The 282735-nt window shown below is 40.8% G+C and overlaps 18 protein-coding genes and 2 long non-coding RNA genes across 38 annotated transcripts in view; 13 read left to right on the forward strand and 7 right to left on the reverse strand.

Annotated features, from left to right (window-relative positions):
* The first annotated feature begins 3705 nt into the window (after positions 1 to 3705).
* cdh23 (cadherin-related 23) lies at positions 3706 to 124253 on the forward strand. Of its 5 annotated transcripts, none has more exons than XM_085921742.1 (69): positions 3706 to 3849; positions 11328 to 11418; positions 13545 to 13619; positions 28545 to 28687; positions 28813 to 28860; positions 29360 to 29452; positions 47970 to 48164; positions 48250 to 48378; positions 53064 to 53142; positions 65285 to 65397; positions 67427 to 67615; positions 70224 to 70373; positions 70745 to 70903; positions 77795 to 77859; positions 78286 to 78523; positions 79602 to 79707; positions 80057 to 80184; positions 82270 to 82342; positions 83636 to 83752; positions 83974 to 84086; positions 84908 to 85015; positions 87225 to 87414; positions 87625 to 87770; positions 87965 to 88184; positions 88504 to 88656; positions 88818 to 88931; positions 89015 to 89163; positions 92497 to 92557; positions 93252 to 93400; positions 93646 to 93781; positions 94577 to 94965; positions 95031 to 95132; positions 95386 to 95535; positions 95687 to 95815; positions 96002 to 96130; positions 96219 to 96446; positions 109618 to 109839; positions 109911 to 110030; positions 110164 to 110344; positions 110449 to 110582; positions 110784 to 110993; positions 111194 to 111301; positions 111400 to 111502; positions 112217 to 112342; positions 112417 to 112620; positions 112698 to 113156; positions 113237 to 113353; positions 113431 to 113655; positions 114299 to 114468; positions 114578 to 114715; positions 114936 to 115055; positions 115261 to 115438; positions 115532 to 115743; positions 116454 to 116648; positions 116718 to 116831; positions 117185 to 117314; positions 117399 to 117662; positions 117743 to 117904; positions 118748 to 119004; positions 119101 to 119198; positions 119546 to 119666; positions 119742 to 119821; positions 119934 to 119974; positions 120056 to 120116; positions 120287 to 120416; positions 120930 to 121049; positions 121285 to 121395; positions 122664 to 122966; positions 123096 to 124253. In XM_085921742.1, exons 2-69 carry the CDS (start codon positions 11337 to 11339, stop codon positions 123171 to 123173), a joined length of 10140 nt encoding a protein of 3379 aa, XP_085777868.1. In that variant the 5' UTR covers positions 3706 to 3849; positions 11328 to 11336; the 3' UTR covers positions 123174 to 124253. The 5 variants fall into 5 exon arrangements, with proteins under 5 accessions (XP_085777868.1, XP_085777871.1, XP_085777867.1 ...); XM_085921741.1 differs by lacking the exon at positions 3706 to 3849 and adding an exon at positions 4095 to 4276; XM_085921743.1 differs by lacking the exon at positions 3706 to 3849 and adding an exon at positions 4095 to 4276 and having other exon boundaries at positions 113243 to 113353.
* Positions 97712 to 108438, reverse strand: vsir (V-set immunoregulatory receptor). The gene is made up of 7 exons (XM_085921747.1): positions 108230 to 108438; positions 102461 to 102865; positions 101714 to 101764; positions 101508 to 101618; positions 101037 to 101064; positions 100573 to 100748; positions 97712 to 99256 (listed from the first exon to the last, which is right to left on the reverse strand). Exons 1-7 carry the CDS (start codon positions 108300 to 108302, stop codon positions 99219 to 99221), a joined length of 882 nt encoding a protein of 293 aa, XP_085777873.1. The 5' UTR covers positions 108303 to 108438; the 3' UTR covers positions 97712 to 99218.
* Positions 124254 to 124369: 116 nt separating the features above from the next.
* Positions 124370 to 129153, reverse strand: eif3l (eukaryotic translation initiation factor 3 subunit L). Its single transcript, XM_085921746.1, has 15 exons — positions 129003 to 129153; positions 128675 to 128711; positions 128326 to 128563; positions 128165 to 128244; positions 127706 to 127767; positions 127523 to 127592; positions 127362 to 127435; positions 127088 to 127259; positions 126804 to 126958; positions 126567 to 126737; positions 126303 to 126436; positions 125605 to 125778; positions 125308 to 125497; positions 124657 to 124737; positions 124370 to 124568 (listed from the first exon to the last, which is right to left on the reverse strand). The coding sequence occupies exons 1-15, from the start codon at positions 129024 to 129026 to the stop codon at positions 124497 to 124499; spliced, it is 1734 nt and encodes a 577-aa protein (XP_085777872.1). The 5' UTR covers positions 129027 to 129153; the 3' UTR covers positions 124370 to 124496.
* Positions 129154 to 130013: 860 nt separating this feature from the next.
* smoc2 (SPARC related modular calcium binding 2) lies at positions 130014 to 150242 on the forward strand. 2 transcript variants are annotated; one of them, XM_085922821.1, is made up of 13 exons: positions 130014 to 130399; positions 135561 to 135723; positions 138700 to 138806; positions 138961 to 139060; positions 139411 to 139452; positions 142213 to 142293; positions 142859 to 142933; positions 144338 to 144524; positions 145266 to 145348; positions 148399 to 148498; positions 148764 to 149011; positions 149195 to 149232; positions 149577 to 150242. In XM_085922821.1, exons 1-13 carry the CDS (start codon positions 130325 to 130327, stop codon positions 149598 to 149600), a joined length of 1323 nt encoding a protein of 440 aa, XP_085778947.1. In that variant the 5' UTR covers positions 130014 to 130324; the 3' UTR covers positions 149601 to 150242. The 2 variants fall into 2 exon arrangements, with proteins under 2 accessions (XP_085778947.1, XP_085778946.1); XM_085922820.1 differs by having other exon boundaries at positions 142246 to 142293.
* A 19213-nt stretch (positions 150243 to 169455) lies between these two features.
* Positions 169456 to 174085, forward strand: dact2 (dishevelled-binding antagonist of beta-catenin 2). The gene is made up of 4 exons (XM_085922986.1): positions 169456 to 169931; positions 170933 to 171065; positions 171164 to 171454; positions 171897 to 174085. Exons 1-4 carry the CDS (start codon positions 169659 to 169661, stop codon positions 173708 to 173710), a joined length of 2511 nt encoding a protein of 836 aa, XP_085779112.1. The 5' UTR covers positions 169456 to 169658; the 3' UTR covers positions 173711 to 174085.
* A 7498-nt stretch (positions 174086 to 181583) lies between these two features.
* Positions 181584 to 184996, forward strand: LOC147050357 (uncharacterized). Of its 3 annotated transcripts, none has more exons than XR_015067442.1 (4): positions 181584 to 182204; positions 183012 to 183155; positions 184370 to 184507; positions 184658 to 184996. It is a non-coding gene; the product is annotated as an uncharacterized LOC147050357 (long non-coding RNA). The 3 variants fall into 3 exon arrangements; XR_015067441.1 differs by having other exon boundaries at positions 184661 to 184996; XR_015067440.1 differs by having other exon boundaries at positions 184370 to 184996.
* Positions 184997 to 188172: 3176 nt separating this feature from the next.
* lrrfip2 (leucine rich repeat (in FLII) interacting protein 2) lies at positions 188173 to 204479 on the forward strand. Its single transcript, XM_085921975.1, has 27 exons — positions 188173 to 188386; positions 189430 to 189595; positions 192778 to 192864; positions 194150 to 194212; positions 194767 to 194823; positions 194920 to 194958; positions 195087 to 195158; positions 195516 to 195563; positions 195658 to 195726; positions 196234 to 196323; positions 196642 to 196701; positions 197512 to 197565; positions 197688 to 197744; positions 198033 to 198104; positions 198274 to 198387; positions 198758 to 198799; positions 199280 to 199411; positions 199857 to 199928; positions 200440 to 200610; positions 200710 to 200802; positions 201115 to 201207; positions 201744 to 201845; positions 202454 to 202586; positions 202776 to 202946; positions 203026 to 203105; positions 203181 to 203285; positions 203766 to 204479. The coding sequence occupies exons 2-27, from the start codon at positions 189506 to 189508 to the stop codon at positions 203874 to 203876; spliced, it is 2277 nt and encodes a 758-aa protein (XP_085778101.1). The 5' UTR covers positions 188173 to 188386; positions 189430 to 189505; the 3' UTR covers positions 203877 to 204479.
* Positions 204480 to 205155: 676 nt separating this feature from the next.
* On the reverse strand, positions 205156 to 211316 carry mlh1 (mutL homolog 1, colon cancer, nonpolyposis type 2 (E. coli)). The gene is made up of 19 exons (XM_085921974.1): positions 210272 to 211316; positions 210109 to 210199; positions 209777 to 209875; positions 209639 to 209712; positions 209494 to 209566; positions 209028 to 209119; positions 208905 to 208947; positions 208742 to 208830; positions 208567 to 208679; positions 208406 to 208499; positions 207815 to 207968; positions 207112 to 207422; positions 206767 to 206930; positions 206417 to 206525; positions 206288 to 206351; positions 206059 to 206223; positions 205893 to 205985; positions 205705 to 205815; positions 205156 to 205621 (listed from the first exon to the last, which is right to left on the reverse strand). Exons 1-19 carry the CDS (start codon positions 210376 to 210378, stop codon positions 205466 to 205468), a joined length of 2202 nt encoding a protein of 733 aa, XP_085778100.1. The 5' UTR covers positions 210379 to 211316; the 3' UTR covers positions 205156 to 205465.
* Positions 211317 to 215042: 3726 nt separating this feature from the next.
* On the forward strand, positions 215043 to 224250 carry sack1ha (scaffolding CK1 anchoring protein Ha). 2 transcript variants are annotated; one of them, XM_085921918.1, is made up of 6 exons: positions 215043 to 215860; positions 216672 to 217123; positions 217213 to 217377; positions 219102 to 219226; positions 219373 to 222724; positions 222817 to 224250. In XM_085921918.1, the coding sequence occupies exons 2-6, from the start codon at positions 216680 to 216682 to the stop codon at positions 222826 to 222828; spliced, it is 4098 nt and encodes a 1365-aa protein (XP_085778044.1). In that variant the 5' UTR covers positions 215043 to 215860; positions 216672 to 216679; the 3' UTR covers positions 222829 to 224250. The 2 variants fall into 2 exon arrangements, with proteins under 2 accessions (XP_085778044.1, XP_085778046.1); XM_085921920.1 differs by lacking the exon at positions 215043 to 215860 and adding an exon at positions 215881 to 216269.
* Positions 224251 to 224400: 150 nt separating this feature from the next.
* Positions 224401 to 226535, forward strand: LOC147050361 (androgen-dependent TFPI-regulating protein). Its single transcript, XM_085921921.1, has 5 exons — positions 224401 to 225016; positions 225089 to 225214; positions 225287 to 225388; positions 225476 to 225591; positions 226148 to 226535. The coding sequence occupies exons 1-5, from the start codon at positions 224864 to 224866 to the stop codon at positions 226314 to 226316; spliced, it is 666 nt and encodes a 221-aa protein (XP_085778047.1). The 5' UTR covers positions 224401 to 224863; the 3' UTR covers positions 226317 to 226535.
* Positions 225711 to 227473, reverse strand: LOC147050362 (uncharacterized). Its single transcript, XR_015067378.1, has 4 exons — positions 227338 to 227473; positions 227199 to 227252; positions 227012 to 227059; positions 225711 to 226930 (listed from the first exon to the last, which is right to left on the reverse strand). It is a non-coding gene; the product is annotated as an uncharacterized LOC147050362 (long non-coding RNA).
* Positions 227474 to 228437: 964 nt separating this feature from the next.
* On the forward strand, positions 228438 to 237796 carry herc4 (HECT and RLD domain containing E3 ubiquitin protein ligase 4). 3 transcript variants are annotated; one of them, XM_085921832.1, is made up of 24 exons: positions 228441 to 228741; positions 229524 to 229787; positions 229902 to 230061; positions 230162 to 230238; positions 230312 to 230533; positions 230779 to 230870; positions 231384 to 231514; positions 231600 to 231754; positions 232018 to 232094; positions 232193 to 232317; positions 232458 to 232517; positions 233288 to 233399; positions 233475 to 233664; positions 233860 to 234032; positions 234178 to 234297; positions 234388 to 234486; positions 234549 to 234716; positions 234791 to 234934; positions 235175 to 235341; positions 235495 to 235561; positions 235734 to 235816; positions 235920 to 236103; positions 236260 to 236362; positions 236439 to 237793. In XM_085921832.1, the coding sequence occupies exons 2-24, from the start codon at positions 229562 to 229564 to the stop codon at positions 236645 to 236647; spliced, it is 3144 nt and encodes a 1047-aa protein (XP_085777958.1). In that variant the 5' UTR covers positions 228441 to 228741; positions 229524 to 229561; the 3' UTR covers positions 236648 to 237793. The 3 variants fall into 3 exon arrangements, with proteins under 3 accessions (XP_085777956.1, XP_085777958.1, XP_085777957.1); XM_085921830.1 differs by having other exon boundaries at positions 228438 to 228741; positions 234178 to 234486; positions 236439 to 237795; XM_085921831.1 differs by lacking the exon at positions 228441 to 228741 and adding an exon at positions 229088 to 229445 and having other exon boundaries at positions 234178 to 234486; positions 236439 to 237796.
* Positions 237797 to 238257: 461 nt separating this feature from the next.
* On the reverse strand, positions 238258 to 242097 carry LOC147050364 (antigen peptide transporter 2-like). Its single transcript, XM_085921833.1, has 11 exons — positions 241527 to 242097; positions 241237 to 241351; positions 240880 to 241010; positions 240589 to 240794; positions 240286 to 240483; positions 239998 to 240126; positions 239729 to 239917; positions 239360 to 239533; positions 239032 to 239191; positions 238704 to 238840; positions 238258 to 238611 (listed from the first exon to the last, which is right to left on the reverse strand). The coding sequence occupies exons 1-11, from the start codon at positions 242038 to 242040 to the stop codon at positions 238414 to 238416; spliced, it is 2151 nt and encodes a 716-aa protein (XP_085777959.1). The 5' UTR covers positions 242041 to 242097; the 3' UTR covers positions 238258 to 238413.
* A 5651-nt stretch (positions 242098 to 247748) lies between these two features.
* On the forward strand, positions 247749 to 252114 carry ndnfl (neuron-derived neurotrophic factor, like). Its single transcript, XM_085922422.1, has 4 exons — positions 247749 to 247871; positions 249075 to 249293; positions 249359 to 249480; positions 249975 to 252114. The coding sequence occupies exons 2-4, from the start codon at positions 249115 to 249117 to the stop codon at positions 251381 to 251383; spliced, it is 1710 nt and encodes a 569-aa protein (XP_085778548.1). The 5' UTR covers positions 247749 to 247871; positions 249075 to 249114; the 3' UTR covers positions 251384 to 252114.
* Positions 252115 to 252350: 236 nt separating this feature from the next.
* dnajc9 (DnaJ (Hsp40) homolog, subfamily C, member 9) lies at positions 252351 to 253943 on the forward strand. Its single transcript, XM_085923017.1, has 5 exons — positions 252351 to 252630; positions 252935 to 253075; positions 253184 to 253438; positions 253500 to 253586; positions 253656 to 253943. Exons 1-5 carry the CDS (start codon positions 252457 to 252459, stop codon positions 253758 to 253760), a joined length of 762 nt encoding a protein of 253 aa, XP_085779143.1. The 5' UTR covers positions 252351 to 252456; the 3' UTR covers positions 253761 to 253943.
* Positions 253944 to 254243: 300 nt separating this feature from the next.
* On the reverse strand, positions 254244 to 259874 carry fam149b1 (family with sequence similarity 149 member B1). The gene is made up of 14 exons (XM_085923004.1): positions 259388 to 259874; positions 258808 to 258921; positions 258409 to 258553; positions 257804 to 257952; positions 257580 to 257714; positions 257151 to 257479; positions 256929 to 257071; positions 255863 to 255969; positions 255481 to 255705; positions 255241 to 255346; positions 255037 to 255165; positions 254883 to 254964; positions 254634 to 254774; positions 254244 to 254480 (listed from the first exon to the last, which is right to left on the reverse strand). Exons 1-14 carry the CDS (start codon positions 259432 to 259434, stop codon positions 254398 to 254400), a joined length of 1935 nt encoding a protein of 644 aa, XP_085779130.1. The 5' UTR covers positions 259435 to 259874; the 3' UTR covers positions 254244 to 254397.
* A 177-nt stretch (positions 259875 to 260051) lies between these two features.
* ecd (ecdysoneless homolog (Drosophila)) lies at positions 260052 to 263959 on the forward strand. The gene is made up of 14 exons (XM_085923005.1): positions 260052 to 260210; positions 260290 to 260507; positions 260569 to 260686; positions 260760 to 260847; positions 260978 to 261156; positions 261599 to 261791; positions 261868 to 261996; positions 262073 to 262198; positions 262278 to 262363; positions 262436 to 262539; positions 262655 to 262901; positions 263117 to 263187; positions 263252 to 263442; positions 263573 to 263959. Exons 2-14 carry the CDS (start codon positions 260315 to 260317, stop codon positions 263759 to 263761), a joined length of 1914 nt encoding a protein of 637 aa, XP_085779131.1. The 5' UTR covers positions 260052 to 260210; positions 260290 to 260314; the 3' UTR covers positions 263762 to 263959.
* LOC147050369 (uncharacterized) lies at positions 261524 to 268519 on the reverse strand. Of its 6 annotated transcripts, XM_085923012.1 has the most exons (8): positions 268368 to 268519; positions 268101 to 268167; positions 267245 to 267446; positions 264668 to 264968; positions 263592 to 264587; positions 263419 to 263518; positions 262395 to 263335; positions 261529 to 262241 (listed from the first exon to the last, which is right to left on the reverse strand). In XM_085923012.1, the coding sequence occupies exons 2-5, from the start codon at positions 268139 to 268141 to the stop codon at positions 264193 to 264195; spliced, it is 939 nt and encodes a 312-aa protein (XP_085779138.1). In that variant the 5' UTR covers positions 268142 to 268167; positions 268368 to 268519; the 3' UTR covers positions 261529 to 262241; positions 262395 to 263335; positions 263419 to 263518; positions 263592 to 264192. The 6 variants fall into 6 exon arrangements, with proteins under 6 accessions (XP_085779142.1, XP_085779141.1, XP_085779136.1 ...); XM_085923015.1 differs by having other exon boundaries at positions 261525 to 263335; positions 267245 to 267440; XM_085923010.1 differs by having other exon boundaries at positions 261525 to 263335.
* A 1530-nt stretch (positions 268520 to 270049) lies between these two features.
* On the forward strand, positions 270050 to 278739 carry p4ha1b (prolyl 4-hydroxylase, alpha polypeptide I b). 4 transcript variants are annotated; one of them, XM_085923009.1, is made up of 15 exons: positions 270053 to 270336; positions 272351 to 272430; positions 272504 to 272600; positions 272659 to 272810; positions 272885 to 273022; positions 273474 to 273713; positions 273863 to 274086; positions 274170 to 274346; positions 274876 to 274946; positions 275302 to 275367; positions 276482 to 276635; positions 276708 to 276773; positions 276890 to 276958; positions 277260 to 277356; positions 277441 to 278739. In XM_085923009.1, exons 1-15 carry the CDS (start codon positions 270323 to 270325, stop codon positions 277509 to 277511), a joined length of 1716 nt encoding a protein of 571 aa, XP_085779135.1. In that variant the 5' UTR covers positions 270053 to 270322; the 3' UTR covers positions 277512 to 278739. The 4 variants fall into 4 exon arrangements, with proteins under 4 accessions (XP_085779132.1, XP_085779135.1, XP_085779134.1 ...); XM_085923008.1 differs by lacking the exon at positions 274876 to 274946 and having other exon boundaries at positions 275297 to 275367; XM_085923007.1 differs by lacking the exon at positions 275302 to 275367 and having other exon boundaries at positions 270055 to 270336.
* Positions 278740 to 278821: 82 nt separating this feature from the next.
* actn2b (actinin, alpha 2b) overlaps positions 278822 to 282735 on the forward strand; it is an 11045-nt gene continuing 7131 nt past the window's right edge. The window contains exons 1-4 of the mRNA XM_085923003.1: positions 278822 to 278919; positions 278992 to 279153; positions 282445 to 282559; positions 282695 to 282735. The exon at positions 282695 to 282735 is cut by the window's right edge and continues 79 nt beyond it. Coding sequence (XP_085779129.1) covers positions 279022 to 279153; positions 282445 to 282559; positions 282695 to 282735 — 288 coding nt within the window. The 5' untranslated portion in view covers positions 278822 to 278919; positions 278992 to 279021. The remainder of the gene's footprint in view (positions 278920 to 278991; positions 279154 to 282444; positions 282560 to 282694) is intronic.

Genomic DNA, 282735 nt, shown 5'->3' on the forward strand with positions numbered 1-282735 from the left:
ACATTTTCCATTTTTTTTGTAGTGTTGTTTAGTATTTGACACAAAAGAAATGACTGAAATGTAGCACAAAAATCTCTATATATGGTAACAATGTGGATGAACATTACATTGGTATTCCTTTTGAAGAAGAAAAAACATCAGCTCAAACAAGTGAAACTTTATTCACGATATTGTGAGAAATATTTCTATTTTCCTTCATTCCGGATTATGTACAGGTGGATGGGTCATCGAGTTTAAACATTCCATTATTCATATACACTGTAAAACACAAAATTACATTACTGTGGCTGAAAAAGGCCCCCTCAAAAGTGTCATGTTGGGTCTACCCGGCCGGCCCAACGTTTTATCTCCTTAGGGTCAGCAAAGCCAGACCTTGATGAAGGAACACTGCTAGTCTATCTGCAGGCCATGAGTTGCAGCCAACGCTTTGTGGACACGCATGAATATTTGATGCTCCATAAAACTTGTTTTCCTGCTGCTCATGCCAACACTGGCATGGACAACCAATCATGTTTGCAGACTTTTAAAAACACATTTCAATGATTGCTGAATTAGTAATGGCACATCTATTTTTCTCCTCTATGGCTGACATTTTTGTCTCACGCTCTATGTGAACAAGAACAGAAAAGCACAATACAACCGGATGATGAAAATGATGGAAAACGCCAATGTGAATCAACATTTTGAAGTGTTCTGGGAGCTTTAAGTGCATTTTACCTCGTAGAATGAAGTTACAAATGCTTCTGATGATTCATCCACAGTGACTTTGCAAACCTTAAGAGGCTTTTATGAGAACCGACATAATCACACTCATTTTATTTACCCCTCCTTTCCTCCCCACTCCCACACACCTTTTTCTCATGCCTTCCAGAATTTAAGTCAGACATACCATGGAACTCTTATTAAATATTTCATGTGATCACTGTCCTCACATAAAGGAACATGCACGACACAATGTTGAGGACAAAGTGACTCATCATGCAGCAAGAGAGATTTGTTCAATTGGCTCCTTCTGTTCATTACACATTGGCAAGTGACTGAAGAGCATTTCTTAAGCATGCTTAATTTTTAAATCTAGATGAAAATAAAGATTTGGACAGATGGGATTTCATTTCAATTAATTCAAATTGGCAGGATTTATTGGTTTGTTTTTTCGTTTAATTCTTTTCCAAATCTCACTTGCCTGAATCAGTTGAAGTTGAATCGGAAAACGGACGGCATAGTACTTTAAACGACTTGTGTGCTGTTCTATAAGTTGCGTGTGCTTACCAAGTTTTATGGGAGGGATTTAATACGTGATCAACTTTGCACTGATGATTCATTTGGCAGAAGAAAATAATATTTAAAGACCTCGCTTGGAATTAGAGATTGACGTCATCAATAATGACTTGTTATTTTTAGCATGGACAAGCATATTACACTTGCGGTAAGCGAATATCAATGTTAAGGCCATCAGTGAAACTGATAATTATTCTCAATTTTATGAAACTATTGACACCTTGCAATCAATGCAATAGCACAACAACATTGTGGTTTCTTTTATCATTTTCTTTGCTATAATGTCATCGCTTCACCTTTTAATACAAGTTGCTGAGCTACTTTTTGTGGAAGCAGTTTTATGGGGTATAATAAACTAGTGGCCCTAGAGGAAGAAAAAAAAAAGAAAGAAAATGAAGCAGCACTAAAACAAATGCGCAATCATAAAAGGAACTGTATCCCAGGTGAAAAATATGTTTGGAATAGACTCTTGAAAAGATATTGATTGCAATCAGCATTTCAGTAATTATACCAGTCAGTGTAAAACACACAATTTAATTTAGCCAACCTAGAAAAATACAGTCTATTATGTTACACAAAGCAAATCTCGTTTGAGATAATATTGTCATTACAGCATTGTAGAGGACAAACAGTTGGCAATTACAGGTGAGTCTACACTCTATGACTATTTGTGCACATATATGTGTGAGATTAAGAAGTATGTGTACCAAACAGGCAGTAAAGATTTGATTTAATGGTGCAAGCACATTTTCATGTGCATTCTTCTCTGCCATCTGTCACCACAAAGATAATCAATTGCCACTCAAGGTCAAAATGTGGACACCTAATGGTTCATGTCATGCAATGGTTTATGTCAATATGAATAAAAATTAGCTTCTCTTTGTAGTGGGGCTGTTGTTCCAGCAATGGATGAAAGAAGATGCTAGAAATGTTTGACCTATGTGAACATATCCCAAATAAAAACTGTGATATGTGTCTGCCATTCTAAAACATCTGTGTGGCAGATGGATCAGACAAACAATAATAAACCAAAGTATGCCGATGGGATACAATAAACAAAAGTGGGAATGACTCCTCAATCTTCCAGCGACCGATGGCTACTGTGCAAGAACGACCCACTCTCACAATTCAATGTTTTGACAAGCAATTAGCAATTAAGTCTAAAAAAAAAAAAAAAAAAAGCTGTGCCAGTGTTAGGAGGCCAAAATGTCTTCAGCCTCAGGCACCAAGACAGCTGTTTGGTCATTAGCACCCTACTGCACTGCTCAGGCTGGCTTTCACTTGGTGCATGAACACACAGTTGCTCAGCGTTGAAAGTTGGGTAACCTGTCAATAATATGAACGGCAGTGAGCAACGGGTTTTAAATCGGAGATTACATTGGAGCTCAAAACATCTGCATCCTCCAGACCATCATCATTCTACAAGTACACTCGATCATTCATTCTTTCCAATCTGTCTGCAAAACCAGGTTCACCTGTCTGTTCCTCTGATGGTCTTATTTCTAATTCTATCCAACTTGGTCACTCTTAATTTAGGATTTGATGCACATGATACTTTACGAATGACCATTCAATAACTCAAGTAAAAATATCTTAAAAATATGTATTGGACATCAATTTAAACACGTCTGTGTTGCTTAAATGCACAAAATGCAAGGTTAAGACGACAAAGTCATAGACCACCGAAAATAGGAGCGCATGCAGTAAATTAAATTTCCACTAGAGGGTAGCACAATTTAGGTGGAAAAAAATCATCTGATCATAATATAGTTTGTCTTTACATTAAAGCCGAATGACTCATTTATGTTGAACTTAATGAGTGATTTACTACGCCACCACCATCACCACTACAACCCAGAAATTTCCTCTGATCATCAGCAGTGCTATAATATGAATGGTCACGTATGACATTACTGTAAGCGCAAGCTTATCTTGGAATAGCTTAATCACGCTACACTAGATGGCGCTAATGTTGTGGCAAAAAAGACTGCTCTCAACACAATAATAATGCTAATACTAATACTAATCATAATCATAATAATAATAATGACAAATTGAGAGCCAATTTTATCCACCTGTCAAAGACACCCACCTCAAGGTAATCAAACTGCAAGTGAAATCTAAACTTTGTGAAAGTTTTCATGTTTTTTCCTACTGTGTTACGCATTTTACCAAAAACGGAATTGCTCTTATGAAAAAGCACTGAACTACCTTCTACAGGAACAAACTTTGTGCTCAAGTTACTGTTTTTGATCGATGTATTTTTTTTTTTTTGCCACAATATTGAGTCACTCACCTGTACCAAAGCGTGATCAGTTGTTACATCAAGTTGCATAACGAGCTGCACGCTTTGTGTGTGGCTCCTTTGCAACATGGCGAATGTGTGTGCATTGGGTGATGACCAGGGCGAGGTGCACGGTGCTCGAGTCAAGGCAGCGGGAGAGATAGTGTAGAGAGGCAGGGAGGGAGAGAGGGAGGTAAAGAGGGGATCACATTCTTGGTGAGGCGTCACAGCGGGACAAGAGATCCAATCTAGAGGTTGTCAACCAGAGACGGACCCGGACGAGGAAGGTAGGATTAGAATGACTTTAGACTAATTACCACCATCTTCATCATCATCAGCGCAGTATGGAGTTGACTCCCCTGTGGGCTTTGACTGTTGCGTTGGAGAGCGTTTTTTTTTTTTGGGTGGGGGGGCGGGGGGGTCGTTTTCTTGTCTTAATAGCCCATTTCTTGCGCATTTTAAACCACGCTTATTGAACACTTTGGATTTGTTTTACTATACTTGTAAATAATCCTGAATATTAATTGGTTTTAAATGACTTGGCAGTTCAATGTGATGACAAAGTACATTCGAAGTTTTCCTACAACTTCTATTATGTAGACTCGGGCGTAATTAAGTGGAGTAAATGGTTGATAGGGCGCATGCGCGGTCAGAGGTGTCAGGTGAGCTGTATTATCTCAGGTAGCTGCACAGTGACTTCAGACGTGCCTGCTGGTGAGCACTTACTTATTTATGGATCTGTAACTCGATGCGACTTTAGTTTAATTCGGTGATGGCGCCACCGTTTTTCATTTTAAATGCAATTTTATGATAACAGCGTGGTATTAATTTTTTGTTTTCATTGGTTCATTCATTTACAGATCATTTACCTTTTATTGAGTCCAAAAAATGTATTAAAATTAATCCAACATTAGTGAAGACATGTTTGATGCAAATTGGAAAAATGATGTTGTATGTACGTTTTTAAATGATTATGCAGTAGATGACAGCAGACTCCATTAGATCTTTGGATAGAATCATATCAATTTTATTTAAGTAGCACATACAAGCAGAAGTAAAAAGAATACACAGGGCTAAAAAACAACAAAAAAACTAAATCAAACCTATATATTCTTATTTAATTTACAGTTGTTCTACTCTGTTTATTGTTGATGAAACTTACTGGCTAGACATAGCCTGTCTTGGTTTTATTTGCTGGTTTTCTTTCAATATGTCACTCCTGTTAAATCTAAGAATGGGAAAGACTTATATTCTAAACAAATGTGTAAAAGAAATATTGTTATTGTCGTTATTACTTCAAGAAATACGGGTTTTATGAGTGTGATATGCTGCAAGCTACAGCCTTTTTCCTTATTTGTTATGTAGTGAGCGTATGTCTCTGACTCTTGGTCTCTCTGAGTGTCACTCTCATTGAGCGTCACGCTCATGAAATTCATTCAGAATACCGAAAAAAAAAAAATCTCAAATGGAGAGTCCATATCTGACATGCTGACTGACAGACTCAAATGGAACACAATATAAGGAAGAGAGGACTGTGCATTATGAGGTCCCGGAGAGGAGGCAAGGCAATGTGAGCTCAAGGAAGGACTTCAGTGTTATCAAATTGGAAGAGGCGTAAAAGTGTCGAGTGGGGAAAGGGAGAGAAGGAGATGTACGATGTGGAAAAACTTGTTTATTTTGTGATGGTGGTTGCTGGAATGGTGCCTGTAATAATTCTTGTTGCGTTGCCATGTGGAAGTTGTGATGAGCTTTCATCCTTTGGGGATGGCTCAACATTCATTGCCAGAGTGTTGAAGACTTCTAAATATAAATTTGTTTTGCCCATAGTATATGTATTGGATTAAATAAAATATATGTTCTTCATCTTTATTGCTGTAATGTATCTGAATGGGCGGCTCGGTGGCGCACTGGGTAGCACTTCCGCATCACAGTTAGGAAGGTGCGGGTTTGATTCCACCTCCGGCCCTCCCTGTGTGGAGTTTGCATGTTCTCCACACGTGAGTGCCGCGTGGGTTTTCTCCGGGCACTTCGGTTTCCTCCTACATCCCAAAAACATGCTTGGTAGGCCGATTGAGCACTCCAAATTGCCCCTAGGTGTGAGCGCGAGTGCGGATGGTTGTTCGTCTCTGTGTGCCCTGCGATTGGCTGGCAACCAGTTCAGGGTGTCCCCCGCCTGCTGCCCAATGACGGCTGGGATAAGCTCCAGCACGCCCGCGACCCCCGTGGGGACAAAGCGGTTCAGAAAATGGATGGATGGATGTAACTGAAGGGTTGGGAATGGATTTGTAGATGCGTTTAAATTTGAAGAGTGTTATTGAACATATCATCTGTTTTGGTTGATATATTTTTATACAGGTATAAAATTGACACCTGTCACAATTAATAATGCCTGTTAAAATTCTATCTGCAAAGTTAGCTGTGCTCTTGATGAGGATTATGAGAGATGTAAAAGTAACAATGTGAACTTAAATTGCAAAAATATAACATATCTTTTAAGTTTGCAGTAGATTTCAGTAATGAGTCAAACGGCAAAGTGTTTCTGTTTAGGTCTGCTTTGTACAGTCTGACAACTACATGAGTGAAAAAAAAAAATCAAAAGAAAAAAACCACAGTGATTAAATACTTTTGATAGCTTTCTAGAAGTCTCTTAAAATATTTTGAATATGTGTGATTCCAAGTAACTTTATTTATTCTAATGAGTTTTAAATTCTGCCCAGCCTCTAGCCAAAATTCAGCTGTGATTGTCTTCATCTTTGCGTGATCCAAATTAGAAGTGTGAACAAAATGGATGGATGGATTAATCATTTAGACATCCGAAGGTGAGCGATGGATTAATTTCATTGTGCACAATTTAATCTCCGTACGCCCACAGCATATAATTTCATGAATCATATGTACGCTTCTGTGGAACTAAATTCTGCCATAAAACAAGCTAGCAGCAACTTAAATGGCAGGGGTGTGTGACAAATTCTCATTTTTATATTCACTCACGGAACTTCTGTCCAGAAATGTGACTGGTGACCCAAGACAGTGAGGGGCAGAAGGGAGGTGAAGTGTTTAGATGAAAAGGTCATCTGTGCTGAGGACGAGCTCCTAAATGGTGTTTTGACTTTAGCACAAGATAAAAAAAAAAAAAAAAAAAAATCAGCTGTTACAAGGGCGCTCAGACTCCACGTGGATGTCGAGAGAAACAAAAGGGAGATGAATGAGTTTCTCCAAGCCATTGTCTGCCCTCTGACACTGTCTGTTTGTGTTTATTTGGTCTTCTGTACACACAGGCCTCTGCTGCCAATAAACAGATTGCAAAATATGTTGGTCAAAGAGACTATAGTTGATAGACAACCACAAAAGATTGACTAAGAATTCAAGGACTGAACACTATAGATGATTAACACTATTGAATGTCTTTCTTGACACAATAATAACAGGTTTTAATGCAGTGCCGCTTGAGGGATCAAAGGTCAAAAGAATTTCATGTTTTTCTTTATTTTGGCCTTGCCGCTGACATGTAGAAATCTTTTCATAATTTCTTTTCCTTTGATTGACATTATTGACCGTAGATGATGAAATTGAGCATTGATTAATGTTTTTTTTTTTTTTTTTTAAATTGTTGGACTATTTGTCCAGCTCTGGTCCTTGAAGGCCACTGTACTGTTTGTTGTTTCATTCATGTGTGTTGGAGAAGAGAGACGTCTAAAACGTGCAGGAAAATAGTTCTCCAGGAACAGGTTTGCTCACACAGTTGTTCACAACTTATTGAACTGTGCCCCAACCTTGCTTATGAACAGCTGAGCCTTTCAGGGATGCTTCTTTCATTCCCACTCAAGGTCATACATGTTTACATCTACTTGGTGTTTTAGAGCGTTTCTCAACTTCAGCATTCCAACAGTTTGGCCATGTCTCAGCATTCTCAGGCATAAAAAAATCAGAGAATATTAGACCCAAACAACATTGAAGAACCAACAGTTTGAAAAAACAAATATATTGCATTGTGTTTGTTGTGTGTTCAATTGAATAATCGAAAAGGAGTGGCACATCATTAAATTCTGTTTAATGCAACTTCATTGGGATTGGCTTTTGTTGTCACCGTTTTACAGTGTTTGACCATATCGTTTTATTCATGAAGCACGACATGATCTGCTGTCAAAATGTCACCATGTCATTCAAATGAGCTTTGCCAAGTCAGCCTTTAAGTGTCATGTCATGTTTGAGATAAAGAGATCAGGAAGGTGGGACAGAAGTCATTACGCAAGCTCATCAGAGCAGCACTGCACCGCCATCCCACTTGACAAAGCCGAATGTCTGTTAATCTTACTGATCACCGTGCTAATGACTGGCAGCTTTTTCATGAGCACAGAAGAAAGACTGAAAAAGATCATTGATTTGCTGGGATAATCTACAACTGAGGCACACTTCCTCAAGTAATTGGACAGCTTTTGAGGTTAAGGCCAATTAGAAATAATGGGCATGTAATCAATAATTTTCTGTAATTCTGAACAAACAGCATCTGCATATTTTCCGGACTATAAGGCGCACCGTCAATGAATGGCCCATTTTAAAACTTTGTCCTTATATAAAACGCACCATTAATGCATCATGTCAGAATTTTAATCCAAATCAAATCATTCTCCATTTTATCTTTTTTATTTCAACTTCAGAAGCAACAAATGACTTTATAATCACAAATAATGGTCCATAATCTTTTTGATTGCACTATAAGGCGCACTGTTGGCTTTTGAGAAAATTTTAGGTTTTTAGGTGCACCTTAAAGTCCAGAAAATACGGTACTCACCTTGTACAGCCTTTATCACAGATTACTCTTAAATATGTTGTAGAAGCACCGCTCATTAAGTAGACGTGGTGCTAGATTAAGATGTACTGTGCTCAGGGGGCCGTGTGTGTTCTCAATAGTCTACATTTCGATCAGGGTTACCTACAGGATACCGGATTTAATTTAATATATCCAAAATAGTTCCATCTATCTACTCTTTTTCACTTGTTCTCATTGGGATCCTTGGTGATTTGGTGTATAACACAATTCATTTTGGGTTGGTTGCCTTCTCACACTGGTCCTCAGCCAATCATAGAGTTTTCCCAGGTGACCCCAAACCTCTTCCATCCAAGTACGAACCACAACTGATGCTACCAAGAGCAGACAAAATTATGTCTTCTCAGAGGTGTATAGCAAAAGAAAAAAAACATATAGATTCAGTAGCAGCAAAATAATTTGAATTGACCTGCTGTATGAACAATGGCTAAGTAGACATAGAAAGTGACAGACGATCAAAACAAATGACAAAAAAAGGCAGTGTGAGACTGGCGTGAGAAGCTGTCATGGATGAAGGAGGTGAGCATAAGATGAACGCGGACCCTGGGAGAGAAGTGAAGACCTAATAAATTGTGACAGTATAGTCAGCGGAGTGGGATAGTACCACGGTGGGGAGTAGCTTGCATCAGCATTCACCCCGCTGCTTAGTCCTGTCCTACACAGTTTAATTGCCGCATCCATAAGTGAGTGAGAGGAACATCCCAGCATGTCCTAATAGTGTTTTTACACCAATCACTAACCTGTGTGCATGCCTCACTTAATTGGATTCACCCCTGCTCAGATGGCTGAGATGTGCCACATACTCATTCAAATGAATAGAAACAAGACAACTAAAAGGTGGCATGGTAGTATTTGCCCCAGTATGCCCCCTGAATGGTTAAACGTAGAAAGACTTGAACTCTTGGGAATGTAGAAACAAATTGACTTTTCTTTTAGCAATAAAATAACCTGAAGGAAACGAAATGGACTGAAGGCAGCATGTCACAGTGGCTAGCATATCGGGAAATGACTTTATTTGATGAGTAAGTCTTGACCCAGCCTTAATATCAGTGCAGACATCATGTACTTGTTTTTGTCCCATATTTTATATTGGAGATTTTTTTTTTCAAATTTTTTTAAAATAAAATGCAAATATTTTCTATGCATTGTTACAGTATGTGGAAAAAAACAATCCAATAAGACAGAGAAAATCAATTAAAAGCAAACATACAAAGGCATTTACTATAATATAACTCTTCAATATATTTCATCTCCTTAATATTATCTTGTAAATCTTTGTTTTGTCTGAATTTAATCTCACGTGGTACCTCTAAAAGCAACATTATGAATAGACAGGAAGCAGCGACATAAAGGAGCATGTGCATTTTATATTTTACTGAGTGTATATCTGTATTCTTCTATTTTATAGTCAGATAAGTAGAGGGAAAAACAGAGGTATGTGCTCCGCATTCAAGAGCTACTGTCATCTGAAACACTGAGGGCACTTGGGAGTTGAGAAATTTAGAAAGATAACCCTTCAAAATTAAATTGCCAACATTTAAGATTGGTCAGTATTGCAAGGCTGCACAAGGACATTGGTCGATTGTAGAAGGAAAAATAAGAGTAAGATGAACAACATGAGTGTTTGTGGCGGTGGGGATGGAGACAGACGTCATGAAATGGTTTGCAGACCTTCAAAATCTGTCTAAAGTGTCTCAAATTCATCTATCAAAAGTATTTTAAGTAAGAATAACCTGCGTTGTGCCACAATGATCACTTTAATCGAGGTAACGCGTGGAATGGCATTTCAAGTTGATGAAACACAGACTTGCATTATGGTTAAATTATTCAAAGTGAAAAAATATGTCTCAAGTGAGCAATGAACTGTTTCAACAAGACTGAAAGTTCACTTTTACTCGATTGCTCGAGGAGACTGGCAGAATTAGGTAGAACTGAGAATTAAACCACTGATTATAATAAAAATGCCAGAGTCGAAGCAGGCAAGACTGGAGTCTATTTAAAATAAAATTGGAAGATACCAGAAACAAGGGCGGCAGAGTGTGCAGGCACTGGAGCGGGTCAACAGACTTGCACCATGAAGTGACAGGCTTGGGACGAGGTTAGAAAAAAAGAGACGTGGAACAAGGCGATGACAAAACAGGTGTGGTGACGGACAAATTGGTGAACACAACAAAGACCTTTACTTGGGCAGGTGATACTTTATAAATGACCAAACGGGTAAAGGTTGGATGGAAAAGAAATACCTAGGTGAGAGCATGCACACATCAGGAAAACAATGACGACAGGCTAGACAAAGCACAAAGAAATATCAAAGTCAGACTCGGGAGTGCAATTAAAAAGTTCAGGCCATACTCTTTGAAATCGGAATAAGATTGTGTGAAAGGCAAGGATGGAGGGAGGGAGGGACTGAAAATGATCATAGGAGGCTCAAAAAACACTGGACGCAGATGAGAGGCACAGGTAGGAACGAACATGAGGACTTATTGTCTGAGGGGGCTTTGTCAGAAGGCCGATGGCGAGCGAGTGAGGAGAGGGCGTGTGCTTCCCGCTGGGTCTCGCTCATTCTCTCAAAAACTGGTGCAGTGGCGGCAAAATGGCAAATGGATCCAAGTGAAGGGAAACGGGCAAGACAAGATAGGAGTGGACTTCATCAAATAGCTTTCAATTTCAAAATGCAAACGAGGGTGCTGGTGTCAGGATCTAAAATCAGGAAGAAAAAGTCAAAAACCAAGAAACTAAGTGAAAGTACAAAACAGTGGAGAGATGACAGGACAAAGCTTAGCTTTACACTACATGGGAATAAATCAATGCAAAGAACATAAACACTCATATGAGAGTATGAAGTTTAACACATCTTTACCGATATCGAATCATGAATCATGAAATACATGAAAAAGTCAAGGACTAAATTTTTGTGGTTTTTTTTGTGTTTTTCAGGTGCAGGTGATGTCATTGAGTCTGGGCATTGGTAGCAGGATGACATTTGCCAAGCTCCTTCTTCCTTTCCTTATTTTACATTCATGTGAAGGTGAGCTCTTCTGTCTATTAATATTCATTTTGAATTCAGCAAAGACTATAGTTTCGATTCTAAAGGAGCGGCATACATTTTGCTATATAACTTAATCACCATAAATCCCTTTAAACAATGCACTAGATGATCTGACTAGATTAGTAAATTAGTTTACTAATGCCAGAAAGATAAGGGTGAGATTCAGAATTAACGATGGATATAATTTGTCACTGAATTCGATTTTTTTTTTAAATCTCTGTCAGATATATTAGTTGTTACAAATAAAACATTTTAATTGTGAAAACCTTTTGTTCAATGTAACAATTTACCATCGATCATTTTTTTGGGGGGGGGCAACTTCTCATAACTACTTCTCTGAGAGGATTCTGTTCCGCCACAGCAAATAAAGCTACCTTGTACCTTTTAGGATGCATTTTGCTTTCAGACAGTGCCGTTGCTTTCACATTTCATCATTTCTGCCAGCCTTTCTTCTTTCTGTTCTCCTTGTTCCTTATGTGCCTTGTCTGTGATTGTCCTACACACTTCTTCAGAATGTTTTTTGTGTTCTTGCTGAGTGTGCCCTATGAGCATCTGAGTCGGACATAGTGAAGGAGCTTTAGTGCAGTGGAAAGTCACGCTAAACGTCTCACAGTGACAGGCAGGAGACACATCCAATCACACGCCGCGGTGAAGCAGTAGAGAACGTTATTAAGTGACTGCCACAACATGTTTCCATCAACCGCCATGAGTTGATTTTCTGTTGTTGTTTCTTTTTGTTTGTTTTAATAACTGGACCCTTGTGCCGTTTCTTATCTGACACCTTGTGTTTGCATGCTGATTTTGTTCAGACATCATTTTTCTCCCTTTTGGTGTCTCCTCATCACCTTCACCTTTCTCTTGTCTTTACCAATCCATTAGCACATTGAACCCGTGCCCTCGCTCGTCTGCTAAACTAGATAGATGATCGTTACTGTAATTATTTACCAGCGACCATTTATCCGCATTTCATAATGCAAGAATGACATTTGATCTTCCGAAACCCATTTTCACAAATTTGTAGAGTTGTAGTAGAGGGTGCAGTATGGAGGGTATAAACAATCGTCGTAGAGAGCGAATTATTTGTTTCTTCAGTGAGATGATTAAATAAGATCAAGCAACTGGTCAAGTTGTGGCAATAACATGACTCCCGTGCATAACTTCATTATCATTCGTCTTTGTTCAATGTACGAGGATTCAAGGCACAACCAGTGAGTGAAAAGTTGGTCACTGATGTTATAGCAATACGTACGCAATTATAGCAGATAGATGGCTCCTGGCTTATATGTTTGTTATTCTTCACCTACAAAAAGTAATGGCTTTTGGAAAACTAAGAAAAGTTTTGTATTTTCAAACTTCAGGTCGAAGCCAGTGCGAGTGATTCATGACTTCAATTTGATTTCTCTCTCACGTCAATGAACATCTTCATATTCTGCACCTTCTGTATGTCAAAATGGCAATGGAAATTGTCTTGTATATTTTAATGAGAAAAGAATTATAATTTATTAATGTAGCTCACTTCATTTTATTTATTAGGATCTCTATTACCTTTAGAAGACACCCTAAAGTTAAATTGAGGCATTATTGTTATTGTTACTTTACATTTTACATTGATTTTTAAAGGTGAAGAAGTATCAAAATAAATAACAAAAAAAAAAAAGATTGCTCCATTCCATATTTTGCATTAAAAAAGCATAATGGACATTGTGTTTGACAATTTGATGTTTTGAATGATAATAAATTCATCAATGTTTGGATGATTAATGTAGGATTTCATGCACAGTAAAAGTAAACAAATGTAATTACAAAACGTTAACTGTTTTTTTTGGGCTCCTTGCAAAGGTTTGGTATGTTCTGAAAATATGTCCATAACCTGTATGCCTCTAACCACTTATAACGATGGCATGGCAAACTCCTAATCAATGATTTCGAGGTGCTTTGGAGTTTTCTCACTTCACACGAGCACGTTCTTCTTATTTTGCTGATAACATTAGCTAATACTTAATACGACTAATAAAACGTGTGCAGTAAAATGTTGAAAAAGAATCCATCAAAAGGTTTTAGGCTATAATAGGAATGCCTGTTTTTTTTTTTCTTCCACCTCACAGGATCTAACCAGCCGCCACGTTTCTTGAACTACTTCTTCTCGACATACCTTCTGATCTACGAAGATATGCCTGTTGGTGAGTCAGTGTGGGCTGTCACAGTGCTCTACATCACGTACAACTGTACATTGAAGAAAGTACCGTAAAACTATCTTTGTCATCTCTCCTCTGAGTATTGTGAACATAAACTGAGAAAGAAAACAAACCAAAGGGTGTGAAAATAAGAAGGGAGAGTGATCGCAACCAGCTGTCTTCTATCCGGATGTTTTTATGTGTACCTACTGAGAGCAGGAATATATTTCACTTTTGACTGTCAGTGCTATAATCCTGGGGTAGTCCGATTTTTCAGACAGATACAGATATCGGTGATGATCTTAATACAGTATAGTATTCATATAGTGAAAGTATTCTAGCGTAGCTAAATAAACCATCACAGGCATCTAAGAGACCTCCATAACATTTATTTGATGTCATCCCTGGTGGTTGGAGAGATTGACAGAGCAATTTGATGATGCTGGATTCTCATCATCTGCTGATTTGTCAAAAGCCAGGAAATCTTTTTTATTAGATTGATCTCAAGGGCAGGTTTTTTTGGGTTCTTGTTTTACTCTGTGTGTGTGTGTGTGTGTGTGTGTGTGTGTGTGTGTGTGTGTGTGTGTGTGTGTGTGTGTGTGTGTGTGTGTGTGTGTGTGTGTGTGTGTGTGTGTGTGTGTGTGTGTGTGTGTGTGTGTGTGTGTGTGTGACATGACATTTCTCCACTCCTTAAAACAGTGGGGTGGCTCCTCAAGGCCTGTTTTCTCAGATTTCAATCATCCAAGTTGTTTATATGCTGCTCACTAACAACTTGAAGGACTTTTTCTTTACTCATGAGTGAAGGACGTCACGTCTTCATTATTATTGCAAGCAATCTGGACACCTTTGCTCTCATCATGTTTATCATTATCATCTTAGTTGTCTCTTCACTGCTGTAGCTGGGGAAGGGCATAGTTACAGTGTGAGGCAACAGTACATCATCATCATCATAACCCTAAAAGCAGTGTCAGGTTTTGGCAGAGGTCCATCATTTTTTCCAGCTTGTGTATCAATAAAGGGTCGGGCTGTGTTGTTGGGTGCTGCTCATTTCCCGAGCTGCTCCGTCTGGGTTGCCCTCTGACCGTGAATCATTGTGTCCTCTAGCAGCTGGGCTGTGCTCCAGGACAGTACAATCCAGCGGTCCAAAGCTCTGTCAGTCATGTCCCTGGCCCAGCCAGTGATAGATTCTTCAGCGGTGTGATGATGAGGGTGGGCCGAGAGATTGGACAGTGACTGTTTGTCAAGATTATTGTTTATTAGCTCAGCAGATGTCCTCGTCCGGTAGGCACTCTAATACATAAACACACGAGGCCCTGCACAAACACACAAGCAAACTGCTTTCATGTGTTATGTGAGCGGTGGGTGGATCATGTCCTAAGTCACTATCCAGCAACTGATACAGAAGCATTGAGAGTTGTTTTGGGGCTGGAGTTAGTTTCCGTTTTGATTTGAAGAGATTAACACACTTCTTAGTTGAGTGGAAAGGAGGTCACGGTAGGGGTGGTTAAATTAACTAAATTAGTTCATAACGACTGTACCTGGCCATTATTTTTACTTTTAGCTTTAAACACATTGTGTATATGTCTGACTTCTTGGACGAGAAATGGCGTGACAGAGAACGGTGATCAGATATCCATAGCCACTCAAGTTACTTGGCGGTTTGTTTGACTCAGTGATGACGTAACAGCATAGGGTCTAAGTTGTACTTAGTTGCGAAAGATCCTTCCCAAGAACGTTCAATCTACGTGCTGATACACTGTCTTGATCTGATTTCAGTTTTGTACGCCAGAAGTCATTTTTAACCCATGTTATCTGTATCATGAATGGATGAATTAAGGTCAATAGCAGGGCCTGCTCGTCCATTTGGAAAAATAGGCACATGCTAAGTGGAAGAATAGAATTAGATATAAAGATGCCCAATTAATAATAACAAAACCAAATAAGCAGAGGTAGGGGAATACTTGACTTTGACCATTACATTTTGTGGCATCATAAATTAAAGACAATGCCGTGTTCATTTATTTTGTAAGCATTTGGATCCTCTCTGGTGATAGTAGGTCAAATCCATGCATGTTAGCTCCCCACAGATAATTTTTTCAATTAAATATGTATGTGCACTGCTAATTAATGATTTCTTCACAGAGGCTGACAATGTGTATCATCTTTGGAATAGTTGTTCTGGTTTACTTCTGTATAATTGCACTCTCGCTGATCTTCTATCACTTTCATTCAATGGGATTTACTGTCAATTTCGAAACATTGATTGGCAGTCAGTACTACTAAGAGCCACCAAATATGTATGTGGTGTATGTAGTGTGATCATCCGCTAGCATACAATGGCAGATTGATGACGGTTTAGCATGTCAGGAGTTGAATTCCATAATTAGACGTTGCTCTCATCTCTAATTGCCTTTTGCCATGATCAAGCAGATTAAGCTCTTTTTTTGAGCATAGTAATCACAGTAACTTTCAGAGATGAGACTATATTTGTTTGAAATAAAATAATTCAATCCACCCGTGAAGTGTTAGGTCAGTATTTATTGCACTTCAATTTCTAATGATTAAATTAATCAGATTCAATTGGAACCTTTTATTCAGTGAATCAAAATTTATAAAGAATGTGAAATTCCCTTGTAAGGTTTGAAGCCCAAGAGGAATGATAGTAAAGAGATTACACCTTGTGCAAATTATTCTTTTGCATGATCTGTTTCGAGATGCAAACATCCCATACAGACATGTATGCTGCCTGCTCTGCTCCTCCAAACTCTGCTATTGTGATTGTAAATACCTGCAAATTTAATTATTTCGGTGGTATTCCTAATTCAGCAATGATTAAGGAGCTGCAAGTAGCCCCAAGGAAGGAACATGTTTACAATGTGTGTCTGTTCTTGCTGCAGCCAACTCCCCTGCTGTCAGCTACTGAAGGCACACTACATTTTAACTATTGCTTGTCAATACTCTCCAATGGTCTTCCTCAGCTTTCTCCTTCAATATAAATTGATTGTGCAACATTTCTGCACTGAAAGCAAATCACTATAGCAACCGGTTGTCGTTAGAAGCTGCGTGCTGGTTAGAATGGTTACTGATTGTATTTTCCCAAAAGTAGACCTGACACTGACAAATTGTTTTTTTGAAGTAATGATATGCCAAAATAAAAAATTTGAATCAATTGGCAATCCATATGTTTCACATGGCTAAATCTCCCCGTAAATTCTCGATCTATATATACAGCCATGTGTCGGCATACGTATTAGGAGTCGTTACGGGATTTGAAAAAAAGAGTATGGGATTTCTGATTTCTTAATATTTTCCAGCATTTGTTACAAGTATTTAATTGGTCTGTTAAGTCATCTTTTATCCAGTAAATGCTGAGCAATATTATTTTAAGATTACTGTGGGCTCTATTCTTCCAGATTTTGAGTTGTGTTTTATCAAAATCAGTGTGAATATGAAATGACTCCGAGAGCATGTTTTGCCCAAGACAGACTTTACCTAAGACTTTTCCGCCTGTCTGCTTCCTCAGATCAGGTAATCTAAAGCTGAAATGAATATAAAACCAAGCAGGGATAAAACAGAATCAGCTGTGATAAAATAAAAGGGTAATCAAGGTAAAGAGGAGGAGTTGGAAGAAGAAGGCAAAAGCTTTTCTTTTGAGTGGATTCACTTTTTTCTGGGATTCTGGCCAGTATCCAGGGCCATCTATCCATGCTCTAGATATTGGTAACTGACTGCGCAGGCCAGTGCAGGAGTCTGTTTACGCTCCCACATTCAGCTCTCATTTAGTCCAATTGGCATGAGATGTATCTGTCCTCACGTTTTCTGCCAGCTTCAGCTCTCTCTCTCATCGTTTGTGAGTTTGAGTTGGTGGATGAGCGATGAAAATTACAGTGGCTGCCTCTTTCTTACGTTTACAAATCCTATCTATCAGCTGCAGAAGGCAAGTACCCATTCCTGTGGTGGTTTGAACTACCTGATCTCTGCGGGAGATTTTGTTTCAACATATTCGGCAGATATTCTTAATGACTACTGCTTTTTCTTGCCTACCTCATTTATAAGGATTCTCGTCTTCTTACTTCCGGATACAGCTTTCTACTGTCACTTAGCTGTCCCACACTCTAATGTCAACTGACTGCCACTGATGAGGGACCTCTGTTTTGGTTTAGTCAATCATCTCTTATCTCTTGCCCATACCTTGCTCATTCATTCTTTTCCTAGGAATAATGGGGTGCATAGCTCAGCAGCGTTTGCAAACACATCATCCATCAGGCATCGTGCACGATTTTCTCAGCACGTGATTCGTTAGTGTCATAATGAAGCATCTCGAGGCTCAGCGTTCTCCATATTCCATTCAGGTCACAAGACAAGTTATCTCAAGGCACGTTTCAGGGAGCAGGACTGAACCACTTCGACATTAATCTTTGGCCCTTGTGCTAAGCACAATGCCCAGCAAAACAATGCAGCAAATAATTCGTTTCCTATAAAAATGGGAAGTATTTAGTTTAACAAGGCTAACCTTGAACTTATAAACAGATTCTTTTGTCCAGACAATAAAAGTTTTTAGTTGTTACCTTGCTGACAGTTTCGACTGCTACTCCAGTCTAAGCAGTCGAAACTGTCAGCAAGCTAACAACTAAAAACTTTTATTGTCTGAACAAAATAATCTGTTTATATTCATTACGCAGACATGGTGAATCTCATCGAAATAACCTTGAACTATTTTAAGATCCCACTAAGAAACAACATAAGATTTTTCTTAGTCGTAAACAATTGTTTACAGACTCTAAAATGGTCTCTGTAGAAGATACTCATTTTACACATTGTAATTATTATGGCTCTGTCTTTCTTACTTTTTCACTTTATAATTTAGATCTCTGAGGGACTTGGGATCTTATTGGATTGTCAACTGATTTAGTTCTTTGTTTCTAAATTTGCAACTTTGTCCTAGTGGAGTTCAAACTTCTGCAGAAGTAGTTGAGTTTTGTGTAACTGCTAGAATAATTTTCTTAGGAATCTGAAATTAACTGGATGGTACTGTAAAGAAGACTGCTGTTGATATTACTGGAACTAGTTTTTATTTATTTATTGGCTATATTACAATAACTGTCAATAACAACAATGATGATTTTGTTATTATTGTTTATAGGGAAAGTGAGAAACAAGGTGGTGATTTGTAGGGCTACTATATAGGAATATATAATATCTGGAGTAAGAGAAGAAGAGTGATGCTCATGGCAAACGTCCTTTCAAATGCCCTTTCAATCCAGGAATATGATAGCAAATCTAAGAAATTGTAAAGGACTGTAAATTTTTCAATGTATTGAATTTTATTTATCGTCATTGTTATAGTTTTATGACCATCTGCTTGAGCCTTTCTGAATTAAACACATTTTATGTAGAAATTGATTAAAAGTGCAAATAGATAATGCATCTCCGTAAGTATAAGGCATTATTTTGCATTCTATGTATGGAAGAAGCCTTGACGGCTGTAATAAAGATGGAGGCATCTTGTGCCGCTTCAGGTTTGAATTAGAGGCAAAACAAAAAAGGGCAGACCGTGACCAGTCATGACTCTCCTTCTACGTTTTCAACTGGCGTTCACAATTGGTTTGCATTTGCATTTTCAAAGTGCTGTTCGTTAAAATAACCCTTTTTATTAGTGTCTCGCAATGATTTCACCCTTTGGCCTCCTTTTTGTAATATGTCGTGGAATTTTGATTGCAAATATTTTAAGATGTTTTAGAGACAGAGCTCTACCCCCTCTCTCGAATGAAAACACATATTGCTTCTTTTCTGTTTTTCACATTTTCTGTATAATGACCTCACCGTTTGTTTCTCTGACTGCAGAAGCAAGCCAAAAAGCCGCTGGCTGTGTGTCTAATAGTATTGTGGGTGTTAAAAGTTAATTGAAATCGTGTGAAGGAAGGGAGAGCGATACCAAGGTGAGCAGTGTTGCCAACGAGCCAATCACAGAGCTGACTTGCATCAATGTGATACCGGCAGAGCGCAAGCTCTCTGACATTCATACTCATGACCAATTCAAGGCGTACCATGCCTCTCACCCAAAGTGAGTTGGGATAGGCTGCATCTTGCAACCTTGAACAGAAAAAGCAGTTGAAAATGAATGAATGAATAAAGTTTATGGTAACCAAATGTTTTACGCTCAAGGCACATCAACATTTGTTGGACTTCAAAGTGCATTGTTGCGTTTAATGTCTTACACAGTTGTGTAGATCCGATAAAATTATTAGCCCTGCACCCTTTTCATGGCGGTCATTTATATGGCTGTATATATACTGTTTGGACACATTTCAAACAGCACAGCATTTTTTTTTTTAAATTAATTCTCTCAAGTTTTCTGTTTTGAATGTGTGTGAGCGTGCATGTTTATGTGTGCAGGCATTACCACATTCTCCATTACAAAGAGGGGCATTGCTGGATGGCAGATCAGCTTTTTGCAGCTGCTTATCTGGCCCAGCTGGGTCACAGCTGATACCAGCCTGAGCCACACTGAGCAGCTAACCTGGAAATTGATGTTTCACATCAGCAACCACCCCTTTTTGCTCCACTGCAGGCCAGCTATAGGTGTGAGTGGAGGGAATGCGTTGCATACATGTTGGTGTGACTGATATACTCTAGTTCATCTTTTGTGTACCTATCATGACTCAAGTGAAGTTATGCTGCGATGTGATTGTTAAAAAGGTTCCATCAAGTATTTCTTCTGCAAATGTAACAGTCACATTTTTTCAATATCAAATTAGAAACAAATGAAAACAAATCTGTATTTTTGGTTTGAAGAGGTTAATTTTACATCATGAAGAAATTGAGCACTCAACTTTCTTTGTCAACTCTGGAGAGGTCTGTTCTGATTGAGATGTTTCTTCCATATGGTCTTCGCTGCTATGCTCCAGTTCAATTCAAAGTTGTTGGCAATGTTCTTATAGCCGGCCATCTTTTTTGTGTGCTTTATTTACTTGGATGCAAACAAAGTTCTTTGGCAGAAAGTGCTATACTGAACATCCAGCGAAAAAAGAAAAGTGTGAGAGCGATATCACCAAATTAACACAGCCACCTCCCATTCACACAGGAAAGTGAAAAAACTGGGATCACTAACGGGTCACATGAAAACGGGGAAGGAAATGTTTAATTGGGTCCATTTATGACAGTTTCACTCGATGTTGTAATAAAATCTATTACATAATACATAATGGCTTTTTTTATATAGGCGACATTTAATTTACGGTTCTGCAAGCCTCGCATTGTAGCAAATTTTTGACCATTTTAAACAGACCTGAATTGACCCTGATAAAATCTTTTTTAATCTGAATATCAGCTTCTCTTTCTTACCTAAACAAATATGCGTAAAGATGTGCAAAATACACTTTGGTTTCTATAAATATGCTCTTGTCAGCTAGCTATTCAAGACATATAAACTTTTTTGGTTCCACAAGTTTGTTTTGAAGGTAGGGAGCGAGAGAAGCTGTTACTGTCCAATCAACTTTCTCATATTCTTCATGTTCTTCTGTTGTCTCCCTTTACAGATTGACCAAGAGGTCAATTGCCAATTTACCAGTGCCATTGTCTTCTAAGAGGCAACAATATCAATTTTGGCTAATTGGGACCTTCAGCTAATGAGCACTGCACATAATGACTTCATTTATAATCTATAGAACAAGTCTGGCATCTTACAGAATGAAAAAAAAACTCCGACTGCAATAGTGTAGCCAGACTTCAAAATTCAATGGACATGTGGCACACAAACATACTGTATTTTATACACACATCACACATTTCCATTTGTGGATTACTGGAATCTCTTCTCATTTTGGTCTTCTCCCTCTTAAGGACCGTCACGCATCAAGTGATGCGACCACTGAGCTGCAAATGCTTTTCACGAGTAACCAACCGCTGACAACGAGTATTGCTGTGATTCAAAATTTGAATTCAAAGTGAACAACAAATATCATTATTTCGGTGAGTTGTAAACATGGCAGCAACAGAAGGGGTAGAAGTAGCTCAATTCTTGCTTGGCCACAGGCTTTGAAGTCAAGGCAGATGGGTTTGAGTCCCACAAAAAACCAAAATGTACAAAAGTCAACTAATGTTTGTAAAGGTGCTAGTCTGCTCTCTGTCACTGGTGCTTTCGAGCATGGGAGCATCCCCAAGACCGCTTCTCGAGTGTTGTAACACTCTTAGTGAACCGCTTTTACCCTTAATCACTCCTTGCATACCCGCATATAGGTGATCTGGTTCTATTTGTGTTGCGCAACACAAAGTATACACTGGATTTGACTTTCCCTCTGAGGGAAACCAAGAAGTAATTCAGAATTTTAATTCACTTTAATTAACTATACTTATAATTTACCATGCACAAAAAAAGTAAACCACCCAATTGAGCTTTCTTGACCAAAAGCCAATGGAATATCCAAACTCTCTCCTTTCCTCAGGGACCTTTGCTGTCTTTGTATTATTACCTGCAGCGTCCAGGGCAATCTGCTTCTTTCTTGACAATTGTTCCATGTTGTAATCATAATAACTAATGCTCTACAGTACGTACACGAGCAGCCTTAAAACGTTGCTTCCAGATAAGAAGACCAGACATCGCCATTAGTTTGGTTCACAGTTGTTCAGATCAATCACATTTGATTGCTTCGCTTGATGTGAGGCGGCTTATACGTGCATGTTTTTGGAATGAATTGGTATCTGGAGAATACCCACACAAGTATGGGGAGAACATGCAAACTCCACACTGAAAGGCCTGAGCCTTGATTTGAATTTCCAACCTCTGAACTGTGAGATGGATGTGATAATCCCTTGTCCATTGTGCTGACATCTTGTTCTCAGAAGAAAGTAAATTTGGCATTACCTTTGGTAATAAATAAATAAATAAATAAAATTTAAAAAAAAATACAAAAATATACTCAACCACTCCACGGTTTACCCTGCCACTCCTCCAATTTTGGCTGGCATAGGTTTTAGTTTCTTGTTAGGCGGATAATGAAAAAGGTTGGAGACAAGAAACTCCCTAATTCAAATGAAAAACTGTTACTGTTCTACCAACGCAGAAAATCCTTATCTAAATGTATGCAGTGTTAAAGAATTTTGGTGGTTGTCCAACTTGGACGTTTCATAGTTACACCCTCATACTTGTACCTTCAGCCCAATATCACTAACACAGACCAAATGATATGTAAACAGGAGAAAAAAACGCATAGAGCTCCTTTTGTTTCATTGTGACTGTGTTTGTGTGTGGCCTCACAGTGAAGGTGACATGTTCCATTACCTGACCAAGATTTAGCTCAGTCCGAGGTAATAGTCAGCTCAAGTAAAGTCACCCGAGGACCAATTCAAGAGAATCGGAATGCACGCCATGTGAAAAAGAAAGGCAAATAACAAATAAGCACATTATAATAAACTGAGCAGCAAAGTTGAATGTTGAGATCAGAGCACGTTATTTGGAGGACTGGACTGGCATCACAATGTGTCACTGTTGATGGACATTTGTTGGAGTGCTGTGCTTTTGGATGGATGTCGAATGACAGTGACTGAGCAGACTGGTTTGGCTGTCACTCTCGGACCCTCAGAACCACATACCCACCCACCTATCCAGTCCAATCAGAGTCACTTGCGTCCGTCTGTCTAGCCCCAGCAAGCAAAATGAAGGCTGATGAGAGGATGAGAAAAACAAGAGAGAGCGTGAAAGGGAATACTAATATAGAAACAAGGGGCATGTTACTTGTGCGATTTGAGAGGGACCAGAGCTGCATGTGAATTTGCAGTGGCAGGTCTGTCTCTCTTCAGCACCGCGTGGGATGACTGTCCGATAATGTCCCTTACTGTCCAACTTGACTCCCAAAGTGATTGGTTAGTCATATCCTTGTCACTCACTGTTTTCATCATTGCACTATTTGAATGCATTAAAAAAAAAAAAAAAAAAAACAAGAGCAGAGAATTCTTCCTATGTGCACGGCTGACATGAATCAGTCCAATTGGATAAGGGGTGACAAAGTGATTCAAATCAGAATCAACTACACTATATAGTCTACACTATACTTTTTCACCAATTGAACTCCCTATTTTGGACAGCTTTGTCATCAAAATGTATATCTGTTAAATCAATTAACATTTCCATCCATGCATTTTCTGAACCGCTTTGTCCCCACGGGGGTCACGGGTGTGCCGGAGCCTATCCCAGCCGTCATCGGGCGGCAGGTGGGGGACACCCTGAACTGGTTCAATTAGCATTTGTCTAAATGTAAATACTACACAGATTGGTTTTATAGCATGGTCAAACATAACAAAACTAAGGTTTCACTCCAGGATAAATTTGAAAGTTAAAAAACACTGTAGGACCCTGAAGTTGTGCGCTGTCTTAAGGGATCCAGAGTCCAGATGAGAAAACCTTTCAGAGGAGTGGACTCGAGGTTAGGGATGGACAGCTGTGCGGGAGAGAGCCTGGTTGCACATGGAAAAGAGCAGAAGGGTTAAGCAGACAGCTAAGTTTGTTGTCAGGTACTGCCAACAGTGACCCCTTTGGTGCGCATTAAAGAGATTGTTGATGGACCACCTCCTTGTCCTTTTAACGTCTGGTCAGAAGCTACAATATGGTTGAAACTGAGTGGTTTCAGTAGCTGCTGAGACTGAACAGCATTCGGTTCATCTCGCAGCGCCAGTGCTACTTACAGCTCTGTGAAAATACATCCTGACTGTTATAAGTGCAATGTAATGTTAGTCAACAGCTTCAGTTTGAGCTGCTGGAATCGTATTGCTTTTGCGATGCCATAAATTATAGTATGCGTGTTTTTTTTTTTATGTATACTTAAAGGGATACTTATTTAGACATTTTTCAGCAGTTAAAACATTCGAGAAGATATTTTTCCTCATACTTTCAAAATGCATGTTGCTACTTGCTGTTGACTGAAGTTCACATCAATTGTAATCAGGTCACACGTAACATTCAATCATGGCATGGATTCTAAATGTCACATGCTCAAACTCAGAAACATATAGAAACTGAAGAGTTCAAAAACAAAACAAATAATTGCGTCTTTTGTAGCTTGTACTATTGAAAAATCGGTACAATCAATCAATAAGTGTCTCAACCGTTTGAATCTGCTCTTTGTCTGGTCTCAAGTACAGTCCAGTTTAGGAGTGTGCATTTCTCTAAACGAGAACGATTGGAAAGGTTGAGGGTATTCTCTGACCATCCGTGACAGATTCAGCCATAAATCTATTGGATTAATACACAGCCTCCCAAGGACTCCAGTGGTTTGCGTTGTGATACACAGGAGTGACTTAAAGCCAGACTCTTGACACTATTTGTCTTCAAAGCTCATTGCCTTAGCAGTTATTGATGTCACGCACACAATCACACACCAGAAAAGGACGAAGAAATAAGAAAAAAAAGGTGTATTTGTTTTAGGTTGTCCTGAAATTCAAAGATCATTAAACTCAAACAAAATATCAGAAGGTCTTCCTCTTCAGGTATATAGATATTTTTCTTTTCATTTCTAATGACTAATTTGTTTTCAACCTCAGCAGTTGTGTTGTTGATAGTTTTATTTTATCGACATAAAGGCTTGCAAACACGCTCGGTTGACTCTTTCGTTCTCTGCTTTTTATTGCCCGTTGTCTAATTGACCTCCCTGGGGAAACTACTCGCCATAGACGTCCTTATCAAACAGAGAAATGGACTGCCTGCATACAAGCTTCCCTCTTCTATTAATGATGGCCCCTGAACACACACATCTATGGAAATCGAGGTCCAAGCACATATCTGTCCACCCAACAATAATAATTTGAGTTAGATCTGCTAAATTTATGTCCTCATCGGCATTGCCTCCCTGAAGGTACCCAAACTCTCCTAACATTAACTTCACTTCACAAAAAGCACAGGAAAGGAATGATATCAATTCCTTTCCTTTGTGTTTTCTGTGAAAATAGCAAAAGCACAATATATTTTGTTTTTGACTGGCGGTAACTGTCCTAGTATGTGCAGATAAACCCCAAAAGAGCTCCGACAAGGATGAGTCAGAATTGGCACTTTCCAAATTACCTAAAAAGTGCTATATAGCATAGTATACGCTAGTGTTGTTATATCCATCAATCCGTCTATTTTCTGTACCACTTGTCCCAACGGAGGTCGCGGGCGTGCTGGAGCCTATCCCAGCTGTCATCGAGCAGTAGGCGGGGGACACCCTGAACCGATTGCCAGCCAATCGCATGGGACACACACAAAAAACCATCCGCACTCACATCTAGGGGCAATTTGGAGTGCTCAACCAGCCTACCATGCATGTTTTTGGGAAGTGGGAGGAAACCGGAGTGCCCGGAGAAAACCCAAGCAGGGCCGGGGAGAACATGCAAACTCCACACAGGTAGGGCCGGAGTTGGAATCGAACCCGCACCCGCTGAAATGTGCGGCGGAGGTGCTAACCAGTGGTAGTGTTGTTTTATAGACTTCAAAACTTTAACATAAAAAAATAAACAATTTTATCGTGTTTTTGGCATCAATGTTTGACAGTAAAGGGAATGCATGCTTAAACGCCTAATGGGGATCCATATTACATCATAGATGTTGATACAGCTTTGAGGACACATTTTCATTTATTTAAATGCAATAATCCATAAAGTAACTTTAAGATAAGGTAAGCAAAATTGCTGCACTGAATGAGCTCATGCTTCCAGTGAGCTGAGGTCGGTATTTGCCTGTTTGAATTTATGATGGAGGTGATTGATGTGAGCCAGCGTGGCTTTAGCCAAGCTTCACTTTGGCATGGCTGATGTGTTTGAAGGTTCTTTTTGTCTGTGGATGGACACCGTGGTAACATGAGTGGCAGCCCTCTGACTCATCAGACTGCTGATTGTACGACTTGATCCCTGAGGCTCAGTAGCTCTGCCTTTTCAATTTTCATCAAGTATTTATTATGAGATAAATATCCAAATTCCTTCCCCCTGCTTTCTTTACTGGAGGTATCTTTCTTTTTGTTTGTCCCTGCTATGACAGGTGTCCTATAGGGAACATCACCCCATATACTACTTAAGCCACTGTGCACATAAAATTCACAGCTATAATTCACAACAGGCATACAATTGGAGTCTTGACAGTGCTTGTCCCACTGAATCAGCACTCAGATGAATGACAGGTCGAGAGATGCCACTGACATAATGAACAGGGATTTAGCCTCCAGCTCTCCTTTCTCTCTCTTGACCATGTCTATAACATGACTTCTATTGATCTAGAATGGAATGATAGCCCCCAATGACTGATTTAGGACCAGTTGAGCCTTTTTCTCTTTTAAAAGTGCTTGGTCTGAGTAAACTTGTTGAAAATGTAGATGCAAATCTGCATAAAGAACCAGTGTAGAGCAGACGAGTAATTCCTCATGTGTGTTGGTGGTTATATATTTGCAAAAAGAGTAGTATTGAACTGATCATTCATAACAGAAATGTTGTCATCACTTGCTGCTAAATTGACCCATTTGTCATTCAAAGTGGCTTAGTGCCACGGTGTTAAAGATAAGGATAGGATAGCTTCTCATTAAACTCGTAACGTCCGCAATGCATGTTAACAGTACCAATACCACTAAAATATAATACATATTTCTATACAATTTGTGGCCTAGCATGTATCCGTCGAATCATTATATTGAGTATACAGAATCAATTATTCCCTGTAGACTGACTCTACTTCAGCACTGTTTTCCAAAAGTTGGAGTTAATGTTCCATAAGTGGCTTTCATACATACCATTAGTCCTGAGTGACCATTTGTTATTAGTCACTTGAAACTATGCCTAGCCATATAGAATTTACAGAGGAGGGGGGACAGTTATTGATGACTATGAGGGAGAATGCTTAATTTGCACCGTCTTCGACCATATTATAAATTATATTGAAAGTAGTGGAATTTGCATAAATCTCATTAGATGCAATGAGAGGGGTTCATAAATCCTTATATTAATTAATCATTTTAGCTACTCTTTTATAGCAAAATAGAGTGTATTAATATAACAAGAAGGGGGTGTAATTGTGAAGCCTAATTGGTTGTTGTGTGAAGCAGTTTGGTTCACAAATGACAGGATTGATATTGTTTCACGTTTCGTCGACTGATGATGTACCTGCAAGTAAGATGTAATGATTAGCGTGTCTCATTTGGCACACTCATTGGTTGTGTGAATTGTTTACTCAATGTAATTACATCGCTGCATATTCTGAATGAACATTGCATTTTATCTCATGTGTCATTGCGGGCACATAAAGTTTCAAGTTAGGGGCCATTGTGCAAAAAAAAGTTAGTCTAAAGAATTTTGGGGCCATGATGGACGATAATGATTTGCTCGATAAAGTTGCATTGTTAAGTCTGAGAATTTTTAACAATTTTTTGGACAACTGATTATGTACATATTCTGCATAAACTGACAACTCATCAGTTTTTAAGTACCGTATTTTCCGGAATATAAGGCGCACCTAAAAACCTAAAATTTTCCCAAAAGTCGATAGTGCGCCTTATGGTCCGGTGTGCCTTATATATATATATATGGGCCAAATTCCTAAATTGAAACTGGCCTGAAGCATTGTGTCATGAAATCAATCATAAGTGGCCCGCTGAAGACTATGAATCATGAATCAAAAAGACTATTTTGTGATTATAAAGAAATTTGTTGCGTCTGAAGTTGAAATAAAAATGATAAAATGGAGAAATATTTGATTTGGATTAAAAATCTGACATGATGCATTAATGGTGTGCCTTATAGTCCGGTGCGCCTTATTTAAGGAAAAAGTTTTAAAATGGGCCATTCATTGAAGGTGTGCCTTTTAGTCTGGTGCGCCTTATAGTCCGAAAGATACGGTAGTCACAAATTTTTAAATATCGAAAATTCAATACCATTCTGATACCTGTGGATGTTGGTGCTCGAATCCAACTGTGTTTTCAGGTTCTTCAGTGGCTCAACTGAAAGCAACTGACCCTGAAGGGGAACCGCTTATGTATGGAGTTTCAGGAGAAGAGGCAATGCGGTACTTTTCAGTCAACAAAGACACTGGTGTTGTGTGGCTTCGACAACAGCTTGATCGTGAGGTAGGATCACACAAGCCCACTCGCAACTGTGATTTCTTGCACCCGACGGTCTATATTTCATTTTGTTCTGGAAATGTTTGAATAAAAAGACTGAGAAGCACTGATGTGTTATTTGTATTTTTCAGACCAAGTCAGAGATGCAGGTTGAATTCTATGTGAGCGACATTCAAGAGGTAAGGGCAAATTTTTATCCTCTGTTATGTCCCAATTCAAATCAAAACTAACTTGAAAGTGATTTACAGCAGTACAACAGAATGCACAATTGCAAAGAATCAATAAGATAGAGAATATATTGACAAAAATTCAATAGAAAGGCTTGCAGGCAAATAAACAAATGTGACCTTTGACCTCCATTTGCGTTTGATACAATGCTTGTGCTTCTCTTTAGCTTAAATGGTTTCTTCTTTCCTTTTCATTTGTTATAGAGGCACAATGTACTGTAAATTGATGAAAGTGCAACTAAAATAAGCATCACCTTCCTCTTGCAACATGTTGAACTTGTCAGTTTGGTCTTAAGGTGTGTGTTGTATATTAATTAACCTACAGTTCAATGTTTTTTTTATAACAATATTTTAGTTATAGGCATTTTTGCGCATTCTGACACCTTTTCTGGAATCAAGGTTACATGCCGTGAGTGGCGAACATATTTTTACTTAAATATTTCTTCCTCAGGTGGTCAAAGACACAGTCAACATCCAAATTGGAGATGTGAATGATAACGCGCCAATTTTTCATGGGCAGCCTTACACTGTTCATATCCCAGAGGTAAGGCTGAAAGAAAATGAAAGACTAACTTACTCACTCCTGCAACTAATATTTTGAAAACGTCACTGGCTGGTGTTGGACTGTTACTTAACAGGTTCACTATTGCAATGCTATTCTGAAAGAAAATTAAATCTTATGAAAACTGAAATCAGAACCCGTAAAAGTAATTGTCAAAAAGTAATTAAAACAGGGTTAACGACTTTAACTAACGGATGTCAAACTAACAATGAAGATCACTTTGTTTGAATTTTATCGCATCGGCCATCTCCTCAAGATATGTGGAATTTGTTTTGAGCTAATTTTTTGAGGGACTGTACAACCTGCATTGTAGGGAAGAAAATATTCCCTCAAGACCTCAAGCCCTTTTGCCGTAGCATGTTTCTGTGCTTCCTTGACCTCTCATTGGATTTGGTGCCTCACTACTCACTACCATCCTTCTCCTCTTTGCCCTCCTACTCATCTAATCCATGATATGAAGTAATTGCCTGGCTGGAGTGCAGGACTTCAAATGGGGAGCTAAATCCACACAGCCACAAACAAAGACACACACACACACAAACACATTGTCTGTTTATATTGAAGCCGTAATTTCACCAAATCTTTAAAGTTGTTGTGGTTTTCTCTCCCCAATCCTTAAAGCCAAGCAAATAAAGAGGATCGTTTAGACTGAGCCACTCGCTGGTATTGTTTTCTCTCTACTTCCAAGTTTGACTCTTATTACTTATCCAAACGTATTTGTCAATGTGTTTCGTCTAATAGCACACACCCAAAGAGTTCAATGGTGTTAAGAATAAGGGGCAGTTCAAATTGAATGGTCCGCTTTAGGAAGTGAGTTCACCATGTCGCCTATCTTATACCGCTTTTTCCACCTTAACTGCTGTCTATGCACATTTTGGAAGCTCCTTTAACTTCATGACACCATTACATCATGCTGGAAGATACCACAGTACTCTCATTAATATAAACCCTGCATAATATTTTACTAGAACAACTGTATTGTACAGCGCAATGTGTTTAGCAAGTCAAACAGCCCTGGGGATCGTGTGTCTTAATGTCATTTTAATTTGTAGAGCCATAAAAATGGTGAAGGGAATCAGGTGGGCTCCGAGTGTTTTCCCTGGCTGTGTTAATAAACTGCAAAACCAAACCAGACACTCAGTCGCCAGAGTCCGGATACCACAACTACAAATATCCTGAAGAATAATGTTATTGTGGTGAATATTATGCCTTAATTCTATAATATATGAAATACTAAATAAGTCAATTGACCCAGAAATGCAACTGTCTGAAATAGTCTTGAGCAAGGGGCTGTTTAAAATTTATTCAAGGCCAGGTCCAGGAATATGCATATTGGTCTGATATTTCCTCTCTTCATACGCGAATGAATGACTGTAAAAGCTGCATAAAAATCATCATCATTAATAAAATAACAATTCTTTTACCGACTAGTGCCATTAACAATTACATTCAATATAATTACATTGGTATGTCTCAGTTGATTGCCTTTAGATCTTATTCGTGCTTTTTTGACTTTGAGTTTTTAGCCTCTCTCCATTAATATAACATACTTTTTAAATCACTTATTAGATGATATGTTGTTTATTTGGAAGTAAAATATGCAGATTAATTTTCAGTGACATTGTGTGTCACATAATGCAATAGTGTTCAATAATCAATTTGTTATATGATTGATTCAGAGACAGGTTCAAACAATAGTGTAATGAACACACACACACACACACACACACACACACACACCATCATCATCGGCGGTCACTCGAGACGAGTATGACAGTCTTCTTCTCAGGGTTGTCTACTTGTGGGTCCGCAGGTGGGCGTAGAGCCCGATCCGGGATCCACATATTTTTGTGCAGTATGGGCAGGAGAAAGTGGTGATGGGTTGTGGGTGTGCTGGAGCCTGTTTTTGTCTTTCCTTACGTAGTTGTCGTTTGGTTTCTGCGACACGGCGGAGTTCCTTTTCGTGATGTGCTGCACCTTCTTGCACCGCTGCCCTCCAGAGGTTCCTGTTCAAGGCGATGCGCTCCCAGTCCTGAGATGTTATTTGGAATTTCTTGAGATTGGTCTTGAAGTTGTCCTTGAAACGTTTCTTTTGCCCACCCGGGGCTCGCGGACCTCTCTCCAGCTGGGAGTATAACATCTGTTTGGGGAGGCGGGTGTCAGCCATGCGGATGAGATGTCCTGTCCATCGGAGTTGGTGCTGCATTATTAAGGTGGTGATGCTCGGTATCCTGGCTTCCTCCAGAATGCTGATGTTTGTGCGTCTGTCCTCCCATTTGATCCTGAGTATTTTCCTCAAGGTTCTCTGGTGGTGTTGCTCAAGAGCTCTTAGGTGCCTGCTGTAGGTTGTCCATGATTCTGCCCCATAAAGTAAGGTGGGGAGAACCACAGCTTTGTAAACCAGGAGCTTGGTGTCAACCCGGAGGTCTCTGTCTTCAAAGACTCTTTTCCGGAGTCTGGCATACGCTCCACTGGCATAGCTCAGGCGATGGTTGACCTCAGAGTCAATGTCCGCCTCGGAGGAGAGAAGGCTGCCGAGGTAGGGGAAGTGGTGGACATATTCAAGTGCAGTGTTGTCCACATTTATGATGGGCAAAGTAGATGGCTGGTTGGGTGGGGGTTGATGTAGCACCTGGGTCTTCTTGGTGTGCACGGTCAGACCCAGGGCTCTGTATGCCTTAGTAAAGGAGTTCAGGATGCCCTGGAGGTCTTCTGCAGAGTGTGCTACAATGGCATTATCATCTGCATACTGGAGCTCCATGACCGTGGTGGTTCTGATCTTGGTTTTGGCTTTGAACCTGTTAAGGTTGAAGAGCCTGCCATCAGTTCTGTACCAAATTGGGATTCCGTGTGGTAGTTCTTTGTCAATGAGATGGAGTATGGTGGCAATGAAGATAGAGAACAGGGTGGGTGCAATGATGCATCCCTGTTTGACCCCTGTCTCTACAGTGAAAGGCTCAGTCAAAGAGCTGTTGTTGAGCACTGTGGCTGTCATTCCGTCATGTAATAATCGCAGTATTCTGACGTATTTATCTGGGCAACCATACCTCAGAAGGATGCTCCAGAGGGCCTGGCGATCCACCGTGTCAAAGGCCTTTGTCAGGTCTATAAAAGCCATGAACAAAGGCTGTTTATGTGCTCCGAGGGGAGTACTTCTTTTTCCCAGACCTTCAAAAAGAGGGAATGGAGGTGGCGCTGGAGCTCTGGTCCACCTTCCTTTAGGACCTCGGCTGGGATCCCATCTGGCCCAGAGGCCTTGTTGTTCTTCAGGCTCCTGATGGCGTCTTGGACCTCTGCTAATGTGGGAGGTTCACCCATGTCTTCCCTGATGGGACTCTGAGGGATATGACTAAGAAGATCTGACTGAATTGTGCTGTCACGGTTGAGGAGTTCCTGAAAGTGCTCTCTCCACCGGTTGTTTATGGACTCATTGCCCTTCAACAGCTCCTGCCCGTCTTTAGAGCGTAGGGGTTTTTGGCCGCGATGGCTTGGCCCGTAGACAGCCTTAGTAGCGCTGAAAAAGCCTCTGGTGTCACCAGAGTCTGCCAAACTCTGGATTTCCAGTGCCCTTTCAGTCCACCAGGAGTTTTTAATCTGTCTCACCCGGCTCTGGACGTCAGCCTTGGCTCTGGAGTGAGCCTGTCTCTTTGCTTTGCAGGTGATGTCATTTTGCCAGACACAAAAGGTTTCCCTTTTCTTGGAGATGAGCTGTTCTATCTCTGTGTCATTCTCATCAAACCAGTCCTGATGCTTTCTGGACTTGTGCCCGGGAGTGGCACTGCAGGTATCAAGGATGGAAGACTTGAGCAGGCTCCAGTGTTCTTCAATGTCGTCAGGGTATTCCTGATTGAGGCTTTCTCCAAGAGAGGTCTGAAACAGCTGCAGGGCGGAAGTTTTGTTCAGGGTCTCAAGGTTTAGTCTCGGCCGGCTCAACTTCTTTTGCAGTCTCCTCTTCCTCTTGAGTCTGATGGACATTGTGGATCGTATCAGGCGGTGATCTGTCCAGCAGGCCTCTGAATCTATCATGGCTTTTGTGATGCTCACGTCGCGCTGATCCCTGGCTCTGACAATGACAGTCAATAAGATGCCATTGTTTAGAGCGAGGGTGTCTCCATGAGCCCTTGAGTTTGTTCTTTTGGCGAAAGATGGTATTGGTGATGGTAAGGTCGTATTGAGCACATTTTCTAAGAAGCAAAACCCCGTTGGAGTTGATGTTTCCAATGCCTTCCTTTCCAATGGTGCCCTTCCAGAGGTGGTGGTCACGGCCCACTCTGGCATTGAAATCTCCCAATATAATAATCTTGTCCTCCTTGGGGATTTTTGACAATACCTCATCCAGACAGGCATAGAAGGCCTCTTTTTCTTCCTCATCGGAAACGAGGGTAGGTGCATACGCACTAAGAACTGTTGCCGTCTGGTTGTTAGCCAGCACCAGACGGAGGGTCATCAGGCGCTCACTGATTCCCACCGGGAGTTCAGAGAGATGACTGATCAGTTGGTTCTTGATGGCAAAGCCAACCCCATGGATCCTAGGCTCATCTGTGGCCTTTCCTTTCCAGAAGAAAGTGTATCCACCCTTTTCTTCCTTCAGATGACCTTCCTCTGCACATCGGGTTTCTGAAAGAGCAGCTATGTCAATCCGGCATCTTCTCAGTTCCATGGCAATGATGGCAGTTCTCCTCTCCGGCCTGTCTCTGGTTACACTGTCCATTAGTGTGCGCACATTCCATGCTCCAAAATTCATGTTTCTGTGTTTTTGACCGCATATTGGTGATCCCTCTGAACGCGGTAATCCAGTCGGGAGGTTTGAGGCAGGCTATGTTTAGGGCACCTTTTCTAGCCCCTTCCCCGTCAGGGGTGAGCAGAGTGGATCCTAAAAAGGGCTGCTCAGTCGTGGATGCAGCTACCCAAGAGCTCTTTCTGCCTCGGTCCAAGAGCCCAACGATCATCTAACATCCACCGCCTGATGTGCCAGCTTGTGACTAGGGGCTTCCAGACTTCACAATCCTGCCCCCGTTGCCACTTACTGGTCGCCACAGGACTTTAATCTGGGATGTAAAATGGATTCCCTGAAAAAGACGCCTGTGCGTGACTTTGTTTAACGTGGGGAGACTGGTGAGACAGTCACCACACTGTCCTTGACAGATTGGGGTCAGAATCCAGTGGCAAGGAGACCAAGACGACTGGTGACCCTTTTCTGCTGTAGCCTTCATCCGCCTTCCCAGCCGTTGTGACGCCTCCCCTTAGGTCAGCCATCATCCTCCGCCTGGTCCGCCGTTGAGGTCTTCACTATTTACCCAAAGCTGGGGCTGTTTACCCACAGCAGGGACAGTGGCTGATGGGCAGTAGGGCGTGTCCACACACCGGTGAGCCTACATGCCACATCTCTGGGGCCCACTGCTGCTCCGAGATCCTGCACAATTTAGCCTGGGACCGCAAGGTGCCAGTTACCGTGTGTGGCCACGAGGAGGCGTGTGCAAGTCTTGGCAATGGAGAGGCTGTGTACCGGCGGAGGAGGCTTATGCACTCGGCTCCTCTTTTCACCCCCGGAAACAGAGGGCTAGCCGGTGGCGGTAGCTGAAAGCAGAAAAGTGGCAAGCAGAAGCAGCATACAGCATGCACAAACTACAGGCACTACTACTCCAACACTACTGCACTGACGCATCACATGCCCTGTGTACAAACACACACACACACACACACAAATCAAATAGTTTCTATCTGAAAGAAGTACACTTGATATGAACAATGAATGGGATTTAGCCAACCCAATAATAGCTCAGTGTCTGCTCTCGCTGTCACTTCTGTATTGTAATAAATTGTTGTGGCTGCGGAGTTGAGTGGCTACTGGTTGACTGGCTCAGGTCTCAAAGAGAATTCTGCCTGACACTAACACCCTGAGCCCGTATAGGGAGGAGCGATGTGGGATTTAAGGAGAACGGCTGGGGGTGCATATGAAGTAAAAAGATTAAATGAGGCACTCAGTATTTTATCCGTCACTGGCAACTCTTTATAACTTTGGTCTTTTGTTGGATTCTATTATATATAACCCTTCTTTCGCTTACCTCCAGATGTCTCCAGACTATTCCCCTCAATATTTTAAAATCACAATCAGTTCTTAATTTAGACCCTGCCTTTGCATGCAATCCCAAAAGCGCTCCAATTTACTTGCTTTATTTTATTTCACTACAATCAAGCCTGTCTCTTGCATGCACTTGTTGGTTCGGATCTTTTTGTACCATAGTCTGCATTTGTGTTGTTTACCCCTGCTTTTATGAGTGTATTAAATGGCCTACAACAAATGTAATGTTATTCAGTGGAGAGCTGAAGGAGGTGGACGATTCTGTGGATAGAATGTTCACCTTCTGGATAAAGACTTTGGTATGTGAGAGGAAGGATACCGCTGTCTGCACTGATTCTATGGGCTACTTCCAATATTTGTTTTAAGCAATGGCCACACCTGATTGTTTTGAACCAAAGGCTTCTTCAAGAAGATCACAAATGGTTCGTATTAGCCTGTCCTGATATGGGTCTTCTTCTGTGTCTTGTGGTCCATCTTTACTATTCTGGGGCATTGGCCAAGCAAGTATTAGAGTTGAAAGTAAAGCATGTGAACCATTTGCAATTACCAGGATTTCCGCATAAATTGGACATAAAATCCACAATCGTATACATTAACATTAGACAAACCCTGATCTTGTCTTCCTGTTAATATCTTTGGTTCTCCAACAACAGTTATCCATCTTCTCTTTTGTTTATGCCTGCCAGTTCTGATCGGAACTTGCAGTAAACATGACGAGCCGCTCCACAAATTAATCTGGTCTTTTCAAATCCCACACATTCATTTGAAGCTGGTACAATACCTATGGTAACATTCTCTTCATACTGTTAAAGCAGCTGTTTGTGCATATATTTCAAACAGAAATAAGTGTGTAGCTTTATACCAACATACGTGTATATACAGTACTCTCTGTTGGAAGCCATTAGTTTTTTTTCTATCACATTTCATAACAAAAAAAACCCAGTAGTAATAAAAGAGAATATCTTTATTTTATGTTTGTATTTTGATAACTGCATGTAATTCAACCATTTGATGAAAAACAGACACGTACACATCAGTGAATTTAAAGTCATACTTTTCAGGTTTAATGGTAAGATTACTTTCAATAAATACAATGGTAAACAATAAATAGTGACTATTGGGGCTAGACAACGAAAAAGTAACATCAAACTATGATAGATACCTATTTCTGTTCAAATTAAATATCAGAGCACACATGCACTGATAAACTGTTCAGGTCCACTGCTCAGTGATGCACAGGAAAGGATGATATGCTCAAACAGCAGGAAATGCACCACTGATTTGTTTTATGGAAGTCGTGATATGTTACTTCATTGATTACAATCTAAATGTAGGTCTACTGTGCATATAAGGCACAGAATAGTTTTTCAAGCACTGTACAATATGTTCTTTTCACTTGTTCATTTTGTTGTTGATTGAGAAAGATATTGAGATGGTTCCAAGTATGATCTGAAGTTGGACCATTTTTTTTGGACTTCCACCAATATGCTTCTTACTGTAAGTTGCACAAATAGATGTTTATAATGTTAAGACATCTTTATGCAGCAAGCATCAAATGTGTTTTGTGTTTGCCCAAATTTGGCTGGGATTAGCTCCAGCTCTCCTGCGACCATAATGAGGATAAGCTCTTCAAATGGATGGATGGATGGATGGATGGATGGATGGATGGATGGATGGATGGATGGATGGATGGATGGATGGAAGGATGGATGGATGGAAGGACGAATGGACGGACAGACAGAAGGATGGATGGATGGATGGATGGATGGATGGATGGATGGATGGATGGATGGATGGATGGATGGATGGATGGATGGAGATGCAAATCACCTTCACAGAAATCAGAAATTCACTTGACTGACTGTTAAATGTTGGAGATGCCTCAAATGGTGAACCTAAAAATATGATCAAATTTTAAATAATTTTATGGCAAAGATCAACATACTGTAGATGGACTATTTGGCGTGTAGAACAACTTTCCCGCGCATCTTTTGCATGTCAGCTGTTAATGCTAAAACTGCTATAGAGGCATAACATGAACTATGTAACTTGTGATGTTAAATCACCTCCGCTTTCTCTATTTATTTTTCTGTCATTTAGCTCACTGAGCATGAAGAGCACCTTGATTTACAAGCTATGTTGTGATCAGTGCATATTTATCTGTCAAAAAAGGAGAGGCTTTTGTGAGAGAGGGGGAGAGAGGGGGGGAGAGAGAGAGAGAGAGAGAGAGAGAGAGAGAGAGAGAGAGAGAGAGAGAGAGAGAGAGAGAGAAAGTGGGTGCAGACAAAAAAGGACGGCATGAGTGGGGCAAGATTGAATGGAGGGAGAGAACGGCTTGCACTCCCAAAAGCCATTAAAGTTTGATTCACCCACTCCTCAGTCTTTGAATAAATCAACCTGTCAGTCCCTTTTCTTTCAAGTGTGTGGGGACCCTCCCCACCGTCCTAACCCCCACAATGCCTTCGGCTCTCTTCTTTGCAATGACACTCACTTGGCAGAACTGAGAATTCTGACAACGTTTTACTAACAAGATGATAGTTGTCCATCTTTTAGCCTCTTCTGTTTTGTAGATAGATGCACGGCTTCTTTATACATGATCATATTTGTGTGTTTCATACTAAGTCCGTGGGAACAATCGTGTGCTGGAAGTGTGTCATTAAATTGCCAGACATGTCCAGAATTTCAAATAATAGAACATTTTGGCCTTTGCAGTTTTTTCAAACTTATTCAAGAAGACATGCTCCCACAATTCCTAAGAAGGATAAGCGGCATTCATTATAATGCTTTATTCATTTTTTTTTTCCAGTCTGAGAAGTGGTTACCTCAAAGTCCAGGTTCTGGTTTGAATATGTACTCAGACCTTTCTTTGTTGCTTGTTCTACTTATGCTTGCTTGTTTTTTTTTTCCCCAGATACATTGTTTTCCTTCCACCTACCAAAACCAAACACCTCAGCTGCACCTAGAAATTGTGTTTATAAAAGTTGTTAACATAATCTGTAACAAAAGACAGCTTTGGCAGAGTTCTCATTGGTAACAAATCCGACAAACTACTACCCTGTAGTTTATCCTCATCTTAAAAAGGTGGACCACCACCCCGGTCTGCCAGTGGAGGGGCATTGTCTCTGATGGACACGTGATGATGCAATTTGTGGTGTCCCCCACATGAGTGCTGTGATGTATAATTGAGTTATGTGCTCGGCCGCTGTTGGCCTCCATTATTCTCCTCTCGATCCATGTTCTTATTAAACCTCATTGAGAACAACAGGAACAGGGAGAAAAGAACAAAGGCGTAAGCCATATGGTTTCAGTTAATTACGCAACATTGTTGAGAGAGTTTTCAGTACTGTCGCTAGTACAACTGCATCCGTCACGTAAAGCAATAAAATAAAAATGCAGGTGTATAATATTGTCTCAAGCTTTTTCATTGGGTGCTTATCTGAGTGACAAGTTTGTCCTATCCTGCTGTGCTGAGATCAGTAAGTGATGAAACAACTTTGAGACTTAGAGGTGTCACAGCGATAATCATTTGTGAATAAGATTCATCAGTATTGTTTAGTGTCAGTAATGTTAGCACTTTTTTTTAATACTGATTTGTCATCACACTATAGGCTTTGCACTCAACCTTATTAAGCAGACAATGTGAGTTTAGTTTATTTGTAATAGTGTCACTCTTGGCTGGACATGCTGAACTTTCCTTGTGTACTTGTATCTCTCATCCCTCTCTCTTTTCTGCTGCAGAGCTACATGTAGTGATTACAAATGGTAGTGTCACAGTTTATCAGCACACTTTGTTTCTCTGTTCATTTCCCTGTGTCAGCTTGACTCTCACTTTAAGCGTCGGTCTTTCCAGATTGGCTCAGTTCTTCTCTATGTGGATAAAGAATAACAGCAAAGTAGTACAGTAATGTGTTGTTATTGGCTGAGGTGTGGTGTGTGAAATGAGACATTTACAGGATTTGCACTCAGAATTCTCAAAACTATATAGTCATTTTAGTTACACATTTCAAATCAAGAGAGTCTAGCCTGGATTCGGGATTTGTCATAGTTGGCAAAACCAACTCCAAGTATGCACACTTACTTTTTAGAGAGCAACCACTGGCATAGATAGAAATTATTAAAGTAATGCACAAAGACTAAACCAAACAACATTGTCTTATTAATGATAGTTTTTGTCATTTTTGTAAATTTAAAACATCCTTCCAGTTATTTCATTCAATTTATTTCATGAATGAATTTTTTTTTTCCATTATTTCATTGCTTTTCATTAACTATAATAACCTTGCTTATGACACAGCGTGGGTTTCTTCTGTTGAGAAACACCTCAGGCAATAAGCTGCATGGGAATAGAGCCCTTTTCTACCCTGACAATACCGCATTGCCCACACTACAGATGGAAAGAGACATAGCTATACTGTAGAGTGAAGTGTACCTATAGCAGCAGGCTGTAGAACAGGGAGATTCAGGGGTCCAGAGGTCACAGTAGTGTAAAACACACATTCACACACACACATACATGCACAAACACTTGAAAAGGAGTGCAGAGTGTGAGTCGAGGAGAGACAGGGCATCATTTTGAAAAAAAAAAAAACTCAGTTGTGTATTGAATCTCTTATGGTGTAACTGTGAAAAGATGGAACTTTGGCATAGTTGAGTTGAGAAAGTTATGTAGTGGTCATCAGCTTCTAACAGTGACTGCATCATGGAGCAGAAAGTATGATAGTGAAGGTTAAAGTTGTGTTTATTCAGTACAGTCGCCAAACTTTTCTGTGCCCTGGACTCAAGGACAAAGATGACAAAAATGAAATTGTAGGCACATTGAAGTGATACTAAAATGACCAACTGTCATATCACTATTTGAGCAGTACACTTCATTGGCCACAACAGGATGTGTGATCATTACTCCTGCCAGTAATGAATGACAGCCACACGCAAATACAACAAGAAGAAAAACTGAATGTCTCAAAATAAGCCACAAAGTCAGGAAAGTTGTTGTATTTGGTATTCTTTTTTTTTTTTTAAAAACCTTATGATGATAACAGCAGTAGCATGTTTGTGCATTAGTCGTTAAGGTACCAATATGCTATTAACATGCAGTCCAAATTTCCGTCCGCTTAATGAAAGAAATGCAACTTTGAAGGGGTCATCAAAGGGATCCATTTTGAAGATGTGATATCATGACTGTACTGCAGAATATTCCAGAAGAATCCTTCCAGGAGTGCTTGAAGGCGAGGCCAAAAGGCTGGGAAATTATAAACTTGTATTTTGGTCCTAGTTGAAATATGTACAATTAATGCTAATGAACATGCCGAGATGATTACGCTACCTTCTGTCTTTATAGTGTGAAATACTAGGTATGACGTTTTATGGAGAAATTGGAAAAACATGGCAGAAAAAAAAAAGTACATAAAGCCAGATAGTCTTGCCTCTAAGGATAAGTGTGTTTATATGAAAATCAGATTGTCTCTCATTTGCATTTAATTCTATTTGAAATAAATTCGATAAGGTAAAACAGTTTCATCATAAGATATTTGATACAAGGTTGAATTATTTGGACTATTTTGAAAACAAAAATTCTAAATGCACATATTTTATGATATCATGATGGACTTTTTTTTTCCCCCAATGGGGTCTTTTCATCTTTTTTAATGGGGTTTCTTAACCTATTGGCTACTCTTCAGTGTCTATCCTATCGTTTTGACAGAACGCTTTGGCGGTTCTGAAATAGGCCTCCAGCATTGATGTTGCATATGATAATGTACATTCACTGGACAATTCAAATGAGATCCAGTACATGAACAGAATGCAACTAGTGAAAATATTCCTCAGGATTGTGGGCTTCTACATCAATGCAAACAATAGTGTTGATGCAATGATTATTAAAACACTACGTGACAATGTTGAAAACGGAGTATTCTCGTTTATAAAAGCAAGAATTTTGATTCACATTGGATTGGGGTGTACCTATTAAAGCGTCCAGTATATAGCGGCCGTAAGACTCTGTGTCATTTAAACATGGTTATGTTTTTCTTTTAAAAACAAAATAAAATATGTTTCGTTCGCCGGTTCAGTTACACTTGTAATTATTCTGAACAAGCCTGCCTAATTTGCATTGTAAAGCCAAGTGTCACCTTTAATGAAGGTAGTATGAACAAATACAAAACTGTTTACCCTTACGTTTAATTTCTTTGTCAAGATGGATAACTTTCCATGAGAATCAGGCAGGTATTGTAAGACTTGCTGATGCGGCCTGTCCTTGCAGCCATCCCATAGGATCGACCCATCTGCCGCTCCTCTGTCTTTTTTCCGGTCTCTGTGGGTCACGCTGGACTTGATTACCTTTACATTTAAACAAACAGCCTTAGCTATTTGGAGGCAGTGAGCCCATGAGCTGTGACAGGAAGGTTGGGGTCAGACACTTGGGGGAGAAGACTAATCGGAAGATAAGGGTGTTGTCTCTTTCCTCAATTGACGGAAGGACCCATCTACGCATACAAACACTTACGGGAACCCTAACCCAACACAGTGCCCACGAAACACTTAAAAACTCAAACTCACCAAATTTATTTTGACATTTTAGTTTTAAAGACTTTTGTATTTAAAAAAAAAAAAAGTTAAATGCTAGAATCATTGTAACGCACTTCCCCCACAATAAAGTGATGTCTCAGTGAGGAAATATAATATTTCAACATATTAAAAAATAGAATTTAATTCTTAGTATGACTTGTTAAAGCGTTTCAAAAAGGGGGAATAAATGACTTGCAACCGTTTAATATAAGAGGTTATTCTACTTTCTTGAATTACTTGAGGGCGTCTCAGAAGAGAAAAATTTAGACAAGCAAAATTGCAGTTTGGAGAAAATAAGTGCCTTTCTAAGACTGAAGGTTCCATGACAGTGAGGACGTGAGAAACAGAAAAGCAATTCTGACACAGAGAGTCTGAGGAGCAATGCCACCAAACAAGAATAATATTCAGCTGTTCAAAGGAAAAAGGTGGATCTGCACCGTAATGACCCTATCCCTATTTTTTCACCAGCAAAATAAAAACACTTTTTTTAACCAACTTTCATTCTGTTTACTTCAACGGCATTACTCACAAAATAAATAGATTTGAAATGTTGACTTTTAACTTTAATAGACCATTCTACTATTTAGTATTACAACCCTATTATATAGATTCTTCATTTATAGGGACACAATTGTGACAATCTGTAATTGTATTTTTTATTTTTATTTATTATTTATTTTCCTTATTTTCCTAAAGCTTTAGAGTTTCTAATCTTGCTGCCTTCAACTTTAGGCCGCAGACTTGAGCATTGACAAAGTAGTCGTAGTATTAGATGTATATAATTTGTTCAGAATTCAAAATTCATTTTGTGCTGAAAAAAACCCCAATCAAAATGCATCATACTCCTCACAGAATCCAATTTTAATGTGTGGGAAGTGATTTAAGCTCTGCTCAACCTGTTGCGTAGTCAGTCCCTTTTACCCCCGAGCATGTTTAGGTTAAAGAGCTCTGCGATATACACTCGGTGCTTGGCATTGCATTTCAGTAGCACAGCTTCATCTACAAACCACTGGGTCTCAGAGTCTCTGAAGAAAGCCCTGTCACAAATGTCCCTCCCTGTGAGTGGAATTGCAATGTTGCCCACATCTTTTTTATTAGCTGGGCTGTCTATCAGCTTGCAGGTGCAACTGTGCTGACATGTGATTTCAAGTTTTTACTGTCTCCTCTGGGCCAGAGCATTTGTTATCTTGAGATAACATGTTTCAATAAACGCAATATGCTGGATTTTACATCAAATCCATGTGGCATCTCTGAACTGTTTTGCCTGAGAGCCATTTAGAAATAAATACTGTGATATTTATGACCACTTGCCTCAATGTAAAAATGTTCACAAATATATTAGATGATTTCATTAAACTACACATTGGCTCTCAGCGTCGCAGTTATCCTCAGTATAAATGACTTTTTTTTTATCTCTTTTTTTTTCCCCATTTAATGTTGGATTTATGTAGATAAGGAAATGGTTGCATTTCAATGTGTTAATTATTGATAGACTTATTTTAAAGGTGAAGTGTGGCTTTTTATGTCACCTCTATGTTTAATTTAAGCAGTTCTTTTGCTTCGTCCTTCTGCCAGGTCTGCATACTGTCAAATCCTGACCTCAGTTTTTATTGAACACTAGCCCCTAATTGGCTTTGTACTGCCTAGTTACGTGTGTATTGTTTACCATATTGTTCTGGTGTGCACACTCTGACCTTTTATGAGCCAATCTACTGCAGGCATGCAGATCATTCTTATATTTTTGTTTTGGCATTTGTGTCTCTAACCTTGAGCTCTTTTGACCTACGGTGCATCAAGTGTCTACAAATGGAAAATACCTGGGTAAGTTGTAACCTACCTTGAGATGAAATGTAACATTCTAACCCAAGTAACCCATGTTAGTGACTGAAGATATTGAAAGCTTTCTGTTCAAAACATACAAAAATACTCTGGTTATGCAGAGTAAAGGACTTGAAAACATGAATATTAAAAAGTACCTTTTTTGTAGTCCTCCTTTTTTTTGTTTAAGGATGTTTGTTGCTTGGCTTTTGGTGGTGGTTGAACAACTGTAAGCCAAATCAGTATTTCTTCAGTAGAGACTGAGTAGGTCAGTTTGTAAGTTAAGACATGATTGTCATAATTTCAGTATTCACAATTTTAGTGACAAGACATTATTGAGAGAGAGGAGTAGAGTAGTAGTCGTTAAAAGTATCGAGACTGGGACAAGACCGATACTTTTAGAGGTCAAGACGAAGAAATATATTTTCAAATAGAGTTTATAATTTTTTCCCTCAATATATCGTTTGTTTGAGAGGGAAGTGGCTATATCTATTTTGCTGCTGTTCCCTTATTGTGGGGTGGCGTCTGAAACGTAACCATCGCGATGGAGAGGGGGGTTACTGTACATCACAAAATGTCAGTGGAAGTGTGAAACGGCACCACGGGTGGGAGGCAGTTGTGGAGGGGCTGATATGAATGGCATGAAATGAAAGGGGTGAGAGTACGACTGGTAAAATCACCAGATGCCTACTTGGTTGGAAGCAGAGCAGACAGTTGAGGGGGTATGAAATACCTTGTGAAGCAGTGTAGGCGTAATCACAGCTCTATTGTGGTGAACAGTTAGAGCTCTGCCTTTGTTAACAGCAGACGTCTTAGACTCGGATTCGTGGAAATCACCATATCTTTAACATTTCTTAGAACATTTGAAAAGGTCTCACATTAATCACAGATTTCATCATGTAACCCATGTTCCAACTATAAAAGTTCACTTTTGATATTGCGGCGATTATTACACAATGGATTCCTTAGATAACAAAGATGATGCAGAATGAAGGGACTAGATGACCTACTTCATACAGGTCCAGTATGTAATCTCTCAATATCCTTGAGAGGAGCTGGGCTGTATCGTGATGTTTATTCTCGAGCCTAAAGCGCGTACCCCACTGAGCGGCGACCTATTGCAGGTGTTTTCGAAGTCAGGAATTGTTGCCTTCTAATTTTAAGAATTTGTCGTGAATATCTCTGGTGTTGGACGATATCCTTGTCTCTCCAAGATCATCACATCTCAAGAGTCCCCAAAAATGGCAGGATTGTTCAATCATTAGAATCACATCATGGAAAAGAGCGAGGCATTTTCAACTCTTTCAAATGGTCAATTTGTAAAAGTACCACCGGCAACTGTCACGTGCCGTGCCAGAGACGCTTGGCCGGCAACTTCGCTCAGCCACACCCCTTCATCACCTGCTCCCTCTTGTTGTCTCATGTATTTAAACCCTGCCCGTGTGTTTCTCCCTGTCGGTGTCTAATGTTCTGTCCTGTCCGTGTCCGTTCCCGGAGTTCCTGTTCTTGTCGTCTGGGTTCACCCCAGTCTGTCTGGAGGCTCACGGTCAGAATTTTAATCTTGTCCAAAGTGAATTTCTGTCGGTCGGTCTTTCTGTTTGCTGGCTGTGAGTCTCACTCCCGTCGTCAGTTCCCCACCTGCCTCCCTTCCAACTTCCTTTCCCTTCAATAAATCCTGGTTCAAGCTGCATTTGGTCGCCCTGGCTCAACTCATTAATGACAGCAACAAAAGTATAGATTTTTGAAAAAAAAGAAAATTCACCAAAATGTGATTTATGAGGTTTTGGCCCAACATCACGATATGTAATAATAAAATGAGGGAAATAAATGTTCCAATAGTTTTACAGTCTTTAACGACACTCCATGGGAAACCATAGCTACGATTTTGTGTGCATCAAAAATGAGTTTTACACAGCCGAGTCGATAACTTTGGCCACATCAACTTTGTTGTGTCGCGCCATCCATCTGACCCTCGTGAGGATAAATGCTTCAGATAATGGCTGTGTGGGTTGAAAAAACATTAAAGAGGTTCGGGGTGGGGGGGGGGGGGCAAGCAATGACGGTAACAATGTTGCACTGTCACTGTTTTAAGCCAAGAGCTTTCCATCTTACTGGTAGAAATCTCACAAGGCGTGCTTTGTCTAAGACTTCAATAAACATGCCATGCTCTCCAAATTAACAAGAAAATGATTAGAGTTGCCATAAATAGACTTAACAAGATGCTTGTAAATTGGGAGGGATCAGGTGGGAAAAATAACATAACACTTAAAGGGGTGATGTGGTTAGACTTCCCTTTGGGCAAGTAGTAAAAACCTCTGGTTGACGAAGTAAAATAAAATCAAGGGTAAAATCAGGCTTTTTTTTTAATCAGGAAGACAAAACACAGAAGCATATATTTGATTTGCCGTGTGCCTAATTACTCCCTTGGATTTAATCATGTATGAGCACCTAACCCCTGAAAGAGACATTTGTGATAATTGTCAGATTATCATGACACATCTAGCGTATATGCATCTGTGGCTTGCTTGTGTGAAGTCACACCTTTCAGTAGAAGAGGGTAATTGCTACAGAAGTCACAGCAGGGAAGTCACAGCGTCTATCTCCAAGTGACCCTCTGCTAAGCACTGTGTTTCCCAAAGGAAACCAATCAACTCAGCTACTTGCACACTACATACAGTAATTTACAAGTGTTGTACTTGTGATGTGAGTGACAGTGAGATACACAGTATGTTTCACAATGTTGCAAGAGTTCCAGCCATTCATTGATGATCGCGCTCTATTGTTTGGCTTTAATGTGAGGGTTGCTAGAAGAGTCTCCCAGGCTATTGCAAACAAAGGTATACATTGTCAAGCTTTTTTTCTGCTTTGTCACTCTTATTGACCTGCTCGCTCTATCAGAAAATTCCAATCAATGGTTGAATGGTGAGGTCATTGAGCCCTGGCGAAAGGTGAAACGACTTGTCTGATGGCCATTAGCACCCCCACGCACTACAAAGAGTCATGCTGCTTGTGAACTATGGTGTCAGATATGGACTGTGGAAAGGTCCGTCATCAAGAACAAATGTTAAATGGACCATTCTGGGAACCACATATCTTCACTTACAATGTATATAAAATGCTTTTTCAAAAGCCAGGTTTTTGTACAACTAATGTGACAAACAGTACAACAGTGGCAAAGTTACATTTATTTCTACTTTTTTTTCCAGTGCAAATGGCACTCTTGCATAAAAATTACCATTGAAGGAAAGCTCAAAACGGTCTTACAAAAAAACAATAACTATGTTTGTCCTGTTTGTTATTCCAAATTCACAAGAAATAATATGATATAATATAATATATTATGATATAACATAACATAACATAACATAATATAATTACTACCGTATTTTCCGGACTATGAGGTGCACCGGACTATAAGGCGCACCGGACTATCAGGTGCACCTTCAATGAATGGCCCATTTTAAAACTTTCTCCTTATATAAGGTGCACCGGACTATAAGGCGCACCATTAATGCATCATATCAGATTTTTGATCCAAATCAAATCATTCTCCATTTTATCATTTTTATTTCAACTTCAGACGCAAAAAAATACTTTATAATCACAAAATAATGATCCATAGTCTTTTTGATTCATGGTTCATAGTCTTCAGCGGGCCACTTATGATTGATTTCATGACACAATGCTTCGGACCAGTTTAAATTTCGGAATTTGGTCCATATGTAAGGCGCACCGGACTACAAGGCGCACTATCGGCTTTTGAGAAAATGTTAGGTTTTTAGGTGCGCCTTATAGTTCGGAAAATTATTGAAAATACCGTACAATAATGTAAAACAATAATAGTGGTGCATTTGCCTTTTATGCAATTTCATAGATTTTATTGCTACCAGTTATTATTTATAAATTAATCGATTGACTGATAAAACCAATAAACAGATCTTGTTGTGACCATGTCCTTGCTGTTGGCCTGTCTTCACCTTCCAATTTGATCAGTTAATGTCACTGTTTGGCTGTCTGCTTGAATGTGGCTTTCAGAATACTCAAGTGGGAAAACTAGTTTTTATGGTGAACGCGACAGACCCAGACCAGGGCACCGGAGGCAGTGTCCTCTTCTCCTTCCAGCCACCTTCTCCCTTCTTCAGCATTGATGGAGCCAGAGGCACTGTAACTGTCATCAAACCTTTGGATTTTGAGGTTACCTCAGCCTACCAGCTCACTGTCAACGCTACGGTCAGCCCACTCAAAAAAATCCCACTTGTATTAACGGTATTATTGTAATGTTGTATGACATAAATGTTTCTTTGGTTTCACCAAGGATCAAGATAAAACGAGACCCCTGTCTCGGCTCGCTAACTTGGCTATCACCATTACTGATGTCCAAGACATGGACCCTATTTTCACCAATCTTCCCTACAGTACCAACATAGAAGAAGATGTTCCACTGGTCAGTAAAACAAAACTACTTTTGAAAGTGTTTGGGTGTAACTGCATGTGAAATGTGGTTTAAAAACCTTTTTTCAGACCATCCCTTATTTTTCCTCACACAACAAAACTCATCCCACCATACTGCAATGTGAATGCCGTACACTGTAATTACAGAGTGAGATTTACAGTGTGCTTTGGCGATGTGGAGCCTCCAACAAAGGTCACAGGGGCCTATTTTATCTCACCATGCTGTGCATGCAGCTATGTTCATTATAAAGGGACTGAAAGCAACACTGAAGTTTCAAGCAGTGGGGTCTCACCCTGACCTCACCTTTGTCTTTATCACATGGTTTTAATGGACATCTAATGTACTGGCTGTTTGTTTCACCGCATGCCATGTGTGTTTTCTCCACTGGCTCAGGCATTTAAACCGGGTTCCCAGGTGGCTAATGGTCCAGCAATTGATGTTTGCACTAGTCGAGATTGAATTACACACATGGGCATAATACTTCCCTTCCTAATCTTTTTGCTCTCACCTCTCCCTCTGTTTTTGGCAGCATTGACTTGAACTCTCTCGACGCTTCTTCCCTACCTTACCCAACCTTACATCCCCATCCACGTGTCCCTCGTCCCCTGCCTGCATGCACTGTAGTAGAAATGTCAAGTGCTACATTTGCATGCATATTAACGGGGCGTGACGGAGTCGACGCCCGGTGTCTCCCCACCTCCCTGATTCATCAACTGTCACCGCGAAGGTCACAAGTGGAGGGGGAGAAATGAAGGGATGAGGGGAATCTGGAGGGGCTTGAGAGATGAAGCCAATTGGTTAAATTGTTAGTTGGAAACCGGTGAAAGGAATGCGGAAATTTTCAGTGCTATAGATTGAGTTATGTTTGAAAGGTTCATACTTTCTTTAAAAAAGAAATACGTTTCCAAATGATTGGATTTTAAAGTTTAAAACAGTTCATTTCTGTTTCTTTATTTTTGCACGTAAACACAACGTTGACAGCACCTTTCCATCTGTGTAGAGCATTTTTTTTCTTTTTCTTTTACAGTCATTGACTAATTGACAATCGGTCTCAGACAGTTAGTTACTGACAATCATGAGCAGGCTCTTTCAAATGAACATGAGAATGGCTCCCAATTCACGATTTCTTTTGACGCTATTCAATATGGAATAATGAGGCACAAAATATTCAAATTAAACCTAAAAAGATAGACCCATGGTAACACTATTTAGAGGGATTGTAGGGTCGCTTGTAATCCTATTATTGTGACATCGTAGTGAGGATATTACTGAGCTCCTTTGCCCTCGCAATGGATACAGTACATATAGGATAATACCAGCTCACTACTGTAACATGTTTTAATGCCCTCCTGAGGTAGTCCATCAGGCATGTCATTTCAAGCAATGTTTGCCAGCGCTAAGTCGAGGGCGTAACGTGACAGACCAAGTGTCAACTCTTCTCAAGGCCAGAACACAGACAGGTGAAGGGATAGGCACTTGGGATTCCTATCGACAGCCATTTCTCAGAGGTTTGTGTGCATATGCCTTCTGCACCCTCCCAGCCACTCAGTTTGTTTCTTAGTGCCTGCCTCTTTGCTCTTCCACCACCTGTCATCTGTGGAATACTTTGAAACCGGAGGGTTGGAAAAAAAAAATAGCACAGGGCAGGGTTATTATCTGTTAGAAGTGAATCCATGCTGCGTGGAGTGACGTTTAAACCCCTTTTAGGCCAAACACACTTTGGCTGTCAAATCAGTGTGGAGAAAAAAGGAAGGAGCTTTGGAGGGCTAATGCACAGGAGAGCTGCAATGAAAGGATGAAGGTGGGGAGAGGAGATGGTCCAGTGAGTGTGCGGGTGTCTGTGTGTTTGCAGGAATGCAAATTGTATCTGTGTCACATGAGTGAACAGAGTCCACTTATGTGGACAGCTTGATAATATTGCCGGTATGATTTTGGCATCACTTCAAAGTGTTTTTTCTTGGTCGGCTGCTTTGTGGGAACATGGTTCCAATAAGCCCCAACAACACTAGATAATCCACTCAGAGCAGCATACCTTATTTTTCACATAGTTCACAGAGGACGCGTAAATTACAAAAGCTATATAAAGACAGGATCAGACAACAAATATTGATACTGTCATGTTATTCGTTTAGTATTACAACAAACTTTTGCCAAGACAATTGTCCAACAAAACTTCTTAGAGTATGAAACTCAATTGTTTTAAAAACTAATCCAGATATGTATAATTTGATCTTCAGAAAGGAATAATCTCACCAAGATTGGCGTGCTGACATTTAGTACAGGTGACTTAGTTCTGAGTGTGTGCAGTAATGAATAGCGCTGGGCCACAGTAATGAGGTCCCATCTGAAACAAGTACTTTCAGACATATGAGGTCTGTCATCTTTCATTTTAGACAGATTAACACTTACTGGGAAGCTTTGAGTATGTTTGCATAATCTAACCAGATGTCGTCACCCATGTAACTAATATTGTTTTTTCTCTAAAATAAATGCTGAAGATACTGTAAATAAGATATGATTAAAGATGCAGCTTTAAAACACTCAAATAACATTTGGAGGTATTTTGAATATTTACCCATGTTTTTAGATGATCTCAGGATGAAACATGCTGAAAACAAACCCAATTTTACTATATTCTGTTATTGCCCTCATAGTACTTCCCATCCAAAAATGTGTGTGGAAGTGAGTGTGTACAGTACGTGTCCTTTTCCTCTCAGCCTTTAATCGCTTGTGAATCAGTGTCTGTAAAAGGCTTGTAATTGATTCTGCTGTAATTGGTCAATGACAGGAGCAGCTTTGGCAGAAATGGAGCATAAACACACCTCAGACACAATTTGCAGGATCAATGGGAGAGAGCGAGTTTATGTGTGGTGAGTGAAAGGATGGGACAGGGACTGCAATTGTGGAGTGGGGAGGGCCGCTCCATCTCACACCGCAGCACAAGGATATTTAAGTATCACCACCATGTCTGATTGAAGCATAGAGGCTGAGAAGGCTCGGTGGATCAAAGACTTTAGAAAAGCTTTTTCCTCCTCTTTGTTTTTTTTTTTTTTTCACCACAACTGTCATATTATGTTTTCATCAATGAAATGAGAAATAATCAACAAATATATCCCAATGAATGACAAATAATTCACTCTCTAATGAAAAGGTTGGCTATGATTGGCCAGTCGTTTTTTTTTTTTTTTAGTTCCAGTCTAATTGTGTAATTACCTGAGCCTTTAGACATTGTGACGTCATTTTCCATCAACTGCAAGTTGAATGTCTGCCCCCTGAGATGAAGATAAATGGCTGTATTTTGCTTCTTAATTTATATTTCACCAATGCAATATTAATCAGAATGGCATGTTTAGACTAGTGGGAGGCATAGAACATATTCTTGTAAAGAAAATGGTTAACTTGACTTTTCCTTTAAATAAAATGGTATGCAGGTAAGATAAATTATTCATCTTCACAGCACATTCAAAAAAAAAAAATATTGTTTGCAAGCGTGTATGAACAGCGTCGGAAAGAACTAGAGTATCCTATTTCTTTTACAGCACAGCTTGTGCCCCATTACTCAAATCAAATCAAAATACTCAAATAAAGGAATGCCAACTTTGGTTTGTAAGGAAAAAAATAATAATAATTCTAACACCTGCGTCCTCGAAACACACAAATCAGAACATGGGTTCCTAAAAAACTCAGCTTTTGAAAAATTCTTTTGAAAAAGCATCTTTAGCAAGTGTAAGATTAGGATTGACTGATTTTTATTTTTATTTTACTTTGATCCCTTGAAATGCGCACAACTACTATATTCAACAATAGGAAATGTCAGGTATGTGTTCATGACATACATGTGTAATTCCAATCTGTGCTACCATGTCATGATATGAGCCAATCAACAAGATAAGAATCAGTGCATGCAAAATTAGCAGGACTGTGGAAAATTACTTTTTTCTCAAAATGATCCATTCATCCAATATCAGTACCGATTGGCCCCATAAGGGTCGCGGGCGTGCTTGAGCCTGTCCCAGCATTAGGCAAGGGACACCCTGAACTGGTCGCCAGCCAACCACAGGGCACAAGAGACAAACAACCATTCCCATTCACACCTACAGGCAATTTGGAGGGCTCAATAGTCCTTCCAGGCATGTTTTGGGGATGTGGGAGGAAACCGGAGTTCCTGGGGAAAACTCATGTAGGCACGGGGAGAACATGCAAACTCCACACAGGGAGTGCCTGAGATGGATTCCAATCCGCAACCTCTGAACTGTGAGGCTAAGCAGTGCTTCACTGTGCCGCACTCTAAATAATCAAAACATTTTAAAAGAGTGATTTACAAAATTAATGTTGGGTCCGGGATTCCATACAGTTGATTTTATCTCGGACTGAATGCATCAGAATGTGCCACCATGTCAGTAGATAACACTTTTTCGGTGTTCTCATGAGCCAAGATGCACTTGAGCGGCAACAAATGTGTTTTCATATGGATTTAAAAATACCCTAAAAGATAAAATGGCTGTTATTGCTTATTTATGATACTGAAATGTTTTATAACATTATTGGTGTAAATTGAGTGCTCCTCAGGTGTGTACAGTATGTGAAAAATAATGCAATGATATCAACTGAGACTGAGGTCAAGGTGTGCCGCGTGGGTATGTTTTGAGAATAAGTGTGCGTATGTGTCTCTTCAGGGTTACGAAGTGCGCAAGATAACTGCCATCGATCAAGATTTGGGACGACCCAGGGGGATCGGCTACACCATCATCTCAGGTCTGAGTCTGAGTCACACAATCAATTTGACATCCAAAGCACAGAGAGTGGAATCGATCACCTCTTATCATAATCCCACAGAAAAAAAAAAGACTAGTCTCATCAAACACATTCAATAACAGTGGGGAGCAGCATCTCAGAATGACAGAATAAGCTTGCCTCCAAGTGTTTATTAATCAGAATGGTGGGAGGAAGTCAGGCGTCATCAAGTGTTTGTTATTCAACCTGGCAGTGGGCAACCCAAACTGGCATAACTGTTTTCTTTTTTTTTTTTTCTTTCAAAACAAACGCTGAGATTACATTGGTCTGTTTCTGTCAATTTAAGCTGCTTCAATTATATTATTTGATATATGGCATGAAAAGTTAGGGTAAATCCAAAGTGTCAGTGTTAAAATCCATCATTATGAAATCTTAAGGTTGTAAATGTGACAGAATTTGAAGCTGCTGTTTGCATGGTGCTGATAAGGCTGTAGCAGCGATCCTGTTTACATATTCCTGAAGTGAATATTCCTCTGCCAAGGATTTGATGTTTTTTGCTTGCCAGTTACTCTGTCTATCTGCCAGGAGGATATCTCGTGAACTTGTAAACGGATTTCCATGAAAATTGATTGACAGATCAACCTTGGGACAAGGAGGGCCATATTAGATTTTGGTGTTGATCCAAGGCAAGGATTCTCACTCATGAACTTGCCCAATATCTTCTTTTTCTAGCCTTCTTTGAAATAACAAAAAAAAAACAGAAATGACTCTAAATCCCTTTAGTAACTTGAGCCAAAATAAATCAACGCAAATGTTAATGACTGTTGGGAGCATGAAATCAAACTGTGTCATTCTAAGTTTGGATGTTTTTAGCTTTTCTCAAGCATGGTCTAACCATAACTATTACTGCATTTGCGTAATTGGGTTAACCTTAAGCTTCACCTGCATACTTTGCTAAAAGTGTTACCTTATTGACCGCCATGAGATGTGCCAAATAGAAACTAAAACCACATCTTAAACCTTCTGTACTATTCCTGCCACGGTTCATTTTTTATTTAATCCAGTAAGACGTAGAAGTCTCTGTGAGTCGAGCAATTGTGTGTGTGGTGGAAACAAACACCGAAGGGGTATTACAAACACAGGTAATGTGCATGCTCTGACAAACCTCAGCATGGCCAAGATGAAAGGACGTCAGTGGTACCAGTTTTGCCAGCTGGCTAGAAAGATGCTGGCATTGCTTGATAAGCCTGGCAAACCACAGAAAATTTGGGATGATCGAGATAGTCATTGTCAGACCATCTGCTGGATCACCACTTGACCCGACAGTGGGATAAAGGAATTTGACTCCATGTGTGGAACTTGAGCGTATGTGTAGTCATGCATTATCTTTGGAGTGGTGACACGTGAGAGCAAGGCCCTCGCGTGTTCTTTAATTTTTGCATGCATGTGATTCCTCCTGTTGAGTGCACAACCATCCCTTTTCTTTTACAATTTATTGTAAACTGAAGTTGAGCGCATCCCCATCCTCGGTCTGATTCTGCGTAAACAGCAAGATGTCTTGTTGTTATGTTTGCGCGTAATATTTGTTTCAAAGTTGAAGGGACGAGTCAAGCTCCAGAGGAGAAGAGCATTAAAAAGACATTAATTACGTGCTGCAACGTATTCCCACTCAGTTAAAAATAAGTTATTGCCCTGCACTAAGCTCCTATGGGGCTTGATAAAATCATTATAAGTTTGAAAGATAATGAAAGTGGAAGGGTGATGCAGCGGCAGCATATAAAGGGCAGAAGGCCAAGGGTATGAAGAGTAGAGTGGATGACGGTGTGTCGTTGTCTCCACTTTATTGTCAAAATAATACAAAGTGTACGAGAGTGCTCGTGTAAGTGTAAAAAAAAAAAACGACATATCTATTACATCTCTCGTGGCTCTCATATTCCACTACATGCATGATTACTGACTTGACTCTGGAAAAAAAAAACATTGTGTTGCTTCTCACTGCGTGTCCTCAAAGAGATCTGCTTGTTCCTGCGGGACTCGTCTCATTAGCTTAGTAATTAAGATAAAAAGGCTCTTAATTGCAGTTGTGATTTATGTTAATTATTGTCTGGCTTAAAATGTGGATTTTCTTTGCCTCATCCAATCAGAAATCATATCTGGGAATTTATGAACGCAAGAGGATTCCTCCTGCAATGATGCAGTTGTTTGTTTTGATTGTGTGAAGATGGTGGAAGGGGAAGCACATGAAAGGGAGGACAGGTCCACTACTCTGAGAAATAGGCCACGTTTTTTTTTTTTTAGCAAAAATTCAAATGACAATTTAAATGTCACGCATTCCATATTTGGATGTTTGCCATATTCTTAAGCCACTGTCCTGCTCTCTTTTTACCTCATCTTTATATTAGATGGCTGATATGAATTTTCTTTCCCATGTCATAACTCATACTCTAACTTATTTAGTTTTTTTCCGTGAATAAGAACAAAACATTTGACACATTCCAGGCCTGGCAATGCAGAGCTCGGTAAAGTTCTTTTCAATGTGTCAAAACTAACCTCAACCTTAATTCAGCAGTAATTGTGTCATGTTGGTCTTAATCTATAAGTAAACAAGTTAAAGGTTAGTTGGCATTAGCTAGAGATTGAATTTTGTATCTCATCGTGTAGGGAGGAGTCAGTCTGTTTCAGAGGTCATTAATATGGTGACTGCGGACATGTTCTACAAATACCTATATACCGGTGTTATTTTCTATGAACGTCTATGAAGTGTTAATTTAAAAGTGTAAATACTGGCAGAGATGTTTAGACATTAGATACGATGACATCCACCAGCTCAGCTCAGAATGTTCAGTAGATGTCTCCATTAAATGTGATTCAGGAGCGTCGCCTCATCTCCCCTAATTATTTAAAGAATCAGAATTGGGCTTCGTGCCCTACAGTGTGAACGTAGCCTTAGGCCCACTTTTAGCTAATCTAAATTCTAGTCATGCATGGTGATTTAGCAGAATGTAGTTTGTTTAATAAGATAGTTATTCGTATTTGCTACAAGCTCTCACATTTTTTTTTAATACTGTATGTGATTGGACACATTTCTTTATGTACAACAATGACATTTCTGTTGCTGGAAATGACAGTAATTCAAAATTAATTTCTTTATCTCATTAAAACTTTCTTGAAAAAAAATCTTAAGACAACACACGGGTTTTTACTATTATCTCTCTACACACGTTCTGAAATATCCATTCATCCCAGTGGTCAAAAAAACAAAAGGCAAGGGCAGGCAAAATATGTTCTATGTATTTTATACACAGGGCCATGGGTTATTTTAATGAAATCACAGCACAAAAAATGACTGTCAATTTGAAATACTCAACGTTGGATAGACAATACACTTACTTTGAGGGTTGGACCATTTGTAACATTAGGCAGTAGGGATCATTTAACGGCACACTCTATAAAAAGAAATGACCCTATAAGAGGCACTTTAATAGCTACTCTCATTTCTTTCTACTCGTGTTAGCACGCTATGATATCTGATTTTTTTTTCTGCAGTACAAAAAATTCCACTCATCACTATCCACTTCAAACAGCCTCCAAAGACAACGAGGCAAGCAAGTAGACAGTTTCGCCTCGTCTGAATGACATCAACGACCCACAGGAATGAAAGACACACCAAAGCACTGAAGGCCTTATCCTGACACCATGGCCACTTTCATATTCACATGTAGACATATTCTCCATGGAATAATTGGGCTGTCCTTAATATTAAACATAAAACATTGATTTTTAAAAGGGCATTTGCAGTTTTCTTAAGAATCACTTTTTGTCGTTAAAGCTGTCAGTATGATCTGATAGTATAGTGGATAAGTGAAATTATTAAGAAACCACCCCATCCGAGGAAAAACAACCAAGAGACACTTAAGGAGTTTTGTTGAAGCGATGGTCGAATATGCAACTCCCAAAAAAAAAAAGCTCATCCATTATGTGTACCGCTTGACCCCATAGGGTTAGGGTCATTGGGCAGCAGGCGGGGACACCCTAAACTGGTTGCCAGTCAATCGCGGAAAATTCCCCATTTCTCATTTGCAAATAATCCGACATAAGGCTAACAAACAGAACCAGAAAGAAGGGACTTCCAACAGCAGAGAAAATTTAGAATATAGCGTTACAGTAACACTCGATCACAAATTAGTCACAGATAAACATTGATTCTTTGAACTTGGAATCTTTTTTTATCGTTATCTTATCAACGTGTCGCCTGCAACCAAAATTTTACATTATGATAAGAATTTCTCAAAATGATGTAAAATCAAAAGAGTATAAAATATTTTGACGGGACACAAGAAAAGCATTACCCTCATGCAGAAGAATAAATTATTTCTTTAATGCTCAGTAAAATTCTCAGTGACTTATATTACAGTAAGTTACAACATGAGACCTTGCTGTCTGCCAGGATAAGAGTTAATCTATTGTGTAAAGTTTGTGTAGCCTCACCACTGTGTTGTAATGATAGCACAAGAACAAGCAGCAAAAAAATCTGCCGGCCGCCCCCATAAATGAAAGGACATCCCTGAAGCCTTTTATATCAGCCTCTTGTTCATCTTTGTGTGTCTCCATCTCTTTTGTCACAACTAATCCCATCTTAAGTCTTTTTCCATCCTTTACATTTGGACAATTCTTCTTTCGGATTGCATCTGTTCTGTTTGAGGAATGGCAGCAAATAGTCACCTCAAGGGGTTTTGTCTTAAAATTATCCAGGCAGAGTGATTGTTCAAATAGATGCAGCATGATAGCTTTCATTTTCACACCAAAAATCAGCAGTGGCAAAAGAAATCCCTCTGTACATACATGACAAATTTTTGCTCATTTCTGTATGCAGTGGTGATTGTTTTAAAGTGCTCTATAGATAAAGTTGAGTTTTATTTAGTTATTAGCTAATATATCTATCTAGCTGATGAAATACCGAATGAGTTAATATGAAATATCTTTGCTTCTTCAACTCTATTGCATCACGGTTGCTACTGTCCCTTGGTTCATATTCCTCCATCTTGCCGCTGTTGACAAAAGTAGTATTTATACTTCCCAGAACTGCCGTAATTAAATTGAACATCCATCCCGAGTACCATACCCTTGTTCTGAAGCAGCCTTAAGACACCAGGAGAATATTTTATTTACCAATACCTTGACAGTATAAAGATCATACCTTGTAAGTTCAACACACAACTAATAGTTAAGATGCATTGTTATAACATAGGAAGCCAATGTTCAAAATTGTCCCCCAGCTGCGATAAACTCTCGTAAACATGATTATTTCCCCCCGAACTTCTTCTTCGGAAGTATCTTTATCCGTCCGCCCTGTTACACCCCGATGCTTTGACTCGATTCTGCGATGACCGAGGCTTATATCAGCAGACAAGTTATAATATGGACAAGGCCTAATACCTGTTATTCTGGAGGGAGCTCTTTTCGTGACTGCTGTGATGCTGCGATTTCTCAGCTTTTCAATTAGACGCTCTGAGGCTCTCCACAGCTTGTTGCTTTGTAATCTCTCAGACAAGACAGACAGTCTACGGGACACTGATCGCCACACAATCCTAAGCCTAGTTGAGTTTCGAGTGGAGTCGGGTACTCATCATTGAGGTGCAGACCTCATTGGCATGAGTCCTTTTTTTTTTTTTTTTTCCTGCTTTAATGAGTCGTAGGAATTATAGCAATGTCCATTCACAACACCTGCAAACATCTGATCAATTTTGTAATAGGATCCGATACATGAGCAGCATCAAAAAGTCCACCATTTCAAACAAAATAATGATTTGTTTTGATTGACACTGACAGAAAGTTAGAGTATTAAATTCACAATGTGTTCAATACTGTGGTTGCAGTCTGCAGTAGTGTAGTGCACCATATCAAGCTCAGCTTTTTTTAAAATATCGGTCATCTTCAAAAGAAATCAGCATCATTTTATAAGAAAGCCCTCCAGTTGATTCAGTAAGGCTAATTTCAGAAGTGAAAACAGTGACTGTCTATGAGTAAAGATGTCATTTTCTTATGTTTTTGCCTTTTTATGAATTTAGATGCCATTTACTGGTCATTTTTGATCATGTGGAAGTTTTTAACATTCTATTCATTGGTTAATGGATTTATTATTTGAATCAATTAAAAACTGTATATCGTCATTGTTGGGCAGAAAACAAATTTGGGTTTTGTTTTTTTTCCCAAATATTGGTCTTATTGGTCAGTTCCCACGTGGGTCTGGTGTTTATACAAGTGATTGACCGTTGCTATTTTGATGGTGAGATTATTACGGGATCCTCCGCATCCACGGAGCTGCGGAGGATCTCATAATAATCTTGATTCCACAGTAATTACAGGACAGAACACTGTATTTTGTAATGCCGACAGTAAAAGTGCATACAACCAAATAGATACATCGACAGTATCCAGAAAATAATTGCCAAAAGTTATTAAAGGATATCTAAGACAGAGGAAAAACTTTAGTCACTATCTTAATGTAAGCTAGCATTTGTTTATTCCAGGTTATCATCAAATTGCAAGAAACTCTCCATTCGGATACAAATTCCATTCATGATTTGCAAGTACGCTGTTGCATGTTAACATGCAGATGAACGTGTTTGTACTGGGTATTAGGAATTTGATGTTGGTGTGGTTTGAAAAACAATAGCCCAAACCTTATTATCAGCTTGATTTGCCTGCAGGTGTTATCCTTAAAAGTGACACTAATGTGTGTACATTTCGCAAAGCATAGAAAATCTGTGCCTCAAGACACAAAGCTTTGGCTGCATGCCATATCGCATTACTAAAACATCCTAGCTCCCCCGTGGTGTTGTCGCAAACGAGAGAAAACAGTTGTCACTAGATTAGTCATAGTGATTACACTTGTTTGGCTTTCCTCAAATGTTGATTTGTATTGAAAAAGTTATTGTCATACACTTGTCACGTGATTAAAACTGTGATCATCTTTTTTTTTTTTAACAACACACACCTGTTTTGGGGTTTTAGTATTGCTATTTTCTATTCCTATTTTGTTACCTTTACTGATTTTTAATTCAAAAGTAGGGCAGGAATAATTACAATTAGGAATCTACCCTGCGCCATCTCTTGCTCATGACATAGGAATTAAAACAGCCTTATCAATAAATCACAAAGAATTTGCTCCCAACTTACTTGTAATACTTTGGTAATGCTTAGACTATTCTGAGCAATGATGAGGAAATGCTACATTTATTTTCTATGACATGACAGCCTCTTCCATTGTGCAAGCAATCAATAAGCATGAACAAACATCCAAAATTTTGACCCTCCTCACATTTTAAAGTTGTGTCTTTAAACTATTCCTTTTATTGAGGAGAAATCTATTTAATTATTCATTTGTGATTTCTTTTAAAATGTTCAATGCAAAAACAGCAGATTGATCCTTCAAATAGTCAAAATGCTTTTTTCCTTAGTTTTGAACCTGTTCATGTCTCATAAAAGGGAAATATGTTCGTGGTATATCTGATTGAGAAGACATTTAAATAGATACAAGAAATACAAAATTACAGCCTGAAAGTATGAAGGCCAAATTCCAAAAGTAATTTCTTCTGCTGGTGTGTCTGTGTGCTGCAGTTCTCCCGACCTCCCCACCCCCGGGTATCTAATCGTAGTGTTCAGCCAGATCATTGGAGAACATTCTCTATCAGCAATTAGAATATGATTACATTTTCTTTCTTGGTGGTCCCTGAGAGTCATTGCGTGTGATTTCAGCCTGCCTCTCTCAACAAATTCAACCGAGTGGAGCCAATGTTAAAGTGGCAAAACTCCATTTTATGCATACATGTTTACAGAATGTGTTGGCTTCCACATTTAAGTGTAGGTGTCATGTCTACACACGTAGGTGCTTATACCGATGACCTGCATAAGGAAGGGTTGTTGAAGATTCGTATTCCAGTCAGGTCAATAGAGATGACAAACCAATTTCCAATTTAGCGGCACAATGCCCACACTGAGAGTCTTCACTTCTATCATCACACACACACACACACACACACACACACACACACACACACACACACACACACACACACACACACACACACACACACACACACACACACACACACACACACACACACACACACACAGAGCGACACCAATCATGATCAACATAAGTCTCAAATAGAATAGAGCTTCTTGTCTCGATTGTTACCACAAAAATAAGACAAATTTAATATCCTGACCAAGATTAACTACAGCACAACAGCCTTTCTGCCGTGTCAGACCTGCATGGGGAGCGGAAAGTCTGGGTTTCCCTGCTAAAGTTGCCGTCCCTACGACCTAACGCCAGATAAGTGGAAGAAAATGAATGCAGGTATTAATCATTTATGTGGCTTGCAATCTGTCTTATGATCCACTTAAGAAATATCTTGCTTATCTGGATGACTAGATTTTTTTTACTCCGATCCATCCATACTGCACTGTAAATCCACACAACTTTTGTGACTACGGGTGTTGCTATGGGAACGATCTTGGCAAGAAAAGTTCTTAAAACAGATGTCACTCTTGTGAGCTGAGGAGCCTGGACATTAAATGGCATACGGAGCTTGTGAATACAGCCAGTTCACTTTGGCTGGCTGCTGCCCCAGGCACTTTCACTTGCATGAATATCTTTTCTTCCCTTTGTGAGGGGGTGCAGAATTCCGGTCAAAATATTACCACAGTGTTGGCCCATACACGTACGTACATGCCATGGATATTTATTGGCAGTCATTGTTTGAAGCAGCTCTCGTGCATTCTTGCCAAAGGCAAGGTAAATACTGATGATGCACATGGATACGAAACTGTACATCAGATTAGTGCACAATTGTGCTACCGACCTTGCGTGAATATGAAGCATTTCGGATTTTGCAGGGTCAAAAAGAGAGACTGTGATTGTCGTGCCCTGTTCAATTTGTCTACTGGTCAGAGCACTCTGACATGGTTGAATCTTTTATTGCAAGAGCAGCCATGAGTCAGTCTTTATCATTTTACCTCTTAGAGGTGATCACTCATCTCTTTCCAGAAAATTTGAAAATGTCATGGTTATGTTTTCAGGTTCATCACAATTGATGCCAGCTTGTTACGCCAAACATGAAAATGTAGGTCAGAGTTTTAGACAAGCTGTTATTGCTTTATAGTACTTTACATACATATACTGTGGAACTGAAGCGATAGTGTCTGGGAAAGTACATTGAACTCATTCCATTCCATGTATTAATTGCTTTTTTTGAATTGTATTATTTCAACCTCGATTGTACTTATAATAGAGTAGACTAGACTTACGTCATTGTTGCAGAAATAAAAAATAGCAGGATATTTTAGAAAGAGTATAAGCTTGCCAAGCTATGCTTTAACAGATAATGAAATAGGACAAAAATTCTGTGTTTATCATTGTAATTATGGCAACAATTAGTACATATATACAGTATCGTCACAGTTTATACTCCAGATGTATACAATACGTACTTGAGTGTCTATAACTTAGTACATGTCCAGTGCAGCAAATGAACATAAACTGAAAGAAAAAAAATTGCAGAACCATTACGACAATAAAATACTGTACTTGCAAATAAACATCATATTCAAACAGACCTTTCTCTTCTCCCTTTCTCCACATAATTCAGCTTGACATAATACTGTGCCACATTTATATCATTGCCCCTCCCTCGGTACACCTTTTGGCCTCAATTGAGGTTAATTACCTCGAGGCTCAAATGGAGCTATCTTCTTCTGTCCCCACACTTGCCCTGTGTTCTTTTTTCTGAAGCTTCCCTCCCCTCAATTTCAGATTTACAGGGCAATAATAGAGCAGCGAATGGTGAGTGAGCAACACAGACATGGGTTAATCTGTTGATCCTAGCTGTTGTGCACTTTGGACTTAGCATCTGGGCGTAATGTATTTCTTCTCTACAAACTATCTGAAGAGAATGATTTCTAATCCACCAGATCAGGTTCATTATAAGAATGCACATGAAAAGAAGAGCAAAGTATGAAGCAATTTATAGTAAGAGCGCATGGCTGAAAGGTAGAGAAATATTGACAGAGCAACTGAATTTGTAATCATATAAGTCGCATTATTTTCTTATTCAAGTCTGGGGACTGACTGATAAAGGGGCATCATATTGGAATTGCTCTGAACTGACCCTGAAATAGTTAATTCTATTCTTCTGAAAATATATCATTATTTGGGGACAGTTTCTGAGCTCTGTGTGGTGAATGTCATATTTTTTCATTCATAAATATGACAACGGGCGGGCATCAAACCCTCTGAATCATTGGAGAAAGCAATTCATTGAACATGTTTATCCGTAAGCACATTTGTAGACCAGACATGACACTTTTTGGGGAAAAATAAAAATGTACTTATTTCATTTTTATTATTCTGACCACCGCTGCCAAGCAACTAACCTGACTGTTGAAATTAAATATTAATGATAGCTTTGGAGGTGCATTGGATACATCATCAAAACTGAAGGCGTTTTAGAAAACATACACACAGGAACTCTATTGAAAAGCAAAGACAGCAATGATTAAGAAACATCATTTCAAAGAACAGAAAACCAAAATATGCAACCTTTTATTTGAATGTGAACCAATCTAAGTAATTCCATTGTTTGTCCATACAGTCACAAAGCAGTGAGTGCTGTGTTCAATAATCTATATCCCTGCGGGTGAGGGGATGGACAGCTGAAGTCGACATGACCTAAAATGACCTTTCAGTCAAAAGATTGACACATAGACTTCAAGATTTCAAAATCATAGTTTTCAGTCATCCAACCTTGAGTGAGAGGAAGCATACTTCTCATGTTTTGGTTACCTAGCAAACCTATGTGTGTGTGCGTGCGTGCGTGCGTGCGTGCGTGCGTGCGTGCGTGCGTGCGTGCGTGCGTGTGTGTGTGCGCGTGTGTGTGTGTGTGTGTGTGTGTGTGTGTGTGTGTGTGCATGTGTGTGCGTGCGTGTTTGCGTGTGTGCTGTCCTCTATTGAGCAGCAAAGAATACAAAAAAGTTATAAATGCAAAGTTTGAGTGACTACCAAAACTTTGGTCCCCGAGTGCATGTACAATAAATGCCAATATTAAGAATAGTATGGATTTTTCTTTTTTTTTTTTTTTTTTTACTCTTCCGCAATGCACTGCGTCAAATACTTTTGATTGTAATTTCATTTTTAAAAAATGCATTGCAGTGCTGATGCAGTTCAACCCATCAAGTTGTTGTTCTGCACTCAAGACCGTGCATACTGACTTTATCGCACACGAGCCACGTTTTCATATGCAAGTGAATAGTTTTTGCTGAGCCTGTTTGCAGAGTCTTCTGTTTCGTATACACAATGTAGCGGAGAGATAGAAGAGTTTGTGTGCTGTCAGCTGGTCAGGACAGAATATATTGACATAGGACGTAAGTGAATTACTTCCAGTTGGACTTGACTTGACTTTCAGGGTTATTTCATTCAGCTCTGTCCGTGCTATTGTTTGCCTTCTTATTGAGAAGATCTTTTTGATAACATTCACATGTATGGCTTGTGTCCATCTACAGATTGCATAGGGGGCCTCTCCAGCTCTCTGACAAATACACACCGGGCCTCTCAAAATGGATTACAATAAAAGCAAGAGAGCAGTCAATGTTTCTGAATAATACTGTATAGTATAGTTTAGTGTAGCGTAGTGTGTGTGTGTGTGTGTGTGTGTGTGTGTGTTGTCATTTCTCAAGTAATCCCCCTGGAATCTAATTAGCTGTTTCATGTATCTATAAACCCTTTGTTTACATTTATGTTTGCATGTTACGATACAGCAATAAGCATGACACGTTCCTCATATATAAAGTAAAGCTAGCAAAGAAAGTGCAGCAGGGAAAAGGCTCAGACAGTGAGGGATGAAACAAGTGGATGCAGTGTGAACAGGTTAGAAGTGGTGGGTCAGCCTAAGGTGGAGTGAAGAAAGGAAGAGCAGCAGAAGATACATCCATATTGCATGAAAGAGAAATCCACATTGCTAGTCCACCACCTTCCCCTTGCAGGGGCTTCTGTGCTGCATCCCAGGGGTTCTGTTGAATTAAGCACAACGACAGTCTCGTTTGGCTCTCTGACGTTCTTATCTGTTTTTTTTCTCACTCACTCTCCATCCATCCTTCCAACTAGGGAACACCAACAGTGTTTTTTCCCTGGACTACATAAGTGGTGCACTGACAGTGAACGGCCAGCTGGACAGAGAAAACCCACTCTACTCAGCAGGATTCACTCTTACTGTCAAGGTGAGTTGAGAAACGGGGGTGGAAGGGTTGATTGGAGTTGATGCATTCAACATTTTTTATGGATTATTCGACACCACTCATTTACTCAACTATGGGTTCAGTAGATTGTTCAAGGATACTTGGACATGGTCTCAATGGCCGGGCAATCGAACCTAGTTCCTCTGGATTGGTAGAGCAGCACTCTATCACTGAGCCCAACACACACTTATTCATTCTGCAAAGGTCTATTTTTTTTTTTTTACACAAATGAATACAAAACCAACATGCACAAAACTGGGCCGCGAAAAGCTTCATAGATCAACCGAATACATTTAGGTAATTATCTGAATAATGGTGCATTATTATTATTATTATTAGCGTTATTATTTTATCATGTGAGTCAATGTCATCGAAACCGGCAAACCCAGAGAATAATTTTGGCCCCTCCCAGAAACCCAAATACAAAGATATGTTTTTGCTTATATTAATACAGCCCAAGTGGAGGTCTGTGCTCGACTTTGTGTTGTTGTCAAATATGATCCTTGTGACATTGCTAAAACAAGGCATCTTTGCACAGTACTGCCCTTGTGAATAAGAAATTCACTTTCAAGTTCAAGAGTTCATCTAACACGGGTAGACTGATAGATAATGTGCTCTTGCACAATTCTCATCCTGATAATGTGCTAAGGCATTTGTGGTTTGATCCTTTGATAATGTCCCTTTTGCAGTTTGGTGAGCAGTAAACAGCCTGCGGTCTGTCCAGGGAGAGTTTGTGGAACTGAGTAGCACAAGATAAAGGAATAGAATTTAGTAACCATGCTCATGTGCAGGGCTGCTCCCTCTCTTTGTCCTCCGTTTTTGAAGTAGATGCTGTCTCTCAATTCTTCTGTCCCTGCCCTGAGCCTAAAGTGTATCACGCTTGCCTTGCACACCCTCTATCTTCTCAACTTTCAACCTCTGCTTTCTGCCCCCCCTCCACCCAGTAATTTCTTTTCAGCCACCATTGTGCACACTGTGCTGTGCAAGAGGATGCGTGAAATGGATGTCGAATAGCCACTGAAAGTAGAAAGATACACAATCACAGAGCTTTTGTGACTGCAATGTTGAAGAGTAAAGTTCGATGTTATGTTGAGTCAAATCATTTGCACTTGAGTTGCACGGTAATGGTGCTTACGATATGATTCCCTAAAATTCACCTATTTGCACATTCAGTAGCTGTTCATGTTCATATAAAACGTGATTGTGTTTTGGAATGGGAGATCTCTAGTCTCTCTCACACTTTCTGGTTGAATGCAAAAAGTGATACTTGCAAACATATTCCAATCTTAGATCGTCTTTTTAATTGAAATCAATAATTATAATGAAGAAAAAAAAGAAGTGAAAATGCTGGGGAAAAAATGTCACCCTAAAATGTATTTATAAGATATAGATTTTTTTCCCCACTACCTGCACTTTCTCTCTGCTGATGCTTCTTTGGTGATGCTGTTATTGATTTTTTTGTATGGCAGAGTAATATGACTAATTTTTCAACTTCAGACTAGATAATGCTGAGATTATGAAGGCAAAGTGACTGGGTACGATTGAGGCTGGATTTTCTTTATTTTTTGGACACAAGCAGTATACTCTCCTGCTTGTAGCGCTCCTCTATCAACTATCAGACCATAGAAAGCCCAAGCCCATTTCTAGCTTTCTCCCCCCCCCCCCCGCTTTTTTTTTTTCTCTTTGCAGAAGCTTCAATACTCAGACAGCCAGAGAGAGAAATTGTGTAATTAGGTCTTCTCAATTGAACTATTTTCTCTGAAATCTCATTGTGTCTGTGTGTGTGTATTGGTCTACACGTGAAGGTCCTCCTTTGGCCTCACTTTGAGCCCCTTGATTCATCCAGTGCTCTTTTTGATTCGATAAATGAAAAGCTGTAAATGCCTGTCTAGATTGTGTGCTGACAGCTCCGTCAGAAATTACATTTAATGTGACGTATTGTGTCTTTTGTCTTCGTCTCGTCATACGTCTCCTCCACACAATGGTCGCTTCCTTTCTGGTTCCCCTTAAGGCCACCGAGTTGAAAGAAGATCGCAGCCCGTCCGATGCTACGGTCAGGACCACCTTCACCATCCTGCTGATCGACAAAAATGACAATGCCCCAAAGTTCAACAGTTCTGAGTACCGTGTCCGCATCACTGAGCTTGCCCAGGTGGGCTTTGCGCTGCCCCTCTTCATTCAGGCCGAGGACAAGGATGAGGTGGGTGGATGGTTGCGGCTGCTTCTAAGCATAATGTTGACTTGATAATGTTCTCCGTCAACAGTAATTGTTAAGACATTTTTAAACAGCACATGTAATGTTCCTGCCACTTCCCATTAGCCTTATCTATTTTCCAGACAGTCACAACACATGCACACATTTTAAGCTTTCTTCTTTCACTCCATCTGTCTCGTTCTTAAATTCTGCGCACATGCTTGTGCACACAGCCGACACCTGCACATTGGACTTTGCTACAATTTAATTTGCTCTGGAAGAGATGGGACAGAGCATCAAATTATGCCTAACGAGGAAAATCAATCACACGGGGTGCAGATAAGCAGAAAGCTAGTCAACTCTGATTGATTTAGGCATAGAAGCAGTCAGGGTGGAATTTGTCAGATAACTGCAAGTCAAGTGGCTGGTGAGGGACGCAAGAGAGGAGAAGAGAGGTCGTAAAAATACGTAAACTAACGGGGACCCTGAGTGTGTTTAATATCTTGCTCAATTGATTGTGCACATGCATCATGCTGCATAAGAATAGTTTGAGTGTTTTAGCAAGAAAATATTAAGAATAATAAATTAAATAATATAAATTCTTGCAATTACGTTACCACATTTCCCAGAATGGTTGCTTAAAATAGTATGGGATTTTAAAAATTTTCATTTATTATTTTTTTTATTTCATTTATTTTTTTCAGTTTCGTTAGTTAAGTATTCAGAGTGTGTGTGTAAATTGTCATTATTTATAGTATTTTTTTAAAGGCTTCTTTTTAGTTTAGTTTTCATAAGTTTTAGTATGAGTTTAGTTATTTGGGGTATTTCTATCACAGCATGTATTGTCATGTTAAAACTTGACAAAATGCATTATAATCTTTTTTTTTTTTTTTTTTAAACACACAAAAATTCTTAAGTTACATGCATCACAACGCTTACGTCTTGACCAAATTTAGGACTGTCTCCCATTCCATCCCATGTTTGCCAAGTTGCCAACTTTTAAAGTGGATATGTACCTTAAATTCCCATTCAAAAGTATTCCACTCCTCCAAGCCACTTGCTTTTACTGTATCTGTGAGTCATAGTCAAATTAGACAGACAGACAGACAGACAGACAGACAGATTAAAATCAACCCCAAAAGCGTTTGTCCTTGCAATAATAGTTGATAGCAGACATGCCAGAGATTGATGCATTAGTTTCAACTGCATGTGCATGTTATAGAGGTAATTTGCTTTTGTTTTGATTTGCTGTTGTGATCTGGTAAAACCCACATGTCAGTAATGATGTGCACACTCATTCACACTCGGCTACACTTGAACAGGAATCTTACATTCTTGCAATCCAGGAAATTATGGGCAGATGTTTTATTTTTGAGACTATGACACAAGCGGTAGTTACCTCTCTCTCCCACTCTCTGTTTGGCTGTTAGTTCTTTCATCCGTTCTTCCGCTTGGCTGGCATTTATACAACTTTTTTTTTTTTTCTGCTGGAACCTGTCAACAAACTTTGTGGATGTCACTCCTGACAGGGTACTTTTATCAGGGTTTCTAAAGGCTGAAGTAAATGGACGAGCAATTATATTTATGGGCAGTTTGAGGTGACATCCCTGCATATCGGATGGTCTTTTAAATAGGAGCCATCAGCCACAATGGTTCTCACACAGATAAAAACAAAAACAAGGGGGCTATTTGAGCTGCCAGCAAAATACCAATCGACCAGCCCACTCATCTTCCTCTGTCTGCCACAGTGGTGCTGTGACCGGCTGCCCTGTAGCTTTCAAGAGGACGGGGAGGCTCCAGAGATGGTTTCTTGGCAGCCACGGACTTCTCATGGTTGTGGTGTCATTTTGACCCCACCTTGATTTATATTCATGCTTTTGTACTTGAGGGATTATCTGTGTTTGAAAGACACGAGCTGCTCTTTTTTTTTTTTTTTTTTAGAGGTTATTTGGAATTTCATGTCGGATCAAAAAGTATTTCTGCGGCATAGTTAATAATTGTAAAGTTCCGACTCTAGTGCCCCCTCTTTTCCAACTAAAACATCATCCAACATAAAGTCAGCAGCATTATGTAAGCCAGAACCAAATCCCCGATGTACGTTTCTGCATTGAGCTAGATAGTCACGCTTGTCATCAACGATCATAACATCTCTTTCTGCTCATAAAACACTTCTTAAATGTATTAAAACAAATAGAATCCTACACTTTGATATATGTAAAAAGAATAACTGGAAAATCCCTTTGGAGACTGTCCAAATAAAATCTCCATACAGAGAAAGTGGTATCAGAAAGTTGCCGCCAGCATTGATCTCCTCTCTACCGATACTTTGAAAGTTGGTTGAACTTTTTTTTTTTTTTTAATGTGTGAACCTGTAAACGTCCGTAGGTCAACTACAACTTTTTCTAATATTTAGACTCCACTAATATTTTCACTTCACACATCTTGTCTGCTTCTGGATTTGCTGTTGTTCTGTCTCTGCTTTAAGTAGCTCGGCTAATTTGTATCATAGAAATACTAAAAACACAGTTTGCTCTCGGTTTTATTTCAGAAAAATATGAGTTTGTTGTTGGTTAAATAATGCATTGTGATTTCTCTCTTATCTTTCCTTTGATAGGGTGTGAACAGCATGTTCCAGGTGTTCTTGACAGGGAACAACTCTGAATACTTCACCATCTCCCCCACGGCCGTACAAGGCCGTGCCGACATCAGAATTAGGGTTGCGATGCCACTAGACTACGAGCACATCCGCAGCTACAGTTTTTCTGTAAGTTAAGAACTCATGTGCTAACTTGAAACGAGGAAGAGGTGTGAAAAATGGACTACTAAAAACGTTCTGTGTTGAGTGTAAGATATCCTTGATGACACAAAGAAACATATCGACTCCAAATTTCCTTGATGGACATAAAAGCCATTTCCTATCAGCAACAAAGTTAGAAAAGTGTATGAAGTACTATTCCAGAACAATGAAGACTTTTTTTGAACTCCAAAATTTTGAAATTAAAGTTGTTTGAGTTTTTTCAAGCACATTTTGATGTGCACCTTCTGTGACCTTAAAACAATTTGTGTCTGATTAAAATGTAAATTCTGAAATTATTGGTATCAACAGTCACACAATGTTTCATTCTTTATTTGCAGCTCTACGCCAATGAGTCCATGTCTGACCATGTGGGATTCGCTCGCATTTTTATTGACCTCATCAATGAGAATGATAACAGACCTATCTTCAGCAAATCTCTCTATAACATCAGCCTCCCTGAAAATACACCCAGCGGTACTTCCCTGCTTCGTATTCTGGTGAGTGTTCAAAGAGTGAATGCTGAATGGCAAATCCTTAATGAATGGCCAATTGCCAACTAAATGGCAAAAGATACAAAAGACCTGTGTACTTGTTATGACACTTACTTGAGCATGGGATCAGCATTGGAGAACTCCATTGGCTAGGCGTTGAAATGGAAACGAAAACAAAGTACAGCGCACAGCATCAACGGAGCAAATCAGTATTTATGTTAGGCAAATACACAATATTATCATAAATAATACAAAAAAAAAAAAAAAGAATCTAAAACAGGATTGATGTTATGGAAAAAAAAAAATATATTTATATTATTATTCATTGCCAGGCAACACAAGCAGCCACACCTGCATTCCACTTGATTCAAGTGCAAAACCCACTGTGTGAAAATCAATAGTGTTTATAGACCAGTGCTCATGAAATGGAGATTGCAGGGTAATCTAATACCCGATAAGTCTGGCTGATGTTGGTCTTGTGCAGCCTGCCTGAGAATATGGAGTACTGTTTGAAGCCCAAGAGAAAAAGATGTGAAGGCTCACTCTGAGGCATCATGAACACAGTCACCATTCGATGACGGTATCCATTGTCTGACTAGGCTCAAATACACAAAACTATGCAAACATTAAACAGATGTTGCCCACTTATGGCGAGCTGTTCACCGAGAGAGCGAAACGGAAATAAAGTCATTCACACAAACACATCTCCTTCAACTCCCTCAAAGTCAACACATGGCTAAAATCAGTGTCATTGCAGGCTTTGCTCAATTAGTGAGCCCACATGATTACAATCTAGCGTTGTGTGTTTGTCCAGTAATGTGTTTTCATAGATTTGTTTACCCGTGTGAGTCTGTCATAATTTAGTTCATTAGTAGTTTAGACAGTGAGTTACAATGTTTGTGATGAAATGAATGCAGCGAGCAGTTTATTTTCATACTGCTGTCTGATGAAACAAGTTCACGGCCAGTGTCTTTGTGGTGGTCACGAGGAGTTATTTGAAGTTGAGGTAGGATTTTACATCCATCCATTCACTTGGATGGCTAAATGCTGCCCATGTAAAGATGCTCATACATATTAGTTCTAAATATATTTTATGATTCATTTTTCATTTTTTTGGGACTAGCCACTACTGCCAAAAGAAAAAAAAAACGGACAAAACAAGACCTTGCAAAGCAAAATATTTTTTATGAAAATGCAAAAATGAAAAAATAATTCCTAGTAAATCATTTTACTATCTTCAAAAAATAACAGATTTAAATGACTTGTTATTGCAAGTCTTGCATCTACTCTCAAATGAACCTCTTGTGCGAGTATATTGTCACCATCCGGCATGTAACTTCATAACGTACCATTCATTGTTCTCCACGGCTTCATTCTCTAAACTTCTCTAAATGTGTTGAGAGACCCAAAGGTGTCAATTGTCTGCGAGAGGCAAAATAAGGTTGCCAGATGATTTTTATTGCAAAAAAACAATGATGGCTTTCTCATTTTAATGGTGTGCATGTCCAGACATAATACCTATACAATGACTTACTGCCAAACTAAATTGCCTATCATTGCAATAATCCTTGAAGTGGATGTAATGTCTGCAGTCGAATGAGTTTGTTTGCGATTGAGACAGTTTTCTCTGCTTCAAGCCATACTTAAATTCTCAAAGCAATTAATTAATTATAAAGACTACATTATGGGTCTTGTCAGACATGTCATATCAATAATTTTCAATGGCCATTCTTCTTGTTAGTGCATGACTATGCAAAATAGTTTAAATGCAAATTATTTGCCATTATGTATTTTTCTGCAACATAATTTAGCACTTTGCATCTGTCCTCTAACAGTAGTGCTTGAGCATACATTGAATTGGTAAAAAAAAAAAGTCATCTTGAATTTTGAGTTGACATGAAAATTGGAACTATTGGTCAAGTATCCTCAGTAGATAATTTACACCTTCATGTTGAAAGAGAGTCATAAAATGAGTGTCATATGTCATAAGTGATTGCTCTTTTTTACCTTGCCATAAATATTATTATTATTGTCAAGTAGTGTGTGCTGTGCTCATTTCTGTAGCTGTCGTGGTGTAAGAGAGAGAGAGAGGGTGGAGTCTTGGTAATGTTTATACAATGCTTTATACCTATGCTAATTGGAATTATGCATGTTGTTGCCAGCTCTTCTCAAAAGTGCCCAACAAGCAATCTGATAATGTTGCTGAAAGGCTTGTTTTAGGTTAATATTCATTGCTCATCTGATCAGAGCTGATGTACAGAGGGAGCTGATGCATTTGGTCGTGCCCACTCCTGCATCCCCGTGGACACTTACGCCCAACACATAAGTACACACACACAAGCAGCTGTTTAATATTTATGCTTTGCAGTGTTACTTATCAGTATAAATATTTATTGTGATTTACTCTTTTGTCTCTATCCGTTCCTCTCTCACTCCATCTCTTTGTGTCTTTTATTTTTTTTACTCGTTAGACTCTAGACATTAGGAGCTGCTAATGTTAGTAGAAATCAACACGATTTTGCTGTGGAGGGTTACAGAGAGTATCTATCATTTTCATTAGTTTACAATTAGAATGTGAGTGCTTTTTGGCTGTTGGTTTTCTTTCACACCAAACTCCCCCAAGTATGACTTGAGTGATTTGGATTAGTGCACACGGTCATATTGGCACGGACAAAGACTTGCCCAAATCGTTTCTAGTTGGTTGGTTGGTTGGTTGGTTGGTTGGTTGGTTGGTTGGTTGGTTGGTTGGTTGGTTGGTTGGTTGGTTGGTTGGTTGGCTGTCTCACTGTCTGGTTGGTTGGTTGGTTGGTTGGTTGGTTGGTTGGTTGGTTGGTTGGTTGGTTGGTTGGTTGGTTGGTTGGTTGGTTGGTTGTCTCGCTGTCTGGTTGGTTGGTTGGTTGGTTGGTTGGTTGGTTGGTTGGTTGGTTGGTTGGTTGGTTGGCTGTCTCGCTGTCTGGTTCGTTGGTTGGTTGGTCGGTCGGTCGGTCGGTCGGTCTGTCGGTCGGTCAGTGGGTTAGCCAGTGGCTTGGTCACTGTGTTGATCAGTGGGTTAGTCGGTGAGTTGCTTGGTCAGATAACTGTTTGGTTAGCTGCTTGGTTGGCTGCTCGGTTGGCTGCTCGGTTGAGAGATCCACCCTATGCCTGAGTCCTGCCAGTGACAAAACTGGTGTCCTATCGTGATAGTAACAGCATGAGGACATATCAAACAGTACATTAGGATATGAGTTGGTATAGGAATTCATAAAAAAAAAGTTGAAGAACATGTTGAATTAGTCTGCATTTAATTTGTCGTGAAAAGATATCAAGCATGAACACATTTCATTACAAATAAATTGGGGTGATGTGCGGTTTAATCATGTCACTAAATGGGACATTTGCGTTAAAAGAACATCCCTGCCCTAGTTCTGGCTGCATGTTAAGCATGTCTATTGTGACTATGTCATGTCTTGATTCTGCTCCCTCATCATTCGACGATACTGCTGCTACCACTTTGTTCCTTTTATTCAGCGTGTGTCTTCAGTGTCGTCACAACTCTCTAATCTCATTCCTTCATCGTCGAGGACAGAGGCAGAAAGAGAGGGGGAGGATGAAGGCCTTTCAGCAACACGGAGCTGCCAGCTGCTTTAAGCCTTTTCACTGGCAGCTCAAACTGGATCCACAGTTTGTGCGTCCAATACAGTCCCCCACCTTTTTCTTTGCGCCTCTTTTCTCCTCTTCTGAGTTAAAGGCTATTTTTTACCTCTTCACATGTGCTTAGAATAATTATAGATTCCTAAACTTAATGGCGGATATTTTGCCGCTGCCACTGTCACGTTAACACACGGGCAAATATCTTATAGCATAATTTCGTCTAGTTTAACAATGACAGACTACATTAGGAATTGTAAACATATTTGATTACAATCTGAGAGCCTCAGTCAAATCAGATTTTTATTAAAGCAGAATTTTAGCCAAGTGTGTTGTTTTCTGTTACCCAAAGTACCAACAGGCTTATCATCACCTTTAGGATCAAATATATGCTAAATGAAATTTATTGATCTACACCAAAACGTAGTGGCCCCATTCGCTGGTCCATGTGCATGTCTATAAGCTTTGTAAAAATTGGTTTTCTATATTCTGTCATCTCAGTTTAGAAAGTGATCTTTAACCAAACCGGTTTTATTTTTGTGTTAAAGGCATATTCAAATAGTGTGAATTCTCTTGTGCAACAATATGTATTTCTAAACATGTTGTTTTGAATATTGTTGTTATGCCTTTGCATATAGACCGATGTACATTTGGATTGTCAAATTTCCTAAACTTAACTGAGTCAAGGCATATATTTTGCGTCTCGTATCACACCAGCAAACAAAAATGTCACAAAAAGTATATGTCCTGAAATAATGAGTTTATCGCAAACTACTGACCATTGTACATGATCCCACCGAGTGCCACACATACTCAGGTACTCATATTGTGAGCTATACACACATACGATAAGTGTGTTTGCCTGCTGGCCTCCCCTCTCTGATGGAAAGAAACACATCATTTAACCAAACTGGTCAACTGAAAACTAATTTCTCTTTTGTAGTTAGTGCCTGAGGCCCTGTGGGGGTTTTTAGACTTTATATTGGCAATCAGCAGCTCACTGACTTTTTGTGCACCAACTCCTTAACAACTTTTTTGAAAAAGAATGCTGACGATAATAGTTAGATGCAGTGGATATTTTAACCCTTTAACTTTCACTGTACAGTCACATTTAAGCACAGGATCATTAGTCTACGTATACTGCTGGCATCAAAACTTAATTTGGAATTTTATTATTCATTATTTGGTTTTTGCAGTTTAGCATAATTCTAATATTGTAGCTAAAGGAAAAGAACAAATGTATATGTAACATCTATATTAAAAAATATATAGATACCTGCTATAACTCCCATAGACACTTTGGGCTCTATTAAAACTGTGCATCAAAAATGTATATGAAGACAGTAAGATTTTCATTCTGATGCAAACCTAAAAATCACCCAAAGCTAGAAAACCAAAATCACTGCTCATATGCGTTTTTTGTTTGAATTTATGCATAACTGAAATTTGTCAATTGTGATTATCTCATGATATTGGTTGCTAATTCACCGTCCAATTCTGAATCCTTGTCGAAAAAGAACTTAATGTACAGTATAATGATAATAACAAATGGATACATAATACCCAGTTATTAGGTAAAGTTGTAGTTGAAACAGTTTTCACATCCTTTTGGGATTGTATGCATCTAAAGTTGAACGTCTTTGACTTGCAGTTGGCAAAGTGACTTGTCCACACTGTCATGCTGATTGTTCAGAGGATGGGAGTTAATGACTGATGGGGGGGGGGGGGGGGAGAAAAGATGGCTATCGCTTTTACTTCTTAACCTCGCACCCATCTCTCTCTCTCTCTCTCTCTCTCTCTCTCTCTCTCTCTCTCTCTCTCTCTCTCTCTCTCTCTCTCTCCTGTCGCTGCCTCGATAGCTGTCACGCTAACACCCCCACTGCTATCATTGGAGCACTTATGGGCCTGTCACTCACCTGGGAAAGAGGGAGCAAAAGAGAGACAGAAGCATCAAGGAGAAAGAGTGTGCACAGGAGATATGTAGTGCATGGGAAGAGGGAGGCGGAGTGGGGGGATGCAATGCTGAAAGAGGGAGTAAAACCAGAAGGAATGTGTGAAAGATAAAGGAGAAGTGGGAGAAGGAGGGATGAATAGAAATTCAGAAATAAAGAGGAAGAGAAGAAGATGAGTTACGTTTAAGGATGAGCTCTGAGACACAGCAGATGAAACCTCTGAGGTTAATAAAAGAACCTGACTGGAGTTCTAATGACTTTGTATGTATTTGGTGTCCCTCTTTGCAGCGTATGCTTCAGTGCATTTGACAACAAAGGGATAAAGACATTAAAAAAAAAAATTGATTTACTATCCACAGTGATGTGGAAGAAGGTCTCTGTGAGTTTTATTTTATAAGAATCAGAAAAACACTATCTCTGATACATAATCACAAGTTTTCTCACAAGGCTATAGGGGTCATTGAGAAGTCTTCTTTGCCTTACCCCATCTGGGGTCATTACAGTAAGTCCACATGATTAATATTTTATGCTGGATGTCCTTTGTGATGGAACCTTCCCACTTATTAGGGCTTGGAACAGTGATTTCAAATGTAAGTTTATTTTAATCGGCAATTAGCTGGCATCCAATCCAGAGTGTGCCCTCTCTCTCAACAAAGGTCAGCTGATGTAGGCTCAAGCACACCTGCAACCATAGAGGGGATATAGAAGATGAATGAATGGATGGATTTTTATTATTATAGAGTACTATACAGTAATATCTGCTAAAAAAAAAAAAATTTTAGTATCAGGGTCAACCTCTTTCTTTTCTTCTTTTTTTTTTTTTTATAAAGCCCTCTGAGTGTCATAAACTATACCAAGGTTTTTTTTTTTCGTTTTTTTACAAAAATGATATGACATTTAAATGTTCATTTTTACATATTATGAGCCATTGGGGGTTGAATATTTTGGGGCATTTTTTTTAAAAAAGTTCCTCTGAGGTTTTGTTTGTTGTTTATGCTCTCACGGGCCATATATACTCTAGCCTAGGGGAATTAGGTTCTCCATCCATTTTTGCTCCAAAATTACGGCAAAATAAAACATGTCTGCAGTATATCCAGACCATATAGACCTTGTTTGTGCCATTTGTTGACTTCCAATTGTGCTCAAGCCCACACAGCTTCTGCAGCTACATTCTTTGTGCCGAAGTCAAAAAAATGTCCAGCCGTGAACTAAGCATGAACACAAGATACTAAACCCAGTCTGATTGTCGGTATCTGTATCCACTCATTTCTCCAAGAAATGTATTACTCCATAACAATCTTGTATTTCTTTTGTCCAGGCTACAGATGGGGACCTTGGCACATTTGGTATTGTGCGTTACTTCTTCAGCGATGAGCCAGACCAGTAAGATTCATTTACAAATTCACTTCACTGTATCATATATATATTCTCTGGCAAAGGAAAATGCAAAACGAGAGGAAGCATATCCAATGCCATCACTTTAAACTTGTCCTTTAAACTTGCCCTTCCAAACAATGCATGGTACAAACCATTCAGCAGCCTCTACACTTGTTGTCATCAATTTGCACAATATCTTGGATTGAGTGAAGACATAATTTAGATTTTAGGAAATTATCACAATCTGAGTAGATCACATAAAACGCCAATGCCGCATGTAATTTCTTGGAGTGAACATACAATTTAACACCCACTTTTTGGCAAGTAAGTCAGTCAATGAATCGATCAATTAATCAATCAATCCAATCTAATGTGATGATACATGTCTCCACAGCCAGGACCATCAAGCCAATTATTTGTCTTGTCTTGCAGGTTTTCCTTAGATGCCGAGACAGGTTGGGTGATTCTGCGGTCCAGTTTGGATTACGAGTTAATGCGTCGCTTCACATTGACTGTGTTGGCGAGGGACGGCGGTGGAGAGGAGACCACCGGGAGAGTCAGAGTCAACGTATTGGACATAAACGACAACACGCCACTCTTCCAGAAGGAGGTTTACGTAGGCTCGTTGAGAGAGAACGAACAGGCTGTCCAGCCAGTGGCCCGAATCAGGGTGAGGGGATAAATGAAATGAATGAAAAGAATATATCTAAATATATATAAAAAAAATAGTTGGTCGTACTTTACTGAATTTCCATACTAATATACGTACTGTGTATACTCAGTTGATGTTTTCATTCATCTAGTTCCTTGTTCTCCTCTGTGTTTTACTGTATAGTCATGTAGTTCTGTGCTTGTGTGCACTGTATCCAAGGAGATCAGACTGACCTGTTGTGTTTGCTATTTGTCACTGCCACACAAAAGCCAGAGGTGCACGGGCACAATGGTAACTAATGGCTCAGCACTTCTTTTGATTGTGCCCTCAAGAAAGCCTATTACATGGCTTGTAACGGAGAGTCCAGCCATGGTTTTCCCTTCCACAGTGCACAGTGGCAGCTTGTGTTTACACTGCAGGACTCCAAGCGATTACTTGGTTCAACGCCTGGCTCGCTGTGTTTGATGAGTCTAAGCTAACCTTAAACGCTTTTGATATTAATAAGCTGCCCTAGAGGAAGGAGGAAGCCACATGTCACCAAATGCTGGGTCAGCAGACCCCATGCGCTAGACTTAGCATGGCCCACTAGACAAGCATAAAGAGCCAGGCAACAAAGTTTTGTTGAAATTGGTTGGTAATAAAAATACAAGATGTAAACAGAGGTTTACGTGTTACAGTGATAGACTTTGCTGATGTTTTCTAAGAATTGTTTGATTTACTATGGTTGTCCTTGTCCAAATGGATTTAAATCAAAATATGGGCTCATGTAAGCAGAAGATTTGACAACATGCCCAACAGAATGATGCCAGAACACTGAAAACATCTGGAAGAGTAATGACTAAGTCCAGCCAAAAACAAAATAATGACGGAGTGGTATCATTGTTGTTATTATTGTAGGTTACCTCTGGAAATGTTTTTTTTTTTTTGGCCAGTTTTTAGCTAAGTTTTTGTTTTGATATCCTGAGGCTTATAGCTGGAACCGGCTTAAATGTGGGCAGTAAAAAGCTGGCACTGGTTAAGTTTTTTTTCCCCCTTTGCACTCACTCACTCAAAATCTATAACTCTAGATTTCTTCTGTACCTTTTCTTGCCCGCAGGCAACAGATGAGGATTCTCCTCCTAACAACTTCATCACATATGCCATCATTTCAGCTTCGGCTTTCCCTCACTACTTCAGTATCATCATGGTGGAGGGATATGCAGGTGTGTTTCGCATTGAAAACATAAAAATGTATTTTTGGGGTCAGTTAACCATGGTGTGTGCTAAATTTTGTAGTTGCCAAAAATCTGAATTAATCCATTATGTAGGACAATTCGAGACTAACCATCTTAGTAGGAGCAGGTTTGCAGTAGACTCTTCTAATTAACATGACTCAGCTTCAGTGTGCAAATCAAGGTCCAAAAAGGAACACTTGGATGAGTTTGGTATGAAAGAACATGACCTCTTATGTAAAATCAGATCAATGGACACATTCCCCTACAGATAGAATCGCTTCGAAAGTCTTCACCAATATGGAAAGGCTTACCCTTTCTTATAATTTCCCTTCATTAGTGATCAGCGTAACCAGGCCTCTGGACTATGAAAAAATTCCCAGTGGAACAATCCATCTGACGGTTATGGCCAAAGACGGAGGAAACCCAGCGCTCAACAGTACTGTCGCTGTCACAGTCGAGGTTATTGTAAGTAGAGCCCTACAAAATACACACGTACAAGGACACACAACATGCGTACTTTGTAGAAGTGGTATACAATCTAAACTAGTTGCTAGACAATTTCTGGGTACATTTGGACAAATATGTATGTATGTAAATATGTAAATGAAGTCAATTAAAGAGTAAATTGTCTATTATTGTGAATGTAGGTTTTTGTTAGTCAGCTGTAAAAGGCTCCAGTGCACCTGTGACCTGAAACGGCACAAGTGGTGGAACATAGGTGGATTGATGGAGGATACAACTAAAATATAGTAACTGTAGGACTGTTATGGAAATTTAATGAAATTGTTTGAATTGTGTTTAATAATTCCAGTATGATACCTCCTCAAAAAAACATTTGCTAGTATAAGTACTATCAACACAACAAAGTGGTTCTCTGGACAAGCTCTCCAACTGGATTGGATTGATGGAGGATGCAACTAAAAAAAATAACTGTAGGACTTTTATGGAAATTGGATTAAATTGTTTGAATTGTATTTAATAATTCCAGTATGATACCTCCTCAAAACACATTTGCCAGTATAAGTACTATCAACACTACAAAGTGGTTTTCTGGACAAAGCTCTCCAACTGTTTGTTTTGCAGTTTAGCAACAATCTTGAGACAGCAAAAGTATTCAAACAACTATTATGCTTACGATAACATAAAGGTGCAGAAGGTATACAGAAATGAAAGAATGTGCCTTCACTCCGTTGTGAGATCTTCACCTACAATAACAACTTATACCTGCAAAAATACACTTTCCCTTTCCTCTAAAACATTGATAGCGGATTCGCCATCCGTACTTTCAAAAAGGCTGCTCATATTTTTGAAAAGGTTTATTTATCATTTGATATGGAAAAATTGGAAATGTATCATTATAGTGTGTGTACAAAGTGTGCATTGAAAATCAACTCAATGTCTTTGTTTTTCAATCACTGATTGATTTCAATTACTGAGGACCAAAGGGTTGATCAAAATAATATATCCTACCGACATTATTAGATGACACAAACTATATGGTGTTTTATTTAATTATATTAATGCTTCCGAGAGAGTTTCGAACCATCAAAAATAAACATACATGTTGCTAGTCAACCGTCATTTTTTTTGTGCCCTACATAAGGAAGAAATGATGTTGGGGCAAATATTTACCGCAATGCAAAAGCCATCAGGGAGACATGATCATAATTTTGTATTCCGCCCATATCTTTCTTGCTTCCTATTTCCCTCGTCAGTTTGCCACAATGTTGTGACTCATGCCACAGTGGTTTATCAACTGATGACAAAATCACACACAATGCCCAAGCGTAACATGGAGACCGCATAGATAACGGCGCCAGTTACTGTTGCTCAAGTGTTAACATTTTTTATGCAGCTCGCACAGGAAAAAAATCTCTCTATGAATAACTAGACAATGAGATGGGTTGGTGCGACAAAAAGAGTGGAATGCAATCCAGTCCTGCTGTGGGGGGAAGTGAATATGAAGGTTGATGCTGATCCACAATATAAATGTTGATAACTCTCAATTTTCAAGGTATCGGGTGTCATTGAGCATTTTATGGGAATAGTGGAGCCTTGCCTTTCCGAGTCCACCAGATGTTGCGCTGATGGAAAAAAAAGCATGTTATTTTACCCAACAGTGTAGCAATTTAATTGGAAATGAATCTGTATGACTCAACATATATCGGGCAGTACATGAGTGGTTAGCACATATGGCCAACACTTCTGAAATCGTTTATGATATAATTTAGCTTTTCAGGAAATTTCCCAAGTGTATTTCTTTCTACCTCACAACAAATAGCTGCACAAATTAGTGACCAGAAATTAATCCAAGCAATTCTTTTAATCTACATGGCTGAGCATAATTGACACGCTGCTTGTGAGAGTGCATTTTTTTTAATGAATCACAAATACATTTATTTTTTAAATTGCAGTGTATTGCCAATGAAGGAGAAATATGTTCATACCAGAGCTGTTGAATGTATACAGCTTGTTTTTCCAACATATATGGGCTCTCATTGTTCCCATCACTGAACAGCTGTTGATGTTGATACTTTCTACCACTTCCAGGATGAAAATGACAACCCACCCGAGTTCAGCAAGCCATCCTATATTGTCAAGATTCCAGAGAACATTAATGCTGGTGAATAAACCTTTACATTTAGACTAAGTGCCTTCAAAGCACTTCCTGGCTTATACAACACACACACACACACACACACAATTATATGTGTACAAATCACATTATCTAGCCTCTGTTTTGTGCTGTAGGGTTTGCTTTTTTTTTCTCCCTATTTTGCATTGTCTTCAAGCCTATACTGTTTCATTTGTTCAGATTTTGTACGTTCAAATAGTCCAGATGCTTGGTATTGACTATTCAAAGCTACATCATTGGCTGCTATATTCATTTTCATGCATGCATTCAGAGATGAGTTTTATCCCAGGCATTAGATTAGCTTCCACTTGCTAGAGGGAAATGAGATATTTTGACTGCCCCCCCCCCCCTCTCTCTCTCTCTCTCTCTCTCTCTCTCTCTCTCTCTCTCTCTCTCTCTCTCTCTCTTCTCTTGCTCTCTCGCTGAGGCTTCTTTTGTGTCTCAGAGATGATTTGAAGGAACACATTGGGCCGTCGCTAAGATTTACAGGAATATGGCTAAAGCCCGTGAGTCTGAGCTAAGGACCTATGGTTCTGGTTGCTCAGACCAGCCTAGACTTTAGACTTGTTTATTGATCAGGACTGTGCCAGTTACCCATGCCAAACAAAATGATGGCCTGCTAATCCATAAACCCACTGACTGTCAGAAACTGCGATGTGGATTAAGGCAAAGAATGCCATTTTTGTGGGCTTTATCTAGCTTGGCATTTGTGGTTACTTTCCTTTTTCAGTGTACATTGACTTGTAGGAAACACTTCTCTATGTAATGCATCCCAATTTGACTTCACAACAATGCTAAAAAGAGTATATTGTTCTCTGCCTCTGTGACAGTATCAATCAAAAATGGGTTGTGATATTTTTGCTCTGGTAGAATACTAAAAGTGTTTGCAGTGTTAAAACTGGTGATCTGACTGGAGCTTCACTTTATTTTCACTTTATTTTCACTTTACTAATCCGTCACCCCATGCTAGTGTCCAATGCCACAATCCATACTAATGTGCAAAAGCATGATTCTCATGACCACTCTGAATGGCATGCAAATGTGAACGTGCTTAGTCGGGATAAATAGTCACAGAGAGTAGCGTTAGCATAGCTAAGAATAAACAATTAAGTAGACATACTGCCATTAGGTGAGCCTGACAAAAACATATAGAAAAGTTGTCTTTTTAATTGTAAAATCCCTCCTATTTATTTAATTTCATACACAAATTATCTCACTGACTGTTGCTTCTGTTTATTTTATTTATTTTTTTCCGCTTGTATTCCTGCCAATTCTCTGCAGGAGCTACAGTGCTGGTTGTCAATGCCACTGATTTGGATGCCTCTCGAGAGTTTGGCCAGGGCTCACTCATCTACTCCCTGGAGGGCTCCTCTCAATTTCGTCTTAACTCACGTTCTGGTACGTGTGCATGTGTTATACCAAAGTGGATCCTTTTTATTGGCAAATTAAATCTGGACAGTCCAAAGGAAGAACAGAAAGAATTCTCTAGTAGATCACACGCCATTGTTCCTTGTTTAGACATGTCTGCTGCCCATATTTCTATTTACTTTTTAGCAACTCCCTCCAATTGTTGTTGACATCTTGATATATTTGGTTATATAAATGTGTTTGTGGCTCAGGAGAAATCACAACCACAGCCTTGCTGGACCGAGAGCTGAAGTCAGAGTACATCCTCATCGTCAGAGCTGTAGATGGAGGTGTTGGTCCACAACAAAAGACGGGGATTGCCACGGTAAATACGTTCAGGAGCCATGATTATTTCACTTAAACTCTTCATTTAGTTATCTAACTTTGTCTGTCAAAATAAAAGAACCACGGTTTTCCCTGAAGTCACCCCTTTAATATTTTGGCTGTTTGCTTCGGGTTGCTGAAAGATGAACTGTTAGAGGTCAATTGAGCTCTAGAGCTCTAGCTTTTTTTTTATCCAGGATGTCTCTGTACGTTGCTGAATTCTTTTTTTCCTTCAAACTTGACTAGTTTCCCACTTCCACTACTGAAAAACAAGGGCAAAGTATGATGCTAACACAATCATTCATCACTGTAGAGATCCTATTAGCCAGGTAGTGAGCAGTATCTGGGTTCATCTTGACATGATATCTGAGATTCACGCAAACGAGTGAAAGCTTTGTCTCATCGGGGAATTTGGTCTCTCAGTCGTCTGAGAGTCCTTCTGGTGGCTTTGGGTAAACTCAAGCGAGACCATCAGGTTCTTGGTAACCCTCCTGATTATGACCCTTCTTACCTGATCAATCACGTCAGTCAAGTGGGCAGCTACCGGAGGTGTCCTGGTGGAAATCGGATGCACCTAGGCTCAATTGTAAACTTCATGACAATACTCGCGCAATCTGATTTTGCAGTTGTTTGTATGTAAAAAAATAAATTCAAAATAAAAATTGCTGCGCATTATTATGAGGTGTTGTATGTGGGGTAAAAAAATTGGAGTAAGGCTCAAACATAGTGTCATAACAACTTAAATATCTTTTCATCTTGGTCATGACCTTGATTTGGATTAAGTTCATTTTCCCCCCACGTTACTGTCTCCCACTTGTATAGGTGAACATTACCATCTTGGACATTAATGACAATGCTCCCCTATGGAAAGATGAGCCATACCACGCCAATGTGGTGGAGATGAGCCCAATCAACACAGACGTCATCTCTGTGAGTCTGCCACATCCAACTTGACAACACTAGCTACTATATATAGATCACATATATTCTAATAGTTAATACACCGAAAAAACATTTGATACAGTTGAACTGGAAAAGTCAATTGATGTATTAGGTTTCCTGCAAGCGTACACTTCCATTAGTCGACCATATGAGCTTCTCTATAGCCTCATATACTATGTTTTTAATATTTCTGTAATATTAAATATTTTGGGGTTGTCATTCAGCTGAATGCAAAATCCATCTTTCACTGACATAATGTTTACTTATTATCGTACCATATTTGTCTTTTATGTGCCACAGGTAGGGATTTGAAAGAGACAAATACATAGACAAATTGCACTTGCTGTGTAGGTCATCACAAAGTAAATGCTTGAATATTGCTACTAAACTCTCTCATTGTCCTGCTGGTGTCTTTGGCTCCGTGCTGTTGGAAATTAAGCCCTGATCATTCATTAATTAAAGAGGCGTCGCTGAGTGTAATTAAGGGAGTCCGATTGCTAATTAAAATGTAGCCTGCAGTCATACACTCGGCAAATTATTCAGATGCCAGGCAGGCAAACAAGAGCCCGTCTTGCAAAGAGACCAAGGGTAAAAATGGTGAGGAAAGACACAAATATTGACTTAATAAAACGTTTATTCTTCCAACTTTGTACCTTGTAGCTTAGGGCTGTAATATACAGCCTTAAAAATACGCTTTTTAAGTAAACTAAACAGTTTGTAACCTTAATAGGATGGTGTTTGTTCCCTCTAAAAGGTTTACATAACTAACGAGATTGTTTTCTTTCTTTCTCTTTTTTCATACAGTTTAGTTTTGCCATAATTTAGTCTAACAAGGTGGTTGTTTAAGAGTAGCATATACAGGTTATGATCCTTCATCCATGTTTACACTCAGCTCACTTTGAGTTGAGTTTTTTTTTAGGTTGCAATCCATTACATAAAAAAACGAACCACCATTTCCAATGATACATATTTATATTGAGAGAAGTTTTCAATCAATATAACCAGTCATGGTCATTTCCTTTAATGATTTGCATTTTAATTGTAAATGTGGCTCTTTAAATTTGAAATTTAAAGGGATACATGGACTCAAAAAATTTTATGAAATAAATATTTTACACTATGGCGGAATATTATCTTAGCTATACAGGCTATTTATTTGCATCTGTATGTCTATTTTGATCTCTCCATTTCGGCATCCTTGGGTTGTTTGGACTGCAAACGTCTCCAACAAAGATGGCGGATTTGCGAAACCGTTTGGCCACACCCATGAACTTGTTTGGTAGCGCCGCCTCAAAGTTTGTGATGTAATAGATAAAAATACAAGAACGGAGAAAATTGAACGTAGTAAAAAATATCCCCCAAACATATTGTAAAAGTATCTCTGCAGCACCTGGAGGGATGAGATAATTTTTTTTTACAATCCTGGAGACTCCAAGTGCACAATAAAATGTATATTTTAAAGCTAAAAAAGTGGATTTTCCATAATATGTCTCCTAATATTGAAAGTCTTTCCATTCAAAGTGAAAAAAAAAAGAAGCAAATCATCTCCACAGAAAGTGAGCTTCCTCAGATATCAACACACATCACTTAGTTGAACATCTTTCAGTGAGCTCTAGGGTCAGGCCAGAAATAATTAGTTCAACTGACCCCCAGCTCCACACTTACTCGCTTCTTACAACACCTTCATTTCTTTGCAGTTGCTTATCAATAGGCCTCCAATTTGCCCGCTTACCATGTTGCCTTAATAATTAAATACCTGAAAACCCTTTGTTCCTCTAATGACCAATTAACCATTTTCCAGCATTTTTAGTCAGGGCATTGAATAATTGATCAGCTCTTTAAAATCCAGCAAATGTTTTAGCCGGGCTCCCCTTCCAAGGCATTCATCACCGAGCTCACCAAAAGAGACGTCACCATTTTTCTTATTACCGAGTGCTTCGAGAGAGCAGTCAGTGTGTGTGTGTGTGTATGTGTGAGTTACTCTGAAGGTGAGATGGGGAATGCAGTGCACTTATCATTCCTCCTCTCCTGTCATCTGTCAGTTTCTGTCGTCTTCCCTATTAACTCTCACTTGTTAAGCACATTTTATTAAGACACACCATTAAAACCTGTGGAATATCACCCTCATGGTAAACCATGTGACATAAAGCAAGCCTGTTGTTAAGAATGCCATTCAATGAAGTATCCTTCTGTCCAGGTGCTGGCGCTGGACCCCGACAATGGGCAGAATGGGACTGTGGTGTACAGTATCAGCACAGAAAACCCATTCTACACCATAAACAGCAACACTGGGAAAATCCGCACCAGCGGGGTAACCCTGGACAGGGAAAGCTCCGACCCTAGGGTCACAATGCTCATGAGAACCATCATCATCTCTGTTGTTGACCGTGAGTGGTGTTAGTTTGTTTGACTCATCTGTAAAGCAAGCGTCAGTGACTTTATACCACTGAGTAGAGTGCTTTCAATTCTGGGTGATTAGTGTCTATTTTCAAGCCTTAGTCCTTAAGTTTTATGTTGACCATGAAACGTTTTATTGTGCACGATAAATTCCCTTGACCATGGGTTGTTTCTTTATGTTTCTTTGGCGCCCTCTGTAGGTGGTCAACCTCCCCTGCGAGCATCAGCAAGCGCAACAGTATTTGTCAACCTGCTTGATCTCAATGACAATGACCCAGCCTTTGTCAACCTCCCATTTGTGGCTGAAGTACCAGAGGGACTCCCTATTGGTTCATCTGTGTTTAAGGTATTATTTAGGCATAAACTATTTGGGAGTGGCAAACCATGCATTGAGAATTTACTTAATCCACCTTGACGACTACTGCAAAAGAGGAAACCGCTCAATTACTGTGTCAGCTCTTTTATGTGTCATGGCAATGTTTGATGATATATTTGACCATATGAAAGCTTCTAAATAGTATGTGACCTTTCCTCGTTTAGGTTCAGGTGGAGGACCCAGATCAGGATAAGAACGGTTTGATTACCATGGCGTTGCAGATGGGTATGCCTCGCTTGGACTTTTACCTGAACACTTCCACTGGCATTCTCACCTCATCTGCAATGCTTGATCGCGAGCAGATTGGACAATACCATTTGAGGATTATAGCATATGATGCAGGAAAGTTCCCTCGCACTTCAACTTCAACTCTCACTGTCACTGGTGAGCATCTAAACGTGTCTGATAATGAGAATTGCACTTGATTTGCTAAACTCTCCTGATATTATCCCGCAAATGAAACTGTTGAAGCATTTGATGAGTAAATTCTCACAGTCTTTAGGGGGTTGGCCTCTTAATGTCATTTCTTTGGAATCCACCGAGAGAGATGCTACCATCTGCTGGTGGTGCCTGATCATTCTAAAACGTGACATTATGACGACTGGCCAAATGTCCATAATCAAACTGACATTAATAATTAAATATTAACTCAGTTGCCTTAATTGGCCCGGTAAGATCACAACTAGTAATTTCTGTGTGTCAGTCCTAGATGTAAATGATGAGACACCCACCTTCAACCCTCGTGTATACAACGTGTCTCTGAAGGAGAGCGTCCCAAGAGACCACGTTGTAGCACGTCTCAGCTGCTCGGACAACGACGCTGGCCTCAATGCTGAGCTTAGCTACTTCATCACAGGTTAGAAGTCACGCTGGAGGTGGTTTTTAGGTTCTATTCATCAGTATGGCAGCTAATTTCGTTGTTACGTAAACTATAGTGAGTGCAGGTAAAGTATGATGTGATTTTTTTCCCCCATCTGTTGATTGTAAAGGAGGGAATTTGAATGTTTGTGTTTGCAGGTGGTAATCAGGATGGTAAATTCAGCGTGGGCTTCAGAGATGGTATTGTTCGGACAGTGGTTGGCCTGGACAGAGAAACCCAGGCAGCATACGCAATGATCGTAGAAGCTATAGGTGTGTGTGTGCGTTATGTGTACAGTGATGTTACCATATCAGTTGTCGAGACTTTCTGTCAACGGTTCTGTTTGTGCTCACAGACAATGGTCCGGCGGGCAGCAGGAGGACAGGCACAGCCACTGTGTTTGTTGAAGTTCAAGATGTTAATGACAACAGACCCATTTTCCTCCAAAACAGCTATGAGACCAGCGTCCTGGAAACTGTGGCCAAGGGGGCTAGCATCCTCCAGGTGAAAACATTTGAACAAACTTCCATAGTCAGGCTAAGGAAAAATTACTTTATTGTCCAATGTAGCAACACCAAAGAAAAACAACACTGGGTTTAAGTTGCATTTGAGATTTCAGTGTTGCTTAATGTATATTTCGAGTGGAATCGGGAATATCTTTTACCTATTTAAGTTGGAAAAACAGATTGTACGGATTGTTTTGCACTCATTTCACTCATGAAACTACTGAATGTGCAGGAAAATGCTTTCGGAAGTATTTCCACTTTCTGAAATTTCCAAGACATTCAAAGATTTTAAATTCAAAACTTTCATGTTTGGTTTTAATGACTAGCAGTATCTGTCCTTCAGTCAGTCCTTGGCTCGTGGTCTTGCTAGATCTCAGTGACGTAGTCATACAGACAAGGCGTAGTAAATTGCAGCTCTGTCTTGACCCCCGTCTGCTCTGTCCGTGTGCCTGGAGAATGGAAAGCAAGTGTGTTCCCGTGCTCATGTGGCCTTCGATGAGGGGGTCTTCTGAAGGACATATTGTAGGAGCGTCGATAGGAGCCCAGCCTCTTCCACACTTTGAGCTGTGGTTCGCTAGACTGGCTCCTTTCATGTTTCAGAGTCTCTCCTGAGCCACAGCCCGCCTCACACTCCCCGTCTCGTCTAAAGCGTCGGCACACTGCCAAGAAGATGGCCAACCCTGCCAGCAGCAGCGATAAACCCAGCACCACCATCATAGTAAATTCTGGGTCATGGTTGTCTACAGAATGCGAAGAGGTGGTGGGGGTGATAGTGCTGGTTGACATATTGAACACCGTGTTTTCCCTGGTGGAGGCAAGGCTAAAGTTGGTTCCAAGCTGACTGATGTTCATGTTGCAGTTGACCTGGTTAAAAAGAGCACAGTAAGATTTTCAACTAGGGTGTTAAAATATGTCAGAATATTTGAAGTGTCAGCTCTCTTTGATATGTAATATTTTGCTTCACCAACTTGGGTGAACCAAGCTGAGTTGGTTTATTTAGGAGTGTGTTTTGATTGGATTGGGATCATGCACTCAAGGGTTTTCCTTCATATGCACACACATGCACAAATAAAAGATTAAAGCTTGCATAGATATGCAGATTTGCCAAGTGTTTGGCATTTGCAGCAATTATGTGGCTATTAAATCAAGGTTAAATAAACAGCCATTGCCTGACAGGAGGTCCTCAATGCAAAACAAATTGGTTTTATTAAAAAGGCCCTTGTAAAATGCAAGTCGCCCACCTCTTCTACACAGGTCTCCAATTATCCCCCTTTCTTTCGCCGCACCCCCATCTTCAGCGTTGTAACATTTGTAAATGTCATCGTCCTTAATGCAATGGAGACAAAGCGTAGCTTATCGGTTTAACGGAAACACACTGGGATGTGAAATTATTTTCAAGACTAAATGCCAGGAAAGCTGTGAGATAGGCCAGTGGAGCAAGAGGCTTGTTGAAGAGTCCCTTCATTAGTCTGTGACTTAAACGCATACTTTCTGTTTATATGCACACACAACTACTGTTTACAAAGTTTTTGGCATGCACTGCATCAAACATTTTATCAATCACTGCAACTCTTACAGATTTTTATTGTTACAGTTTCACCTTCTAGGCAATTGATTTTTTTAGATACATCTATCTGTCGATAGACTATCCGTCTATCTATCCATCTATCTATCTATCTATCTATCTATCTATCTATCTATCTATCTATCTATCTATCTATCTATCTATCTATCTATCTATCTATCTATCTATCTATCTATCTATCTATCTATCTATCTATCTATCTATCTATCTATCTATCTATCTATCTATCTATCTATCTACCCATCTACCCATCTACCCACCCATCCATCCATCCATCCATCCATCCATCCATCCATCCATCCATCCATCCATCCATCCATCCATCCATCCATGTATACATCACTGTCTCCTAAATATATTTTACATGTATATCAAAATGGAACATTAGATTTTTTACTTAATAATACACACTATATTCATTAGATTGAGTATAATCAAATAAAACATATTTTAAAATACATACTACTCACAGCCCCACTTTACAGTTCCTGTAACAGAGGTTAGACCTGTTCCTTGGCTCCACACTTGTTTTTCCCCCTCTAAAAACTGTTCCTTTCCCAGAGACAAGAGGGGAAATAGTGGGGAAGACAAGGAGGGGAGCAGTGAAGGAATGGGGTTCAACAATGTCTCATTTTTGTTTCTTTCCCAGCAAAGCAAGTCCCTTTCCTCCAGCTGAGCCACACTGAGACTTGGTGGTCAACCACTGTTTGCTCACATGCAACACGCCTTTTACCCTCGCAACATCTGGCTCTTCAGTATACTCACAAAGTTGATGCACCCCTTTTTATGGCTTAAGTGGTGCGGTCCACTGTGTAATACCCTATTCATCACCCACCAGTCTGACCCCCCAGACTCTTTTTTTTCTCTTTTCCACCCCTCCCCTTTCTCCACATCTTTTTATAAAGCTAATGAGACTCAAGTTGGGCCCCTCTTCACTGTGCTAGTAGGGACAGCGAGAGAGAGAGGGAGGGAGGGAAAGAGCGACATGGTGTTTGTGTGTGTGTGTGTGTGTGTGTGTGTGTGTGTGTGTGTGTATGTGTGTGTGTGTGTGTGTGTGTGTGTGTGTGTGTGTGTGTGTGTGTGTGTGTGTGTGCCCACACATGCATACCTGAACAAATATGCGCGAGTGTGTGTCGTAATGCAATTTAAAATGCAGTTTGTGAGCCCCGCTGTAGGCTTTGACACACCCACAGAGGAGCACGCTGAGCCATGAAGTCGGCCTCATCCAGTGCCAACAGATCTCTAGATTCAAAAGTCAGTCTCATGACATGGTCCATTCAAGCGTACGCCACTTTTTATCAGCGTATGCTCCACGGAGCCAAGCTGTCTGTGCTCGGCTTCTCGCTGGTTCTGGACGTCTGCCTGCGACACAGAGAGATGCTTTCTCCATGCCGAGCTGTGTTGGGGTGTTATGTTGTGGTGGCAACAGGACGCTGGTGGTTCGACAGAAAAGGAAGATGTCAACTGTTTCCCAAACGTTTGCGGCAATGGTTGGACGAGCCAAAACTTCAGAGACAGATGCTGTTTTCTTTATCAATGTTAACTTTATTTACGCGACCATACGATAACCTTTATTCAAATTCTCGCCATCCATACATACATCTATTTGCCAATCCATCAACCAAGTCACAAGACATTTGATTTTATGAATTATTTTATTTGATTGCCGCAGATATGCATTCATAAATTTGCAGAAATGTGTCTTTATATATTTGGATTTCGCTCTAAGTTTTTATTGTCAATCAGGTACAAGCTACGGATGCCGACCAAGGGGAGAATGGCCTTGTGCTCTACAGGATTGTCACTGGTATGAATGTTACTTCGTTTCTTCCATCCATTTTCCATTATCATGCTAATGCAGTCATTCCTAACCAGGGTGCCGTGAGAAATAATATATATATATATTTTTAAATCTAAGTCAAAAACTAACTAAAATTAATTAGAGCCAGTTTAGTTTACTTTTACACACAATACTTAGACCTGTTGTTTTCTAACTTGCACTCAACAAATCCTGCAAATATTTAAAAAAAAAGCTTAAACTAATACTAAATTGACCAAACCTAAACGAAAATGAAGCATTTGAGAAAAAGAAAATTAAAACTCACAAACGTGCTCCAAAAATGAATCAAAATGAACTGACGTTAAAAAATAAAAAACTAAGCATAACAAAAAATTAAAACCCATTGAACTAACTGTGATGCCTTCCTTAGCTAAATAAAGGTTGGAAAATACTTTGCTAAATTACACCACTTGGAAATGTGCATCGTGGTTTATTCCATATTCTGTGATCAAATGGGCAAATGGGTAGCTAGCTCAAATAATTTGAAGAGCATTGTGAAAAGGCAACACCAAACCTCAATTTTCACATCTCCATCATATTTGTATTTCAAGCAGGTGAAAGTGACACAGAATTTTTGTTGTTGTTTTTATTCCTCTGTGAGTTAATAGTAAAAAAAAAAAATATTCAAGTGTGTACATGCTGCATGTGTGCTTTAATACAGGTAACAGTCACAACCTGTTCAGCATTGACAAACAAACAGGTCTGCTGACCAGAGGCCTTCGTGCTTTGGACAGAGAAAAAAGCAGCTCTCATCTATTGGAAGTGGAAGCCTACAACAGTGACGAGGGAAGCATGAGGAACTCTGTGAGGGTGAGCAGACAAATGGATTCTTGTGCTTCGATACAACATTATAGAGATAGTGTGGCATGGAATTTCCTTTCCTTTATTTTTGTGTTTCCTTAAAACCAGAACAGTCGCATTTTGAATAGGAATATTTATTTTTATATTTGCCTTCTGTCTTAACTATGACAGAAGAGAAAACTTAATTTTTTTTAGATATGACATGAATATTTGTGAAGGTAAATGCACACTTTTTTTTGTTTTAACTCATGCAGGTAATAGTGTATGTGGACGATAGCAACGATGAAGTGCCAGTATTTACTCAGCAGCAATACAATCGTCTTGGCCTTCGGGAGACTGCTGGCGTTGGCACGTCGGTGATAGTGGTTCGTGCCACGGATCCTGACACGGGTGAGTTCAGTAGGAAGTGAGTGAAGGAACTGCAGCTTATTGGTTTTATGACTTGATTTTATTAGTTTTGTACTGCTGGTCGAAAAAAAGCAAAATATCCCTGTAAGGTGTTGAATTGCCTCCTCTCCACTTTTTTATTTTATTTTGCTTTTTATTTTAATGACTGAATAGTTTTTTTTAAAATCATATTTACTTTGAAAGATCAAATGAAAAACATTTATAATTTAATTTGACATTTTTGACATGGCATCACGTACTTCCTTTTTTTTTTATTTTTTTAACTTCCCCTTTTGTAATGTACTTCGATTGTGTTCATTTACCCTTGAGCCACTACATTGAGTGAGGTTGGCGTCAATAGCATTATAACACAAGGCTTGTTGCTAAATAGTCATCTTTCTTGTTTGCATTCACTTGCTCTTGCTAAATAGTTCTAGTCTGTTATTCTAAATTCAGTTTCAACATAGGTAAAAATTATTTTGTACCAATGGTCTTTAGATTCCTATTAATTCAATAAATTACAAAGATCAGCTCTATGCAGGTTACATGAGATAAGAATTTAGGGACATTTCTGGGAAGTTCCAGCCCTGTGAAATTTTACTTGAGGGGTTAGCACTTACACTATACTTACTTACTTACTTACTTATTTATTTATTTATTTATTTATTTATTTATTTATTTATTTAGTTAGTTAGTTAGTTAGTTAGTTAGTTAGTTAGTTAGTTAGTTAGTTAGTTAGTTAGTTAGTTAGTTAGTTAGTTAGTTACCACCCCAACCACACTTTTTTTTTCTGGTCAGGTGATGGTGGAGCAGTTGCTTATGCCCTTGTGTCCGGCTCGGATCACAAGTTTGAAGTGGACGTCAGCACCGGCCTGGTCACCACCGTGGACTATCTGGACTATGAAACCAAGACCACGTATCTGATGAACATCTCAGCGACTGACCAGGCTCCACCGTTCCACCAGGGCTTCTGCACGGTTTATGTCACGTTACTCAATGAACTGGATGAGGCGGTGGCCTTCTTCTCAGCCGGTTATGAGGCGTCCCTACGTGAGAATATTGCCACGGGGACGGAGGTGGTTCAGGTACAGGCCCAGTCTGCTGACAATTTGAACCAGCTGACTTATAGATTCGATCCAGATACTTCACCTGCAGCCCTCGCCCTCTTCAAGATAGACAGCGTCACGGTGAGGAAAAAAAAAATTGGTTCTGGATGAAGGGTGATCTACATTACATCGTGGTGATGTTTCAGGGCCGGATCACAGTTACAGGACTCCTGGACAGAGAGAAGGAGGACACGTACACCCTGACTGTTGTTGCTGATGATGGAGGACCAAAAAAAGATTCAACTGTGGTATGTATATTTGTTTCTGGATTGATCTCCACTTAATTGACAGAGGTGTTAAGGCCTAATGCTTTTAGCCATATTGTGAATGGTGAAATGAACCCATGTTATTTACTGCTATGGAAAACTTAATAATATTTTTTTGTATTATTTGCATCTCTGATTGGAACAACAGAAGGTAAGATTTTTGTGGTCATCCGTAGCTTCTGCACATTTTTTCCCGTTTCGTATCAACACGGCATCTGACTTGCTTTCTCAACAGGTGACGATCACCATACTTGATGAGAACGACAACAGTCCAGAATTTGACATCACATCTGATACTTCAGTAGACATTCTAGAAAACACCGCCATGGGAAAGAAAGTGGCCGTAGTTCTGGGAAGAGATCGAGATACGGGACTGAATGGACTGGTAAGATAGAGAAAGAAAATGTTGTGATCCTTTCCGGTTTGATTGATTGCCATCCATTTCATAGCACATACTGACTAACAAGATGAGCTGAGGGACATTTTCTCGTCCCTTCTATTTGTGTTTCCCTTTATTGCCTCTCGTGGTATCATAGGTCAACTTTACTTTAGTCGCTGGCAATATGGAAGACGTATTTAAGATCAAGACGGTGAACCACACCTATGGGGAGGTCTTCGTCAATGCTCCATTGGACAGAGAATCTGTGGATCGCTACCTGCTCAAGGTCAGAAATGAATGGTCTTCAATAATATAGTGCTATTTTCCTTATTAAAGACATTATTTTCATAGGGAAATGATTCAAGGTATTATACTTTTCTCACCAAATCACCAAAATTGAGAGTCGAGCACGATCGGTGTGTCCAAATGAATGGTGGCTCAGATTCCGATGCATGTGTGTATAATGTTGCAGGTGCGCGCAGTAGACAATGGGTCACCTCCACGACACACTGACCACTCCCTCACCATCAATATTCTAGATGTCAATGACAATGCACCTATTATTGAGAGTCCAAGGGGCTACAATGTCAGTATAAGCGAGGTGGGAGCACTTTTGGAATACAAAATGCTTTATTTGATCTTTTGTCAGTAGCAATTGTAAAGTTTGATTTTTATGGTGTCAAATGTAGAATGTCGGCGGAGGGACATCGGTCCTGCGTGTGATGGCTACAGACTGGGACACGGGTCCTAACGCCATGCTGTTTTATTACATCACGGCCGGAAACCAAGACCTGACCTTCCGCATGGACCGCATGACAGGAGAAATGGTGACACGGCCCGCCCCTCCTGATCGAGAGCGTCAGCAGGAGTACAGACTCATTGTGACTGTGGAGGATGATGGCACACCTCCTCTGTCGGTAAGGATAATCAACACACACACACACACACACACACACACACACACACACAAAGGAAGTGGCACCTTGAAGTTTCACTGCAATGCAGAACTTTGATTTTGTTGACTTTCAAAACAAAAATCCCCATGAGATCGATTATAATTTCAATAATTCCCTTTAGAAGCCAAACTCACATCATTATAAAACCGTTACAACTTACATATAATGGAAATTTATTTTTTAATTGCTTCAATACGAATGAATAGCTGGGTCCCAGTAGTGCCTGCCCACCCATCAGGTGTGAAATTAAACAACCAAGCACACTTTGGTTAGCTGGCTATTTGCATAATTTTTTGCAAATTGTCATCATTTGGTTCTTGCACTGTCACACAAGTATAGAATTAAATCAAAAAGATATTTGGGGTTCTTGCTAGCCCGCACCAAAGAAAAAAATGGAACACAAAAAAACAAACTAAACTTGACAGAAGCATTATATCTACTCAGACGCGACTCGAGCAAAACCATCATTTTGTCACTCAGGCTGAAATTGGGTGATGTGCTTTTCTGTCATCTTTAATTACAATATGGAGCAAAAGACATCAATTCATGTTTGATGACAAAATTAATTCGTGTGTTTTTCCAAGTGTAACCTTCAGCCTGTTGAACTTCACGTTTGCACTTTATTGGAAAATTTTCTCATTTGAAAAATACGACTGGGTCTGGGTAAATAAAAGAATGAAGACAATTGACTATCCGGACATTAAATTGACAATTGCAGGCATATTTTGTTCGCAAGCTTTTATGAAGCTTTGCTTTGAAAGCATTGTGATAATGTGACAATGTGTACACTAGAATCATCTCTCCTTAAGTCTCATTATATTACATCAGCTCTTTTGACCAATTCTGGCTTTACAATCCCCTGTACTGACAAGAGCAACAAATGCAGGATAAAATATACAATTTGATTTAGATCACTTACACCTCAGAGTAGACTCAAATGAGAAGTTGTTGTCAACACAGGAAACACCTTTGCAAAAAAAAAAAAGCCACAAGCTCTGTTCTCAAAAAGGGGAAGAAAAATGTTGCTTGTCCAAGCTCAAAATTGTGTGTAATATTGAGTGCAGACTGTTTTGTTTTTCTGTTATGTGCTGTCTGACCTTGTTACATTGTATTCAGTGGATTCCGTCTGTGAACAAATATGTCTAACAGTTAGTTCTGGGGCTTCACCGCAGTGATGAACATTTGTAGCATTTTTTACAATGTAAGGAAATTGAAAAGCCATAAAGTAAAGGTGGTACAGCTCCATTTTTATTATTATTATTAGTTAAGCTTCAATCTGTATAATTTGAGGACAATATACAGAACAATAGGTTTTCACTCACACTAAGGCAAATTTGCATAAAAAACTTCTAGGGCCACATACATTTATTTCAAAGAAAATAAAGTACACATTCAATACAGTATATACACTACCCTGTTTTAGGAAACATGCAGCAAAATAGCCACTGACCACTAAAAATGAGAAACCAACTCTTTCTCACAGCCCCGATAGGTACATTACCTCTTCGCTGTCATTTAACCACACAGTCAAGCTATTTTCAAACAACTCAAAGCTCAAATTCCAACATGAAAAAACAAAAATAAAATCCACCACCAAAAACAAACTGTACAAACACAGCAGTGATTAAATGTGTTACATTGTTTTTTAAGAAGGAATCTGGGCTGGATATATACATGATTTAGAAAAAAAAAAAATAGGACACAGAGGTCTGGATGTGCTGAAATGAATGTGGATATATCACAATGTGGATATATTAACCACTGCAAATTGCTGACTATTCTGACTTGGGAGGAATGTAAATTTTTAGAGCAGAGCTCAAAGTTGACTGAAACGAAAGGGATATACCTCTGAGGAAGCGTGCAGAGTTTTAGGACATCATGTTTTGTTCACTTCAGGTTGGCTCACCTGATCAAGAGCAAAGAAAACAAAAACCGAACTCCCCGTGGTGAATTTCAGTTTTGTTTTTACTCATTCGATAAATACAGCAGATTTACTATGGCTGGCTGGTATCCCAGTTAAGAAATACTCTTCCTGAGTGTAATCTTTCAACATGATCTTTGTATGGACCAATAACTAAATATTATTTTGAAGTCTTTCATTTAGAAATCACGCTGTGATTTTTTTCCATCTGGGGGAAAAAAAAAAAGAAAAGCTTGCGATGTCTAGACATGCATTGTGGTGTAGCAGTTGAAAAAAAACTGTCATACATCTGGTGCGGGATCAGTTCTCACCCACTCTTCATTATCCATCACCTTCCTCAGCAACTGACCGCCAACCAGTACTACAAGTTCCCCGCTGAAAACTGTTTATGTCCTGCATGGACTAAACTGGCAAGTTTAAAAAAAAAAAAAAAAAAAAACAACAACAAAAGACATTTTTTGTTTTGTACATTTTGTTATCCTTCTGACAGAACCCTTTCACAAAGCCCTCAACACTCCACAGCCTCAAACAGTAGAACCCTGCTACAGCAGGTAGTCAGTTTGATGCCCACACACGTACCCTTGACCTAGCCGCAGCGCAAGAGTTTCCGAATCACGGCTTAGCTCTGGCCTCCAGCTTTTGCAAGTGCAGCAAGCAGTGTTGGAAATCAAGATGCAGTCTGACCATTACCTCGTACAGACCAAACAGTGCGTAGACGACATTCCCAGCAATTGTGAGACAGACCGAGGGAAACGTTGCTCTGGGGACACACTGGAGAAAACGAAAAAGTTGCAAAGCTCTTTCCTCCTTCTTTAAAGCAAGAGGTTGTCTGGAGACTCGGGGATGGTGTCTGTAAAAGAGAAAGAAAAAAGCAGGCCAATAAGAGCAGATGCATGCTAACAGGTTATCTTCACGGGCTTTGTGTGGATTTTAGTTTCAAATTAGAGTTGTTAAAATGCCATCACAAACACGACAAATGCATCTGTCATGTCTCTGTGCTAAAATGAGAAGAACAATATTCGTGGAACAAACAAAAACAATGGTACTATTTTGATGTATTCCACCGACTACAGCTCAATCCTTCATAAATATATTTATTTAGAAGCCCTTTAAAATGCCTGAAAAAAAGTTTAAAAGTCTGAGTTGCGACATGCTTACAGTAAGAGGAACCAGCTTGGTAGGTTCCTCTCAGTTTAAGGTCAGCAGGCCGAAAAAGATGAAGAAGAAACCTGATGTTTGGCTTTTATTCATATGACACAAAAACTATGACATTAAATTGGGTTGTCGGTTGCATCACATATGTAAATAACTGAAGAACACTGGCAAATTGACAAAAGTACCAGAAATTTACTTTTTTTAATATGACTGTTTGTGGTGTAGTTTTCTCAGATAGTAGATTGAGTCATCAACAGAAGAAGAAGGATAAGACCAGAGTACTCAGCTATGTGGGGGAGAAAGATTGGACTTCTTAGTTACATCTGTTGCAAGCCATCTGATTTGAACACGCAAATTTACACAACACTTCCAGCAAATGTAGGACGTTGCAACACTCTCAGACCACGGTTACACTTCTATTGTGTCACTCTTTTTTTTCATTATAATTTTGAAACACTAGTTATGTACTTCTGCAATAAAAGTTACGTCTAAGAGTAGATAAAAAAAATACAATCATTTGAACATTGACATTTTCAGGATAGTCACAAACATTCCGCAGTACAGAGCTAGTTTTGATGAGAGATGACAGAAAACATCTGTTCTGCAGTTCAGAAAAGTTTCCTTGCTTAATGGCAGTTACTCTATCAAGCAGTCACATTTTTGTCCCTCTAAGGAATAGGTGTCAAACTCAATGTCCGGGGGCCTGATACAGCCCACCACATCATTTTATGGAGCCCACAAAGACACATTTTGCATCAACTTTGTGTCGTTACTAAAATTGCAAATTGTCTTCACTTTTAAAAAATAGAAACATTGTAAGCAATTACAATTACCGTTTGTCTTTTTAAAATATTTGGACAATTTTTGGCCCTCTGAGGGAAGCTATGAGTTTGATACCACTGCTCTAATGCCTCCAAACCAACAGCATTGGAGACTCAAGGTTTATTTTTTCACCCTAAACGTTTGACTGTAGTTTGGCCATGATATAGAGTTTAAATTTGAATGGCTTACCTTCTAGTGGGAAGAAAACATCCCCATGTGCAGAAGGAGTCATGGGGGTTCCTGGTTCAGATAACAGATGGTGGCCTGTCCCCGAGGACTGCCTTGTCATAATTTGAGCAACAGTCCGGGTCTTCGCTCGTGGTGAGTCCCTAAGAAACATTGGGTTCTCATGGCCCTGAGCTTCACTGAAGACAAACAAGAAAAAAACAGACACACAGTTAACAGGAGGACACAATGTGTGTCATGGTTAAGACATTTTCAGACATTCCCAACATATGTTTATCTGCTCAGAAATATTCTTGATATTAAACTGTGCTTTTTTATTGTACTACAAAAGAATCTACAGATGAACTAAATGCAGCAATGCTTTGGGTATTTAAAAACAATCCATGTGGAAGATATTTAAAAGACCAGATGTGTTACGGAACACGTCCTGTAAGAACAGCTGCCTAGCAGAATGTGGGAAAACATACCTGTCCATCCTCACCAGCTCTTGTGCACCTGGGACAGAGGAAATAGGAAATAGGTTATTGTGAGTAAAGCCAAACAAAGCAGAATGGCAACGTCTATATAGTGTGCGAACAGGTTTCCCTCTGTGTACAGTTGATTCATTTCTCAAACAGGAAATGTGTTTTCAGACAAAGCAAAGCGAGGAAGATATTGAGGGCAATTCACGTTTGATGTGAAACTGTTTGTTATTCACTTAGCCTCATTTGGGCTGGAGTTGGACCTACTTTTCAATTCTTTCACAAGTAGAATGTTAAGTGTACATCCTGTAATGCTGTTGTACACCGCATGTACAACATATGTGTTGTTAATTTAACACCTCTGTTGCACTTGTCCTTAAAAACGATTTGAAAATCATTTCTTTTGATACAGGTCCACTGAATCTCATTATTTTGAGCAGGCGTACATACATAATGAAATATATCGGATATACATACGTCTGTTGGAATGGTTGTTCTGCCTCTGCCTGTAGACGAGAAGCAGAATAACAGGCAGCGAAAGCAGAGCCAAGATGCAGGCTGCTATAGCAAGGGCCACTGGCACAGCTCCTGAAGATGGAGCAGTGAGGATGTCAGTTCAAGTAAATAAAACATAAATAGAATAACTCAGACGCTATGCAGAGGGCTTAAATGTGATGACAAACCTCCAGGTAATGCAGGATCTGTGACGGTACATTGTTGAGATCCATTTCTTCCTATAAAGGAATGATATGGTTTTCAAATGAATTATATTTTAGGATCAATTCATCATAATAATAAATATTCATTCAAAGGTACTTTGCTGTATGTTGTATTCTGCCACTGTCTGGTTTAAAAAAAAAGAACATTTGCAAATAGTTTTTTCCCCGAATAAAAATAATATACGTATCATTTTAGGTAGGGCTATGCAATGGGTAGTGAGGAATACTGTAGTTTATGAAATAATAGGGCCAGACCGATATGTTTTTTTTAGGTGTTCATGTTTGGCAAAAACAAATACAAATAACTGATTGATCGGCCTATTGATTAAAAAAAATATGTTTCCCATTGCGTTTCAATAGATTATAATTCCGATTTTTGCTATTCGCTATTAGTGAGGGTCGAATGTAAATATATTCTTTAAAAATTAATTAATTAATTAATTAATTAATAAACTTTTAAGTTCTCAGAATGCATTGTTTAGTGCGATGGCTTTAATTATTGAAATTACTATAAGGAAATTAATCTTTGTGATGTATGTGTGTGTTACTAGTAGTTGTTATATTTAACACATTTTAGTTTGATTTATGTTGCACTGTTTTTTTTTTTTTAACGAACAGTGCTTTTAGATTGTGTGTAAAATAATGACATCCAGTTGAATCCCTTGCAAAACTTCCATTCATCATGTTTCTACTTTGCCTCGTCTTACTTACGTGGTGTCACATGGAGTATAACATGACTGTGGGAACTCTGCACATGTTTATGGTCTTGCTGAAGGTCCAGGACCATGCAGCAGTATCGCCCCTGGTCAACCAGGGTCACATTCTGCAGAACCATCCAGAGGTTGTTCTTCGTATATCCAAATTTGAACCCTGGTGGCAAGCTGTGGTTTCCATGTGAACGACCGTACATCATGTGGCGCGGGCCTAACGGTCCTGAGCAGTGTTGGTCGCTATGTGGGGTGAAAAGCCAGACGTGTTTTAAGATGTCAGAGGGGGCCAAGGGGACGCCTGTCTGGGCGCAGTCGGGTGTGAAAGTTGCCCCTTCCGGACAGGTCCAGAAAAGGTGAGGTGTAGAAATGCTCAGTGAGGAAGTCGAATGGGATGTCTTCCCAGTCACTATAAAGAAGAAAACCATAAAATACATTAATATATTACGAACCACAAAAACCTTTCTTCTTATTTCTATGGGTTAAGTTCCAAATATGGTTCCTGTTGGAATTAAATTAACAGTTCAACTCAACTTGGAGGATTTTTGCATAACATGAAATACAGCAAAACGTATATTTAAAAAAAGCAATAAAAGGATCTGTACCATCAGTCAACATTGCAACAACATTGGTACCATGGAAACAAAATACCAACTATCAGTCCCTTGGGCATTACATTTCTTACAAATCACAACAACATCCTTTCTCCTATTTCAGTGCATTACAAACTTCCTGGTTTTTTGTGACTATTTGGTCTGAACAGCCTGCTTCCTCTTCTTATGTTTGGAACACTTGAAATGAATATAAAAAACATCTGGGGGATTTAAGTTGCCAGGTCCTCAAAACATTTACATACACAACAAAGAAATCAAAAATCTGATCGGTTTGGAAATCACGCTGCGCTTTCTTCGACATTCTATCCTTTCATTCTTGATCTAAATGTCAAATAAGAATATAACCATCTTTAGAGTTTCGCTTAGTCACTGTACATGCATGGTAGGAAAATGTATCACGGTGACGAGCTTTAAAAGGAACGAGGCGGCTAAGCTTAATGCCAACTGAATTACCCCTCAATGTCACAGAGGTGGCAGTAATTTGCTCAAAACGATTCTGTAATTACTGGCAAAGTTGCAGACTGGTAAAAAGAGAAATATGAAGTTGACTGACAATCTGCACGTAATTATTCAATGACACACATGACTCAAAAACTCCAGTTAAATGAAGTTTGGGTTGAACCCAAAAGTAGGAGTCATCAACACACAGGGCTGTGGTTTGAAGCCATAGCTGGAGCAGACGCTGACTGGTGTCATTTATTTTGTCCTCACACCCGAGGCATGAGTCTGGTATTAGGGGAATGCACGAGAATGAGTTGCTTTTTCCCTTGTGGCGTGTGAGGTTCTTACAGAACTTGTGTTTTACATCTGGCAGTGCTAGCCGTTGACCTCTGGCGGTGTTGACGAGACAAAACTTGAGTTCTGTTATCCAAAGCAGGCATTTCTTTACTGCCAGTTGTGTTCAGTGTGGAATGTGAATGTGTCATATGTGGTTATAGTCAAGAGAAGTAGTTGGCCTCCATTTTATCTAACCAGTGCCGTGTGTGTGGTTTAGGCGTATTTTCTTTTTCTAAACAGAACGTTATTTTTGACTGAAATAAAGCTTGGGCGGGATCGAATTCTGGTCTCCCCTGCAACCACCGCTGACGACGGCAGTGTGGTAAACAATCACTGTGGTGAAGAAGCATACCGAGATTGTCATGCCTGTGCATTCTGGAAACCCAAAAAAAAAAAAAACACATACGATTCTCCTTTACACCGGATCTCATGAAAACCTTAGATGACATTCAAACCTAAAATCTCTCTGTAAGACACACGTGCCAACCACTTCATCATCTTGTGGTCCTAAACAACCTTTTTTTTCCACAAAATAAAACTGTTTACCAGGTGTACATTTGTCAAAATACTTTTGGTATTTCTATACATATATACTACAAATATACAGATGCAACAGGTCACATCCCCAAACAAAAACAGCCTTTCAGCATCTGTCAATAAACTATCAAGTGGTGCTTCAGAAGCCAACGTCAATGTGTGCAGCTCACAGTGCCACATTGCTTAGTATTGACAAATAGGTTTCATTTCATTTGAAAAAGCAGCATCTTCACCAGCCCAGTGTATGAGTGTGTTAGAATTACAGTATGTGCAAGGACAGCAGTAACTACGCATACTTGGTTTGCGTTATTGAAGGATTGCTATGGATATTTTAGAAACGGGCGTGTCAGTATTTGAGGAGTGGACATCCTTTCTGGATTGTCCTGCCATTCAAATAAGACTCTCTACTTCTCCGCTCCTTCCCGCCTGGCTTCTCGCCATGAAAAAATACAGCTGGAGGTTTTTCTTTGGGAGAAGATGCCAAATGGGTTGTATGCAAACCCACACTCAAACCAAGGTGATGCTGTAGGTGTTTTCCATATGCTGCCATTTGTGGACATTGGTGTAGCCACTGGACTGGAAAAAATGTCTATATTAAAGAGCAGTTTCAGCATATTTCCAAACAATCTTTCTCATTTCTATCCAATTGCAAGAAGGATTTGTGGGTGAGCGAGAACAAAAATAAGGAAGTATTTGTTTTGAGTTGGGTCTTCCATTGGTTTTAACTCTGCAAAGCACTGTTTTTTTAAGCTGCACATTTGCATGAGGTATGTTTAAATGCGGTTGTGTGGAAGGATGGTGAACTTTGCATCGTCCATTGTGCGCTGGAAGCAATAGGAAGACCACGGAGGGTTGATTAAAGTGAATCTTGCCCCCATGGCTGTTCCTGCCACTGTGGAGGGACAATAGGAGGGGAAGCCCTTGTCCACTCTTGTTTCACATTCACACCCGCCCTGACTTCCTCTTTGGCTGCCTTTTGGCATCTCTTCCGTGCTTTCTTTCCTGAAAATTATTTTCTTACATATGTACATACTGTGACTGTTATGAACTTTGCGATAACTGGAACTGGAAGGAAAACACTTTGGAATCATCATCATCATCATCATAGTGAACTGAATTTGACCACACTACATTGTAGTATGGGATGTCATATTGTAGGTGTGGTGTTTTCTCAAGTATTTCTCAAACTGGAGTTAGGCCTTTTTTGTTTAAACTCACATGGACCAGTCATCTGTCTTTATAATCTGAGTTGACCTGGTCTCAGGACACTGATAGCCCCTTAGGGTGTAAAAACAGTCCTCCTTTTGTCATATGCCTGAATGGCACCTGTTTAAAACACATTGCTCTCTCTCTTTTGACAAGAAAGCCTCAGTATGTAGTCTTATTATCCAAGGTTATTTAGGATATGGGTGTTTTTATTTTAGTTTCTGCAAAAGACAAGTGACCAACTGGTAGAGCTGGTATCATTTGACTCATGTGAATTCACTACCTGTGTTTGCTCAAGTGGCTCCCCAGGAACACACCCCTTTTCACACCTCCTACAAATGCAAATGCATTCGAGACTATTAGGAGTTAATGAAACCAGCAGGAGGACTCCCGAATATCCCTTCAACACACGGTTTTAGATGAAGCTTCTAGTAGAAGCAAAAACAATGAGACATTTTGGGGATTAAGGGCTACATAAATAAACTTGACAAAGATAAAGCAAAAGAAAGTGTTTTTTTGTGGCTCAAAATGTAGGTGGTAGGTCAGTTATTAATATCTGGGGTTGAAGGTGCAATTAACTTGGCTTGAAGGATTTGTCACAAGACGAGTGTATGTTTCTTGCTTCCTCTTGTATAACCACCAAGCATTTTACAACATCGCTTCATCTGCAGCAAATATTTTGAAATATGTGGTGGCTGCTTCCTACACATGCAATTTGAAGTTAAACTAGGGCTGCAAGTAATTATTATTTTAATAATAGATAATGTTACTGTTTTATTTTTTAATCAATAAATCATATAAAACACTTATGTTTCAGCTCTTAATAAATAACAAGGGAATTAAGTGCTTGGGTAGTCAAGTACACATTTGCATTGTCAAGTTGTATCTCACTTTGAACAGTTGAATAGCAGATAAAAAGGAGGAAAAACTATTTTGAGACTTGAAATGGGCAAAGCTTTTGACTGTGGTTTTCCAAAATGAAGGTAAATGCAAAGTAGATGTTTGCAAATGTCTTATTACCATTAAACAAAGAGAAAATCAGGAGCGCTACAGAAATCTGTGAACATTTACTTTTGTTGAGCGGCTAAAATTCGGAGTATTTGGAGAATTCTTAGATTTAAAAAAAAATATTCATTTGATTAGTTTCAGATTAATCAATAAATTGTTGCACGCTACTCATAAAATTTCATCTTCTGTTTGCTGTGTGAGGTTTACTGCGCATAACATTGTTGTTGTCATTGAAGCAGTCAAGGTTCTGTCAATGGTGGTCAGTGTTGTGTCCTTGATACCAAGGAAAAATAACCATTGCAAAACGGGTTGAGGCCTGTTCTATAGTATTCACTCCCATTAACAAATATGACACCCTAAAAACAACAACAAAGGGCGTCTACTCACAAAACTGACATCCTGTCTTACAGAGGAGAAAAACTCCCTGAGGCCACATCCTGTTGATGAGACTGACCCAGGAAACCATTTTCAATCACTGCCCCCTAATATTGACTTATTTAGGATCAATGCATTACATGCGCTGTGCTAAACAGGAAAGAGGGGGGGGGGGGGTTCTACGAGATTGCTCGGTCACATCCTGTGCGGAGCTCATCTCGACTGTCACAGTGCTGCACAGACAGCAAAGTGTTTATCTTGACTTGGAGACACTGATTATTGTTTGTCTCATCCAATGGTTTGCGGAAAAGGCCATTACTGACAGTAGCATAAACAGCTGTTAGCGGCTAAAAGGAAGGAAAACCTCCTGACAAGTAAGACATAACAGGGCTGTGAGAAAAAGGAGGGCAACCCTGGAGACATTTTTTGAAATTAGCCTCAACAGTTTCAACAGTCAGTAGGCATACATAATAACTATCTTCTCGTATGGAAATCAAATATACCAAATAGTATGTTAATGGCTTAATGCTTAAGGCGCAAAATGGTCAGTGAGGTGTCAGCACCCAAGCCCCTGAAGGCAACAGATGTCTCATCTCTGTATAACAGTCAGCTGCCGAAACTTGCAATGACAAAAGTCCTTGACAAAGACACACATTTTATTTAAGAAATTAGGCCTATAAAAATGACATTTTTTTTCAGAACACATGGAGATTATTAATATGCACATTGCGTTAATTTTTAGAATGCGCCATGCTTAAAGTGTACTCGTCATTGCGCAGTTTAAGGTGAGACTTAATTCACAAAAAAATGATTTAATGCAATCATTTTACATAAAATATTCTCAACACTTTTTGTGTTTTACAGAACGGCCAACATTCCATATACGTACACGATTGGTGTGATCTCTTATTTACTTTTACATGGAATTTGCTTATCTGTCACCTTGACAAGATTTGTTTTATTATTTTGACGGGGGGCGCTTTCAACAGTAAGTCACTGGTTAATTCAAAGTATGAAAACATGTTCAACTTGAACAATAAATTTGTGCGCAATAAAACGGTGCGCTGAAATTACGTCACGCATCTGATCAAGTTTATTGATACCTTTCTCCCGTTACATTCTCACGCGCATATTCCAATCACTAAAAAGCCGCACATGGGTATTTTATGTCGGGAGGGGAAAAAAATTGCTGTGACAAAGGGCAAAGTGTCCGCAAGCTGCCACACGCCCGCTCAGTCACAAAGCCATCAACTCACCTCCACTTGAGGACAGCATAATCCAACAGCACCAAAACAACATCGTTTTACTCCAAAGTAGTTCAGACTCCATCCTCCATGTACTTTCAAACTATTTTCACGTGGAATTTACTCGTGTACAACTTGCAGTTTCACTCTAATTAGCATTAGAGGATTGACTGATCGTTGTCGCTCCAACTCTTGCGAGTGAAGCTTCTGAGGTTGGAAAGTTTGTGGCACTCAAGTCACGTGACGTGATGCAGCGGTTTTGTTGGAACCACCCACTCCACCCATTAAACTAGTAGTTTACCCAAAATATTTTCTATATTTGATCATGTATTATTCTGAACATAAGAATATTAAAGATCGAGTTTACGTCATTGTAGTTTGGAAATACCATGCAATTATTTCTTAGGTGTTGGCTTGAGCTAATAATAAAACTTGTTTCAATTTTTATCCTCACAGTCAAGAGGGCCTTGTTTTAAGACTCTGGGTTTGCAAATTCTAGTAAAACGTGCCCCACAAATTGCTGCACACTCAAAAGAACAAGCACTGGCAGGATGGATGTTTCTATTTTTTTATTAGTTGTTTTTTTTTCTTTTATGATTGCATGACTATTTTAAGAGTCCTTACTTTGAGCATTCGCTTTAGTCACCAAATGTGAATTCTTGCTTACGTTGTCCTGAAAGGAAGGTTCAAATGATAATGAGTGCACTGCTGAGTTTTTGTCATCACTTGCGTCACTCACAAGACCCTCTGCCTCATATTAAGCAAAGTTTGATTTTATTGGCCAGTTTATTAGGACATGTTCATCATTTCCATTGAGTGATTCATGAAAAGCATTCAGCACAATGCCCAAGGAAAATGCTCAGAAAAATGACTGCTTTTCTTCTAAGTTCTATATAAGGATCTTTGTGACTTACATACCAGAGTCTTTCGGCGGAATGTTTTGATCCTCCTTACTTTCTGGGCTTAATGTTTGTGTAGAAGAATGTTGTTTACATCCATTCTTCCGAAATAAGATTCAAACATTCAACATTCAAAATGTTTATTGTGATGTGCACAATAAAATAAAATGCAATGAAAAAAAACATGCAATTATGCTTGCTCTGTACTTGCTTTCTTTCTCTGTCCCACAGGAATAGGAAAAATAATTGAAAAATATGGGGAAAATAAACAACAACTTGGGCAGACTAAAAAATACACATTTTCTTGAGTGTTTCTATTAGAAATAGAATATTTCCTATTTCAGATTTGTTTCATATTTATATTCTGATATGCTAAATCATTATCAATCCATATTATCAATGAATAATTTCCTGTTGCAATGAATATGAAAATATAAATTTGCATAGGGTTAATAATAATAAAACAGCTATAACAGCTTTGCTGTTGTTTTTCTCATGCAGACTTCCACCACCATCAACGTTCACATTGTGGATGAAAATGACAACGCCCCTGAATTTCCAGAGGAGGAGTATGTTACAGTGCTGAGCGAGGGCCCCGAAACAGTGGGCGCCACCATCGCTATAGTAACGGCCATTGATCCGGATGAGGATCTGAATGGCACTTTGCGATATGCCATCACTCATGGCAACCTGGTCCAAACTTTTCATATCAACAGCAATACTGTGAGTTTAAAGAATGACAATTATAGCCCTTGTGGGTTGACAAAAAAAAAAAAACGATTATTTGTATTTAGGGGAGGATCACAGCTGTGAAGGAGCTTGACTATGAGATCAGTAATGGACACTATGCTCTGGTGGTCACAGCGACAGATCAAAGTCCAAATCCTGCTCATCGCTTAACATCTAGCACAACGGTAATGAGACTCTTCCTCCTTTTTTTCCTCTCACATGTTTTGAGAAATGTATTCCAACTTCAACTCAACATCTTCTTTTAGACTTTGCAATGACTGTCAAATTGCACATTGTCAAATCTCATTTCTATCCAAGGTGCTGGTCAACGTCCTGGACGTGAATGATGTGACTCCCACTTTCCCGAGACCCTATGAAGGACCCTTTGAGGTGACCGAGGGCCAGCCGGGTCCTCGGGTCTGGACGCTCAAAGCCAGTGATGAAGACTCTGGGCTGAATGGCAAAGTGGAGTACAGCATCACTGGTGGAAATAATCAAAGTTGGTGTTGCTCAGTTATTTATCAGCAGTACAGTGTTGATGTGTTCTTTGTTGCTCAAGTATTTATCAGCATTATTGAGCAACCTTCTGTCTTGTTTTACAAGATGAGTTCATGATATCTCCCGTGGAGGGGGAACTTCGAGTGAGGAAGGATGTTGAGTTGGATCGAGAGACCACTACCTTTTACAACATCACTGTAACAGCCCGAGACCTGGGCACACCTTCACGCAACAGCTCGGTGAGTACACATGACGCAAGCATACTATCACATTCCATTCCATCCATGCGTGTTATCATCAACTGCAGAGTGTGAAAATAGTAACCAGCCTATTTGAACAAAGCAAGCAATAAATCATTTTTCAAATGTGGCAGGGAGAAAGAACCTTCTTGCTGATAACAGACATATTCAGAAATGTCTCTGTACTTGTGTTTTTCTCAGGTTGTAGTTGGGATCCATGTTCGAGATATCAACGACAACGACCCCGTCCTCCTCAACCTGCCTTACAACACCAGTGTGAGTGAGGGCGCCTCTATCCATACATCTGTGGCACGAGTCCGAGCAAAAGATGCAGATAGCGGACTCAATGCATTGCTCACCTATAACATCACTGCTGGCAACCAAGATGGAGCCTTCTACATTAATGACACAGTAAGTGAATCACTTTGGATTTTACCAATGAAATATCTTATCATGACTTGAGACACAGACTTTCACATCCCTTACGTGTACTTTTCTACAATTTAAACAGCAAGGGGAAGTGAAGCTCAACCATTTGCATGTCCATTGTTAGGTTAAGTTTTTGCATTTCTAAAAGAGAAATTCTCACCCAACCTTTCTTTATCTTCCAGTCAGGTGTGGTGCAAGTGAACAGGCCACTAGACAGAGAGCGAGTGGCTGAGTACAGACTCGCCATCACTGTCAAAGATAATCCTGAGAACCCTCGCATTGCTCGCCGGGTAATTTTACATTTTGCATGTATATTAGAGTGCTGCGGGTTTGCAAAGTAATCAAAAATACACTTCTTCACTGTTTTTCTTCTGTTGCACACCACCAGGATTCAGACCTCCTGGTTATAACTATACTTGATGAGAATGACAACAGACCTGTCTTTACCAGAAATAGTTACAGAGCTGAAGTCACAGAGAACTCTGCAGCAGGTAGCACCTGCATGTGTGCGTGCGTGCGTGTGTGTGTGCATGTGTCTTTTGCCTGTTTGTGTGACTATATACTGAGAGCTTCTTGCTGAAAAACCTGTGTTAAACACCTCTGCACCACTTCCTGTTTTTTTTCATGACTTTTAGTTGAATGTGTGAAGTTGTGAAAAAGAAACAAGTCTGAACTTTTCATCACTTTAACACATCGGTGTCAGACACAAGGCCCGGGGGGCCAGATATGGTCTGCCACATCATTTTATGTGGCCCGCAAAGACATATTGTGCATCAACTTCATGTGTCAATACTAAAATTACAGATTGTCTTTTCTCGAATTTTTATTTCCATTCAAGTTTTTAAAATATCTGAACAGTTTTTTCTAGTCTCTGATTCCAAAACTAGTTTTTCATAAGTTTATGTAGCCTATAGTGTGTATGGAAGGCAGTCATAATGGTCCTCAGAAGGAAACAATGACTATGATGCAGCCCTCGATAAAAATGAGTTTGACACCCCTGTTTTAAGAACTACAGAATATATTTTCCTACATTGTGGACCAAGTTAACCACATGACTTAATCTGAGCGAGTTTAATTATGAATATAAGCATTATCATACTAACTGTGTGGAGGTGAAACTTTCTTCTAGACACTTTTCAAACAAAAATGTACACGTCAAATGGCAAATTTCAAACTTCCAACCTTGATTTCTGTCCATCCTTCAGGCAGTAATGTAACAGTGTTGAACGGGCCCGTTCTGGCCGTAGATAAAGATATTGGACGCAATGCCGTTGTCAAGTATCGTCTGTTGGGAGCTAGGGTGGACCTTTTCACTGTGGATGCTGACACTGGTAAATTGGAGCAACATATTACAGAAGATGCCTGGACAATTTTTTTAATGGTCGGTCTTGGTTTTTCTTTGTAGGAGTTATTCGTGTACAACGGGGAGCCAAGTTGGATCGTGAGGCGTTTCAGGAGCCTCGGATCGAGTTGGTCCTGGTTGGGGAGGACATCGGGGGATTAAACAGCAGTGTTCCTCTCACAGTGACAATCCTGGACCAGAATGACAACCCGCCCGTTTTCAACCCTTCCAGTTTCAGTGTGCGACTCCCCGAGAATAGTCCCACCGGTGCGTGTGCTTTGTGGAGCATCCCAATGAATGCGACGGGAAGAAATATTATTGTTTCACTTGAATGTCTCCTCCAGGTGTGGTGGTGACCCAACTTTCTGCCATCGATGCTGACTCCGGTTCAAACGGCTGGCTCACGTACCGTTTAGTAAGCGGCGCTCAGGATCGCTTTGTGGTTGACGCACTCTCCGGTGCCGTTCTAGTCGGCAACACCACCCTGGATAGGGAAGAGCGTGGGGCTTATCGTCTGGTTGTCATGGCAACCGACCGTGGCACACCACCCATGTCCGGCACAGCCACTCTAACGGTCATCCTCGATGATGTCAATGATTCGCGACCGCGTTTCATAGAGCCTCTGACAATGATTAATGTCAACGAGTCCACGCCGCCCGGGGTGGTGGTCGCCACGTTAACAGCTGAGGACCCGGACCTGCATCCACGACTGGAATATTATATCATATCAGTGGAAGCGAAAGATGATGGGAACAATCCTGTAGATGGCCTGCAGGAGTCCTTTGGGATTGATTTGCACACTGGTCAGTCAGTCTGTTTAATATCAATATGTAGAACACATGCATCCAATTTTTGTAACAAATGTGTTTGGCTGAAATGTTAGGTGCAGTGTTTGTACGCAACCCACTCAACAGAGAACAGGTAGCTACTTTTGAGATTATCGTGTCTGTCCATGACAATGCCAGTGAGGTTATTGACAAGTCTGGCAGTGTCCCAAACGGTAAGGCCAATTGTCATTTATAGGCCAAGGTAAATATTGCCTTGGAGTAATTTCTTTCTTATTCATTTCCATCTTAGCAAGACTAACCATCAACATTTTGGATGTAAATGACAACGCTCCTCGTTTCCGGCCCTTTGGAGTGACAAATTTCACTGAGAAGATTTTGGAGGGAGCGCAGCCAGGCACAACACTTCTCTCTGTTTCAGCTGTGGACCCGGACAAAGGCCCCAATGGCCAGGTCATCTATCAGCTACTCCACTTACCTCGAGGAGGTTATGTCAGACTGGAAGACCCCTCCACCGGTATACCAAGCACCATACTCAAACGAGCATTTACATTCTGATATATGGTGAACAACACAGGCCATGATACAGTAATAGTAATTCTTTATACTCATATTGTATTCAGCACATGGTGCAAAGTATCTCTGATGAATCATTGATGAATGATGATTTTAATTCTTGTCAGTCAATATATATTGACATATGTTGTCTATGAAAGTACACTAGCTTTTTATCTCAGTTAGTATGGTTCAGTTAGACCAGTGATGGGCAACTTAAATGTTGGAGAGGGCCAAACTTTGTTTGGGGTCATATAGGAACACTCACTTCTTAACAGGCTTTAAGACACAAATGCAACTTTAAACGTGAACAAAATGTCTTTTTTATTGAATCAATACTGAATCTTGCTCTAGAATGCAGACGCACAATCTTGTGGTTGGTAGGACTCTTGAGCGGATGTCTGCCATCTAGTGGTGAACACTGCTTTTACATCCTAAAACTGTATTAATCATTTTTATTTTCAAAAATGAATTGAGGGCCACTCCGAGTGTGGGCGGCCCACAGTTGCCCATCCCTGAATGAGAGTATTGGAAGTATGGCAGAATTTTAGCCCAACAACAAGCCCGTTTTGATAGTGACAGCCAGTTTCTTGGAAATGTTTCAGGAAAGATTGTGGCCAACCAGACGGTGGATTTTGAACAAGTGCAATGGCTGAATTTCACGATTCGCGCAAGGGACCATGGAAGTCCCCCTCGGATTGCTGAACTGCCTGTTTATCTACGTATAGTCGATGTCAATGACAACAACCCAGTTTTTCTACAACCATCCTATCAGGTACTGAATACAAATGATCATACAGTTGTTAAATAAAGCAAAGGATATGAAACTATTATGTAATGCCAATGAGGCTTTATATCTGAAGTTTAATTATCTTTTTTAATAGGAGCCTGTTTTTGAAAACGTGAACCTCGGCACAACCATAGTTCGTGTCAGTGCAACAGATGCCGATTCAGGTCTCTTTGCTGTTGTTGAATACAGCTTAGTAGACGGAGAGGGCAAGTTTGGCATCAAACCAAAAACTGTGAGTTTACTTCAACATGTTAACTTCAATTTAGATATGTTCCTGATACTAACGGGAGCGTGAGTTGAGTTCTGTAGTTCATATTTTATATTATGTGCAATCTATTTGGAATGAATACAATGAAGACAATCCTGGATGTGAATTTTGTGTGCCACATCCACAAAAAGTATGAAACAGATTCCCAGTTTCTTCCCCAGTCATCCTTCCACATCTGTTTTAGGGAGAAATATACATTCTCTCTCCCTTGGATAGAGAAACAAAGGACCACTACACTCTAACTGCTGTTGCCCGAGACAACCCTGGCGGGAGCTCAAATAACAGGCGAGAGAACTCTGTCCAGGTATATTCGAATAAGCTATACTAATAAACAGTAAAACAATAAATGTTATTGCTTTATACTGTTGGAAAGTTTTTTTTTTTCCTTTTAAATGATGCCTCAAACTCAGAGTATGACATTCATTGGCAGATGCATGCTTTCAATTCATAACTGTAATGAAGTATTCTCTGTGAAGGAATGAATCGGTTTGCTTATCGGTGATCATTAGGTCCTCGTGACAATTCTCGATGTCAACGATTATCGTCCACGTTTCTCTGAGCGAGTATTCACAACCAGCGTGTTTGAGAACGAGCCCAGTGGAACATCAGTGATCACAGTGAAGGCTTCTGACCTGGATGAAGGCGAGAATGGGGCAGTCCTCTACAGCCTATTGGGACCCCATTCAGGTTTGAACTAGATATATATGAATAAAATGGAAACAAGATGTTTGAAAAGAAAATAATGAACCATTTCTAAGCAAACTGCTTCTTCCTTTACAGATGCCTTCTCTCTGGATCCCAACACAGGACTCGTGCGTTCTCGCCGTCTGCTTCAGTCATCTGAGAGTTTCAACCTGACTGTGGTGGCCACAGACCAGGGGCGTCCACCCCTGTGGACAACCGCAGACCTCATCATCACAGTCATAGATGTCAATGACAACCGGCCTGTGTTTGTCAGACCGACCAACGGAACCACCATTCATATCTCAGAGGTAGTTTCATGCTAACTCTGCATGACAGTGTTCATCTTCCTTTTATTTTTTTGCTTGCATTGGGCCTCTAATAGCTCTTTTTCTTATTTTATATCTAAAGCTATTTTTACTGCAGCATTTGGTCAGTTGTATTGTTCTACTTTGATACACAAAAGCTATCAGCAGGTGTTTTCATAGCAGAATTGTCATTTCAATTTTTACTTCTTGTTTTGTTGCCCGGTTGTTTCAGCTGTGAGGGGAATTCAAAAGTGTGTTAATGCAAGGGAACTGAAACACCCTAATAGCATTCAATCTTTTTGAATGCATTGCTAATGCATAATAGAACCAATGAATGGTGTGACAAAAAAATAATGCTAATAATGCAGTCAATTACAAAGACAGTGATTTTGCTTACACCATTTACAGACAATATCAAATTAAACATTTGGTGCAAATGATTACAAATCCTCCAAACAGCGTTTATGGAGCTACATATGCGTAGCTCTTTAATAACACTTACACACACACTACATATCAGCAGCCGTAATGTTTGTGAGCAATTACAGCTTGTTTCCAGTGGTGAATGGTTACAGTTCAAATTATACATGAATATTAGGACATAATTGTATTATCACTTAAATAGTAAGACATTGAATATTCCCACAATGTCTGATGCTAGGTTTGCTCTTTTTACATTCAAGATTGTTTTTTTTTTTTTTGCGTCGATGTAGGAGCAGCCTCCAGGCCTGCCGGTGTATGAAGTCTATGCAACAGACTCGGACGAGGGCGTCAATGGAGAAGTGCGCTATGGCTTTCTGCAGACTGGAGGAGGCAACAGAGACTGGGAAAACTTCCACATTGATGCTACATCCGGAGTCATTACAACGACAGTCAAACTGGACAGAGAGAAACAGTCCTTACACAGTGTGAGTGAAAATTTCCTAATGAACTTCAGGTTAAGGTTTCTAACTGCTTTCCGATGCTTCTTCTAACAGCTTATCATTGTGGCCCGTGACATGGGCCAACCAGTGCCTTATGAAACCACACAACCTCTGCAGGTGGCGCTGTTGGATATTGATGACAATGAGCCTGTCTTTCTCAAACCACCAGTGAGTATGAGGCTATAGTTATTGCAATGCTGGTATAGGTGTCAAACTCGAGGCCCGGGGGCCAGTGACGGCCCGCCATATCATTTTATGAGGCTTGCGAAATTTTGCATCGACTTTGTGTCTTTACTTAGTCTCTGATTTCAAAACTGCTTATTCATCAGTTTGTTTTGCAGCCTATACTGTATATAGAAAACGTTGACAATCATATTGGCCCTTCGAGGGAAACTATGACTACGATGTGACTCGTGACAAAAAGGAATTTGACACCTCTGCCTTAAAGGAATGGCTCTCGTCTGATTGAGGTCATGTGCACAGTTGAGAGTTGCTCTGTATTTTTGTGCCATGCACCTCAGCGTGGCAGCTTGCCTTACCAGAAGCTTTCCGTGCCTGAGCACTCCCCTCCTGGGACTGTGGTGGGGAATGTGACCAGGGCTGTGGACGCCGATGAAGGCCCCAATGCCATTGTTTACTACTTTATTGCAGGTGATCCGGCTCCTCTCTTTCTCTTCTGTCGAATGCGAAATGACACACAAATCACACTGCATTTCTTTCCATGTCCTCCTGAAGGGGGAAACAGCGATGGAAACTTTGGCTTGAGTCTAGACGGAGAGCTAAAGTTGTACAGGGAACTGGATCGTGAGGAGATCCCAGTCTATTCTATCATCATCAAGGCCTCCAGTAACAAGAGTTGGAGTCCTTCCAGGGGTCAAAGGGCTTCACAGGCCAAAGCTTTAGACCCTGCCCGAGACCCTAGCCTGCTGGAGGTGCGGATTGAATTAGAAGACATCAATGACCAAAAACCGCGGTTTGCCAAGGCAGAGTACACTGCGGGTAATTTTCATCCGTTCTTTTTGAATGTATCTGATGGTCTGTGGTCAACGTGTCCAAAATGTTTCTATTCTTGGTGGCAGGAGTGGCTGCTAATGCCAAAGTGGGCTCAGAGCTCATTAAACTGGTGGCAATAGATAATGACATCGGCAACAACAGCTTGGTGCAGTATCACATTGTTACCATTCGTTACTTTCCATCTCAGAGCAACGGCAGCGAGGACGTTGGGAGCATTTTCATTATTGGTAAGCTTTGACCCACATGAGTGAAATTATTCATCTTTGATATATCTTTATACACGCTGATGTAACATGACTTAGAATTAATTATTCCATCAATTATTCCATTGATTAATAGGATCAACTTTTATTTTTCTTTCCGTATTTTGTGTATTATGAAACATGTATTCCTAATTCCTGTTTATTAACCAATTATTGGTGTTAATTTAGGACTATAAAATTGTGAAAAACAAATCAACACTTGAGAGGGACTGATGTACTCACAAACCTTCTTGAAACTACTTCAGTCCCATTGTTTGCCAAAGTCAAAGATGTTTGCAAAGGTTTTATTTTAATAAAACACAAACACAATAAATCATGATAATCACTGTTGAGAGGTTGGAATCAGAGGATTTATTTCAGAGAAGTTTAAAAATGACATTTACTCGATTATTAAATTGGTTGTCGACTATTTTTATAATCAATCATTTGTCGATTAATCGATTAATTTCGACAGCTCTAGTGAACATGCACTCATCGACCACAGCGTCACATACACAAGTACAACCTAATCTAATGAGCTATTTAAAAAAGGTTACAGTATCTCTAATGAATAAAATTTTAATTGACAGTACTGTATTATATTAAACATGTAGTTATAGATAGGTTAGAATTTGTGCTTTGACTCTGCTACATTTTACTGAAAGATATACTAAGTAAAAATATAATATGAGAGGGTCGGTAAGTCGAGTGATTTTGTTTAAAAAAATTATCCTGTTAGTGTATATTTTGTAGATCATCCACATTCAATGACTGCTTTTGAATGTGTTTTTTTCTCAACTGAATGAAGTCGCTTTGTGACGTCCACAGGTTTGACTGATGGTATCATCCGCACTTATGACCTCTTCACTGCTTACAATCCTGGATATTTTCAGCTAGAAATTTTGGCATGCGACCTGGCAGGACATAGCACCACCACGAATGTCAATATCTACATCCTGCGGGATGACCAGAGGGTCAAGATAGTCTTCAATGAGATCCCTGATTTGGTCCGTGAAAATCAAGATGAATTTATTAACTTGCTCTCCAACATCACTGGTGCTGTCGTCAACCTGGATGACATACAGGTGAGCTTTTATTTTGAGTCCGTTAACTCAAATATTGTTTATTTGTGTGTAATCTGTTATCTGAGAGTCTTATGTCCTCTGTTTGCTTTGGCCCAGTTTCACGTTGACAAAAAGGGCCGGGTGAATTATGCTCAGACGAACATGCTGGTACACATGGTCAACAATCAAAGTAACACCATCCAAGATGTTGAAAGGTATCGTATGAATTCCACACTCAACAAATCTTTCAGTCCAAAGCGGCACGTAGTAAAACCAACAACTAATAATTCGGTAATGTTCCATTTTTAAAGATTTAAAATGTGCGTGACTGCACTGCTACTTGGACATAAAATATATATTTTTTCCACTGTTACTGATCTTTATACTACAATGTCTTGCTTATTTTTAAATCAATAAATTATTTATTCATTTATTTATTTATTTTCTTTTTTCGAAACACAAACTTAGAGTTGCCTCTCAATTCATCTGCACCGTACAATGATAATAAAAGTTTTATGTTCTATTACCTGTATGGCTCCCTTGCGCTCTCTCTCATCTGCAGAGTCATCCAGATGATTGATGAAAACAAGGAGCAGTTGAGAAATTTGTTTCGAAAGTACAACGTGGTGGATGTTCAGCCCGCCGTCACTGACAAACTGCCTGACGACATCACAACCCTGCAGGTCAGCTCGACCAGTAAAAAAAAAATCTTCTATGCTTCTGTGGTGTTAAATTTCTATTTTGTCTATCTGTCACAGCTGGTCATCATCATTCTGGCTGTGCTGCTGTGCCTGGCAGGAATATTGTTTGTATCAATGAACTGGCATTATCGCAGAGTGTAAGAGTGTTTCACCATGTCACTCATTCATGGAATTTTATGTGTCTGCTTGCTCATGTTTTAAGTGATGCGGCTACAGATTGTCAGAATAATATTTGTACTACTGTTGCAGGCATCAGAGGAAGCTCAAAGCTATCGTTGCGGGATCAACAGGTTTGTGTTCGTCCCTGTCTAGCTGCATACAGTTCGAAAGTAGCAAGTTCCTGTAGATGTAATATTTCCTCCACCATCCAGGGAACCAAGGTTTAATGGATATTCTGGATATGCCTAACACCAACAAGTACTCCTTTGAGGGGTGAGATTTTAATTTTCAATTGAATGAATGGTTGATTTCAGTAATTCACTTGTTAAGGTTAATTCACAGTACGTATACATTTCAGAAGGCCAATTCCTGTATAAATATAAAAAATACTCTTAATGGTAAAATTGTAATATTTACATTTTACATATAAAATCTCTCTGCAGAGCTAATCCAGTGTGGCTGGATCCGTTCTGTCACAATCTGGAGCTGGCCGCTCAAGCAGACCACGAGGACGACCTGCCTGAGAACCTTAGCGAGATAACGGACCTGTGGAACAGCCCTGCGCGCACTCATGTTAGCACCAGCAAGATTCCATTCACCATGTATTGTGTTTGGAAAGTCTCTTTAGAATGCAATTTACTTGTTACATAAGCAAATTAATCGACACATTTGGAAAAATCTGTTTTTTGGGGTTTTTTTTGGTTGGGGCAGTCGTACGGAAGAGGATTAGGGCCAGTGAAGAAAAAAAAAAAAACGAGGGGTGACAGGATTCTGACTTTTTTTCACAGAATTCTGACTTTTAAAGTCAGAATTCCGACTTTAAAGTCAGAATTCTGAGAATAAAGTCAGAATTCTGACATTAAAGTCAATGAGATCCCTGAGATTTGCAGAGTCAATTCTGAGATTTTTTTTTGACATTTGCTTTTATTAAACTAAGACAAACATGCTTTTTCTAGATGCAAATAATTTTGATAACTATTGAGTATAAATCTCATCAATTTAGTCATTTTTTGTTTGTATTGTAGAATTTGTGGACATGCTGGGGTTTTGGTTCGAAGCGATGATATATTTTTGGTATTATCACAGGGAACATTCGGCCGTGAGCCTCAAGCGAAGCCTGACGATGATCGTTATTTGAGAGCAGCGATTCAGGAGTACGACAATATTGCTAAACTTGGCCAGATCATGAGGGAAGGGCCCATCAAGGTGAGACATGAAATGTTGGACACACACTGAAATGTGTTTCCATGTAGATACAAATCATTTGTAGCCCATGCCTTTTAAGTGGAAACTAAAATCTCCTCCAGCAAGTTCTGAAATGAAAACACGAAAGCAGGCAAAATGTCTCGGCAGCTGATTCATCACAGCCCTGAATAATTCCTTTTCAACATCTCTGGCCATACATGTGCTGTAAGTTTGATCGTGACTGCCATCCCGTCAGGGTTCCTTGCTCACAGTGGTCCTGGACGACTACCTGAGACTGAAAAAACTTTTTGCAGCCAGACTCGTCACTGTTTCCACCAGCCAGGGAGAAAACTCATCAGTCACTGAGGTGGGCTCGGTTGACTGCTGTGTGCTGCTGCTGCTGCCTTGTGACAACGCCGCCTCCTTTGACTTTCCATCTGATGTGGCTTTTTCTTACTTCTTGGTGACTTGGGAAAAAAGTGTTACTCCCTCGATTATCTCTCTACGGGACAGTTCACCTTAATGTTCTCCGATGACACTTCCAATGTGACCAAGACAGAGCAATTGATCATAAACTACAGACTAAATGGTTTGAATAATAATTTCTTAAATAAATTCTGAGAGTCTTGGAGTTTTTGCTGTGCAGACTTTTATGACATTTACCCACCTCATCCACAAGTGCGGCAGGATTGATTTTGATTTTTGGGGTATATATGGCAGCACAACCTCACAAGGTTCACTTCAGGTCAGCGGTCTAATCAGTCACTTTTTTTTGCCACATTAAAGTATACAGGCATCTGTTGTTTACGAATACTATAAAATGGCCCGTTTGAAATTGTCCTTCCGTAGCCGCTGCAGTCGTCACCATTAAGCTACATTCTAGCTGTACTTGATCCACTTACAGTATTGGAATACACAAGCAATAATTGTGTGAATTGCTAATAGGAAGTTTAGCTGAGAATTTTCATCCAGGTTATTTCAACTTTTCAACACAGTGGTGCATTATAGTCTCGGTGAGGTGCAGGGAAAAATGAGGGGAATTAAGAGCAACCTGAGTACGTGATTGAATAACGTATTTTCCGGAATATAAGGCGCACCTAAAAACCTAACATTTTCCTCAAAAGCTGACAATGCGCCTTATAGTCCGGTGCGCCTTATATATGGACCAAATTCCTAAATTTAAACTGGCCTGAAGCATTGTGTCATGAAATCAATCATAAGTGGCCCGCTGAAGACTATGAATCATGAATAAAAAGACTATGGATCATTATTTTGTGATTATAAATTAATTTGTTGCATCTGAATTGAAATAAAAAAGATAAAATGTAGAATGATTTGATTTTAATTAAAAATCTGACCTTATAGTTTGGTGCGCCTTATATAAGGACAACGTTTTAAAATGGGCCATTCATTGAAGGTGCGCCTTATAGTCCGGAAAATACTGTACCTTTTTCACCATTCATCCACCTGTGGCCATTCTGTGCCCAATCTTGATCTCCTTTCATGTTTATTCATGACAACTGGTTATTTCCTAAATTTCAGTTCCTCTGTATTTCTTCACTTGTATGGATTTGTTTGTAAGCAGCAGCCTTAATTATTGTCTCTCTACTATTTTCTGCCTCTGTTTGATCTCAGCTGATCCAGAGTGATTTGGATGATGATGAGGAAGAGCGTAGGAGTATGGGTGGAGGTCGCGGCACTCTGCGCTTCAAACACAAGCTTCCCATGGAGCTGAAAGGGCCAGAGGGCGTGCACGTGGTGCACGGCAGCACAGGCACCCTACTCACCTCCGACCTCAACAGTCTACCAGAAGATGACCAGCGGGCACTGGCGCGTTCTCTAGAGGCTCTAAACGCTGATGGGGGGATTTACTCGGAGCGCAACGCCCGCACCGAGTCGGCCAAGTCGACTCCGATGCACCGTCACAAGGACGGCGAGGTACCGGAGACCCCCTTGGAAATCACTGAGTTATGACTAGCCGAGGCCTCGCTGGTCTGAGCCCAACCATGACTCACGTGTGTGCGTGTGCTTGTGTCTCCACACCGCCACCCTGACTCTGTTGGGAAGGTACAGGAAAGATCCGAGAAGGACCGGAGTACGAGTGTGCTAGTCCACGGCCCACTTGGGCTAAACTCACAACTTTAAGGGGATGGCGAACTTGCTTAAAGAAGGTTTTTTTTTCTGAAACTCCAAAAAGGAAAATGAGCAGCAGGGCACAGCAAGGACAAAATTTATAGGTGTCATCAAGTTTCATCCAAAGAACAAAAGAGCTTTACTATGGAAGAGACAAGAGTATAAAAGCGGAGGGTTCTGCATCCTCACTTGTTTTTGCTAAAGGCCTGCATCCACTGGCACAAATGCACACTCAGCTCCACACACTCAGACCAGCGAATGGCCTTCAATGGGAGACTGAATATTCCAACTCCTTTTCATACTTTGAGTTCATTTGCAAGTGTAAAACCAGTGTCGGTCAGTGAAGATGGAAAATGAGGATCTTAATTTTACTTATTATGGAAAAGTAATGATGCAGTGTGACCAGAATGCCTCAAAAAACCTCTTGATGCTTGAAGAATTTAACTTTCCATCTGCACAGTGGAAATTGTTGGATCAAAAATAAATAGCACCCAAAACTGCAGGCCAAGCTGAAACATGCTGGTCCACCTCCCTGACTTAAGCGTGTTCTGAGCTTGTGGTTTGCACAAGGAGCACTAACTGTTAAAACAATCAATAGACTGCTTAAGAAGGTTGATGTTGGAGCAAAAATTGAGAATTTTCAGTCCTTGAAAAATGGTTATTAAATTGATATATATATATATATATATATATATATATATATATATATATATATATATATATATATATATATATATATAAATAAATGTTGTATTTTATTGATACATGAAGACGGCAACTTGCCCACCAAGACTTACACTGCCACCTGAGGGGAGTTAGAGTCATGCTCAAATGGAGCCATGTTTACTTTATTTTTTTATTTCAAGTATATGAATTATAATATTTTTAAAGAGAAATGCCTGTTTACAGGTAAGTTTATTTGGATGTCTGTGGGCATATGTGTGAACTGTGCAATAGTGTTTTACTTTTCTTTTCTATGACGCTGTTTTCGAGTGGTGTGTTTTCAGTTCATTTTTATATGTGCATTTTTGTATGTTTTTATTTGTTTGTCGTTACTGTCACCAGCCCTGAGATCTGTGATAATAAATAAAATATGCAACCATCTGTCACATTCTTATGTTACATAGGTGATGGAAAATTGGACAGCTACAGCACAGGCTAGAATATTTTGGTATCTAGTGGTCAAAGGCAATAAACCCAAAATGAGGTTGTAAGCCCATGAATCAGTTGATTTATTGTTTCCAAATTACATAAAAAAATCATCATGAACAAATTTCAAGAAACCTGAAAGCGACAGGTAAGGGAGTCAATGCTCTTCTTTGTTCAGGTTCTTATTCATCGACTTGTGGCGCTCCCAGATGTGGTTGTGGTGCTACTTGCTGGCGTCTTCTTCAGTGTTCGATTCAACTGTGGAAACAGATTTTCAGTTATTTAAGACAGAAATTCATGAAAAAAGTTGCAAAGCAAAAGGCAAAACTAGGATAGCTCAAATTACCTCCTCAAACTTGTGAATCTGTCGGATGAAAAAGTCTCCATATCGGCGAGCCACTTTAGTGTCTGCTATGTGGATCATGTTCTAGGGAGATGAAAGGAGAAGCTGCTTATGAAATGTATTACACCACCATTACTCTTTTTTTTCAGAGAACAATGCAGTTTCATTGTGAATAAGGTCAATATTTTAAAATTGGGAACAAATATGCTACCGAAGCGACATGATAAGATCTGTGAGCATGTTCTATCAATGTATTATTTAAATTGAGTTTTGCTAATGCTTAACAGGTTTTGAAGTATCAGATTGGTATTGATCGGATCACCAACCGAAAGAGCATGCCTTTAAAAATTGATCAAAACCCAAAGAAATCTTAATCAGGACTTGTACATAATGATGCATAAACCACAATAGCTTTTGGGTATTCTGATTGTTGTCCATTTAAAGCAGTTGTGGCATAAAAACATTAAACGGTGTTCTATTAAATTTGCTAAGCACGGTTTACACAAGAGGAGGACAACAATGCTTGGAATGTGCTAATACATGGGTGATAAAAACAAAACATGAAAAATACAAATCATTACTCAAAAACAATTCACAATTACATTCTCCTCTTCGTAACTGACCTCATTCCGTATTTATATTAAGAGCATGTACCTTGTCAATGTAAAAGTCAACCTCAGAAGCTGACTGGAATTCTCCATCCAGAGCTGAGATGCCGCTGGTCCACACCAAGTTCTTCATCTTGTGCTTGAAGACGAGCAACTGAATCCGGAAGTCCTGCTCAGTCATGTCAAGGAATCCTGCCAGCTTGGCCACTGGCATTGTGGTGTACAGCTTTAAGAAACTGGAATGAAACAATGCCAGTCAGAAATGAAGTTTCCGACATCAAAACAAGGCAACTGCTGAGGTGTAAGTTGCGCATCCACCGCAAAGTCAGTGATTAAGTGGCACCTGCGAATGGTGGAGAGCTGAGCTTGCTGCTGCACTTCCTCTAAGAAGACCTTGAGCTGTTGCTCGTAGGGTTCCTTATGGTAGTTGTCGGGGACATTGTCATAGTTGGGCACCACTGGAGACAAGAACTTGGGGCGGGCGAAGCTGAACAATTCCTCAAACACTTGCAAGTCGCTGAAGTATAAAAATAAAAATTCTCAGATTAATAACATTGTCACTGCATTGTAAACTTCACTAATACCATCCAGATCATAATCCAGAAATGTTCAACGTCTTATATTGTACTGTATATGGTTGCTCTCAATAACGTCAGTTATGATGAAACCACAAATGTGCTGTAGCAATTGGCTATTCGCAAATTCACCAAAACAAGGATTTTGTTTCATCCTGTTTTGTTATTTGTTTAAAAAAAAAAAAATGTATTCACTATTATGAGTTCTTTCTAAAATGCCCTAAGATAGATGACACAAATTGGAAAAACCCTGCCTATTAAAAAAATAAATATCCTGTGGTGCCATCTTGTGGCATCTATGAACACATACGTTTATATTCTCTTCGGTTGTTCGGTTATTCTCTGGGGACCCAAAAATGGCCTCATTATTACATAACCGCTCTGTCGTTTAGTAAAATGCAGCAACCTTTTGCGAGCACGTGACACAAAATGGCTTTGATTTGTGACACCAATAAAAAACAAATACCCTTTCTGCATGCGCAGCATCTTGTCTCCGTACTTGTCCCTCAGCTGGGTGTGGATGCTCTCGTCGATGCGCATCGGGTACATGGTGAGCGCGATGGCCAGCAGACCGTGCATCTGCTCGTTCTGTTTGTTGATCTGCAAAACACAAGCACATCTGTTGTGTCACTTTGTTTTGTGGAAAAACTATCATGTCAACATTTGAACTGCACTTTTCAAGCATTCAGACACTATATCATGCCTGTATTAAGCCTTAAGCAGGACTTACCATCTCATATTTATATGTTGACCTCTGGAACATGTTTCTCGTCCTCTGAATGTAGAGCAGGATGTTTGCAAATACTCGAATGGCGTCCTGGTAACGTCTCATCATTAGATAGGCGAAGCCCACATAGTAATAGGTGGTGATCTGACACTCAGGCACACGAGAGTACATGCTCTGAAGGGAAATAAAAAGAGTTACAGCTTGAGATCAAATGTTTCACAAGGGCTCGCTACGTTTTACCTTTTTGTTGAGCTCAATGTTCTCCAACACTTTAATGGCCTGGTAGTAGTCTCCAAGCAGAGAGTGCAGTCTTAGCAACCCCACCAAGCTGAAGTAACCCAACATCTTGTAGAGGGAGTGGCGCCCATATTCCCCCGCCACACTCTCAGGGTCCCCTGCAACATAAAGGAGAAATGCATTTTCACTTTGACCCGCAGAATATTAAAACACCAGTATCTCCTGTTGATCTTGTGGATGGTTAATGTAAATGTTGTCCACTCTCAATTTTAAGATGATTTTCATACCTCCGCTCGTGTAGACTTCAAGCTGGCGATTTATGTTACTTTTATCAACAAGGGAGTGGAGCACATTTAGAACACTGTGAACGTTCCAGATCTTTGGGTTGTTTTGCAGGGACTCAATCTCGGCTTCCGGTTTCTTGTCTATCTTACAGCGGTACTGACTGAACGACTGAAACTGAAAAGGAAGAGGAGTCGAAAGTTATTGTGTTACCTGCAAATTGGTTAAGTCTTTATCATGCAGCATATTATTTCTTGGCACCTCTCATGAACAATATACCTGATAGATAAATTCATCAATTATGTCCCATAGCCATTGGTTTGGTAGTTCCAAGGGAGCAGGACCATCAGCATCTGTTTGTAATCAAAAAAAATAAAACAGTTACAAATTATTGGTATTCCTGCAATGTCCGAAAGAAGACAAACGTTCTTAAAACTTACTCAGAATGTAGTTGAAGAGGTTGCAGTAATTGTAGTAGGACTCAAACCGCTGGCGTAAAGTGGGTCCCCCCTAAACAGTATTATCAGGGTGAGTTAAATTTACAAAGTGCAACTCTGAAATGTGTCCCCTTCGTTAAAATTCCCATGAAAGAAATGTATGATTCAAAAGTAGTGGTGACTTACGCTGACTTTAGCGTAGATGTGTCTGTAGTAGAGCTCTTTATAGAGAATGAGGAAGACGCCATCTGTCAGAGGCAAAAGATTACAGGTTAACATGAGCGGCATCATGCTAAATTCCAGATTGCTGGGAAATCAGAAAGCATGGCCATCTCTCCATTCAATGTAAACAAAAAAAAATGGATGTCTGCCTTGCATCTGACCAAATACTCTAACTACATTACTTGATTTTAGTTCAATTTATATCGGCAGGTATCAACTAAAATAACTTTAGGGCCCATCTGATTTTTTGTAATGAGCGGCGTACACATTGGACTGGTTAATATTCAATGACAGGGCACATATAGACAAAAACGTGCATGTTTTTGTAACATGAGATGAAGCAGGAGTGCCAAAGAAAATGTCATTTTCCACCATCCAAGGCACTTCTTTGGTATATCTTCATAAAGACCTTGAACAACTCACCGTTGCCAACAAGTGATGAAATAGACTTGACCTCTGGCCAAGGAGACGTCTTGAAAAAGCGATCAGTCAGCTTGTTCCAACTTGAAAACAAATGCATCACAAAACAGGTAAGACACTTGGAAAGGGTCGACGGGAGATGACATTTGGAAGAGCATCGTTACCTGTTTTCATAAACATCTTGGATCTCATAGATCTTCTGTTCAATACTCTCGCTGGACACCCGGTTGGATTGCAGCTCATAGCCCTTCTGGTCAATTAAATCAGAGATGGTTTTATGGAAGTATTGAAGGAAATTCTTGATGACCTCTGGGATAACGTGGTAGGTCTGCTGCTCGTGCTGCTGATCATATTGCTGATCATATTGACGCCGCTCATAGGCCATGTCGGCTTTCGGATCACCTGGGAAGAGAAACAAATTCCTTGTCTAAGACTTTCACCGCAAGGGCTGCAGCAACATGCACACAAAATGTCTTTATGCCGGTGAAATGAAAGAGAACAATGTTCACAAACCAGTGTGAAGATCCGGCTCATTCGCGCAGCCTTCGTACTAAAAGAAGAAAGAAAAAACATGAGCAACATTGAGCATCAATAATGTCTGCAAATGCCAGCCACGATCAACGTTGAATAAGTATCGATTTAAATAAAGATATTCTGCTAATACAGGTATTACGAAACCAGTAAAAGTAAAAAAAATAATTAGATAGCCGTTTTATTGAGGTCAAAACATATTATTGGGATCAGTGAATGAGCTCGTAGTAAGACAGCTAGCCCCAGTTAACCGAGTATAGCATCTGTTGACAAGAAAAAAAATTCACAAACAAAAAACAAGTTTACTAACTTCCTCTTCCTCGTGATACGACATGATTTCAGAAGTAATCCAATGGATATGTTTTTTCTACTGAGGGTGATTTTGCTAAATATGATCAGCTAGCTATCCCTGCTAACCCACGCAGATGCTGGTTGCCAGACGGCAGGAAGCGGAAAGAAAATTATGACGTACAATTGAAGTCTCGCGAGATTATAATATATTGCTTTATGGGAAATGTAGTCTGGAAGAAATAAGAAAAAATAAGACAATGTAGTTCGTTTTCACTTCTCTGTCATATCAATCATTGGTATTAATTTGTTATTCGTTATTATATACGTAGTATAAGTACAGCTAGCACCTATATTCGCCAATATCCCATCAATCCAACAACAAATGCTTAATTAATAGATTTAATTATGTTATTGCATATGGGAATTTAATCTTATCAAAAGTCTTATATTACTAAATATGGTCTGGGTTTTTTTAACCCTACAAATTTTTCAACAAATCACATAAGCAACAAAAGAAATTCGTTACCAGTCGGTGGCCAAATTAAAAGCTTTTCTTGTACCATTCGCCACACTGAAATTTTATTCTCTTTACAATGCAAATGTGCTTGTAAAACTGTAAAGAAATAGCAGGTCTGCCACTTGATGGCGCAATTGCAACAATTTACTTTTTATGAACTACAAAAACCACGGCTAGACCTGTTCCCCAAAATAAGTGTCGACTCTTACGTCACTCTCGGTTAGGTTTGGAAGTATTATCAGCTCTTATAGGACAACGATCATCATTAGAATTTTGCAGTTAATGGATTTTGTGTCCAAGTGTTACGCCTACCACCACTAAGTTACGTTTTCACGAGGTTCTTACGTCAGTAAGCTCCATCACAAAATATATCCTCCAATATGCTTCATACTGACAAATATTTCTTTGATTTGAGTTAATTTTGATGGGTAATGGAAAGGCAAAAATTGCAAAATTATGACGTCTATACACCAGAGTTGGTCTCTCCCACCCTCCCACGTTCCCCTTCCCAACTGGAGGTGCTGCGTGTAGAAGGAGGGGGTGCACGGAGGAAAGAAAATCGGATAGGAGAGGAAGGAGAAGTGGAAGACACGCTGAAGGAGAAAAACTGGTCAGGGACACGGACCTGTCTCACACCGAAAGAAATTATAGGAGAGTTGCTTGCACAAACGGTGGCGCAGAGAAAATTAAGAAGCTTTGGTGACAAGTATAATCAACCAGCGCCTGGTTTTCTTTTTCATTTTTATTTCATTTTGTGATTTGGTATTGCACAGGTGTGTTTTTGACTGAGCGTAATTTGAACGGCGTTGCCACATTGCGCCAGGATGCGCGTCTGTCCTCTGCTGGTCTTCCTCTGTCTGCTGAGCGCGGCACACGCTCAAAAGTTCTCCGCTCTCACGGTAGGAACAACTGTCTGTTTGAAATGTACTCATCCAGCTCATAGGATGCATTTACTTGTCCGACTAATGCAGAATTGATCCACATATCAAATAACGGAAGGGGTGACTCTTTTATCCAAAGGCAATTTTAATTCGTTTTTGGGGTTATTGAAGCAATCTGAAACACAAGATTAAATCCATTTGGTCTTTTTTTTTTTGTAGCCATAAGAACTAATGCTCTAATCCTTATAAACCCAACATACGTTTTAATGGCATAGGTTAAAGTGGAAGAATTGTTAAATCTCTGAACGGGCAGACTCTTTAATTGCTTATAGTAAGTAGATTTACCTGCCACCATCCAAATGGTGTTTTCATTTTCAATAACCTCCTTTGCTCCCTTTAGAGAGCTGTTTTCCAAAACTTTACACATAAATGCATTTGTATTGTTTTAAGAAAAACAATATTATTTAATCGGTTAATCTGTTTAATCTGTGAATCTGTCTTGATCCATTACAATGAATTTCCTCATTTGCCTTGTATTTTTTATTATTATTATTATTATTATTGACTTGACGTTCATGTGATTTTGGAAAGGTTTGCAGCCATGTGCAGCAGGGCAGCAAAACCACTGGTCGTTTTTCCTGAAACTGTTTTACTGCTGTATTATATTTCTATCATGTGCAATTATAGTGAAATAAAAATCATGGTCATTATCAAGTGCACATACAGGAGCAGAGTGGAATGTGCTCAGTCAAGGGCGTTGCTGATTTACAGGTTGATCCAACAGCTCCCCAGGCATCATTATTTATGTTCCAAACCAAAATGTCTTAATATCCAGTTGGAAAACAAATGACCACAAGTTGTTAACCTGTAGGTGAGGAGTCGGAGATCCTCTCGCCCGATGACACAGTGGAGCTGTGGAATGTGGGAGGAAATGTTGCATGAGCGGATGTGCTTCTTAATTTTATTTATTTTGTTCATGCTGGATCGTTTATCACGAGTACCAGGCTCTGCTATGTGATTAAAACATATTTTATGACAGCTCTGCGTCAAACTTCCCCATTGTGGGTTTTCACTTGCTTTTTATTAGAACAGCACATGGCCAGTTGGATTTGTTCTTTTAATTAATGGTGGATTGTTTGAATGACACATGAGAGGCTGGTTGGTTTCCATGTGCTACCCTCAGCATATTTGAGGTCAAACAAGAGGGTAGACCAATGGGATAATTGACTGGGGTTTTCACGACAACAATATTTTCCATGGTTGATGGCATGAAATGGTGTGTGAAGAGATGTGGACACATTAACACTGCTCTTCTCGTTTCAAACTAAATGGTTCTCCAACATATAGGCTCCGTCGGTCCCCATGATTTCATTAAATTCTGGGCCTGCCCCAAGAGGCTTTTTTTTTTACCATCATGTGATGAACAGAGGCCTTCCTTCACCATCACTCTTTCTTTTGAGAATCTTTCACAGCAATTAAAAGCCTTTTCCTTTGATTGAGTTAGTAGCTTGGTTAAAGGCTGTCACATTCATCCCTTTCCACTAGGCTTGAAACTAATGATGCCCGTAGCATCCAACCGATTACGCAGGAAACTCCCGCCAAGGCCATTTAACACGTTTACCTCGAAACTCAGCTGGGGACCCCATTGACCTTGTGAGGCGGTGGTGTGAGGGGCCTCTCAGGGCGTTGGAAGTAGGGGCCCCTGAGCCCAAAAGGCCCTTCTGAGTCTACAATGTGCTCACTGCTGGAGTCTCGCCTCCTCCGTACGCCATTCAGGACCACAATGCTGCGGAGCCTCGGGGGAGATAATTGGATTTGATTTTTATGCCGGTTGGTCTTGAACACTCCACCTGTCTCGTTCTTTCTTGACTCGCTTGATATTCTACCATCTGTTGGTACTATTGTCGTGGATACAAAAGGCAACTTGTAAGACGGATCATGAAAATAAATGTGAGACTAGCAAGTTGGTGAGAAATCTGAGACTTAATATGAATGTGGACAAGAAAAGAATTTGTGCAATATCCTAAATTGGTTCGACACACTATTTTATTAATGTCGTTAACGAAAGTAATGTCATTAATGATTTGATTGTGAATCATAAGAAGCTGTGCTGCCTAACTTCAAGGAAATCTTTGACTTTCTTATATTGACGCATGAGGTGATGGAATGAGTAACCGGCCAACCGCATAGCTCTGCCTCACCCATTCGTCATCGCTGGCCAAATGCACAAACATTTGCATCTAAAAGCCACTTGATGAAAAGCTTATACAGGAGGAAAAATGTCTCTGGAGCATATTTATCTCAGTGTTTTAAACAGTGATGGTCATTCTGGGTGGGTGAATGATTTCATGCCTCATTTGGTTCTCATTGCTGTTTTCTTGGAGCTTCATCATAAACTCTCAGACACTTGGCGCTTTGCTGGGTGCTGCTCCGTGGCCCTTGAGGAGGATCCTGTTTTGATGAATGAATCTGTTTGGGTTGTCAGGCTGTTGGCTGCCATGGGGAGATAATGACAATAGCGGTGTTGTACAGGCAATGGGGTGTCCAGCGGGAGTTGTGGAAAGGCTTGTAGCCCACCATCATAGCAGGGCTGGAAACAAACAGTCTGTTTTGGGGGGGGGGGGGTGACTAAGTGGAGGGTTTTTCTTTTTGAACCTGTCTGCCTTATCTGTTGGTCAAGATGAATGTGGACTACCAAACAGATAATAATTGTTAGTATTTGTGAGTGTGAGGAGAGTGGAGCAGTGCAATGTTTGATCACCTGTTTAAATAAAAAAAAAAAAAAAAGGTATGCATCAGTTGAACAATTGGTGTATTGAATGTGAAACTGTTAAACTATAGCGAGCAATATTGTGATTCTCACTTCATTATCACATAATTACTTTTCATATTCAAGATGACTATACTGCCATAGTTATTGTCATTGAACAATGTGATTATTGATGTTATTGTTGTTGCTGTAGGTTCAGTGATATGGGATCGGTCTACATCAAACTGAGAAGTGTTTTATTATTTTGGTTTCCTTATTTACTCGATATAGATGTATATCTATATATACATATATATATATATATATATATATATGTATATATATGTATATACCTGCTAAGGACAAAGTCATTGATACAGCTCTCGTATTTGAATTTCTTATAAATGTGTCTAAATATTGAATAAGCTAAGGCATATGTTTTACATTAGAAAACACAGTTGGTTCTATTCAGCCGTTGAAATAGAGTGGTGACTTTTTTTAAGTTATTGCTAACAAGAAAGTCAAGCTAGTTCTCTTCGTATTGGTTGCGTGATGACAGATGAGTGCTGAGGCATAGGTTCTCATAAGGCAAACGGCTCCCCAGCTCTTTTTCATTAACACTTATTTTGTCTCCTCCTCTTGATGATTTGCTGCTTTGAAAAAAGGTCATATTTTTGAAGGGCTCCCAAAAAAATTATTTTGATTCAATCACTTCAAGAACAACTCCACTTCCGATGTGTGTCTACGAGCCTCTTGGCTCTGGGAGGATTTATGAGCCAGGCTGACAGGCTGGGCTCATCCCCCATCTGCACCCCCCCGCACCCTCAGCCCGAGGCGACATTGCCCCCCTCCCTCTCTGCCAACCCCCTTCCAGGTGCAGCGCAGCCCTGCAGCCTTGCTCGTCTGAACATAGGAGGCTGCCACCAAACACCATCCCTCACTTGATTTGTAAGACGTCAGACGCAACAAATTTGTTTTATTGCTGTTCATCCCACTTCTTCAGGGCGTGCATGACATTTGCTCTTGCTCCGTGGCGTGCCATGCCTTCTCTTTTGTAAATTCACAATAAATCCAAGGCACGAGAAAGCCTCTTTTTGTGCACTGACTAGTCGCACAGTTTTCATTTCAAACACTCATCGAATAGTACTCCAATATTTTCTTCATAAAAGCAAACTTCAGAAGAGACATCTATCTAGTATTATGCCTGAAACTAGCACCTGCATGCTATTTATCCCTGCTTTAACTCACGTCATAACTTGATTGGAGAAGATGAATCACGTAAACTTTATGAAAACCCGACTCCCGCACTGTAGCAACACAAAGACTCTGACATGTATTTGACTGAACCACTCCATCATCTACTGTCTTTTCAGTCATTGTAGCAGTCACAGTTGGTTGCCACCCCCTTCGCCACCGCCACCTTATTGTGTGGCTTGGCCAGGGGATTTCATACCATGGTGGTTGATACAATGGTGGCATTGACACAGGTGATCCGATGCGTTCAGCCAAGAGTCTGTGTTGTTATGGTTCTCATCCTCGGGAGCAACTCCAGGTGCAGGTGTTGGCAAAGACATGGAATTACATTTTCTCCAAGAGTTGACATCGCATCAGATGATTTGTGTCTTTTTACTATGTATCGAAAAAGTACTTTACCTATCCAAAAGTAGGAGTGATAACCCCCCCCCCCCCGCCCCAGACACACACACACACACACACACACACACACACACACACACACACACACACACACACTTCGTCAATACTGTAAATACTGCAAGTCTAAATAATATTAAGAAATAATATTCAGATATATACAGGAGACGCCATGGCACAATCCACACAATCCGGATTTCATAGATGAGTAATTTAGTCCGACTAAATTACTATGCATGTTTTGGGAATGTGGAAGGAAACTGGAGTACCCGCGACAAACATTGAGGCAGTAGCCCGGTTTTGAACCCGCAACCTCTGAGACGTGCTAACTACTTGGCCGCCACGCCGCCATGTCACAAACATTGACGTGAAATACAAAGTGTTTTCCTTTTGCTTTTTCATGGTTTGAATATTTACGTCTATTTTAGATAAATATAAAAGATTTTCTGGCTTGGAGAAATAAGCAAGCACAACTAGTTTTAAATTAAAGCCATTAGTTTTGTTGCAAAGGAATGGCAAAATGCGGTGTACACACTGTCAGCTAACCCCTCTATCTGACAGCTCGGATGAATTATGTAATGATTTCCCAAATATATCAAGTTAACCACAAATTCAACTTTAAACGGTTTGTAAAAGCGCCCACATCTAAAATCCTTTCAAAGTTTTATTTCACAGTTTGGAAAACTTTAGATGTAAAGTTTGCTGATTCCCAGAAATAAGATTTCTTGCAACTGTTTCCTCATGCTGTCTCGTTTTTTTTTTTTCTCCTTGCGACAGTTCCTGCGAGTGGATCAGGATAAGGAGTGTAACATGGAATGTAGCAAAGCTCCTCGCAAACCCTTGTGCGCCTCAGACGGCAGGACCTTCACATCTCGCTGCGAGTTCCTTCGAGCCAAGTGCCGCGACCCCCAGCTGGAGGTCATCCGAGGGCCATGCAAAGGTCAGGTCATGAGTCACGCTTCATCGCCGCCTGATGCTCTCAAATGCGCGGAGGGGGTCACAAGAGAAACTTCTGGGTTAAATTCATTTCAGCATAATTGATTTTTTGAGTGCTGGGAGGACAAGTGGGGCTGACATGCTGAGAGTGTGTGGGAGGCTTTACGGCCTGCCTTCAGACGCCCACGTTGGCAGTGCAGAAATGTTGACATGATTATTCGGCTGTGTGATTTAAAATAGAGTACCTAACATTCTACATGTGTGGGTTAAGCATTTCACGTTAACAATATCAGATATGACATACACTCCTTTTAAAATCATTCAGATCATCACTTGGGGGATGAGCTGGACCTGAATTTAGTAGGAAGGGACATGAAAGTCTTGTTGGAGGTTTGAATACAGTTTAAGAGATGTGTCTGTATTTATATTTGTAGCTTCTAAAGCGTATGAGTCTAAATGTTGAGAATGTAATGAATAGAACTGTTGAGCCTAAACAAAAGGAGTCCGAGAACGAGTGGGCTCGGGAAGCATCACACAAACCTTCATTGTTGCTAGGAAGGAATTGGAGCTCCCCGATGTCGCCCTTACTATCCTGACAGTTAATTGCGCTTTACTTCTGACGCATTTACCATGAGAGACTCCGAGCGAAAGTGTTTGTTGAGATAAAGAAAGGTCTTGTTTGATAGAGAAGCATTTTGCACAATTGTATGCCCTTGCTGGGTCTCTATGGCAACATCTCTTAGCAGACATCTGGATGTAGACGACACAGAATAGAGGATTCCAGCTAGGAAGCTGAAAGGGCCGAAAGTCCATGAAAGTCGTATTGTATGTGTCAAAAACATGGGGTCTATAAGAGTTTGGACCCCCCTCTGCTGCTGGATGTCAGGGGTGAAAGGAGCAGGAGCTGCATTCATAATCAAAGTCCAAATGAGACAGAGGGTTCATCTGCTCTAAAAGCACAAAAAATGGTGAGAACGGTTTTACATTTGTTTTCTATAACTGAGCTGGAATGAATCAAGTGTCCTGTCATTTTTTCCATTCAGCCCTTTTAGGTTAAAGCCCCCTCGGAGAAAAAGGATGGTTTTGGGATTTTCCAGTAAATCTAACTTTAGAGAGCTCTTTAATTCCCCATTTCCGCCCCCGCCCCCCCCCCCCCCCCCACCCACCTTGCCCTTCCTCAACAGTGGCAGTGACACACATGCAGACACGCAAGTCAAAGATAAACTAGCACGCTCTATTTTGTGCGTCAATTGGATGATCCATATTTAATTTCAATAACTTGTGACCAAATGGGTCCGTTTTTCAAGCGTTGCGTGAGTCATTGTTTTGATGAGCTATGAACCTGCCAGACAGACGGGCACTGTGTGTCACTGAAAGTTACCATTGAGGCGTAGCTGAAAGTTTAAACAGATGGTGTAATTGGCCATCAAGATGAGTTGAATTCATAGCTGTTCTAAATTCATTATTTGAAACCTTTCATTTTGTACCTGTTTCAACCAATTATTCTCAGATGTTTATTGGAAGAGGGCTGCACGGTGGTTGAGTGGTGAGCATATCTGCCTCATCGCTTTCTAGGTTCTGGCTTTGCTGTGTGGAGTTTGTCCGTCATAAACGTGGGTGTCAAACTCAAGGCCCGGGGGCCATATATGGCCCATCACATAATTGTATGTGGCCCGTGAAGACAAATTGTGTTTCGAGTTCATGTGTCAATATTAAATTACAAATTGTTTTCACTTTTAAAAATAGAGATATTGTGGGCATTTTTTTGAACCATTCATCTTTTGATAATATTTTAATAGTTTTTACTATTCTCTGATTTAAAAAAAAACTAGTTATTTATCAGTTTGTGTAGTTTGTGTAGCGTATACTGTATTTAATATAAGGCGTTGAGTCATAATGGCTCTCCGAAGGAAACTATGACTACAATGCGGCCCCTCGACACAAATTAGTTTGACACCCCGATCATAAGGTATGAATGTGAGTAAGAACGACGAACCGTCCAGGTTAGCCAACCTCTCGCCCGTTGTCACCTGATATAAACTCCCACTCAGTCACGACCCCATTGTAAACGATGTATACAAGCCAAGGTTAAATTTCTGAGCTCTGTGTTTGCTAAGATATGTTGGGTATAAAGGAAAAGGTTTATACTGAGTATGTTTGCAGGAGGCATGATCCATCCATATTTTCTAGCGCTTATTCTCATCATGGTCACAGGTCAGCTGAGCCGATCCCAGCTGACTGGGCACAAACTGGACTAGTCACTAGCCGATCGCAGGTAGCATCATAAATTATTCATATTTTGTGCTTTAACTCCCTTATGGGCAGGAATTGAAATTTGACATTCATTTCTTTGAATGAAATTTCTTTGTTTAGTTATCACACTGCAAGACATTAACTTTTAAGTTAAGTCTAACCCTAACCAAAACGACATCCTTATAAGATCATTGTTTTTTCAATGTAGCTATTGATATTGTTGGGGTGAAAGACACCAGTGAACGCTCGCAGATGCTCATTTCTACTGGTATTTACAGTCTTTGGTTTGGGTACAATGATGAGATGGTGAGAGGCAGACTGAGGAAGGTTTAGCTTTGCCTTGTGCATCGTCAGCCCTTTTTTTCATTGACTGGAATGCTCTGCAGAAGCAGCGCAAGTCGTCTCCTTCCGTAATGGCTTTACCACCAGGCACCACGAAGACCAGCCTGGCGTTCTGCTAATAAGACTAAAAGGAGTGTTGGTTCTATTCCCAGCCACACAAGCATCTGATATGCTGCTTCCGAAATGTCTTGAATTATTATTCCCCCTTCTTCCAACCCCTTACATTTTATTCTTTGTTTCATCATCATGCATGCAATTCAGCAACTTGACTTTTTTGAAAATACAGGGCCTGCAGCTGCGCGGCATAAGAAAGTAATCAAGCTGTGGCTCGTATCATGGCTCTCTGTGATGTGTCGTGATTGTGGTGATTTGTGGTTTTCCTCAGATACGTCCAGATGCGTAGCAGAGAAGAAGTACACAGAGCAGCAGGCAAAGAAGCTTTTTCCTCAGGTCTTTGTGCCAGTATGCAACCCCGATGGGACATACAGTGAGGTAACGAAATAAATGTTAACTTTGGGATGTGAGGGATGGATGCTATGCAGCTTTTATTCATTTTCAGCATTTTTATTCAACCCAGTGGAATTGTGTATTTTCAAATGTAGTATATAGTATCACTCTAATAGCGCTGCTATAACTTGCTTCACAGGTTCAATGTCACAGCTACACCGGATACTGTTGGTGCGTCACTCCCAATGGCCGACCGATCAGTGGATCAGCTGTAGCCAATAAAAAGCCTCGATGCCAAGGTGGGCACAAACCCACCAACCCCCCCCCCCCCTGACCCCCCCACCATAAAAAAGAGATGGGTAGCCAATTAGGTCAAAATAGCAATCATCATTACAGTGAAATTAATAAATAGAAGCCAAACAATTCTGGGTCAAATACTGAAAAGGAATGCATCTTTTAAATACTTATTAATGTCAACCACCACTAGTCTGTTATGTCATTATTTATCATTGACTGTGGTTCAGTGCTAGCAGACGTCTCCTTCCATCACAAATTATTCAAATCGAATCAAAAGTGAATCTCGCGTATAAGTCAAAATTGATGACAAGTGTTTTGAGCTATATAATTAAATGCAAATTCTGCTTTTTAGGGTCAAAACAAGAGCGAGCAACCACAAGAGAGCCAGGAAAAGGTGAGAAGTCAATTTTTGTCACTAGCTGTGTTTTCACTTGGCTGCTATTTCCAATCGTCTGATATAGGTCTGCTATCTTAAAGCTAGCATACAATAAGAAATGCCATAGACAGGCCAACATATTAGCTATAATTTTAAACAACATCATCAGAACTGCAACTTTAGTGTAAAGTAACACATAAAAAAAACACCCATCAATATTCAGAGGCATACATTTACTTGTGGTTCGCTATTCACAAATTCAACAAGTGTGTTCATCTACGACAATGCGTTTAAGTGATCGCCCTTTGAGGAATTTTTCAGTACTTCCTCACATGTGGGAACAGAAACCCACAGCCATCATTGCACTTTTCAGCCATTTAACAGCGGGAGATGTGTAAAACACATAAACACACTCAGCCTCCCTCGGCCACAGCTCATGCAGACAGTCACACGCTCTTGCCGACGATATGACACCCCAACAGGGCAATAGACGTGTGTGAGAATACTTCGCTTCAGATTGTTTGTAAAGAAATGTATGTTCAGGACTGTTTACAATGTATTTACAAAATGTGTTTTAATATCTTGAAATGTCTCTTAGGTGTGTTGGAGGGGTCAAATTATAGAAATGTTTTCTTTCTATGACCTTCTGCTGTTCGATGAAAATCTCACCTTTCTTTATTACCCTAGGTAACACAAGATGGTGAAAAAGCCCTGGCTGGTAGCAAATTATTATTGGTGTAAAAAAAAAAACATTCTTGAAGTGGTATAGTTCAATTTAGAGTAAGATCATTTTGTGAGGGGGAGGAGCTAAATTTAGCCTGGGATGTTAGTGGAAATTACAGAGAATATTTCAGGCCATCTCAGGTGCATTATATTTTTTTTGAATGAAATTATTTGAAAGCCATTTACTTTAATGGGAAATATAGGATGAGTTCGAACTGGGTTTTGTTGAAGTTGTTTGTTTGACTTGTTGACTTCTTCTTATCATCACTAAATTCTGTGTCACACTACTGCCACCATCAGGCTGTGGCATGCACAGCATGTGATTGCAGCCCAATCTGTGTAATTTGTGCACTAAATGGAATATATTTTACAGTACACTCTCCATTTGCTCAATGTGCATATGTGCAGCCTTCAAAACATGTTTGTGCATGTGTCTGTTTGCCTGTATCTGTGGCGTGCAGGTTGGAAAGCCTGTAAAGGCTTGCTGCTACTTTATCAAGCTCAGGCCCCCTGAAGGCTGTTATGAAATAAGTCTGTTAACTGGGAGAAACGTTTAAGCAGAGATGTTATAAGATATGGTTCATGATGATTTTTTGATTACTATGTTCAAGCATGATGTTGATCTAACCAGTCATCTCAACAGCCCTAATTGATGATTCATAAGTACTTGTATCACGCTGCCTCATTGAATGATTCGCATACAAAAAAAAATGTTAACACTTTATTCTTCACCCTAATTAAACTTTCAACGTCAAACATTCTCCAGCAACCACAAGTCTCCCTTCCAGTTCTCTTTCAAAACATTTTTCTCATCACTTTTAAAAGTTCATGTGTCTGACAGATGATCTGAATGATTAAAAAAAAAAAAGTGTAATTTGAGGGTTTGCGATTAATTCAGAATTTTATTGTTTGTGTCAGTGCATGTTTGTGTTTGCACGCTTGATTGAACGAGTTTGTTGCGATTGTCTCTTGGGTACTGTGTTCATCTAAGCTTGCTCCAGTAATTATATTTATATCAAGTGTGAATGCAATATTTGAGAAAGCATGTGATGCTGGGAGAAAAGTGGGGTGGGGGAGTGTGTGTCAAAAAATGTCCATTGGAAATAGCTGTAATGGCAGGAATAGTTTCATCCCGCAGAAGACCATCGGTACTAAAATATTCCATGCAGCACTTTAATTGTCAAGGCATCGAAGCATCATTAAGACACAAAATGCTTTACCATAAACTCTTCTCTGGTGCTTAACTTGACAAACTCATTCACATGCTGGAAACATGTGCAGCTTATGACTGGCAAACAGCAATAAATCTAATGCTGTAAGACCACAAATTGCTCAGGGGCTTCCTGGCAGATGCAATAAGAGGTGTTGCAGTCATGTCAAATGCCGCAAAGTAAAAATAGGTCATTAGTGGTTCATCATAAATCCAAATCATAAATATATATTTTTTTGCAGCCCTTGACTACAAGCTGCAGCTCACAATGTAGTTTTATCCTCCAATCAAGAAGATGAGTAGCTGGTGTTCGAAATCACATTCAATGAAAGTGCTAGCAATGAAGGCCACATTGACCTTTAATATTCGTTTGTGGAGTCATCCATTTGATTTGTCCTCACTCCTGCTTTACTTTTGGAGAATAAGTGACCCGCAGTGAGGTTAACCACACCTACGGCCTTGGCTTCACCTCGAGTGACCCCAAACCTCTGTTCCCGTCCTCTTCTTACCACAAATCAAACAAACACACCAAACAAATACTGAGCTGAATTCTCTCACAGTTCTTTGTTTCGTCTCAGACCTGGCCATTGCATTCTTTAACACTTGTGTCCTTTATTTTTGCTTGAAATAAGACGCACAGGAAGGACACGTGATGTTACTTCATGTCAGTTGGTGTGTACCTCAGAACAACGATTCCCCATGGGACGATATGACCACTATCTTCTTTTCCTCCCTGACTTTTTTTCTTTCACCTCTATTTCTGCCTCCAACCTTCTTGACCGGGCAACGTGCAAATCTCATCAAGTTATGTTTCATTTTGATCTAGTTTATGCTTGTAATTGTAGTCTCTTTGCAAATATTCTCCATTCTGAATGCAGATGAAACTGGCTTAGTGGTGGATCCACAACCCCCTGCAGATGAAGAAGGTGAGTCTCTATCCATCCATTTGACATTGTGCATCATTATATGAATGCCTTTAAAATGATTTGTGAATATAGATGTACAACAGATAGTGTTTTGGCTCAATCCATTGATATCTAGTATCATGATATAGCAAATGCTAATGCAAATGTCATCAACATTATTACAGTAAATGGAATTATTTTTATTGCTGAAAATGGGAAATTCTAAATCCAGCAATAAAAAAATAAAACAGTAGCAGAGGAACTACTGTGCTTTAATCTTTGCAGTCCCAACATTATATTTGATTTTTTTTTTCATAGTCAAAAGAAAGTATCATTTTTTGAATGATGTAATCATCTAATGGCTTAATGACACTCACAGGCCACAGTCAATAGTTTACCTACCTCAGATTTTCCCATTTCCCGGCCATATCTGTCAAATGCAGTTGACGTTTTGCAATGTGATATCTGACAACCTTGATGTGATTTTTACAGTCTGTGAGTTTTGGAAGGCCTACATTTGGCTCAGATGATATACGACTGTGTTTTCAATTGATGCTAATAAAGCTGTCATGGTGATTTCTTTCAGACATTATTTCCCAGTACCCCACTCTGTGGACGGAGCAGGTCCGCAGCCGGCAGAACAATAGAACAAGAGCACCATGTGAGTTTGAACCTTTTTTTTTTATAATGATTGGGTGTTTGCAGACCTCAACTGAAAGCAGGCTTTGTGTTTTCCTGCAGACTTTAGAGAGCAATCATAGTTTGTGGCTGCTCCTCAGTACAGATGAGGGCGAGGGGGTGGGAGGGGGGGGCGGTTGGTGAAGCCAGTACATCTTGGTGTTGGGAGTACACCACGCTTCACTGTGGTTCTCTTTGTTGCAAGCTATTCGTAATTATCAGCACATGGCACAAACACAGGATCTTCTATTCTTTTGGCTTGATCCGTGCTTTTCTTTGACTCACGTTGCACGTTGATCTCAACACACAGATCAGTTACCCTTTGGTCTCTTTGGGGATTTGTGTTTCTTCCTGCATAAAACATTCATCTAGGCTGAAAAGCCAGCGTGCATGAATGCATTTGTGCATGACTTCCATTATCATAATTTAAAACCAATAAAAAAAAAAAAAGCATGAAAAATGCTGGAATGATGGTTTTGATTAACATGCACTCTTTGGGGTATTGAGTGGGGAAAGAAGAAAAAGCAGCCCAACCAAGAGAGCCCATATGGAGGTAGTGGAGCGAAGAGACTCCGTTAAGAAAAGCAGAGAGGCGTTTCATTCAGTCTCTTTTGTGTGCTCAAAGATTTCTTAAAATAAACAAAGAAAAGGGATATCCATAATCCTGCAGTTGTTTCCGATCCTTGAAAGAATTAGCAACAAAAATATAATAAAAAACCTTTCTTAGCCAAAGGCGATCAGCTTGCATCGCTGAGTTTAATGCTAAACATCTCTTGGATATCTCCACAACAGATTAGATCCTGCTGGGGCTTTGCAAGAAGCCCATCGGATTTTTCTGTAGGAGAGAATAAAAGACAGTGAAGCGCACCATTTTCTCTTGGAATTATGATTATGTAAATAAAGATCCCTACGGAACACTGCAGTAGGGTGTCAATATGTGTGGGTGTGTGAAGGCGAAGGCCCAACGGACCAAGGTTTTAGTATTTGTCTTGTCTGTTTCCCTCTCTGTCATATACATCCATGGAGGATGGCTGACTTTTTAAATATTTACTTAACTTGTGGCATGGGGTGTCGTGCTTGTGTGTCATTAGCCCATTAATGTCGGTAAACAGTGCCACAGGGGGCTGATATAGAAGTCTGCACACTCTGTCTCTGAGGAGTCATCGCCTCAACTTCCACAGCCTCTCCCCGCCGATAGTAGCAGTGAGAAAGCTATCTACTCTATGTTTGACTTTCCTACATGATGTTTAAAATTATGTCAACCAGATGTGGCTAGGCGTAAGACTAAATTCATGCTTTAAACAACCCTTAGCGTCCAAGTGAACCTGCAATTACATGAAAAAGTGTTTGTGTGACAATAATGCCTCTGTGATGTCGCTCTCTCCAGCCTCATCGTGTGACCAGGAACAACAGTCTGCTCAAGAAGAAGCAAAGCAACACAAGAACGACGCTGTGTTTGTTCCCGATTGTGGCCAAGGCGGATTGTACAAACCAGTCCAGTGCCATCCGTCGACTGGCTACTGCTGGTGTGTTCTGGTGGACACTGGCCGGCCCATACCTGGTACCTCCACTAGGTAGGACAGATTTGCCTTGACAATTCTTTGTGCTAACTTGTAAGACATAAATGGGCAAACAGGATTGCACCATTTCCACTCATCAATGGGATTGCATCATTTTGAGCCTGAGGTGGGGTAGTGACTTAAGAATAGTAAAAGTTCTTTCGACATCCCTCCACAAAGTATTGTGATTGTGTAGTTTGCCTCATCCTGTAGAGTTACTTAGACACCAACCAACAGTGATGAAAACAAACCTGTCTTGAGCTGGGTTGATGTAACATCTTTGCTGACGATGAGACAGAGATCATTCAGACTGGCGCTGGTGCATTTGGTACCAGTACCCATGTCTTGCTATCAGATTAACAAGGATCCAGGCAAAGAGCCAGAGAGCACATTAGCGCACACCAAAGTATGGATTGTGACACTTCTCTTGACTTGTCCCAGGCCGGCTTTTGGCCAACTCGCAGAGTACCCTGAGTGGGGCTCTGGCTCTCCGAGGGGAAGCTGTGAACGCTTCCTTGTGTCCCACGCTCCCTTTCTGCCTTTCTCACTCTAAATTTCTCCTTGTCACTCTTGCTGTTCTCATACCAGACTCCAAATCATTTCCCCCATTTTGGATGTGTGTCAAGGCCTCCGCTTTTCCACAACTATTTTAATCTCATAGATTTATATAAAATGTCTCTGTTGAAAACTGTCTTTGCGGTTCAGTTCACACTGGGTGACATGACACGTGATTAACCTCTTCCTCTATTGCCCAAGGTATGAGCAGCCAAAGTGTGATGGCAACGCGAGGGCCCATCCAACAAAACCAAAGGACCATTACAGAAGCAGACATTTACAAGGTACGTCTCACGGGCGGATGGACTCAGTTTCTGTTTTTCTTCTTTGCTCAGAGGGGAAGTTCTTCAGTCATTGGCCTCCAACTGCTGCCACCCTTCCAAGGTTGTGATAACAATGGAAGTGTGTGTCTATGTGTGTGTGTGTGTGCGTGTGTTTGCTGATATCATTAGGAAGGTCTTGATAAAGACTTGAGCATTGCCAGATACTGCCCTTCCATGGTCAGCTATCCAGGAGACAGAGACAGATTGGTGGGGATTCATCCACACTGACATGTGGAGATGGAGGATAGCAGGATGAGGATAGATAGGAGATAAGGAGAAGCAGCAGGGGACAGAGTTGGAGGTAATAGATCATGAAATGTAAGGAATAGGCAGTGATATACCGCTTGACAACAGCATAGATAACCTAATTAAAGGTGTCTACAGAGTTTATCAGTTATCAGGGTGGCTTACTTGCAGTTTAAATCTAAAAACTGTGCAAAATAGAAAACCCATAACAATGAACCTTACCCCGAAGACTTGAATGGTCCTCCTCTCTTTTAACTTTATTGAAATACAATGATTGCTAAGTACATACTACGTAAATAAATGAATAAATAGATAAATAAGCAAACAGACAGAAAATAAATAAATGAATAAATGAATACATGAATAAATTAATTCATTCATTAATTAATTAAAAAATGAAAATAAAAATAAAAATAAATAAAAATAAATGAAAAAATGAATAAATAAATAAATAAATAAATAAATAAATAAATAAATAATAGATGAATGAAACTCACCTAAAGAGTTGAACTGAAGAGAGAGCGTTTAAAACGTAGTAGGTATGTGCTGCTGGGATTTAGTTCCATTCTTACTGATGGATGTGTGCATAAACATTATCACTCAACCACTTGCAATTATTATTTGTCATGTTTGAGCAGTTTCCACGACCCTTCCCATAAATTGGAATGCATTTTGTTGCATTTAATTGTAGCCTCCAAGACACCATATAACAAATTGTAGACAAAGTACAGCAATTATAGCTTTCAGGTGCATACAAGCACATTAAAGTTTAAGGGGAGGTTTCTTTTTCTTTTTCTTTTTTTTTTGATAGTTTGGTAAACATGTTAATAATCCAGAAGTAAATGCACAGAGGTTGTACTGTTCTTCTCCAGTCCAAGTGTTTTTGCAGCCGTGTTCCAGACAGGCACATTGGTCACAGGTGCTGCATTTTAGCAGCAGAGCAACTCTGGCTCTGCTCACACATGACTTGTAATGCCACAAAGTGTTACAGGGCTGTCATAGATGAACACAGCCTATGTCAGCAATTATTACTCATCCTTGTTGATGTTTGCCCAATGAGCCAAACTGTGAGAAACAGGACATAAAAATAATATATTTGTGTCAGCTGACACAAATACACTTTGTGCTGCCCTACAGACAACCTGCACCAGAATCCCATTTGAAAATACACCTGGGTAGTGTAAAAAAAACCAAAAAAACCTGCATTTTATTTTCTTTATGAGCTATTGCGTCAAGGGCTATAAACCCAGTGTATAACCCAGGCATAATTACAAATGTCGCCTTCACATCAGTCCACTTGCTGTCGAAGCGCTAGTGTTGAAAGGTTTATGGGGCGAGATGCAAAAAGGGAGCCACTCGCTTCGAAAGTGGTTGGTGGAAAGTAGTATATTTGATTTTCTTTCTCTCCACAGTGAGAATCATAAGATAGTTTTTGGGCAAGCACTGGGAGCTGCTAATGTGAGTGCTGACAGGGCTGTGCCCCATGTGGTTCCATAAAATAACATTGCTTCTCATTGAAAGCAACACACGGGTACACACATGCACTTATTGGCCAATCTTTTGCAGCACGCAGCAGCTTGATAAATGGAGGCATTGGAACAGATGCAGGAAATCTCATAATTTGATGTGTTCTTGACTTGAGCTGTCAAACCCTGGCATTCAGGTACAATCATAAAAAAAGATTTGATTTAAAAATCAGCTGCTGAAGTAATGGCAGCCAGGCATCTGCTGCCAATAGAGGCAGAGCCAAAATGATGATCTGCTCTTTATTTCTGCAGCAATGCAAAGTAAAGTTCTCTGTCTTCTGATCGTACAATTGTGTGTCTAGACTCATTTACAAGAAGAACACTATTTTGGGAGGGGCTAACAGGTGGGTCACAAATTATACTGGGCTTGGCCCATGAAGTTCCTCTAAAGCCTGAATGCAAATATGCTTGGTGTGTAAAGCAGAGCAGGGAACAGTTTGGGCATGTGTATTATCCAACCTCGGACTAAGGATCCACACTATTTAGGAGAGGTGGAGCGGAGGCGTGTTGCTGAGTTGCCACCTGTTATAGACGACCAAAGCGTGCTATTATCTCCAATGTGGGAGAATCTGGCCCCGCAGGCCTGAGCCGTAAAACGAGTAGCAATGGAAAAGCGGAGGGGAGTCGGACTGTGAGAAAAAAAAAAAGAGAGGCAGAAGAAAAATCCAAGAATTTGTCTGTAGCCTTCAGCTCTTGTACGGCCGAGCAGATAATGACTATTATTAGGGTTATCCCACCCCAGGCCCATTTTAATTATTCACTTTTTTTTTCTCCAGTTAGCATTGTCCTTATTGTTGATGGAAGGCCAGTATGTGAGTTCCTTGTTGGTTAGGATTTTGACATGATTCCATCATATTCTTTCCATCTTTTTGGTCTGAGGTGGACCTACACATAGAACGCTTAGGAACATCTTCAGTGTCCAGCTGTCAAAGCCACTCAGGGGCCTCCTGAATGATTGGCAGGTATCCTATTCCTCTTCCAGATGAGGGGAGGTCTGACACTTTATGAGGAGGACTTAAAGACAACTGTGAGAGATGTTTGGGTTTATTCTGTTGTCTTCTTACCTGCTAAAACCACACTGCCTGTTCCGTGACGTCCCACCCCAAACATTTATTAGGCCACCAATGATGGCAGCATTCCACACTTGAATGTTGTTGACGTTGGGGATCAGTTGAGAGCGCTATATCAACTCCATGATTTCCAAACTTGCACACTCAATCCATTGACCTTGTTTTCCAGGCTGTCCTGGTGCAAAGAAAACAGAGTTCCTGACAAGTGTTCTTGATGCGCTGTCGACGGACATGGTTCATGCTGTCACAGATCCAGCATCCGCCGGAAAGTATGATGTTTGCTCATGAGTTAATCCACTACAAAATAATTTTATGCTCAAGACAAATAAGTAATAGCTCCAAAAAGCAGCCTGATCTGAGACACTAGAATTTGTGTGTCCATGGGAACATGCCAGAATTGATCACTAACCTATGCTAATTTAGTGGGAAATTCATAAATAATTCAATAATAATATTAGTATAAATCAATACTGCATTACAACTGAGTAGCAGGGAAGGGATGCTGTATTCCAGTCTGATGATTTTCTCTTCTAGGGTGGTGGAGCCCGACCCCAACCACACACTGGAGGAGAGGGTGGTTCACTGGTATTTTGGTCAGCTGGATAAAAACTCCAGCGGGGACATTGGAAAGAAGGAGATCAAGCCATTCAAACGCTTCCTGCGCAAGAAATCCAAACCCAAGAAGTGTGTCAAGAAGTTTGTGGAGTATTGTGACATCAGCAACGACAAGGCACTGTCCCTGCAGGAGCTGATGGGCTGTTTGGGGGTTACCAAGGAAGAAGGTGAGCTGGCAAATACCACCGTGAAAATGGTTGTGATAAGCCTTATAGGCCTAGCAACAGTAACTAAGGGGACTAGAGGTTAGTGAAGGGTCAATTTGCACTTTGTGCAGATGGGAGTTGTAATGTGAATTCAGTCCATGTATTTCCTCCTTACAAAGGTTTCCGTCACTTTTTGTGTTACAGGGGCCAAAACAGGAGAAGGCTTATCTCCCAGTAGACTTGTAAGTCAACTATTGCTTTTGCCCCTAAAAAAAATGCCTGTGATTGGATGAATGTTCTACCCTTCAGAACCATAATGTTATTTCCGTGAGGAATGTGTGGGTTTTTTTTTTTAGATAAAAAACTAATTTTCTTTAACTCACTCACTAACTGCAGTCATGTGGAAGCGCTTAACTAAAATCAGTTTTTTGTATGTATTTCATTTTAAAAATGACAGTATAATCCTTTCATTGGGCAACAATCATATGTTGGCAGATTAGGCAAAAGTAGACAGAGGGTAAAAACATATCTTATTCCAAAAAAATGTGTGCGTCAAACTAATGTGACTTGTGTTTGCTTTCCTCAGCACCCCTCGAAGAAACAGGGCTAAAGCAGCAAGTGAGATTCTGCCCTCACCATTTGGCAACAACAAAAACCATAGTATTTGCACTTTGTACTTTAAGGAAAATGTAAATTCACTTTGTAGAAATAAGGTATTTAAACAGACTGCTGAATCTGTGAATGTTGTAGTTAGCTTTTTTTTTGTGTGTGTCCTGACAAGCAGAAATTATTAACACATACAATGTATGTGTCCTTTGAGTGTCTTGAGTTGTACAAGTTTTCTTGTTTGATGTTTCATATCATTCCTCTTTCTTTGTGGTTTTTTTTTCTTCTTGTGTTGATGACTATAAATCTGATGTTTGGATAGTTTCCTTGCAGATGACACCCATTCATTTGGAACCAAGTATCTTTTCCTGTGTCATTAACGGCAGCTTGTTTCAAACACTAACCATGAGAAACATGCTACAGATTTCCATGTATTCTTGTTTATTAGAAATAAAGAAATGTTTTATACATATTTTGTTTTTGTGTGTGTCTGGCTGACTGCTAATTACATAGAGTAATGTTTTTGTGTGTGTTGCTGTGTCAATCTAATTCAATTAGACTTCTGGACTTATTTACATATGTATGTTACATAATTGCTAAGTTTTTTTTTCTTGCCATGTGTGTTCTATTCAATAAAACACCTTGTTGACAGTCTTAAGAAGCCAAGTGTTAGTCATACATAGCGACGGTTGTGTATCATCCTACTTTTCGACAGCTTGCCAATTCCCTCCAGGGCAACATTTTAGAATTGGAACAAATGGCTGGTCATCATTCCTGTATTCATTGCAGGTTTTGAATGCAAATTGAGGATTAGATGGATGCACCAATCACAGAAAAGTTAGAACTGGTCATTTTAAAATCTGATGCATGACCCAGCATGTGTGCGTGTGAATGTGTGTATTTTCATAAGATTTACTTCCACGCAAGTGGTTGAATGGACTCTTTCTTAGAGAATAACAGTCAGCTCGGAGCAGTCATGACATTTTACACTGTGCTACATTGTTCCAGCCAGATTATGTGAGGCTACTAAGTGCTAAACCGTGGCTTTTCACACAGGAAGGTGAGTCGATGACCTCAGACTGACCTGTTCATTCGTCTTTAGCGTCTCATTTATGATTAGCAAATTAGTCTCCTTTCTATGAAATAATCCGACTCAATGGTTTGAGATTGGGGATTAGTTCTAAATAACCTATGGCCTTCTTAAGAACTTTTACCAGCCACAAAAAGACTAAACCAATTATATTTTTGAATGTTCACAATACCCAGAAAAACATTGCCATTTCCCAAACAACCATTTCATTTGTTACTGGTTTGCATCATTTTATTGTTTATTCATGATTACCTCTCAGCAGCTTTTCCTCAAACCTCTTGTTAACTTCTACTTTGTCCACAAAGCTCAAGTCTTGTCATTTATGATTTTTTCTCCGTTTGGGTTGAGATACACATAAACACCTTTTACGAGTTGGCTGCGTGTCAAAATATGGTTATGTGGCTTGGATTCTTGCCTGACCTGAAGAAAACTGTCCATACTTTTTGGCTTGCACAATTGGCAAGCTCTTCCCCTCCCCACTTCTTTGACCCATTTTTTTCTCACCTCTCTCCGTCACACAAGCACAAACAGACCCCCTGAGCACAGAGATACTATTGAGTGGGATTTGTGGGCAGAGTTTGTGTGCTTTAATGGACAAGAGCAGGCACCCGAACCCACCACTGGCCTGCCCCATGAGCTGTGGACTCATGAAGAAATTACTGTCAAAAGCCATCAGAACTTTAATAGCCTCTGGCCTGACTGTTAATTCCCTCAGGCCCACGGAGGGGCTCTGGTCTGTGGGTAAACAGTGCGGTCCAACACAGCCTGGGACTCACTACTCTCCAAATTGACTACCTGGTATGATTCAGGGGTCCAGTAAGCGTCATAGAACACTGGCACTTGCTGAAGCAGGTTAGAAAGATAATAAATAATATGCGGTTTCATTGCACTACACCAAGATGTTTTTCTAGTGGATAATAATAGTGTCAGTTATTGTCATCCATTTTTCATGGAGTTTGTCCTCATTTGTCATTTATCCTCTTCTATTCATAGCTGCCGTTTAATTCACCAAAATTGTGTTTGGGGTAAATTTATTTATTGAGAATAATGCATCATAGGAAGCAGCATGGAGGGTGATTTTGACAGAATGTGACTATCATGATTTGTGTTACAGGATTTCCCTATTTTTAACAGAGGCAACGAACAGGTTAGCACTTTTCCTTCCAATAAAATGGTTATGGTGTTAAATAAGCGTCAACTTTTGTGTGGAGTGCTATTGACCCTATAAGGCCACCGTATTCGTTCACTTTTTCGTGCTTGTGTGAGCTGGCGTGAATACAAAACAATCCATAGATGGTCAAATGACTACAGGTTGTAGAGTTGTTTGGTTGTAAAATTTTCTCTGGGCTGTTGAGATGTCGAGAATCTTACAGCTGGCTTCTTTCGATAAGAAGAATACATAAAGGGAACGGGATCACAAAGTAGCCAATGCTGTACGCCTGTTGCACCTCTAAAATTGTGTTTTTAATATTCAGACCATATTACCACTGCCGTTTGTGATATTTTTCTTCTTCTTTGGGAATGTTGCTTCCATTTTTTGTGGCAACAGCGTGGGGAAGACCCATTTTTGTTTCATCATGACTGCACCCTAGGGCACCATACGAGGGAGAAAAGTGATGTCGATTTTAAAAGCGCATGACTGACAGGGGCCCTAGAAAATAATATTTTTGGCATTAATGTGATGGGTTCAAAAGCATACCAAATCCCTGACTGCTCTCCTTATTGTGTCTCAGTGCACAAAACAAAAGTCCACAAGACATGGTTAGATGAGTTTGGTGTGGAAGAGCTCTGATGTAAACCACCTTTAGACACCTTTGGAACAAACTAAAACAGAATGTAAAGTAAAGAAAAGGAAAGTGAAGAAAAATCAGGATTTGGTTCAAAACACATACAATGAATTTAAGAGTGAGTGAGCAAGTGTGTGTGGTGTAAATGGCCTTCATGCTGTAAACCACATTCATTAAATGGATTCATGGATTTGAGTTTTTTCAAAATGAGCCTTCATACTTAACAATATTTGCTGTCATTGTTGAATATCTGAGAAGATTAAAGTATCCTGTCCTTTTGCGCTGGAGTTTAGGCGTGCACGTGGTGTCACATACTTGTCCTTTAATCTCTTTCTCACAATGTCCAGTTTGGACATAGCAATATTCCAGCTAAGCCTGACCGGAACTGAAAAGGAAAGATGTGAACAAGGTGAAATGATGAGAGAAAGGAGGCAAGGAGATAGATTGGAGGTACTAGAAGAAAGGTGAGGGGGAAATGAATGTCGGGCCTAAACTCAAGGGATTAATGGGGTGACTTCTTCTCTGGAATGTTTCGCTAGCAGCCAAGACCCGCCCACCCACAGATGCCTGCGACAAACAGGTGCACAGCCGAGGTAAGGCTGCACGGATAGGTAACGGATCCACAGTGGCTCGTTAGAAGATTTTTAAATACATGCAGACATTCCTTTGCCAGTGATATTGGTGCACTGCGCAAAGTAAAATAACTGTAAAGTAGGAAAAACCTCCAAATGCGCAAAACACAACTGAGGACAGTGATATTGAACTTAAATGGCCTTTGCGTCCAGAAACAACCCGATTAAACATTTGCTTAAAAGTCGTTTATATGTCAAGCAGTTCTGTCACAATCCGTGTTCAAATATACAAACATGCTGTCCCATTTAAAAGTTGGATGATTATATTGCGGTATTCAGAACAGTGCTTATAGTTTTATCCATTTCACAACATTCAGCCCAGGCTTTAAAAGTACTTACACACCTTCCTAAGCTGATTTAAGACTTGAACTGTGAATTGTTGAGCTTTTGCTGGACAACAAACAACTCAACATCTTAATCTCCAATTTTTCTAAGGATCTAGTCAAACTCATTTTTTGTCGTGGGCCACATCATAGTCAAAGTTTCCTTCGGAGGGCCATTATGACTGTCAACGCCTTATATTATATACAGTATAGGCTACACAACAAGCTAATGAAGAACTAGTTTTAAAATCAGAGACAAGTACAAACTTCAAATATTTTAAAAAGATGAATGATACTAATAATTCCTAACAAAAAGTGAAGACCATTTGTAATTTTAGCATTGACACATGAAGTCATTGCACAATTTGCCTTTGGGGGCCACATAAAATGAAGTGGCGGGCCGTATTTGGTCTCCGGACCTTGAGTTTGACACCTATGATCTAGTACAACCTGGTGCCCAAGAGTCAGGTAGCCCCCAGAGACTGCATGAGTAGCCCATAGATCTGTCCTAGTAATATCTTATCAGAGATGGGACATTGTGATTTCCGAGGAAAATTCTAGAAATGATTACCAATATGTGAACATGTCAACAATTGAAGAAATTTACAGCAGAATAATTTTTACCAAATATTTAACAAGGTAGGAACTGAATGCTATCAATATGCACTCTTATTAACTCATAAATATATATATATATATATATATATATATATATATATATATATATATATATTATTATTATTTATTTTATTTTTTTTCTAAGATGTGTTAGGTGGTAGGCCTTGGCATTATTCAGTACTCCAGAAAGAACTCTCAGGTTCCAAAAAGTTAGTGACCCCTGATCTGACCTACTTTCTGTGTCAGTCTACAGACACTTTTTCATTCAACTAAATCAATTTCCCATGATTTATGTCTGGGAATGTCCTGGAACCTGCCCTTGCTTGATTTATGATATTACAGAAAAGGAAGACAATGCCCCCTGCATTGCTGCATTACTTCAAGAACGATTAATACCCCAAAGTCTTGGTTACCTCCTCAAGTTGTATCAAGTAGCAAGAAAGGACACTAAACACCAACGCAAATCCATTTTTTGAATGCTGGAAAAATCCCTCCCATGTGTGTCTTTGAAGCCGCTGGGATTCCTGTGGGTCGTGCGAGTGTGATTGTAAGATGTTTGATTGATAGAGGCTCTGTGAAATCTGACTCTTTGTTTTCATCTCCCTTTGGTGACCTGCCCTGTCATGTTTTCCCTGTTTTGAGAAGCAGGCAGTCTATCTAAACATCAGGTTAACACCAGCGGACGACACACTGCTCAGTCACTCTATGAAAGGTCAAAGGTGACATGCCAGGGTCACTGGAGAATCCAGGTGGATGGAACATCAGGGATCTGTGGAGGTGCCGTCAAACAAAACCAAAACAAGAATTGACAGTTTTCAAAACAATATGAATGTCCTCGTATTTTTTTTTTTTTTTTTTTATTAAATAATTTTACAAATTTGAGCAATTTTACAAATCACAACAATCAGTCAGTCCCAACATGTCTGTTATTTTTTTACAAAATAGTGAACAGTTTCAAGAAAATGATTTGCCGCCTTTGATGATGCAATGTTAATGGCTCGACAAATATGTTGTTTTTTTTTTATTATTGTTTTCCAGACAAGTGTTGGTTTTCCAGATGTGAGGATTCAGCAATATTAAATATGGCTCTCCTTCTAACACATTCTACAAAAAAACTACAACCAAGACAGCAATATGTCCAAGTGGCCATCAGTGTTCAAAATAAATGTGATACAGAAGTCTGATGTTTTAAAAAGATGTGAAATCAATGATCACTGCCCATCGCTTCCACAGCTTATCATCACTGTCAACGTTTAATGATTTGTGGATTGCTAAGGCACAATTTATCTCAGAAAAAAATTCATATTAAATGTTGTTGAGACTTTTTGGCGCACGAGAATGGCTCTGTTTGAACAACGCTGATAGAACTGAGTTATTGGTTTGAATCAAACAAAAAGCTGAGTCACCCATAATTCAACACACTCCTTAACAAGCTCAGCGTCCAAGAACTGGGTGTAGCACAGTTTGCTTGAGGTTACATATTTTTGAGGCACGTTCTTATGTTTTCTTTGCCAAACCGGTCCAGGCAAAATAAAAAGTAATGACAGGGAAGGTTTGGGATTTTGCCCTGGGTTTTAAAGATACAAAGGGGGAAGTCGAGTAGGAGTAGGAGTTTGCTTAACAGGTGGCGGACGGTGCATTGGGCGAGGGGGTGAGGAGGTTGATGGCGTACTTGAAAGATCTGTTGTTGAAGGAGACAGCATGTGAGGTGTCAAAGCAAACAGAGCTAAGCAGAGGGGCCACAGGTGTGCAGTCTGCTCCCCTGCCTATGAACAGGCTGCAGCACAGATAGCCTTAAGCAGCCGCCGTGCATACCATACAGCCGCTTGCCCTGCAGGACTCTCTGGCCTCCTCCAGCCACCTGGAGCGCTGACAAGTCATTGAAAAAAAAAAAAAAAACCACGTTTTTTTTTTTAGTTAAACACGCTACAAATTGCTCATGTTACAACACGTGGAGAGAAAACACATGGGGTCATTTTCCATTAATGTCTACAGGTTTTAGGTCGGGATCATTTCAGCCCAGACAAAAATAAATTTCCTCCTGTGTATAAGTCATTAGATTGATTTTTATTGTGAGGCGTGCAGGAAGCTGAACTGTCATACGGATGAGGGCATAGAGTTCATAGGTCAAACTTTTTTTTAATGAGCATTTATTTGTTTCTTGTTATGATTTACATTCTATATTTATTCTGATGATCTGATGACAGACACCATCCAGCAGATGATGCCTCAAAAATCGACAATCGACAGATTCAACTATGTATCGCTTAACCCCCCCCTCACACACACACACACACACACCAAGACATCCAAATTGCCCTAAAGCGTAATTTCGAACTAAACAGGTTTATTTACAATTATTCTCCTGTTATTGTTTGCGTGTAAAAACGCATTCCACAGTTAAGCATAATTGCTCAAAATAATATCACAGTCATTTGAGAATGTTTCTTTTGCTAACTTTGATCTAGAAGAGGAGAAATGCTTAAATTATTTTCAAATAATAAGTCTGTCTAACGTCTTAATAATCAGATTCATAAAATAGTCATGTCTGCTTTTATTGTATATCACTGCAAATATTTTTCGTTTCTAAAATCATTTGAAATCTGTATGATGGCTAACTGGGATCCTGTGATATTTTTTTTGCTCAAAATTGAAGCCACTCTGTGTCCCCCTCAAGTCTCCTCCCCTGAGGATAAATTGTGGTTGGGCCCTGACATCCCACATAATTTACAAAATCAACATTGGCTGAAGAGACCCGTGTACTGCAGAGAAAGCCCCTCTGTGCGATAACCTCAGTCCCCGAGGGAATATGGTGCACCACAGCTTGAGGCTGTAGTGCCTTCGCAGATATTTAAAAGTACGTTATTAGCATATATATTCAACAAATAAAATTGATATTGGATGGAATATTTATTTAATCAGTGAAGCATGTAATGACTTTTTTGGGGGTGAGACAAATTAATTCCGCTCTGCTGACTAGATACCACTTTTTGTCATATTGAAAATGTTGGGCCTGCTTTAAATGATCCAATTTTTTTTTCCCCTCCTTTGTGGCCAGGCAAAATGTGTGGATTATATTTATCAGCTCAAAATTTGGCCTTGCACATTTGAGGATACCGCGTCATCTTCTTTCACCTTGTGAAGAAGGATTTTCTTTCAGCAAAATACTTTCTCCAAAAACAGAAGTCGTGTCAGATTGCGGAACACAATGCACATACGCACACACATGCACACATTTTATACACAAACATGCAGTACTCCACTTTCGCTTGTAATTGAAGCCGTATAATCACTGTTTGCTTTCCCATTTGGTTGCCCTTCAGCTGTACTAAGTGTGACCTTGGGCATTTTTTTTTCCCAACTTTCACCAAGGATAGAAAGACAGGCAGATAAATAGTTAGCCCATTCATACTGTATGTACTGTGCAGCTTAACTTCATAGCAATGTGTTCTATTTTCTGTTAACTGGTCTTTATCATTCAAATATTTTTTTTAAAAGCCTAAGAAAAACAAAACACACTTGATGAATTAAAAACCCTGTGAAGTGAATTTTGCTACATGTCTTGAAATACTTTATATATGTTTTAGATAATTGTTCAAATCCACAGAGAGTTGTAGAGGTTCAGTCACGCTAATGATGTTAATTTCTATTTCTCTTGCTCTCATTGTTTTATAACACAAAAACCTGCCATTTGAACAGGGGTGTGTAGACTTTTTATGTGATTGTACTGACACACATACAGTTCTTTTATTTTATGAATACATTTTTTATTTTATTTTATTTTCATTGGAAAAATATGAAAGATGACCTTTTATGTAATGAATCGCGCAAGGTTACACACTTAAAATGAATACCGTAGCGTAATGAACAAAAGTTATTTTCTTCATTTTTCTTTTCCTATTTTGGTGTTTGATAGTATTTCCAGGAGGTAAAAAATAGCAATAGCACAGCTCCGCAGCATGCATCAGCTTTTACACTGCGCAGTTCCCTGGTGAGAATGCGTTTAATTACGCTAAATGTGATGCAAGCTCCCGTTGAAAATAAGCATGCAGTCCAGTAACACGTTTCCTTAGAATAATAATTGTGCAAAACATAGTCACTTGTCTGAGTCGGAACATTTTTGAAGTAGATTGTGTCCCAAAATGTGTTCATATTCTTGCAAAACACAAAGATGCCTATTTGAAATTGACGGCAAGATTAAGGCAGGTGTTTACTTTTGGAGTTTAGATTACCCAACAAGGCAATCCACCGATCTAGAGTTTGTCTGCTAGAACACAGACACTCTAGCCACATTTATGAGTCACATGCAAGTCTTGGTGCGTATTTACGAGAGGTGGATTAGAAAAAGAAGAGACTTGAGGTGAGGGAGTTTTCAAGTCTGAAAGTGGACTATGCTGCTCCCTGTAAAAAAGCAGAATGGGCTGCTTCACAGCAGAGTGAGAGTTTTATGCAATGACGGACGATGAGTCAAGACAAACCTTGTCCTGAACCCGGGACAGAATGTTTCATTTGCAGTCATCCACATGGACACCCCGGCCTGTGCCTCGTCTGCTAAAACCCAAGAAGGATTTCAAACAATGTAGATTATGCTGCGCTGCAATTCCCCCCATCTCCCCCCTTTCCCACCACCATACAAAAAGTCTACAGACAGAAAGGCATGACTAACTTGCACTCACTGTTTTACCTTCCCACAGTCAATACCTCTTTGTTATCTCACTGGAGCTGTCTATTTTTCATCTTTAGGCATTTCCATCCAGGGCAAATAATTCGGCATGACAACATATTTACCAACATTATTAAAACCAATATTTGCTGTGAAAGCAAACCGTTTTCACACACAAACTTATGAGTGTATTTTCTTAAAAGCCTGGACCATAGACTTGCTCAGCCAGTGAAACAATATTTTTACTGCTGCAAATCCAATAAATGTAATGTTGTCATTATGGTCAATAAAATCAAATGTAATGGCCACAGTTGGCAATACAGTTGAATTGTAGCCAGGCTAGGGATGAACGCTGCACATGGAAAATGAATCTTTTAACGCACTATTATGTCCAACGTTTGAGCTTACAATAACAGTTTAAAAACCATTTGGATGATGAACAGGCTTCTAAAAGGTAGAATAACATATATGTCATTGCTTTGGTGACCCAGTATCACCAATTCTAGTGGTTTATAATATTAGTGGACGGGCCAAGATAAGCCAATTAATATGTTCTCAAAACCTCCCGAAAACAAATCTTATTTGGAGATGAACAGGAAAAAAAAATCACAAAATTTGAGCAAAACAAATGACATTTCTCCATTCATCCATTTATAATACTTATCCTCAATATAGAACAAAGAGTCGCTAATGAGCCTAATGTGAATGATTTTAGAAAGTAAAAGAAACCCGCAGTACCCAGAAATTTGGTTTGCTGAAGTTTCTTAACTACACATGCCTTGACACTATCAACTGTTTTTACAAACTTCAGTTCACAAGAGTGAGTTTAGCTTCTATGAATCTCTCACCAATTGAGCATTGAGTCTAATTAGGTCTCTTCTTATCAAGACAAATCCTGCAGTGTTTGGTGTTGGGCAGTGTTGAGAGTGTTCCTCACTGGTCATGTTCATGCAACGGTCATCAATCACTAACAGTGGGGAGTGAGAGGCGCCCAGCTGGCAGGGGGAGTTGATGCAACTTGCCTCGGACTGCCAAGAAAAACTAGTGAAAAGGCGCAAGAAGGAAATCAAGTCTAGCTGTACTTGTAGAGTTGTAGTATTGAGTATTGATTGTGTAACATGATGTAGTATTGAGGTACCCGGCCCTTGCACAAGAACGTAAATAAAATAATAAATATCTGTTTAACTATTAGTTAGCCCTTCTATGTCATATTACAAAGATTTAGGAGCTTTTTTCTGCCAGATGCAGAAAGTCGAATCGAGCCAAACTATTTGCTTGTTTTTTTTACTATTTTAGCCACACCCACATCAGGGGGCAGCTTTCCCTAGCCCAGGGGTGTCAAATTCATTTTTTGTCACGGGCCGCATTGTAGTCAGTTTTCTTCGGAGGGCCATTATGACTGTCAACCCAAATAAATGATTTTTAAAAGTGAAGACAATTTGCAATTTTAAGAATGACGTGAACTTGATGCACAATTTGTCTTTGCGGGCCACCTAAAATGACGTGGCGGGCCATATCTAGCCCCCGGGCCTTGGGTTGGACACAGATGGTCTACACCAGGGGTGTCAAACTCGTTTTTTTTCGCGGGCCGCATTGTAGTCATAGCTTCTTTCGGAGGGCCATTATGACTGTCAACCCAAATAAATGTATGAGCACCTCATTATCTACAATAAAAGATACAAAACAAACTGGCAAATAACTCGTTTTCAAATCAGACGAGTAAAAACTGGTCAAATATAAAAAATTAAAAAAAGATATTATTTAAAGTGAAGACAATTTGCAATTCCAGTAATGACACACGAATTTGATGCACAATTTGTCTTCGCGAGCCACATAAAATGATGTGGCGGGCCGTATCTGGCCCCCGGGCCTTGAGTTTGACACCTGTGCCCTAGCCCATGACTCCACGGTTTTGACTGGATTCAACTCGTATGTGTGCCAGGTGTGCCGTAGATAAGGAAGTCTGTACAAAGAGAAAGGTCACCTATCTAATTGTGTTCCAAAGAGGCCTAATAGTGTCAAAGGCAGCACTGGGATGGAGTAATAACAGTATTGACGAGTTGCTGGAGACCATAGCTAGTAAAATATCATAAGTCACTTTTGCAAGGGCCATCTCAGTTGAGTGATCGACCCTGAATCCAGACTGAAAAAGTTCAAAAACATTGCTGGCAGCAATGCAATCATAAAGTTGTTACGCTACAACTTTTTTATGAATTTTGGAGATAAATGGGAGATTTGACAAGAGCCTGTAATTACTCTGGGTCGAAGTAGGGTCTTTTAAGTAAGGGTTGAATAACAGCGGTCTTTCAAGCTGTAGGTACAGCGCCAGAGGAGAGTGATAACTTTATATCTAAGATAAAAGGTGCTATCTCGGAAACAGTTCTTTCATTAGTTTCCAGGAGAGAGGGTCGCGGAGAAAGTTGTCTGTTTTGCCACACTAACCAGTTGTATAAGGAGTTCAACGTCACTCATATCTTAAGGCACCACTGTAAATATGAAGTTTGTCACATCTTTGCCACCATAAAATCATAAATTCTCTTGGGAAGACTTCCGACACAAATTTCAAGTATGTCTGTTGGATTTTTTTTCCCACTGTTCCAGAAGACCATTTGTCAAAAGTAGGCAATGTTGGACAAGGGTCACAAACTCTGATCTACTAGTTTTTCCCAAAACATGTTGAATGGGGTTGATTGTTAAAAACCTGGATTAAATACTCAATCAATTATGTGGTGTATATTTTAGCATGCAATCAATAATTGAATGATGTGATGATGTCACAGCGACACAAGCCTCAGAGCGTGTATAACAAGTTGGTGCCTTAATTGGAGTGAAGCCAGTCCTACACAGTCAACAACTCCTCTCTTAGCAACTCGGCAAACATTCAACACACACACATAGCGAGAGTTTAAACCACACGGCAGTTTATTCATTAATTTGAATGTGTAAATTATGCTGGACATATTTGCAGTATTTACAGCCAGCATAAGACAAGTGAAGAGAAATGAATGTCTCACTTTACTCACAAGCTCCATCGGTCTAAGCTTGATGAGCTGGAAATGTGTACTTGTTTATTATTACAGGTAGATTCTCAAGATAGCGTGACCATTCGTAATCCTGAAATCATATAAACAATGTATTATTTCTTCTGATAGAGACGAGCTGTCATGATGGCATCATGGCATGATGACATTACTGACTCATCCTGCCGGCTAGTATGTGTGAGAGGAGTCTGTGTGCGATCCTCTTCTCAAAATACAACAGGGAAGTCCGTTTGTTTCACTATAACCCACATCGATGAGTTTAGACACAGATTAGCAGATATATACAACGGCCTCTCGCTCCTCACGTACCCGGAACATAAAATGGCGGGAACTAATCAGTATATGCCGGCATCTGGGATCTGACGTGAGCTGGACCTCACAAGAGGAACCAACTCAACAAAACAAGTAGCAGTTGGAAAATCTTATCGGTTGTTCTCGTATAGCTGTGCCGCGACCTAGGCAGGTGTTTTAAAAAAATATCATTTTGATGCTAATAATGCAATGAATTTATTGATTTCTACAATAATTCTGACAGTTCCATGCATGTTCTCATATTTATTATTTATATATTTATATTATATTTATCATTTATATATTTATATTTGTGACATCAAATCATATATTTTTATTTATGACATAAAATCTGTCTTGATCAAATCCAAAATCATAATCCCAATATTGACAGTTTCATCATCAAGAGCAGGTTTAGCTTGTTTTATACTTGAAAAAACAAAATGCAATGTGTTTTCATCAATGAACTAAGTCCACCTGAGCATACAGGGGATTCCATGCAGTATAGCAAGGTGACAGAGTTTCTGTTGTTGGCTGTCCACACAGACTTGCTCTGTGCCGTCCTGCTAAGCGTCAAGCTTCCTGCGTCAGACCTGGCCTTGGAGAGAAGGACTATATTATGGCACCTTGGCCCTTTGCTCCTTCGCTGAAGTTCGCAACTTTTTCACTGAGAGAAAATGTCAAGGATCAAATTTTCTATTTAGGCCCCCGAAATGTTCCTATCTTATCACACGTCTGCGCTTATGGCTCCAGAAGCTGGGCAGCTCACCACCCGTTCGGGTCCAAGACATACACGCATCAGCCACAGCTTCCAAAAAATTATTTACCCTCCAAACACAGATATGCATAAATAATTCAAGAATCAGACACTGAATCCAAAAGCCGATATGCTGTATGTTTTCAAATACCTGTGCTGATACTTGATACTCAAAGGATTTACATAAGTGCTTTAAAGACGACAAGTGGAGAGATGTATAACCAATAAAGGCAGCAGACCTCTCTCTGCCCCCGCACATGACATCAACCAGCATCACTTGCGGATCTCACTGTCAAACTGGAATGGCCTTGATTTTTTTTTTTTCCACCTCAACGACCATAAACATCATGCAAACTCAACCCATGGAGCAGAAAAGGAGACTCAACGGATGAAATTTTCTCACCGCCTCCACTTACTATACTGACATATAATAAATGGCGCCAAGCTTGACCTTCAGCTCCTTCTATATAAGGTGTCTTGCACAAAGGAGAGGATCACTCAGAATAAGACAAGACCTCAGCAGAGGTTTATAGTTCTCATTCTTCAAATATCTGAGGAGTTTCGTTGAGGAATTTGAAAATATTTGCTCAATATTATCTTGTGACAAACATTCTTAATCCACACACTTGGTCTCTGATAGGAGGGAGACATAATTGAGATAATTGCTCCTCCTCACGGAGAGATACATTTCATTTGTTTTCAGTTAGTGGACCGAATTTGGTTTGAATATTGTCCAAAAATGTTAACTGGTAGATACTCTATTTGTGAGTTCACCACAGACATAAAACGCATGAGAAACAAATGATTTGGTCTCCAGTGTATATTTTTCAGTCGTCGTTCGCATCTGGAATACAAACTCAGAGTTTTGTTTGGGCAAAATTAAGCATTAATCTGACAATGGTTGTTTCCCTTGTTTATTGAAATAAGTACACAACAGTCTTGTGTGGTCCTAAAGGAGCACACAAATGATATCCTCAGTACCAAACACTTTCTACCTGGAAGCAAGGTTTTTCATGGGGTGAGCACATGGTGGACATTGAATAAGACAAGTGGGCTTTTCTCCTCTGTGGGGAGCATCAGATTTGTAAAAGGGGGGTGATGGGTGGGGTTTCATGTGTGTGTGTGTGGTGTGTGCATGCGTGTGTGTGTGTTGGGGAGACTTTCAGCCTTAAAGACCAGCTGTGTTGGTGCTGTCAGCCTCATTGCCTCCAGTCCATCTCCTCTGGGCCACATGAGCTCTCATGGAGGACTTCAGGCGGATTAGCACACCAGAGGACAGCTTGAACTGTTCAGGTGCAAGTGTTAAGGGGTCACTTTGAGGTTTTCTATGTGGTCATCCCCCCCCCCCCCACCCCACTTGAATGAACATTTAAATACACTTTAATGAATGGTTTTAGTTCCTCTTATATGCAGCTGAGGAGAGAGAGCAGTAAGCTGTTTTTGTTCGGCTACTGGTGAGAAATGGCACATATGCTGACAGCTTCTGTTTTTAAAGAGGCAAAAAATGGGGGAATGTGGCAGTTGTATGTTTCTTTTTATGATGGATGGCTCTTATGTGCAGATAGTCAGCACCGTGTTGATATTGAAAACTCATTGGACAGTTCTATAGATGGGGCGAAAAAAAACATAGAAAGACAGATAAATGTCTACAATTAAAAGTAAGCAAGAAACAGCTTAGATTGCAAATTGCAATATTTTTAACCATCACGAACAAAGTGAAACAATAGAACAGGAACATTGTGGTGAAACAACATGCTAATCAGTTGTGCACATTTTCATGGCAGGAATTGTAGTTTATGAGCCATTTTAGTCGAGTGAGCTAACTGCTGAAAATTGCATGCCACAAGCAGACATGAAAACATTATCCGTTCCTCAAAACAGAAGTCCTTTGTGCAAAACATGTCTTTGGGCCGTCCCATTGAACCACAGTTGTGTTTCCTAACTGCAGACTCAAATATAGTTGCACAATGAATTGTGTCTTCAGCCAAAAGAAGAAATATAGTATGTGCATGCTGAGACTTCTTGCCTGAGTATATTGTTTAAAAGTAGCTCCTTCAGAGCTATAATAACAATTTCCATGTTATGTAATAGCCCGCTGCTCAATATGACACTGCATGCCTGCAAAGCTAAAGATACAGCTATGATATTGTGTGGTCTATAAAGATGAATGGATAAAGTGGCTCTCGAGTATTTGATCAGTGAAATTGGGTTTTGTCTTCATTTGGAAAGACTGCAAAGCAGCTAAGGTCAGTGAAGGATTTTTCAAAATCATACCGACTCCAATGCGTTCCTCATATTTAGAAAAGAAAAAAAATACATGAAAAATAATGAGCCACTTGAGACTAAGAGTCCATTGCAATGACTTGGACATTTTAATACCCATGCCTGAAATATAGACTGTAAAGTAGGTAAATGAGGTCTTTGGGACATGTGTTTTTCTCCATTTCATGCCCATATAGACATGAATTCATAAACACACTCTAAAAATTATCTCTGTGTTTTATATAAACACTGTGGGTGAAGCAAACATACAATATAAAAAATAATAATAATTCCGGAAATGAACATTACATTCATTTTGATTGTGTTGCGTGCACTTCTTGACAACCTAATTTGGGGCTTTCACAAAAATAATATACTGTGTATTTTCCACAAGGCTGTCTTGCTTGTCACACAAGAGCCTTGGAACATTTACTGTTTTTGCTTCGCATCGGGAACTTGGCTGAACGGTGCACACACTCTAAAGTAGTAAAGCAATGCTAAATCAATGTTAATGTAGACCGATGTCTTTATGATTTACAGGGCTACACTGCATGGAAGCCAGTCTCGCTCACTTGCTGAATAAACAGAAGTTTGCTCAGCTCAAATAAAATTTGATGAGGAGATAATTTTGTGAGCATACAGCATAAAGGTCTCTCTCATGTGTATGGGTTTGGGGTTTTTTTTGGTACTCTAAGAGCGAGTCAACGTAAAGCCAGCAGCATGCGAGTTGATAAAATATACTGCTGATCAAGTCCACATCGTTCCCAATTGATCTACAATTTTTTGATGTGGAGTCAGTGAGCGCTTGATTAACAGCCATTATTCCAAATTGAGTCATATGGCCATTATTTAAATAATATAGCATTGTGGTTTTGGTTTATAGCGGTGTGAAATTTCTTTACGTCATATTGGGAAGTGTTTAAAGAAAAAATTGTCTCCCTCATGTAGCAAAATAAGGGGGAAAAAATATTGGAAACCGCTTTTTATGAGATACAAAGGAGTTCTACACCACATATACAGTACTACATGGTAAAATTAATAATTGTCAGCCAAAAGTGACAATTACCTTTGAAAAGAATGAAATTTAAACAGATGTAAAGAATTTAAGGATAATGTCAACCCGTATTTCATGACCACTGGGGTGGAATCTTTAAGTATCCCTATTTAATCCAGAGAAGTAAGCCAAGTACAAAGAAAAGACACAACTTTAACTTTTTTGGAATGAGCAACTTCTAATCAAAGATGAAACCCACATATTTAAACTGCTAATCTCAGATTTCATCAAGTGATAGATCTTGGAGTTCCTCCACAGACAGAGAATAGAAAACTGACATGCTGGATTGTGATGTGACTGTCTGAACGTAAGAATCCAAAAGTCACTTAGACAGTGACAGAATGGGAGCAGAACAAAGGCTATGTGAAAAAGGCTTCTCTAAATTTGCTCATATGGAAAAATGGTCTCAGATGTAAGTTTGGAATTGCTCAAAAACAAAGAGACAAAATCGAACCTGTTATGCATCTGTTGGTTAATGCGTGTGATTTTTCCATAAGTTCTAACAGAAGTGTGTTCTTTTGTTGTTCCATTTATCTAAACACATTTTTAACCTGGTTGTCAGAGGTGAGAAGTAGACGATCCTTTAATTGAACAAAATCCTGCCAATCAGACAACCCACATGGGAATTCCATACTGTGTTTAAAACTCACATGATTTACAGTATTATAGGGAATTTTCTTCCTTTTTGGTATCAGTCGCTTACAATGCTATCAGATTTAGCTTACTTTGAAGTCATACGCTGTGATGCCTAAATGTGAAAAGATTGTTTATCATTTGCCAAGAATAGACAAGAGATTCACTGCACGATTCCGCCACACTGGCCTTTTCCCACATGTGACAACACCCCATGTTTATCAAGGTGATTTCTACACTGTGCATCCTTTTGTGTGTTTGTGGCAGTGTCTTCCATTGTTTCCGTTGCTATCTTCCTACACAATACCTGGTCCTTTATAAGGCCAGGAAACATATTTGGTAACTTACAACAAAATCACGCAGCTCACTATGAGCAAGTAGAACCTTGTGATTTCAGCAGAGAAAGGTATGATGTCACAGTCAGGAGATATGGGTTCGAATCTCTGATGGAAAATCTCTGTGTGGGGTTTGTGTATTCTCATCATTACGTGGATCTTTTCTGGGAATTCCAGTTTTCCTCCCACATTTCAAAAACTAACTGAATACTTGAAAGTAGAGAGCCGAGTCACATTTGCGAATCTTGGGGCACATAACCAAACAAAAATGTGACAAAAAGAATCCTGAAATAATCCCATTTTATTTGAATTTACACTAAGATTTCTTGTCAATCATGGATCTGTTGTTTAAAGGTATTATCCTGCCCTAAGAATATTAGCCCTCTGCCATCTGGAACATTTAGTTTTGCCTGTCATTTATGCCTCACTGTAATAAATAAATAAATAAATAAATAAATAAATAAATGAGAATTTTGAGACAGGGCTTACTGTATTTTATAAAATTGTCTACCTGGCCAATCCTGCTGATGTCACCCTGTCTTTGAAGGAGATGGGGGCACAGGGGACAATCTAGGCCTCACAATGCAGTGTTGTCTGTCAGCAGCATCACAAGGACATGACGCTATCCCCAGGATGAGTGGCCTTATGTAATGTGACCATTTTGGTGACATTGTAACAAGTGTGTGTGATGGAATAAACAAGAGATTGAATTTTGTGCTTGTGAAAAATATCAACTGGATACATAAGCAGCACTTGGATTAAAGACCTCAGGAAATCACAAAGTCCAAGAGTGTGGGAAGCAAACAATAAAAAGTGAACGAGTTGGAAAGGGTGGAAATTTGTGTGAGACTGCACTCTAGTGTCAAGAGCTTAAGATTACTCTGTTTCAAATGAGTCACTTTGATAGTCACTTTTTGATATGTTTTTATAGTATTATTTGCTAATTAGTAATCAACGTTCTCAAAACTGTAATCTTGTTTGATAGCAGCAAAGTCTGTGTCCTCCAGTACTCGTTTAGAAAACATTCACTTTGAAAGACTTGAATATTCAAATATCGGCAATTTCAGAATCCAAACTGTCTTTACAGGTAATTTTCTCGTCTATTGAAGGAAGGTAAAGAAAAGATGTTAACAACAACAATAGATTAATAATAATGGAATATATATTCAATTTTTACGTTTTTTCTTTTTTTACTTGATTTTCAGAAATGGACTGACTGCCACGCAGGTCTTTGGTTCCAGGTTTGAATCTCAGCTAAAATCTTTTTGTGTGAAGTTTGCATATTCTCTCCTTGCCTGTGTGGGTTTTCTCGAAGCATTTTAGCTTCACTTTCACCTCACTTTCCAAAAGCATGCATGTTTTAGTATGTCGACTTAAGGGTCTACACTGTTTGAAAAAGTGTGAATATGAGTGTAAGTTATTTTCTGTTTATATATGTGTGCCTTGTGTGACCCCTGTGGTTGACCTCAATGAGGACAATCAGAGACAAAAATGGATGGATTTACAGGGAAGTTTTTTTTTTTATTTGTTCCTCTACACAAAAGAACAAAATTGATGAGGAAAAAAAATCGAGCACAGCATCATTAACGTGTCGTTCATTAATTACTTTTGTACAAATACGAAGAAAATAAAATTCTGAATATTAATCTCATTGAGTACGTCTGAATGTTCACTCGTCAAGACATTATTTCACCGTCATGACTTTGTTAGCTTCAACTTGCAGCACAGACAGGCGAGTGGTAATTGAAGTGACACGATAGTGAGAGGATTTATATTTATACCTCACACATTTCTTATCATAAGCGACCCCGCCGACCCTGAGAAAAAATATATATATTCTGTTATTCCACAAGAGGGCGCAGTCGGCTAAGAGTTTTTGCACAGGTTTGCTTGATCCACTTTTGTGTTCTTGCTGCTGAACAAAAACTACAAAAACTGACTGATTTTCTACCAGTGGCTAACCATCCGATCTCAATTAAACGGTCCAAACATAATTCAGCTACAAATAATGTATCCATGCCAGCGACATCTATACAGTGATAGACGGAACAATTAAATGATCGCCCACTAGGTGGCAGAAGGTACATAAACAACTTGCGTACACACGGTGGGTGATATTTTTGTTTGTAAGTGAAGCGTGATTTTGTTTCTTTTTTTTTAATACAAGACAGACAGACATGCGTGCGTGCAATGTGGAAACCATAATATTTATTCGTCATGGGAATATGGTCCTATATATGAGGGGATTATTTCGAAGTAAAAATTAAAATAGCTCAATCACACTTAATGCGTACATCTTTGTGCGCGGCTTGGCAGCTCCCGGGAACACTTGAAAAGGAAGATTAGAAGCAGATGTTGCATGGGGCCCAGGGGCCAGCCAATAGGGAGCGGGGCCGTTTGGTCTGTAGGAGGAGCTTCAATCTCCTATGAGCTCCGGAGTATTTCTATCAGGTACTTTAAAAGCCTTGGAGGTCAACAACCGCAGAAAACAGCAAGACACTGACCAAGCACGTCACTGTTGAGATTTCTTCTCCGTTTTATGAAGTTTTGGATATGCACGGTGTCTGACCTCCAGCATGCTGAGTACTAAGAGTTCATACGTGGGAATGATGAGCGCTGCCGTGGGAATGGACCGCGGCAGGGTCGGAGAGAGGCTCCAGGCCGCCCTTGCCGGTTTGCAAGAGCTTCATCTGCTTCGAGACAGACAGAGCGACATGGTGAGCTGGGCGCTCAGAGCGGACCGTGAAGAACCGGTCACTTGCATGCACGCCGCACCGGAGGACGCCAAGAAGATGGGGGCGGAGGAGCAGCGGTTGGAGGCCACCCTCTCGGCCCTGAAGCAACAGCTGGTAGGAAGTTGTTTCAATGCAAAGTCACAAAAGATGTATCTAAGATAGAGCTCTGGCATTGATATGCAATCTGATGACAATATTTGAAATCACATACTTGTCACCTTTACTTTGAATGTAAAATGTGAATATTGCAGTCAGCTGCTGATTCACATGCCTTAGTTTAGTAGCAAACTTTCAAGTACTCAGCTGGAGATAGGAAGCAGGAGTGGAGTCATAAATCAGCTTCATTGCTTGAGAAAAGTATGGTGTGTGTGGCGTGAACTGCAGGGGGGTAGTCACAATTATTAACCACTAATGCCAGGATATATCATAAAATGAGGGATGGTGTGTGCTTTCTTTGAATAGAGTCACAATCAGTGCTGCCCTTGAGTGTTGCTGACAACTGGCAATGTGAGGTCCTATCCGTGACAAATTTTACCATGTGTGCTGAAGAAGATCAAGCATGCCTACAAGGATTTCCTATGTGATACTTGTGATGCATAGGAGAGTTCAAATCCTCTTTACATCCCATCTTAAATTACATTAGCCATATATTACATTTAGTCCTATTTGTGCTACACATAGTTGTACTGTAGTTGCAGGAAAATGATTGCATGAGTTAAATAATAAACATGATTTCCAAAAAGATTTATTTCCCACCCCGTTAACAACTGTAACAGTAAATGCCAGAGCAAACAGTCTTCCGTCCCAACCCCCAATCTTTGCTCCTCTAAGCAGTTTACACAATGGCCAGCCCTCGCGGTGGGGGAGAAATGAGTTACCCACCACTGCTTTTCCTTGCTCCCCCATGTCCTGCTGGGGTTAATCATCAGCCATAGCTGAGTAGCACCTCTTTTTCTAAGGACAGTACAGTGGTTGTCTTTATCCACAAGTGTGTTTCCAGACTTTTTTTTTTGTGACCTAAATATAAATGAACACTGACTTGTGTATTAGCTAGTGCTGAATGGAGACTATGTTCCCAGGTTTGCTTGATTTTTTTTTTTTTTTTTTTTTTACAGTCTCGTCTTCGGAAAAAGGATGTAGGACTGAAGACTCACCTTCAGCAGCTTGATCAACAAATCAGTGAGCTGAAGCTGGATGTAAGCAAAGCCTCCAATGAGCAGCTGGAGAGTGACAGCAGGCCAAGTTCAGGTGTGTGTGCTTACATTACCCCGCAGTACGCTCTAGATTTAAAGAAGAAAGTGTAAAGTCAATCGAGTTTTGCCATTAAGTAACTGTTCTCTTTCCAGGTTTCTATGAGCTCAGTGATGGTGGCTCTTGCTCCTTGTCAAACTCCTGCACCTCAGTGTACAGTGAGTGCCTGTCATCCTCCCAGACGAGTCTTCTCCCCCCTTCCGCAAGTCCGGCGAATTCTCATGTGAGCCCACCATTTCAAGCTGACGTGTATCGTCGTCGTTCGGCCGATGAAGGTGCATCCCATCCCAACGCTACCCGGGCGACAGGCCTTCATCTTGGAAGCAGTAGGATCAGAGCAAGCTCTACTGTCACTGAACTTGGACGGCCAAGACCTGTATCAACAGGTAGACACTCCTGTTTAATTCCGATGAAGCAAACACATCATTAAACCATGCATAGTATAATAGTTATGCGTGGTTTATTTAATATACAGTGATCCCTCGCTACTTTGCGTTTCGTTTATCGCGGCTTCACTACATCGAGGATTTTTTTTCCAATTAAAAAAAAAACATTTAAAAGTCCAAATAAAACTTCTAAATTGAGGAAACATTTGTCTAACCTTTAGGACAATGTAGTATTTCTCCAAATGTTTGTTTACATTCCTTTTAGAAGTCCGTTTTCGCGGGTGGTTCTTGGAACCAATTATCCGCGATAAACGAGGGATTACTGTATTCAATAATAACGTGACTTAAAAATATTTATTATAAATATTTAAATAAAAGTATATTTTCACTAGCAGGTCAATCAAAGTATTAATTCTTGTTTATGCTTGCTGTGTTCCACCAGGTGACCTAGACAGGATGATAAATCAAGGACTGAACTATAAACCAATGGATGCTAAGAAACCACAGATGTGCCCAAATCCCAAGATCCCTACAATGGACCCTAAATTCCAGAGCAATTTGGTTTCCCGTAATGGAATTGAATTGTATCACTACCCAAGCCCCTTGCATGCTGTTGCCCTCCAAAGTCCAATCTTTTTCCAAGGTGGTGAATCAGCCACAGATGGCGGCCGGCCTCCAGTGAGTGATTCCGACATGCTCCAGGGTACTGAGATGGGCTATGATACCAAGACTGTGGGTTACATTGACAAGCTCCTCCAGCGCAGCTCCACCAAATCTCACATTCAAATGACCACCGAGGCTATGCAGATCCACAGAGACTATCAGAGGAAACCACCTGAAGTCGTAACTGTGTTTCCACAGAAACCGGTATCTCTTCCTCAACCTCCCCCAACTCAGACCATACCACTAGATAATGAAGAGAAGAGACACTGCGTGACAAATTCCGGTCGAGAAACAACTGATAATGAAGGCCACCAACAGTCTGGGAGACCTCAGGAGGTTTCATATGGGTATTCCTATCCTGCTGTGATGAGAGAGTACAGTTCTGATGAGGTCACGACTTCATCATTGAGGAAGATGGACAAAACGCATGTTGCTTTTGTAGCTAGAGGCTATGCAGAAAAAGCATGTGGGGAAATGAGGCCCATAGAGAAGAAGGCTCAGAGACAAAGAGCTGCCATGTCTCACAGTTCAAGCACAGAGGATAGTCAAGTCTTTGAGGTGCAAAATGGCTCCCCTGAGTTTGTCCATGCCAAATTTGTCCCTGCTGGAACTCAGAGGGTCAAGGTGAGACAAGCTGATCGTAAAACCAAAGCCATAAAAATCAGACGAAGGAGCAGTGAGAAGCCTCGAGCGTTGAGGCAGCAGCAATCATCCTGTGAACGAGCCAGAGAATCCAAGGGAGATCTGAGAAGACTAGGAAAAGGGAAGGTCATCCAGAAATACCCCTGCTGTCCATCTGAGGAGCATAAACAAGGTTCAGGCTCAGATTCAAGCCAGTGTGGCCCCGGAATAATCTATACCCATAAGGTCCATCCAAAGCCGCACCCTACTCCGGCTGCTACCAAGTCCAGCAAAAGCCGCAGATTGCAATGTGGAGAGTATGAGCAGGAGCAGAGAAAGAAGAGACACGGAGCGGCCAAGTGGTTATCTGATGCTGAGAAGTTCCAAGCTTTGTGTGCTCAACGTCAGAGGTCGAAGGAACTCTTTGCACAAGTGCAAGGGAATATGCATTTAGACCGCAATGCGGGTGCCAAGTCGGGCCAATGGATGGGACCTCATCATCTCTTCATGTCACCCATGTCTTCTAACTCATTCAATGCTAAACTCAATGCCAGGTACCCGCCAGCACCCTATCACATGTCCAACCTCTACCCACCTCAATGCGAGTCTGAGTACTCAGCTGAATGCATGTCGCTTTTCCACTCCACCATTGCCGCGAGCAGCGATGGGGAGATGAGCGATAACACCACCAATCGCTTTGGCGATAGCGAATCCAGCCAGAGTTTCCAATCCTTTTCCGACTCTGACAGCAGCCTATCGGTGGAGGAAGGGGACCATCTGGATAGCCTTGAGGAGGAGTGCGGCGACCTGGTATGGGCGGAAGCTTCTCTGGTGCCCACTGCAGTTGGAAAGACCCTTCAGCAACTCCCACGACCAGAGCCCTCAGCTTGTCGCATCAAAGCTTCACGGGCCCTGAAAAAGAAGATTCGGCGCTTCCAGCCCGCTTCACTGAAGGTCATGACCCTGGTGTAATTACTTGAGGCAAAATATTTGTCAAAGAGCTGTACGAAATTAACACAGAACTTTATTGAAAAGATCTCGCCTCTTCCAGAATCCTTCTTTTTTCAGTGCACTGATTGTTTATTATAAAAAAATATTAAAAAACATTATTTAGTTTTTTGTTGTTAAAGCATGCTTGTATCACACAATTATACTTACACTTATTTGTAAATATTTATCTTATTGTAATTCATTTGCATGTCGTATTCATAACGTTAAATATTTCATTCATAGTAAAAAAAAAAATGTGTACATCGACAAATAACTCCGACATTATTTCATGTAATTGTGTGTTGTCTGTTACTGTCTTGATTTTCTCTGAGCAACAATTTGTGTTTCTTATAATAAACTGCCAATTAATAATTATTGAATCTTACTTGCATTGGCCTTTTACTACACAATTCCATTTTACAGTTTAATTATACAATCACAGATGGGTTTGATTGAGAAAATGAAATTATTATCTTATTTAATGTGAGTAAACAACATTCTGGTGACTCACAGTTGAAAATGAAACATCTTGATCCTAACAAACATCCTGTGGGTAACCAATTTAGTACGGATATCTCTAACAGCTTCTTATCTGGTTTCCTGATTTGGACCAGCTGTTAGCTTAATAAGTTGCAGATTCAACATTTGACCCAGACAGTCACGCTTAATTAGTGGGGTGAAAATAGCACTCAGACATTCAAATGAAAGTAAACACATTTGCGCTGAAGCACTAAAACTAACACTCACCGCACATGAATGGACATTGCGATGACAGTACGTGAGAGAGGAACAGCTAAGTTGTCCCGAGTTTAAGATGAAAGTGAAGCAGAAATGATTGTGTTGCTGAGTTATGAAAAGGAGTTAACAATGGCAAGGTGATCAAATAATCTCATTTTCAAAATGAATGGAAAGATTTAGTAAGGAAAAAAATATTAGTGAGGATAAATTGACCAAACTGTCAAGCATCACATCTGTCGCCTGTGGTCATAAGTAATATTTTCCCACCTGAATTTTTTTAAGAAGCTTACGATTATGCCAAACTCAATGTTTCATCAAATTTGACTTTAGTGTTCCCTGCAGCTATAATCACAACAGAGGCGAGTATTTAATTCTCTTTCAGTCTGAGCTTGTCTCATTCTACTCTTTGCTCTTTGAGAAGAAAAGCAAAACTTTTTAAAGTGCACACTGAATGGCAACGCTTCTTTACACGCATCATAAGATGTGGGTCTTAGGGGCAAAGGCCTCAATTCACATCAAAGTTAGTGTTTTAAATTCTACAAATCTGTCCTCTCTCCGTGAGGGTGACAACAAGACTTTAGTGGGATTAGAGCTGCTGTTTTCAAGCAGGCTCAGAAGGAGCTGGCCTTAACTTTGATGTTGGGTGAAGCAGGACCATGTCAGCTTGACCTTGTGTGCTAGCTATATAACCTTTGTAGCGGTAGCACTGGCTCATCTCCTAGGATATCAACAAAAGAAGGGTCAGGGGGCCTTTTTATATCCTTGCTGTCTTTGGAATTTTCTTTTCATGTTCAGTAGGACTTTTTTTTTTTTTTACTCTCTTTTGTTGTCCAATGATCTACAGCTGATTAAACTAAGAAATGAATGTGCATACCTTGAATGGAGCAATACTTTTGAAAAATACATTCCAGGCTAGCAAGGGTCTAAATATTTTAAGATTACCTGGATATTTTAGAAGACTTGAAGTTAACCGTATTTGTATTGAGTTAGCCTCTTTCCGAAATACTCCCTATGGATAGCTGTCTAATCATAATGAAGGTCTACAGATGTCATGTGGGATCTCATTACACAGATTGTCGCTCAGGCTCTGACATCAAATGGAAGAACACACATGGGCAGATGTCAGTTCTCATCAATATCATACACTTTTCTGCTGACACCACAAAGACTGGTGGAACTATCACAGCTACTTGCCAAGGCAAAGAATCACGCCTCTTTCAGAGAAACATGCATCTGAGTTGAATCAGATGAAGCTCGATTGAAAGGCTGGGCTTTTTACATTTGGGTTAAATTAGTCACTAGGGATTTATTTGATGAAGAAAAAAATAGGACAGCAGCAACTGGTTATTTTAGTTATTTGTAGTATATCCAGATTTCAACCATCAAAATGCGTTTCCACTAACACACATTCAAAACCCCAATGTGAAAACGTCATTGTTGTGAACATTTAAAGAGATATAAATAAGTTAACGTGTCATTAAAAGTGCTTTTAGTACTAGGACGGATGATCACTTAGGTCATTAGAAGGCGTGTCACTGAGCCGCTTTGGACAGTGATCTCATTACATGTTACACATAAGGTCACTGAACTACAACTCTTGCTGTTAGCACGACAGTCGACCCATATTTCTATTTACTAAATCTGCAAGAAAAAAAATTAACCAATGGAAAACAATCATGAATTGTTACACTACTTATAACAATTCTGAGACAACTGTGAACAACATTGCAAACAAACGCAAAGGGGAGCACATATAGGACTAAAAGAACAACCAAGGGGGTGCCGCAGTCAGGTGCTAAGGGGCCCCTCCCCCTTCCTGGTCCAATCCCAAATCTTAATTTATACTAGCTCTTCCCAGTGTTTTAAAGAAGTGGGCACAGTCTGTGCTTATCTTGCATTAACTGTGATTAGTTCTTCTGTTGTTTTCAACTACTATGTCTTCTTGAGTCACGTGAGAGGTGATGTGAGTTCATTGATGGAAAAATGTTGGACAGGGGAGCTGAGCCTTTTTATAGATAGATTCTGGAGGGAGCTGAGAAACTCATGAATGTCCAGCTTTCCACTGGCAGCAGGGAGGATGTCAGTATTTCTATTTGACATTTAAGTGTACTAATATAAAAAGCTACATGCTGTGTACAGCAAGTAAGTTTATGTTGCAAAATATGATTCCGTTGCAAAATAAGTTATCATATATCTTATGCACCAGTCTGGCGGGCTATTATATTTATAACTCCACGCCTACTATTTTTTATTTCAAGATGATGAAATGATTGAGATACATTTGCCTATTTACACCCTTCTGTATGGGGGATGGGTTCTACAGTATCTTTTGTCCCTTAGCTGACTGTACATACGAATGGGGCTGGACCGGAATGTCCAATCTCATGAATGTCAATTGTAGGCAGCCGGAGTTAAGGAGCAGGCTCCTCTGGTTGTGTAGAAGTGGACAACAACGGAGAGAGAGAAGAGACATTTGCAGAGATTGAAAGTGAAGGAAAGAAGTGAGCAGGGCAAAGACTTGCGACGTGTGCAGGCATGATGGCCAAAGCAAATGGTGAACAAGTCAAAAAAAACATTCATGCTGTTCTACTCGTGCAAAGCTTAGCAGGCCCTTCCTTTACCACCACCTGCTCCTCTTTAAGCACATCCTGTCATTTAATAGCTAATCCCTTCATTCACTCCACTGTGTTTGCTTACCATTGTTTCAACTCCCTTCAAGCTGTGGTCAAGGGGTGGTTCAAAAGTTCGCAGTGTATGGAGAGCATGCACTCACGAGCGACAGAGGGCAAAGTGAGTGCATTTGCCCCTGCCAAGCAATTGTCTAGCAGAGAAAATCTCTGAAGCAGTGTTTGGGTCGTGACCAAGGAACGATTTTTTGGGGAATACAATATTGAAGCCACATATGTGTGTGTGTGTGTATAATATATATATATTATATATATATAATATATATATATATATATATATATATATATATATATATATATATATATATATATATATATATATATATATATATATATATATATATATATATATATATATATATATATATATATAATACTTTTTAATTTAGGTAAATATACATTCATAATTTATTTATATATTTTTTAAATGTATGTAAATAAACATTTATAATGGGACTGTCCATTAAGAGGTCACGCATTCATCAAGGGAGTGTATCTTGTGAGTATATCTGTTGAATGCACGGCACTTCCTTCACTATCAGACTCGGTTTTCTCTGTGAGGATGTCCTGACTGTTTTATGAGCAGGATGTCCTGTGTCACTTCAGAGGATTGCCTCTCTTTTGTCAAGCCTGAAGGCTCTAAACTCCCCATTCCAGCTGCAAGGATCTTGCTTCATCTTGGGTTTTTTTTTCCTACTCTGGGGTTTGTCTTATTTTAGCCACCAACAAAGCCAATAATTTTCATCAGGAACAAAAACAAGGCCTGGTTCCTCTGAAATTGTGTGCGAGCTCTGGAAGAGGACATCAAAAGCATGGCGAGAGTGACAGCTGGTCCTCCTCTTGGCAGCCCCCCTGATAAGATCAGAGTGACAGGAGTACATGGGACCCTACAGGTACCCCCCTCCGGCCTCATGGCACTCCTTTCTGCTCCCATATGGTCACTAACAAGTCCCTCACCTACCGACGTAAATTCCTCTTGACATGTGAAGCTTTTTTTTTTTAGCACAGATCCTTTGAATGATCATTATTAATAATATGTACAGGAGTATTGAGACAGTTTTTATTCTGCTTTTATACAGCACCTTAATGGAATAAAATAAAATGATTTAAGTCTATAGGTTGCACAGATATTTAAAGATCAGCACATTTATTGTTTTTAAATCATTTTGAGCAGAGTTCCACAATTTCCAGAGCTATTAATGCAGACCATTTTAATGCCATTTCAGGACAAATGAAACATCAAACTCTGGTGCTGACATTAGGTATTGATTGAATGTTTGACCGAAGCTGCCAATATAAACTCAAACAATATTTCAGTGCAAGTGAGAGAAAGGCTGAAGATGGCAATTTACAGAAACGAATCAAGAATAACACTGATCGAAATATTCAACATTTTCTGCAAAGATACCTGTTTCTCTCCCTCCAGTGCATGAGCATTGTTAAATGATGGCACAGCTGTCAAGTCAGAAAGCGTCAACATTCTATTAATTTAATGATTACAAATACACTACTATTTTATGGCCTGTCCTCCTAAAATTGTTGATTTTCAAGGAGTGTATCCCTGTTGGAGTGCATTCTTGATGCTGAATCGAGATATAATTCCATGTACACAAACACCCAATTTTCCAACACTTGGGAGATTGTCTAATTTGATTTATTCAGCAGGGGGAAGTTGTTTATTACTAAGCCAAGTGTGGCATTTCCTTGGGGTCAATATTGCGGTTTGGTTTGTTTGTTAATGTCTCACAGGTATTGTAAGTGGTTAGTTTCCTCTCCCCGGACGAAACAGATCAGAGCTCACATGCAGGTGCATTGGTGAGGCATGATTCATTGTGCGATTGGAAAAGATGCTTTCTCAGAATTACAGTTCCGGGTGTCTGCTCTGTCATTAGTGTTTGTTTCACTGTTTTTGTATCACAGGGCAACAACAAAAAAGTCAAACAAACATGATACTGTGAAGCATACAAAGGTAATCTCAGCCGACTCCACTAACAAGTTGCAAGACTCCCTGAGGTCTTGTCTCTTGAGTGATTTGGACAAGCCGCCCCTCTCTCAGCGCAGAGGTCAGGGGTCATGCAGGGAACAGACTGATCCTCCACGCAGTATTGAGTCTCTGCACCTAGAGGTTCAGACAGCTGTCACTATCTACCCAGAAGTATTGAACACAAATAATTATTGTCGTAAAATCACAATCATTTTGAATAATTCTGTATGTAGAAATACACAGGAGTGGCACTTTAAAGAAAAGTAAAGAGGTCAAAAGTTTGAAATCCTGCGTGCTATTGTTATTTGATTACATCATAATGATGAATGTCTCTTCGAAACACGACTCAAAGTAGCTTATGTGGGAGTGCTGGCCGTAACCTTTTGTACTGGGAGTAGAAGAAAATGTATCTTGTGAAGAAAAGCAAACTTTTAATTGGATAGTCCAGTTTAGAGGAAATGCAAAAAAACACCAGTTCATTATATTTATTTAGAATAAGACCCAATGTTTGTATAGTTGTATTTCAAAGCAGACAACATATGGTGAATTTGCCTTTATCTTCTCCTGACAGTTCGCACCGCTGCTTCCTGGCATAAATAAGTTAAATAAAAGGGTGGCAACTGAGCTTCCTTTTACGGCTGTTAAGATAAACATTGACACCTGACGGTGAATGTGCTGCAAGATAAACCCAGCCTAATGTTTGCTGATTTATTGCTCAGATGACGGAATATCTGTCAGGAACATTTTATGTGCTGGTCATGGCTTGTGTTCCATGATGGTAAGAACAGAGATGGATAAATCTTAACAATCTGGACCCTGGGCTCAGTGAAAAATCCCCCAGAGGGCTGGATGCTGACATGTGGATGATATGTTTATATGGGCTGTGTACCCATGCAGTAAATCACAACAGGTCTGGAGTGTAGTGGAGAATGACAGTCTAGCTGGGGCCCCATGTGTTTCTAGAGAAACTGGGGTTAGTTTGGGGCTAACTTTGTTACTTTTGGGAGATTGACCCAGCAGGTTTGACCCCAACGTTTCTTTGAACAGGACAACCCAGGGTGACACTTTTGACTAGTTTGTTGAGGGATTTACACATGAAGGCCAGGATTTAGAGGATCTCAGAGGACAGCTTGCAACTGAGCTGCCTCATCTTTTTGAATGAGGCATTTGAGACATTAAAATCAAAACAGATGAGCTTCACTTGCACCGCAGCATGTCTCCCCTGAGAGGAAATATTGCTGGTGAGTGAGTTTCTGCAGATCTGGATGAGGTCAAGCTTTAAACTTCAAAGAATGGCTGTTAACCACATGCTCAATTTGTGGTGCAAGGCCTATCTCTACAGATTGGATTAGGACACCACAGAGCAGGTCTACTCACAGAAGATCACGAGACAACACAAAGTAAGATGAAAAAACAAGGACGCTATTTGTCTAATAAAGAAGCATTGGCTTTGCGATACATCATACAAACACCCTTAGATGTGTCAGTTCAAAGCAACACTTATAACTCATGCACTATATGACCTCATTGAGGATTATGTGGTTGGCGCCACTTTGTAAATACTGCAATCATAAAAGGAAGCAGAAAATATGGCAGACAGGGTGACGGGCGGGGGTCTTATAGGCTCCAGTCGGGCTTACTCGCCAACATCCGGCAAGCATCACATAATAAAGGTTGACACCCACACGCTCATGACTTCCTGGCAGATCTATCCCATTGATTAGGGTTGTGTGCACTTTAGAAGGATCAATGCCCAAGCCTTTTCATTTCTGTGCTCTTAACGATCTTTACAGGCATATTGTCCCTCTGTGATCCATAAAAGTTGAGACATCCGTTGTGAAATGAGTGTATGAAAGGTAAACGAAAGAAAGGATGACGAAACAGAAGCAGTTGACGCATTTCATTTTCTGCTTGCCATAGAAAAACTCAGTTCTGACTTGTGTTGTTTCATGCTGTGGATATACCCACTACCCAGCATACATGCATGAAAGAAGCATTGAATTATTGGCTTATATGTTCTCTTTTTAGACTCATGTTATTTTCTACAGCAAAGCAACAGTTCAGTTTGCTGCAGCCGTTTTCCCACTTCAAAATAATGTGCCAAAACCACAGTGAATAGAATCCACACAGAAGATGAGACTATCAAAAACCAACAATGGAGGAGTAAAGGGAGCTGCTACAGCTTTTTAGCATGTTTGACATATATTGGTAAAATGTAACGCTATAGAAAAGCAGAGACTGTGAAGTGCTGCTCGGTGCTTTGGCTCGGATGTGGTATCCAGATGACCTTTGCTTTGGTCCGTGTAGGGGGGGGTCATCTGGCTTGGGGGGGGGGGGGTCTATGGTCATGCAAAACAAATGCCAGAGCATATCCTGTGTCAAAACCCAGGGTGCTGTTCATGCAGCCTTATCTACCGCCTTGTGATAGAACACAGAGATTAGAGTATTTACATTTGGTTCCTTTTTTTTTTTTTTTTTTATCCAGACATTCTTTTACAAGCCTCAAACAAATGTCAAGTCTCTACAGTGTCAGACAGCCTCGGAGATAACGTTACACCCTATTGCACAGGAGGGCACAGCTTGGACATATCTCAGTGTGTCTCCAGCTAACAAACAGGCCGACTCTCCTGGAGATCCCCCATGTGTTGTCATGGCAGTCCTCCAAACACAGTAGGGATGCATTTAGGGGCTTTGTATTTCCTGTGTTTACCAAGCGTCTTGGGCAATCCTGCAATGAGGCAGGCGGAGGATGCCTTCTCCACAATGGCAGCAGTGAAGTCGTTGGATCCTTCACGGAGGAACGGCACGGCACGCACACAAGCAGAGGAGGGAAGCTAATCCCGGATGACAATAGTGTGCAAGGCCTGAGCTGTTATGTCACATTTCCGTGGTGCTGACTAGAATGCTAATAACAGACATTCCCTCCACACTTAAAATTCCCCCTCATCACGTCTTAACTAAGAGGAACTCAACATTTGGTGCAATGCTGCGCGGAGATCTTTGTAGGCCATAAGTGGATTTGTCAAGCAGGAAACCGGGCTGTATTTAAAGAAGGATCTAAGTAAAGGTCAGAGGAGCTCATCTGTTTTTAGCTTGACATCAGCTAATATAGTTCAACACGATTTGGGTTGGAGCTCTAAGTGGCTTTTCCAGGTGTGAGCTCATTGTATGAGACATTGTTTCTATTCACTAAGCACGCAATAAGCACCAGTAATGGACTACTGTAAAACCTTAAAACCTCTACAATTGTGGTAGCAGGGGACAAACTGTCGTCAGTTTGCATCTGTCTTTGTTAAGATCAGCTCAATTATGCGCTAATGTATTTTGCTGTTTAGCATAATGAAAGGATCTTTACTGTGAGGTCGCATCCAAGACAATAAGTGTGCTTGTAGCTGTCACTCGGGAGGAAATTGTGTCTCTCTGGCTGCTACAAAATTTTATTGAGTGTTGCGGACATATGCAAAACATAAAACCACATGCTCAATACTGTTCGCCTTTTGTTTCATGGTTCAAATTCTTTTTTTTATTAGTTTGTTAATTTGTTGCAAATGTGCAGGTTTTGTGTGTTATGTATTAAATCTAATAATAATAATATTGATTCAAATTGATTGAAAGCCACCTCATAAAATAAAAAAACTGTCCATACATTTTCTCAATCATGGTTCTGTGGGCGGTCAATCAGACTTTTTGCTCATTTGGATAAAAATAATACGGTTAAAACAAGCATTTGATCAACAAGTTAAAAAATGCAAGGGCCCACACTTTGTTTCATGAAGTGCAAGAGATTCATGAACCAAAGAGAAGGTCCGTTTGTGTTGTTGTCAGCTGACTTGTACTTCACAACACATTCCTAGTGTTCTTCCATTTCTCATAGCAAAAGTGACATTGCAACCCCCTGCAGAGTGGCGTCCTTCATCCCTCAGTGAGTCTGCCGTCTAATGAGGGGCTTAGAGCCATTACTTCATTGCCAAGTGCTTTGGCTTTATACAGCCTATCTGCACTTGCCTCCTTCTTTTAGGTAAGTGCAAATAAAGACATATTGATATTCAGGATAAAACAATTTTAACTAATTTGAATTCCTTAAAGTAATTTCTTTTTTCTTTTTCACTGAAACATGTTTCAAATAAGGTCAAATTTCATTTTGAAATATATGTTTGCAAAACTTTTGTTTTAAAATTAGGTTTACTGTTGTTTGGTTGTTGTTGCTGTGGTTGTTATTTTGTGGATGTCTTTTTAATAAAACTAAAAAAAAATATTTTCTTTATATGTAATATGTAATGAAAGCCCCAATTATAAAATAAGATAGGTATCTGATCTCAGAACTGCATGTCTTATGTTTGTAACAACTAACCAATGTCTTAATTGGCAAAGAATAGGACAAAACTTTATTGAAGCCAAACACAGTTTACTTAGTACAAGTGAATGGAATAATTGAATAAACTTTTAACAATATTAATCGTCAATAATTCCGGTATCGCTGCATTGATTTGAAAACAAACAATAATTCTACAGTAATTTGAATTATTGTTTGTTTTCAAATCAATCAACAGAAAAAAAAAATATGAAACATAAAAAAACATCTCTCGGTACATGTCTATAAAATATATCAGCCTATTCTCTAATTTCAATACAAATTATTCCTCATCCGCTTCAATGGAAATAATTTTATTCATTTTAGCACACTGAAGTAATTATAGAATGAGTGGACTACCAGCCAGTACTATTCTAATCATACTGCAACTAAGTACAGGTTATCATTAAATAATTGCATTCATTGTGTGTCAAAAAAAAATTAAGTTATATAGAGTACAGCTAAATAATCATGTGAAGATTATCATGCTATTTTGAGCAGCCAGTGGCAAATCAAAGTCCTCTTCTCACACAAACGTAACATGTCTGAAATGAGTTTTGGTGTGGGTCTTCTACCTCTTGCTGTGATGTGCTTTTTTCATGTAACACCCTTTTACCAAATGTCAACTGGCAAATAAAGCAGAGCCCACACCCGGAGAAGACCCTGATTAAGCTACCAGTTCTCTTTAGACAGGGTGGGAGGCAAGAACATGCTAAATGTGGGTAAATAAAGAATTATAGTCCTTTAAACGGCTGAAAGCTCACATGGTGATAATCATTTAAAACCCTTGCAAACACACAAATACACAAGGTAAAGCCACGGCCACTTACTGAATGACAGTTGTCTTATTTATGGTTTGCTTTTTTACACACAATCTCCAGATGCTTGGAATATCACCATTATCATCCCATTATAATATGAAAGAAGAAAACCAAACTGAGGAAATATGCTAACAAATCATCGACAGCACAAAAGCTCCTCATCTCTGACAAGATAAGGTTGCTCATGACAAACATCTGGTGAGTAGACAACATTCCTTTCTTGGCTTTTGAACCTTCTTTTTGCTGGGAGGCTTTTTCTATTCCTTCAAGAGGACAATTGTTCTGGTCTTCACAATATCTTTAAATGTTAGGTGCACACATATGTTAACTCTCCTTGTTGTCCACCAGCAGCTTCCCATGGCCTATATAGGGAAGGAAGGATACCTTGCTCAAAGGCAACTCAGATATTGGGGGAGGTCATATCAGAGGTCAGGTCATATTATTCTTCCCTTTATAAATGTACGACTGACTAAAATTTTCATTGCACTAATTCCTGCTTTAATTCCGCCGCTTGAGGAACAATGCCTCAATTATATCGACTTGAAATGTTGCCATTGAAAGGCCGGTCACTGGGTTCGACCCCACAGGCGTCCGCAGTGCAAGCCTCGGAAACATCAAAAGACAGTTTATTGTTAGTTTATGGGCCTCTTGCTTTCTCTATTGTTTCCATCACTTTGGTTGTTTTTTTCAGTGGTTAATAAAGCTTTCCCAAAATATTTGTTGTTTTATTTTTGATTCATGTCTAACAGCTATTAATTACTATTCAATGTAGTCGAATGAAAACAGAGATACAAATGAAGTGTCATTGCGAGTTTCTGGGACCTAACAGGTTCCCACGGAAATGAAGATCTGTGCATTACCCTTCCTAACTGGATGTTATTCTATAATTATGTGGTATGAAATTGTAATGCTTAAATTATACAGTATGTCATCAAATGAAAAATCCCCATGCTTCAACCCACCGCAGCGCCAAATGCAAGATTAGTTATTTCGCTCCGTGCTTAAATTCAACAATCCATCCGTCTTCTATGCCGCTTATCCTTACCCAAGTTGCGGGTGTTGCGGAGCCTCACAACTCTAAACCCTGAACTGATCATCATTAATGATTTGATCATCAATGAATTGATAATGAGGTTGTTGTTTTTTTAAATAACCCATGAGACATATGCTCCTGTTGGGCATATGCTTAGTCATCTCAAGACTGGCAAGCTACTTTTAACAAGCCAACCAGGTTAACCAGCTCACAACAATGTATGTCTGTTGGTTGTTTCCAGAATCTAATTTGGGTTCCAGGTACTGGCCATGCTGTCCACACTGAATTACCACCATCAGGGTGCATGTGCACACTTTAGGACGCTACCCTTCCCCCGCACATTCACCCCATGTTATGTTCCTGGAAGCTTGGAAAGAAGTAATCAATGAGTCATGTGTCCTGATAACAACCAACTCCCCATGGGGCATCTTCAAAGGGCTCCTGAGGAGATGGAGAGGGAGAGACATTGCTCTCCATGGGGTAATTACAAGTTGGAGCTCAATGGTTTCTTCTCCTTTTCAGAAGAGAGCTTAAAGACAGTCCTGTAAGCAATTCAACGAGCCCTGTTAGTGCAGCAGGAGGTGTCTTCAACCACTGTGCTCCAACTGGTGATGTCATCGACACAAATTCAGACTTACTCCACTGTGTTGAGGTGCAATGGTTACTAGATAAAAATATTATACAACAGCTGAAAAGTCAGGAGACACATATGGAGACAATTTCATGTTTGGTGCAGCTGAGTACACGGCTCTCTGTCCCGTGACAACCAGCCAAGTGTTTGGGTGCTTCTCAGTTAAAAGGGTAATAAACTAGACAAACACAAGAGCGAACAAACCTGTCTGGAAGTCTTAAAGCATTTTGTTTGTCGGCCCTGCTTGGAACAAGTGGCCATCCAATCGTGGAACTCATTTATTTTATAAGACACATTAAATCATATGCTCCATGAAAAGAAAATGTGTTAATTTTGAGATGAAAAAATATTTACGCTATAGCAGCTGCAAAGAAGAATCCGGTGTTGCATATCTGTGTTTTCAGGTGAAACATTACCACAATATCCATGAAAGTTAGATAGTCAGCGAGTGAGAGAGTGTGACCAAATTGAGACTGTATGGTTGAGGATAACATGACTCCCATGAGCCTTGTCAGCACAGCAGTAGAAAAACCATTCATTAGCTCCATTTAATGAGACAGTGCAATAAAGAAATGTGTGTGCACTCAACCTCTGGGTGATTGTGTCTCTGAAAAATTCTTCAAAATAAAACTCTTAGCTTTTTTTCTGCTGTTTTTGCAAGGCAAAGAGAAAGCGTGTGTGCGTTGTATTTGAAAGGTGCATTACTAATTTTGCATATTGTGTCTTGCAATTATGGACAACTTGATATGTTTTCGCTTTTGCATAATGTAGTAGAGGTAAACTTGAGATTTTTTTTCGTGTCTTTCAAAAAGCACCCTTAAAAGTGCATTGTTATTATGAATACTATTCTTATAAATAAGGCCACCAATATACTGCATTAGAAAAAAAATACAGTGGGATGCAGTGATGTTATAGTGGCATGTAGTAATTTGTTTGATTTATATTTTTGGGGTGCAAAACTGAGCATCGTTTTACACAGTGAAGGTATAATTGCAGACGAGCATCTGACTTCGCTGGTTAGTGCCTAATGAAGTGACCTCCGAGAGCACAAAGAAACAGACGCTCCTATACGTTTTAGGAAATGATCAGCTACTACCCCCTTGTGGCTATAAACAGACCGTGCAATTTAGAAAGGGGGCTTGATGTATTTGGATGTTTGGTTCAATCCATCCATTCATCCAGCCATTATCTGTACTGTACTGGAGCCTACCCCAGCAGTCATCGGGCAGCAGGCGGGTGACCCCCTCAACCGGTTGCCAGCCAACCGGATGGCACACAGAGACAAACAAACATTCACACCCACACCTATGGGCAATTTGGGAGTGCTCAATTGGCCTACCAAGAATGTTTTTGTTTTGGGGACATGGTAGAAAAGAGTTCCCAGAAAACTCACATAGGCACGGGGAGAAGATGCAAACTCCACACAGGGAGGGCCGGAGGAGGAATCGAGTCCACACCCTCGGAACTATGAGGCAGACATGCTACCATACCACTATGCCGCCATTCTGGTTTAATATAATTATTCATCCATCATCCACGCAGGGGTGCTGGAGCCTATTGCAGCGGTCATCGGGTGGTAGGTGGGGGGGACACCCTGAACCGGTTGCCAGCCAATCGCAGGGTACACAGAGACGAACAACCACCCGCACTCACACTCATAGCTGGGGGCAATTTGGAGTGCTACTTAATCGGCCTACCAAGCATGTTTTAGGGATGTGGGAGGAAACCGGAGGACCCAGATAAAACCCATGCGGGCATAGGGAGAACATGCAAACTCCACACAGGGAGGGCCGGAGGAGGAATCGAGTCCGCACCCTCTGAACTGTGAGGCAGATGTGCTACCATACCACCATGCCGCCATTCTGGTTTAATATAATTATAAAATAATAAAATAAATATACAATCATGTTTTTTTGAAAATTTAACCATCCATCCATTTTCTGCAACGCTTGTACCCACCCTAACCTATTGAACCTTAATACAGTCAATTGAAAAGTTATCAAATCCACGAAATGTTATTTAATTACTCTCCACAAAAAATGTCAAAGACCTGTTAAAACAAAAGTCCCAGTTACCTGGCTTGTGCTAAAGGCTTTTGTAGGCGGTTTAGATGCTGGCGTTGTCTCGTCATGTGACAACTCGCTCACTGTGTCCAGAAACAATCGCCGACGTAATATGAAATCATTGAACGCATCATCACGCCCTAATTTTCCCAACATCCGGGAACTTTAGAACTAACCAGTGTGGAGACTGGTAAGGAGGGCAGCGGTGGAAAGTGGAAAGATGACAGCTGTCAGTGGGGACAAAAACACTTCCAAATTCTGAAGAAAGGACTAATGTAGGACCATTAAACTGCCGAGGGTGGAGGATAACATCTTTGCTGTGTCCCAGGTTATTTATAGACGTCGAGAAGGTAACTTGGCTTTATTTGAGTGGGAAATATGAGTGGAAGAGCTCTCCCCGTTTTTGCTGTCTACTGAGAGAATGGACGGCTAGCTTCACTGCTTAGCAAGCTAACGTAAGATGAGTCAGTTATCGACTTCAACCTATTCCATTGAGTTGTTAGCGATATTGAAAAGATATTTGTGCAAAAGTTGTGTTTTTGCCCCGGGTCGGTAAAAATTATGTTCAAACTTGTCAGGCCAATAGTTGATGGCTATTTGAGGACAAATGCTAGTTCGCTAGCTTTAGCAGTGTGCTGACAAGCGTAACATTTTTCTTTGCGTTGCTGAGATAACTCTCATTTACAGGACATTTAAGCAAATTTGTCAAATTCCATATTTCCAAAAAGATAGAGATCAAATGCTGTTAGTAGTGTATTTTGGATGTGCTCGTGGATGGAAAACTTGTGGAGTTCGGTGACGTTAGCAGTTTGAATTTGGTTCACGTTGGTGGTCATAAATTGCTAAACAATGAATTTATTCGTGACGATTGTGTTTGTGTTGATCTAACATCAGTCATTTATTATAAGGAAAACAAGAAGAACTGAAATGCGGTCAGAATGGTTTCAATGTCTTTATGGCGGTTTTCTTTCTTTTGTCTGTACCAGCTAGTCAAGGTGCTGTTCTTTTTGTAAATAAAATCTGGCAACCGTCTAACGGTGTGAATTAGTCGCGCGTCACTTTGTTGATGATGAGGAATGTGATGTCGTCAAACCATTCAAACACGTTGTGCACCTCCAGTTCAAACCAGAGTATTGTAGTGTATTTTTGTAATATCAGTCGTTTTTACAACTGCATGCTCAAATTCTATGCTTGTCAGGTTTCATGCTGGTTCATGTCATGCACAACTGTTATCCAAAGCCCCTGTTGCAATTCATGAGTGATGTGTTTTCGCTGGAATAGAAGTTAGAGATAGGGAGTCTGGTATGGTCAGCAAACATGCAGCAATATCAGGAAGTGCAGTTGTGTTGTATTTGCTGACCAGATTAAAATTTGCCCTCTGTTTTCTCACTAGGTCTTTACAACAGTTGGATTCAAGCCATATAGTCTTGCGCATCACCGGAAGGAGCTGCTACACTTGGTGGGACAACATGGGGACACAAGGCACTGGTAGGAAGCGTGCCCCGCTAAAAGATCGCTTCTCTGCAGAGGATGAAGCCTTGAGCAGTATTGCACGAGAGGTAAGTCTTTTAAATAGTGAAAAAAAATACATGATTTTTGTTTTCAGTAATAGAATTGAGTTTGTTTTCACCACTTGTCTTTCATATCTGTTTAGAATTTTTCCATTCATAGGTGGTTCATAGATGATTTATTACGCAATCTAAAATGTAGGCACTGTTTGAAACCTTTATCAGCACTTTATCAAAAGCTTTGGACATTGATCTGTGCCTATTCAAAAGCAGTTTAATTGAAATCCATGCTCTCTGATGTTGTCAGTTGATAACAATAGCAACAAATCTTTGGAGCGATGATCATCTTCAAGTCAAGTCAAGTTTATTTGTATAGCCCTAAATCACAAGCAGTCTCAACTGACCATTATCAGATGTATTACTGAATATGTAACAAATATTATACAAAATCAATATGATGCATACCAATATACATTTTAAAGTTGTTTAATTCACGCATTTAGCGTCAAATGTTAGTTACTGTTTTAAAATGTAGTGGTCATCTACGTTAATCCCACTAGTATGTTGATATTCAGGTTGTACTAGGGGCAGCTGGTTTCGCTACACCATGTTTTTGTCTGAGAGAAGCTACCTGTCTTGTAACAACTTGTCTGTGTATTACTTGACTTTGTTCTGCTGCAGGGCTGCCATTCTTTGGTTCTTTTTTTTTCCCCCCCCAGAATACTGCTGTTACTGTACTAATGTGGAAGGACAACATACAATTGAACAAAAAATATTTTCCTATCACAACTTGGCTAAATAATCTCTTTCTTTGCTCATAATTTGTAAATTGTTTCATACCTTTACACAAATATTTTCTAATGACTCATTTTAAGAATGACTCCTGTCTAAAGGCCGTTTAGGCTCTCATTCTTGGGCTCGAAGCGCAAGGCTCCATTTGCTTTCTTTACAGTCATGGAGGCCTGTCATAGAAACATGAGTCATCTGACCCACCCGACCAGCTTCTAAATTTGAATCTCTTTGCAACAAAACAGTGATTAGATTGACTGCGTGGGGAGTTCAGGACGTCATTACGCAACCTGTTGAATATTGGCTTTACAAAGCAGCATCTGCCTTGTGTTTTAGATTTTTCCTTACTTGGCATGAATCCTCTCAATAATTTTAACTAATATTTTATCATTCATAATATTGTCACCTTTCCTAGTAACTGGAGTGCATTCTTCTGCATTGGTTATTGACCAGCAATATTTAAATTCTGCACATATGCGTTGTGTTTGTACAGGAAGTGTGGTTCATGTTGTGGTGATCCACAAGAAAGAGGCATTCACTGGACACTTGAAAGGGGACGGAGTTGACATGTTTTAGGTTTAAATGGATGAAAGACATAAGGGTTGAAAGAGTGTAAATAGTCAGTTTTCTGTGGCGTAAAACATGACTTGGCTTTGTCACCTCATCTCGTCATTTACTGTATCCCCCCACCATCAATAGTGCATAGTGCTTTGGGAAAACATTAACCATTCTTGAACCTTGACCTTTTGCCACATTTCAGGTTTCAAACTTCCATCCATCCATTCTTTGAACTGCATTTCCTCACAAGGATCAAGGGAACTTTCAAACAAAGATCTAAGATTTGATTTTGTTTGTGTCTGTGTGAGTGTGTGTCTGTTGGAGTGTGTGTGAAGAATCAACACCAATTGGGATACAATCATGAAGTGAAATCAAATTGATAAGATATTGACTTTTTTTTTTGTCTTACAAATAAACTGAAAAATAGGGTATGCAAAATTCGGAACACCCTTTTTCTGCCAACTGACTATAGAAGTTACCCAATGATTTCTGAATGATCCAACGTTGCCCTAAATGACCTATGTGTGTATGTGTGTGTAATCTTGTCTCTGTATAAATGAACCTACACAGTTGTTCTCAGAGGTGTGTTAAAAGAATATTGGGGAGCAAACACAATCACAAATCAAAATTCAGGGCAATTCTGGAAGAACACCTCTTAGTCTGCAAAGACCTGAGACTGGGATGGACATTTATCTTCCAATGATCCTCATCTTAAAACAAAAAGTAATGGTTAAAAACTAACGTGTTTAAAAGGTGTTAAATGGCCAAATCAAAGTCCAGACCTGAGTCCAATTGAGAATTTGTTGAAAGATCTGACAACTGCTGTTTACAAAGGGGTCTCAATGTAATTTACTTGAGCTGCTGTTTTGCATGAGAGAATTTTAGCTCTCGTACAAAACTGGAAAGGGTTACACAAGTGATCGTAAATGCTGAATGTTGAGCACTACTCACACTAGAAGTTGTCATTCTGTAATGATGATGCAAAGATAAGGTAAAGGACAATCCAAGGCGTGCTGACTAAAGTGCTACGGAAATCTTTGGCACATACTAACATTTCTGTTGACGAGTAAATATTAAACCAGAATGGATGTACAGTATTTGCAGGAAGCCACTGCTGAACAAAAAAACATTCTACAGGTTTGAAGTTGGAAGAGCACCAGGTAGTTGACAGCACTCTATTGTGTGGACAGACAAAACAAGATTTGATTTATTTCAAAGGAAAACGCAGTCCTATGCATGGAAGCAAAAAAGGTACACCACAGAAACACTTCAGATACCCTATACAAGTCTACCAACTTAGTTTTAAAGTTAAAAATATATATTTATGTACTACACTGTTGAGTTGACGGTTGAACTTGTGTTCCGATGAATGAACCAGTCCCATGACGTGTTTGTTAGCGAGCTGAAGCTATATATAAACAGAGGCAGACCTCTGCTGTGGCTCTGCAGAGCAGCTCATCCGACAGACAGCTCAACAGGTGCAAAGCACAGGGCCAGCCTTCTCATTTGGATCTTCCAATTACTTCCATCTTCACTTTGCACTAAGCATATTATAGGCAATACCCAACAAATACTCTGAACAACACTGCAAAACATTAGTTACATTACAGAAATTATGCAGCTGAAGTTTAACAAAGATTATTTTATGTAGACCCATTCTGTATAGGTATCAGGCTTCGTGTTAATTTTATAAAATGGAAACCCAAATAATCCTTACTGATTTATTTTGTACGGACATTGTAGATTAGAAATTACTGCCCCTGTGTCTGCATTGAAATAATGAAGCACAAGAAAGAAAAGGTTTATTTATCAATTTGGATTCCAATGTGTGTTGAAATCTATGCTGCCTGCAATTATTGAATGGCTAACAATGTTTTCTCCTACAGGCGGAGGCCAGGCTTGCAGCAAAGAGAGCGGCACGGGCGGAGGCCAGGGATATTCGGATGAGGGAACTTGAGCGTCAGCAGAAAGAGGTATACATTTATACGATACCGTTTTATAAACAAAATGTACATCGCTGACCAACATTGTCTGTGAGAATTATTCAACCTTAAAGATCCTTTGCAGTATTTGAATAGGAGGTCCTCAGATTAGAACATAACCCATTCAGGGAAACAGGTTAGCAACAGCTTTGTTTAAATTTAGAATCCCTCGCAAGCAAATTCTGGCAACTGAATGAATCAGTTAAAATTTAAGGAATCTGTTGTTAGCTGAAACTCCTACCATAATAAAAACCGATCATTTTCTTTGGGTTCCCTATAGGTTAGTTGAACTTATTGTAATGATTTAACTCTGTAGATTTAAAAAATGTGAATTAAAAACAGCAACTTTTACGCACTTTTCTCATTCATATTTATTGTGCCTTTTTACTTTTCGCTGAGTGAAGTTACACTGGTGATCCAATGGGGATTGAGGAAAAAGCACAGCAGATTTTCTCATTAAAAGAGACTGTTGCTCATATGTGAAATTAAGTCTTCTAACATTTAAAACTTAAAGGCTTTTTTACTTTGTCAACTGTTAAAACATTCCAATTAAATGTGTTCCAATCAGTGCTTTTTCTATATTAGAGCTGCTTAGTAACGATTATTTTAATCATTTCATTGAATTGAAAAATTAATTGATTAAATTGATTTAAAAGAAACATCCTATTAAAATGGCTGACAGTGATAGTTTTTCTGCAATGAAAAGCATTGATCAATATATGCCGATCAAGTATTTCCGCGGAAATTGGCTAACCAATCGAAGCACCACCAATGGCAATGTAATATTGTTGTTCCATAGGTAAGTCTTTTCACATAGATACCGAATTCAGGTCACTTGCAAGCTCCAGTCATTTCATTTTTGTCGACTTACTTTACTAAGCAACCATTATAGCATAGCTTCCATTAAATACTGTTTTAAAAACAAATGAGTAGAATCTATCTTGACTGCTTATCTAATGTAGCTTTGGTTGAGCTACTTCGTGCAGTGCAACAGTGTCTAAATGATGCCCACTGTATCTTGTATTCACTTGGCTCTGAATATAATTATGTTCTATATGACAACATTTTACCATCTCATGCAGAATACATGTTTGGCTTTGAGGCTCAAAATATATCTTCCCAAAAAAATAATAAACGTGAAGAAAAACCTGCTGCATATCCACACAAATACCAACATTTCTATTCTTGTAGTAGTTGCTGGCCACGTTTGACTTTTCAGCAGTTTTGGGTGATTTATGATTGTATGTTTTTCCTGGCACTTCCTTCCTCTGTCCAGCTTTCTTACCGCTCATCTAGCAGCAGTAGCAGCAGAAAATGGGGTCAGATCCACCAGTGGATGGTAGGCGAGTGGGGGGTGTTGTAGACCACTAACGTAGCCTGTTGTGTGCGATTTAAGTCCCAGTCAGTTTTCACCCTTTACTCATGAGTTACTGGCCATAATGAACCTCCCTCCAGAAATGGCACTCAGCTTGACTTTTATTAATGGTGGATGCTTGCAATTTAGTTTGAACAAAATGGGATTTTTTTCAGATTTCACTTATTGTCAGTTAATTGATTTGCATGTTAAAAAACGGTTTTGCATGGTATTAGTCTAGCTGTTACAATAAAGGAGCAGGAGATTAATACTGTAGTGATGAGAATGTGTTTTGGAATTTTTGAATGTTCGATTAATTACATCCAGCTAGCCACCACTTTTGTATTGATGCACTTTTCTGAAAGAAATATTGAATGATTAACAGTGAAAGACAGGTATGAGTGATCTCCATTTGGTGATTAACAGGATGATTGTTTGCATGGTTTGGGCTTTCCATAGCAACGTTTTGGCCTCATCCAACCCTGTAATTGAGCCTCTTGTACTCTCTAATTCTTACCAACTTTCTTTTTTAACTTCAGGCTGACTCAGAAAAAGCTAGAGCCACTAGTAGTAGTAGATCAAGCAGCCGTCATCGGGTGTGTATATTTCCCTCCTACTTCCTTTTTCCGTCTTTCATTTCCTTTTATCCCTCTGTCTCTTTTTTTCATTGTCGTTTGTTTCAACATCAACAGGGCCTGGATAATGATGTCATGTCTGTCCGCAGCTACAGAGTGCGTACTTTACTAACGCTTAAAAATCAACATTTGCCAAAACCAATATTGCTAGGAAATGATTTGTTAAATATTTTTGTTCATGCTCATTGTGGATGTATGACAATGTTTATGTACTACGTTTGAAGTCAACCTCGTCAGACATCCGTGACTTGAGCTCTAGCAAGAGTCGATCCAGTTCTCGTAGGAAAGACATCTTGGTGCGTTTTGCATGAATGTTTTGTTATCTTTGTGTGGTGCCGAAGTGTGTGCTGCCTTGCGACAACTGCCTACTGTTTGCTTTTAAAGTTGGATGTTTTAGCTCAATTCGAAGGATGCAGCCGGAAGTGCGGTTTTGAATTAACTAAGATAACTAATGGTACCTTGCATTTCTTTCCTTAAAATAAATTACGTACCTCCACAAAGTAAGTAGCTTGTTTTGAAAATTGGTGTTCCTAAGAGAGCGTTTGCTTGATGGCTTCACTGACCTATTCTATACCTAACAAGCATTGGTGAGACTTCTTAAACGTCTGTTTAATTAATGTTCAGCCTTTTTTCTTCTTGCTCCTGTTCTCTAGTCTGATGGTGTGACAAATAGCTCCACTCTCAAGAGTTCGCGTTCCACTGTATGTATTTCTTTCTGACACGTGCATATCTGATTAATCATCGATAACTACTTATTAAGATTGTATGACTTTTTTTTTTTTCGCGATAAAACAGAGTTCTGTATACAATGATCTACATGGCCATAAAAGGTCTTCATCTAGCTCCTCCAGGAGAGATTTGCTGGTCAGTAGTATTCACTTTCATTGTATTTGCTTTAACCTCATAACATGGATGAATAACAGTTGTGCAAACTTCTGGTGGTTTCACTACTGAATTTGATTTTGACCCAATCTACATTGCTTGGTTAAGTGGTGCCTTGATTTCCCATGAGCTGATAGAGCTGTTCACAAGCACCAGAAAACTCTTGTCTGAAGTTTCCGTAATGTGTCGGTTCCTGATTTTAATGCTACTGCATCAAGAGATTGAAGATTGAACTTGGCAGGCAGGCACAGAGTAATCAATCGATTGAACTTGTTTTGAAAACTAAGTATATACTTCTTGCTCTGGATTCCATCTCATCAGAAGGAATATGATCCCTGAAACTTTATAGAGATAGCACAGTTGCCCACTGAACTCCAAGTGTTGCTTTACACAGTGTAGTGATATAAAATCGGTTTCCATGATTGTGTTTTCTGTTTCTTACTTTTTGTTTGGGGGGGGGGGGGTTGTATTATGCTGCTGTCCCTCCAGACCGGACTGTACCACGATCAAAGGAAATACACCAGCCTATCAAAGACCAAACCTGAACCTCCTTCTACCATATCCTCCTATCAGCCACGGGTCTGTCTTCCTATCCAACTCATTTTCCTTTAATACACAGATTCCTGGGTGTAAAAGCCTTTGACTACCATGATAGCCTTCACAGTGAACTAACACGTCGAAAATTGATATAGTTTGATGATTTACTGGACATTGTTGTGTAAAGGTAGAGCTCCGGCAGCGTTAAACTTTTGCCAGCGCTCAGGCTGCAAGCCTTGGTGAAAGTTTGTAAGTTCCACAAATCGTGCATTCGTTTCCATGTAGGCTACTGCTAATCTTGCTGTAAGGATTTCTCCATCACATGAACTGACATTCCACTGTCCCCCTGCTCTTTGACAGGCCACCCCCTCCTCCTCCTCTTCCACCATTGGCACAGGGCTGGCACGTAGCTATAGCATGGTCAGTTTCTGTCCGTTGGATTGACAATCCCATTGCATGCATTTGAGAAGTAGACCTCCCCCTCACTTGTGGCCATATACTGTACATGCTCTAGGATGCCCCCAGGCGGAATGACTCAGATTGTTTATTTTTAGCTCCTGGACAATCTCAGCTCTTGGCAGAGGCCACTGATTTATGCTTTAGCAAGATTAGAGGTGTGTGTCTGTGTGATCAGGCCTAAAGATCATTTATCGTAATCAGGATTTTTCTTATCTCATTTGGAACTGCAGGAGAAGTTTAAGCTACATAGCGTTTGAATCATTTTTGTACCCAATATAAAAATAAGCTGCATGTTCAAAAAAAATGAATCACCATATTTATTTTAAATACATTACTGGATTATTTGGCATTGGCATTAATTCTATATGCCTCTTCATCTTTCAAAGTATAATATTAATTGTCATTTGTCCTTATTTTCTCTTTGCAGAGATTAGTTCTAACTTCCGACCAAAAATTGTTTAAGCTCAATGTTCTGATTTGTCGTATCTCCTCCACTACTACTATTTCAACAATATCCCGTATTTCTTCAGTAATACCAGCTACATTATTCCTGGAAGAGCTGTTTCATTTTTTTCTGCCATCTATACGTAAGAGTAAGGACAGATTTTGAATCAAGTCAGAGTGTTTGCCAGACAACACTGAAAGGAAATGGCCTCTAATAATGGAATACAGTGAGTGCCTCTACTTACTGCATGAGTCTCTCGAGCCTAACAGCTACACAACTCTCTGTTTTTTGCTGAGTCCTGCATTGTTTCCGATGTGTGCCCTCAGGCCTCTATTTATGACGACCCCGTTCTTTACGGCTCAAGTCTGGGTTCAAGAGCAGTAAGTCTTGTTAATGCCAAATGTCACCATAACGGCCTACTTTGTGCTTTTGACTTTAGTTTTGTCCCTCATCTTAATCTCATTTTCTGCCACATGTGCCACTGTTATCCCTTTCCACACAGCCCTCTGAATATAGCTGGTACTCCTCTGGAGCCAGTTCCACTCGTAGCAGCCCTGTGGTGAGCACTCTAATCAGCCTCCAATTGCATGATGTCCGCTAACGTCAAATGCAAGGTGTCCCCTGCTGCAGAGCTTCTAAACTTTGATCATCCATAGCCTCTGACTTAATATTAAAGACGCTATCGTTAGCCTCGATGTATGTGAATCGAGATTTGAGAACATGTCTTGAAATTGAAGTGAAAACTTGCATTATCTAGCTGATAGTTCTGTCAGCCTAACAAAATGGGGATCCTCACAGTCAGTGTATGTTGTGCTTTGTGTGAATATTTCCGTGCGTCGCCTGTCAGAATTCCTCGGATGATGACACCACGAGCAGCGTATCTCAAGAACGCTTCAAGAGAGGCCGCAGGGACAGTGCGGTGAGCTTTAGGGACAAGACAGTGCTCCTCCATCTAAAATGTTTTTCACTTGTCATAGATATTCATCTCAACTCATGCTGTTTTGTTCTCAATACCATATATTGATCTGTTATTCTGTTCCCCGACTTCTTTCTGTCTTCCTCGTTCGTCTTGTGTCTGTCGAAAGTAGTCGTCTGACTTCTCTGACATGAGTGAGTCTGCAGCTGATTATTTCAGCCGCTCCAACAGAAGGGGCAGTATTGTGTCTGATCTGGATGATTTGAGCATTCCAGATCTAGATGCTGTAAGTCACCGAATTCGGTTCTCAGCATTGAGCGATGCAATATTTTTTTTTTTTGTTGCATGGTTTGAAATTAACATGGATGGATGGATGGATGGATTATTTTCAGATTCATTTCACGGTTTGTGACTTGGCAACTTCATGACTCACTCAGTATATCAGGAAAAAGTGGTTCAGCTTTGCACCTGATTAAAAATAAAATCATGATAAATGTTTTTGTGTTAATTCTGTGAATATGCAACACTTGCCTTGATTTACCTGAACTAATTTCCTCATTTTTCCAGAGTGGAGAACTGCTTCAAGCATGACTACTGGTTTCTAAATTTACATATTACACGATATAACATAATGCAATATTTCTACTTTTTTTCAGCTGGACGAAAAATGTGACAAACAGTATTCAGATTACAGCAGGGTAAGTCTCCCCCCCCCCCCCCCCCCCAACATTGAGCCTTAATTACATGCGATGTAATTTTCAGTCAACTGTAAGTCGTCAAATGTGTTTTAAAAAGGTGTTAATTATACATGCAAAATAATTAAACAATTGAAATAATTGTACACGGCAGTTCCAAACCCTCACCACATTTGTTCTCATAATTAATCACATATACATTTGATATTTTTCAGAATGTGATCTTTCACTAACACGGTGGCAGCACGGTCACAATGATACGATCTCCTTGATCAACAATAAATTAAAAGTGAAACCTGAATTTTGTAAACATGCGCACCTTGAGAAAACTCAAGAACCGGTTTGTCAGGTTTATCAAACCCTACCTCAAACAAGTGACAGTGACAATGCCAGCCACAGAATCTTTGAACTCTTTTGCGGTGTTAGATGCTTTGTTGAGTGTTTTATTTTGACTGGTTACCCACCCGTATGTTGTGTTTCCAGCCATCTTCCCGCTGCGCCACCCCGGGCCTCTCAGCAGCAACTTTAGCCTCGCTGGGTGGAACCTCATCGCGACGAGGCAGCGCAGACGCCGGCAGCGTCTATGACCCAGACGCTAGTCTGAGCGAACTAAGGGTAAGGCAAACAAACAGCACTTAGCTTGTGCTGTCACATAAACAACTGTAGGGGAGCGGAGCCATGAGGGTCGTGGGAGGGGGGGGCGGGGGTCATTACACAAACATTGAACTCCAATAAAGCTGTGTAACATTTTATATTTATTTCACTCTATGGTCTATTACTATTTTGTGCCCATGAATCTCTCCAAAGCATTGCTTCTTTTTTGTCCTCTCTGCTGTTCCAAGTATTTACTTTGCCAGTTTTTCTGTTATGTTTGCACGGGAGGCCGGGATGTGATATGTGACCTTTAAAGCTATTCCTTATATGTGGGTGTGCTGATACTTTGCCTTTAAGACCCGATTGTCATTTAAGAGAAGGCAGCACGTGTGCTTTGTAATCTCTCCTTGATCATCCCTACCCGCTTTTTAGCCCAGTTCAACCATTCCCTCCATCTGCTCCACAGGATATCTATGAACTAAAGGACCAGATTCAGGATGTAGAAGGGCGATACATGCAAGGGCTTAAAGAGCTGAAGGTAGAGGGGCTTGAACTCACGGCATGCCTTCTCTTGTCCTCTGAGAGCAGTACAGCGTCACTAACCCCCAGCCTCTCAGAACCCCACTTGTACCCCGCCCCTAACGTCGCGGCTAGGTTGCCGCCGTACTTTTTCTTTTGCATGATCTTCCCACATTTCCAACACTAAGTCTGTGGCCACAAACAAAGACACGCCCACATTTCTGTGAAAGAAGTAGCAGCGATATGCTTCACCTGCTGACTGACGGCAGGGATGTTTTGGATTTCTGCCTTTATAATTAACTGACTGAAGTAGATTTCTTCATCATTCCTAGTTCATAGAAGTGCTTCTCTTTTAGATGCTTACTCTGCAAATATACAGATGGCTTTAGAGAAAAAACAAGTACTACCAAGGAGGTGTAGAAGAATTTCTAGGTCACGTAAAATGTTGTTTGAGTTTGGATTTTATAAACACAGGTGAGCAGCGATTCAATCATCTTGCTGTGTGACTAACATGCTCCATTTCATTTTAGGAATCCCTTACCGAGGTGGAGGAGAAGTATAAGAAAGCAATGGTATCGAATGCACAGCTGGACAATGACAAAGGCAACCTCATCTACCAAGTGGACACATTAAAAGACGTCATAGAAGAGATGGAGGAGCAAATGTCAGAGATGAAACGAGAGCTAGAAGAAAAATCAAAGGTGAAATCGCCGATCAACTTGTTTCGTATCAATTCATCTGCTGGAATTTTTGTTTGTTTTTGGTGACTTATTTGAAACATGCTGGCTTTTTTTTTCCAGGAACTAGAAAGGCAAAAGCACACATGTACTGTCCTGCAACATAAACAAGAAGAGTTGAAAGAGGGAATCCGCCAGCGAGATGAACTTATTGAGGTGCGTTACGCTTGCTCGTGTTCATGTGTGACCCACATTGCTCGATTATACTTGTCAGCGCAAGTGCTCGTTGTTCAGTGCAGGAACTTGATAAGGACTGATTGACACTGGCCTTCCTCTAATTCATGTATATTTACTTTAGTCACTTATCACCACAATCCTGCGTCTTCCTTAGCACTGTGGGGAAAAAAATAGGAAATCCTCACCCTGTTTTAATTATGTCCGTCCATTTTTGCTTCTTCTGTCCTTCCATTGACTATTTTCTTACTCTTTTGTATTCTGCATTGCTGTTACTGTTCATCACGTCTCCAGGAGAACCAGCAGTTGCAGGCTAAGTTAGATGCTTTCACCAGAGAGATGTTTGACCTGCAGGAAACAATAAACTGGAAGGACAAAAAGATTGGGGTAGGAGCTCCCACGTAGACCGAGAGGCACAAGATGGTCCGGCTTTCAGGCCACATGGATCTTTTGGCTCTCATGCATAATGGACTGTTGTGACACAGGCAGCCAACTCACAGTTTGTGCATGTCAGAATAACAAGTTGTTTAGTTGTGAACCAACAAGCTTAGCAGACAAGAAAAAAAAAACAGCTGTTGCATCAAAAACACGATGGCTAGTGTTATATAAACTCCTGCAATGTGTTTGCTAGCACAAATGGCTGTTGAAAATGTAATCATCCAGCATGATGTGCACATTTCAGATAAGAACAGTTTGATAGGCCATGAAGTGTTTGTGTTTTCCTCCTTAAGCACTTTTGTCATTCACCCTTTTGTCTTTTCCCACTCACTTTTTCCTTTGTAACATTCCCACTGTTGGTTTGGCATGCACAGCGCATGGTTGTTGTCCATGAGGCACCGCAAGCATGTGTTGGTGCTTCTCTATCCACTGTCCAACTTCACTGTGTCTTGTCAATTCTTGTCTTCTGTCATCTGTGTGGCCAGGCCCTAGAGAGGCAGAAAGAGTACTTTGATTGCATTAGGAATGAGAGAGATGAGCTCAGACATGAGCTTGCTGACCTCAAGGGGAAGGCCAAATCAGGAGAGGTAGGTTGTCCTGCAATGTGATGATAAAGATTGAGACGTGGCTTGCTTGTCAATAAGGACTTTGGGTGATGTTAAGTTTACAAACAAAGATTTTTTACAAGATTGTCTTCAACAGTTTTTAATTAGTTGTTTGAAAATTAAGCACTTTACTGCTTTGTATCATTTAGTCCAAGGTCTGGAATTGACAACTAATCGATTACAAATATGTTATTGCTAATCGATTAATCGTTTGGATTTTTGTTCAATATTTACCAAGTCTCAGGATTCCAGTTTCTCAACAATAAATGAATGTTTAATATTGATTTCTGTAGTCCTCCATGAAAGTAGACAGATCATTTTTTGTGTGGAATCCAAAATAAGTGAGTCATTCAAAAAATTCCCTTTTGTGAAAATGTATCTAAGTACAGTCCTTATTAAATTAACTTTTTAAATATTCAACAGTTTTACAGAATGAAACGAGTTGTTGTTCCATGGCTTGGTTAGTAATTATTTCTCTTATGGTATCCTCTCCTGTAAAGTTGTAGGTACTCGCAATGCCCAGAATGATGTTGAGGGCGGCATTACCGTAGATAAGTGGCTTCATTCCCACTTGTGTTGTCTCCTGACAGACACACGGGCTAGTCATCATCCCAGATGGCACACCAAACGGAGACATCGACCACGAGCCCACTTCCTCGGGAATCACCGTGGTCTCGCAAGAAGCCGCACAGGTACTGGAATCTGCAGGAGAAGGTCCGCTTGGTAAGTTCCACAAATGGATTTTTATTGACACACTAGAACGTGTTTGCTCGGCCTTTGGTCTTACTGATCACCAAAAGTAAATGTAGTATGGTGGCTTGAATTAGATTCTAATAAATTTGAATATTCTAGATTCTAATAAAGCTCCCAAACTGATTGCAGCGCATGTGTCTTTTCCTTTTTCTTGGACAGATGTCAGGCTACGGAAGTTAGCGGAGGAGAAAGATGAGCTGTTGACTCAGATCAGAAAGTTGAAGAATCAATTGGAGGAAGAGCGACAGAAACACTCAAAGGTGGACAGTGTGTACACCGACGGCGAGAAGATGGAGAACGGTACCGACCTTCACGTCATTGAAATGCAGAGTAAGTTGACCCTTTCTGAATTGCCCTCCATATTTATCAAACTCATCTTCCTTCATTTTAAAACTCTTTTTATCTTCAGGAGATGCCAACAGACAGATCAGTGAATACAAATTCAAGCTTTCAAAAGCAGAACAGGAAATGGGTACAATGGAACAAAATGTAAGTACAGATTGCTTGTCAAATGCTTCAGAAATGTGCAAATAACCAAATGGTTTCCTCATTTTCGTATTTCAGATTAACCGGCTGGAAGGGCAAGTGTCCAGGTACAAGATGTCCGCAGATAACTCAGAGAAAATAGAAGATGAACTGAAAGCAGAGAAGCGCAAACTTCAGAGAGAGGTAAATGTGAACTGTTTGGTTTCATTTGGGATATACAGAGAGAGAAAATGAAACCAGCTACAACAAGTGACCACAGCTAAAAACGTTTTCGTTAGCATGTTACCTTGTCTGAGAAACCAGGAGAAAAATTTACTCCCTGCCAGTGTCATCTTTTTTTGTTAGCCCGCTTAGACAGCAAATAAGAGGAAAAGCATTTTTCCTTCAAGCTGTTAGTCACTCCCAGTTAATGTTTACTTTCAACTGCCACAGATAATTTCACGTTGTCAACTAAAACCATATAATTTCATCGAATAAAAATCTGATAGATTTTTGCTAATAGATAATTCAAAAAGCTCATGAAAATTAGCATAGATGTTAATGATACCGCACTGTGAGAATCATTGCGGTTGACACAATATAGTAAAAGGTCATAGATGAAATTAAATTGGTCGTTTAATTGCAAGCATGGCGTGTGTAATCCACAATGTTGTTGCCTGGCAGCTGCGCACATCTTTGGACAAGATCGAAGAGATGGAGATGACCAACAACCACCTCGTAAAGCGGCTGGAAAAAATGAAGGCCAATAGGAATGCTCTCCTCTCCCAGCAGTGAGCCAAAAGCGGCCATGGCATCACCACAGAAGCCCTTAAAATCACATCGCCGACTGCCATGTAGCGCCTGGAGCTGCTCATGCTCTCCAAGCTCTAACACAAAAAAAAACCACTCAATTCTACAAATGGACAAAATAATGAGCAGAATTGCATTTCTTTGCAAACCAAACATTTTGGTTTGTCCTGGCCGGCAGTTGCCAAGCCTCAAATGTAACAAAATATAACATCAATGGGAGATACATGTGAGGAAATTTCTAGTTTTGTTTTGCAATATTTTATTCACATGATTTTTAAGTTCATTCTTGCTGGGTGCTTGGCTGTTTTTTTTTTTTTTTTTTTTTCCTCTCTTTGTTTCGCCTAAATTGCATGAATGATTATCAGGATGCTTTTAAAAGACTGTCACAGCTGCTCTGGCCCTGCACCTTCCAGCTTCCCTCACACAAGTAAGTGCCTTCTCCATCAAACAATAATGATTTTAACTGGTGGTACAATATGTATTTAAAAAGGTGCAGATGGAAAATATAGCCAGCCAACTGCTGCAGTTTCCTTCACTTTTTTTGTCAAATATTTAAAAGATTTTGTGTGAATAAATGTGTAATTTACAGACTTGTGTAAACGATTTTATTTCAAATATCAGGTGCAAATGTGTTCAACAGTCGCACAATCTTTTCTCTGTTTCTCTCCGAGTAGTTCAGAAGGGATTTGCTAAGGGTTTAGTTAGATTCATTGAAACACATCCAGTTTCTTTTCCGTTGGTGGAAACTTTGAAACAGCCCGTGATTTTCCACACTTAAAGTTGCATTACAAATCATGAGCAGGCCATTTATTCCACCATCTCTGCTTATGACTGTTGGGGCGTGGAATGTTCATGTGGTAAAAGTGAAGTGCGGTGATGTTATTTTAAATGTCCTTTACATAACTTAAACGTTGCTCAGAACCACCTTATGGAAAGTCATTCACAGTGGTGTGAAAATAGTGATTGATTTTTTGTTTTTACATGTTTGTCCTTAGATATTTCCCATCATCAAGCAACTTTAGATATTAGTCAAAGACTAACAAACAATACTTTTTCATGGCACTGTATTTGATGTTGTGCTCAAGGTCCATGTAGTACAAGTACACATTTTGTCCTCAGTAGTTAGACAATTCCTTGCATTAGTAGAATGACTAGCATGGTAGTGAAAACAACTAAATGATTTTTCAATTACTGCCTTCCCCTACTGCATGATAATTCTGCACAATATAGAACTATGTTACTAGTGAGGCATACTTGTGAGCATTTTGCTGCTACTAGAAGGGTCGAGTAAATCCCACATTCCTAATAATAGTGCAGCACAGGAGTTTACTAGCATAATTCAATCCAGTAGTAGTAAAACAAATTGGTGAATTGTCTTGTAATGACAAAGGCCACACTAGTGAACTCAAGGTGGATAACAAAAATGCTCGAAAAGTTTTCCATATCGCCTCATTGAAAGTCACTTCAGCCAGACAATACATAGCCAGACAAATTTAATGACAACATACAAAAAGTTACACAAGGTCAAATAGAGCAGCATGTGACGTTGATGCTTCTGAGGCTTCCTGGTTTATCTAACACCTTTCAAACACTTTGTAGAGATCCGGTAAATTGGCAATCTGCAGCACCGTGCCGTCCTCACTGATGTGTTTGGGAGGACTGATGAGCGAGCGGAAAGCCTTGCAGAGGACATGCTCAACGTTCCATTGCCATGAGTTGAGCTCCGCATCCTAACGTGACAAATAAATAAAACACACAGATAAATAATGACCTTTAAGCTACATGTGTTGACAACTATTTCATGTCCCCTTACCTGCTGCTCTCCTGGCTCCGCCTCCAGGATGTATTGCTTCCTTATTGAGTAGAACGCGCTGCACTCTTTGCTAAAGTCTCGAAAGCATTCTTTTTCATTGTCCCAGTTTATCTGCATAATGCCAAGAGAAAGCGTTAAGGTGCTATCATGAGCATCGACGAGAAGACTTTTAACTACTAGTCCATCACCTCTGTTGCCAGGCGGAGAATGAACATGGGCAACCCTTCCATGATGGGTGTGTACTTGTCAAGCAACAAAGGTAGTCCTCTTAAATTGCCTTCCTGCAGTGCACAATTGTTGTTACACGACAAGTAAATCACAAAAACAGTTTTGACTAAGTACATGAAGCTCAACCTGGTCAACCTCCATAGAGAAATAGTCCTCCAGCATCTCTGCTTTCTTCGTCAGGAAGTCCACTATATACTGAGCCAAGCCTTCCTTGGGTCCATCCTCCTCAGTCCAGCCACTCTCCTCAGAGTCCAGAGCCAACATAGCCAGCTCGTAAATAGGAGCCGGTGTCTAGAATCATGTAAAGGCCCATTAAAAACAAACCATCGCCTCACAGTGGTCACTTGCTACCTACAGATAGTCGGAGTACACCAAAGTTCCCAAAGTCATAGATGAGGATTTGGTAGAAGAGCTCCTGGCTGCAGCGAGATGAACAACAAGTAAATTAATGGTTTAGTAAGTTTAGTGTGAGCAAATGCCTGACCTTAGTGTTGTGGTGTTGAGCAGGTAGAGTTTAGTGTGATGCTGGATCAGAGTCCACTGCGGGTTGACGCAGCCCACAAACGAGTGATTCTGTAGCATCTCCTGAAGACCTGGCGGCATACAGGAGATGGATTATTCCGTTTCTCTTTGCTGACGTGTTATTTAATGACCAAAAGAGGAAAAACAAATGACTGGCAGTCACAATTATGACAACATTTAAGTGGTAGGTGTTGCTCAACATCATATTAGTCATAATATCATATTTGCTATGATGTGGCCCAGAAGAATAAATGGCTTGCAGATTAATTGATTAAAAAAAGAAATGCAATTGAGGCAGGAGTTCATTTGTACCTTTGTGCGTGTTGTCGTGAATTTCCCCTCTCAGCTCTCTGATGCTGTTTAGTTTGATGACTCGCCTCTTAGGCGTGGCTGCGGCCGTCAGGTCCTCCTCGCGTCCCTCTTGCTTCTCCTCCTCCTCCACTTCTTGCTGCTCTTTCCTGAGACGCTTCCTGGTACTTGAGACACAAGTTATAGTCATTCATGACTTTGTTTAGCTTCTTGTGAAATTTATTTAGGCCAGTTGGGGGCGGTAGAAAGGCATTAATGTTCAACAAGTTGAAGTGAAGTGTTGAATGCCATCCATTGATTTTCTATAGGGCTTGTCTTCTTTGTTCCTGACACAGAGACAAAAGTCACCTTTGGACATCGTGCGCTTCATCGCTCCTCTCCTCACTGTTGGTCAGCTCTGCCTCCATCTGGTCCAGGGCCTCCAGCATGTCCACATCATTCGGCTCGACAGTTTTGGACTCAAAATCTGCGCCCCTCTGCCCGACAGGTTCGGGCTGGGGAGGGAGCTTCTCCTTTGGTTGGAGGAAGGCATCCAGCTTCTGAACACGACAGTCGGTCCGCACCATCTGATGCGCGTAGACGCGCTCGGTAGACTCCGACGCGGTGTTGGAGGACTTGACCTCACCTGCTCCGCACACAGACAGCCCTGGCAGCAATGTCTGCACAAAGACAACGCAAGGCAAGTTTATTCCAGCAGAATATTTGTCCAACTCATTTTTAGCTGACTGTGTTCTCTGGAATAAAAATCTTTCATCAGGTCATGGTAATCGGCAAATATTCAATCAAGGCAACTGGAGATTTCTTGTTTGTTGAATTAAAAAATGACTTGGGCAATTGTGCTAATAGGCTAAATGATAAACAGTAGTGATGATATTTAATCCCATGGTGAATTTAAAAATTTGTTCACAGGCTTTATTTTAATGGTTGTTTATTACAGCCACAAATAGGCAAAAACACAATAGCACTCGAGTTCAGCTGGAATCAACGCTTAACTAAACACTATGTATTATCGCGACAACCTGCTCAATGGACACTAACACACCAGTTGTACCTGAGTGAAGTACGTGCGCGAGGAGTTGGAGCCGAGCAGCTTGCTCTCAATGTGCTTCTGAACGCTTTCGATGACACTGTCCTCATGCAGGAAATGCACCTCGTGCTTGGTGGGGTGCACATTCACGTCTACGTTCTGAGGAGAGATCTCTAAACTGCAGAGATCAGGTAAAAAAAAAAAAGTTTACATGAAGTGGATGTATAAAGTTTGAAATTACTCAAACCTGGCATTTGAACAAGGGTGTGTAGACTTTTTATATCCACTTATTGTACTGTACACTTTAATACTTTGTTACAATACAACTTTTACTATTTAAGCCCGCAGATCTGACATTGTAGCGATGATCAGGGTATTACAAATGTTTCTTTTTCTAAATGTATAGTAGTTAATTAAAATGCTTAAGTCCAGTTAATTAGAATGCCTCAGATATGGTTACCACAATTCTGGTGCCAAATTATTAAACTTCTAGAGTTCTCGAAATGTTAATGATATTGGGTATATATCAATCGTGTTCATTGTATATATATATATGTATATATATATATATATATTTAAAAAAACGTAAACATCCCCTTTAAAACGTGTTGTTACCTGAGATAAAGAAAAGGGTGTGTGTTCTTGGGCAGGTAGGCTGCATAAACTGTCTCCACTGCTTTCTTCAGCGCGCTCGACTCCACCAGACGGTCTGCAAGTGCCGTTCAGTCCAAACCATTTCATGAGTGGGCAACACTTCCTGTGTGTTTGGTACTCACGGTTGATGAAGAGGACCATGATGCATTTCTTGACCGAGTAGTTTGCGTTGGAGATGTAGCCTTTCAGTTTGAAGGCCAGCTTCTGGTCCTCGCAGCCAACCTCAATCAACTCCCTAGGAATGTCACCGATAGTCAGCAAATGCCGTTTGAGGTTTCTTCCTCGATTGACTAATACCTGCTGACTGCGTTGCCAAAAACTCCTCGAATATTATCCACCACTGAAGCGTTGGGTAAAGTTCTTACATCTGCTAAAGTCTCACCTTGCTGGAAGAGAACAACAAGGTGTATGAAAAAAACAATATGATTCACTTCGGCTCATGAGTGAGTTATTCTCGCACCTTCTTGACAGAGAAGCTTTTCCCGGAATTATGTATGGCATACCTATGAAAACAAAACAAATCCCCAAACATTGACTACGGAAAAAATGTTATCAGAAGCAACTCTGATATGAAGAACAGCACCTGCTCACCACCTCTACAATCCTAGAGTACTCATCGCTCGGGCTTTTCAAAGCTTTCCTCCTGGTGGACACGTTGTAGAAGAGATCTTCCACCTGTGCACAGAGAGACCAAAATATCAGCGCGTTTATTCGAAGTGGGCACAAAGTTAGGGACACCCGCTTGATGTAATAAGACTAAAATGACCTCCATCAAAAGTTCTGCACTTGACTGTATTGAGGTAGTATTGAGGTAACTTATTAACGTACTTTCTTTCTTTATTTCTTTCTTTCTTTATTTGGCAGGGTTGGGGTTTGGAATTGACTGTCGTCTTTTTGTCATATATTGTAATATGTTATAGAAAAAATAATAGTAATCAGCAAAAATTGGCAGATTTTAAAAGAGCTGTCAAGCAACCTGTCCCTGGCACCGCTGGCCCAAAATCACCCCCATAGAAAATGCTTGAATGGACTAGTAGCATTCAACTCACAAGTATTTGTGTTCCCTGGTTTCCAGCGCAGGGTTTCGGAGGGCTTTTTAGTTTACCATCACTGTAGGTGCCTCTGCAAGGTACAAGAAGGAGCACTGTAATCCATCTCCCTCATTGTGAAACCTATTTGACATGTGGCCCATACCTATAGGCGCATTTGGCATCAGCTGTCTTGGACGTTATGGTTACATGAGCAACATGGCTTACACTGGCCAGAGCCTGCAAATAAATACCAGCAAGTTGTGTGTTGTTTTTTGTATCTTATTCAGTGTCAACCCTTTACCTCTCCTCTGAAACCATAAGTCGCAATGGTAGAGAGATCCTCAAATGTTTGCAGCTTGCTTGTGGTAAAACGCTCACAAACTATTTCCATGTCTTCTCTCTGCATCATAAATGAAAGATGTCTTGCTCATAAATAATGTCAATTTTAATTGTACTCTGTACTGCACAAATTTAGTCATTTTGTTCATGCAAGGCGAAGTGATGCACATGGTAACTGTGAGTCAGGGCATTTGCTTGAATATTTTTTTGGGGGGGGGTCTCAGTTTTTTAAATGTGAAAGGCCTATGAAAATGATGACCCCCCATCGCATGGGCGAGCCTGCATGTAGCCTACCCGAATACCGGTGCCGTTGTCCAGAATCTGCAGCAGCTTCAGTCCGCCGTCTTTAACCGTCACCTGGATATTAGTGGCCTTGGCGTCCAGACTTTAACAATTAAACACATTTATTTCAAGGGACGCAAACTTTTACTGCTGGCTCTGAGTGTGTGTCACGTACCAGTTTTCAATCATTTCTTTAACAGCGTTAGCGGGGCGCTGTATAACCTCTCCCGCGGCTATCCGGTTGACAACCGTCTCGTCGAGCCTCCGGATGACACCCGCCATCGCAACCACTTTAATTAATGTGCTGATCGGCTAAACTTCTGTGGCCATGCTGTTTACATCTGTTTGTTTACAAGTCGCTATTCAAGCAGGAAGGCGGGGCTTGCGTTGCAAGCGATAATATATATATATATATATATGAAGATGGCTTGCTCTCAGCTGCTATAAATTCACAGTCTTAGTTTATTTTGTTGCAATATTATTACTTTGTTTATATACCCATAATATATAAAATGACAGAGGTAAATGGCCACAAATTTGGGTGATGGATGTTTTGGTATTTTGCTGTAATACTATTTTAGTGCATCTGTAATTGTAATCACGATCTTTGAAAACAGCAGCGCGCGCGCGGAAAATAGGGCGGGGTCTAACGTCGCACGAGAAATATGTCATCATGTTAAATTTCTTCTTCGTGCACAAATCTATTGTAGCTTTAATCATGGATATTATACATATCGCTACCCAGAGTTTGACGTGTGCACATATACGCTACAGCATGTGTGTGTAATCCTGAAGCTGTGCCTGATATTATTTAAATATTCTTCTGTAAGGTAATATAAAATGTGCTCTTTTTTATTACTGCTACAAAAGAATGGCATTGGTAAACTTTAGTCATCAAGCAGGATGACCTCATCAGAATGAAACGCTGTGAGGAGGCTCCCCTGGGAGAGGCGCTGTCAGGCGGAAATTTGGGGATTTTGTGCAGCCTGACTGTAAAGTCACCATTTCATCGTGTCATCACATAGATAATGCAAAATTAATCCTAAAACTGTCAGTTACGTTTTTATTTTAAAAAATTAATAAATACTCTGCAGAAGATGGATTTTAGTCATATTTTCCGCTACTTTATGAACACCATATAGCAACGATGACTTGAATGGAAAATTGTATACAGCGGATGAATTGCCCTTTGAGATTTTAAATTTCATTACTCATCAGTAAATCATGTCAGTTCTGCAGCTCTGTTACCTCTAGCCTAATGTTCTCATTAACATTGTACCTCAAGTGCATTTTTTATTTATGACCTTACTTTCCAGGTCGGCGTCTACATAAGTACTGTTTAATAGCTTGATTTCATAGAAACAGTAGAAGCATTCCAGGGGATCACATTGAGCAGCAACTTGGCAAAGGCCACTTCTTCCCGCAGCTTGTTGCGCTGCTTTTTGAGCCTTAGTTTCAGTACAGTCAATAAATAGCCTCTGGCACATGCACGGCATAACCAGAAATGTCACTGAAAGTATGAATGGAACCATTTTGAACTGTAACAATTAATGTCTTTCAGTTGTTATGCTTCCAGATAAATATGAGCCACAAGCATTTGCTGTCTTTTGTTGTCATTGGCCTGTTGAACATGTACTTTCTCGATTTCAGTTTGGGGTATTTCTACATGGACAGCGCGGGAAAATAGTGGTTTGCTCATCTGCCTCACAGCCAGGAGGTCTTGAGTTTCATCCTGTGTAAAATGTTTATCTTTTCTGTGTGCTTGCATCTACCTTAATATAGGTAATGAAATGCAATAGGAAATAAATGAAGCCAGCTCACCTTTGACCCGAATGAGGACAAACGTGGCATTGGAAGGAAATGATGTGAATCCTATGAATGTCTTTGACATAGTGCAGGAAGGAACTTTCCGGAAATGTTTGCATCCACAGGATGTGTCTCTGCAAACAGTACAAAAGAACATAATCAAGAAAAAATGAAGGAAGACATCACGGCTAAATATAATGCTATGGACTGTTTATGATTTCAGGCAGCCATTATGACGTAAAAGTGAATCACTCAGCATTTTTTCCATCAAGTTTTCATTTACATTTGAATAGGATCAAATAAATGTTAGAAGAGGTCACGGGTGGTTCAATAAAACTCCTCCCCCTTTGTTCATTTTAAACACTGTTGCAGCTATCTCACACCTCCCCTTTTTTTTTCTTTTCTTTTCTTTTTAACTAGAATGCTTGAGCTCAGAGTACAACAGCCACACCTACCGTGGGTCGCTACTTGTGGTGACAAGCATTTGATTGATTGCGACCGTACACAAGAGAACAGAAAGTCAAACTTGAAATGTTTTGTGGTTAGTATCAAAAAGGCTGACAGGATCACAGAATGAACTGTTTACTGATTTGGCACATCAGACATTAAAAGGCAGGTAAGAGACATAGCTAACTTGGAATCATTCCACACCTTCCTGCAACTGTGACTGATACATGGTTGACATACATTCCACACTAACTATAGTCCTCAATGTGTGATCTGGTTTTGCAAATCTTTTTGGTTTTTAATCTCTTCCAGTAAGTGAGATGAGTTGATCTGGTTAAACACCTCCAAGTTCATTACTTGAGAGTAAAATAGATTATATCTTAGAAACACCTGATATTGTGGAAATGCAATCGTGTGTGGAATTTGTTATGGCCTCTACAAAATGACACGTTGTGAAACAGTTCTTTCTTTCTATGAAGATGCTAGTCAAAGTTCAAGATATACGTACGGCTTTTGAGTGTTTGGCTGTAATACAAAGTTTACACTTCATTATATATATATGTAAAGCTTCAGGTTCCCCATAAAGGAAAAATATGAACACTTACATGTCTTTGTTCAATTTCATAGAATTAGAATGAATTTTTTAAGTTCTTTAAGTAGTTGTGAAATCCCATCAGATCAAGTTGCAACTTGTTTGCTTTTTAGATCCCAGACTGACAGTCCTTTTTTCCTCCTCATGATTTCACATGTGACAAATGTTGAGCTGTAGCAAAAGGCTGTGACTCACTGAAACCTTTTAAAGTTGTATTTAGTTTTGTTGTTGTTGTTGTGTCTTTTCCAGCATTGTTCGGTTTGTAGTTTACGGTAGTATCATGAGCAGTGTTTACGTTTTGGCTCGCAATGTTGTCTGGCTCACATTTTGTGGTTTAAATCTCACCTCTGGCTTTCCTGTGCGTAGTTTGCATGTTGTCCACGTGTTTGCATGAATATTTTGCGTGTACTTTGACTTCCTCCCATATTCCAAAAAGATAAATCACAAACTCCAAAATGATTTGTCTATAGGTGCCCAGCAAGTGATTGGCAATCAGTGCACGATATATTTCCATGGATCTTGACTCCATCTCATCCTTGTTGTTTTTGTGATGTAGAAAATGAATGGATTGACTCTGCATCATTGTGTGACTTCCACTTTCTTGGTCTCGCTCTATTTGTGTATCACCTCATCTCCAGGAAAACAGTGCCGTTGCACAAAAGGCTTCAGCCAGTAATGAATCTTACAGCTGCGCGTGCTTCCTTCTCTCTTTTGTTTTTCAATGTCACATTTCCTACTGTAGCTTTAAAAAGCACCAGAAATAGACTTTCAGTACTTTCAATACTTTACGTACAATAACAGCAGGAGATCCCCTGACCAACGATGAACAGATAAAATTTTCATTATGCTAGCCTTAAAATAAAAACAAGCTTGAACCGAGCCTTGTTTATCATATTTTTTTTATCACTGCCATTTATAAGTGTCTTTCATGCCGAAAAAATGCATTATTATTGATATTTACAGTATTATCCATCCATCCATTTTCTAGAGCATTTGTCCTCATGAGGGTCAAAGGTGATCTGGATGTTCTAGCTCAGTGTTTGATCCATCATAACCGAAGCTATCAGTCACACTGTCATTGACTAAATACTAAATGTATGTTTTGTTCTGAGCCACAGCGTTCACAAGGGTCCAATAGTGCACGGTGTGCCTTGGTATGTAGCGTAGCAACTATCTATGAACAGTTTGAACATTTTTTTGGGGTGGTGCTAGAAAGGAACAATAGGGGTTTGTCTTCACCTCGCCACTTTGGCAGATAGCTTGCATCACTTGCTTTACTTTAGTTATATCATAGTCCATCACAAGGCATGGCTATTTTCATTCTGAGTTTGGAGCAAACCTCACAGGCAATATCCAAACATTTGGTTTCTCCCTCTCGCTCCTTCTATGGTTCAAACAAAACATGCAGACATGGTGCTTAACTCCTTGGATTCCAAATTCCTAGATGTTTAATCAGAGAAGATGCATCATCCTTGGTCAATGGCCATTGTAGTACGTAATTGTTTATGTTGCATGAAAAGTAAACAAAGATTCAAAATTGACAGAGCACTTAAACACTGTGAGCTATTCCTGTGTGATGTTTATATAAATAGATCTTCGCAGAGAGTTTAAGAGCATTGCCTTTTATTTGTAATGTACACCATGGCGCACATGCATAATTTAATGAAGCTGCTTTTTTTCAGGCTCCTGAAAGGTTGACATGTTTTATCTGAAGTGAACGTTATAGGCGTTATGTTCTTGTTCCTCTCTCACTGTATGATTTATTTTAAAGTTGTGAACGTGCGCTGCATGGTAATTTGAAAAGTGCTGCATTGCCTTCCAGTTTGTGAGTTTGATCCTCCCACTCGTTTTAATTAATTGCTTTTGTTTGTACGAAGGCATGCATTTGTGTACGCTAAAGCTACCATGGTAATGGCCTCTTTTCTCGGTGTGGTTAAAATTCGGTTTCCGAGGGAGGAAAAAAAGCCACATTGTTTGGATTTTGCTGCCCAAGTAGCATGAATACAGTAAGTGGGGCTTCTTTATGCAAACGGGAAGGAATGAAATGCGTACAACCTTTTGTGTTCATTTCCTTGAAGAGCATGACTACAAATGTTCTTTCATTTTATTTATTTTTGCAAAACTTTATAGTACAGTCAGATTTCCTCCTCATCTGGGTTGAAAGAGAGACCCTATTTAGAACCTATAAACACAGTTTATAAAAATCTATTGATTTTAAAACCTGTTCTAATTTCCATCCCTTTTTTTCAAAAACAAGATATTTCATATTGACAGTGCAGAAAACAAACATTATGGTTCAGCTATTGGTTTGGCAAACATAGGTTAAAATGTTTTTCGTTTTTTCTGTTTCTTGCCATTTTCAATGCCCATATCGATGCCTATCCTTCTATTCATTGACTGACATATTTTCTGAGAATGTTCAAGTAGCTTCCTAAAAAGACAGAGGAAAGTAAGAAGGGAGGGTGACAGTAGACTAAGCGAGAGACACAGAGAGAGAGAGAGAGACAGAGAGAGAGAGACACAGAGAGAGAGAGACACAGAGAGAGAGAGACACAGAGAGAGAGAGACACAGAGAGAGAGAGACAGAGAGAGAGAGACAGAGAGAGAGAGACAGAGAGAGAGAGAGAGACAGAGAGAGAGAAGAGGGAGGGATAGAGAGGGGGCGGCGCTCGATTGACCCCCTGCACTTCTCACTGTTAGCTCACTAGTCGTCTACATGCCTAAAGCGTGACAATAAACTGGTTTAACTAGGTGACGGGCAAAAAAAAAAAAAAAAACCGATGTGTCGGAACACTTTCGGCAGGTTCCTCTTTTCTTAGGCGCGCGACTGGCAAAGCAGCGACCGGAAACACGGCAAAATGGCCCGTTTGGAGTTCAAAGGACGAGAACCGTGACGATGACTTGACGTTAGTTAGCTCAGTAAGTTTACCGATTAACGTTACACGTACTTGTTTTGTTTGTGTGTATGTGTTGGTGAGCTATGTAGGTTGTGACGTCATGGAGTCTAACATATGGCCCAAAACATTTTTGCCAAGTGTGCTACGTTTTTACCTGTTAGTCGTCATAACAGATGGGTGACAGAAACACAACTTTTAAACATGGAGCCTTGCGAGCGCCGTTCGCTCGCCTATTTGTCCGTATGGATGTCGGTTTTTATGTTTTTCACTGCTTTTTTTTTTTATTTGGAGGGGGGCAGCGGCTAAAGAGTGTTTTTTGGTAAACTCGCGAATGTAGTCTCGTGTTTTGGGCCAGAGGGAGGAGCCGCACCCATAACTATCCTAGACTGGAATTTCATCTCTTCTCATTCATTTGACTTAAACCGCCAATTGTAAGAAAATAGGGTGAAGAAACTTGCATAAGTGTAACAAGTTACATATTATTCCTCTTTCTAGTTTGAAAATGTTGTTCCCTATAACAGTGTTGGAACAAATGACGTATGGTTAAGTGTACTACTTTCAGGATTATCTGTAATATCAATAATCAATGTGATTACACATTGCACAGTTGTTGATATATGATGTAAATACTGACCACTAACATTGAATGTCACTCACAATTCTTTAAATCATGTTTGTGTCAAAATGGCATCTGTAGAAGGTTAAAAACAAGCCTATACTTGTGCATATTTTTTTATTTAGATCTCTATTTTAATGGTAGATCTCTATTTTAATGGTAGTGTCTTCCACTTGTGAAGCCTTTAAATGATTGTGCTTTCTTTCCATCTCCTCAGCCAGCAGTATGGCACGTCGCTCTCAATGTTCTTCTGCCGGGGATAATCCCCTGCACCCCAACTACCTTCCTCCTCACTATCGGGAAGAGTATCGTCTGGCAATTGATGCACTGATTGAGGAAAATGTGGAAGGATATTATGAGTTCCTCCAAAAGGCAGATGTGGTGGATTTTCTGGCTCCACCTGAGATCCAATATATTCAGAGCTCAGCACGCCTTCCTCAGCAGGCCACTTACCAGGAGCAAGCCTTTCTCGAGAGTGGAGGAGACAGCTCCTCGGATACATACTGGCCAATACACTCGGACCTAGATGCTCCTGGACTGGATCTTGGCTGGCCTCAGCTGCATCTTTTTAGTGGACCTACGGAGGTCACCACTCTGGTTAACCCTCCTGAGCCTGACATGCCAAGTATCAAGGAGCAGGCCCGGCGACTTATCAAGAATGCTCAGCAGGTTGTTCTTTGTTTTTGTTTTTTATGGCAGCAGACTACTGTACATGAATGACCCTCACAGTGTTGTCATGTGTGTTTTTGTTTCCACAGGTTATTGCCATAGTGATGGACATGTTTACTGATGTTGACATATTTGCCGACATTTTAAATGCAGCCATGAGAAACGTCGCCGTCTATATTATTTTAGACGAGCAGAACGTGAATTATTTCATGAACATGGTGTCCAACTGCAGAGTAAATCTACAGAGTATCCAAGTGAGTCATTTAAAGCCATACAATATACATTATTATTACTTTGGAAACAAAAGAAACTACAGGGTGCGGCAAAATGATCTGACACATTTGTAGGTTTAATAAATTGGAAATAAATTAAAGAAAGTACATACAATGCAATTCAGTTTTCTGGAGTTCTGGTGTCGCGAGGTCGGCCGGTTGATTTTCGTTTCAATGCTGATCCACTGGGTCTGAAGTTAGTAACCCATAACAAGATAGTGTTTCGAGCAGGTACAGGATCATGTCTACCAAGTCTGAAGCGCAAACTGAATGCTCGTTGTGTGTTACAGATTCATTCTTAATAAAGCTTTTCCACAATGAAAGCGCGATGCCCACCGGGCCAGTTCATGTTAGCAACTGAAAAGAAACAAAACATTATTCGAAAACAAAATGAAAATGAAATGAAACAAAACAAAACAAAATGGCATTATAGGTATGTACTTTTCGGGGGGGGGGGGGGGGATTGTTTCTTTAATTGATTTGCATTTTATAAACCTACAAATGTGTCAGATAATCTTGCCGGACCCTGTATAATTGAGTTATTAGCAGCAATTACCGTTTGTTATCTGAAGTATAAGAACTACAATTCATGTTCACACAGATGAAAAAAATGAGCAGGTTTGGCCATGGACCTCGCCTTCAACATTGTAGCCTAATTGTCTGAGATAAAGGAGCATAATTAGGGTTGTAAACATCCTACAACAATAGCAAGGCAGGAAGAAGTTCTTGAAATAACTCACTGAGCCATAGTTATGTGTGGCGAGTATTATGAGTGTATTATGCTATCATTTCCCCCCGGTTTCTTTTTTTTTTTTTTTTTTTAAACAAATAATCGTGATTAGGGTTAGGTGATGTTGCACTCACCAACCTTTTTTTTTTCTTTTTTTTTTTTTAAACTGATTCGGTTGCTTGTTTGGTAATTTTAGACATAAAAAGTCTACACACCACAGTTCAAATATTTTTGTTTTATAGGAAATGAAAATGTGATCTATAAACTATACACTTTTCTTCAAAGCTTTTGAAGAGCGTAAATATCATTTAGCAAGTAAGACAACATGGCTGCACAAGTGTGCATAAACATCTTAGCAGTAACTGTGTTCCAAATTCATCACTCACATTCAAACTCATTTGAATCAAAGTCAGAACATATCTGCCACCATTTTTAAGTATCTCTGATGTTCAGTTCAGATGTTCTACTTATTGTTAGTCACATCTTACGAGCCATGCTCCAAAATGCATGCAGGCAAATGTGTTAATCATCCAATGACAGCAAGGTTGAACTTTTCAGCCAGAATCCCAAAAGGTATGAAAGGCGCAAATTAGGGCTGGACAATATATCAAAAGAATAGTGATATTGTGATATCGGCCCATGTTTCTTATGGAATTGTATGTTTATGAATCTAAATTTTACCAGTCTGATGCACACTTAAATATGCATCACCATCTAATAGGAATAGTTGAACATTATCTTGGGTAATTTCAGTTAATTAGCCAAGAATACTTTAAGATTGCTTTTTTTCTGCATGGACATATTTTTAATGATTTCATTAGGAAAGATAAACGTTATTTCTTCAGGACCATGTTAAATATTACAGTCATATCAATATTGCTATATTCAACCACCATATTGCATATCGCATGTTTTTGCAATATTGTGCAGCCTCTGGTTTAATTTGAACACAAGCACTACAATACTTGTTTTGCAGTTTCTTCGGGTTAGAACTGTATCTGGCATCACTTATCACTGCCGCTCAGGGAAATCCTTCAAAGGTCAGATGATGGATCGCTTCTTGCTGACAGACTGCAGAGCCGTACTGAGTGGGAACTACAGGTAACTACCCTACTTGATACAATTCAAAAATAAGGTGTTTATCTTGCAGTGAAATGTGTTGACACATTACTTAGCACCTTGTTTGTCCAAATGAACTTGGAAGACTGAACATTTATTGATATAGTATTTATTTTGCTTTTGCACAGCTTCATGTGGTCTTTTGAGAAACTACATCGCTGTATGGCACATCTTTTCCTTGGACAGCTTGTATCGACTTTTGATGAAGAGTTTCGGATCCTCTTTGCTCAATCACAACCATTATTAATTGATGGGCCTGCTGCCATGGAAGACATTGGCCTTTTACAAAAAAGGCAATACCCAAGTAAAATAACTTCACTCGTGTACAGAGAGCCCAGAAAGTTTCTACCAATGGACATGCCTCATGCAGAGGATTGGACTAAACCATCATATGATGAACAAATGGAAACTGACTGGAGAATGTCACACTTGAAAAGAAATGACTCTTTCCATGATAAGTACAGTCAGCAAGGTCACTCCAAGTTTCCAATGATGGAAAACCCTGCTTTGAAACGCAACATTTGTGCTGAAGGTGTTACCGGCAGGTACAATTACCCGTTCCCAACTCAACCCGCAGCAGACCTTGAGGCCCGGGGAAGGCTGTTTCACAGGGGGCAGCAGAAAATTGTGGACCCAGGTCCTGAAGTTGGCTCTGAAAGATTCTGGGGCCAAAACTATCATTCTGCAGATCAGTATTCTGAACCAGGCTTACCACAAGAGATGGAGCCATTTGATAATTTTGACCCTGTGCTTAATTATTTATCATCCACCAGGAATGTGGACTTTGAGCAGGTCTCAGAGAAATTACAACCTCCCACAGATTTGGCTTTAAATTTATCTCAGCCTACATTGGATGAAAAACAGTTTTTACAGGAGCCCAACGCTGACCGGAAAGACCCCACGGTAAAGCGGGGTTTAAGGAACTGGAGAATTAACTCGTTCCTTAGTGCACATGATATTCCAGGGGATGAAGGCCTGCCATCGATGCCGCCTCAGGCAACAGATCCTTTCGAGGAGCCATCCAACACAGTACAGCCAACAGAGTTATCCATTCCTAAAATCCCAAATGTCCGAGAGTTTAAAATTCCTGCCGTACCGAGAGTAAGTCAGTTGCCATCTTATGCCAAAGCTTTTGCATTGGAACCAGAACAGTCAAATAAATTGCCAGAAGAAAGTACCGCTGGGGCAGCTGACACCAAAACAACACCAACACCCTCCGAATCATCATCAACAACTGAAGGGGAGAAACCAGAAGAGGCTGAACAAAAGGAACCTACCGCTTTTCGGAAGGAAGAGTCATTTAGGAGAAAATATAATCCAGCAATGCCAAGAAGCTCAAGATTAAGATCATCTCTGATATTTAACTCTTTAGAGCAACATACAGCAGGACAACAAGATGATGAGAGTGACAAAAATGAGGGCGATCAGACAAAACTACCATTTGTTTCCCAGGTTTTTGGACAAAGAAGGTCATCCGCAAGAGAATCTTTTGGATGGTCTCGTTACCTAAAGTCGTTCGATAGCTCTGCCCCAGAAGCATCCAAGCAAGAGGGAAATGATAAACCACAGGATAAAGATTCATCAAAGGAAGATTTAAAGAGTTCCTCAGAAAGTCTCATGGTACAACATCCAGATATTGAAGAAGCAAAGGTTTCTCCATCACCATCCAGATTGAAGCGGACCGAATCTGATATGTTAAAAACTGATCAAGCACCCAAGTCTTCGGTCGACAAGATGTCATCTGTCGATATGAGTGATCCTGATAAGAGATTCGTGTTTTTCAAAGAGCTAGCAGCAAAACGCAAAGCTGCTAAGGCTTCAGAAGCTGAGAAGAAAGCCACGAAGACTGAAATAAAAACACCAACTGATCCTGATAGTGCTGGCCCAAATGATGGAAAGAAAGATGATAAGATTTCCCAACTGTCAATGTCACCAAGTGTTAAGTCAACAGATTTAAGTAAAACAAAATCTACAGAGCCACCTGTTGATGTCAGTCACCAGGCAAAGAAGCAAGAGGGCCAGGTCAGTAATCTAACCGTTATCTCCCAAAGCTCAAAACGTGAACAACCAACTGATTTAAAAAAGGTAGAATTGGGGAACACCCAAACGGCAGCATCTTTATCTGTTTCTGCAGAAACAGAGACTCATCAGTGTGAATCAGAAGATCCAGAGCTTCACAAAGCTTCTTTGAGTGAGTGTAGCTCTGGTCACCAATCCGTTATAACAAAAGAAACACATGCTAATCTTCCATCGCTTAAGCGTAGCACCGATAAAAGCTTATCACCAGTTCTTACTCCCACCACGGGGAATTCAACATCATCTTCTTCATCTAACATCCAAACTCGAGACTCATCGCAGGTCAAGAGCAATGTGGTTTCTCTTACTCTGGCACCACAATCTAGCAAAGTAGCACAACCAGATGCAAAAAACTCTAACTCTGAAAACATTCGTGGCCATCAAACCACATCCAGTCCTCATGACTCTAACATAGACTCACCTAGTATGCAGTCCCTAACTGATAAAATACACCTGGAAAAATCTGTCAGTGCCTCCCCTCCTCGTCCCACCAAGTCTACTGAGGAAGCCATTTTGAAGAAGAAACAAGCAGTGGCTGCTCAAGACCAAAACCTTCCTGTAGATGAGTCTGGGGTGTCACCCATTGGTGCCCTCTCATCTCCCAGACAAGACAAAGGGGACGTCCCGCTGGAATCCAATATATTTGGCTTTCATATTCATTCTAAATCTGACCAAAAACAATACTCATCTCAAGAGCAATTAAGGCAAGCAACTTCCCCGACTGATGCTAACCCGGAAGGATTGTCAACTGTTCCAGATTTATGTTCATCTGTGTTGGTTCAGTCTGTTTCGCCTTCTCACGCTGAAAGTGCAACGCCAACATTACATGGATCTCCTGACACCAACTTTTTAACCAATGGGAATCCAAACGACAAAAAGAAAATAACAATGCACCCTACCTCAGTTGACACATCTGTCACGACGGTGCCATCACCTCTTGATAGCACTAGCATGGACTATCAAAATGATGTCAGCAAAGATTTGAAATTAGTTTTTGAAAATAAAATGGAGGATAGTGAAAGAATAAATGAACCAACAGGGCAAAATAAATGTTCAGGAAGGACAGCAGAAGACGGGGTACCATCCAAGCAGCCAAAGTCAAGCCAGTCTCGCTATCACTCATCAACTGCTGGCGTGCTCTCGAGCAGCAACCTCCGAGATGATACCAAACTGCTGCTCGAACAGATTTCGGCAAATAGCCAATGCAGGAATGAGTCTACAAAGGAGTCACCCGTCACCGATGATGAGAAAGAAGATGAAGCTGACAAAAATGCCAAGAGGGAAAAAGAAAGAGAGATCGGGTCACTAAGCAGCGACATGCCAAATTCGTCTCAGGACCGTGACAAGCTGCTGGAGAGGCTTCAAAATATGAGGAAGGAGAGGAAGGTTTACAGTCGCTTTGATGTAAGCTGAATTATTCTTAAAATATTTTTCACACATTACGATTTGTGCTCACCTCTATAACCAAAAACTTTTTCCCCCCCTCTCGCTTTTAGATGACTTCTTAACTGGGATCCAGAGAGAAAGCCGCGAGAAAAGATTAGAGACTGAAGTACAGCAGAAAGCTGACAAGCTGACAAAGACGCATGGTATCAGTAAAGACCAATAGGGTAGGGGTTCTATTTGTCAATCACTATCGCTTAAGTCAGCGTGGAGTGCCTTTACTGACGGTTGACAGCGCACATGTAGTATGTGATAAACGGTTTTAAAGACATGGATGGGTAAAGTGCAATTTGTTACAAGTGACTAATTGAGGAGCCTTGGCTTTTTATTTCATTGCTCCCCACAGTACTTTGTCCTCAATAGAATTGCTACAGCTTTGATGGCTTGTTTAGAATCGTGATCACAAGAGCCTGCCCTGGTTTTATAACATGGGGGTGTTCAAAAATATACCGTGATGATAAAGACAACATAGTTTCTTACCAATTGGCTGGATGAACTCTAAATCTTCTACAGTAAATAGAAATCAATTCGATCCAGTCAGACATTTATTCGTAGTGCAGAAACAGAACTTGTTGTAAAGTATCTTCTGCCATCTAGCGGGTTTTCTTGTAACTACAGGCTCCCACCACGTCATAACTAAGGGCAAATGGAAATGTTACCGCATTTGGTGACTTGTTGGAAGTGTGATAGAATGACGTAATTGCCTCATTTACATATTTCAGCAGCAGTCATGGTATTATGCTCATGTATATTCCTTTTAAACTTGGTTTTCACCTGAATACACAAGCAGCCATTTGTAAAACTAACAAAGACTTTAGAAACCTGCTTGCCGGTTTAGAATTAGAATTTACAATGCCAATACTGTATAGCTATCTTCATGTTATTTAGAAAAGGTATTTAATCCAATAATAATAATCACGTGTTGGAAACATGAGGACCGTAAGTGTGATAGAAACAATCACATATTAAACCTGATTTATCTTAGTATGCCAGATAGACTTTTAAGAATTATTTTAACTGACTATAATGTGGTAATGAAGGTATTCATTAATAAATAAACTCCACTTTTTAAGAAAGCAATACGCATAAAAAAAAAAACTAGACTCTGTTCAGTGTCAAATTATTGTAATGCCAACTTTTTGTGTGCGTGTGTGTTATGTCTGAACAGCTTTGTCACATTATTGGTGTATTTTTGCAGCGTTTGAGTCATCCATATTACTGTTGTAGCAATAAGAAAACATGTTCCTTAAAGGACCTCAAAGCCTGACCATGTACAATGTTCATGTGGAGATAAATGACAAACTTCTTTTATATTTTGTGATTGAAGAAACTAAGTTTTTGTGCCTTTGTATTCTGAAATTGTGCCTTACCTATAAAACATCTCAAATGAATCAAATTAACAAAATAGAATGATTTTAAAGATACTTTTAATGGATATCTGGTCTTCTAGACAAAATGGAAAAAATAAATTGCTTTTAAAATGTCAATGTTGGATCTCAGTTTTAACTCAGGATGGTGTATCTACACATGTGCGCACACAGACACACACACACACACACCAATACATCCATTATCATCTGCACTCACACTCATACCTACGAGCAATTTGGGGTGCTCTATCAGCCTACCAAGCGTGTGGCCTAGTGGATGCAGATGTGTGTGAGCCCAGCATTAGCTCAGCATTAAAACATTTCAACGATTCCTTTAACATGTGCGTTGTTTTCATTTGTTGAGCATTGTGCAATAATGACTCCGTATATTACCCTGCACACATGACAGATGCAAGACATTCAGGTTTTCCATGTTTAGCTTCAACCACATACTCTGCCTCGTATCTACTGTACTTATCTCTACATCATATTTGTGTGATTGAGTAAATGTGACCAAGCTCACTGAGCACTACATAGCCATAAAGTCACATGCTGCAGAGCGCCGCTTATGAAAGACACACTCCTCTGCTGTATTTCCTTAAGAACAGTGGGCCTCTTGTGTGTGCATTGCACTGCGCTTTTGCACTAATCTTCTTTTCAATTTTCACGCTTCAACCTGCAGCTTTTATCAGCTTGTAGTTTGCTTTGTGGAAATCAGTCTTATTATAAAATGACTTCAAGCCTGAAGAAAGTTTACCATATCAGCGTATTCAGCTGGTATGCTTTTGTTGTCATTACTTTGGCTGCTAAGGATGGTGAGGAATTACCACCTGGGATCTTTGTGTATGGGGGACCTTGGAAATATCTCACATTTTTGAACTTAGTAAGTACAATATCATGTTTGGAAGAGATGACATGTACAGACATATACGGTATTTTACTTGCTGTGTTTCAGATACTCCAAATGTTATTCTTTGGATTGGCGGCCGTAAACGATCTTCAGCGTGGGAAACAATCTGATAGCACGCTGAACAGATTTACAGATCTAATATTCTCTGTCTTTGCATTCCCTGTAGGCATGGTGAGTTATATACTTAGAAAACATTTTAAAAATGTTACAGAACAAGTCAATACAACTTTAGGTCTTCTTTAGTTTGTTGTTCTTCTCTTTTGGGCTCTATTTGCCTATGACAGAGAGTTGGTTTACCCGGCAACAATGGACGCCTTCATCCCTCCTTGGATAAACCACGCCATGGTCTGAAAAATATGTATTTTCAACATTTTATGAAAATCTATATGATTAATTCCCTTGTAATGACTCATTTCTGATCCGTTTTCTTAGCATACATTTGTCTTTCCTTTGTTACTTGGAGAATTCCTGGCGCAGCCACATGCCTACCCACGAACAAAAAATGCACTGGCCACACTGGGATTAGTGGGTGTGGGTTACCTATTCTGGTAAGTGCCCAATCACTATAATACAGACTGAAATGATAAAGAACTGAATTGCTGTTGTTGCAACTTTAATGGTTAATCTTCTGCTTCGGAAGTTTAAGATAGTGTTGTCTGACATTTGGACCAGTTCAACTGTGTTTATTTAAAATGAACAGTAAATGTGTGTGTGTGGTTTATTTTGTACATTTGATCAAAGACACAGGTCTTGAGACAAAAAGGCAGTAGTGGCCCACTGCATCTTTTTATGTGCAACAAAAATAAACAAGGATGACTTCACGTTTTTTTAATAAAGGCATTTTGACAGGAAAGTCATTGCAAAAATATGAATTCCTTTGAAAAAAAATGTATAAAGCATTGGGTGGTCCTATTTTCTGTGACGTGATTCCAAATTCCAAAAACAACTTAACAATCCAATGGAACTGTTTTTTTACCTGTCATGGCAGCCCCACGTGATGTAAAACAATTACTAAGTTTTTGCATGTGGGGAAAAAAGCAAGTTCGACTCCTCTGATCAGTGACAGTGAAACCTCTTTTCCCTTCCTTCTTACATTCTCTGCAGGATTCTCTGGGTGCACATCAAAGTGGGGATTTGGGTTTATCCCCTCCTTGGACATTTCAATGGTGTTGGTCTGCTAGGCTTCTTTTGTTTTAACATGTCTGTGGTGACATTACTCTACCTCCTCGGAGACAAACTCAACAGCCGCATGTGGGGAAAAAAACTTCACTGACAGAGGAAAAGACAACAGGGCTTTGATCATTTGTGTGTCTTTGTTTTTGTTTCAAAGGCAACAAACAACAATCTTTACCACTATGATCAAGAATATTGCAATGTAAACAGCAAGTTCATAATTTCACTGGAAAGATTTGTGTATTCTAGCACTTTCTCTTTACAACAAAAGTGTGTACAAAACCTAAAAAAAAAAATCTAAATAAAACAAGTTTCAGAGACATCCTTTGCCTGCTCTTTCTTGTCAAATCCTATTCTTTTTTTAATTGATAAAACTATTAATTGAACAGGAGAAACAAAACTGTGGTAACTTTCTCTGCATGTCTAACGTCATTGTAGGGCAATTCATCATGGATTCATCATTTTGGCCTGTGTGGGAAGGAACTCCTGTAATTCAAAACACCATTCTAAATAGCCGGAGGTCGTGATCATTCAGTCACTATCTTCACCAACAGGACTTTTGTCGTGTTCTTGAATAATTGCGTGCGCCTGTCCACGTCATCCGCCTCTGAGATCTCTGTAGCCTTTAAGATGGTGGAGGTAGTTTGGATCTGCATCCACCAGGCCTACTGAAAGGATCTTGGCCAATAAATGCAGATCTCCCTCACTCAAGTCCTTCCGTTGACACACAAAAATATCAATTATTGAGTCTCTTATCATATGCATCAAGAGCCTTTTTTTTTTTTTTTTACTGACCTTGTTGCCGTTCGATTCCAATATCTGTGTTTTTTTATGTTTATTTTCCTGTTAAAGACAATCAAATTAAAACCTCAGCCATCGGACACGTTTAACTGCAGAAAGTTATTTTGCATGTAGTGTCAGTTTGTGGAAATCAACCACTTGATCCAAACAAAAAGTAAGATCAATTTTAAGGTTCACTTGCCTCTGTAAGTCCTTTTGAGAAACACATAATGATGACGAGAAGGCCCGCAACTGTCTGTTGGTTTGAACAGAAATGCTGCGGTCAACATCACAAATATAAAACCCAATGAGACATCAATAAATGAAATGTTTTTACTTACCCCGAGCAAGTACAGCATTTCCCTTGTTGGTGCCCTGAATTGTTAAGAAAGAAGTGTCTCCTGCTCTGAGTTGAAAGCACACTATAATGCTTGAAGCAAATGGGAGAACCCGCCGGACAGGAACTGTAACGTTTTCAATTCATTCTCCCATGATAGGTATTCACGTGCTTTTTACGTAGGTGATTACGTAAAATAGGGTGTTGTTTCCATTTAAGTGTCATTGTTGTCCCGCTGTTATTGTTTTCCTCGTTTCTCAATAGTGGATTGCAGTAAGGAGGAAACTTGACGATTTAAAGCATTCACGCATTGAAATGTGTACTTCTGCTTCATAAGTCAAAGGTTTGAGGTTGGAGTTTGCATGTTCTCCCAACACAATGTATACATATTCTAAAATGTGACTCTACATTGTAGATAGGCGTTAATGTTTGTGCATATGTTGCCTTCAGTTGTTTGGCAACCAGTTCAGCTTGAACCCAGCCTGTCACTTTGAAGTCATTAACTTAATGACATCCTAGGAATATTTTTGCAGCTGCTTCTATGTTGCATATACACTGTCCATAACCTCACACAACTCCAGTAAAGTTCACTGTTTTCAATATGCACTGTAGCTACTGTGATCCATCCATCCATCCGTCCTAAATGTGAGATCTACATTTTTTGCCAACTTAATGGTATATTTTCTAATATTAAGCAGTGCCGAGCTCCAATTTGAAAGCTAAAACCTCAAACCACCGTTGTGAACAACGTGATGGTTCGATAATTCCCAGAAATGTAGTTTTCATAACCATAAGCCAGGAAAGAGTGTGCGTGCGCGTGCGTGTGCGCGCGCGTGCACGTGGGTGCGTGCGTGTGAGTGCATGTGCGCTCATGTATGTATGCGCGTGTATTTGCGTGTGCATGCAAAATGGGTGAAAACGCAGTAAACAGCGCATGCGCAGCTTGCCGTGAACGTTGTCGACGCTTCGCAATATTTCTTCCCCATTGTGAATAAAGATAACGTCAGTCACGGAACTACCGCGAGCTTACCTTCAAACTAAAGGTACACACGTTTGCGCTCGACAATACGAGCAGCAACAAAAACAGCACGAAAATAACAAATACAAACTTCAGTCATTCCTATTGATTTATAAATATCGCTCGGACGCGCAATAAATCATGCCTAGCCGATAAAGATATCGACATGATGATTTTTGCAAACCAAGTATAATCGACAATGCAAGTTGTTAAAAATGAACAACTTGACGTGTTGTAGTCCCCCCAGAATGCTCGTAACAGCAGTTGTTGACAGATAAGGAAGGGTATGTGGAGTGGAGTGGAGAGGAATGGTGGAGCAACTGTGGGAATCAACGTGTCTTTGAGAACGTGAGCTACACAACAATAGCGTCATTAGCGCAGTCTACATCGGTAAGATTTGCTGTGTGCTGCTTTTAGCGCCTTTTTACGACAATGCACCCATCACTGGGTATTCCGCTGCTTCCAAAACCGTGCGTGGCAAGCGAAGAAGAATGTACAACTAAACCGTAGCAAGATTGTGGTTTGAGCTTAAAAAGCCTTTGGGTTTCTGCTGTAAAGATTTGGAATAAAACGTTGAGAAAGAGGTAATCCTGGCTAAGGCTAATAGTCTCGCCATCGTGCTAAGGACGTCAAAGTAAGACAGCATAGTGGGTAAAGATAGCCGTAAAGACAAGCCAGTCGCTATCTTGGTTATAGCGCTGTGTTGCTTTTGTTAGAAAACGCTGACTTCCGTAAATGCGTTTGACATAATTGCCATAATCTCAATGACTACAAATTAAATTCATAACAAGCGTATTATTTGGCCTGATCCCCGGCGGTGAGAGTTCACTTTAATTTGGGATGTAAACCGGATGTCATACAGTAGTTTTTGTATTATGACAGCTTGACAAGTGTAATTCTACTGTTGTCCCTTGTTTAAGTAGGCACAATATATATTGCTACTCATTTTCTTTGTCCACGCCCACTAGGATGTATTGTACAGCATTTTGCTCAAGGTCACTTTTGTATAGTCACCAGGGGCTGAGAATCGGACCAACAACATTCTGTGTGACAGACAACAACTCTACCACCATGCTGCCATGCCGGCCCACATAGTATAAATGAGTTAATATTTGCGTGAATCTGGGTGATTGGTTTGTTTGAAATCATTTCTCTTTTATATTTACACCTAGGCTCCGGCTGGCTTATTTAGCCACAAGGAAAAACCACAATGCTGTGCTGGGGCAATGCTTCCTATGGCCAGCTTGGTTTGGGGGGCATCGATGAAGAGATAGTGGTGGAGCCAAGGAATTGTGACTTCTTTCTTGCAAAGCAAGTGCGCGATGTAGGCTGTGGACGCAAGCACACAGCAATCGTGCTGGATGATGGGACAGTATACACGTGTGGTTGCAATGATCTCGGTCAACTTGGCCATGAGAAGTCCCGAAAGAAACCAGGTTAATGTTTTTATTTAAAAAAAAAAAGAAAGAAAAGTTCAGTCTGTCATTTAGTTCACGGTCCTTTCTTTTTGTGAAATGACTCTATCATTTAATATCGTTTTCCTCTATTAGAACAGGTTGTGGCTCTGGATGCTCAAATCATAATAGCAGTGTCCTGTGGAGAGTCCCATACGCTTGCCTTGAATGACAGCGGGCAAGTTTTCTCATGGGGCCTTGGTTCAGATGGACAGCTGGGCTTAAACAACTTTGAAGAATGTGTTCGTGTGCCTAGGTGATTTCATGTTATTTTGCTAAGATGCTGGCTTATGTACCAATGATGAGGAAAAAAAGCACAAATATTTGTTTAACCTTTTTCTCCCTGATGACGGCAGGAACATCAAGACTTTGACTGATGTTCAAATCACTCAGGTAGCCTGTGGGTACTGGCACTCACTAGCACTTTCAAAAGGTGAAGATGGTTCTTAACCATAATCAGCATGACCACAATCTTATTGATATGTTTATTTTGTCCCCCCCCCCAGGGAGCCAGCTTTTCTCCTGGGGTCAAAATCGATATGGACAGCTCGGCCTAGGACCAAATGAACAAGGCATTTCTACCCCTCAAATCATTCAGTCTCTGCAGGGCATTCCTTTTGCTCAGATAACAGCAGGCGGCGCTCACAGTTTCACCCTCACGCTCTCAGGAGCTGTGTTCGGTTGGGGCCGTAACAAGTTTGGTCAGCTCGGTGTCAATGACACCAATGGTGAGAGAAGCTATCGAATATTAATACATTTGAAGCTTTCTTTCACAATGGATAATACGTTCGGTCTTGACAAGTGCTGGCTCTGCATTTATTATGGAGTTATTTTGTTATCCAAATTTTCAAACATTATTGTCAGCTAATTCATTTAAAGTACACTTTTAACATTTGTTCTCATGTGCTCGTGCATTTACTTTTTACTTGTTCATCAGTCATTGACTTTTGCTTTTGCTTTTTTTCCCCCTCAGACCGGTGTTTTCCAACCCTGTTGAAGTCTCTTAGATCGCAGAGAGTAATTTTTGTCTCCTGTGGAGAAGATCATACAGCAGCCTTGACCAAGGTAAGTCATAATTTGTAACTGGTGTAAAATTAAATTCATTATCACAGCTTAGCGGACATATGGAAAATAAATTCATAGGAAAGGAAATAACTTCACAACTTTATTTTTCTACAGTTTTTTTTTTCCAATCCTACATTTATTACTGTATTGTCTTTTAGTTTGACTCCAATTTAGTTATTTTTTAGATTTACACTCAAAACTGTAGTTACTAAATTCAATAATGTAGTTTGAAAAGGAAGATACTGCAAATGTAAACATCTGATTGTAATACTGCTAATGGGTAATTGCAAAATCGCAATTTAAGTTTAAGAATCTCAAATGTAAAAATATATACATATATTGAATCACATTGTAGAGAATAAGTTTAATTATTTACTTGTGTGGTTCCTTTTCCTATTAAGAGAGTTGCTAACTGTCAATACCATCAATAAAATTAATATAATGTTCTCTTTTATTTCACTCATTTGTTCATTTCTGCATGAGAGTTGAGAAGTGGTGTTACTACTTCTACAGGAAGGAGGTGTCTTTACCTTCGGTGCAGGAGGATATGGTCAGCTGGGGCATAACTCTACAAATCATGAAATCAACCCAAGGAAAGTGTTTGAGCTCATGGGAAATGTAGTCACGCAGATTGCATGTGGAAGGTAAGACTACTCACTGTGTTACAAAATCACATGTTTTTCATATTTATTCAAGATTGCTTCCCCCAAATCATTTTGCTCATTAAAGGCAGCACACACTGGCTTTCACACCCTCATGTGGAAAGATGGACTCATTTGGTCTTGGTGGGAATGGACAGCTTGGTACACGTTCCAGCTGCAACAGGAAAACTCCGGGGCCTGTCAAGTTTCCCTGGATACACTCTGTTGATTCAGATGATAGTGGTGAGAACTCGGTAGAATATGATCAATGAAACTAATAACAAAACTTAATTGGCTAACTCCTTCCGTAAATCTAAACATCTGTTGAATTTTACTGATGTTTTGCTTTCTTTATTTTTTTACTCCAACATTATTAGGAATCTGAAATCGGGCTCTGTTTTCAAAACTATTTGAAAAATTGAGGCTAACTTTCTCCTGCTTACCCGTCATCTGTCTAAAATGAATTTGGGTCATGAACGGCTTTACTTCCACGTTTACCTTTACAGTCATGAATCAGAACTGTTGTATCAAGAGGATTTATGCAGGAGGGGACCAAAGCTTTGCTCACTATTGTACTGCTAACGTAAGTTTTTCTTTTTATTTGGTAACAACATATTTGACAGGGGATTTATCCAGTGTAGCAAATTCTTAATTTTGGGGGGGGCGGGGTTGTTCTTGTAGAGCCTGCAAAACAATGATAAAGTGGCGACACTTGACGCCCAGCGAAGAGTTTGTACTTTGAATGAGGAAACCATACAAAGATGGCTGAACCATACATCCGGAAGACTCCCGCTAGAAATCTCCAAGTAAAGTCCTCTCCTCACAACAGCTGACTGTGTATTAACTCATTGTACTAACTAATTGTACATTTTTCAGTCATTTCTTGGTTTAAAATTGGCTGTAAATGTCAGTCACACTAATTGTTCTGCTCTTGTGATTCCCTCAGTGAGATTGACCTGGTGTTCTCAACTGCAAGCTGCCTCAACGGGTCCTTTTTGTCAATGAGGTAAGGAGCCAAAGAGAAAAAGCACCCTCGTGGAGTTAATCCGAACTGAGCTTAGGTGTCATAAACTGTTCGAGATAAAGATGTGCATAGTTCTTTTGTGATATTATACAGAATTTGCTTTGCCTTTATTTTTATTTTGCCCGGAAACTAAAAAGTTCTTTCCCATTCCGTTTTGTCTCAGATTTACTTTTAGGTGAAACAGATAGCGTTTTTTGGATTGCCCCCTGAAGTGCTCCGTTTGCTTGCTTATCAAGTCAGGCAGGGTGCAAACTTTTTTTGTTTTGGTTTTTTTAATCTCTTAAGTGTGTGGTGTTTTTTTTAAACAGGAAACTGTGTCAGTCATATAACCAAAACTGACCTGAGAACAGCATGTTTCCGCAGGATAGCCAGACTGGCAGAAGTTGAAGGAAAAGTAGTAGTAGGACTTGTAGAACAAGAACCTAGGCGAACGTTTTGGCTTGTCTGATAACTACACTAAAGTTGCAAATACTTTTCTTAGTCATTTTTATGATGAATGTTAACCATTTGCTCCTCAAATTTTGTACAGCAACACCACCTCCGGGTCACTTATTGGCTATCATTCTGTTTCACATCACACAATTGCACTCTGTCGTTCAACAAAAAAGAAAAAAAAAACACTCCACCGTAGAATAAAGCTAAAATTTACAAAGTACTCATTTGTATGTTGTGTCATGTGCAAACAGAACCTTCCAAAATTTGCATTTTAAATCTCATCTATTCAGTCATCAACTGTGCATTTCTGTCATCAGTCAACCAGATCACTACAGTACCAGCAGTAAATGTTCAGGTATCGATCTAAACATGGCCCGCCTCCAATTTCAAAGACTGATTACACCAGACCACCCTGAGATTGGCCAACAGGTCAGTTGTCATGAAATCAATTATGATGATTGATTGTTGCAAAGCTGACTTCTATACTTTCTTCATCACTATCAGATTGCTGCAAGTGTGGAGAAGAATCTTATTCCAAGACTGATCAACTCTCCTCCAGACATAGAAGCGCTGAGGCTCTACCTCATTCTCCCAGAATGCCCTCTCTTCAATGATTCCAACAATTATGTGACTATCTCTATCCCATTTGCCAAATCCGTCATCAGCCTGAAAGAAGCTCCGCTTAAAGTGCTAGGTAGGAGGGAAAAGCATACAGACATGTTACGACACATTTGATCACGTTTCCACCAAGCCACGCTTGTTCACTTTAGCTCACCAGGGTACATTTATGGAACTTAACATTCAAGTTTATGTGTCCATTGTTGAGTGGGTTAAGTTGTTAGAATGTTTCTCAAGCCGATGCCCAACTTTTCTGTCTGGTTTGCTTCAGCAAACTGGTGGTCCACCTTTGAGCCCCAAGTGTTCCAGCGGCTGGTCGAGATGTACAAAGGAGTGGTGGTGTACCTGCTCCAGATGCACAAGGTTGGAATCCCGTCAACAGAGCAAAGAATTTTCACCAGTTTTCTGGACACGTCACTTCGACTGCTGGAAATCTTTCACAAGGTGTGTAATGAGGCATGGTGGCATTTTGATTTGGCATAAGTAAATTGGGTTGTATGAGTTTGCTCACAGAACAAATTCAACTCGTAAGCTAAGGTACCACAGTACATCCAATTGTTAAATCATGTCTGCATTTGTGTCACTTCAGGTGAATGAGAGAGGTGGACAGATTATACAATACGATAAATTCTACATTCATGAGTTGGATGATTTAATAGACATCAGAAATGACTACATCACATGGATTCAGAGACAAATGTATCCAGGGGCAAGTAATTTCGCCTGCTTATTGAAATTTTACATCACTTTGGATTCTTCGACAAATATGACTCATTCCGGAATGCCTCTCTGTCCTCAGGGTCCTGATGGTGTGGTGACCATGTGCAGGTATCCCTTTGTATTTGATGCCCCAGCAAAGACTACTCTGTTACACACTGATGCTGTTTTACAAATGCAGGTAAATAGGAGCTAATAGCGTCCGTGCTTCCAAGAATCTAATCAGCATTCTTGTATTGGTAGATGGCAGTGGATCAGGCCCAAATGCAAAACTTGAGTTCCATGTTCTTGCCTGCTGTGGAATCGGTCAACCCATGCCTCATCCTGATTGTCCGGAGGGACAATATAGTTGGAGACACCATGGAAGTTCTCCGAAAGTCAAAGAACGTCGACTATAAGAAGCCGCTTAAGGTGAAATCCACGACAGTGAAATTCACGTGAAGACATTTCCTTTGGTGAAACGTGATGGTGACTACCTATGGCAGGTTATTTTTGTGGGGGAAGAGGCAGTGGATGCGGGAGGTGTGAGGAAGGAGTTCTTCCTCCTAATCATGAAAGAGCTGTTGGATCCAAAGTACGGGATGTTTCGTTACCACGAGGAGTCCAGGCTCCTCTGGTTTTCAAGCAAGGTATTGATTGAATGGAATGGCTAGCTTGTATTACACACACACGCCGAATATTGAAACTTACTCGAATTGTTCATTTCATTTTCATTTATTATGTTCATTCTAATTGCTCAAGAGCAAATTCAACACACCTTGACGCATTTATTGGAGAACTAGATTCAAGTAGCGACATGTACTTTGCAGTGTCAAAAAAAAATAAAAAAATCTTTAGTAGTTGTGACAGTTAGCTAATGTTCCTTCCAGACCTTTGAGGACATTGAATTATTTAACCTCATCGGAGTCATATGCGGTCTGGCCATCTACAACCTCACTATTGTGGAGCTCAACTTTCCAGTGGCCCTGTACAAGAAGCTTCTGAAGAGGAATCCCACGTTAGATGACCTGAAGGAGCTCAAGCCAGAGGTGGGAAGGTAAGATCAAGGGTCAGTCAGTAAATGCTATACACACATGCTAGAAGCTCTAAGAAGTTTATTTTTGCATAATGTGGCTCCTTTTAAACACGAGACAGTTATAATGCTTTCAAACAATCTAATTAGTGAATGTATTAATTTGCCTTCAATTAGGAGTCTCCAACTGTTGCTGGACTACCACGAAGATGACCTTGAGGAAACATTCTGCTTGAACTTCACAGTAAGTATGGTTATCATTGTGTAACGCCTCATGTAGAAGTGAAGCAAAAATGTTTCTATGAGTTTTTCCCAGAACACTTTGTTAACATGTTATATTGCTTACAATCACCAGGGACGTCAACACATGCTCACAAATGACAATTTTCTTTGACCTATAACCTTTGTCTTTTTAGATCACAGAAGAAAACTACGGTGCGACAGAGGTGTTGGACCTCATACCCAATGGTGAAAACATCAATGTAAATAAATCCAACAGGTAATTGCTTCAAATTGTTTTGGCACTATCTATTGAATGCAAAATTGTGTGCTCAAAGCATTTGAATGCTTTGTACACATGCAATAACTATTTGTCCATCCAGGCAAGACTTCGTCAATGCCTACGTAGACTACACATTCAACACCTCAGTTGCCCCACTCTTTGAGTGCTTCTATGCAGGCTTCCACAAGATTTGTGGAGGCAAAGTTCTGGAGCTGTTCCAGCCCAATGAACTGCAAGCCATGGTGATTGGCAACACCAACTATGACTGGACTGAACTTGAAAAGGTTTTGCATTATTTGTCTGGTTGAATAAGGTGTTGTTTGTTCATTTATAGCTCAGAAATACATCCACAGATTCTTTCCGGGTTTGGATTTTTAGAATCTCATGCCTCTCTCTCTCTTTATTTTATTTTTATTTATTTTTTTTTCCCCCCGCCTCAGAGCACTGAATACAAGGGAGAGTACTGGGCTGAACATCCCACCATCAAGCTCTTCTGGGAAGAGTTCCACAACCTTCCTTTAGAGAAGAAAAAACAGTTTCTCTGTAAGTCTTTCTTTCTTTAATATATAGGATGCTAGTACTTGGAACATGAAATGTGAAATGTCATTTGTCCCCTCAGTATTCCTCACAGGAAGTGATCGCATACCCATCTTGGGCATGAAAAGCCTTAAACTAGTGATCCAGCCGACCAATGGAGGAGAACTTTATTTGCCTGTCGCCCACACGTGCTTCAACCTGTTGGACCTGCCCAAATACACTAATGCGGAAACACTGCGTGAGAAGCTTCTTCAAGCTATAGATCATAATCAAGGCTTCAATCTAGCATGAGGACTATTTGGAAAGCTCCAGATGACCATGTTCAGAATGTTGATGGCTTCCATCGTTTTGCTTTGCAGACTGTAGCAAACGAGCAGCGTGAGCATTGCTTGAAAACAGGCTAGAAGACTTTGCCATGTCAAGTTTTCATGTTACTTGGATTTTTTTTTCTCCCCAGCTTTTTTAAATCTGTCATAGTGTTTCGGTGAGTAAAACACATATTAGAAGTGGACTTACATTTCATATTGCACTTAGGCTCATTCATTGTTTGGATTTGGCAAGTGCAAAAAAGTGGCGTTAACGGTGTATACAAAACTTTGACACGATAGTAACAAGCAACATATAATTACCAATAAATAGCACTACCTTTCTGACTAATCTAATCCTGCAACAGTACTTGACTGAAAATGGAGAATAAAATGATCCAGTTGAAATGAACACTTTCCAAGTGATCAGAACAAAACATGTTTGTTTCAGTGTCGCTGAGGTGATTAAAAATTGACAAAGCTAACAGACCACCCATATGCATGAAGTGTGTGCTATAGAAATGACTGTACTAACCTTTCTTTCACATAAGTTCCACTCCAGTGTGATAATTGATACAGAATCATGCAAGACATTTGCTTTGAGTGCATTGTGTTGGCTTTCAAGATTAAAATGGTCAACAAATAAAATGATTCTGGTCATTTTCAGGAGACAATATTTTATTGATATATATATATATATTAAGGCTTGACAGATTTGGAAATATGTTTGTAAGATCAATTTGTCCTTAATAAAGAAACAGCAGACTGATGTTAATAATACCTATGGTCAAGATTTCAATGAGACAGCTCATGATGACTTTTGACCACTTTGGCAGGTTATATTTGTTGATTTGGATTGCATTGTTTACAAAATAAATCCTCCCTTTTAAAGATCACTTAAAAAGGCAGCCCACCATCCTCTCTTATCCAATACAAGGCAAGATGTTGGGTTCTTCTTTGTTCCTGCATACTTCATAGGTTTCAGCATAATGTAAGTGTATTGATACATTTTTCGTACATACGTATATGAAGTGCAGTCTAAAAAAATGTGTAAACTGTACTGTAATTTCATTTTTATAGGCTTACTTTTCCCGATTTTAGGGCTTGCACGGTACAGCGTTCCAGACCAGTTGCTTTTTCCTCATCTGTAGGTATTCCTAGAAAACGTATTTGTAAATGAACAAAATGAATACAGCAATGGAAATAAGCTTAATTTAAAACTGACTGTTTCTGAATGCCACTCTTATTTTCCCGGGTTTGTCTTATTCTAATAGGGCTGCTGTTAGAATTAATACCCCTTGTAATTTTGCTTGGGGAGGGGGCAACAGATTCAAATTTGCTCTCAGTCCTAAAATGGCGGGGGATTGGCGGCAGGCTTCATCCACTCAATTTCCTCATTCTTGCCTAACTGGTATCTGGTGAATTCCTCACTTGGTGCACTGTACTATACGAAAACAGTTGGTCAAATATTCTAAATTACAAACAGTGCAAGCCAAATTAATACCATTTTATTTTTAGTTTGATACAGTAAGTACATGTGAATAAATTTTTGTTGGAGGAAAAAGTATCTAAATAAATTCAGGTTTTAAATGCATGTCAGTTTGGTTGACAACTTTATTCAGAATATTCAAAGATACAAATATAGCGAGCTTCATTTTTGTTATCAAATATAGTTTTTGTATAAAATCAAATGAAATTGCGTAAGCAAAATAAACACATAGAGAAAAAAGAAAAAAAGTGCTTCTGAAGAAATTAGCTTCCAGCGGTGGCAAGCATCCCTCTCATTTTACAGTACATCCCATTCTTTTCCATCAGCTGGCGGTGGGTTCCTCGCTCCTGAACACTGCCTGCACCTATCACAGCAATCTGGTCGGCCGTCTCAATAGTCTTCAGGTTGTGGGTGATCACCAGTACGGTTAGGTCAGAAGGCCTCACCAGATCCTGGAGGACCTGCGTCCAGTGAGACGAACCTTTGTCACATTTTTATGTTGTAATTTTTCCGACGATTTGTGTCAGGCCTGGAATCGCTGAGTTTACCGTACCTTGTTTTGGCTATGCTCATCTAGGGAGCTGGTTACTTCGTCCAGGACGAGAACTCGTGGTTGCCTGACAAGCGCTCGAGCGATGGCCACACGTTGCCGCTCGCTCTTGGATAGCAGACTGCCCCCCTCACCAACCTCTGGCAAACAATCAAATCCGACACTCCAGTCAAGACGTGCATTTACACCGGAAACAATCATCTTCAGACGTGGAACCGTGCAAGTCTTAAATCTTGACTTTCATATTTTAAGCACCGAGTATTAAGACAAGTTCAAGCCAGGCCAGTCTCAAAATAAGCGAGGTACAAAACTGAAGTCCACGTCCACTCACCGGTATCGTAGCCCTTCTCCAGCAGTGTGATGAAGTTGTGGGCGTTGGCCTGGAAGGCCGCCTTCTGGATGGCGTCCAGAGAGCAGTCCGGAAGGCCGTAAGCGATGTTGTGTCTGATGGAACCGGAGAAGAGCACCGGCTCTTGGCTGACCACGGCAATCTGCCGAAGCACACGGTTTGTTGACAATTGTTAAAGACACAACAATATGTGTGGGAACTCGGTCTTCCTTCGTACCGTACCAAAAGATCAAAATCCCAAAACATGTATTGTTTCAGCCCTACTTGTCAGTTATCAGATGTAACCATCAGTTTTGGTTCGAGCGTTCACCTTTTTGCTGAGATAGTGGTAGTCGTACAACTCCAGCTTGACGTCGTCCAACAGGATTTGTCCACCGTGCGGCTCGTACAAGCGCTTGAGCAAACTGGCGCAGGTGCTTTTTCCCTGTCCGGACACACCCACCAGTGCCGTTATCTGACCCACTGGCAGCTCCAAATTGAAGTCCTGATGACAAAGGTGTATTGAATTGAGAAGAAGGGCTTGCCGCGGAAGAATAGCGCCAAATCTCTCAAGTCTCCCAGTTCATGTCTCTGCTGGCTCAAGTTCAAACATGATCAACTACTACTTTCCTCCGTTTGATTTTTGGTGGAATACCACGACTGAGAATCCACACAGATATGAGAAGAAGGTGACGCCCACCTGCAGCACCGCTACGTCGGGATGTGCCGGGTAGGTGAATTTGAGATGACGGAAGATGACGTGTCCTGCGAGCCGATCGGGTGCGAGTTCCCCGTCCGTCCTGATCCGAGGCTGTCGATCCAGAACCTCAAAGACTTCCCCGGCCGCACCCACCGAGTTCACCATCTGGCTGCTGATGTAGAACAGAGTCTGGCAGGCAACATTCCCAGGATGAGTACCGGTTCTAAAGAGATGTCGGATTTATCTGGCGATACTTTCAGCGCTGTTACCCTGATATTGTGTCCGATGTGTGACTGGTAGAGGATGAAGGAGACCAGGTCCCCGATGGTCATGTGACCCCTCTGGATGAACAGCCTGGCGTACCACAACATCAGCACTTGAATAGCCAAACCTGTCAGCTACAAGCACAGGCACGAAAATCAACCTCTGTCTGCTCTTGGAATGGAACACTTCTCAAATGACTATTGTAGAAACAAAGGTCAGTCATTCATATTTTTGGCAGACCCCTGAAATCCAGTCTTGCTGTGGAATCTCCAAAAATCTCGCCAACAGCTTACCCTTTGCGCCAGAAGAGACACAACCCTGACAGTGTCCCGCCGTCTCTTGAGCCTGTGCGTGTCCAACAGCTTGTTGTCATAGCGACGGACCTCGTGTTTCCCCGCGTTGAAGCTGCGCACCGTCCGAACGGCCGAGACGATCTCATTGGCCGTTTCATTTGCCGCGGTCACGGAGTCATGCGTGGCCTGCGTCAACCGCTGCAAGCACAAGGTTGATTATCGCTCATCATCCGTTTGATTGAACGGAATGGGAAGCAGAGCTGCAGAAGTAATCAATGGTTGCGATTGGTTTGTCGGCGTTACCCGGGAGTGTTTATGGGTGACGGACTGTATGAGGCCAGTGACGGGGACCTCCAATAGAACTAAACACGTCAGTGTCCATGAAAGGTCGAACATGAAGATCAGCGTGTACACCGTCTTTATGAGGTTCCTCAGCAGAACGTTGATGTTCAGACAAACCGTTTCCGCCATCAGGGGGATGTCTTTGGAAAGCAAGGAAGTGAGCTCACCTGCACACGAAGAAATCAAATATTATAAAACACCATAATGTCGAGGAGTCAGAGATCTTGTTCTATCTTAGTTATCACGCCTTACCGATCTTTGTGGTGTCGAAAAATCCAATTTCCTGTTTGGTCTGAGCTCGGAACAATTGTCCTTTCACTCTGCACTTGAAGGAGTTGATGGCCCACATAAGGAAACCCCCTCTGCCCCCTGTGCCCACCATGCTGCTCCAACAAAAACAAGACGGGTATTCACTTTATCATTGGTTCCGTTCCCGAATGGGTCTCCAAATAATTTGCCATTCAAATTATCCTATCATTTTTTTAATGAGCGTCAGAAAACATAATAAACAAAAATCGGCAATTTTTTTTATTCTTCGTGGGATTTATTAATTGATGTTAGGTTTAAGATGTAGGCTGACATTTTGGGGGTCAGGTTAAACAATCTCACCTTCCCACTGAGAAGACGCACAGGAGAAGCAGTGCTGACAAGAACTCATCTGGCACATAATTGTCTCTCAGGTTGTCAATCACCTTGCCCGTGTAAAACTGGATCTGGATCTCACCTGAGTGACAAAAACATGTTCCCCTAGTGAATAGTTAGGTAGTCTCTTTCCATTTTATTTCAGTTTTTAAAACAAGGAGCCTCTATTTCTCCATACAACAAATGAAACTCGTAAGTCAAGGCAGGCCCCACTCGTTCATTTGGACCCCTTCCTTCATCGTCATCAGTGTACTTACAGACAGCAGCCAGGTTGAGAAAGCAAAATCCTCCCAGCAGCAAAGCCAAGTCCGGCCTGTACATGCGAATCACCTTCATGAATAAAACTCTAGGCTTTTGTCGCTTCTCTTTCGCCCCACTCGAGTCCGGAACCCAGACTTCCCAAAACAAGGCGGCGGTCAGAGATAATCCGGCGCACATCATCCAGCAGCGCGCGACCCCTGCAGACGTGATAGTCGCGCCGCACCAGTGGTCCCCGAGAGGCACGGCGGCGGCCAGGCTCTCCATGGCGGCGGGGAGCGCGCTGTGCAAGGCGAGGAAACGAGCCGGCTCCCGGGGGACTTCCCCGAGGTTAAGAAGGTAGACGGCGCTCAGCGCCAAACAACACCGGATAAACGCGAGCAGCCAGACCGACAGCCATAGTAAACTCCCCGCGCGCACCACAGGTGCGATGCCGTGAACCAGGCAAGCGTCCGCGACGAGTGCCAAAGTCACCGCAAAAGCTTTGCGAAGTGCTGAACTCTTTCCCCGCATTTTCACGCCGATGCAGCCTGCTTCCAAGTGCAGCTATTCGCGTGGTAGCAGCAGCTTTTGGTTTCACTTTGACGGAAAATGTCGACTTCTAAAAAAAATGCGTCATACTGCTTCCACTAAAAAACAAGATATAGCAGATAACAAATCCTGCTTTCTTTGGATGACTTTGAAACACCCTGCTAAGTAAACCCAGATTTGTTTCCTGAATATTTTTGAAGATAAATGATAAATGTTGAACTTGTAGTGTTTTGACTCTACAATATGACACACTCAATTCCGTGCTTCGTGATGTCGTCCATTATTTTCCTCTCTCTCTGACAAGAAATAAACAAATTAAATACATAAATACATAAATACATACATACATACAATACAATACAATACATACATACATACATACATACATACATACATACATACATACATACACACATACATACATACATACATACATACATACATACATACATACATACATACATACATACATACATACATACAAACAACGTGATGAAACATCGCCGTCTCCTGGTAGCTGTGCGTAACTACAACGTAAATTTGAGTTTGGTGTTCTCTGAAATCACGTGACCCTCACATTTGTTGTTATTGCAAATATCTGAAAACCATGCTTTTTTTTTTTTTTTTGCTAAATGTATGTTAACATTCCCACCATATTGGATGTGGAAAAGCGCAGTGCTGGGTGAAATATTCCGTTTGTTTGAAGCGCTTTTTAGCTATTTCAGTGTTGTCTTTGGATACCTGTTCATGACTCGCGCTGATGACGATCTAGTTTTTCCGTTTGTTTCACCAAAAACTAACAGTGTATGTTATTCCCAACACAGATATTGACTTTTTTAAGGCAAGGCAGATTTATTTCACACACAAGGCAACTCAATGTGCTTTACATAAAAAGGATTAAAAAAAAACAAAGAACAGCGCATAAAAAAGGGAAAAAATACAGAATATAATGCTTACAAAATCAAGGGAAAAAAAACATCACTGGCCAGACTCTTAGTTGCACATTAGTCTAAAATAAATTGCCTGAAAGTATCAAGTGGGAGTGTCTGTCTGGGTGAACGCGGGCTCGTCTGCTTTTTGGGGCTGTAGCCAATGAGCTTGTCGCACTGGTTTAGCTGCATTTTTTTTTTTACCTTTGAACTATAGATAATTTAGTTCTATATACGTTATATAGAAATAGAAATTTCTATGGAGGTAGATTAGGGTCAAAAAGTTTGTATTGAAAATAAACGTGTTGAGATTGAAACTTGAAAAAAAAAATTCAAATATAAAAATACTTTTATATAAAGTTTTTCGAGTTGAAAATAGTTTTGCTTCACCTTGTTTTTGGAATAAACTTAATTTTCAGGTTTCACCTCAATTTATTTTTGAAATTTTTAGGTCTTTTCTTTTCAGTTGCATGTTTTATATTTTCAGATTCATATCTCCTTTTTTCAGGTTCAACTCGTGCTTTTTCATTCTGATCTTTTTTTCAGGAGCTACTGTAAATGGCGTATTTTTGTCGAACCCCCCTCCCCATACGCGTTTGTTCTCGGGGGAATGCTGGACAATTCTCAGATTTGGTCAATAAGCACTAAATTATTCAAAAAGAGTAATTTAAGATCTTCCTTTCGGTCCTGTTGAATGATGTAACACGAGAACCTTGCTGTTTTGGGATTATTATTATACCTGAGAGGGATGACATCTTTGTTTTTGAGCCTTCTGCTAAGAAGATTGTGTTGCATTACGCAATCGCGTCCTCTTGTTTGTATTTACTATGTGCATGCTTGATGCTATTTTACAAATGGCCACTCATTTGTAAAACAGCATCATGCATCCTCCCCCTGTGCCATATGGCCGTCCTTGTTATTACCCATAAAACAAGGGTTAATAATGTCACCCACCATGCTGCCCTCCCTGCATGCCATTCATCCTTTCCTGCATCCCACATAAGCGACCCCGTGAGAGTATCAAATAAATGCTCAAACAGCCTTGAGCTTATTTATGTTCCTCTTTTCTGTCTGCATAATTCTTTCACACTCCAACATAGCATGCATGTCACCCACTGGCGACATCTTCATCATCATCATCATTGTCCTCACACATCACAGCAATGACATGCTTGGTGTCAATGTCAAGTCATCACTTCATCCAAAAAACAAGCCCGTTCTCCAATGAACCATGTTTGCGGGTCACATGACCGACACCGTAACTCCCTCCAACTTGATGATATCATAAACTATGCTCGTTCATTAAAAATTCAACACGGCGCTCGGTCTTTATTAGCTCGGCTGATCGTGACATTTTACAGACTCCATTAAATAAGTCTGATGGTGTCATTAGGCCGAGGATCCCCGGGTTTAATATCTCTTCCCGTGGGGGATATCAGCTCATTTGCGAGAAATTTGACTTTAATAATAAAGATCTTGAATACATCAGATCATTATTTAGAATCTCAGCGTCGTGTGAATCGACTCATTTGTCAATAACTTAGCTAATAGAATTGAAGTCTGGTTATTTCATTCAGCAATATATTTTGGATTTATCACATCCGCAAAATGGCGCAAATAAATATCTGGACATGCGGCCTACACTCGGTATTGTTCAATAAAATCGCTGACATTTGCGCGTGTCGGTGCCACAAAAGAACTTAATAAGGAACGCCGTAAACAAGTCATTAAAAGCGAGGGCTTCGTTGATGGTGCCTTGTAAAGAACCGAGAAGAAAAAGAGGAGGCAGGCACATCATAAAGATGGTGGAGAAAGAGCAAGAGGGAAATGTACAAAAGTGTGCTTGGGAATGCTTGGTGATGGCGTGATGCATAAAAAATGGATCAGAAATGAGGGTGGGGTGGGGGGGTAGAATGATGAGGAAGAGCGAGGGAATGCGTGGCTGATGAAAGGAGGGGAAAAAGCTCCGAAAACGAGGACGCATAAGCTGGAATGGCATCCTGGAGCTGAGACGCGCTTGACCTCCGCCAAGGTCAGGCGATTGCATGGCAAGTGCATTAGGAAGACTCCCGTGGGTCCCCACATCGTCCAATAATTTGTCCCCCAACTGAAGTGGACTTTGGTTGAACTTTAGTTTGACCGTGCTCATGAATTTGCTAATGATGAGTGATGCTCCGCCCACTTGGTATCCCGTAAATCTCCACCGATGATGACTTGATTCCCTCTTTATGCAAAAAGGGAACATGTAGAGTCGAGGCCACCCCGGCGGTCCACACACACACACATACACACACCTCCCCCTCCTTATCACTTCTTATTCTTTCGTGTCTTCACCCTCCTCCTCAGTCCCGTCCAATCATGGCTAGATTGCTTAATCCCGCTTTGCCTTCCCTGTCACACGCTTGCAAACGAGCCCCCCTCTCCTCTTGTCACACCTCGTTTGGACGCAAGACGACGGCCATGATGTATGCGCCACCCACCGGCCACCCTCTCTAACCTTCCCGCCCACCCTCCTTCCGCCCACCTTGTCCCTTTTGGGTGCTGATGTGATCTGTGTGTGTGTATGTATGTAGAGTCGAGACCACCCCAGAGGTACACGCACACACACAGACACACAAACGCAGCGACGGCATAGGAGCAGATGGGCGCCTGCTTGTGATAAAAATAAAAATGAACCCCCCGCGCCCGCCACTCACTGCCATGTCTGTGTCAATCCACAAAAGTGAGAGTAAAAGAACCCCCTTGAAAGTAATACTTTAATAGCCCCCCCCATTTGCCACGCCCCCCCTTTCCCCTGCATTATATATAGCATGTAAGCGCCCATCAATAATAGATGAAAAGACTGCTTTTGCTGCAATTATGACAAGTGAAATCTAACATCGACGCTCTGGCAGAGAGACGACTGTATGTATGGCTATTAATTATTTAATGGACACAAAAGGGGCGGGGCTGCAGTGGAGGAAAAAGCGGATGATCAAAGAAAATATTCAGGCCAGCGGAAGACATGTGAGGAGAGGAAGTGTGTCCATCACTTCCTGCTATACATTTCATCTCCCATATCCTTTACAAGCGCATATTAATTTATTCAAGGTTAATCACCATCCAGTCATCAAACACCCCCCCGCCTCATATCTCCCGCTGCCAGACTGCCGACTTTCACAACTTCTCAGTACAAAGCGAGCCAACCAATGGCGAGCCATCCGAAGCGGAAGACTTTGAAGGCAACTCCAGCCGCACTGCAAAGGGCCCTCCGTGAAAATCGAGGGCGCATTTAGTCGTGGCTCGTAGATTGGAGAAAATTCCACTTGAAAGGCGACGGCGGGCAATATTGCAAAAGGGTGTTTATGGGGGTCCCGTTCAGAGTGACCTCAATAGGCTTGTGTTGGAGTGTCTGCTCAATGAGGGTCTGTCATAAGAGAGTGAAGGGAGGAGGGGCGGGGTCCTCACACAAAGTGGCAAGACTTGTATGTTCCTGGTGATATCGATTCAAGAGCGACACTCACCCTTTTTGTGTGGGGAGCTGAAGGACCCCGACCCCCTCCACCCGAGAGTGGCACTTCATCTATAGGCACATATGGGGCCGCCCGACACCCCATATAGAAAACCTCTTAGCACTCGCTCTGCCGTCTGTAGCATTTCTCCTCCATCAATCTGCACAATGACACCAAAAGAAATGATTGGCCATTACATGAAGAGAATAAAGTACACAAGTTAATGACAACATTTATAATCTGGATTCTGTGTTTTATAGGAATGTTCTTTTGAATCCAATTAATATTTCATCGTCAAAATTGCTGAGTTGGCATATTTCCTGTATGAAATCTATAATAAAGACAAAACCAGCAGTGCATTTTTTTTCTGTTGAGACAATCAACACAGTTGATAATAAAGAAGCAACAGTGGATATAAATCTACACCCCCCTGTTCAAACAACCCTGTGACATGCAAAAATTAGACTACTAAAGGAAATCATCAAAAACATTTTTTCTGATAAAATTTGTTTGTAGATATTAGAAGAACGGGGGTAGTTTTGGATGTTGATTTATTTGGTAACTGCGCTTTTGTCTCCAAATTTACCTCCGCCGGGTAAATGTGCCAAATATGGACAAGATCGGTGTTGATGAAGCCAATGTGCTTTCAAATGACTTTTTCAAACCTGGCACTCACACACACAACACATTTGCATAAAATCCATGAAATGTCTGATGGGCTCTTCTTTGCATTTAAACGTGTTCAATTAGAGGCGGTGAGAGCGCCTCGATCGAGCGTGCCGATAACGGGCCCAAAGTCAGTGTCACCTCTAAAAACACAACCGCCCACAGCCCGCCTCTCAGAGATGTTATCGGGAGATTTTTTTTTTTTTTTTTTTACAATGCTGCTTTGCACGCCAAATAGGGCCTCCTCATTCTCTTCCCCCTGCATGCATTCAATGACATCATCATCCTTTACAAATTTCAACAGTTTCTTTTTTATTTTTCTGCAACTCTTTTAATCATTAAAATTTAGTCAGGACAAGATGAACAGCTTTAATTTTGAGGGACTGAAAGCAGTCTTGCCAATTCTAATTTTGCGATAATTTTCAAATAGTTTTCATTTATTTATTTATTTATTTATTTATTTATTTACTTATTTATTTATGCAAGACAGTTTTCAAGTAATATCCCTAATTAGATGACTTCTTTCTTTTTTTTTCCAGGGTGGATCCCCCCCCAAGGAGTTGTCTCCAAGAGCCTGCATGTGTGAAGAAGAAACAACCTGCTCGTCGCTCCTCCTCCATCTCTTCACTCCTCCTCCTCCTCCATCCATCCCCCCTCCTCCTCTTCCTCCATCCCTCACTTGATGCCATCCCAGTGGCGGAGGAGAGCCTGCGCGACGAAGGAGACGGTAAGAAAAGCTGCCCGATAACTTGTTTGGGGCTTGTTTTGCATGCGTGCATGTTGAATCGCGCCCCGAAAAGTCTGCCTGGAAGGATAAGGACGACGTCGCCAGGTGGTAAACATCACCCGCACGTCACCTTGTCAACCGTCCTCAATGGAAAGACAAGTCGCGCCATGCAACTTAATCCCTCCCTCCATACAAATGACGGGAGGCAGATGGTCCGGGAAACGAATGGGACGTGTGAGCGGAGAGCACGCCGCTTCCAACCTGTCCCTTATTTGGCTTCCTTCTCGGCAAGTGACTAAGAAGAGGAATAAACAGCAGGGGAGTTGTGGAAAAGGAGCAGCCAAATGTATCTTGAAATGGAAAAAGCCATCAAAAGTGGTCAGCTGCAGTGTTTCAAGTGGACGGCGTGGGTATTTATAGAGGCCGCTGGTTAAGTTCACTAAGCTCCCGCTCTTGCGCTCGCTCTCTCATTTTTGCCTTATGAAAATTCATCTGCCGAGCAGCCAAATGCATATTTCATCAGTGGCTGCACACACACACACATACACACACGCATACACAAAATCTGTATGAAAGTCAATCAGCTTGTCCTTAAAACGTCAACCGACTTGACTGTTTTTTTTTTTCCTGATTCCCAACCATCTTTCCCCCTTTAGTTTCCTTCCCCTCTAATTACTCCAGAATCCAACAACATCCCTCCAGTTGCCTCCCTTTCTCCGTGCAAGAGTAATGAGCCATCGCTGCCTCTTTTTGTGTGACTTTGTAGCTCGTGGAGTTTGCAATTCGGCAGCGTCCCGCAAGATTTAGATGTGTGTGTGTGTGTGCGTGTGTGTGTCTAGCCGCCTCCGTGGTTCTTCCTGCCACGATTGTCATCCGATCTGCGGGGGCACGGCGCTAACATCTTGTTAGAGGCAAAGGCGCTCGTGTCACTTTGCGGAGACGCCGTCGCTTTGAACAAACGCGGGCCTCTCCGGGGAGGGGAAAAGTACACGCAGACCTGTAATCATCTCGTCTGTGAGCCAAGTCAACTCGGCCGGCTCTGTGCACCTGCGTGGTACAGAAATAGATGAATGAAGTCAAATGGAAATGAGTTTTAGAGTCATACGTGATCATCGGCGACCCAAATGGATTTGATGAACTCCTTTATATGAGCGCATGGTTTCAAGAGGATTTGGCTTAACGTTTCATTTTGTGTGTTTCTAGAAGCGAGGGTCAATCAGAGCAAAGCAAAGAAACGGGAAGGATGGCAGTGGAATCGCTGTCCCGCTGTCTCTGCGCGATTCTGGTTCTGTTCTGGAGCGCGTCGTTGCCCTTGGTCCTTTCGGCCTCTGCGCCCGAGAACGAGGTGACGCTCTGGCCCGCCGCCTGGTTATCAGAAGGCAAGCTCAGCACTGTGACACTCCCGAAAGGACGCACTCAAAGGTAGAGCGACAAGCGTGATCTGTTGGTGGCGACTGTTCATTTTTCAAGACAACCTTCGTCCGCAGGACGTACTTCACGCTGAGGAAGGCGGCGGCCATGTCGGTGACCGTCAGCCCTTGTGACTCGCCCATTGAGTGGAGCCTGGCTGCTCGCACCCTGAAGGACAAACCTCTCAAGAGTCATGAGTGTGAGTGGACCTATCTTGTGTTATCTATCGTTAGCATTGTTGCTAAGGATTCTGTTCCAGCCCAGGCACCTTCAACACAAAAAAGGTCCTCCACATGGTAAAGTAAGAAAAATGACATCATAAAATGACGAATGAATCATTCAGAGCCTCAGTTGGCGGGTCCCCCGTTGCCAGTGTGAATTATTCACTTTGATCCAGCAACATTTGTAGAAAGATTTCTCCTTGCCTGTTTTTTCATTTACCAGTGACATCATGCAAGTTAGGTTTGCCTCAAAATGAACTGACATTTTTTGTTTCATGATTTACTCTTTTGAAAAATTGGGTTGTAAGGATAAGCAGTTCAGAAAATGGTTAGATGGGTTTATATTCAATATTCGTCTGATGTCTGCAAAATGTACAGAACTGGAATGATTTTAGTTTGTAAAAAAAAAAAAAAAAAAAGAGTTTTCCAAAACTGTCCTCATCTACTACATATTTGTTCTTTTCCCCCACAGGGAGCTCCAAAAAGAGTATGCCCGAGATGTGGTGGAGGGGTCCTGGGACTGAGGAGAAAATACACACTTTTTCCGGCGGTACAGCGGACACCTACAGCGGTCGGGCGTCCCCCCACGCGTCCATCTACATTCTGAGGATGCGCTCCAAACAGCAGAGCAGCAGCGCCACAGTGTACCTTCACCAAGGCTCAGGCCCTTCGGGCGCTTTCCCAGAGATCCCGGCTGACCCCCGCGTACACACATTGGGCGTGGGGATGACGAGCGTCACCCTCAGCTGGACTCCCAGCGCCTCGCTTGCTGGTCCCTCTCAGGACAAATATGATTACTGCGTCTTGGTCAACTCCCAACGCAACTTGCCCAGTCTTTGCGCAGCCCAAGAGAGCGCCAGGGAAGAGAGGGATAAAAACAGAGAGAAGACAGAGAAGAAGAGGAGGGTGACAGCATGGCCCATCTTGAAGGAGTGGTGGTGGGAGCAGTGGGAGGCGGACTTGGAGGAAAAGAGTCCATCTCCTAATGGGGATCTTCAGTGTGTCTGCCAAGGGACGGAGAACGTCTGCACAGTCTCTGAGCTCCTACCCGACACGCAGTACTACTTTGATGTCTTCGCAAGGGACCGAGTCAATGGGACCAGCGCCGCCTACGAGGGGACCGCCGCCCGGACCCACGGGGAAGCCCAGCCGTCCGTCACCTCGTTGAGAGAAGGTGAGCTGAGGTGGGTCACCTTCCATGACACGGGACCGAGATCCGAGCAGTTCTTCAACTTCCGTCCTCGCGGGTCGCAACAGAGCGGTCTCCTCACCGTGCAGAGCTGCGGCGGGGGCAACAAATTCAAGCTCACCGTCTCCAGTAAAGGTCGTGTTCTGACCACTCGGGCCGTGGGGAAGGACTTGGTGCAAGTTTGGCTCCAGGGAAGCTCGGTTTATCTCATCCACCTGGAGAGGGAAGGAACCGCCATGAGCGAGAGCTCCACGGCTTCCTTACTCGGGGGTCTGAAGGCTTCGGTCAAATTACAGACCTCCTCAGCCTACCACCGCAAGGGCGTCCCATCACTTCCTTCCACCTTGCAAGTCAAATCCTTCAACCGCTTACGTGGCTGCAACAGCGTCACCCTCGCCTGGATGGGCACAGAGGAGAGGAGCCTCTACTGTGTGTACCAGCGAAAGCAGCGGGGCCGACGCGACGAGGACACCCTCAACGCATCCTGTCTGGGACCGGAATCCCGCTCGGATACCGAGAGGGTTCTCTGCAAGTATTTCCAGGAGCTGAACCCAAGGCGGGCCGTGACGACGGCTGCGATTGGAAGCCTAGAGCCGGGGACCACTTATGTGTTTGATGTCTATTTAATGAGACGCTGGGGGATCCCTGTCAAGTATGCCAGCAAGATAGTCAAGACCAGGAAGGAGTGCTGAGATACCGCTCCCTGCAGGAGGGTTGTGGACTACACTGTAAAGCCTGATCATGAGAATGAAGCCATTTGACTGTTGTGAGACAGAAGGATTTATTCCCTTTTGGAGGAGCAATAGTTGGCCTGGCCACTTGTCTTCTTCTGAGGACGCGAGAAGAGTCCACACACACCAGCAAATATTCATATTATTCCTATTCAATATTTACAACACAATTCTTCTCATCGTCCATCGTGATCATGACGTGGCAGCGGTCCAAGTACTCGTTTTGTGCCCGAGTACAAAGGACAAATGAGGTTTGTGTTGTCAGGCAAGAAAAAAAGCAGAGTGCCCAATATGCAACAGAAACAGATGGGGCAATAATTGGATGACATCTGAGACATGTGGGCGGGAAGGGGAGCAGCGGGGGAACTGGGGGGGATTTGTAGTGTATATTTCCGGTGCTGCTTATTGTATCAACGCAGCGGGCGTGCAATCTACAGATGCTTAGTTCAAAGTCAAAAGTGTGTATCTTTGTGTTGTACTTTTTGCATGAATCAGTGGAGAAAATCAAACAAACTTGTGTCTGTTGCCTCATTGTCATTGATGTATTCTTGTCCTGCCTCAAACGCTCCAAATAAATACCAGGCGTATTTTACTACATTCTTTATAAAATCACAATAGGCCTTTTCGCCATGGTTAAGACTGGCCACTTCAGCACTGACAGTAGCAAGGAGGATTGCCATGTCATTAGGGTCTGTCCATCACCCAAATATGTATTTGTTACAAAAATATCATTAGTCAATGAGTAATAAAAATCACAAATATAAAATATTACTTGAATAATTTCGATTTATTATGACGTTTTCTGTTTTTAATCCAACAAGAATGTACTGTACCACGAGCTCTGTCGCGTAGATGTGACGTCAAGTCACTGTAACCAATAGAACAATACGTTTATTATGACGTCAGTGCGTTTGTGCAAATGCGGATATATGTGACAGACCAGCGCGCCAAAACTGTCGAGTGACAACAAAAGCAAATCGGTATCGACTGGCCTAGGTCAAAACCTCGGGTAAGCTAAGCTAAACAACGGCAGGATGGCTTTGCTTGACCGGTGCCAGGTCCTGTTCAAGACGGCGAACCTGTACGAGGTGCTGGGCATTAAAAAAGAGGCGACCGAGGCGGAGATCCGCAGGAGCTACTACAAAGTGTCGCTAAAGGTTCACCCGGACCGGGCCCCCGACGACCCGCAAGCCACAGAGAAGTTCCAGGTAACTTCTGCAGTCAGATGCTTACAGAGAGAAATATAGCATATGCAGTTTTGCTGCGGTGAATATCCTAGCCTATATGTATATTAATAGCAGTTAAACGGATCACGAGTCAATTTAGAGTTGTTTGTACATTGGGAAAATCTCCAGGTACACCTACCAAACAAATTTGCAATGATTACGTAATGTCTTAAAAACAACTCTCCGATGGATTACAATAGGACCAAATCAATAAGTGGAACTGATAGATTGGAGGCATCATTAAAACTGATACTCGCCTCCAATTCCTAAACGTCCTCTCTCGCAGGTGTTAGGCAAGTTGTATGTGGTGCTCAGCGATAAGGAACAGCGGGCTGTCTACGATGAGCAGGGCGTGGTGGACGAGGAGTCTGACATATTGAGTAAGGATCGCTGCTGGGACGACTACTGGAAGCTGCGCTTCCCCAAGGTGTTGAAATTCATCATAGTGGGCTCAACATGTTGGGCTGTTTATAAAAAGACAAAAAAAAAGGTGGTTGTTTTTACTCATCGTCAACCTGGTCTGTCCGTTCTCTAGATCACCGTGCAGGACATCCTTGATTTTGAAAAGCAATACAAGGGCTCAGACGAAGAGAGGAATGACCTACTGCAGTTCTACACGCAGCATCAGGGAGATATGGACGCCATCCTGGCCTCTGTGCTATGCTGCTCCCAGGATGACGAGCCCAGGCTGGAAGACATCATCCGTGCGGCGATCAAGGATGGGGAGGTGGAGGAATTCCCCGCCTTTGCGCAGGAGAGTGTCAAGAAGAAGAGGGCTCGCAGGAAAAGGGTGAGTTAACTCGCGTGACGGAATTCGCATCCGGTATTCTGAAATTTCATTTTCACTCCAGGCGGACAGAGAGCGAAAAGAAGCAGAAGAGATGCAGAAAGAGATGGGCCTCGGCCAGGAGGACGACAGCCTCACGATGATGATCAAGGCAGGAAACAAAACACCATTGATGCACGCTTACTTTGTTTGCCCGCTTCATTTGTTGTTTTTTGTGCAGAAAAAACACGCATCCAGAGAGCAGAACTTCAACAGCTTCCTGTCCGACTTAGAGGCCAAGTACTCCAAGAAAGGTGGAAAGTCCTCTAAGAGGGGAAAGAAGTGAGGAGCATTTGGACTCTCAGTTATGGAAATTTTATTTTGCACCAGTTCAAGATGAAGTTGCAGCTTATTGCCATTAGTTAAGTCAAATTATCTTCATTGTTTGAAATGTGATGTTCCTGTCATAAAATGTTAAATGTGTACTATGTTGTCAATGTCAGAGGAAAATAAAATTGTTATTCTTGTACATGACTTGCAGTGGTTGAGTTGTTTTCCAGACATGAAGCTCAATTCAGAAATTGACAATATGTTCTATGCACCCCCATTAGTGTGAGCGTAGTATTTGGATTAATATTGCATTGGAAGAATTTTTTTTTTTTTAAATCCAGAAAAATCCACGTTTATCCTCACAGTTGCCTGCTCAGGTCATGACTAATCACAGTTTACCTGTTTCTTCATTTTAGCAGTCTGGATGCCATGTGGCACCATGCTGCCTCTCACAGGTTGGGTTTGGTACTACAACTGACACTTGGTCTTAGACTCAAAATACAAAAATAGACCTTTTATCAAAGCTGTACAATAACAGTACAAAACATTTTTGTACAACAAAAGAAAAATGTGTGGGCACTTGACCGTGCCGTGTATCTAAACAGTATCAAGAAGGAAGGCTAAAGTGCACGGAGACATTTGGAAGCCACCAGCTACAGTCCCTGTCTGCTTGCTCTGGATGAGACACCCCCCCGGCCGTGAGACCGAGATGGCCCTGATATGGGCACCAGTGGAGCTGCAAGACAAGGAAATGCAGAAATTATTTCTTACATATAAACATTTTTTTAAAAAACTTTAATATCTTTGTAACATTTTATGTTTGTGTCAAAATGACATGATATTTAACTGAGAAGTGATGGAAAAAGAAAACCCTAAACTGTCGACTAACCTGGGTGCGAGGTTTGAAAGTCCGTCCCCTCGTCCTCGTCCCTGATTGGCCAGCGGCCCAGTGGGCGCTGAGAAAACGAGTCTAGGAAAGATGAGCTGCTGATCCCGAGGCTGACGCCAGTCACGCCGATTCCAAGGGAATCTTAGGGAAGTGAGGAGAGATTGTTACAAATGTCCTGGATGTCTATTATCTCCTTCAAGGCGGTTGTACAAGTGTGCACCCCTTGTCGTAAACCAAGACGCGGCCCACCTGTGGCCACTGAGGCTCTGCCGGGCCGACCCTGTCCAATGTTGTCCAGCACGGTGAAGGAGCGCCGGTACGGAGTATCCGACTGTGGGGCAAGATCCGAGCTCAGAGCACGGCGCATGTGGAAACTGACGTCTCTGCAAAGGTGACGGTTTACCCTGTATGTGTGCGTGGTGTTGGGTCGGGAGAAGACATCCAACGGATAAAGGCGATCCCTCGGAATTGAACTGGCGACCTCATCGTTTAGGGCGCTGTGGGCCCGGCTGGATGGGCCTTTGTGGCGCTGCTGTAAAAGGAATGTCACAGAATTCTTTTAGCTTCTCTCAAGCAGCAACATAATGTGGAGTTGTTGGGCTCTCACCTGAACGGTTTTGGGTTGCTCTGCGTTTTCGGCGCCAATGGGTGGAAGGAGGGCGTTCCTGCTCAGCGCAAAGAATGGAGACGTCAGGCGATCGCTGGCCGTGGGTCTTTAAATACACACACAGAAATCCACAAGGTTTCCCTCTTGTTCTTCGACACTGGAGCAGTTTAAAGTGTGTCTGCTGAAAAAAGTCGCCGCTTCACTCGACTCTCATCTACGCATGTGAGCAAGGCAACTCACAGCCTTGTACCCCGAATGACCTCATCCATGGAGCTGGCCGTGCCGGACGGACTCAGGCTGGGGACGAGAGGTTGGAGAGTGCGGGGTGCCGGGTTTCTCCGGCGGGCTGACTGGGGCAGGCGGCTCAGCAAAGACAAGCCCTGCTCCGGGACTCGGCGAGGACGGGGCCGCCCGGCCGCCGCCAAGCCCGAACCTGGTCTGAGAGGGCCGCGCTCCTCCGGCTCCCTGCAGAGTGAATGGAAGAAAAGATTAGTGCCAAATGAAAAGGTTCTAGAGGGGTCCAAGTCGCCCTCTGGTAAATATTTGTGGTTGAATTGATTACTAAAAGCAATTCTAAACATTTTGTGTGTGCCTTTTTCGTTATATTAGGGAGATTTTTTACTGAGTTTTGTCCAGTGTGGCCAAGTTCCTCTGTTGCAGCGGAATGCTGTGGATCATGATGAGGTCGTTCAAGTCCTGCTGGACGCCTCCCATGGAAATCCTTCCGACCTGGTGCGAGAAAAACAAAAGCAAGCGATATGGATGATGGCTGACAACTGTTGAACTTTACTTGAAGCAGTTTGCTGCCCCCGGCTCTTAGTCGTTTTAATGTCAACAATTCAGCCAGCATCTTCGCAGTTAATTATCGTGCAGCCCCCCCAGAAAAGAATATGCAAGGCAATCCACAAAACAATATTCACAAGACTTGAAAGACAAGAAAAGCATTCAAGACGGTAAGCTGCAGTTAATTCATGAATAGCTTTCGGGTTAATAGACAAGCACAAGCACATTCTGTCTAGAACTAAAAGACGAGGAGCCAAAATAGCAGCATGCCGCCATTGTGGCTCCGAGCGAGGCAGGTTACATACACTGGGTGGCCCTTTCTGCTTTTGGGCCTTCCGGCGGGACTTGCACTTTGAGCCCCTCAACTTCTTTAAGTGAGGTGCCGGAGAGAGACAGCGGATAGTCATGAAGGAGGTAACGGGAAAACAAAGGTAAGAAAAAGAAAAAGAGCAGATGTAGATGACAAGGTCGGAGGAGAGAAAAGACTTCATGAATTTGGGGGCACTGACAGAGTAACGAAGTTAGTTTATTTATTCTAAGCCATCTGTAAACATCACATTTGATAGAAAATCATGTTCCAATGCTAAAAGATGCAGATGGCGCTGCACCAAATTGTCAAAGAACAAATTAGCATGGCAAGCTAATGGTTATCATATCTGCCTCACAGCCATAAGGGTCCGGATTTAAATATTAGTTCAGTGTTTCTGCGTGGAATTTGTAAAAAAAAATTATGAGGTGTGGTGCTCTTACTCACCACCCCCCTAAAAAACTGCTTCTTAGGATCATTGAAGATTCTAAATTGTCAATAGCTGTGAACGCGTCGCCTTGACATAACATCAGAACAATTTGAATGGATGCTAAGCCTGTCAGCTTTCACATTGCTATTCAAATGCCGGCTTAGTTACCTGGAAGGGCAAGCCAGGGGCGAGCAGAGGCGGAGCCAGCGCACGGCTCTGGCCAACTTTAGGCAGCATGCTTGGAACGGTGGCAAACGACGTCAAGGAATTCTGCGGCACTGGGCTCAAGTTCCCCGACGGCTTTTCGTCACCTGCCATTCATGCAAGTTCAAGCGAAGGCCTTGATAATTTGTTCAAATGAAATAAAACGTACAGTGGAGGCGGGCATACCGGAGGCACCACGTTCCCACTGGCGGTGGACCAGCTCGCTCATGCAACCCACTAGCTGCCGCCACAGGTCGTCGAACAAATGGTCCAATACAGCCTGGCGGCGGCACCCGTAGGGTGAGACGGGAGGCATGCAGCCGCGCCTCGGGCACGGCTCAGGGAATCCTCGCTCTTTCTCGTCCTCCAGGCTGATGCGATCAAAGGCCAGGTACTCCTCCATGTTGCCCTCCACCTCGATCACTCTGGGAGCGGAGTCCCTCACGCTTAAAAACCCGTTTGGTTCAGCTGAGTTGGAATTGAGCAGGGCTGCGCTCCGACCCAACACGTTCAACCTTAAACCCACAAAAAGGAAGAATGAATGAATGAATGAAGAAATAACTAGATGAATAGATTAAAAAGATACAGCAGATAGAAAGCAAAGCAAAAATTCACTCTGTACTGTCGTCGTCTTCCTCAGCCTGCTGGGATGTCGATGGGCCACCACTGGAGCTCTTGCCGATCGTCCCTGAGCTTGCGTACCACCGAAAGCCTTCATCGCTGGGACACACCAGCTGAGTGCCCAGAATTCTGAGTTACAAAAACCACAAGTGATAAGAAACTATTTTATAATTTAATGAAAGGATGAATTGCTATTTCCAGATGGGCGAGATCCAAACCGAAGATGAGGGAAGCGCGTGGCCCATTGCTGGCACTCCTCCTGTAGCCTCGGAAGTATCGCTCTCCCGCTGCTTTTGCCCTCGTACAGCTCTTTGTCGATCTCGTCAAACATTTGCTGCACTTGGCAGGAAGCCGCCTTGTCGAACTCCTGCGATGAAGAAGAGCAATTATTTGGTGCTTTTTAGTGTGCAACTCCAATCTTCCGTCGACAGTTTATACAGAATAGAATGTTTTTGTTTCATGCGAAAGTGCCAGAAGGGCACAAAAAAGACATACAAGATCAAGCGGAGTTGCAAAATACACAAAATACTCCCACAGAGTTTTGTTTCTTAGAAGCAGTTGGAGGAAGTTGAAATAAATAAAATATTGAGCTCTTGGAAAAAAATGTTTACAGGACCAACTGTGCCTACAAACAATACCCAGCAGGCGCAGGCCTTGTGAATGCCCAGAAGCAGGAGACAAACAAAGCAACTTGCACACTATGTAGCCTAAGAATGTCAATCAAACCTCTAATTAAAATTTCACAATGTGCATCTGGTGAGGATTCTTTTTTTCTCTGCGACTACAGGATGCGACAAAGTGTAGTGAAGAAGCAGAGTCTTACATCGTAGCCCCAAGAAAAGACAGAACTCCTCTCTGTGGAGACGCCGGTGCCTGTGGAGCTGTGGATGCCCGACCAGGACCGGCTGGAGTCCAAAGAGATGACGGTCGGACGGTCAGACGTGCTGGAAGCACCAGATGTCTCAGAACTATGTAAAAAGGATTAGTTTACTGTTAGTCTGGTATGGGTTTTTTGGGGTTGATCATATAATCAAGAGGCAAGGTTTCCCAGTGGAAAAGAAAGGGTAAAGGTCAATGTGATAGAATATTCTATCAAGCTGCTCTCATTAGTTATTCTTTTCGCTGCACATCTGAAGGAGGCAACACGATATCGATTAATGTACGCAGTTTCGCATTTCAAGAACTCTTTCTTGGCTCCGCAGAAGAAGTAAGGCTGCCTTACCTGTTGCGGATGGAGACGATCTCATCCACGTCATCGAGGGGGCACAGAGGGGTTTGGCCGTATGCCTCCTCGGGCAGAGGGTGGTGGTCGAGGGTGCTGCGAGACAGGCCGCGGCTGCACAGTAAAACACAGTTAATAAATATTGTATACTATGAATCAATCCATTTTCTATACTGGAGCCCATTCCTGCTGACTTTGGTCGAGACAATTGGGGTACTCAATCTACCCCACTGAGACATTATAGCCAAGTTGGGCTGTAAATATATATATTTTAAAAAAAAGTCATGCGAAAATCATGTACGGTAGTAACTGAGTGTGTCTTCTTCCACTTGACACTTTCAACCCTTAGTTCATTGCGCCCCGTTCGTATCTTCAAAACATGGTAAACCGAGGATCCCGTCCAATTTAATGATAAAATACAATGTTTGCGTCTACTATTTTAACATGTAATATAAATATGAGAAAACTGATTTCAGACATACATGATTTTAACATTATTGTTACTCTTGTTTGCCCCTCGTAGTGATGAAGGATTGTAATGATGCTAACACAATTATTGTTAGCCATGTTTCGTACTTACATCTCTAGCTTGTGCGATACAGGTCTCCTGTTGTAACGTGAAATCATTCTCCTTCCCACCGTGGCTAAAGGCTCAAGTCCTTTCCTCGCCTCCTCGGCCCCGCATCTTGAACCCGCTACTTAGGCGGAGCAATAAACGAGACATTTCCATAAATGCTAACCTGGCTTCCGAACGCGTAAAACAACGTTATGTAGCGGCCACACTTTGCGGTTTAGCTAACATGGCACCAACGCCGTTGCTATTTCCTCAAAGAAATTCGCTTCCTATAATTGCTACGTTGAATATTATGTTTGACGGTCACCTATCTCTTCGGTTGACACTTTCCACGCATTAATGTCACGCTATCTTTCCTAATGTGAACGCCTATTTTACTGTCGTTAGCACCGCCAACAACACGGCTGTCATGGTTACGATGTGTGGATTACTGGACACGGGATCCGCGTTTAACTACAACTCCCGGCATTCATTACGACGATGCGCTTCTAAAATATGCCCGTCTGCCGTTGGTATATTTCGCTTTAGATTTTTATGCTTACTTGATTTAGAAAATAAAGCAAAGTTCTCAAAAAGCATTCCAATATTCTGTTATGATTATAGCTATAACTATATAAGCAAAAAACATTATTATTTTGAAGTACAAAAAACGATTTAGGTCACGTTGAAGTCATTGTAGGAACCTTTTCTTTCCGACTTGGCGAGTCGAGGAGATTTTGCAGTAGGACGCACGACAATGAGGAATGGAAATGGTGTGATAGAGGCGTAAATAAAAGTAGCAACGTTAATAATATTATCTATATTAAAAAACGTCTTAAAATAATTCAAGGTAGGATTAATAGCTCATTATATGTGTGTTGAAATTTGTGCATTGCACTTTTGAATTACTTAAAATCTTTTCTCCACAGGGATTCAATTACACTGCAGCAAGCAATGGATTTCCTCCAGAGGAGAGTTGTCCAGGAGGATACAGTCCAGTACAAACTCTTTCTGACGCAGCCGGTGCAACACACCGATGAACATCTCTCGCGTCTTGTGGAAGAGATCCTTGCAAAAATAGCGCCTCTGTCCATGCAGTATATTTGGCAGAATCAGTCATTTAACCTCAAGTATTATCCCGAGAAAGGTAGGAGTACTATCCAGCCTTGACTTGTCGTCCACACTGCTTGATATTCTTTACTGTTTAGGGGATCTTCCGGCTCATATCGGTGGCAGCACCCAGTTTGGTGACAACGTGGAGGATGAGTGGTTCATTGTTTACCTTCTGAAGCAAATTACAGAGGCTTTTTCGGAGCTTGCTGCAAGGTGGGAAAATCCGTATAATACTTGGCTTTTTAATTTTATTTATTTGTTTATATATTTGTGTGTCTTTGGACAGAGTTGAGGACAACGATGGTGAATTTCTTCTAATCGAAGTAGCGGATCATCTTCCTAAATGGTTGGATCCAGACTCCAGTGAGAACAGGGTGAGTGTTTTGGATGAGGTGTGTTCAAGTACAACTGTTAGAAATCTCATGCTCAGACTCATAAAAATGTTCTGATACGGCACTCGAAAGCAGCCTGACATAACAGTTCCAATTGTTTTACTTTTGCCAGGTGTTCATCTACCGAGGCGCGTTGCATCTCCTTCCCCGCCCTTCGCGTTCCAGTCCAACAGGGATCCCGAAGGATGTGGTACCGAGTATTCAGCAGGCTCTGGCGCTACTCTCCTCACAGCCAGAAGCATGCCGGGCAAGCCCCAAGATTACTTGGGCGCTGAATAAGCGGCTGGATGGGTGAGAAGCTACAAACGTTTAGTCTGTCCTAAATCAACCAGTTATTGCCTAGGAGAAATTCCTTCAAGTGAGATGACTTGAGTTTTGTCTTGGCAATGCGCACATTGTCTTTTGTCACATACAAGAGCAGCAGATTGTGTCCTTCACAGAGGACACAGCAAAATGAGACGCAGCTGGCTGTGTTGTTCGGAGATCATTTAGATAATGAATAAAAGCGTTAGTGCACTCTCGGAGAAGGATTAGCTCTTTAGGTGGGGCGTGCACATACAATTATTGAGCCTAAATTGAGCTGACAAAGGCCCAATTATCAGATGTCTGTGAAAGATTATCCTGAGCGATTGTCCTTTGGTGTCTGAGGAGGGATTTTAGTTCCTCTCCTGACCTGCTTGGAAAATGGTTAGGACAGTTGTTTTAGCTCAAAATCACTTTTATTCACGTTTAGATATCCGGAGAAGATTGGAGCCAGCCAGCACCGCGCCCACTGCTTCGTACCAGCGGGGGTGGCTCTGGTTTTGGCGCAGAGGCCTGACCTGGTGGCCCCCGCCGTGTCGGCCTTTTACCTGCGGGACCCAGTCGACCTCCAAGCATGCCGAAATTTCAAGCACTTCGCTCCTGACACGCGGGTCTTAACCTCAGTACGTAAAATAGCGTACGGGGTTTAGCAACGCTACCGGCCGGCCGTTCACTTTGAGATGTCGCGTGCTCTTTCAGGTGACGTTCACTCGCTGCCTGTACGCTCAGCTGCAGCAGCAACAGTTTGTGCCGGACAGGAGGAGCGGCTTCGCCATGCCCGCACGCTCGGACTCCCTGTACAAAGCGCACGAGCTGGGCATGAAGCTGGTGAAACAATATTGTGGAAATTGGCTCATTGGTATCACCGGAGACAAATAGTGACCACTGTGTACGTGTGTCCCAGGCTCATGGTTTCGAGATCCTGTGCTCCAAGTGCAGGCTACCGTCTTCGGAGGAAGACTCGTCGGTCAGTTGTAACCCGGAGTGGAAAGGGTTCCTGCAAAGTCTGAAGCGCAACGGTTACTTCCGGGTTAGTCTGCCTCGTCTGATGGAAACATGAATGCACGTGTGACCTGTGAAAATAATTCAAATGTCCTGTTTGAGCGCAGGAAGAGCTTGAGGGTTCAGCACGTTTCAGACAGCTGATGACATCGGCGGAAAATTTCTTTAAACAGTCGGTCGCCTCCAAATCCGGGTGAGCAAAACATTTCTTATGTGTTAGTTACCTAAGCTGTAATGTCTGATCTTGAACTGAGACATCTTGCAGTGACATGTCTCCAGGGGAGGAGGTTCTTCAACTGCTGAGCTCCTGTGGTCCCATCGACGTAGAGGAGTTGAGGAAACAAGAGGCACAGCTTCCTCAAGAGGACAGTGAGTGCAATCTAAGCTATTGTTTTTTGTGTTTTGTTTTTGAACCAAGTGTCTGAATAACACATTCAACTTAAGATCAGATGTTAACAGTATGTTTCTTCATGGACATCTTCAGGTGACAATTGGTTGAACGTCACCGCCCAGGATCTGGAGCGCATGCTTGAGGAAAGGGCCGGGTCCAGACCGGACCTCGTATCCGCCAAACGTCCTCAGCCCGTCGAGCATGAAGAAGACGCCAAGAGTACGGCGACGGAGGACAGCAATGAAGAAGCGGAGGCCGGTTACAGTCTGGTGGGGGTCAGCCAGAAGATGACACGGTTCCTCAATGCCAAGTCATCGTACTTGGGGGCCGAGTTGCCGTGGTGAGACCCGTCAGCTGATGCAGTGATTCTGAAGCACTGTGATAATGGGCTCCCTCTAGTGGCGCACAAAGGAATCACTGCTCAAGTACAGTTCAGTTGTATTTATTCTCCATTTGACTGAATGAAGCGACGTATTTGTGGGTGGTACTTGAAGTAAAAGGTTTGGGATCCACTGAGATCAGGTCCTAAATATTCACTTATGTCTTTTATCACAGGAACTGTTCAAGCAACAATCCTTTTGCTTTCGACATGCCAACCCTCATCAAAGAAATGGAACAAATATTAGGTACGTCGTTTGTTTTGAAACGTCCTGCTCACTTGACTTGAATCTGTCTTCTTTTTTTCTTTAGACGTAAGTGAGGAGGAAACGTTAGATTCCGACGATCTTGACGAAGATGAAGAAGATGAAGACATAGAAGAGGGACCTGCCGGTCCTGCAGAGATGAATGGGATAGAGTCTTTGGACACCCTTAAAGAATACATGGACCAGATGGACCAAGAGCTAATGAACACTCACATCGGGCAGAGCTTTAATCAGACGGTAAGAACATGGATGGACAGGTAGTTGCTGCATATTCAGAAGTTCATCCCTTCTTAGTCTACAGATGTGAACATGGCTAAAAGTAGGAAGTTGCATGAGTAACTGTAAAAAGCACTCATTCTCTACGCAGACAGCTCCATCCGCCTCACCTCCTGCCGCAGAGGCGAAGGATGAGGAGATCCAGCCTCTCGACTTGGACCTCAACCTGCTTACCAACCTTATGGAGTCACTCAGCTCCCAGGAAGGGCTGGCCGGACCCGCCTCCAACCTGCTGCAGAGTCTGGGGGTACACCTCCCCCCAAACTCGGACCGCCCATAGCAGGCGCCGAGTCCTAATGAATGAGGAAACTGTCGTAACTCAAAGTGAAAGCATGAATCAAGATTTTCCAGCTGTATCTGCTTCCATGATGAATACACCACTCTGAGGCTGACTTTTTAATGAAATAATGTGTAGAAATATCACTGTAGATATTTACATTTGATATGCTGTAACCCAATAAATATTTTTGCAATCAAAGTACATCGTGTCTTTCAATGAAATATTTTGACCACAGTTTTGGCCCTCAGTGATGTCACCATTTTTCCATTCCCTGATCCGTTAATCAGAGCTGTACACAGTATATTTATGCATTTTATTTTTCAATGCTTTTGTCTTTCATTCAATAAATATCAACAGACAGTAAGAATATAACCTCAGTGACTGAGATAGATAAATAAATAATAAATAACCTTGAGGAAATGCCAGTCTGTCTAAAACCACAGAAGCTGTACAAAGGGCTGCAGCAGTTCCCCTGCCAAGTGTAACAGCGCCGCAGCCAGCGGTGAAACGCACAGCGCCGACATAACCACGACAAAATTGAGGAGCGTGCCCAACAGCAGAATGGCCAGCAGGTAAGCGTGGAAGAGCAGGCTGTGCCAGCTGGCCCGACTCAGCACCAACAGGGGGCCGTCCGGATGCAGCATCCACAGGAGGCCCAGCAGCCAGCACTGGTTGACCAGCAATACGTAGTAGATGTCCAAAGCCGAGAACCGGCGGTCGGCCTCGGACACTTTAGACAGCCAAGTCAGGGAGAGGCTGAGGAGCATGACGGCCAATGGCGCATATATGTACTCAAGAGGCTCCACTACTGATAGACCATGCCCTGCTGTGAGAGGGAACCGAAGACATTGGAGTAGAAGTATTTTAACCCAAAGTAATAAAGAACATTAAAATAAGTTGAGTTACCTGTGCAGACCAGAGATGACCCAGTCAGGATAGCGACAAGGACATAGGTGTGGCCAGAGGGCGGCGCTGTTACCTTCAGCGCAAAGCTCAGGCCCATCGTGATGAGAGGCAGCGGCCACAGGGCGAGCGAAAAGAGGCTCGCGTCGGAGCTGTTAGCCTCGGCCCACAGGGCCAGCGTGGCGTGGACGCTGCTACAGATGGACGGAACCAAGAGACGCTCTGCAAGTGGACGACTGAACCGCCTCAGTGGCGCCACTCCCAGGAGGTGGAGGAGATTGAAGAAGAACACTGATGACAGAACCTGGAAAACAAAGTTTGCAGTTGTGTACAACCAGATTCGGTTGAAGTTGGGAAATTGTGTAAAATGTAAATAAAACCAAAATACAACGATTTGAAAATCCTTCTCAACCCCTATTCAATTGAATACGCTACAAAGAGAACATATTCAATGTTCAAACTGATAAACTTAATTGTTTTTTGCCAAATAATAATTAACTTCGAATTTCATGGCTGCAACACTTCCAGTAGAAGTTGGGAAAGGTGGCAAAAAAACACAGAGAAAGCTGAGAAAAGTTCATCAAACACCTATTTGGAACATCCCACATGTGATCAGGCTAATTGGGTACCATGATTGGGTATAAAAGAAGCCTTCACAAATATGCTCAGTCATTCACAAGCAAGGATGGGCTAAGGTTCACCATTTAGTCCACAAGTGCGTGAGAAAATAGTTGAACACTTTAAGAACAACATTTCTCAAAGCAAAATTGCAAGGAATTTAGGGGTTTCAACATCTATGGTCCATAATATCATCAAAAGGTTCAGACAATCGGGTGAAATCACTGCACGTAAGCCGAAAACCAACACTGAATGACCGTGACCTTCGATCCCTCAGACGGCACTGCCTTAAAAACCGACATGAGTGTGGAAAGGATATCACCAAATGGGCTCAGGAAAACTTCAGAAAACCACTGTCAGCAAATACAGTTCATCACTACATCAGTAAGTGCGGGTCAAAACTACCATGCAAAGCAAAAGCCGTATATGAATTCTCTGGGCCCGAGCTCATGTAAAATAGACTGATGCACAATAAAAACGTGTTTTGTGGTCTGATGAGTCCACTTTTCAAATAGTTTTCGGAAACACTGGACGTTGTGTCCCCCGGACCAAAGAGGAAGCGGACCATCCGGACTGTTATCAACGCAAAGTTCAAAAGCCAACATCTGTGATGGTATGGGGGTCATTAGTTCCCATGGCATAGGTGACTTACATTTCTGTAAAGGCAACATAAATGCTGAAAAGTACATACGGATTTTGGAGCAACATATGCTGCCGTCCAAGCGATGTCTTTTTCATGGACGCCGCTGCTTATTTCAGCAAGATAATGCCAAGCCACATTCTGCACGTGTTACAACAGCGTGGCTTCGAAGTAAAAGAGTCCAGGTTCTTCCCTGGCCCACTTGCAGTCCAGACTTGTCTCCCATTGAAAATGTGTGGCGCATTATGAAGTGTAAAATACGACAGGGAAGACCCCGGACTGTTGAACAACTGAAGCGGGTCATCAAGCAAGAATGGGAAAGAAGCTAGAAGCTAAGAGAATTAGTCCCCTCTCTTCCAAAATGTTTATTGAGTGTTATTAAAAGGAAAGGTGATGTAACAAAGTGGTAAACATGACCTTTCCCAACTTTTACTGCACGTGTTGCAGCCATGAAATTCTAAGTCAATTATAATTTGAAAAATAAAATAAAGTTTACGAGTTTGAGCATTAAATCTGTTGTCTTTGTAGTGTATTCAATTGAATATAAGTTGAAAAGGATTTTCAAATCATTGTATTTTGTTTTTATTTCCATTTTACACAATTTCCCAACTTCAACCGAATCCGGTTTGCACCGCACAGAAACTTCTGGTAATGATTCGGTTCCTCCTTTAGCTTAATTAAAGGAGCACAATTGATATTCACAGATGGCGGATTTAATGGAGCACTGAGGCAAACATAAATGGAACCCGGCAGATGGCCTGTCGAATAATGACGTTTGAACTTTAACAATCACAATCCCAGCGGGAGTGTGATGCAAATTACAAGGTCGTTATTAAACTGTAGCTCTCAAACCGAAATGTGATTTACAACATTTTGCAGATTGCAAGCATTGCAAAGGCTTATGTATTATTTTAGGCCAAATGAACATGACCAATCAAATGTCATTCCTTCATGGAAATTAGCGTACATCTTTCATTACCATGGCAACTGAAGGCAAAGCTAGGCAAACATGCAACGTGCACGCCACACTATGTATTGACATTTGTTAACAGTTCAACCTTGAGTGCGCTATTTGTGCTACTCAATGGTGCACATTTGTTTGCCCACATAGCTTCCACGGTTAATTCTCACCCTCCGCTCAAGGTTTGTTTCACTGATTGTCCCTCACAAGCCTCACTCATTTGCATCCACCTTTGCTCGGCCTTTCACTTGCATGCAAAGACTTTGAAGCATTCCATTAAACCCGCACCCAACGTTGCCCTTTGGCGGTACAGCAAACACACACACACACACATTTATTCAATTTAATAATTAATACCAACCTGGCCAAAGCAGAGCGCCACCGCGTACGGGTAGTGGTACTGCGGGAGAAAGATGTCGGCCACAAACGAGCGGAGCCCAACGCCCAAGCCATATAAGAAGACGACCGCTGCACAGAGAAAGGGCAGCAGGGTCTTCGAGGCTTGGTTGGAGGAGAAGGTCGTCACAGTGATGGAACACCATCTCCAACTCCTCCACCTCCCACAACACACATTAACAAATAGAGCAGTTCATTAACTAAATCATTTTTGTTCTTTTTGTGATTCACAAATGAACACTTCACTATTAATAAGTAGTTTTTATTGGTTAGAAAAGTTACATAAATGCTTTAATCCAGGGGTGTCAAACTCGTTTTTTTCGCGGGCCGCATTGTAGTCATAGCTTCTTTCAGAGGGCCATTATGACTGTCAACCCACATAGAGGTATAAGCACCTCATATTATATACAGTAAAATCTACAAAACAAACTCACAAATAACTCGTCTTCAAATCAGACGAGTAAAAACTGGACAAATATGAAAAAAAAAGATATTATTAAAGGTGAAGACAATTTGCAATTCTAGTAATGACACAAATTTGATGCACAATTTGTCTTCGTGGGCCACACAAAATGTTGTGGCGGGCCGTATCTGGCCCCCGGGCCTTGAGTTTGACACCAGTGGTTTAGTCATACTGTATAGAAGGTTAGTCAATTTTGGGACATCTGTCAGATCATTAAAATGAGGATTACATTTTTTGTCAGCGGAATTTGTTGATTTCGCCACTGTTGTATTTATCAAGGTAACCTTTGAGAGTTTGCGATAGTTCAGCCAGATGATAAATACATGAAAACAAAAAGAACATGAAGATACAGAGTTACCTTTCAGACAAGAGGCATGTTGACATTCTACGCAAGGTCATTGACCGGGAATGTGGTGGGGTCTTATCTAGAGTCAGATGTGGCAAAAGAGAAAATCACACAACACTCCGAAAAAATGCAGAGATTTGTCCAGCTTAGCCATTCTGTATTTCCAGTTCACCGTCTGGCATGTAAAGCCAGACATTGTTTGTCTGATTGATTCCATTCAGAAAAAGAAAGTGTAAAACCAAAGGGAGTGATCGATTAAGGCAAAGGTAGTTTACTCACCATCTGTCAGTCCTCCCAAATTTTACTTGCAGACTGTGATCGTTAAAATAACAAATAAGAAATGTTGCGGTGAAGTGTTTTCACTGGAGGGAACGTGGCGTCCTTCTAACATGCTCTGCTGCCTCTTTCTCCTCGCCGGTCATGCACTTGAATTGTCCAGGTGGACTTTGGTCCAGCTTTGTTTGTCCCCCTCATTACATAAACAATTGTGAATAGCCATTCATGAAGTGTCCCTTTAGGGGATGGAACAGATAAAAGTGACGCCATCCGTGGAATGTCTACTGTGTTGAATGACACATCTTTAAAGATAAGGCCAAGTCAAAGCTGCTCCTGTAACGCTCACTGTTAAAGATTTTTTCCGCTCTGACTTCACTGATCCAGGAGAGTAAAACAAATGGTCTTATTTCTCTCGGCTTTTCGACATCTGTTTGTGACATTCCCATCCACCTCCACTGTTGTCCCTGCGCCCACTTAAGCCAAAATGGACTGGAAGTAGGATAATGATAGCGAACCTAGGAACCATGCTCACCTTGTACTCCTAACTATTATCATGGCTGAGTCTGAGGCTCTCCTGGTCGAGAAGCACCCAGGAGTGGTCGCCAGGCGATCGCAGGGCACACTCTAGAAATAGTTGGATCAAAATTAGATGTCATATTCCCAGTTATGTTGGTTCTGCTACCAGTGTTGCTTTGCATCTAGCTCCTGGGGACATTTTAGTTTTGGATCACTCCAAGTCGGCAGCACTGGCTAGCATGTTAGTAGTCATACCTCATAGTTCAGAGGTTACAGGTTCGATTCCATCTTATGCATGTTCTCCCTGTGCCTACGTGGGTTTCCCCCGGTAACTCCGGTGTCTTCCCACATCCCAAAAACATGCTGGTCGAGCACTCGAAATTGTCCTTAGGTGTGAGTGCGTATGGTTGTTCGTCTCTGTGTGCCCTGCGATTGGCTGGCAATCAGTTCAGGGTTTCCCCCGCCGACTGCCAGATGACCGCTGGGATAGATTCCAGCACGCCAGAAAATGGATTAATGGATCACTCCCTTCGTGCATTTGGTAGCTGTGCCTGCGGTGTGGATTTACCCGCCTTCATCCATCTTAATTAACTCCTTACCTATTCTTTCCATCTCCGATGACTTTGTGAGAGGGGCGGGGCACACCTTGGGCTGGTCAAACAAAGAACCACTCACACAAGATTATGCTCATAATCTTTAATGAACCGAACATATCGTGTTTTGGGCCGTGGGAGAAAAGACACGCACACTGGAGCACTTGAGCTGAGATTCAAACCCAGAACCTGTTGACCACAAATCCACTATGCCGCCAAAATTAAGAGACTTCTGCAAGTAACCAAATTACTTCCTGAATTACTGCCAGATGCTGCTTGTTATGATTTATTGCATCCAAAATACACGTTGAAGTTATCCTCACAGTTTACTGTGCGCACACACTCACGGTCGCACGTAACTCCACCCTGTTGCCCGGAGGAAGGAATTCCCTCCCACCAGACACGTTTTGGGTTTGCGGGGAATTTTCTGGAATGTGGGAGAACTCGGAAGTCTCTATTTCCAAACGGTGTCTAGAAAAAAAAAATGATTTCCAAAATATCCATTAACACAGTTTTTTTTTTTTTTAGCCCAGTCAAGTTATAAACATGTGGCACGGTACGGTTACGCTGTGATTAAAACCCCCCCCCCAAAGTAGTACTGTCCCAGCATGCATGACGACACCTCCCCTGAAGATTCGAAACGACGGCCCCCTCGCAAGAGCTAAGGAGGCTGGGAAGCATGTGAGAGTCTGCACGTAGTCCTTTTAGGTCTTGCGTTGTCCACCCCAAAAAGCAGACGTCCAACAGTGCGTCGGGCCACCGACACCACTCGAATTTCTGCATCTACCTTCGCTCGCTTGACTGCACCACCGAGCTAACTGATCACTCGGACACTTTTCTACAACCACGATGCATTTTATAAGGTAAACGTCGTCATTAATGATACTTAGACGACTGTCACAATAGTTTGTTTACCAATGCCAATTACGCACTTTAATATTGCAGCTCTGCGTGCCTTTAAGCTAGGCTACGCTATAGCTAGCTGGCAACTTTGTTCATCTTCAATAGTTTAATTACGATTTAGAATCATTAAACCTAATCAAACGTAAGAATAAGAATGTGTCGGTGCATAATGTGGTAACCTAGACAACATGGACTGCGACGGCCACTGAATTTCCTGTGCTAGATTGTGCGCTGCTACATGTTTTTAAACACAATTAAGCCACTTGCATTCCAATCAGTCGGTACATACGTCTCAAAACGTTCGTTAAGGTTATGAAGCCGAGTCATTCTGATCTTGGTCTCAAGTGTCATCTCTGAGCTTGAACACTAGCTCACCTGATGCTATAAGCTAACAGTCGTCTTATTACGGTTTCCTCGCAAGGAAAGCTAAATTGGTTTGTAAACCAAATCTGTTGGGTTAATTTAAAAGCCACTCGGTCGTTTTATGCTTATTTGTTAAAGTGCAGCACTTGGAACGGGTAATGTTTATCCGGCAAGGCTCCCAATCTCTGCAGCGGGGAGGGGCGAAGACGTGGCAGTCCACTTCCATTCACTCTCAATGAGACGTTCATCCAAGGGGACGCAGCACGCTTATTTGTTGAAGCAAAATAGTATATTATTGGTTTAAAGTTGTGAAACTTGATTTTAAAATGTTTAATGACACTAGGATTCTACTCCACCAATTTCTTACTTTTGCCTGTTTTCATTTAATGGTGTCTCACAAACAGGGAAAATGACTGAAAATTAAGTACAAATGAATATAAAATAAAATAAAATATATGTTTTATTCATCGAGTACAACATTTTGCGATCCAGGACTTGTGTTTTATTGCCTTGTGTCCCAAAGCTTCTCTCTGCAAAGTCTGATTTGCAGTGGCAGTTATTAAAATGATTTTATAAGCATTATTCCAAATGAAAACATTGTAAAACTATCGTCGTGTGTTGGTAACAGTAACCTTTTCACCTCTGTCACCAACACATGACGATAGTTACTTTCTATGTTTCCTACAAGGTAAAAAAAGAATCCAGCTCTGTTTTCATTTTGCCCTGCTGCTGACCTAAATTGAAAAGCCACATGAAGTCTTATTTTCTCTGGCATCTTGTCCATGTGGCAGAACCTGTCTGAACCTGCGTCTGTCTTGCTACCTTTCAAAAGGTGTTCCAGAGTTTGTATTTATGCGTTGCTATCCAAATTATGTGCTGTTAACCGCAGTTTGACTTTGTCACACACAGTGGCACAGTGTGACTGGTTGAGATCATTTCCGCATCATTGCTTGTGCTTATTTTGTTGAGGGTCACATGTAGTCAGTCTTAGCTGCCATTGGCCCAAATGGTCAACTGCGGGAACTCTCAGGCCCGACATGTCGGGAGTCAGTCAGCCATAAGGAAATTTGGCTGTCACCACACATGCTGGGACTTTGGTTCCTCCAAAATAGCTACCCCAAGCATCCCCCTTTTTTTGTTCAGTTAGTTGTTCTTGTATAACAATCCCACAATAATAGTTTTTTTTCAGTTGGCTTTTTTTACTTGGTTCCGCTCCACATTGCAGTTCAGTGAGAGGAAAAATAATGGTCCCCAACGTGTTTCTTCACGTTGCTTATGATAGACTCATCTGCCTGAACATTGAGGCCCAGGCTTCGGGATATCATGGTGCACATTTTGCATCGAAATTCATTCGGAATTTGAAAAATGAGCCTGTCACGACCTGCCCCAGGGAGAAACTTCGATCCAATATCTTATCGCATGCCTTCCTGCCAGGTCCAATGACCAATGAGTTTATGATTTGATTGATTTTTTTTTTTTTGGGAGACTACGGAAGATGTATTGAGCGCGTTACGTAGAACCTCAAAAACAGTAGAAAAGATAATACCTCATCCTCAATGGTTCTTTTTGGTAATTTAAAAAAATTATCATTTTTTATCCATCTCTCCACAGGAAGCTGCTGCCATGTTGGTGTTTCCTGTTGCTGAGCTGTCGGCCGTCGCTGTCAGTCCAGGACTTTTATACCTCCATAGGTAAAAGGTCAAATTTTTCTGACATGAGATGCCATGCGTGACCATGTGTGTTAATATTGTGTGTTTTGCCCAGGCCAAATGACAGATCTGTTGTTCACCGAGAAAGACCTGGTCACATCCCTCAAGGACTATATCCAAGCTGAGGAGAACAAGTTGGAGAGGGTCAAAAAGTAAGCGACATCGCCGCAACGCCTTGCGAGTACAAAGCTAACGTGCTTTTTTTGGCAGGTGGGCTGAAAAACTGGAATTTTTGACGACGGAAGCCATGCAAGACCCCGAGGGCTTCCTGGGCCACCCGGTCAATGCCTTCAAGCTGATGAAGCGGCTCAACACAGAGTGGAGCGACCTAGAGAGCCTCGTCCTCAGCGACACCACAGACGGTTTGGGAATAATAACGCTGCTTAGTCTTTGCTAGCGTTCCTGTGCTTACATCATTTACTGTCTTCCGTGTCAGGTTTTATTTCCAACTTGACCATCCAGAGGAGGTACTTCCCGACGGATGACGACCAGACTGGCGCGGCCAAAGCTCTCCTCCGATTACAAGACACCTACAAACTGGATGCCAACACCATCTCCACAGGAAACCTCCCTGGTCAGCACTCACATGAATGAAATCTGACTTAAATGTTGCCACACTACAAACGTAATGGAGATAAAAAAAATAAAATAATGACCATTCATAATTGTTTTAATTACATCCTGGCTGATATTAGACCTTTAAAAAAAAAAAAAAACAGGCCAATTTTGACTGATTTTTCTTTCTTTTGCAATGGTAAAGAAATACCAAAGGACAATTAATAAGTTGTTTTATCTATTTATTGTGTATTTTCTGGATTATTTTTGATTATTGTGATTTCAGTCTGCCAAATATTAAAACTGACCTCAGTCTAATTGTTTATAGAGTTCATAAAATGGCAGCATAACACTTTTAATTGACTTACTTCTGCGGAGCTCCCACAAAATGGCAAAAATATAATTGGAATATTGTTTGTCTCTGTTTGTGCTCTTGTGCAATCATGTCAAAATCCACGTGCGCACATCAGGAGTGAAGCACAAGACTTTCATGACAGCCGAGGACTGTTTCGAACTGGGAAAGATCGCCTACTCGGACGTGGACTACTACCACACAGAGCTATGGATGTCGCAGGCCCTGAAACAGATCAAGGACGGTGAGGAGTCCACTGTGGAGATGGTCACTGTGCTGGACTACCTCAGCTACGCTATCTACCAGCAAGGGGAGTTGGAGCGCGCCCTGGTGTACACCAAGCAGCTCCTTGAACTCGGTTAGTCCCTGAACCAGAATGTCAGCTGAACAAAACCGATATGGTGATATTTTAAAAACTGCTCTCCAGTTGACTTGAAATGTAATTACAGCACAGTTTAAGATGTCTTTGTTTGACAGCAGTTGCATTCGTCCCCCCCAAACATTCAGATCCAGAACATCAGCGGGCCAAAGGCAATGTGAAGTACTTCGAGTTCCAGCTGGAGAAGCAGAGAAAGGCGGAAACAGAGGAAAGTGCCGTAAAGAAAGAGCCTGAGAATAAAGAGGTGCCTGTCAACAAGGAGAAGAAGCAGAAGAAGGACAGGAATTCCTTCACTCTAATGCCAGAGAGGAAGAAGTACGAAATGCTGTGTCGCGGAGAGGGCATCAAAATGGTGAGAAAGACTTTTAGATTACAAAAATATGCTCGTGCTCGAAGGATATTTTGGTTTTGAACTTGTTTTTCTTCACTCCAAAGACTCCCCGTAGGGCAAGCCGGCTGTTCTGCCGTTACCATGACAACAATCGCAACCCGTTCTATGTGCTGGGACCAGTCAAGCAGCAAGATGAGTGGGACAGCCCGTACATTGTCCGCTTCCTCAACATCATCTCTGACAAAGAAATCGACAAGGTCAAAAAGCTGGCCAAGCCGAGGGTAAGTCGTCTCAAAAGTCGGCTTGTTTTATTGTTATAGTTGGAAAATGTAACTCACTAATGCATTTTACTGAGTCACTTAGTTGTGAAACTCTTCTTTGTTTGTGTGTTTTCTTGTATGTGTTATGCTGCCACCTAGTGGCTAAAGTGTGCACTTCAGCAGGAGCCCAATATGGGGCTGGAATGAAACACAGTTAAACCCACTCCATCATGGGCTCCATGTTCGCGATCCCGCTATTCTGCTGATTTGACACTATTTTGGACTAACGCTCATTTATATTTGGCCTAATTCCATTGTCAAGCACTAGATAGTTAAGTTTGAAATAAATTTAAAAGAAGAACACATATTTTACCACACCCCAGCCATAAAGGCCAACGCTAAATAGCTGCTCTTGTGGTCATGGCTTAGAAGAAAATAGCGTGTAGACACACACACACACACACACACACACACACACACACACACACACACACACACACACACACACATGGCCATGTGTGTGTGGTAAAACCTCTGCCTGGCTTCACAGCTGCGCAGAGCCACCATCTCCAATCCCACCACGGGAGTGCTGGAGACGGCGCCGTACAGGATCAGTAAAAGGTAAGTTTCATCCAGGGTTTGCCACAACAGAGGAGGAAAGCGCAGATGGAGGAAGTGGCATTGCTCCTCTTCCCTTCTTCCTCTTTTTTGTTTTTTCTCCTGTTATAGTTGATATTAACATAGTTGCTTTGTCATGAGCCCGGAGTTGTTTCATAGGCAAAATGGTGCGAAAGGTTGTGCCTCATGAAACAAACTCTCTGGGCTATTTTGAAGCAGTAACGTTGACATTTAGTGACTCTCTCTGCTCTTCTCTTTCTTTCTCTCTCTCCCTCCCTCCTTCCTCCTCCTCTCTTACTGCTTCTCTTTCCGTCCACCCTCTGCATCCACCTCACGGCGGGGAACCCCCTTAGTTAAGGCGAGCCACGGTGCATGACCCCCAAACTGGGAAGCTTACTACAGCCCTATACAGAGTCTCCAAGAGGTAAGGGGGAACAGGTCGAAGCAACTCCTCGCAGTTTGGCTCAAAATGAAAAAAATGGCAATGGTGCTCGTTTGAGACTATTGCATTGTCACAACTCTCGTCTCAGGCTGGAATTGGCTCGGCCAACACTTTTTTTAACGAGAATGCTCAAGTTCGGGCGCAGAATGAATATTTCTTCTGTCATGAATCTCTACTCTGCTGCATTCTTTCATGAACTGATTACAGCTGCTGTAGTTCTCCTACGCACTCTCAGCCTCCATATCAGCAAGTCAGACAATTCAAAGGCAAGATTAAATACATGGCTAGCTTCATACTAGCTAGCTAGCTCTATAGATAGCGAAAGCATAGACCATTAACATGGTATTGATGTGCTACAATTATAGTGGTGTCCATTAAAAGCAACTGTAAATAATGGGAAGTGATTTGGAGGACAGTGGCAATTAAACAGTTACTTTTCATATGTTCATTATTTATATATTACTGGCATATTTTTCTTAACTTTACCACTCCCCAGTTTTTGTATTGACGTCACAATTTCTTTTTACTGGTTTTCCCCACATTAAAAATCTCTTAGTTGTTGACTTAAAGCAGGAAATGTGTGCACGTTATTTGCAAGGTCATAATTTGTCTGATTTTGTTTGACAGAAGGTTCAAGGAATGTGGAGCGGAATGTGAATTTGACCTTCTGTTGAACTCACTGTGCAAGACACATGAGGGAACGTCTTGCTTGGCCAAAGAGTCACATAGAGTCATGAAGGAAATGCAAATGCCGTCCTACCTTCTTACAACACACATATGCCTGGTGTGAAATTATTTCAGGAATATTTTGAATAATGTTCATCTAGTGTCAACCCTAAACTAGTCTGAGTAGTTATTAAAATCACCCACAACCCTGAAACCTGAGCTGATTGGAGATTCTGAATCTTGGGCTTTTGTTCTTTTTTCTTCTCTCACTTTGTCCCCTCTGCACCCGTGTTTTTTTTTTTTTTTCATTACTTTCCGTTTCCTTCAGCATGCAACCTCTCTTGGCTTGCTCGTTCATTGAGACTTTGTTTACCGCCGCCTGCAATCGCTGCCGATGCTTTTTTTCTCACCCGGCCTCGCTCTGTTCCAGCGCTTGGCTCACAGGCTATGAAGATCCCATCATCGAAAAAATTAACCAGAGGATCGAGGATCTCACCGGTTTGGAAATGGACACAGCAGAAGAGCTGCAGGTGGCAAATTACGGCGTCGGCGGTCAGTACGAGCCCCACTTTGACTTCGGAAGGGTATGTCCACACACACCTTGGGATGGTTTCAACGCCAGAACTCAGAACCTGACTTTGATTGTGTCGTCTCAGAAAGACGAGCCGGACGCCTTCAAAGAGCTGGGAACGGGCAACCGCATAGCAACGTGGCTCTTCTATGTGAGTCTTGACATTCATACCCGCCCCATGCATCATTATTTTGATGAACAACTGAGGAGTGAGGAAAAAAAGAAAAAAAATGGAAGCGCTGGAGTTGTTTTCCCTTCTTGTTGTAGATGAGTGACGTGGCAGCAGGGGGCGCCACAGTATTCCCAGATGTCGGAGCATCGGTTCAGCCTCAAAAGGTTCCCATTGCTACATGACTGACTGTCAATATTGAATGCTTGCACAAAAGCAAGTGTGTGTTGTTATTTTTTTCATTAAATCAAATAAATTGTTTCAAGCGTGTGAGGTCAGCATGAGCTGGACTGCTGGCTTAAAAACTCTCAGGAGGTCAAAGCTCCATTTAAATTCTAATGTGTTGAATGATTTTGTATTGATTTATGCTCAACAGTCCATCTAGGGGTGGGGGGAGGGGTGTTAAGGTCAAATTTGTTTTTGGATGATCTGTGTTTGTGGCTTATGTGTGTTGTCTTTTCTCGTCAGGGAACTGCAGTGTTCTGGTACAACCTCTTTCCCAGCGGGGAGGGGGACTACAGCACGCGACATGCTGCTTGTCCCGTTTTGGTGGGCAACAAGTGGGGTGAGTTCCTCGAATGGAAAGAGCAGAAGGAAAGTGGATTAATTAAGTGGAGTAACATTTGGTTTGTTCCTTCCTGCTCTTTAGTATCAAACAAATGGATTCACGAACGGGGACAAGAGTGGCGGCGACCATGTGGGCTAAATGAGACTGATTGATTGGAACCGAAAACAACCCCCAGCAGTCCCGCCTCACCTCCTCGTGCCGAACACGGATCAGACATCATGGATGCTTGGGTTCCAAATGGCTCATCTCCGCCAAGCTCAAACACTCCCTTTATTTCCTCCAGCCGTCGCACTCCAAGTCCCTCGAGTTTGTTTGGACAGCGTCAGTGTAGATAGTTGCCCGGATCGCCACACTGTGCCTTTTTCACTCTCTTGTGGTTTTCATTGCACTCTGTTTGACCTCGGGTGCTGTGGCTATGCTATCCTTCAGTTGCAGTTAACACTACCCCCCCCCCCCCCCCCTTTTACCCTCAGCACTCCTGCCGGTTGACATTCTTCAGAAGCCGAACGCATTCACTCCTTCACGCACCTTCTCGCAAGTTTACACTATGTCATTGCGCGACAATTTTACTAAGCGATCGCCACCAACTCGCAGCGCATTAGATGCAAGTTAGTCTTCAGATCGCAGGGACAGCATGAAATAAAGGTTTAATAGATTTTGTCATAGTTGCCGAAGACGTTTCAAGTAGTTTTGGCATAATGTGAGCACAAGAGTTTAGCATGTCTGCCTCACAATATTCAAGGTTTGAAATTGCCCAAAGGTGTTTATGTGAAATGTTTCAAGACTGGTGTTACGAAAGTTACATTGCACACTCAAGCTCCGAGTGTTCTCCATTAAATCGGCCAGACCGCCAACCAGCATGTCTACAAAGAGATGTTGCGTCCTTTGCCCGACAATACTCTGAGTATCCGACCCACTCACCTGACCTTGCTTTTTCTTAGCTTTTCATGCGTGTGATGCTTTGAGATACAAGTGCCTTGACTTATGAGATTTTCAAGTTTTGAGCTGTCGCTTGGGTTTTTTTCAGAACTCAGAAATCTGTTCATTTGCAGATATCTGCTATTTACAGGCTGGGCTCGGTCCATGGTTCACTCCATATGTGATACCAGTACTGGAACATTTCTGACACACGCGTTTGATGGGTGTATAAATGGATAGTCTCGTAAATTAACAGCCACTTGAACATATACACATCTACATAAAATCAGGACTTAGATGTCCAAGTCAAACACACCCCCAGCAGTTTTGGTGCTTTTTTTTTTTTTTTTTGTGGGTTTTGTGAAGAACACTTTAATTTATATGACCCAAGCCATTTATTGTGTTATTGTTTTGACAGTCCTCGTTTATGTTTCGTAAGATATTAAAAGCTGTTTTTATGAACTTTGAGCTAGTGTCCTTTTGGGTTTTACATGCGCGAGCACAAGAGAGCTCGCGACCTCAACGGGAAGGCTTGCATGGGTCACGTGACCACGCCCCTCCGAACGATAACCCACAGCTCCCGTCCCGGCTGGAGGCAACCGGGGCCAGACGTCTGTCAGGTCGGGGGGATAAGGGCGAAGTGTGCGTGTCTATGACAGAGTGAGAGAGAACCTCAAGTGTTCTTTACAACTGAATTTGTTCTTTTGACTCAAGTTAAAGTCGACTTTCGAGAAGCCCCTTAAGATGATGACCATGACCCACATGGAGACCACGGTGCGCTACGACAACGGCTACGAGGAGGAGTACATGCTCCAGGAGGATGATTGGGACCGGGACATGCTGCTCGACCCGGCTTGGGAGCAACAGCAGAGAAAAGTAAGTCCAAAGGTGGTCCTGGAACCCACCAAAATCCCTCAACGATGACGCTTACAATTAAGTCAAGTCAAATTTATTTGTATAGCCCTAAATCACAAGCAGTCTCAAAGGGCTTCACATCGACAAACAATTGACAATTATTCTCAAAACATCATTAACGACGTTTGATGTGGTTCGAGCATTTGACATCATAAGTATCCATATAAGGTCTATGTACTTGACAGCTTTTAGTCCTCACTCGTGGACAATAAAGACTAACTATTGTCTACTGACATATTTGCACACTATAGTAAGAGAACTACTAATGAAGCAAAACGGCAATAATTGACATCTCGTGACGAAGGCATTAAACGTCAACGATGGCATAATGTCATTAGGATAGCAGATAGCGCTCAATTAATGCAGATTTGCCTCATTAATAGCAGTGAGTTTTGCACATTTTATACACAAGGCAAGTCAATGTGTTTCACAACCTCTACAATAGATTAGAAGCATTCACAAAGAAACTCAAGACATTCAAAAGCAACAAAAGTGTCTTACCAAAATTACTAAAAGAACGAAGATTGACATTTGAACTCATTCGCAAAGGATCGAAAGACATTTAGAATTATTTACACTTGGGTCTGACTCGTTTTGTTATATCATTTGCATGCAGCATGACAGCTAAATGCCTCTTCACCATGTTTGGGTTAACCTTTGGGCTTCATTGACGACAAAGCATAAGCTGGTAAGACAACAGTGACTCCAACAATTCAAGTACAATAACTGTGTCTTACAAGTCAAAATTTTCCATGACTTAATGTTAGCTCAGAATTTCTGCCAAGTGAAGTAAAATGTGCCAAACATCCAGTGATGGACTCCTGCAGTGTCCCGCTGGGTCTTTGGATGCGGCGGGTAGCAGTTAGGCTAACAATAGCCTCGCTTTCCAGCGGCCCTGCTCTCTCTCGGGTGATACGTTCGGAATGTGAGCTGTCAACAGATGCTCCCAACACATGATGACGCTCTCGGGATTTAGAATGGACGCTGTGTCTAATTTTAACCACTGCCACGGGCAGGGATTGTAGTAGGGCTAAGTCGCTGTCCTTGGCGCGGAATTCTTTTGTTTATAGCGACGGCACGCAGAAAATATTGCACCAGCCTGACTGAATTTAGCCTCGGGCCCCCCATGCTCACAGTTGATTTTAGGGGTTTATGACTTGGCTTCTTTGCACTGCTGGAGGCACAAGTTCTTTCACCTCCAAATGTTCTGCCTGTAATTCATCTTTCTTAATATTAACGGTCCAAAAAACAAGTTATTACTCAGTTCAGTTGTAATCAGCAGATTGATGGGATTTATCAGAATTCGTTTTTCTGCCAGATATCAAAATTGGCGTTGGCCTAAAAAAAAAATCCACATCAGTCGGCCCAGACTAAATAGAGTGTAAAGTAGACCCACTAAACACTTTATTAGGTACACTGGTTAGCAGTGGTGTCATGTGTACACTTGATCCTTCATAATAGTTTGACGCCTACAGAACTAAATAAGCTATTCAAAATATTAGAAACACAACATTGTGGTACAGTGTGTCGTGGCTGGTAGAGACAGTACGGGGCAGATTGGATGTATATATAGCAGATTTTCCATTACATATCCCGCCCCCCCCTCCCCTTGTTACAAGTGGAGGTGAGGGAGTGTGCTGGAGTATGTTGCTTCTACATTGTTGTAGATGGTAAGTTGCTTTCTGGCCACGGTGCTCATGTTGTTCCGTGACCCAGCACGGTGGCCTTTCTCGTGCCTGGCATTCACAGTGAACGTTCACAGTTCTGCTCAGGGTCACGTATTGCAGCCAGAACACATTTTCACCATAATTGCATGATGAGCTACCAAGACTTGGTTGCGACATGCATTTCTATATTTTACCAATCAAATATTTTGTAAATTTCTTTACAGAAGACGGCAGTGTGATGTCGAATGTGAATAAAAAGCTGAGTGAAGGAGGAAGACAGTATGATGGACAGTATGATGAATTTGTCTTTGTAGTTAGACATCTGTTTTCCATCATCGTTCTAAGGCCCGTCAGTCTTACCTTGCTGGTCCCCAGTGGCACCAGCCTGTAGACTTAGAGGCTTGGTCCCTGCTCTTTGTGATTCATAAATATTTTTAGTGCAGCCGTCACCGGCCATGCGGTCGGGAAACTGAGTGCTCGGAAACGTGGGCCGCGGGATTCTTGCGACTCTATTCCGAGTCCCAGCAGGCTGCGGTAGTTAACAAGGATGGCAGCAGCTCACAGTCACGCACCCCGAGGGAGATCTCGCTCTACCTTTTTACTCCCAACGGGGAAATGTATTTGTACTTTCTAACCACAGGCTGTGCAAGGATCTGAAAATCAATCCTCAAGTTGCGTCATGTAGTTGAATTTACACGAGGACATGACTGTTTCGTTTGTATGGGGACTCTCCACCTGTATGGGCTTTGCACCACACAAGTGGTACAGTATAGAAAAGGGTTGGATGGATAATTGAGTAGAATCCTGACTTTGTAATGAGTGTGACCTGGAAGAATGCTTGAGATAAGAGAGCCACCTTTCGCCTGCTACCAATCACATTTCAAGTAGCCACACAGTGATGGACAACAGGAAACAATTTCTCCGTCCACATGACATTTTCACTCTCGCTGACACGACGACACATTCTGACGTTATTCCCTCCCGGTGGGTCCCTTATCGTGAAGCACCCCAGGGCACTCTATATTTAACACCTTATATCAGCCGGAATGCTGAGCTCTGTACTGGGCTCCCGGCTCTTCATCCATTGTTGGCGAGTGAGAGAACCGACAAAAATAGGAGGTGAGGGACAATCATTCCATCTTAACAAGATTTACAGTATCACACAAAGCCCATTTGTTCTGATGCGATGGATGAAAAGAGGTGACATTTGACGCTTCTGGGTCAGTGTTTCCTAAATTTAATGAGAAAATGTAGATTTCAGCAACATAAAACTGAAAAATGCCTAATGGAATCATGTTCAGAAAACAAAAGGAGTCACAGGTTTGAGCCCAGGGGAACGCCACAAGTTGTAAGACTTTGGATCTGAGACATTGTTACCTACATATTTCACCAAAGTACAATTGCAGAGGATCAGCATCTGAGTTCTGAAGCTTGACACACAGCAGTTCATCGACCGGTTTCCATTATTGCTGTTTATGGTCCTTCTGGAACTTTGCACTGGTCTGCATAAAGCTGCTGCAGAATATGACAGTTAATTATGTTCTGTCATCAAAGTTGAATTGATTTGGTGTCTTTGTTCTGACAGACCTTCACTGCCTGGTGCAATTCCCACCTGAGGAAAGCTGGCACTCAAATTGAAAACATTGAAGAAGATTTGAGAAACGGACTGAAGCTCATGCTGCTTCTGGAAGTGATCTCAGGTCAGATCTTGAATTTGAAGTTTCATGTGCTTGATTATTTTCTGTGTGCACTGCTGTCCATTTGTTTTATGAAATGTTTCCCTCACTGTGTGCAGTATTTGCTCACATGACCTTCTGACAATGGCATATTGGCAGGTGAGCGGTTACCAAAACCGGACAGAGGGAAGATGCGCTTT

This window comes from Syngnathus leptorhynchus, chromosome 10 (assembly GCF_054491065.1).
Source record: "Syngnathus leptorhynchus isolate UIUO chromosome 10, UIUO_Slep, whole genome shotgun sequence".
In the NCBI taxonomy this organism is placed as follows: domain Eukaryota; kingdom Metazoa; phylum Chordata; class Actinopteri; order Syngnathiformes; family Syngnathidae; genus Syngnathus; species Syngnathus leptorhynchus.

Excerpts from the sequence above, each read along its gene's own strand:
- mlh1 (XM_085921974.1), bottom strand. The coding sequence starts at position 210,378 with ATGGCGGGTGTCATCCGGAGGCTCGACGAGACGGTTGTCAACCGGATA. Across the intron at positions 208,680-208,741 it reads TTTGGCAACGCAGTCAGCAG|GGAGTTGATTGAGGTTGGCT; the intron begins GTATTAGTCAAT and ends TGACATTCCTAG. Across the intron at positions 205,622-205,704 it reads CGGAGCCAGGAGAGCAGCAG|GATGCGGAGCTCAACTCATG; the intron begins GTAAGGGGACAT and ends TTGTCACGTTAG.
- vsir (XM_085921747.1), bottom strand. The coding sequence starts at position 108,302 with ATGGAGTCTGAACTACTTTGGAGTAAAACGATGTTGTTTTGGTGCTGT. Across the intron at positions 100,749-101,036 it reads GAGCTGGTGAGGATGGACAG|TGAAGCTCAGGGCCATGAGA; the intron begins GTATGTTTTCCC and ends GTTTGTCTTCAG. Across the intron at positions 99,257-100,572 it reads TGTTTTCTTCCCACTAGAAG|ACACCATCCCCGAGTCTCCA; the intron begins GTAAGCCATTCA and ends TCTCTTTTACAG.
- smoc2 (XM_085922821.1), top strand. The coding sequence starts at position 130,325 with ATGCGCGTCTGTCCTCTGCTGGTCTTCCTCTGTCTGCTGAGCGCGGCA. Across the intron at positions 139,453-142,212 it reads CACAAGAGAGCCAGGAAAAG|TCTCTTTGCAAATATTCTCC; the intron begins GTGAGAAGTCAA and ends TTGTAATTGTAG. Across the intron at positions 148,499-148,763 it reads GATCCAGCATCCGCCGGAAA|GGTGGTGGAGCCCGACCCCA; the intron begins GTATGATGTTTG and ends TTTCTCTTCTAG.
- LOC147050361 (XM_085921921.1), top strand. The coding sequence starts at position 224,864 with ATGACTTCAAGCCTGAAGAAAGTTTACCATATCAGCGTATTCAGCTGG. Across the intron at positions 225,017-225,088 it reads ATCTCACATTTTTGAACTTA|ATACTCCAAATGTTATTCTT; the intron begins GTAAGTACAATA and ends GCTGTGTTTCAG. Across the intron at positions 225,389-225,475 it reads CTTGGATAAACCACGCCATG|CATACATTTGTCTTTCCTTT; the intron begins GTCTGAAAAATA and ends CCGTTTTCTTAG.
- p4ha1b (XM_085923006.1), top strand. Across the intron at positions 272,431-272,503 it reads GGACTTTTATACCTCCATAG|GCCAAATGACAGATCTGTTG; the intron begins GTAAAAGGTCAA and ends TGTTTTGCCCAG. Across the intron at positions 275,368-276,481 it reads CTATACAGAGTCTCCAAGAG|CGCTTGGCTCACAGGCTATG; the intron begins GTAAGGGGGAAC and ends GCTCTGTTCCAG.
- eif3l (XM_085921746.1), bottom strand. The coding sequence starts at position 129,026 with ATGTCGTATCACGAGGAAGAGGAA. Across the intron at positions 126,437-126,566 it reads CAACATATAAATATGAGATG|ATCAACAAACAGAACGAGCA; the intron begins GTAAGTCCTGCT and ends TGTGTTTTGCAG. Across the intron at positions 125,779-126,302 it reads ATGCTGCGCATGCAGAAAGG|CGACTTGCAAGTGTTTGAGG; the intron begins GTATTTGTTTTT and ends TTTATACTTCAG.
- cdh23 (XM_085921742.1), top strand. The coding sequence starts at position 11,337 with ATGTCATTGAGTCTGGGCATTGGTAGCAGGATGACATTTGCCAAGCTC. Across the intron at positions 70,374-70,744 it reads TCCGCAGCTACAGTTTTTCT|CTCTACGCCAATGAGTCCAT; the intron begins GTAAGTTAAGAA and ends CTTTATTTGCAG. Across the intron at positions 112,621-112,697 it reads CCCCGAGAATAGTCCCACCG|GTGTGGTGGTGACCCAACTT; the intron begins GTGCGTGTGCTT and ends TGTCTCCTCCAG.
- ecd (XM_085923005.1), top strand. The coding sequence starts at position 260,315 with ATGGATTTCCTCCAGAGGAGAGTTGTCCAGGAGGATACAGTCCAGTAC. Across the intron at positions 261,792-261,867 it reads ACACGCGGGTCTTAACCTCA|GTGACGTTCACTCGCTGCCT; the intron begins GTACGTAAAATA and ends GTGCTCTTTCAG. Across the intron at positions 261,997-262,072 it reads ACGAGCTGGGCATGAAGCTG|GCTCATGGTTTCGAGATCCT; the intron begins GTGAAACAATAT and ends CGTGTGTCCCAG.
- ndnfl (XM_085922422.1), top strand. The coding sequence starts at position 249,115 with ATGGCAGTGGAATCGCTGTCCCGCTGTCTCTGCGCGATTCTGGTTCTG. Across the intron at positions 249,294-249,358 it reads CCGAAAGGACGCACTCAAAG|GACGTACTTCACGCTGAGGA; the intron begins GTAGAGCGACAA and ends CTTCGTCCGCAG. Across the intron at positions 249,481-249,974 it reads ACCTCTCAAGAGTCATGAGT|GGAGCTCCAAAAAGAGTATG; the intron begins GTGAGTGGACCT and ends TTTCCCCCACAG.
- fam149b1 (XM_085923004.1), bottom strand. The coding sequence starts at position 259,434 with ATGATTTCACGTTACAACAGGAGACCTGTATCGCACAAGCTAGAGAT. Across the intron at positions 257,715-257,803 it reads ACGCGCTTCCCTCATCTTCG|AATTCTGGGCACTCAGCTGG; the intron begins GTTTGGATCTCG and ends TTTGTAACTCAG. Across the intron at positions 257,072-257,150 it reads GTGGGAACGTGGTGCCTCCG|GTGACGAAAAGCCGTCGGGG; the intron begins GTATGCCCGCCT and ends CATGAATGGCAG.
- sack1ha (XM_085921918.1), top strand. The coding sequence starts at position 216,680 with ATGGCACGTCGCTCTCAATGTTCTTCTGCCGGGGATAATCCCCTGCAC. Across the intron at positions 217,124-217,212 it reads TTATCAAGAATGCTCAGCAG|GTTATTGCCATAGTGATGGA; the intron begins GTTGTTCTTTGT and ends TTGTTTCCACAG. Across the intron at positions 217,378-219,101 it reads TAAATCTACAGAGTATCCAA|TTTCTTCGGGTTAGAACTGT; the intron begins GTGAGTCATTTA and ends CTTGTTTTGCAG.
- dnajc9 (XM_085923017.1), top strand. The coding sequence starts at position 252,457 with ATGGCTTTGCTTGACCGGTGCCAGGTCCTGTTCAAGACGGCGAACCTG. Across the intron at positions 252,631-252,934 it reads AAGCCACAGAGAAGTTCCAG|GTGTTAGGCAAGTTGTATGT; the intron begins GTAACTTCTGCA and ends CCTCTCTCGCAG. Across the intron at positions 253,076-253,183 it reads GGAAGCTGCGCTTCCCCAAG|ATCACCGTGCAGGACATCCT; the intron begins GTGTTGAAATTC and ends TCCGTTCTCTAG.
- dact2 (XM_085922986.1), top strand. The coding sequence starts at position 169,659 with ATGCTGAGTACTAAGAGTTCATACGTGGGAATGATGAGCGCTGCCGTG. Across the intron at positions 171,066-171,163 it reads TGACAGCAGGCCAAGTTCAG|GTTTCTATGAGCTCAGTGAT; the intron begins GTGTGTGTGCTT and ends TTCTCTTTCCAG. Across the intron at positions 171,455-171,896 it reads GCCAAGACCTGTATCAACAG|GTGACCTAGACAGGATGATA; the intron begins GTAGACACTCCT and ends GTGTTCCACCAG.
- herc4 (XM_085921830.1), top strand. The coding sequence starts at position 229,562 with ATGCTGTGCTGGGGCAATGCTTCCTATGGCCAGCTTGGTTTGGGGGGC. Across the intron at positions 233,400-233,474 it reads ACCCTGAGATTGGCCAACAG|ATTGCTGCAAGTGTGGAGAA; the intron begins GTCAGTTGTCAT and ends CATCACTATCAG. Across the intron at positions 234,033-234,177 it reads TGCTGGAAATCTTTCACAAG|GTGAATGAGAGAGGTGGACA; the intron begins GTGTGTAATGAG and ends GTGTCACTTCAG.
- LOC147050369 (XM_085923016.1), bottom strand. The coding sequence starts at position 268,141 with ATGACCTTGCGTAGAATGTCAACATGCCTCTTGTCTGAAAG. Across the intron at positions 267,447-268,100 it reads ACATGCCTCTTGTCTGAAAG|TGGGAGGTGGAGGAGTTGGA; the intron begins GTAACTCTGTAT and ends TAATGTGTGTTG. Across the intron at positions 264,588-264,667 it reads GTCATCTCTGGTCTGCACAG|CAGGGCATGGTCTATCAGTA; the intron begins GTAACTCAACTT and ends TCCCTCTCACAG.
- LOC147050364 (XM_085921833.1), bottom strand. The coding sequence starts at position 242,040 with ATGCGGGGAAAGAGTTCAGCACTTCGCAAAGCTTTTGCGGTGACTTTG. Across the intron at positions 240,795-240,879 it reads TTTCGACACCACAAAGATCG|GTGAGCTCACTTCCTTGCTT; the intron begins GTAAGGCGTGAT and ends CTTCGTGTGCAG. Across the intron at positions 238,841-239,031 it reads GGAGAAGGGCTACGATACCG|AGGTTGGTGAGGGGGGCAGT; the intron begins GTGAGTGGACGT and ends ATTGTTTGCCAG.
- lrrfip2 (XM_085921975.1), top strand. The coding sequence starts at position 189,506 with ATGGGGACACAAGGCACTGGTAGGAAGCGTGCCCCGCTAAAAGATCGC. Across the intron at positions 195,159-195,515 it reads CTCGTAGGAAAGACATCTTG|TCTGATGGTGTGACAAATAG; the intron begins GTGCGTTTTGCA and ends CCTGTTCTCTAG. Across the intron at positions 198,800-199,279 it reads AGTATTCAGATTACAGCAGG|CCATCTTCCCGCTGCGCCAC; the intron begins GTAAGTCTCCCC and ends TTGTGTTTCCAG.